The sequence below is a fragment of the Vulpes vulpes genome, chromosome 4 (assembly GCF_048418805.1).
Source record: "Vulpes vulpes isolate BD-2025 chromosome 4, VulVul3, whole genome shotgun sequence".
Taxonomy (NCBI): domain Eukaryota; kingdom Metazoa; phylum Chordata; class Mammalia; order Carnivora; family Canidae; genus Vulpes; species Vulpes vulpes.
The window spans coordinates 63,424,406-63,671,129 of NC_132783.1; the positions used below are offsets into that span (position 1 = coordinate 63,424,406).

The window sequence follows — 246,724 nt, forward strand, 5'->3', positions numbered from 1 at the left end:
AAATGCTAATCTCTTTCAGAAACATCCCAAGAATAATGTTTAACCAGCTGCCTGTTCATCCCTTTGCCCAGGCTGACACATAAAATTAACCATTGCAATACATAAGGAAAAAGACTGGACAAGAAATTGAAAAATAATAGTCATTGATTATATTGAGATCACAGAATTATGGCTAACTTTATTTTTCTGTCCTGACTTTCTAAGTTATTTTTTTGGCTTGTACCAAAATAGGTTTTTTTTCTTTCTTTTAAGTGTGTGAAACGTCTGCTGTTGTGAGCACTGCAATTAGCTCAGACTGGGGATGCCCTCCCTGCACCCCCTAATCTCACTCTTAGAGGAGCAGGGAAGGGAACAGTGTAGGGAAGACCCCTGCAGAGGCAAACCCCGGCCATTCTCAGGGCAGAGTTGGCATCTCTGTGGCAACTGTGCATCTACGCAAAGTGTTTTCTACTCCTTTTGCCTCTGTACCCTGAAAATCTGCTTTCATTTTTTTCTTCCTATCATACTTTTCCACTCATTCATTCATTCATTCATTCAGCAGATCTTTATTAAGCAACACTTATTAGAGCTACACCAGGCTCTGGACATAACAGAATGAGAATCAGGCCCGGGGTGCCCGGCTCTGGCTTATCAAAGAGATCAATATTTAAATATGGAAACAGTAACAACAGTATGATATCAGAGCTCAGGGCCGGGAACCTGAACTGCAAGAAAGGGAGGCTTCTGAAGAAGGTGATGCATTTGAGATGAGTCTCAAAGAAAAATTAGAAGACAAATAGTCCCAAAGACTTTCTGTGAGGAAGGAACTGTGCCAGGAAGGCACGGAGGATTCAGCTCTCACTACCCTCATGAAGGGTAATGCACATTGTTACAGGAAGGGGCTATGAGGATGCGAACCTAGAATCTAAGGACGCAAGAGGGGGAGGGAATACACAGCAGGTGTGGTGGGACTTTGAAGGGCCTGATCTGCCCTGCAAAGGAGAGTGGACTTATCCTATGGGCAACGGGTTGCTAGAGTCTAAAAGGACTTAGTAACTGGCTATTTGGCAAGAGAATTCTGGTGGCTATTAGAAGGGCTAGAAAAGGACAGAGAAGGCTGGTGGGGGAGGCATGATGAAGGTCTGATCTAAGGACCCAGTGATGGGTGTTGGACAAGTTACACATTGTGACTTTCCCGTCAGACAGGTGGTGGAGGGAGGGGGGTAGCCAGTGGGTCCAGGCGATTGTCGTAGCCATCTCTCCTAGTGTGAACATACCTCTGATGCCAGGATACCCTCTCAGGTCCTCAGGGAACCCTCTGTTTCTGCTGCTGACCTTGTTCTCACAAGGTCCCAGGCTACCCTCATGCCTTTGTGTCTGAAATGCATCCTCCAAACTTCGGGGTTGGGCTCCCCTCCTCTTTGAAGCCCACCAGGGAGGTTCCTCAAAGAGCACTCTCCCTCCTCTGACTGCCATGGTATCTATCCCCACACTCTACCATCCTGGTTTTGCATTGATATTTACATGGTTTGAATATGTATCACATCTCAAAGTACAGATCCAGCTCTTTGTGAGAAAGGTGACATAATTTAAACACTTTCTGTGCCTCAAGGGGCTGGCACAATCTGCTGGCCTAGCTGACAGCAGTAGATGACTGAGTGACTGATGGATTGTTAATCAGCCATCAAATGGCTTATTGACAGCATCTGTCACTCTACTGGCCTCAGTGTTATTTGTGGAGGGACTGGGGGCTGGTAGTGAGAACAGGCCCTGGGCAGGAAGCCAGAAGCCTTAGCCACTTACAGTAAACTCACAACCTCGAGCCACTTAAGTTCTTTGGATTTGTTTCCTCACCAGTAAAAAAGCAAAAACAGATCTATGATTGTTAACTCCTTTACCCCCTTTATTGACAACGGAATCTCCTTTCAGATGTGGGCCCGTTATGGACAATAGGTGGAAGTGAATCTGCTTTGCATCAAACCCTCATCTTTCCTTCTCCTTCTTCCCTCCCCCTCTCCTTCTCTTGGATCTGAAGCAGACTTAGAAAAGCAGTTGCAAATCCCCAGCCTGGGTGGTTTCTTCAAAGGCAAACTTGCAAGATTCAAAGGCCTCCGGGCTCCAGGATGGCACAAAAGACTGGTCTGTGCTTGGCTCCTGCCTATAATGCTATGGCTGGTTCTTAGGCTGGGGCCTTGATCAAGCCATGCTAACTAATTATAGAGAAGCAGTTACTGCAAAATTTCCCGAGGAAACCAAAGTTAGGGTTTGGTTTCCACTTAGATTGAGCAACTTCCTTCCAGGGTACTCAGGCTCCTCAGCAAAGTATTCTCTTTCAACATAAGGCAAGTCCAGTAACACACAAGGGTTGTGATTGTACATTTGACATAAAATATATGCATGTACTTTTGGGAGGAAGCTGGGCCCATGGTTACTGTCTGTGGTGGGGATGTTTACCTAAGCATGATTGTCCACCTTAAAAATTTTAAGAACACGGGCTAGGCTGAGGTCATAGTTCATGGACAATGTGGAGGCAAGGGACAGAACAAAGGATATAGTGTCAGATTTAAACTAATAAGTGTGGGGCACCTGGGTGGCTCAGTGTTGAGCATCTGCCTTTGGCTCAGGTCATGATCCTGGGGTCCTGGAGTTGAGTTCTGCATCAGGCTCCCTGCAGGGAGTCTGTTTCTCCCTCTGCCTGTGTCTCTGCCTCTCTCTCTGTGTCTCTCATGAAGAAATTTGAAATGAAATGAAATAATGAAATGAAATGAAACGAAATGAAATGAAAAGAAATTAAGAATGCTATATCAAGTCCCAGAGAACATTTCGGGTCTCACTGATAATCAAATAAAAATAATTTAAAACCACACTAAAGTAGTCCAAGGTTTTCATCATCTGAAGCCTCCCTTTCAATGTTGGGTCTCCTCCATGGGATATCTGAGCCCTTTCTTCCCCCCAGCCCATCTGCTAGGCCCTCACCCTGTCCCCAGCACATGGGGCAGGACACTCAACCAGCCTCACCTGGCCCTGAGAGGAACAGGAAACACTTTGCTAAGTGGGTTGCCTCGAAAAGGCCCAGATTCCTGGGTTCACTTTCTTCTGACTCGTTTCTAGTTAGGTTGGGGCTAGTTTGGGTTGATGCACTACAAGAGCTATTTTCAGGTTTCCTCTTTCTGTGGATACCTTTGTCCAAATTTCCCAACTACCACTACTGCAGGGTATCACTTTTGCCAAACCTTGACATCTGGGTTGCTAATTCATTTCCAGGTTGGTAATTCATCATCTATTCTTCTCTGTCTCCTTGCTTGTCTCTGTATATATAACACTCTCCACAAATAACTTCCAACTCCAGCTTTTTCTACCCCTAAAGGAACAACTGTAGTCATGCATAGTCCACGGAACCTGTCTGCTCTTACACAGTAGAGTTCCTGCTCTCTACTCTGGGGTGGTTGTCACCGGGACTCGTGGGAACTGTATCATCTCCAACAGAAGTGCCCTATAGAGTAGTGGTTGGTGTGGCCAGGCAGAGTGCAGCGCTATTGTGCACATGTTTATGGGAGATTCCAACCAAAAGACCCCTGGGTGGTACGATGATGATGATCGTGATAATGTGTGTATGTGTGTGTTGTTTATAGGAGAGACAAAATATTGTCTCCCTTTGGGATTCCCTGTAGGTGATAGCCATTCTGGCTGTAGATACTTAATGCACAATCCAGGAAGGGCCTTGGAAGTGAAGGTGATCAGAAGGACTCCATCGTGTTCTGCAGTGGTTTCTAGTCATCCTATGGAAGATCCATCCAGCTCTATACAGATGTTGCACAGACCAATTTCCCTGTCTCAAACCTGCTTTCACCTCTCTGGTCACTCATTTATAATTACTCTTAGTCACCCATATAATTTAGGAGCAACCACCTTATAGACCCCAGGTTCTAGAAAGTTCTACATGATAATATGTTTATTATGAACCAAGCACTTTTTTGAGCCCTCACCATGCTTTACCTCATTTAACCCCAGAAAAACCCTATAAGGTAAGTGCTTTTATAACCCTCTTTTTTTTTTTTTTTTTTAAAGTAAACTCTACACCTAACATGGGGCTTGAGTTCTCAAGACTCCAAGATCAAGAGTCACATACTTTATCAATTGATCCAGCCAGGGGCCTTATGTAAACCTCATTTTTAAAAAAACACTTTAGGCAACTGAGGCTAGCAGCTTGCCCATGGCCACCTTGTCAGTAACGTGATGAATGTAGGACTTGAAGCCAGTCTGACAGATTGGGGTCTCAGCTCTAATCCTCACACAGCAGCAGTACAGACTGGCTCTTGGAACCAAAGTTCTGAGGCTTAAATCCCAATTCTTCAACATACTAACTGTGAATCTTGGGTGCATTTCCCCACCTGTAAAATGGGGGGCAAATAATAATATCTACCATAGGTTGGTGGAGACAACCATAGCTGAAAGATATAATGTCCCTGCTCATGATTATGTTTCTTATACTACACCTGCCCCCGTGTTTAAATCCCCAACTGTAACACTAAGCCAGATTCATAAACTTTTTAAAAAAGATTTTATTTACTCATGAAAGACACACAGAGAGGCAGAGACACAGGCAGAGGGAGAAGCAGGCTCCCTGATGGGAGCCCAATGGGGACTCGATCCCAGGACCCCGGGATCACAACCTGAACCAAAGGCAAATGTTCAACCACTGAGCCACCCAGGCACCCCATCAACTTTTTATTTTGAGGAAGTATCATCCTCATAGAAAAGCTGCAAGATGGGATCCCTGGGTGGCTCAGTGGTTTAGCACCTGCCTTTGGCCCAGGGCCCGATCCTGGAGACCTGGGATCGAGTCCCATATCTGGCTCCCGGCATGGAGGCTGCTTCTCCCTCTGCCTGTGTCTCTGCCTCTCTCTCTCTCTCTCTCTCTCTCATGAATAAATAAATTAAATCTAAAAAAAAAAAAAAGAAAGAAAAGCTGCAAGAGAAGTTCAATGAACTCTGTACATCCTTCAGGTCCTCTGATTATTACTATTTCACCACCTTTGTTTTATCTTTCTTTCCTCTGTATACAAGCTGTCATTACTGATGGTTTTATGAACCCATCTGAGAGGTGAACTGCAGTATTTCTCTCCTTGCCTCTAGGAACTAGCCACTATGTATTTGTCATATTCAGGAAATTTAGCATTAATACAACATATGATCTAATATAAGCCCATATTCAAATTTTGCCAATTAGCCCAGAAGCGTCCTTTAGAGAAATTGCTTTTCCCTGTTCCAGGAGCTGACCCAGAATCACACATTGCTTTCAGCTCCCATGTCACATTTGTTGCCTTTAATCTGGGATAGCTCTTCAGCTTTGTTTCTCATGTCAAATCACACAGAGTTTTTAGGCCTTGTTTGGGTCTGTCTGATTTATTCCTTGTGACTAGGTTCAGATGATGCGCTCTGGGCAGAACTGCTACATAAATGTTTTCTTCTCAATGCATCACGTCAAGAGGCACATGATGTTAGTTTTAAATTGTGAGGAGATACTAAGAGACTATAAATATCCTGCTCCTCTCAAATTTGCACCCAGTGGTTTCTAGAACAGACCAGAAGGCCATACATATTCCACGACAGAGGAACCCAGTCTGCACCTAGCTGCCCACGCCTGCTGTGTAGTCCCCCTGTGTTGCATCCCTGCTCCCCCACTTTGGGAACAGAGTCTGCTCCTCATACCCCCTCCTCACCCCTTCCCTGCCTGTCACAGAGGTTTGCAGGGGCTCCATAGATACTTGTCAAACCTAAATAAACGTTAAAAACATGTGACCTGAGGTCCTATGTATTGGCTCAGGAATAGCTCCTCAATTGTGGTGCCTTTTAGAAAGATTTCATTTATAGTGAATTGAAGTGAGGCCTCAAAGGACACAAATATCCTTTGTATCATCTGCCTCTGGGGGACTCAGATAAAGAATTTTTAGTGGTATGCTTGTACAAAAGAAAGGAAGGAATGAGAGACAGAGACAGAGGGAGAGGGAGAGAGGGAGAGGGAGTGAGAGGGGAGGAAGGAAGAAGTGAGAGGGGGGATGGGGAGGGAAAGAGGGGGAGAGAGGGAAGGTAGGACTGGGGTGGGCAGAGGGAGGGTTCAATATGAATATACCTCCTAACCCAGCGACTCTTCTCCATGTTGTGTTCATGGTAGAAGAGACTAAGAGACCACCTAGGTGTTCTTCACCATAGAAAAATTAATTGTGATAGATGTGTCTTCATTCATTTAGTCAACAAATACTTACTAGGAACCGCTTATGGCCTTGGCACTGTTTTATCTGCTGAGGATGTGAAATAAAGTCCCTATTTTCATGGAACACAGATTTTAGGGAATGCTAACAGACGATGAACAACTATTTTCCACGTGCACGCACTCACATGTGAACTAACTTATACACACACATCAGGGATGCAGAGAGAGGCACAGGGGATAGAATACTTGGAGCCATCAGAAGAATAAACTAGATCTACAGTCATGTGATGAAAACTTAAAGACAGAGCCAGTTGAAAGAAGATGGAATCGAATTGATGGCACTGGGCACCTAGATGGCTCAGTGATTGAGCATCTGCCTTTGGCTCAGGTCACGAGCCCAGAGTCCTGGGATCGAGTCCCACATCAGGCTTCCTGCATGGAGCCTTCTTCTCCCTCTGCCTGTATCTCTGCCTCTCTGTGTGTCTCTCATGAATCAATAAATAAAATCTTTAAAAAAATTGATGACACAGTACCATTTGTAGAACGTAAGATTACACGCACAAAGTGATGCTTACATGTGTCTGTGTATGTATGTGTACATGTTTACCTGTGTGCACAGTCACGTATGCACCTCTATCCAAAGACATGTATGGGAATGTGTGCACATTCAGGTATACACACACATCTAGGGACACATACATACACTTGTTAGTGTGTAAACCCAATGGCGGTGAGGATGCAAGTTGGCAAGGGGATAGAGAGGGAACAATGTAGAGTGAAACAGAGAGGCTTCATCAGGATGGAGGCTTAGGAGGCCACGAACCAAAGTGTCTGAATGTACTGAGGAGGTCCAAAAAGCACAGGGAGGGAGACTTTGTTTCCAAGCACAAAAAATGAATCCCTCCTCTGCTCTTCCCTGCATTCTGGGACCGGGTGGGCTGGAGTGTCTGTGCCTCTGCCTCGGTCTATGCAGCACATGCCCTGGGGAGTGGCAGAGGTGATCATGGTGGTAACAGAAGGAGGTGGACAAGCATGAGGTGGGGAGCCCCTTCCCAGCCTGTGACCACCTTCATGTGGTCACTCAGCTCCAGCTCACATTCCAGCTCCATAACCTGCTACATATGTGACCTTTGGGCAAATTGCTTCACTTGGGAAATCTGAGTTTTCCCCTCTGGGAAATAGGAATGATAACAGCAATCATTTCGGGGGATGGTTCTGAGGATTCCAGGAGCCAAAGCATGTAAAGCCCTCATCATCTGACTTGGATCACAATGTGTTCTTGGAAATTATTACCATTCTTATCTTTGCTGCCCTAAGAGGATTGCCAAGCTAGTTGGGCACCAGAACATCTCTCAGAATATTTGGAACATAGCTGATGGCATGGTACTGGTTACTTTTGCCAAATGATGCCTGAGGCTTTCACTCTCTTAAACACAGCAAACTTAACCCTTCTTGGTCAGTTTCCAGGATCAGGGGTTGGAGATCACTCCAGGACAGACTCCACCTGGGTGTGTTCCTGGGAAAGCACTGGAGGAAACCCAACACTGCCCTGTTGATCTCTCTGAGAACCTATTGAACTGCTCATGTTTATCTTCCAATGCACTGTGCTCAAGATAGATTCTTTTTTCTAGAAATTCATGATGGGATCACTTAAGTGATGGGGTCAAAGCACCAGGAAGAAGGTGTGTGTGTTTGTGCGCGCAAATGTGTGTGTGAATAGGAGTGCGTCATCCTGTTCTAGGTGGTTGCTGAACTCCCATCATTTTATTTTATGGGTTCAATTGATATTTTATGGCACCGACACTCAACCCTCAGCCCAGGCCAATGTTTCTGCCTGATGTTGGCAGGATAGCTTTGGCAGAAATTATGACCACTGTTTTGAAATTTGTACTTATCAGAGGCACCAGGTTGCAGCATGGCAATGAGGACTGAAAGTTTCACTGGGACAAAGGGTGGGGCAGCTTTTTGTGGGTGAGATTACAGAACTGCTCTGTGTGGTGGGGAACAGAGAGAAGCAGCCCCTGGGAGGAGTGGGACACTGGCTGTGAACTCCAGGCTGCTGCATTTCTGCCCTCCAAAGCTCAGGTCAACAAGCACAATTATTGGGATCTGCAGAAAGCGCTAGACTGTGAACTCTTTGCGGTCGAGACTGTGCCTAATTGATCTTGTTCTCCCAGGGGCTGGCACAGGGCCTGGCTCAAAGCAGCTGTCCAGTGCTTGCAAAATTGAATCAAGGGTTGAGGGAATTTGATTAAAGCTTAAAACAGAAAGTAGCTGTCACATCTTTTTGCAGTGCAGCCAGTGAAAATGAATACCAGCTCTTGGTACAGAAGGGCACCTAACTACCACCTTATTGGCTTCAAAGAGCTCTTTTCTCTTTAGAAATGCAAACTGCAGGGTCTCCCTGGGTACAATTAGGAGGAACATTCTTGCCAGCTTCACACTGCATTCCTGTTTGCATCGATGTAGTAGCATCATGCACCTGAAAATGTTCTGATCCATCCTTTCCCTCATGCTCCAAAGCAAGGTCACTGGAGCATCTCCAGTCTACACGGCTGCTCCTGCTGGGAGCCCAGCAGAGGAAAGGAAGTGCAGTTGGTGAAGGGGTGAAGAGAGAAAGGGGTCCATTGCTCTCCTGCTACTTAGGGTCCAGCCTTTTCCATAAACCTGCTGAGCCAGACCCCCTGATGCATAAAGAAATAAGAAACAGAGGTTCCTTTTGCCCTCTGGCATATCATATCTGGTCTTCCACATCATTTCAAGGCATCTTGTTCTTCCAAGTAGCTGCTGACAAACCACAATCCATTTTAGGTAGACAGGAGTCGCATGAACCGAGTGCTGAACGTGTGCTCCTAAAGCACTTTCAAAACTGTGTTCCATGCTGACTCCCTTATTAGGCTGTTTACTGCGAGCCCCTCTTTTTTTTTTTTTTTTTTAGAATAAGTGCCTATCATTGCTACCTGAGTCACCGATTACTACAAATAGATTATTACACAGGGAAAATTTTCCTCAGAGATTCTCCAGCCTTCTTGGCCAGTTTAGAGCCAAAGAAACACACACACACACACACACACACACACACACACACTCTCTCTCTCTCTCTCTTTCTCTCTCTCTGGATACACTAAATCTATCAGAGAAAATTCATTGTCTTAGTCATTGTCTTACATAAGGGTAACTGAGTTGATATTCCTCTCAGTTCTGCAAAGAACTAGCAGAAAAGGCAGTATTCCAGCTTGGATCCAGGAGGTCAGCTTCAACACAAAGGACTGCTTTTCACTTTACTGCTAATCAAACCCTTCTTAGATGAGTGGACAAAGACAGCTGTCCTCATTGCCAGGTATCAGAAGAGAAAATTTAGAATTGGCGAATGTAGTAGTTTCTTGATTAATAAATGTTTTCTGGTTGCGCGTGTCTGGAAACCAGAGCCTATGGGCAGGACCAGGTAAGCATCAGGGTGAAGAGTGTGGAGTGTGAACTAGGGTAAGCTTGGTTCTAAATGCCGCTCTGCTGTTGCCATCTGGGTTTCCTTGGGCACTATCCAGAACCTCTAGGTGCTGTCTGTGGTGGGAGATGCTCTAGCTGAGCAGCGAAGGCCCTGCCTCCAGGCCAAGGCAACTGGATTCAAATCCTGACCCTGTGTTATCTTTTTGAGCAACTCACTTCATACATCTTGGCCCCAGTTATCTCAATTCTAAAATGAGAATCATCATTGTACCTACTGATAGAGCTGTCCTGAGGATTAAATGATTTAATTCACATAAAGCTCATAGAAGAGTACCAAGGGCCATGGCAATCACTCAGAAAAAGAATAAAAGGAGCTAACATTATGTACTAGATGGGGTTCATAATGCCTGCATTATTGGAGAGTTTTAGGGACAGTTGGAAGAGCCAACAATTAAATATCAGGCACCCACCACTCCTCAGCAGTGCTTCCATCCCTCCCCTTCTAACACTGGTACACCTAGAATATTTACTTATCATGAGCACACGCAGAAGCTTTGAAAGGAGAAAAATCAGGAAGCAGATACCACTGTGGGTGAAGATGTGTTAGAGCTCATGGGAGGTGGGAGCATTGTTACCCACAGCAGCCAAGGCCCCATGAAGTCTCCTGTCCTTCCTGGCATCGATATGTCTCTGCTCAGCAGAGCAGACCCCTCTGAGGCACTAGACTGGACTCTTTCTCTTTGATGAGTCTCTCTTTGTGTGGGCTGGCCCCCAGCACAGGCCTTGAGGCTCCAGGATGGTCTACCCTCATTGGAAGGACTGTCCATCCTCCAGAGCAAAGGTTGGCAAACTCCTTTTTAAAGAGCCACAGAAGAAAACTTTTCTGCTTTGTGGGCCCTGTGTTCTTTGTTGCCCTTCCTTGATTCTGCCATTATCGTTCTAGCACCAGGGAAAACACCTAAATGAAAGGGTGCTTTCCAGGAAACGTTTACTTAGGGGCACTGAAATCTCAATTTCATTTCATTTCCATGGGTCATGAGATGTTTGTCTTCTCGATTTTTTTTCTCAACCATTTGAAAATATAAAAACCATTCTTAGTTCACAGGCCACATAAAAATAGGCATGGGGCTGGATTTGGCAAGCGGGCCACAGTTTGCCAATCTCTGCAAATCCCTTTTCTGGTTTAGAGCATTTCCTTTGGATGTCTAGTCACTGTTATTTATTATTTTTATTTTTAATTTTTTAAGAGAGAGAGAGCAGGGTGCGGGGCAGAAGGAGACAGAGAGAGAATCTTAAGCTTCATGCCCAGTGTGGCCCAATGTGGGGCATGATCTCAAGATCTTGATCATGACCTGAACCAAAATCTGGTTGGATACCCAACTGACTGAGCCACCCAGGCACCTGTAATCACTGTTATTTATTTTTTTTCTTCTAATGTGATGCCAGACTTAACTCTAGCATTATAGGCTCACTCCAACATACACAGGGTATCTTCTTGAATAGATGTGATTGCACTCATAACATTTGTGTATCTGTGAGCTATGTATGGGATGGGATTTTGTGCAATTTTATTCTCTTCATTTCTATTTCTGAATCAGTGTCTGGTGGGTACCAATTATTAATTCATTTGTTTATTATGATAAAATACACATAGGATAAAAACGATCATTGTAACCATTGTAAGGTGTCCACCTCAGTGGCACAAAGTATGCTCATAATACCATGCAACCACCACCTCTCTCCAGTCCCCAAACTTTTTCTTCATGCCATTAATTTTTCTTCCATCCCTCAGAAGGATATCTGTGTTGAATGCCACCTCATAGAGGACAGGGCTCCATCTTGCAAGCAACAGTCAGAATTTCATCAACATGGAAACAACCCTGCCTTCTCTGAGTTAGAGTCACAGAGGGAAATTAAAACAGCTAGTCTGACTTCCAGGAAATAACAGCAGTTTAATTTATCTTAATATTTTGTCTTGAGTTTTCTCTTATTCTAACATCATTTTAAACATGCAATTATACATATCATGATTTTATAGGTTTGGTTTTCAAGACTTGCCCCGAAAATGAGTTATTCTCTCCTAAAAGAGCTAGAAGTTCTTTCTCCTAAAATAGCAAGAACTAGTCCCTCTTGCTTGGTAGAAAGTAGCATCCTTAGACTATGCAAGGACCAAAGCCAACGATGGCCATTTGGCATGAGGCAAAAGAAATGTGCATACAGTTTCCTCATACTTTTTCAATACACATAGACAGCTTTGACTGTCATTAAAAGAAAATAAGAAATGGCCTGAGATATTACTGGCTCTATATCTGTGTGAGGCCTTGGCACTGCTCTATGTAAGACAATCCTCTGTTTAACACGAGGAAAGACCTAGCAGGTATCTTTCACACTCTTGAGCTGTCTGTCTCAATATCTGATTTCTCTCAACCAGGCACCATCAGCCTCATGCAGCAAATGGACCGTGAAGGCTCCCCAGTCCTTATTTTGGAGTCAAATCCCACTGGAGTCTATGTAAAACTGAGCTATAGCTCTGCCAGCCCTGGGCTTCGAAAATCCTTTTAGGTGTGTTTTCACTCATAGAGGCTGTCAACTGCCAATTTAAATGTGTCAGAGAAAATGTCCTACAGGTCATGCTCCTGGCACGCCCAGTTGATGGCCTTCAAGCTAACCTCCCAGTTCCTGTTTCTTTGCAAGAAAGAGAAGTGTGCTTTAGGAATTTTGTGACTTGGCAAATCTGCAAGGAAGTGGAGGTGAGGAAAGGAGCTTGAGATCTTCACATAGGTGATTGAAGTACTCCATCACAAGCACAGTTTCCCCCATACGAGTAATACGTTTCTCAGAACAGAGTTTACAGCTTCCCTAATATATTGTTTTCCCCAAAAATATTGACTGGAAAGTTCATAGTCATCAGAACCCTTGTCAGTGTTTGACAGATGCAATATACACAGATGTATATACATATATGCATATATTTACATACACACATATGCATACATATGTATACACAGATAGCTAATAGACTGATGTGTGACCTCTGCTCTATATCTGCAGGCTACCTCAACATTTAGATCTTTTCCAGAAGGAAAAGGGATAAAAAAAAAAAAAAAAAAAAGGAGAAGGGATAACAAATTGCTTAGATTTTTGAGTTTAATGGAAGCATGTATTTTCTCCGAGACCTGTGCTTGGGCAGGAGTGTTACAACATCAGAGGAGGAATCCAATTACCGAGTTGCCACTCTTCTCACCTGTCGGTGTTGCTGTACGTGACAGAAAGGAAATAGACCCTTCAGAAGAGATAAGGGGCCTGTGATCTCTGGCGCCAAGACTGTGTGGGAAAGATGAGAAAAGTAATGGGTGCAGGGAGCAGCACCGTGCCTGTGGGGACTGTTTGTATGGTTGCCACTGTACCTGCGCTCCTGTCTAAATTAGGGCAGGATGGTGATAGTCTTTGGCTGAGATAGGCTGCAGAATGTGATATGAGGAAGTCCCTGTAATTGAATTATTGGACATGAGCCTCGAGGGACCTTTGCTTTGTCTTTTAAGCTGACTTGCCTGGACCATGCTATGTCATCTACAAAGTCCCAAAATGTTCTCAGCTGATAAAATCAAAGACTCAGCATTAGAGTGGCTCTAGTGGGCATTCTTGAAGCTGTTTCTCCCAACACAGGCATCGCTTCTGAGGTGCCCAGCAGCTCTGCTCTACTGCATGCAGCAGGGCGCTCCCTTGCTTCCCCACCAGGCCAGCACACATGGTCAGCCTCACAGGCAAGCAACCTGCACTGTCGTGCAGGAACAGTGCTTAGAAGGACTGGTGCTTAGTTGGATACTCCACTGTTTTGCCATCTTGCAATCCTCAATTTTTGAGCAAGGAGGCTCTGCGTTTTCATTTTACCTGACAAATTATATATCTGGTTGCGCCAGCACATGCGAGCTACCTAGTCCACAACACACACAGCCTGCTTGCACAAATATTCAGCAATTCTCCAGAACCTTCTCCCTGGCAGCCCATCAGAATCACTTGGAGAGCATGTTTTCCCACGTACTCTGGGGTAGCACCTCAGACCACCACATCATAGGCTCTGGCAGAGGCACCCTGGAATCTGTATATGTCAACGACACACCAGGCTGCACCAAGATTGGAAACTACTACCCCATAGGCAAACCACCCTTTCCCAGACATAAACCTCAAAAATGGACCATAAGTAGGCCTCTGGTCCATTACCCTGTATTAGTCAATAGTCCCAATTTTATCTTTTTTAATTTTTATTTTTTTAAAGATTTTATTCATTCATTCATGAGAGACACAGAGAGAGATGCAGAGACACAGGCAGAGGGAGAAGCAGGCTCCATATAGGGAGCCTGGTGCAGGACTCAGTCCCTGAACTCCAGGGTCACATCCTGGGCCGAAGGCAGACGCTCAACCACTGAGCCACCCAGACATCCCATTTCCCAATTTTTTTTAATTTTTATTTATTTATGATAGTCACAGAGAGGGGGGGGGGCAGAGACACAGGCAGAGGGAGAAGCAGGCTCCATGCACCGGGAACCTGATGTGGGATTCGATCCAGGGTCTCCAGGATCGCGCCCTGGGCCAAAGGCCGGCGCCAAACCGCTGCGCCACCCAGGGATCCCCCATTTCCCAATTTTATAGGAATAACTAAGGATCTGGAAACTATGTGATTTGTCCAAGAGATGGAATGGGGCCAGGACTCAGTCTGTTTGCCTTCTAGGGGTTTCTTTTTCCACTGTCCATGGTATTGGTCCTCTGGGTGTGTGTGTGTGTGTGTGTGTGTGTGTGTGTGTGAAGCTCTATAAGCCCATAACACATGCTTGCTTGCGGTACCACATTCTAGACCATAACCTCGGAACCACCTAGAGCACATAGGCCACAACCGGGCACAACCTCCTTGAAGCCACCTCTAACCACCCCACTCCGGACACTGCCTACCATGTACTCTCATAATCTTTGCAGAGTTGCACAGAACTATCAGGTGATCATTTGCTGCCCTGTCTTTGCCCCCATTATGCTCTGGGCTCTTTGAGGTGGTTGCAGTGCTGTGACATGTGGGCATTTGAATTAGATGTGGACAGACTTAGGTTTTCCTCTCAAGTTGGCCAGTGTGTTAGTTTGCTAGGGCTGCCATACAAAGTACCACAGACTGCGTGGCTTCAAACCACAGATGTATTATCTCACAGATCTGAAGGTCAGAAGGCTGACATCAATTGTTGGCAGGGTTGGTTCCTTTTGAGGACTGGGAGAGAGAATCTGTTCTATGCTTTTCCCTTAGTGTCTCGTAATTTGCCGGCGATCTTTGGCATTCCTTGACTTATAGAAGCATCATCCCAATTTCTTCCCAGTATCTACCGGGTGTTCTCCCTGTGTGCATATCTGGGTACAAATTTTCCTTTTTTATAAGGACACCGGTCATATCCGATTAAGGTCTACCCTAAAGGTTTCATTTTAACTCCCTTGCTTCTGAAAAGAGCCTATCTCCAAATAAGGTCACACTGTGTGGTACTGGGGGTTAGGACACCAACATAATCTTTTGGGACAGACACAGTTCAATCCATAATAGCCAGTAACTGGGTTCATGACTTTGAGCAAGTAACTGAGACTCACAGAATCTTAGTATCTTTATCCATGAAATCAGGATTTTTAAAAAAAAGATTTTACTTATTCATGAGAGACACAGAGAGAGAGGCAGAGACATAGGCAGAAGGAGAAGCAGGCTCCCTGCAGGAAGCCCAACATGGAACTCGATCCCAGGACCCTTGGGATCACAACCTGAGCCAAAGGCAGATGATCAACCACTGAGTCACCCAGGCATCCCTGAAATCAGGATTTTAAAAATGCCTGCTAGACAGGCTTTTTTTCTTGATTTTTATCAGATAAGATATGGCACTTAGATTTTTTTTTTTCCTTTTTAAAAGCAAGGTATGGAACAATGGGGTTAGCTGCTATAATCTGGGTTAAAAGAGATGAATCACTCACCATCCATTCTGTGCGTGTGTGCAAGTGCATGCATGCGCAGGTGTGTGTCACATAGGCTGGGACTATGTAAATCATCAGACCATCAGAGCCTATGGCAGAATAACAGAAACCACATATCATACAAACATGATGACTTCAAATATTTACTCAAATGAAAGGGAATATCAGCAATGAGATCAAGAAGGAGGCACCTTTGGTGCGACTAAATCAGCTTTCTTCACCATTACTGGCATGTTCCCCAGACTTCCTGACCAGACCCATTTGTTTTTAAAGATTTTATTTATTTATTCATGAGAGAGGCAGAGACACAGGCAGAGGGAGAAGCAGGCTTCCTGCAGGGAGCCCAATGAAGGACTTGATCCTGAGACTCTGGGATCACACCCTGAGCCGAAGGCAGACATTCAACCACTGAGCCACCCAGGTGCCCTCTGATCACACCCATTAAAAGTACAGACCCTCTCCCCAGAGAGTCAGGCCCAGTTGGCTTGGGCAGGGCCAGGGCATCTACATTTTACCAGCTTGTCAGGTGAGCCTTGTAGGACAAGTCTGGGAACTCAGGTGTAGCGGGACCTGATTTTTTGCCTTAGCTTCCCCTGCTGCTGACTAGCCAGGTTTAAGTCACTGAACCTGGGGGACCTTTGTTTCCTCAACTTTGACCTTGTGCCTGACTTTGAGTTGAGATCTCAGTCCTTTCCAGCGTGAAAATGCCATCCCTTTTCATGTTGGTTCAGATTTGGCTACAATACAGCATGCTTCTTGAACTATGTCTGATCTTTCCCCACTTCCACGTGTCTTCCTACCTGCCAGAGAAGTGAGTGTTCTGGGCTCAGTGGGCGTCCAGCCAAGCTGACCTACTGATGGAGCGGTTCAAATGGGGAATAGAGCAGCTGACCAGGGGAGCTAGCACAGGAGCAAAACAACTTCAGTGCAGTCTCTTCCCCCCTGAAGCCAGGGAGAGACCAGCTGGCTCTGCCTTTCAAGGTACTTTGTGGGCCAGTTGGGCATGTTTGTTTTAGGCTCACCTTTTATTGTGGCCACTTTGTAAATTATTGTTAGGAAACAAGCTTGGCTCTTTAAATGCCCTTGGCAGACTTCGTGCTTTAGGATGAGCAGATTGTTTTGTTGATTTTGTTTTGTTTCATTAGATGAGAGGGTGAGAGACCCTCCTTCCATGCTGGGGGCAGTGCAGAGTGATGCACCAGACTGCACTGAAGTTGTTTTGCTCCTGTGCTAGCTCCCCTGGTCAGTTGCTCTATTCCCCATTTGAACCGCTCCATCAGTAGGTCAGCTTGGCTGGATACCCACTGAGCCACAGGGACACCTGCACCCCAATGTTCATAGCAGAAATGTCCTCAATAGCCAGATTGTGGAAGGAGCCACGATGTCTTTTGACAGATGCATGGATAAAGAAGATGTGGTATACAAATACAATGGAATATTACTCAGCCATCAGAAAGGATGAATTTGCTTGGACGTGGATGGTACTGGAGGGTATTATGCTGAGTGAAATAAGTCAATCGGAGAAAGACAATCATCCTATGGTTTCACTCATATGCGGAACATAAGAAATAGTAAAAGGGACTATAAGGGAAAGGAGGGAAACTGAGTGGGGAAAAATTAGGGATGGGCACTAAGGAAGGCACTTGATGGGATGAACACTGGGTGTTATGCTATATGTTGGCAAATTGAATTTAAATAATACATTTTTTAAAAAGGAAAACAGTTCTGCAGTTGATTAAAATGTTAAACGTGGCATTACCCTATGACCCTAGAGCATTGAAAACCAATATCTACACAAAAACAAGTGTGTTGAGTGTTTATAGCAGCATTATTCATAATAGCCACAAGATGGAAACAATCCAAATGCCCATCAATGGTGATGGGATGAGTTGTGGAACATCCACACAGTGGAATACTCTTGAATCATAAAAACGAAAAAAAATGAGGTACTCTGATATGCTACAACTTGAATGAACCTCCAAAACATAACATGTAGGGAAAGATATCAGACACAAGGAGTCTCATATTGCCTTATTTCTTTGATAGGAAATGTCCAGAGGAGACACATCTGTAGAGGCAGAGAACAGATCAGTGGTTGCTGCCCTGGTGTGGTTGGAGAGAGGAAGCTGGAGCAACTGTGTCTCATGCCTTCAGGGATGTTCTAGGTGATGAAAAAGTTTTGAAACTAGACAGAGGTGATGGTTGCACAACATTGTGATGCGTTAAATGCCACTGAGTCATATGCTTTAAAATGGCTCATGGTTTGTTCTATGAATTTCACATCAATAAAAATAGAGCAAAGCATAAGGGAGGGTATGGTGAAAGGCAGGAAGGAAGAATGGGCCAGAGTGCGAGGGAAGCAGGATTATTATGCCCGGAGTGCATTTTCTTCGTTTAAGGATAATGGGACCATTATGTCCCTGAAATAGAACAGAGCACTCCACTGAGCCTCTCTGAGCAGTGGGAGCTCCAGCCCTTCCTTTCACCAGGAGCAGCCTTGCAAACCGGAAGTCACAAGATGTGCTGGCCACCATTATGGCTCCAGCTCCACTGACTGAGGCCCCTCTGGCTTTCTCCTGCTCAAGTGCCTCTAGCTCAGGGTACTCTGCTCAGAGATGGGCACACTGGGCTCTTCTGGCCCTGGTGTCTGGTTGAGTACCTTGGGGACTCAATAGGCATGTGGGGTCCTGGGGGAGAGTGAGCCCTTCTGGGTTGCAGAACCCACCTGTAAGGGACCCCACTTTGTCAACTCTTAACTACATAAATCCTGTTTCTCCCAGTGCCCGGCTGGGTAAGGACTCAAACACCAGCAGCCTGGTAGGGGTTCACATGGGACAGCTTCTGCATGAATTCCTCACCCCTGGCTCTGCCACTCCTCTGTTGAGTCCCTTCCAGAAGAGTCTGGGTGAAGGTCACAGGCAGGCCCGACCAGTTCAGAATGAAGACAGAGTTCTGCAAAATCTGTGACCTCACCAGTCAGGCCCATGCAGCAGTCTGAACAACTGTTGTCAGCTGCTTGCCTGGGCTTGTACCCCCAGGACCACCCTTCTAGGGGTCTGGTGTCTACTGGTAGCTGTACCACCACCACCAGTATCACCCTAAACTGATGGCTGTTCCCCATCGGGTCTCTGACTAAATCTATGTCCTGCTCCCAGGTGCTCAGCCCTGACTCTGAACATTCCTAGATTCACAGTCTAGATTGACAGTGGCTGTAGAATCTTCAGCTGAGGAGCTATTTGAAAAGAGGACAGTGTGACTGCAAAGCACGGGCCTTGCCATAGTTAGTGAGGGTCTTGTGGTGGGCGCCGGGTTGTTTTGTGTGCACAGGTGCCTGCAGAGCTGAGCCACTGGCTGCCCCCAGGAGCCCAGGATCCTGCTACATCCAGGACAGCCATGGCACTTCAATCCATGCTTTGTGGTTTGAGATCAACATTCAGGAGATGACCTCCTTCACTTTACATCCACTTGGTGGGTCATTGCTTGGAGTCCCCTCCTCAAAGGGAGAGAAGGGGGTGGTCCTCCAAGGAAAGAAATCTATCAAGCCCTCCTCAGATGTCCTCGCTGCCCTGAGCCTGTTCTGATGCAAAACTCACAGTTGCCTTAGATTCCATTTATGATTGCTATTTTCTGCTTATTTGAGTACTTTGACACATGGCTTCATGGTTCTCCAGCCTCAGACTTTCAGTAAAGCACATGGGTTTTTTTAATCGACTAATTAAAATTAAACAAAAATTTTAATTTCCATTGAAAGTTTCAAATTTCATTTAAAGTTACATGAAAACTGAACTGTATCTGCCTTTTTAAAAAAATTGCAACCTAGGGGTGCCTGGGTGGCTCAGCAGGGTAAGAGTCTGACTCTTGATTTTGGCTCAGGTCATGATCTTAGCATCGTGAGATCCAGCCCTGCATGGGGCTCCCCACTCGGGGTCGGGGGGAGGGGTGTCTTCTTGAGATTCTCTCTCTCTCTCTCTCTCTCTCTGAAATAAGTAAAAAATCTTTTAAAAATGCAGCACAGCTGTGAGACTGGAGGCCTGACCTGCTCCCACCCCTATCCCCATCCTGCCTGAGCACCATCCTCCCACCCGAAGGCAGAATCTATGCCCAATCTTGTCTCCAGGGCTGGAGCTCACAGCCTCTCGATCACATGGTGCGGCAACTCATGCTTCTTAATCAGAGCATCAGATGATTTAGTTGATGTGGCCCTGCTTTTATTTTTACAAAGCCTCTCCCTGGCAAGGCCTGCTCTGAGCTTGTGGGTCTTTTCTTGGCTCCACTTCAATAGCGCGATTCCTTTGCTGTGCTGAGGGCCCTCGAGCCAAGACTCCTCACGTGAGTCACCACATTAGATCCTGAACCTACTTCAGAGGATTCCTTGATGGGAGGGCCGCTCCACAGGTGGCCCAGTGCTGTGAAGAAAAGAACCTGGAAGGGAGACAAGTCTGGCTTGAATCCTGCCCGTGCCCTCGGTAGCTATGTGACTTTGTACAAATTAGTTAACGTCTCTGGGCTTCCATTTCTGCATCCATCCCAAAAGGCTCACAAACAGGAAGCACAGAAAGAAACGAAGTCAGGCCACAGGATGGAAGACAGGTGCTTACAAACCCAGCTCTGGGCTTGCTCTCTGGCGACCTTGCCAGTCTCCTTCCCTCCCAGAGCCTCAGGTGTCAGCTCTGGTGAACGGGAGAGACTCAGCCTGTCTCTGGGAGCGCTTGCAGAAATCAGAAGAGAAATGTAGGTACCATGCCTGGCATGTGAAGAAATGTTTTGTTGCCTACAAAATAAAGATAAAACATCCCATCTAGATCTACCTGCGTGGACTTCTTAAAAGATCTCATTCACAATATATGTGGAAATACAGTGTTAACTAGGAAGTCATGTAGTGTGTCATTATCATGATTAGAATCTATTTTTTCTCTCAGACCTTTCAAACCTTCAACAAGTTGAAAAAAAGTACAATAAACAACTAAATATCCTTTCCCTGGATTTGCCAATTATTAATGTTTGCTCACTCTCTCTCTCTTTCTCTCTCTCTCTCTCTGTGTATATATATTTACCTTGATCTCTGTCTATTCATGTCTATATATCTGTAATTTGTCGAGCCATTTGAAGGTAAGTTATGGGGGCACTTGGGTAGTTCAGCCAGTTAAGCGTCTGCCTTTGGCTCAGGTCATGATCCTGGGGTCCTGGGATCGAGCCCCACATCGGGCTCCCTGCAGGCAGCCTGCTTCTCCCTCTCGTCCCTGCTCATGCTATCTCTCTCTAAAATAAATAAATCTTTTTCTTTTTTTAAAGAAAGTTACGGACATTAGACTCCACACCCAAGCAATTTAGGATATACCTCCTAAAAATAACATCATTCTCCTACATAACTGAGTACAATTACTACCAAGGACTTCAATGTATATACAATAATATGAAAAATTCATGCAATCTACAAATTTCCCCAGTTATCTCCACAATCTCTCTTGAAGCTATTTTCTTCCTTCCAAAACAGGCACCCACATTTCATTTGGTTCTTATGACTCTTGAATCTTCTGTAATCTAGAACAGTGCCATCCAACACAGAAACCCCTGGCCATGTGGCTACTAAGCGCTTGGAACGTGGCTGGGCCGAACCAATTGTACTAAAGACTCAGCACACACACAAAATAATTCAAGTTATCTCATTAGCCATCCTGTATATTGGTTGCATATTGAAGTGATAATACATTGACTACATTGGAGTAAAAATATAAACTTAGAATTCTTGATTAATTAACTAATAATGATTAATTAAAATGATTCAAATTAATTTTACATGTCTCTTTTTAATGTGGCCATGTAAAATTTTTAAATCATATCTATGGCTCTCATTGTATTTCTATTGGACAGTACTGTTCCAGAATACTTTCTCTTGCCTTTTTTTTCCTTTTACAACATAGACATTTTTTAGGAATCCAAGCTGGGTTGTCTTGTAGAATAGCCTACAATCTGAATTTGTCTGTTTCCCTTGACTAGATTCTGCTTAAATCTTTCTGACAAGAATACAACCTAACTGGGGTTGGTACTTCAGAAGGCATCACATCCATTTGTCTTGTTGGGATTACAAAGTCTGATCACTGGGGTAAGTGGCATATGTCAGGTTGCTTCCATATAAAGATGCCTTTCCTCCCTTGTAATCAATAAAAAACCTCAGGGGAGATCTTTTGAGACCATGTGACATCCTCCTTCTATAATCTTTTACCCTATGGCTTTAGCATCTAGTGATCTTTGCCTCTATCAATTCTAATTAACGGTGACAAAAACATACGCATCTTAACTTTTCATTTTAACTCAATGGCTTGACTAATTTCCAGTTCACATCTTTTATGCTCAGACAGGATATAAACAATTTACTTTCTAAATCTCATCATATTGCGGGTTGCATGGCATTCTGTTGCATAGAATCAGGAAGACAACATAGTTTATATCATCTTTCTTGATGATTATTTGGGTCATTTCTCTTTTTTTGCTGTTAAAAATATTGATTCCATGAATAATTTTACATTGCCCATACAGCCATTTATTTCCTTCTTTAAGATATATTCCTAGAAGTGGTATTGCTGAGTATGTCTAGTTAGATTTTGACACACGTAGTCAGATTGCCCTCCAGAAATATTGCACACTTTTAAAAGTTCACACTTTTAGTGAATCATCCAGGAAGTTTGCAGCTGCAAAGGCACAACAATCCCAATACAAACTGGCTTAAATAATAAAGACATTTATTTTTCTCACACAGACCAGAACTCCAGCTGAAAGGTGTAACATTCTCTATTCGCACTCAATTCATTTGTTTGGAAAGAAAAATGCACATGGGTTGTGACCTGCCAAACAAACTTCGTGTTGCAGTGTGAAGAGCACTGGCTTTACATACTCAGATTCCATTCTGCTGCAGACATGGGGGGGCTGCCTTTTGCTAGGGAGAGGAGGAATGAATGTCCATCACCGGCACACTTTTCCCCAAGCCCTCCACACCTTGGATATCATCTAGCTTCTCAGTCTTTGTCAATCTAATAAGTGAATAAACTTTCTTTTTTCAATTCCATCTGTCTAACAGTGGTATTTCGTGGGCAAACAATATTTGATACTGCAGGCTCTTGTCAGAGATTTGCCTGGGTTTATCTGGCACCATCACTTGCTGTGTGACATCAAGCAAGTTACTTAAACTCTCTGTTAGGGAACTTCTGGCTCCCATATCTAAAGTGTGGATAATAATAGCTATAATATCTCTAAAATCTCACTGTTACACAGATAACAGGTGACACCAGTTACTGTAGGATAATGTTGACGTTGAAATTTCCAGTAACCTTACAAAAAAAAAAAATACTTGGGGTTTGAGGGAGCCACTTCTTCAACCTTCACTGTGGGAAGTAATCAAACCTAAATCATCTTTAGTTGTGACTAATATTTTTTTTCCAGAGCTGTCGCATTATGCTACCATAGCCCCAGTAATGACTAAGCCATCAAGAAGGATTTTTTTTTCCTAATGACACATACTACATAGGACCAAATTAATTTAAGCCAGCCTTTGAGTCTGGACCTGAAAGAGTTATTGTATCTCTGCTTTTCAAAATTGGGCTAAAAGGGGTGGTATTAACAAAATTGGGCTAAAAGGGGTGGTATTAACATGGTGGGACCTGGGTTCCCTTCTCCTGGGATGCCTGACCTCTGCATCTCAATCCCACCTCTTCCCTCGTGAATGTGCTTTGGACCCATTGTGGGGAGCTCACCATGACCTCATCTCCCTGAGCAGCGGGGTATTGGGCTGGGCCAGACCTTAAACAACGCCCCCTCACGGCCCTCCCAGGCATCATGCTTCTATCTCAGGGGGAGCCACAGAAGCCAGACAGCTAAATTAAGACAGCAAACCAGGAAAAAGCAAGAACCTACCATTCAGTGCACCAATGCTTTTATTTTCAAGCCGACTCCATCTGAGGTCCTTTCTGATTCCGGCAACCTATAATTATGACCTTAATAAACATTAATCTAGACAACAGCACATAAATCAGTTGATGATGTCCCTTGTTATTTGTAAACTGCCAAGGGTCAGAGGTAAAGAAGCAAATACAATTAAGTGTCTTGAAATTGAAACAATTTGAGTTGTTCAAACAGAATTACTGAAATTAAATTGTTAGAAATTGCCTGAGAAATTGTTTGAGTTCTAATTATTTATGTACTTATCTTCTTCCCAACTAAAATCCTGGCTTTTTTCTCAGCTTCTGAGAATAAAGAAAATGCAATGAGGCCTTTCTCTTGTTAGTGGTTCCCCCTTATCCCAGGATAAAATCCAACACTTTTACCTTGGTGAAGAGAGTTCTTCATAATCCATCCCCTGATTATACCTTTAGCCTTATCTCTCAATACCCCTCACCTCTTCCCCGAGCTAAGCCTCAGTCCTGTAGCGCCAATGCATCAGGGTGTCTCTGTGTCTTGGTGTGTCAAGGGCATTTCCTCACCCTGAAACACCAACCCCTTGGCCCCTCACCCTTACCTGGCTAAATGAGTCTTCATGCTTCTGTCTCATGACATGTAAGATGTCATTTCCTCTTAGGAGAGGTTCCCTTGCCCCGCCAAACCCCACATGCATGGGTGACATTTTTCCATATTCTCACCAAAGGGTTCAGTGGTTTTCATACTGCATGGTAATGGCTGTAAACTTACCCTTCTGTCTCTCTGACCTTAAATTCTTGAGAGCAAAGACCGTGATACTTACCTTCACAGCTTATTCCCCACACCCAGCCATAGGGTCTGGCACCTTAGAAAATGCTTAATAAATTGTGATTCAATGTTACTTACACCCATATGACTTTTGGTATTTTTTGCTATTTTGCACAGAGTTTTCCATTGTCTTTATATATTTTCTGCTGCCGCTTACTGAGAACAAGCAAGTGACTCATGTTTTCTCCCACCCCGAGCTGACACCTCATTGTGCTATCCAGAAGGCCGCCCTCTCCCCACCCCCTCATACAGTCTGAGCCAAGCCTCAACCCTACCATGTAGGAACCTGAATGTTACTTTGAAGAACTGACTTTTATTCAACAAGAAGTGTGAGTCAGTGGAAGTTTGTTTAGGACCAGTGAAGTGTGTAATTACGGCCATGTGCCAAGATGAACATTTCCACAAGGTATAGGATGGGTTGGCAGTAAGAAAAACAGAGAGTTGGAAAGATTGGTTAGGGAAGCATGACAGGATCAGTATAAATCAGGCTATCAGGAATAGGAACAGAGAGGAAGAGGCAGATTTGAACTGAGAGGTGGGACTTGGCAATTTGTTAGTTACAGAGACAAAAGAGAAAGAGGTTCAAAGTTGATTTCAAACTCTTGAGTCTAGACCATGGGAAGGCAGGTGATAACACTACCAGAAATAGGAATCATGAGAGGGATTGTGTCAAGTGTTGTTTGAGGGAGGAGAGGTGTACTAATAGAGTATGCAAATTAAAAAGCTCAATTATTCAAATAAAAATTACAGATCAAGTGATTACTATGTCCCAATCACTTAACAAAATTAACTTTTTCAACGTGTAGTATGACACCACGAGGTACATTTTATTATTCTCCCCATGTTGTAGATAAGGAGGCTGAGGCTTAAGTCACTTGTCCACATTTGAGCAACTGTTCTGGGAGGCAGGGGTGAGAACCCCCCTGGTGTGAATCCAGTAGGTAGAACCTGAGTTCTCTGCAACCTCAGGGCTGTACACATTAGGATGCTAATCAAACACTGGAACGGGAGGAGGTCATCAGGGGAGAGGATGTGCAGAGGGAAGAGTTGAGAACCAAGAATGGAAATGGAAGACAGAGTGGGCAGGCAGAAGGAAGAAGAGAAGCCAGAGGTGGAGACCAAGTGGGAGGAACTAAGAAGAGGAGTGGATAGAGTGAAGCATCACAGAATAAGGTGGAAACATGTTCTAAAAGAGAACGAGGAATGTGTCAAGTGCTGTAAAGAGAGGTCAAAAAAAGAAAGTATGTTAAGGCCACAAGATTATTTAGTATTTGTTGCTTGGTCAGGTTAGTAATCAGTATGTTTTCCTGGGTGTTCCCAGGTCTCCTCAGTGCAGAGAGCAGAGAAATGTTAAGGAACAGCATGCATAGACTTGTACCTAGGACCAGCTCAGAAAGGTAGAGGGGAATTTGTGCTGTGGTTTCTATGCTTCAAAGATTCAAAGCTGTGACATGGCAAGGATTATCATTAGGTTGCTTGGAACCCATAGGGTATCACTCTGGCCTAGCTAAAGCCTCAGGATCACTATAGGTTAACAAATTGGTGTTTAGTTTGAATGCACAATCTGAGACAGCCTTGATTCCAGTGTCTGGGGCCCCTAAGATCATTTGCCAAAGATCCAGATCTTATTTTGAGCTCTCCTTTCATGCTCCAGCACCAGATAGTATGGAGTATGGCCATTTCCAAAATTAGCTACAGCTATTGTTCATCTAGAACTATTCAAATAACACTTCATTGTGCACATTGACAGAACTTACAAACTAAAATGATCCTCTTCAGCTTTTCTAGCTGCTAAGTAGTGTTTCAACTTGAGCTGCAGAGTTTCTCAAACTCAGGGAATTTAAGATGATTTCTGCTCACACCAGCCCCTTTGGAAGAGGAGAGGTTTCTTTCCTTTTCCTTGGTTAAATAATAAATGGACTGACATCCAAGTTACAACGACTGAACTCCCATCAGGGGCTTAATGGCTTCAGAGTGTGTGTGCTAGAGGAAAGGGAAATGACATACTGGTAGTCTTGAGAAATTGTAGAATGTTAAAATTAAAGGAGCATCAAAAATCATCTTGTGTTGTGTTATCTCATTGTGGTTTTGATTTGCATTTCCCTGATGCTGAGTGATGCTGAATATTTTTTCATGGGTCTGTTGGCCATTTGAATATCTTCTTTGAAGAAAGAGCTGTTCGGGTCTTCTGCTCCAGTCTTGACTGGATTATTTGTTCTTTGGGTGTTGTATTTGAGAAGTTCTTTATAGATTTTGGATACTAGCCCTTTATCTGATGATGCATTTGCAAATATCTTCTCTCATTCTGTAGGTTATCTTTTGGTTTTATGGACTTTTTCCTTTCCCGTGCAAAAGCTCTTTATCTTGATAAAGTCTCAATTGTTCATTAATGCTTTTATTTCCCTTGCCTTCGAAGACTTGTCTAGCAAGAAGTTGCTGCAACTGAGGTCAAAGAGGTTACTCATATATTTTCCAGGATTTTGTGCTCCTCCAGGATTTTGATGAAATATCGCATCACACCAGTCAGAGTGGCTAAGATTAACAACTCAGGAAATAACAGGTGTTGGTGAGGATGTGGAGAAAGGGGAGCCCTCTTACACTGTTTGTGGGAATGCAAACTAGGGCAGCCACTCTGGAAAACAGTATGGAGGTTCCTCAGGAAGTTAAAAATAGAGCTACCATATGACCTAGCAATTACACTATTAGGTATTTACCCAAAGGATACAAACATAGTGATGCAAAGGGGCACCTTCACCCCAGTGATTATAGCAGCAATGTCCATAATAGCCAAAATATACAAAAAGCCCAGATGTCTATTGACTGATGAATGGATAAAGCAGATGTGTGTGTGTATATACATATATATATATATGAATTATATATATATAATGGAATATTACTCAGCCATCAAAAAAAATCTTACCATTTGCAATGATGTGAATGGAACTAGAGGGTATTATGCTAAGCAAAATAAGTCAGTCAGAGGAAGACAATTTCTCTCATATTATACTTATCTGTGGAATTTAAGAAACAAAACAGAGGATCATAGGAGGAGGGAGGGAAAAATAAACTAAGACAAAAATCAGAGAGGGAGACAAACTGAAAGAGACTCTTAACCATAGGAAACAAACTGAGGATTTCTGGAGGAGAGGTTGGGGGGGAGATGGGTTAACTGGGGGATGGGCGTGAAGGAGGGCACTTGATGTAATGAGCACTGGGTGGTTTTTTTTTTTTAATTTTTATTTATTTATTTTTTTTATTGGAGTTCGATTTGCCAACATATAGCACTGGGTGCTATATGCAACTGATGAATCACTAAACTCTACTTCTGAAAATAGTAATACACTATATGTTAATTAATTGGATTTAAATTTTTTTAAAAAAAATCCTATACAAGCCCCTGTTTTGCATATGAGTAAAATGAGGCCCAGAAAGAAATGTCAAAGGTTTGTTCAAGCCTTGGAGCTAAGCCTACCACTACTAGGACTGGAGCTTCCATTAATCCAGTTCTCTTTACATCATACTACCCAAGAAACAATTCATTGGCTCATGGATGATCTAGCATTCTAGCGTGCTAGTATCATCTGATACTCCTGCCATCTCTGTAAGTGGACACTGTGCCTTAGGCAAGAGAGCACAGAAGAGACTGGTAGACTAGCTTTTTAAAACATGTTGAGCAAATACACAAGAAGTCCCAAAAAGTAACATAACCTTTGGGGAAAAACTGTCCAGGCTTTGGAATATTCACTGTTGGATTTGGGGTGGGTTTTCCCCAGTTTTATTGAGATATAATTGATTCCACTCTTGGTCTTAATCCTGGCTTCATCCTGTCTAGTTTGTGACATTGGGTAAGTTTCCTATTTGCTGCTATAATAGATTGACACAAACCCAGTAGTGTAAAATGACACATATTTGTTCTATTACAGCTCTAAAACAAGTCCAAAATGAGTCCTGCAGATTAAAACCAAGTGTTGGCAGAGGGATTCCTTCAGGAGCTCTGAGGAGAATCCATTTTCTTGCATTTTCCAGCTTCTAGAGGTTGCCCACATTCCGTGGCCCCCTCCTGCCACCACTCCAACATCTTGCTTCTATATCTGCCACTAGTGACTCTGACCTTGCTTCGCTCTATAGGGGATTACATTGGGCCCATGCAGATAACTCAAGATAATCTCCCCATCTCAAGATTTTTCGATTAATCACATCAGCAAAAGTTCTTCTGCTGCACAAGGTCACATATTTACAGCTTCTGGGGATTACCATGTAGGCATCTGTGGAGCCCAGTAATCTACCTTCCCCAAACTCTATTAGGCTGAAAGATTATTCTGGAGATAATAATTTCTATCAAATAGTGCTTAGATATCAATTCCTCCAACAACAAGTACATGGCACCCCAACATTGGTTTGGGATCTCTTTCTATGTGTTCCCAAAGCAATCTAGGCTCACCTCTTTGCCTTTATAATACCATATTATTACACAATTGATCTTTTCTCCAACACAATGTCAATGTCACAATGAGTAAGTACATGGGAGTTTTGCTCAATAAATATTTGCTATCATGAGGATTAAATGAGACCACACAAAATACCCAGCGGCATCTGGCTCAAATTGGTGTTCAGTATATGATGGATGTTTTTGCTGATACCCATATTCCTAAGAAAGTGGGAGGATTTCTATGTCTCCATTCCTAACAGGAAAATGCAAGATTGCATATCTCCTAGCTTAGAGAAAAAGACACTTTAGGGCAATTAGAGCCAATGTCATGGTTCACCTTTTCTGTTTTTATTACATTATTTTGCCCAGACCCAGCATACATCTGCTGGCAGACTTCCATATGCCAAGTGGGACATGAGAAGGTAAGAAGGAAGAAAGATACTACCTGTAGTTCCTCACCCCAAATGAGGAGGACAGAAATGTAGCCCGGGTCTGTCTTTACTCTTTCAATTGCTATGAACCCTTGGCTTCTGTCTCTTCCCCTCTTAATGGACCATCATTGCTCTTCTCTGTTGATGTTTACGTCTGGTATGGTGGAGGGACAAGAAGACTGGGAGCAGGCCCAGTAATTCTGGGCAATCTCATGGCACTGGATTCACTGTATTCTTGGAGTTGCCATCCTGCCTTATGCAAGTCATTCCTCTGTCAATTTCTATATTATAAAGTATATGACTCACCTCACAGATGCCAAGAAATTCCAAGACTTTGTGTTCCTGTCATTAGGACGGGGGAAGTTAACATTTAAAAGGGTGCCATAGGGGACGTCTGGGTGGCTCAGACGTTGAGTGTCTGCCTTCGGCCCGGGGTGTGATCCTGGAAACCCTGGATCAAGTCCTGCATCGGGCTCCCTGTGTGGAGCCTGCTTCTCCCTCTGCCTCTGCCTGTGTCTCTGCCTCTCTCTGTGTGTTTTTCATGAATAAATAAGTAAAATCTTTAAAAATAATAATAATAAAGTCCTTAAAAAGAATAAAATAAAAGGGTGCCATAGACATATCCATCAGACTATTATTAGATGAAATCCAAAGTCAAGACCAAAGCAAGCTTTGATTTCGTTTTAAAGCATGAAGCAGAGAACCTAGTGCCAGAACGTTAAAGGTGGATGCTGTTTAAAGTGAGCCTGCCCACCTCTAGGACTTGGATTCAGATTCAAGCATATCCTGCCATAGGGACCCTGAGTCCCTGACAGGTATACACAGTAGGACTTGAACCTAAAACCTTGCTTCTCTAGCCAGGTGGTAGCATACACTGATTGCACTGACAGCCAGAGTGTCATTGGTATGCCAACCATTTTGCTGACAAAATTTGGGTCATGTGGTCTGGAGAAGAAACTTTTTGATGATTTGTGAATGTATTTCTGTGAAAAGTCTGACAAAGAAACAAATACTAAACTGAACTTAGTTTTGCATTCAACAAAACACTCTTTAAGAACAATTAATCAAGCCACCACAAGCTTCCTGAAGACTGCTGTGTTTTATTAATTTTTAAGTCCCCATCTTGAAAGTATCCCTAAAATAGTTTGTGCTTGAATAAATGTTGACTGATTAATTAAGTATTCAATCAAACACTAGTTCTATTGACTGTTGCAGGGATAAAAGGGGGCTAGAAGACATAGTCTTTGCCATCCACAGAGGCAGTAGAGCAAACAAACTAAAAAGGCAGAGGGACATGGTACCAATGACAATTTGCATTCACATGAAACTTCTGCAATTTGGCAACATGAATCATTCATTTACTGTCTCATTTTTACCATCCAGCAAACATTTTGTAAGTATCTTCCTTATATGGGACAAGGGAGCAGGTCATGTTTGCCTGAATTATGCTCAGAGTCCTTGAGTCTTCTCTGGCTTATTAGGTAATAAATGGATAATGACATAGACATTTAGCATGGTAAGTGTTGCTGTAGGGAAGCAAAGGATACCCCAAAGCCCAAGAAGGACACCAACTGAGCCTGGGGGTGAGAGTGGGTAAATCTCAATCACCAAAGAGCCCCTGCCTTTATTTTCAAGTATGAAGAGCAAAGAAGGGAGGTGCAGCATTATATTCTGGAAAAAGAACTTGCCCCAGACCTCAGGGACTTCCAAAATCACTAGGATAAATGGTTCAGATTCAGATATTTAGGATTGTGGTTTAACAAAACTAATAATCATAACAAAGAGAGCTTTTACTCTACATAAAGGCAACCCTGCTGTCTTCAGTAGCACCACTGGCCTCTGCCCAGAGGAATAAAATTCCTTTTCAGTGTCCTCTTCTTTAGATTCCTGAAACCATAGCCAACCAACTCCCAAGCTCTCCTATACTGTCCCCTCTAACCCAGATAGGGTTCCAAAGAAGCAGGAGCTTCTTGAGGAAGTGATTCATTAGGGAAGTATTCTTAGGAGAAGGGCAGTGAGGGAAGCAAGATAGGACAAGGGGAAACCCAATCAGGGATGGATCTCAGCTGAGGCCCAGCCTCAAGCTTACCCCCTCCAGGAGGTTTGGAAGCCTGAACTGCACCATACAATCAATCCCCTGTGATGCAAGGGGGCAGAGCTTTCATATTTCAGGGCTAGACAGCATGATGGGAACCATGACTCCTGTTTGCTAGAGACCATTCCCAGGAGAAGGGAGACTGTGAGTTGTCATCAGCCAATATTCACAGCAGCTGACACACAGCAGGTCAGGCACCTGTGGGAAAAAGGGATCTGGATGGGGCATCACCTGCATCTACCACAGTGGACGCTGCTGAATGCTGAGTGCAGTTCTCCTTGAATATATGATTCTGGAGCTGTGGTTCCAAAAACCAGCCTGCATCAGATTTTCATGGAGGGTCTGTTAAAACAGATTGCTGGATGGGTGCCTGGGTGACTCAGCTGGTTAAGTGTCCACTTAGGTTGTGACCTCAGGGTCATGGAACCGAGCCCCATGATGGGCTCTGGGGTCAGTGTGGAGTCTGCTTAAGATTCTCTTTCTCTCCCTCTCTCTGTGCCTCCTCATCTCCCTTCCCCACTCTAAAATAAATAAATAAATCTTAAAAAACAAAAACAGAAAAAAAACCACACCAGATTGCTGGATCCTGCCCTCAGAATTTCTGATTCAGTAGGTCAGGGGTGAGGCCTGAAAATCTGCATTTTCAACATATTCTTCTGGTTGGGGACCACACTTTGAGAACTGATCTAGAGTCCTAGGAGTAGATTGGGGCGGCCCTAGAACTAGGGACATTGGCATATGGAGATTTTAGCCAAGAGATGATGCAAAATCATCTGAGATGGAAGGAATCCCCAAGACTGGTGTTATGGGTTGAATTGTGTCTCCCCTGAAAAAAAGTTCACCCTTTGAAGTGCTAACCTCTAGTACCCCAGCATGTAACCTTATTTGGAAATAGAGAGAAAACCAGTGGCCTCTCAGAAGGAAGAGGGTCCTTTGTTCAGGGTACCAAGGAAACTGATGGTAAATTTAGCTTGGTTCCTTGTGCTCTTAAGAACTGAACAGAATTTAAGCAATGGAGAGGTTGAAAAAGAAATAAAAATTTATGACTAAGTGGTTAAGTGCCAAGCCCAGATTGGAAAATAATGTGCACGTGTTGATGGGGGAGAGAGGGTAGCAGAAGAGTAACAGGGCAAATGTGTAAACTGTGTAGTCTGTAACTGCGAAGGAGCCATGTAAAGGGAGAGGTGTTAATAACATTGCCAAACTTGGCTGAAAGGCAGAGCTGAAATTTTGACAGCAGGTGGAGAGGCTAGGGCTCCCCAAGGGCTAGACTTCTGGATCACCCAGGCAGTTGGCCTAGCCACCATTTTTCTGGGCAAGCTCAGCCAATGGGAAAGGCCAAGGTCATGACATATTTTGAGAATAGTATCTGTGGTAGTTCAAAATCCATCACAGAGAATGAAATAGATACCCTTTCCCCTTATGCTCCCACCTACCTGGGGTCCAGGTAGGAAGGGTCTGGAGGAAGGAACTCTGAGTTCAGTCTCAACAAGTCATGCCTCCCAGCAGCTGTTGACCTTTGGCCAATCACATCATAAGAAAAACAACAGCAGTCATGATACATTCCTTGAATGCTTGCTATGTGCAAGGCACCAAGGGGAGTGCTTCAGGTATACTATCTTATTTAATACTTAGGGAGACCTAGGAAGAATAGACCATCAGCATTTGAATTTTACTCAAAGGGAGCCTGAGGGTCCAGGAGGTAAAGTCAAATGAAATCTGGCAGAGATATGCTTGAAGCCAGTCTCCAGGGGCTCCACTTCCTTCTTAACTTCTCTGAGCCTCGGGACAGCGGAACCACAAACAGCTCTCCACAGGAGCATCCCAAAGAGGACATGACATAATGCACAAGGTAGGCAGGTATTCCACGAAGTCAACTTTTATTAGCAGATTTTACCTATTTTATTACCAAATTTACCTAGTGGACATGTTTACATTTTAATGAAGGACTATAAAGGGAGAATGTGTGTGTGTGTGTGTGTGTGTGTGTGTGTGTGTTTGTATGCTTGTATGAGTGTTTTATGCGTGTCCTGTGAGAGAGAAAGGACAATAATGACCATAAAGTCATAAATTAGAGTATTGGTAGAAAAAATTTTGTGTTGGTTTTTTTTCTCCATTTGTGTTTCAAATCCCATGGTATACAATAGTTCTTTCAAGATGGTTTTAATTTTCAGGGCTGGTACTGCAGCAGCATAGTAAAGCATTAGCCTCCTGTGTTAACATTTAAAGGAGGCTGAAAAACTCAGTCATCAATAAATGATATATATATCAATCATATATATATATATATCCTTGAATATGCTAGTTCTGTGAAAGCATGCATTTGTCCTACAACATTTTTTTCACATTTATTTTTTTTTTAAGATTTTATTTACTTATTCATGATAGAGAGAAATAGAGGGGCAGAGACACAGGCAGAGGGAGAAGCAGGCTCCATGCCAGGAGCCCGATGCGGGACTCAACCTGGGACTCCAGGATCATGCCCTGGGCCAAAGGCAGGCGTTAAACCACTGAGCCACCCAGAGATCCCCTGTCCTACAACATTTTTAAAGTTTTTATTTAAATTCCAGTTAACACACAGTGTAATATTAGTTTCAGGTGTACAATATAGTGATTCAACACTTCTGTTTAACAACTGGTGCTCACCCTTAATCCTTGATCCCCATCACCTATTTCACTCATCCCCCACTCCCCTCCCCTCTGCTGACCATCAGATTGTTCTCTATACCTAAGACTCTCTCTCATGGTTTATCCCCCCCTTTTTTTCCTTTTGATCATTTGGTTTCTTAAATTCCACACATGAATGAGATCATATAGTATTTGTGTTTGACCAATTCATATCACTTAGTGTTGTAATACTCTCTGGTTCTATGTATGTAGTTGCAAATGGCAAGATTTCATTCTTTGATATGGCTGAGTAATATTCTGTTATATATATATATATATATATATATATATATATATATATATACCACATCTTGTCTATCCAGTCATCATTTGATGGACTCTTGGGCCATTTCCATAACTTGACTATTGTAAATAATGCTGCTGTAAACATCAGGGTGCATGTATCCCTTGAATAACTATTTTTCTATTTTTTCAGTATGTTCTACATTTTTAGATGGATTTTTGGTATTTTAGCTTTCTATTAGTGGGTGAAATGATTTCTCTTTCCTTGCCTCATCGTGAGACCTATTTGAAAATAATATCTGAATTTCTATAGCTTTCCATTTCTGTCGAAAGTTAGAAATTCTGTATTTTTCTTTTCTTTACTTTTCTCTTTAGAGAGAGAGAGAGACAGAGAGAGAGAGAGCAAGCAGGGGAGGGCCAGAAGCAGAGGAAGAGAAAGAATCCCAAGCAGGCTCCCCACTCAATACAGAGTCTGACATGGAGCTTGACCATAACCTGAACCAAAAGGAGTCGGACACTTAATCAACTAAGCCACTCAGGCACCCCTGCATTTATTTTTCTTAATTGAGAATATACATTTGATATGTAATATGATATTAGTTTCAGGTGTATAACATAATGATGCAATATTTGAATATATTGCAAAATGATCACTACAATAACTGTAATTAACATCTATTACCAAACAATTATAAATTATTTTACACCTTGTGGTGAGAACTTCTAAGTTCTACTCTCTTAGCAACTTTTAAATGTAGACTATATTATTAACTATCGTCACTATGTTGTACATTTTATCCCCGTGGCTTATTTATTTCATAAGTGGAAGTTTGTATCTTCAGACCACCTTCACCCATTTCATATGATTCCTACCCCAACCTCCGGGAGTCACCCATCCCCATCTGTTCTCCGTATCTATGAATTGGTTTTTTGTTTTGTTGGTTTTATTTTTTTAGATTGCACATATAAGTATAGTCATATGGTATTTGTCTTTTCCATCTGACTTGTTTCACTTAGCATAATGCCCTCATTTTCTTTATCTATTCATCAATTGATGGACACTTAGGTTGCTTACATGTCTTAGCTATTATAAATAAGGCTGCAATAAACATAAGAGTGCATATATTGTTTTGATTTGGTGGTTTCATTTTATTCAGATAAATATCTAGGAGTGGGATTCCTAGATCACATGGTAAATCTATTTTTAATTTTTTGAGGGGCCTCCATATTGTTTGCCATAGTGGCTACACCAATTTATATTTCCACCAAGAGTGCACAGGGGTTCCCTTTCTCCACATCCTTGCCAACCTTTGTTATTTCTTGTTTTCTAGATAGTAGACGTTTTATCAGGTGTGATATCTCATTGTGATTTTTTAATAATAAATTTATTTTTTATTGATGTTCAATTTGCCAACATACAGAATAACACCCAGTGTTCATCCCGTCAAGTGCCCCCCTCAAGCCTGTCACCCATTCACCCCCACCCCCCGCCCTCCTCCCTCTCATTGTGATTTTGATTTGCATTTTCCTGTTGGGTAGTGATGTCAAGCACCTAAACCTATTGGCCATCTTTATGTCTTCTGTGGAAAAATGTATATTAAGTTTCTCTCCTCTATGCATTTTTAATCAGATTTTTAAATTGAATTGTATGAGTCCTTTATATATATGAGATATTAATCTCTTATAAGATATATTTTGGGGATCCCTGGGTGGCGCAGCGGTTTAGTGCCTGCCTTTGGCCCAGGGCGCGATCCTGGAGACCCGGGATCGAATCCCACGTTGGGCTCCTGGTGCATGGAGCCTGCTTCTCCCTCTGCCTATGTCTCTGCCTCTCTCTCTCTCTCTCTCTCTCTCTGTGTGTGTGTGTGTCGGGCTCCCAGTGCATGGAGCCTGCTTCTCCCTCAGCCTGTGTCTCTGCCTCTCTCTCTCTCTGTGTGACTATCATAAATAAATAAATAAAAAATTTTTTAAAAAAAGATATATTTTGTAAATATTTTCTCCCATTCTATGGCATGCTATGGCTCTATTTTTTTTGTTTTTTTTTTTTTGATAGTTTCCTTTGCCATGCAGAAGTTTGACATGGTCTCATTTATTCACTTTTATTTTCATTGCCTTTGCTTTTGAAGTCATATCCAAAAAAATCATCTCCAAAATTGAAGGCAAGGAATTGACTGCCTATGTTTTTTCTATGAGTTTTATGGTTTCCAGTCTTACATTCAAGTCTCTTTTTTTAAGATTTTATTTATTTATTCATGAGAGACAGAGAGAGAGAGAGAGAGAGAGAGGCAGAGACACAGGAGGAGGGAGAAGCAGGCTCCATGCAGGGAGCCTGATGTGGAACTTGATCCCGGGACTCCAGGATCACGCCCTGGGCCAAAGGCAGGTGCTAAACCATTGAGCCACCCAGGGATCCCCCCTCAACTTCTAATTTAGAACAGAATTCTTGATTACACTCAATATCAGCAAGCATATAAAATAGTTCTAGAATATTTCTATGTCAATAAGATGTTCATGTTCCTAGGACTGTGTTTTTTTTTTCTTTGAATGTCCTACTCAAGTCATCATTATCCAGCTTTGGATGTGTCTTCAGAAAATATAACATTCCACAAAATTTACAGGAGAAAACTTTCTCTAAGATGACTAACTGATAAAGGAAGTCTTGGATGTATTCTCCAAAGTTACATAAGGAAGCTACATAATAAAGCTATATAATATTCTTTTATAGGAAAAGTGTTTTTTGTTGTTTTTTTCCTTTTTTTGAGAGAGAGAGAGAGAGCATGGGAAGAGGAGGAGGGGCAAGGGGCCGAGGGAGAGAGAGAATCTTAGGCAGGTTCCATGCCCAGTGTGGAGCCTGGCATGAGACCAAGAATAGGCTCACTCTGAGCTGAAATCAAGAGTCAACACTTAACTGACTGAGCCACCCAGGCACTCCAGGAGAGGTGTTTTATAATATACTATTCAATCCTCAGAATTGCAAAGGGAGAGTGGTGAAGACCCTCGTAGCTTTCCTTGTCCCACAGGGACCCCGTTCAACCATGAAGTATTTATAACACATGTGAGGGCTCCATTGTTATTCATATAATTTGCACTCCTCTCCCTAATATGCTCATTCTAAAGAAAGAGATATTTATGGGAGTTGTGTACACATCAAAAAGATGGCACCCTGCCATACTCAACAACATTTACTCAGTTTCAAACACTAGTATTTAACAGAAAACCCAAATTTTCTTTATAAAGCAAACTGGAATCTAGACCTCATTAAAATGTTATTTCTTCCTTTAGTGATTCTTTAGGTCTTAGAAATATTAACAAGCAATATTGTGGCAGCCTTTTGTCTCTAAGAGAAAGTCAGGGAAAGGTAGAGAAAGTGCTTTACATATGGTTTGCAAAGGATGAGCAGCTGTTGCAGACTTCCTCAAACAGGAGGATTTGTCTCCACTTAAGGTGGCTCTGCCACGATCAACAGTCTGATCTTGGGCAAGTCACTTATCTGTGCATCAACCTTGCCATCTCAAAAAATGAGAACTACCTCAAGCTCCTTTTGTAAAAAGTGAAGAAATCAATACAAGGAAAGTAGTTAGAGTATACAAAGCACATAGCAGATGCTCAATAAATCATAGCTCTTATTAGCTATTAGAGATTGGCCACCCAAGCCTAGAGGAGGTCTGAAGGCAATGGGTATGAAGTTAATAAGCATGAAAGAATAGATAAGTAGACAAGTAGAGGAGCTACATCTAATTTTCTGTCACTCTAGTTGAGAACAAATGTGGGGTTTCCTCTAGAATCCACTGTGGGTCTGGTGTTCTTCCCTTTTCACATACTCTTAGGGGTGGGGGTGATGACTCCCAAACCTAAGAGTTGCAGCCCTGATCTCTGGGCCCATTTCTCCTGCACTCCTCCAAGCCCCTCAGATTCAGCGTATCCCAAACCTTATGTGTCACCTCACCCCGTCCAGCTCACCAAACCTGCTTCCCAGGTATTCTCTTGGTTGATGAAATTCCACCATAACTGCTTCTGCCAAGCTATGGACTCTCCTCTTTCCTCATCAGCCTTCCAGCCAACCTGCCCTACATTTAATCAGTAACCAAGTCCTACCAGTTCTGCCTCTTAAAGGTTCTCAAAACTGTCCCCAACTCTCTCTCACTGTTAACCCCTGTCCCAGGTCAGATCCTCATATTTTATCTGCTCTCCCCACCTCCATGTGTGTCCTTCTAAATCTACCACCTCCCAACCTCACTGCCCACCCCCATTAAAAGTCCCAGCAATCCCTTAAAAATCCAAGCTTTCAACCATGCTTCTTCCAATGCCCTCCATGATCAGCCCCTGCCCATCTGACTTATTTTTCAGCATTTTCTGACATGTACTTTATTTTCTAAACTGCTGACTGTTTCTCTGCCCACAAAATGTTGCTTTTTTAGTCCCATATCTAGGCTCAGGCAGTTCCTGTGCTTATAATGCTTTCCTCCCCTTTATCTGGCTTAAATCAAATTACATATCCTCCAGGAAGCCCACCTGGCTCTGCCTTTCTCTCAAACTAGGTTAGGCATCCTTTCCCTTTGATACTGTCTTTGTCCTAGAAACAAATCACTGTATTTGCTACATATTCCATTATGCGCTTCCATCCCTAGACTGTGAGCTCCTTGAAGTTAGAAAATGCTGTACCTTATACATCTTTGTGTCCTTAAGTGTGTCATATAGTAGCTGAAACTTAATAAATAAATACTGACTGAATGACTGTTTATTGAACCTCCCTCCAGCCCCACTCATGACGGAGTGCCATTTGGAGAAACTAGATTAGGATACTATGTGATTTCCTAAGGTGGGAGAGGCACTTCAAGCCCTGAAAGAACAATGGGAAATCACAGATACTCATTTCAGAGCAGCAGAAGGTGATTCAGAAAACGAACTCTTGGGTGGAGGATTTTTTTTTCAAATTTAATGGTGACATTTTATTTTATTTATTTTTTAATGGTAACATTTTATTTTATTTTTAAAAAAGATTTTATTTATTTTTTTAAATTTATTTATGATAGTCACAGAGAGAGAGAGAGAGAGGCAGAGACACAGGCGGAGGGAGAAGCAGGCTCCATGAACCGGGAGCCTGATGTGGGATTCGATCCCGGGTCTCCAGGATCGCGCCCTGGGCCAAAGGCAGGCGCCAAACCGCTGCGCCACCCAGGGATCCCCTAAAAAAGATTTTATTTATCTATTCATGAGAGACAGAGAGAGAGAGGCAGAGACACAGGCAGAGGGAGAAGCAGGCCCCATGCAGGGAGCCCGATGTGGGACTCAATCCCGGGTCTCCAGGATCCTGCGCTGGGCCAAAGGCACGGCTAAACCGCTAAGCCACCCGGGCTGCCCTAATGGTAACGTTTTAAAACTGTGTCTCCCCTTTGCTAGAAATGTTTCTTTGAACACAGAGCAGTGACTTCTGTTAGCTCCTGCTCATAAAGGAAAACAGTGGAAGAGAACCATGGCCTGGCAGAGGCTCAGAACAGAAAGCGAGCCCCCAGGTGGACAGGTCACAAAGGTGTGACAGCTATCTCACCATATCACTGTGCTATGGGTCTCTGAGCCGCCAAACCAAAGGAAAGGTAAAAAGGCTATTTACTCATTCAGTTAGTGTTTATTGAGCATCTACTAATGAGGCAAGCACTGAGGATACAGCAATGAAAGAAAAAGGTCTTGTCTCTGTTTGCTTTGAGCTTAGCAGGTGGTGGGGAGACAGAAAAATACCAATGTAAGAAAAGAAATGTATAATTACATATAGTAGTAATAAGAACCGTGGAGGGAAGAAACAGGATGCTATGAGAGAAAATAGCAGGGAGGACAGGGAAGGGCTCTCTAAGGATGTGGTTTTCAAGCTGAAGTCGGCAAAGACAGGAAGGAGCAGGAGCAAACAGACCCTGGGGACTGGCTCCATGCAAGGCACTGAAACAGACTGGCGTGGCCTCACAAATGTGGGTGAGAGAAAGCGAGGCCTGACACCATTTTCTGGGGAGGCAGGCAAATGCAGAATAGGTGGATTCAGGGCAGATGAACTAAAGAGTTTAGATTTGATTCAATGTATGCTGGTAGAGGAAGATGCAGTGATGGGATGTGGTTTATGTTCATAAGAGGACATACAGGCTGCTGGGTCGAGATGGGACCATAATGGACGTTAGGAAGAAGGGAGAACAGTCAGATGTGGTTGGGACTAGTGTCAAACCACTGAATAGTCCTCTTTAGGAAATATTATCATTTACCCCATTTTATAGCTTAGGGAAACTGAGGTTGGAGCTAGAAGATGGACCCAAGTCTATTCTACACCAAAGTCAGAGCTTCAACACCTACTATAAACCCTTGTGCTTGGTTATACCTAGTCCAGATTGGCAAAAATTAAAAATAATGATAGCAGCCAGTTTTAGTGAGGTAATAGGGGAAAGGGGGAGCCTTCACCCACTGCAGATAGGAATATAAACTGGCACAGTCTTTCTAAAAGAAAGCCTGTGTCTTAAAGATATGTGTCCTCCTAGAGTTCCCCAATTCCAGTCTTAGGAATCCTTAAAAACCAAACCAATTACTGAACAAAGATGTCTGAACAAGTATTTGTGACAGCAAAATAGGGCATTAATAAAATAGACTCCAGTACTATGCAGTTAATAACTGGTAATTTATTGACACAGAAAGACTATAACATTGCCCAATGAGAAAATTGGGTCACCAAAGGATGCGATATGATTCTGTTTTCACAATATGTTTGTATATGGAGAAAAAATTCTGGAAGGATCTACCTCCAAATATTAAAAGTGGCCACTGTCAGGGAGGAAAAATTTTTCCTTCTACTCTTTTAGGTTCTGTGGCTGGTCTAACAAAAAAAATTATAGAAGGCAGATAACTGGAGAAAAACAATTTTTTTAAACAAATTTAATTATATGTGTACAAGAGCCCCACAAAGACAATGAAAATCCTGGGCAAGCCAGGCAATTGAGGCTTATATAGCATCAGGAGTTGAGGAATGGGATAGTGGCCTGGGGCCTCAAAAATGGGGCGGGTAGCTCATAGGACAATAAAGACAGATGTTTGGTAATCGGATAGTTACCCTGGCTATGTAGCTAGGTTTCTCAGATATAAAGTTATCTCTGATAATAGCTCTCTTTGTAGACCAGACCATCTTTCTAAATTCTTTTGGGTAGTAAAGGGAGAGGTAAAAGTTTTTCTTTAATCCACTGGGTCTTGATTGCTTTCAGCTCAAAATCATTTACATACCAAAGTGGCACATTTTGAAGCTGTTTTTCTGAACCTCTTCACTAGCTCTGGAAGATGGAAAATTGGACATTTTTCTTGTTGGTTACTGTTGTTTTTTACCCAGGTCTGTAATTTTACTAAATCAAAAATTTTAATTCCTTTTTTTTCTTTCTCTAAATATTTATTTAAATTCTAGGGCAGCCTGGGTGGCTCAGCGGTTTAGCTCCTGCCTTTGGCCCAGGACGCGATCCTGGAGTCCCAGAATCAAGTTCCACGTCGGGCTCCTGGCATGGAGCCTGCTTCTCCCTCTGCCTGTGTCTCTGCCTCTCTCTCTCTTTCTCTCTCTCTCTCTTTCTCTCATAAATAAATAAATAAATAAATAAATAAATAAATAAATAAATCTTTAAAAAAATAAATTCTAGTTAACATACAGTGCAATATTAGTTTTAGGTGGAGAATTTAGTGATTCATCACTTACATACAACACCTGCTGCTCATTACAACAAGCACCCTCCTTTGAATTATCAGGGTATTTAAACCAAAATAAATTCACATAACGTCTATGGCTATTTTGAATAACCATGTGATGAATGAAGCCCTTTCACTTACTAAATTGCCTGCACTTTGCATTTAGTGGCTAGATTTTATTCATTGTCTTAATTTGTAATTCTTTTTTAAAAATATTTATTTATCTGAAAGTGAGAGAGAGAGAGAGAAAGCACAAGTAAGGGGGCTGGGGGGCAGAAGGAGAGAAGCAGGCTCCCCGCTGAGCAGGGAGCCAAATGTGGGGCTCAATTCCAGGACTCTGAGATCATGACCTGAGCTGACTGAGCCACCGAGATGCCCCTAAAAATTTTAATTCTTTGTTTTAAAGATTTTATTTATTTACTTGATAGAGGGTGAGCAAGCACAAGGGCAGAAGGAGAGGGAGAAGCAGCCTCCCCACAGAGCAGGGAGCTTGATGCAGAACTTGATCCCAGGACACTGGGATCAGGACATGAGCCAAAGGCAGACATTTAACCAACCGAGCCACCCAGGTACCCCTAATTCTTTATTAAAGTAGAGCATATGTATGGAAAAAGGCACACATCCTAGACTGGCAATGTGATGAGTGATCACAAACTGAACACACTCATGTAAACAACAGATAAATCAAGAAATAGAATATTCCCAGAGTCCTAGAAGCCCCCTTTGTAAAATCATATTGAACCTATTGCATTGTGTTTGACTTCTTTCACTCAACATGATTTTGTGCAATTCTTCCAAGTGACTGCACTGAATTGTAATAAATTATTAATATTAATCATTTAAAATCTTAGAATGTTAATACCTTGTCTGTTATAAACATGATACCTTAGAAAAATAATCATCACCATATTTGTTACCTTATAAAGCACTTTCCAGGGGATCCTGGGTGGGCAGCGGTTTAGCGCCTGCCTTTGGCCCAGGGCGCAATCCTGGAGACCCGGGATCGAATCCCACGTCGGGCTCCCGGTGCATGGAGCCTGCTTCTCCCTCTGCCTATGTCTCTGCCTCTCTCTCTCTCTCTCTCTCTCTCTCTGTGTGTGACTATCATAAATAAATAAAAATAAAAAAAATAAATAAAGCACTTTCCATGGACACTAGCTGTAAGCATTATCATCCTCACTTAATTGACATAGGACCAGGGGTCGAGAGTAATTCACCCTACTCCAGTTGACCCACAAAGCTCATAGGTAGCTAAACTGGGACAGCTTCAGAGCTAACTCCATCCCCTTTTTGCTCCACCATATGGGACTGAGAGCAAAGGTAGTAGTGGATTAAATGAAAGCAAAAAGTTGCTCACCACTAGGCTCTTCAAATATTGAGACAAATACCAGGGAAAGTTATTTAAACTCCTTTTCTGAAAACCATTTAGACTAGAGTATACAGATAATTCTAATTCAGAAAATGAATGTCCCATAAATATTCGATCAGTTTTACTATTAATAATCTCTGGTGAGAATTTCCTTCACTAAAGATTTCTGATGACAACATTTCTCATTTAACACTATTAACCACGGCACTTTCATTATTACATTGTATACTTGGTATACATAGATACAAACTTGTCAGGTGAACTTCATATTTGCATATGTCCACTTTACACTTTTATGAATGATATTGATTTCAACCTTTTAGTGATCACATATAAGAGTTTTACTTCTCATTCACAAATGAGAAGGATGAGTCCCACTGTCAAGCAGCTAATTTGGCAGGACTGAGGCAGGTCTCAGGTATCTGGCTTGCAGTTCATAGCAATCTCGACCACACATCACTGCATAAGGTAAGAAACATTTTTTTCTACTGGGAAGCAAGCAGTTATAATCATGATTGTGAATAAAACTGTGAGTGTTGTTTTTTTTTTTCCCAAGAGAGTAGAATCGCATGAATTAGCTTTGTGTATCACAAAATCATATTTCACTATAAGATCTAAGATGATCCTTCTTTAAATGGTATTATTTTCTTTTTTTTTTTTTTTAAATGTCTAACATCTGTGGTAATTCTTAGTGGATTTTGATTGGTTTTTCCCTTGAATTTGTATCATATTTATCTGTTTCTTTGCATGCCTAATACTATTTTTTTTAATTTATTTATTTATGATAGTCATAGAGAGAGAAAGAGAGAGAGGCAGAGACACAGGCAGAGGGAGAAGCAGGCTCCATGCACCGGGAGCCCGACGTGGGATTCGATCCCGGGTCTCCAGGATCGCGCCCTGGGCCAAAGGCAGGCGCCAAACCGCTGCGCCACCCAGGGATCCCAAATGGTATTATTTTCAATGTCTGTAGCACATTTCACAATCCAGTACACTTCATAGACATTTCAAAAGAAATTAGGTAAATTAGCAGAGGAAACAAGAACATATCGCTCAAATATTTACTTAAGCACAAACACAGGTGTCCTTGCTTTACAAGTTAGCACTGTCAGCTGCTAAAAGCCGAAGTCCTCTGCTTCCCATCTCTCCTATGGATATTAGGTCTTTTGTGTTAATTTTATTTTTAAAAAGCAAACAAACAATTCACATTTGCAGTCTTTCTACCGCTGAGTCTCATATTGGATACAGAGCCCATGGAAGACTTTAGGATACTCTTTCCCCGGGAAGTGGACTCTGCATTCCCCTGGTTACCTTTCAGGAATTCCCAAACTGGAGGGACTGTTTTTCCCAACAAAAGAACAGCAACTGCAGATCAAAGAACAGTTGATAAGCCAATTTATTTTCCCAGAGACTTTGGCTGGCACTTTCTCTCTTTTAACATTTCCCAAGTCAGGGGCCCCTGGGTGGTTCAGTGGTTGAACATCTACCTTTTGCTCAGGTTGTGATCCTGGGTCCAGGGACTGAGTCCCACACCACTTTAAAAAAAAAAAAAAAAGTCCCAAGTCAGTCTTCTAGAATCTTGACAGGCGTGGGCCCTCCCTCCTATACTTCCTGGTGGGTTTTTCTTTCTTTCTTTCTTTCTTTCTTTCTTTCTTTCTTTCTTTCTTTCTTTCTTTCTTTCTTTTTTTAAGATTTTATTTATTTATTCACGAGAGACACAGAGAAAGAGGCAGATACATAGGCAGAGGGAGAAGCAGCCTCCATGTAGGGAGCCCGATGCAGGACTCTATCCTTAGGTGTGGGAACACAACCTGAGCCTAAGGCAGATGCTCAACCGCTCAGCCACCCAGGCACCCACCCCACCCCCTCCCATCGTGGGTTTTCTCTGTTTCCTCTCTGAGAGCCTCTCTGAATCTCTGAATCTTCACAGTTACCATTTTATAAATAGACATGAAAGAGTGGGGGCATCTCTAAATCAACAGATGAATGAGGTACCAGAGTCATCACCATTCTAATGACCTTTAGACGTAAGGAAAATACCTCAGCATCAGGAGAAAAGACAGGAGCCCTCAGAGATCAGGACCAGCCCCTGTCTCAGTGCAGAGACTGTTGGGGGTTGGGGGCGGTGGTCTAGGTGCATGGCTTGAGTGCTGAACAAATAGAGAGCTTCTTACTATGTGCCATGTGGTATCAGTATTATGTCTCCTACAGAAAAGTGGCAGAGCCTCAAGACTCTTATCTGCTGACCTAGACCATTACAGAAACTGGCAACTCTTCATTTAACCTCAAGCTCAGAGAAATTCAGTGCATAGTTTTTCAGAGAAAAGTTGAGTGAAAGGGGCTACAGGGAGGGAGGGGCAAGGACCTACAGGTGGCCTGCTTGCTGAGGTCAATAGTGGGACCAAGCCTGTGGGCCTGGTGTCTGGTCAGGGTGAAGAAGGGTTGATCAAGGACAGGGATTCATGGCAGTGCTGCTGGGGAGGGGAGAGACAGTGGCAGGGTCTCTGGGAAGAACTTCACCGTCACCTCTCACTGAAGTCCCTAGGACCTTGAGCCTTAAAAAGTCTTTTTTTTTTTTTTTAAGGTGTTTTTTATAGAGACTATGGAAATAAACCTATGCTCTTATGGTCAATTAATCTATGACAAATGAAGTGAGACTATGCAATTGGGAAAAGACAATCTTTTCAACAAATACTATGGGAAAACAAGATAGCTAGCTACATGCAAAAGAATGAAACTGGACCACTTTCCTACACCATACACAGAAATAAACTCAAAATGGGTTAGGGACCTAAATGTGAGACCTGAAACCATAAAAATCCTAGAAGAGATCCCACGTAGCAACCTCTCTTGACATTGGCCATAGAAACATTTTTCTAGCTAGGTCTCCTCTGGCAAGGGAAACAAAAGCAAAAATAAACTATTGGGACTATACCAAAATAAAAAGCTTCTGCATAGTGAAGGAAACCATTAACAAAACAAGAAGGCAGCCTACTGAATGGGAGAAGATACTTGTAAATGATATATCTGTTATACATATCAAAATATATAAAGAACTTATACAACTGGGGCACCTGGGTGGCTCAGTGGTTGAGCTTCTCCCTTGGCTCTGGTTATGATCCCGGAGTCCTGGGATCAAGTCCCGCATTGGGCTCCCTGCAGGGAGCCTGCTTCTCCCTCTGCCTGTGTCTCTGACTCTGCCTTTGTATCTCATGAATAAATAAATAAAATCTTTTTTTAAAAAAGAACTTAAACGGGGATCCCTGGGTGGCTCAGCGGTTTAGTGCCTACCTTTGGCCCAGGGCGTGATCCTGGAGTCCTGGGATCGAGTCCCACATCAGGCTCCCTGCATGGAGCCTGCTTCTCCCTCTGCCTGTGCCTCTGCCTCTCTCTCCCTCTGTGCCTCATGAATAAATAAATAAAATCTTTAAAAAAAAATAAAAAGAACTTATACAGCTTAACACCAAAAGTCCCCAAATAATCCAATTAAAAAATGGACAATCTGAATAGATATTTTTCAGAAGAAGACATACGGATGGCCAACTGACACATGAAAAGATGCTCAGCACTGTTAATCACCAGGGAAATGCAAATTAAAACCACAGAGGGAATACCATTTTACACCTGTCAGACTGACTAAAATCAAAAGGGCGAAAAACAACAGGTGTTTGCAAGGATGTGGAGAAAAAGGAACTCTCGTGCACTGTTGGTGGGAATGCAAACTGGTGCAGCCACTGTGGAAAACATTGTGAAGGTTTCTCAGAAGTTAAAAATAGAGCTACTCTATGATCCAGTTATTCCACTATTGGGAATTTACCCAAAGAAAATGAAAACATTAATTTGGAAAGATATGTGCAGCCTTGTGTTTATCATAGCATCATTTACAATAGCCAAGATACAGAAGCAACCTAAGTGTCCATTGATAGATGAATGGGTAAAGCTGTGAGATCTAATATGTATATGTATATGTATATGTATATGTATATGTATATGTATATGTATATGTATATCTATCTATCTATTCACCTATGACAATGGAATATTACTCAGCCATTAAAAAGAATGAAATCTTGCATTTGCAACAATATGGTTGACCCAGAGGGTATAATGCTAAGTGAGATAAATCAATCAAAAAATACAAATGCCACATGATTTCATTCATTCATATGTGGAATTTAAGAAACAAAAACAAATGTACAAATAAAAAAAAGAGACAAACAAAAAACCAGATCCTTAACTACAGAAAACAAACTGGTGGTTTGTGGGAGGTGGGTGGGGAGATGGGGGAAAAAGGTGAAGGGGATCAAGAGTGCATTTATTGTGATGAGCACTGAGAAATGCATAGAATTGTTGAATCATTGTGTTGTACACCTGAAACTAATATAACACTGTATGTTAATTATACTTGAATAAAATAAAATAAGGTTAAAAAGTTACATTAAAAAATGTGTCTCTTTTGCTGGCACATTAGTTATACTAGTAGTTGTGTTAGGCCTTTAGAATGATAGGCACCACATTCCAGATAATGATTACCTTTGTGGAGGGGCCACAGAAAGAAGAGTATCAACAAGGTTTCATATCCATAATGTTGCTATTATTTTGGTAAACGTTTTACTTTGGAATAATTTTGGATTTACAGAAAAACTACAAAGATAGTCCAGAGAGTTCCCATATATGCTTCACCCAGTTTCTCCTAACATTAGTATTTTACCTAATCATGATACATTTATCAGAGCTAAGACAGAATGTTGGTAGAACCAGACATTACAGTTTACTCAGATTTCATCAGTTTTTCCACTAATGTCTTTTTTGTGTTGTCCCAGAGACCAATCCCAGATACCCCATTGCATTTAGCACAGCCATACTCTTTTATTTTAGAAGTCTGCAAAAACTACGAAGAAATATTAAGGTTTAATTAAACTTTCTGGCAAGAAGAGAAAGTTCATTACCTTATTTTCTGGCTAATATAGGAGAGAAAGTATAATGTAACAATCATGAAGGAGGCTCTGGAAACAGGCTGCCCAGGCTCAAATTCTGTCTCAAGCACCCTCCCTTTATGTTACTAGGTGGCTTCTTAATCTCTCCGAGACTAAATTTCCTCATCTGGAAAAATAGGAGTAATCACAGATCCTACCACTTAGGATTACCCTGCGGCTTAAACTGGGATAGTACTCAATAAATGTTAGCTATTCTTGTTAGCTACATCTATAATATTTCACAATAATTTTTTTAAGCCCCTTTGCAGGGCGCCTGGATGGCTCAGTCAGTTGAGCGTCTGACTCTTGGTTTTGGCTCAGGTCCTGATCTCAGGATCATGAGATCAAGCCCCATGTTGGGCTCTGTGTTGAGAGTGGAGCCTGCCTAAGATTCTCTCTCTCCCTCTCCCTCTGCCCCTTGCTCTCCCACCTTCTCCCACTTTCTCTCTCAAAAAAAAAAAAAGAAAAGAAAAAAATATATAACTAAAATAAAGCTCCTTTGACTTTCTCTGGATCCCATTTTAACAGAAAATCACAATCTCCTTTGTACATTTATCACTCATGTTATAAAACACAACACTGCATTATCAATATTTGTTTCTATTGTGTCTTCAACAATGGACTCCACTTAATTCATCATGGCAAACGCAGGATTCAAGTGTTTCTATTTTGAGGGAAAGAAGAAATAAAGGGAGCAAGAAAGCAAGCTGAGTGGTTAGGTAGCTCCCCCCGGCAGCTTTAATGGAGAATTTGGGGTCAAGGGGGAGCACAGCAAGTGTGGAGATTGAGGAAGCTGCATTTTTCAGTGCAAGCATTTGGTAGGGATGCGACGATACTGAAACAGCAGGACGGGTCCCAGCACAAGACAGAGGAGCATGGATGTGTGGGTCAAGATGCAAAGAAAGAGCTCTCTGTACACTTCTTCCCAAAATCATGTGTATCACAGAAGCCTGGAAAAACTTTTCTTCCCCAGGGCTGAACTGGAAATTCCAGTACACTACTAGCTGGAACACAACTTGGGTCTTGTCAATGGTCACCTTTCATCCTCGGATACTGAGGCTTCCTTTCTTTTCTTTCTTCTTTCTTTCTTTCTTTCTTTCTTTCTTTCTTTCTTTCTTTCTTTCTTTCTTTCTTTCTTTCTTCTTTCTTTTAAGATTTCATTTATTTAATCATAAGAGAGGGAGAGAGAGAGAGAGAGAGAGAGAGAGAGAGAGAGAGGCACAGGCATAGGGAGAAGCAGGCACCATGCAGGGAGCCCGTCGTGGGACTCGATCTTGGGTCTCCAGTATCATGCCCTGGACTGAAGGCGGCACTAAACCGCTGAGCCACTGGGGCTGCCCCTCTCTTTCTTTTTTAGTTTAATCATTTTAAGTGTATATTTTAGTGGCACTAAGTCTGTTCATAATGTACAACCATCACGACCATCCATCTCTAGAACTTGCTCATCTTCCCAAGCAGGAACTCTGTACCCATTAAACAATAACTCCCCCCATTCTCTCCAACCCTACCTCCTAGAAACCCCATTCTGCTTTTTTCTGTAGGAATTTGTCTAGTCTGATACCTCATATAAGTGGAATCATATAGTGTTTGTCCCTTTGAGCCTGGCTTATTTCACTTAGCGTAATGTCTTCAGGATTCATCAGATTTATTTATTTATTTATTTATTTATTTATTTATTTATTTATTTATTTTAAGATATATTTCCTTGATAGAGAGAGAGAACACAAGCAGGGGGAGTAGCAGGCAAAGGGAGGGGGAGAAGCAGGCTCCCCACTGAGCAGGATATGGGGCTCAATCCCAGGACACAAAGATCATGCTCTGAGCTGAAGGCAGATGCTTAACTGACCGAGCCACCCAAGTGCCCCTTTTTTCCTTTTTTTTTTTTTTAAAGATTTTATTTATTTATTCATGAGAGACACATAGAGACAGACAGACAGAGAGACAGAGGCAGAGATACAGGCAGAGGAGCCCAACATGGAGCTCAATCCCGAGTCTCCAGGATCACACCTTGTGCTGAAGGCAGCGCTAATCTGCTGAGCCACCTGGGCTGCCCCCGTTTTTTTCCTTTTTAAAGCTGAATAATATTCCATTGTATAGATACACCACATTTTATTTATCCATGTATCCATCTGTGGACATTTGGGCTATTTCCACCTTTTGACTGTTGTAAATAATGCTACTATGGAAATGAGTGTATAAATACCTTTGGGACCCTTCTTTCAATTCTTTGGGGTATATACTCAGAAATAGAATAGCTGGATCATATGGTTTAGGAAACTGCCAAGTTTGATCCCACCACCCTGAGATCGTGACCTGAGCCAAAACCAAGAGTCGAATGCTCAAACAACTGAGCCACCCAGGTGCCCCTGAGCCTCCTATTTTTATAGCAAGAAAGGATTCTGGCAGATGGGATGGTGGGAATGAGGGATGGTAATTTTGAAAATCAAGTAACAGGATTCCTCAGAAATCCTGAGTCATTCAGTCCTCTCTGTAAAGTAGTGCACTACATGCCACCCCAGGAAGGCAGTAATCCTTATGCTTTTCCATCCAAATGATCTCTCAACCCTTTCAAACAGCATGAACATATATTGAAGGCTTGTGAAGGATAACAATTTGAGGCTTTCTCTACATTCCTCTGGATAACTTGTGACATGGTCTAAATATACCATTCTCTCTCATCTCTAATAATAACAACAGACAACCTATAAATAGGATAGGTATTTAATGAGTTTTATGTTTTACTGCTGGTATTTTTAAAAGAATACATTAACTCGTTAGGGATAAATGGCTTATTCCTCCTTGAATCTAATGCCAGGTAATTTAATGCCAATTTAGTACCATTTATCGTTATCAGATAAAAGATAAAAACATATTTTTTTTTGGGTCTGACCTATTCTATCCAACCTATTTCCCTTTTTGTATTGGTTACCAGGAATCTGGGCCAAATTCTCAGCCCAGTTATAATAATCGGCTTATCTCAGTTAACTGGTTATATTTCCCATTTACAGAGCCTCTGTTATATTTTCAATCTTAAAATATCCTATATTTTATTGTTTTATGTTTCAGGTCTATCCCATGGCAGAATAGGGGCACCTGGGTGGCTCAGTCAGTTAAGCATCGGACTTCGGCTCAAGTCATGATCTTAGAGTCCAGGAATTGAGGCCCACATCAAACCCCTAGTTAAGCTTCGCGATGATGATCATCAATCATCGGGGAGTTTTGAGGATTTTCTCCTTCTCTCTCTCTCTACCCCTCCCCTTGTTTGTTCTCTCTTTCTCTCTCTATGTCTTTCTTAAATAAATACAAATAAGATCTCTCTCAAAAAAAAAAAAAAAAAAACAGGCAAAATAGAAATTTGAAATAAATGAAATTAATACCACATCTTTGGGAAATTAACTCTTTCCTGGTACCCGAGTTCCACTTCATGCAGTATAGTAGTAGAATAATAGAACTGCACAGACTTTTCAAGGTAGAAGCATCTTAGAGTAAATCTAACTTCCTGTTTTTGACTTAACTGTCTCGTTTATCTGGCAAAATCAGAACCTCTAAGAGAAGATCACTGCTCTTGATAATGCAAATCAAGCATTTTGGACTTTGCATCAACTCTTTCAAGCCATTGATGTTACTCTGTGCCTCAGAAGAATGTTTCACTAAATGGTAGCAACCCTAAAGGTACTCTGTCTTCCAAATTAATCATTTGCATTCTATTCATTAACAAGTGTCTCTAAGTTCATAACGGGCCAAGATATATTTTCCATCCAGAAAGCTTTCAGGAGGAAAACATTAATTTAGTTCATCCAGTTGTGATAGGATCAAATGAGACAGGGAGCATCATAATAATTGCAAGTCACAGTTGGAGAGGGATGTCTTTATTTTTTTTTTAAGATTTTATCTATTTATTTGAGAGAGAGAGAGCATGGACGAACACACAAAGGGAAAGAGAGAAGCAGACTTCCCACTGAGCCGGGAGCCTGACACTGGGCTCCATCCCAGGACCCTGAGATGATGACCTGAGCTGAAGGCAGACATTCAACCATCAGAGTCACCCAGGTACCCCAAGGGATGTCTTTAAGGTATTAAAATACTTTGGGGCTTTTTTGTGTGTCTCAATATGAAACAAGCTAACAAACTTTTCACAGTAAAGAATTTCCCTAGAGACTTTCTATAGCATTCAGACAGTTTTCAAGTTGGAAAGGGAACTTTCTTTCAGTCCCTTTGACTCTTACATCTGTGTTGGGTGTGTGTCAGTAAGCTATACTAGACCTGATACAGGAGGGCAAATACAGTCATCTATACTCATTTCACTGAGTGTGGCTAGAGGAGTCACATGGCCCAACAGTAACAGGCATCACTCTCTTAAGTTGTAATCACTATTCATTATCAAGGTCCTAACACATACATGGGACCTCACATACAGTTATTTGTTTAGGAACTAATTATAAAGACTGTGCCAGGTGTTTCAGTGCTCAGCCAGGTGTGGAAATTGAGAATCGTAAATAATGTGGTAATATCTAAGCATCCACTTTAATAGCCATTGTTCTAGACTCCACTATGATGTTATAATAAGAATTTCTTTAGCTACCATCTCTGTGTCCAGAAAATAATATGATTAGCATCAAATTCCAGGTACAGCAATAATCCTAAGAATTTTGAATACATGCTAGTGACTCAACAAATATTTACTGCACATCTACTATGATGTCTATGTATACATATATGTATCACACACACACAGAGCAGTGTAGTCTGTAGTTAAGAGCATGGAATTGGGGACACCTGGTTGGCTCAATAGTTTAGCATCTGCCTTTGGCTCAGGACATGATCCCGTGGTCCTGGGATCAAATCCCACATCCGTTTCCCTTTGAGGACCCTGCTTCTTCTTCTGCCTGTGTCTCTGCCTCTCTCTGTATGTCTCTCATGAATAAATGAATAAAATCTTAAAAAAAAAAAAGGATGGAATTGGAAGTGAAACAGAGCTGGATTCAAGTGCTGGTACCACATTTAAAAGCAGTGTGACAATGGGCAAGTCTCAGGTTCCTTACACATAAAATGGGAACAAAATACCTACGTGGCAAAATTGTTGTAACGATTAAAAATGTTGTAAAGTACTAGCCCAGGCCCTGGCTTAAATGCTCAATAAAAGGGAGCGACTGATCGTTTTTATATATGCATGCCCATGGGTTTGGTAATAAAAGTATTAATTCAGAAATCCATAATTGGCATGGGATTTAAAAGACAACAGCAGTTTTTAATCAGACTGTCATTTCATTTTATGATTTGTTTATTTTTTTTTGATTTGTTTATTTTTAATCAAAACTTTAAACAAGAAATAATAACAGCTTTAAAAAGGAGAGAGATGTCAGCCCAAAGGAAGGGCAAAAATCTGCACTACCCATTGGGTGCAAGTTTGCACCCAGGTGGATTGTGGCAGAGGCTAGGCTTGGGATTCTCATTCTTATGTTTGGCTTCATTCTCTGTCCTCCAAAGACTGCAGAATTCTCAAACCAAGAGTCATGATGATGATCCTCACTGGGACAAGCTTAGGCCCTCCCCCTCTGCAGGAGAATCAGGGCGTTATGACTAATAGGAGCCACCGCGAAATCACTAACTGGAAATCCTTGCTGCAGCTCCACTGCAAAGGAATTGGACTTGATTTGCCAGATTCCCCATGTGATCCAAGTGTGGCCACCTGCCAAAGAGCCAGAGAGAGAGAGAGGACCACTCACCTTCCTGGCAACACAGATATTGCCTAGCTCCATCACCGAACGCAAAAGCAGCATTGGGCATCCAAGAAGCCATTTCCAATGACAATTTGGCTTGGATGAGAGAAGCTGTAGTGCCAGCGTTTGGTGCATTGCCTCTTTCGGCAGCACATCCATTCTTCCATGGGGAGGCTGTGTTCTGAGGTTCTTGTGGTACATAGAGCTACTGCCTTCACCGTCTGCTCCTGTATCTTCCTCTGGTGACATCAGGCAAACTCTGCCATCTCTCTGACTGTTTGATTCAATTGTGCATGTTCTTATAATGCCAAGAGGATGATCCTCCCCTAAGTCAGCTGAAAGGAAGCCAGAAGTTAACTGCAAACAATCAACGAAGCTTGCTTTGCAGCATGGAAGAGGCCGGTTTAACTGTAGGTAACGGAGTAGATGGTCGCTAATTCGCTTGCAGTGAGACTACCAAAAGGGGAAGAGTTCCTTGCTCACCTGAAGAAGGTAATCACTGTGCAGGTAGGTTAACGTGTTTCTGAGACTCCCTGGTGTCAGCTAAGAGTCTGTGCTGCTTTGGCGGGCCAGCTGGGGACAGGCTGAGAACTTTTGAGCCACTGAGGAAGGTGACTAGTAGATGGATTCCTGGCAGTGCTGGTGCTCTTGGGGGCTGGTTCCTATAGGCTGCTTGTTCAGAGTGGCCAGATCCTGTGCAGAAAGAGAAGGAAAATTAAGATACTCCTCTGGAGTGGGCTGAGCCAAAGACTCTCACTAGAGACTGCAGCTCTGATTCTTGGAGGCCAAGAAACTGAGATCATTTGGGGGCACAGCATAGTTACAAGGGCTAGTTTAAGAAATGGGTGCAGATGGACTCTCAGGTGCCTCAAACCCAGCATATCCCAAGTGTACTCATTCTCTCTCTCACCCTTTGCTGCTAGTCCTGCCCAATCTTCAGCCTCTGTTATATTCCTAATCTGTGCTAAGGAGATTTCAAGTCCCTCCCTGCACCCCCACCTGCATCTTGGAGGCCAGAGATTGGTTTGGAATTATGAAGTGATAAGTAAAAATCCCACAGCTGGGGTTGGGGGAAAGGGGAAGACTGGATGGGATTCGAAGGAATGCTAAGAGGAGCCAGAATGCCCACCCAATTGGGAGGGGCCTGAGGATAGTGTGGAAGTCTGGATTTTAGAGTTTGGGAGCTAAGAACAAACTCCAGTTGGGATCAGGGTTGTGTGGGTCTTGAGCAATTGTTCTGAGCCAGGGACCCTGGAGAACCTGTGGGTGGGTCAGTCTGGCAGGCAGCATGGGTGGAGCAGAGCCTGAAGTCTGGGAGCTGTCATCCACTCCATGAGCCTCCCTTCTCCCCACCCCTCGGTGTTTCCCATATCCCCTTGAACCGCTCCTCCCCACACCTTCTCAGCTGGGCCCTTATGATCTCTCCCTTGGGCCATTGCAATAGGCTTACCACCGGAGACCCTGCTTCTAATCTTCACCTCCAATCCATTCCTCGCACAACTGCCAAGCATTCTCTCTCTAAAACACAAGCTTGGTCAGTCTGCAAGTGGAAGGGTTCCAGTGGTGTCCCATTGCCTGTAGAACAAAGCCCAAACATCTTGTGGGGCATGCAGGAGTGTTTGAGATCTGCCCCTGCACCCTGCCATTGTGGCTTCATCTGCTTTAATTTACCTGCAAGGACCCAAGTACCTGGATTACTTGCTGTTCCTTGCATATGACCTCGTAATTGCCTTATTTTTTTTTTCGTAATTGCCTTATTATTTCCTGACATTATTCATTCCCTCAGCCTAGCATACCTTTTTTTTCTGTCCTACCTGCCACAGTTCTCATCTTTCAAGATAAAGCCATGTCCTCTGAGAAGACTTTTCTATCCCTCTCCTTCCAGAACAATGTTAATTGTTCTGTCTCCTGGTGTGTGTGAGGGTGTATGATAAACTATATATAACACAAATTTTTACCATTTTAAGTGTACAGTTCTGTGGCATTAAGTACATTCACATTGTTGTGCAAACATCACCACCATTCGTCTTGGAACTTTCTTGTCACCCCCAACTAAAACTGTCCTCATTAAACATTAACTCTCCCACTAGCTCCTGGCAAGCAGAACTCTGCTTTCTATTTCTACGAATTTGACTAACCTAGGAGCCTCCTATAAGTGGGATCATACAATATAGTTCCCTATATGACTGGCTTGTTTCATTTAGCATGACATCCTCCAGGTTCATCCATGTTGTAGCATTTGTCAGAACTTCCTTTTTAAAACTGAATAATATGCCATTGTATGGACATACTACATTTTGTTTATCCATTCATTCATCTACAGATACTTGGGTTGCCTCCATCTCTTAGTTACTGTGAATACTGCTGCTATTAACATCAGTGTTACAAATATCTACTCAAGTCCCAGCTTTCAGTTCTTGGGGTATATACCTAGAAGTGGAATTGCTGGAACACATGATAATTTTTTTGAAAGATTTTATTTATCTATTCATGAGAGAAAGAGAGGGAGAGAGAGAGAGAGAGAGAGAGAGAGAGAGAGAGGCAGAGACACAGGCAGAGGGAGAAGCATGCAGGGAGGATCCATGCAGGGAGCCCGACATAGGACTTAATCCTGGGTCTCCAGGATCACACCCTGGGCTAAAGGCGGCGCTAAACAGCTGAGCCACCCGGGCTGCCCTCATATGATAATTGTAACTCAGATCTTTTTTCCTCAAAGGTAATTGTGCACAGTAAGTGTTCACCTTCAATATAGAAATGTAACCATATATAAATTCCCATGGAGTAATGTTAGAAAATTAAAGCACAGCAAAGACCCTGCCAAGAATATTTGACTCTGCCCTGCAGTAAAGTATATTCCCACATAGAGAAGTTGTAAACTCCTTGAAACATGAAAGTGCTAACAACACTTGAAATCTAAAATTAGACTCTGGCAAGATGCTTCTAAGAAAATCCTTTCAAGAAATCCAATTAGTAAGTCTTGTAGTTACTACTTGGTTATGACCTGCTTGGGAGTGTAGAGTCAAGAACCCCGACTTCCAGCCCTCCGGTGAGTTACTAGTTCTCTAGGCTCTGATTCTACCATTAGTAAAATAACAAATATTCCTGTACATTTAAAAAAATATTATTTATTTATTTATTTGAAAGAGAGAGCACAAGGGAGGGGAGGGGCAGAGTGAGAAGCTGACTCCAGGTTGAGTAGGAAGCCAGATGTGGGGCTCAATCCCAGGATTCCAGGGTCATGACCTGAGCCAAAGGCAGACACTTAACCAACTCAGCCACCCAGGCACCCCTTTCCTGTACATTCTTAAGAAAAAGAGCAATCCAAATGAAAGCATGCTGGAACCTCAAAACAAAGATCATCCGAATTATCACAGTAACTGGCCCCCATGTAACACTGGGGCATTTTTAGCAGGTCAATAGGATTCGTATTCATCTCTCAAAGGAAGCTAAATGGAATTTTTAAAAAAGATTTTATTTATTTATTCACGAGAGACATATAGGGAGAGGCAGAGACACAGGCAGAGGGAGAAGCAGGCTCCATTCAGGGAGCCCCACAGGCGGCGCTAAATCGCTAAGCCACCAGGGCTGCCCTAAATAGAATTTTTTAAAGGATGGAGTACAGCAATACTTGATCATTCCTATTCAGACTAAAAAAAGAAATCCAGACTAAAAAAAGAAAGTAGAATTACAGGGACATGGATGAGTATCCCTTAGGAAATTGACTGGCAGGATTTTAAAACATGACAGTTGAGGAGAGTGTTTTTTATAAACAAGAAATAGGCACATAGAAAGGAAGCCCTGAGTCAAGATCATAAAAAAATTTTTTTAAATACTCTTGGTAAAAATAGATGGTAAGTTCTATACATTATGTGTGCATTCCATCTGGGCAGTATTGATATGAGTTTCTGTGAAAACCTGTAGGTAGAATATTCTAACCTATTTCACATAGGTATTTCTGGCCTAACCTACTGGTGTGCCAAAGATGTGTTTATAGCCACTGGTAACGGTGTTGGTGCCAAATTACGACACTTTCACTGTGTTCTAAATCCACATAGCTTCCTTGTCTTCAAAGAACTGACCAACAAAGTTACTTTCAGTCACAAACTACATTCTTCTCTTCCATGTGTTCAGAAGGACTTCTCCGGAAAGGCAGGGAGTAGAAGGCAAGATTAGAGGGTTTTTTTCACAGAGACTGATAAATTCCCAATGGGCGGGGTATAGTCTCCCTCCTCCGTTCCTCCCTCTTGACTCCCTGAAATTGAAGAGAAGTGGTCAGTAAAAATAATACTTGTTTGGAACAATTATGGGAATCAGGTGATAGAATCAGTCACTTGTGTATACAAGATAGAAGGCTTGCATACCGACGGAGGTGCTGCACATGTAGTAGCAGTTCCATCAAAGGGGAAAAAATGAGACAACAGTTCTTCTGAAACACCTTTGACAACTAAGATCCATTTTCAGGGCTTTTAGTTTGTGGATCAGTATTTCTCTATTCTAGAGAGTTCAGAAACAGCCTAGAAAATAGAATTTTGTGTGAAAGAAGGGTGGCATTTTTAATTAGACAGGAAAAGATGAGGGCAATGCATGGAGTTAAAACAAAGGGGCTATCTATTTGGAGGCAAATTTCTCTCCCCGTTCTCTTTCCCTTTAAATGGTGTCTTTCACTCTGATTCTCAAGCATCTGGTTGGGAGTCATGTAGGGTGCCATTCAGTGTCACTTGAGGTGAATATTGTTGGCATTCAACTGTTTTCCACCTCCTTGGCTAAAAGTCCCCAGGGGCCACGGTTTCAGCCTATTTTTGAAGACATCTCTTCTGTATCAGACTTTATCGGATTTCAGGAAACCCCCACATACTCACCAGTGCATCCTCTCCAGTGGTGAGTGTTCTAATTCCATTTCTTTTTGTTGAGAATCAGACATGGTGGGTTGGATAGCCACTCACCTGGTAGCTGCTTCAATGGGTGAAGAATGCAGGCCACTAGATTGCTTAGGTTGGGCGTAGTGTATAGCAAGCACAGGGTTTGAAACCAGGTTTCCAACCACAGGCAGAGATACACCTGCCAGCACATATGATGTTGTCTGTCCCTGATCCCATCAGGAAACTCTTGCTCTGCAGTAGACCTAATTATCAATCGGCAGCAGAGTTCCAGAAATGGTACTACAGGCTGGGCAGGAAACAAGTCAGGGGAGGTCATCCTGAGAGTTGAGTGACCCTAAGATGGTGCTTTATGAGACATTTCCTGGTCATCTATCATTCTGATTTGGTGACCTCACATTCTTGGCTGATGCTTTTAATGTCTGGAGAAGAAACTTGTGTGAACAGCAATAGCAAAAGCAGGGCTATAATCATTCTTTTTATTTCCAGTTGCTGATGTCTGATTCTTTGGGAGAGTGTGTCTGATGTTGGGGGAAGGGAGGGAGGGCAAGATGGAAAGAGGAGGATCTTTCAGAAATCACAGAATTCGGGAGAATCTGAGTCAAGTGGCAGCTTGTGCACTGGCCACAAAGTCCACCCATAGGGGCAGAGTTGCTTGCCAGAGTCACTTTCCCCTTGCCCAGGGAGGCAATGCATTTTGATGAAACCATGTCCTGGCCGGGAGTCCCCATGCAACTGAAGGCTGGGCTTACCTACTCCTGGGATGTTGTCTTGGGCTTTTGCTGACTGAACTCTTCTGCCACACTAACACGCAGGAAGTGACAGGATGATATATTTTTTAAATTATGGATAAACATCCAGAAGATTATGTTAGTAAATGGGCCGAGATATTTTATTTTTAAAGATTTTATTTATTTGTTCATGAGAGAGAGAGAGGCAGAGACAAAGGCAGAGAGAGAAGCAGGCTCCATGCAGGGAGCCCGATGTGGGACTCGATTCCAGGACCCTGGGATCACACCCTGAACCAAAGGCAGACACTTAACCACTGAGCTACCCCAGGGGCCCTGGGCCCAGATATTTATAAATACTTTCTTATTTAGGGTCCTTTGCAGTTCACAACGATGCTTTAATATGTTGTGTCTGATAAACTATTTTCTCAGTTAGGTTGCTAGAATCTAGAAACACCCAGTCTTCATTTTCTATTTCAGTGACTGATTTTCCAATATAATGTCTGCATTCTCCCCAATATTATTGTGTGTCTTGGGTTACTCTTCTGTGTCAGATGTTCTACTTCCAAACAGACTGTACATTTTATTTTCAATAAGATGGCACACCTGGGCTGCATCTGTACTGCTAAGTGATACAGCTTTCTCAGAACTTTGCTCATGGAATAGCTGCCTTAAAAACACAAAAGTTGGCCACAAGTCAAGGGTTTCCAAAATGAATTCTATGTCCCTGTGAAGCCCTACATTTCCTGCATGGCTCTGATGTCAGCTCAAGGGGGTCAGGGAGAAGGGTTTTCGCTGCAACCTGAGATTCCAGGCAAACATCTGATGACATGACCTCCCCGTGCTGAGGCTGACATCCTGCAGGCCTCACCACCTGGGGCCATTCTTTGTTTCTCTGATATGACTACTTGGTTGCATGGATACTAATGTAGTGCTGCCTGGGCCCAGGGATTCTATAGAAACAGGCTTTTCCATTTTTAATCTCAGAGGCCTTTAAAATATCTCTGAATCTCAGGACTTGGAACTGTCTGGGATGCTGATGGGGAACAAATTTGGATACCAGACATAATGCTGTCATACAATCATCCCTTCCCTCTGCAACCCAAGTTTTATTACTAGAGGAGCTTTGGTACCAACTTCCCCAGAATACTCTTTCCTCACTCATGCAGATCTACTCCTGGAGGGTCCCACTGGACCCCTTCACCTCCCACTATTTGAAATCCATGGGTAAACATAGCTTAGGCTCAAGGTGAGTCCACACCGCATTAGTATTCAGTTCTGGTTCCAAATATATGACAGTTCTATATCTCTCAGTTTAGTTTACACGGGGAATTGGGGAATTGATTATATAATTTTTATAAGTTTGACTTCTCTTTGCATAAAACAGTGCTTTACTAACAAATAGGATGCCACATTGGAATGCACACAGGCATAAAATATTCCTATATTCCAGGCATGAAAATCAGGACTTAATTAAAATTTCCTGAAGCATAAAAGACACATAACCTCTAATAACTATTGACCATGACTGTTGGTCATAATATATTCTTCCAGCTACTTGTATTCCTCTGTATCATAAGCTTCCTCATTTACTCAAAAAATTTATTTATTTTTTTTATTTATTTTTATTTTTATTTTTATTTTTTTTCAAAAAATTTATTGAGCAGCTTCCATCTGCTCAAAATGAACACAAAAAGGTAAAATAGAGTCCTCACAACATAATAAACTCAAAGTGTGTTTGATAAGATTAACAAATAACAAGAATAAGAGTAGTTACTCAGCAATAGGAAATTAAGATGACTATCTGAGATTGTGTTCTGGCTTGCCTGTCACACTTACTTGGGATATATCTTCTCTTTTGGCAGATAAAAGAGAGAAGATGCATACTTTAATTTATATCTTAACTTACCTTTAACCTTTGGTGTCTGGTCCTCATTAAAACAGACTCTTCACCAGTCACTATGGAGGGTTGGCATGACCAGTTGTTATAGTCATGATGCATCCCACTAACTGCCACAGAATAGGCCCAAGGTATTTTATTTGCCCCACAAGAGTTTAACCCATGTTTTGAGGTTCTGCAACAAATGATGGAGCAATGTAAGCAATATAGAACATGGCTTAGTTTAAAATGACCAGGATGCGAGTGCCTGGGCAGGTCAGTCAGTCAGGCATCTGACTCTTGATTTTGGCTAGGGTCTTGATCTTGGGGTTGTTAAGATCCAGCCCCACTTTGGGCTCTGTGCTGGGCATGGAGCCTGCTTAAGATTCTCTCTCTCCCTCTCTCTTTGTATCCTCTCCTAAAAAATTAAAAATAAAATAACCAGGATGAAATATGGAGCAGTTGGGGTGCCTGGGTGGCTCAGTCGGTGAAGCATCTGTCTTTTATTCAGGTCCTGATCCTGTGGTCCTGGGATCAAGTCCTGTGTCAGTCTCCTTGCTCAGTGGGGAGTCTGCTTCTTCCTCTCCCTCTCCCTCTACACCACCTCCAACTCATGCTCTCTCTCTCTCTCTCTCTCAAATAAATAAATAAAATCTTTTTAAAAATTAAAAAAAATATGGAGCAGTTATCTATCCAGGTACAGTTGGTGCAGAGGGAAAATATCAATCATCACCCACCCTCCCGTCTGCTCTGCCAATATCACCTTCATCCTCCCTGAAATGTGGCCTTTATGCTTTCAACTTTGGAAAGGATCTTCCAGCCATGATGATCTCCCTCATCAGTTTTTACACATGCTATTCCCTCTCCTAGAGTGGTGCTTTTTAAACTTTAATGTGCATATAAATAATCTGAGGAGCTTGTTGAAATGCCTAGTATGACTCAGTAAGTCTACGGTTGTGGACTGAGATTCTGGATTTCTCCCAAGTTCCCCAGATGATGCTGAAGCTGCCAGTCCGAGGAGGAGCAAGGCCCTAGAACACCCCGCCAGGCCTGTACTGGCCTAGCTGCTGATGGCTTCTGGACACATGGATATTATAGACAGCTACAATAACAACAACAACAACAACAACAACAACAAAAAGAACAAAGCAATGAACTCTTTCAGGGGTCAATCTATTTGTCAAGAAAGGTCAGGGAACTTATGCATGGCTATTACTGCCATATCTTAAAGGAAGGTTATTGAAATTCTGAAGACATAAGAAGGTCATAGCTTCAGAAGAGGAGAGTCTTCTGAATTGAATAAACTTAACTTTGTGAAAAACTCACAACACTCATCTCATTTTTAAAATCTGGTCTACCTAGACTGGGAGAACTAAAGGTATATGTAGGAAAAATTGGTTGCCTGAAGCCTGCTGAGTCTTTTATTTTATTTTTTTAAAGATTGTATTTATTTATTCATGAGAGACACAGAGAGAGAGAGAGGCAGAGACACAGGCAGAAGGAGAAGCAGGCTCCATGCAGGGAGCCCGATGTGGGACTTGATCCCAGGTCTCCAGGATCACGTCCTGGGCCAAAGGCAGACACTCAACCACTGAGCCACCCAGGCATCCCTGCTGCTGAGTCTTTTAAGTCTCAAGGCTAGAGTTAGCTTTTCCATGAAGGCTTTTCTGATCCCAGATGTGGGGTTGGATGTTCCTCCACAGTGCCCTAGGAATCCCTATGCATGGTGCTGTCCTAACCCTCATCACCCTTCACTGTCATTGCTTGTCTTCCTGTCTGGGGTTCCCAGTCATCCTTGGTCTTATCTTTACTATTGTATCCCGAAGCATCGAGCATTGCAAGTACATGGAAAATACCCTGTAGTTGAATCAAGGCCTGAAATAATGGATCAACCTAACACTATTACTGGTAGATTCTGTGTCTGGTATTAAGTAGAGTTAGAGTCATTTTTTTTGAAGTGGTCCAAAATCGTGGTGTATATGAAATTATAGAGAAAGACTACATATTAAGAATCTTTTTACATAGCAGGTGTTTTTGAGTAGGGAGGGAAACACACACACACACACACACACACACACACACACATATCTTCACCTGTTCCTTACTTTGAATCTGACCAGCCCTTTCTAACCCTTGCTTTGAACTGGTCAAGTGATATTCTCCTCTGTGAACCTGTGGATAACTTGAACTATCTCTTTGTTTTTCTCACCTTCTAAATGAGATACCACGAATTTTAGAGGGTTCTTGTAAATTTTTAGTCTGCTATGATCCCCTGGCTCTTGGTCTTATAAACAGCCATAGATAGCAAATGTGCATTTCTTATAATGTTTCTTAATTTTTTTCCTCTTGTTAGCCTATCTGTTGCACAGGACAGACTTAGTTTGCTCTTCCAAAATAAACAGCTCATGCAGGTTACAGCTCAAAGTTCATCATAAACTTGTTGAACACAGAAATATGTTGGGAGTTAAGACAGACAAAGATCAACTGTTTAAATAAGAAATGGCAGATAAATCACTTGGGTAAGAAATATGCTCAATAATGGACACAAATTCCTCCTTTTTCAATGATGGTAACAACTTTATAGCTGTGTGTGTGTGTCTGTGGACATGTACATCACTTACTAGTGACTATTTCTGAGATGAGATCACATAAGCCTTTCGTTTTCTAAATTGTTTATTTGCCTTAACGTTTGAATTTATACTACAGCAAATGTTTTCCATCCTAAGTGGAAAGATAATTCAGAATTTAAAAAGAAAAAAGAACTTTTATGAGAATTAATGACACTGCTGCCCACAAGTACAGTGTTTCCTACACATGAAAGTGGGACACTAAAATACACTCAGCATGAAATTTCCACAACAAAGAAGAGAGATTTGGGTTGTCTTAACACTTTTAACTGGCTGTAAAGAGCACTTTTACAAACCTTGTAATTTAAAGACATAAGAGTTTTTAAAGTAAAATATACGTACTTTGGGAAATTTAAAATGTTACCAGTGATTTAGTTAAGAAAGTTACATTTAAAAATCTTTCTAAATTTTGCAAAAAGAAGGAGGAAATTTTGTCAAACAACTTCATGGAGACATTAAGAACTGACTTCTTCAATAGGTTTTAAGGTGCCTAGTAAAAAGCACATTTTAAAAAGATTCATATACATCTTAATAATATAAAGCACTCCAAAACTAAATTTATATATCTACAACTTTTAAAATGATTTTATTAATTTGAGAGAGAGAGAGCGCGCGGGGGGGGGGGGGGGGGGGGTAGAAGCAGACTCTCTCCTGAGCGTGGAGCCCCACATGGGCTCTATCCCTGACTCTGAGATCATGACCTAAGCCAAAACCAAGAGTTCAACACTCAATGACTGAGCCACCCAGGCAGCTCTATAATTTTTTAATGTAGCAATTGCTCCGTCTGTGGTCAAATGTGGAAATCTCTATAATTTTGACTGTGTTACTGTTACAAAAATGAAAGCCCTGCATCCTCTCTACTACTTCTTCAAAAATCCATTTCTGCTCCAGTGCTGTGCAGTGGGTTTTAACGTTTCAAACTTCATCTTAAATTATGATTAACTATTTGGATATTTATTTGAATTTAAACAAACTTGCCTCAATTAAAATGTTCATTCCATAAATATTTGCTGAATGCTTATTCTGTGCCAGATACACTTCTGGCACTTGGGGTACATCATAAACAGAACAAAGGTTGCTGCCTTCATGAAGTCTATATCCAGGAGATAATAAAAATGAACATAATAGATGAGAGAGTTATGTATTATATTCTTGTTAAAAATATTTTGGGTGTTATATTCGTCTTCTAGGATTGTCTTCTTCTTCTTCTTCTTCTTCTTCTTCTTCTTCTTCTTCTTCTTCTTCTTCTTCTTCTTCTTCTTCTTTTTTTTTTTTGGATTGTCTTAACATAATACTACATACTGGGTGACTTAAAACAACAGAAATGTAATTTCTCACAGTCTGGAGGCTGGAAGTCCAGGATCAAAGCACCAGCAGGTTGACGTCTGGTGAGACCTCTCTTCCTGGTTTGCAGATAACTGACTTCTGACTGTGTCCACAGGTGGCCTTTCCTCTGTACATGTGTGGAAAGCTCTGATGTCTCTTCCCCTTCTTATAAGGACACCAGTCCTATTAGATGAGGGTCCCACCCTTTATGACCTTAACTATCTCTTTAAAGGCTCCGTCTCCAAACAGAGTCACATTGTGGCTTTTGAATTTAACATATGCATTTGGGGAGGGGAGGCAGAAGTCATTCCATCCATAATATATGGCATTTGTGATATGAGGGACACTCAAGTGTGGGGCCCAGGGCAGAGTTATCCTCTTGCCAAGGTTTAAGGACAATGTTGAGATAGACTTCATGGAGAAGGGGATATCTGAGCAAAGATATAGGAGGTAAGAGAGTTATACATATAGCCTTTTGGAGAAAAAGGCATTTCTGATTGAGGGGGCAGCCAGCGCAGAGGCCTTAAGGCAGGAATGCATCTGGAATGTTTGGTAAACAGTAGGTCTGAAGGGTTGGGAGAGTAGGAAGAGATGAGGTGTGGGTATCTGGGTGATGTAGAGCTCTGGAGGCCCCTATAAGGAATTGGGTGTTTACCTGGGTGAAATGGGAGAACCATTGCAGGGTTTTGAGCAGAGGTGTGACATGGTCTGATTTATACAGCCACATGGCCACGAAATTATTTTCAGGCATTTTGGTGAATAATTAAAGTGAAGTTATGCACATTTACATTTGGCCCTTGAACAACATGGGTTTGAACTGCATAGGTCCACTTATACATGGATTTTTTTCGACAAGTACAGTATAGTAGTATAAATGTATTTTCCTTATAATTTCCTCACTAACATTTTCTTTTCTCTAGCTTACTTTAAGAATACAGTATGTAACACATATAAGATACAAAATACATGTTGATTATGTCATGGTAAGGCTTTCAGTCAAAAGTAGGCTGTTAATAGTTGAGTCTGGGGGAAGTCAAAAGTTCTTTGCACAGGGGTCAGTATCCCTAACCCCTGTGTTGTTCAAGGGCCAACTGTACATTAACTGCATCTATCAAAACCTTGATTTTAGAATCTAATTTTAGAGTCAAGTTATCTGGAGAGCTTCACACTTAACAAAGTTTTCCAAAGTGTGGTACATATATAAGTAATCCTTTCTTCTATATACCTTTTACCTTTTCTTTTTTCTTTCTTCTATTGAATGTACATAGTTACACATTTCTTGTGCTCTTTTGAAATCTTTTGAACTAAGTTTTATCTAATTATGTATACTTAATATCTATGTTCTAAGATACTTTTGAACAAACACTTTGGTAACGGCTATACAGATATATAGAGAAAAGAATAGTCACAAATGACATTACTTTGTGCCTCCTACAAATAAGTAATACTTTGAGGACTAATTGTGTACTTTTGTAATACAAAGTCTGTTTCATTCTGTTTGGTTTAACAAAATCATGATCATCAATTATCTTGCATTCAAGAGAAAAAAGAAACTGGATTGTTACTTATCATTTCTATGAATTGTCTATTTAAAAAAAAGATTCTTTTTTTTTTTTTTAAGATTAGTGGGTAAAAGTTGATGTGAAAGTAAGAGTAGGTTCACTGTTAGGTAAAACTGTGAAATAGGTCCTCTGGCTTTCTCTTCCTCTTTTTAGTTCAGGGAAATTCACCAAAGTATCTCCAGCACCTAGCTAGCACAAAGGATACCTAGCACATAATAGGTGCTCATTATATTTGTTAAATGAGTAGTGATTTCCCTAAGACATCTCCTCACTAATTTGTTAGTGACTTCAGTTGTTCGTCCATCCTTGGAGTGTTTGCATTCTAAAAGATTGCCAGAGGATGCCGGCAACCTCTGCCCAAAGATATGAACTGCTAAAGGTTGAACGTCAGGCGCCAGTGGGGAGGTATTTTAAAGTGCAGAATTTTCCCCAAGAACTGCTTTAAACCACTTTGCTCGTCATTGGGTCAGATGAGAATTGCATTTGGTATACAGCTTTAAAACATACCATCCTGAATTATTTTTATTTCTTGGTTCCTGTGCAACCCCCCCCCCAAAAAAAACCAAAAAACAAAAAACCAAAAAAACAGGAGTTGTTGATTCTAAAGCAATTCCCGTCAATTTGTAGCCCATCTGCTTATAGCTTGTATCGTTTAGGTAGGACCTGAGCCCCGTTCAAGGTCTTCCCCAGCACCTCTGACATGCCTCGCGAGGACTATCAGAGACTGGGTGGGGAGCAGGGGTGTCCTCTAAAAGGCCAAACTGCAGGCGTCAGCTCTGGATCAGCCACGTGCTGGGCCAGGCGCTCAGCGACGCCGCCAAAACATCTCTGCATTAAAGCTACGGCGCCTGCCTGCTGGCGGCGCAGCTACGTGAAGGTATGGGATGTTGACAGTGCGCACTGTATACAAATGTGTTTGAAGAGAGCTAGGCTGAAACATACGCATTTGCGCTGAATGATTTCTACAGCGGCTTCGTTTCCGAAAGAAGCGTACCAATACCTTTGCAAAACTGCTTCTCCCAGCCCGCCCGCAGAGGAATGCTTCCTCGTGGTAACCGGTCCTCCCTCTCCCAACCCCTTCCCATGGTTCTTGTGCCCCCGTCCTCTGGGCCCACACAAGGAGGGCAGGGCGCCCGCCTGTCTATGTTGGATGCAGGAAGCGGACGCCGCGCAAGCGCTTGATGCTTTCCAAACGCTGGTCGCTCTGCCCTGGGTCTGACATAACCAGCCTCGCAGGGCACAGACCGGGTGAAGACGGGAGGCAGGTCCGCCCCGAGCCTCCCTCGCGCTGGAGAAACGTCAGGGCCCGGGGCTTGAGGCCGGCCCGCCCCCCTCTCTTCCCCATTGGCTCGGCGGCTCCACGCGTCACGCCTGCGACGCCGACGCTGCCCTGCCAGCGAGGGGCGGGGCTCGGGACGCGTGAGGCGGGGCCAGCGCGCACGCGCAGGCGAGCGGGACTGGGTCAGGACCGGGGAAGGGAGGGGGTGGTGTTCCCGGTTTCCTGGGTTACCTGAGGGGGCGGGGGTGGGGAGTTCGCGGCGGCGACGGGGGTGGCAGCTGCAGCGGCGACAACGACTCGGGATTCTCCCGGTGAGTAGAAGCGCGCGGCGGCAGCCACACAGCAGGTAAAAAAGGCGGCCGCCGGGCGCCGAGGACGCCGGCCGAGGGCTTGGGGTCCCGGACACCATCCGTGGCCGAGAGGGGGCGGATTGGGGGTGGCGGCCGCCGGCCCGAGCTGGGTGTCGCGGCCCCGGGCTAAGCGCGCGGGGGCTCGGCCCCGAGCCGGCCCTCGGGCGTCTCGTCCGGCTCCCGGTCTCCGAGAGGTCTCCCCACGGCGCCGGGGCAGCCTTGGACAGCGGCCGCGAGGCAGGCGGGAGCTCCTCCCTGCCGCTCTGGACCCTGGCGGCGGCCACCCGCCACCAACTTTATTTCCTCGCGCGGGGGGCGCGGGGGGCGCGGGGGCCGGAGGCCGACGGGGCCGGCGGCGCGGTGCTGCTAGCGCGGCCGTATTTATTGTCCTGTGCAGTGGCACTCGCTCCACCCCGGCCGGGCCCAGACTGGCGAGCCGACGCCGGGAGCCGGCAGCCCCCGCGCCACCACCCTTGCAGTCGCTCCCGCGCTCCGGTCCCGCGGTGCTCGCCCATCTGTCATCTCCCCCGTGTGCCTTCGTCTGCTGCTCGTCTCATGTCGGTGACACCCTTTGCGGGGCCAGAGGGGCCTCTGAGATACCGGCCGTCGGTCCCGGGGCGTCGTTAGAGCCTTGGCTGTGATGCCCCTTAGCCTCTGGGAGGCCTCCCGACACCGCAGAGTGGAGGTCGGCGGGGAGGAGGCTTTCCGAACTGCTCCCTAGCCTCAGTTCTTATCGGGCTAAACAAAACGTTCCCTACACGCTCAACAGACCGTGCACACCCAGTGACGGCGCTTGGTACTTGAGGTTTGTTTGAAGCAGATAGATAGAAAATTTTAAGGGAGTTGCGTCTTGCCTTGACTACGTTGTTGTTGAGTACGGACCAGTGTTTCCTTGAACACTGAATGCAGCTCGCATTTTTCCTAGGGTTTGTTTAACAGATTGATAGGACGAACTGAACTGGGCTTTTCTTCCTGATGATTCTTGGCCGCTCTGCTGCTACTTTAAACTTCCACACCCAGAAACCTTATGCTAATAAAGATGTTGACTCTGAGCTTTCATTTTATAGATATAGTTATTAATATGGGGTATTTGTTTTTTAAGAGCTTTACGAGTAGTCAGCAACTTTTTTTTCGAGTATCTCTTTGCTGTCCTCCATGTTGTTACTGCTTAAAGGTTGGAGAATTTGGAGAAGAGGAGGGATAGGAGAAAATGAGTTATTATGTAACTTAACTGACATGAAAGCAGTTTGTAAATTATAAAATGATGTATAAATTTAGTAGATATTTATTGAGCATGTACTGTGTGCCAAACAGTTTTCTGAACAGATAAATATCCCCTCCTTCACAGAGCTTGCATTCTTGTGGGGGATCTCAGATAATAAAATATGTGCTATGTCATTTAGTGTCAAGGACTATAGAGGAAAAAGCAGGAAGGAGGGAGGATAGGGGGAGAGGGTTGCAATAACTGGAGCTTAGAATTAACTAGAGGTTAGAGCCAGGAAAGACTTCTCAGAGAACATGGCATTTGAGCCCAAGACTAGGAGGAAGTGAGAAGGTGATCCATATCCCTCTCTAGAGGAAGAGTGTTCAAGCAGAGGGAAAGGCACTTACAAAAGCTTTAAGGCAGGAGTGTACTGGGTGTGTTTGAGGACAGCTCAAAGGCTGATTAGGCTGTGGTGGAGTGAGCAAAGTAAGAGTAGTAGAAATGAAGTGAGGTAAGTGGGAATGGGAAGTCAGCTTGGGTGAGGCCTTGTAAGCCTTTGTACAGACTTGGTTTAATACTCTGAGTGAGAAGGGGAATCATCCCTTTGAATAGAGAAGAAATATAACCAGACTTCTAAAAAGGATCATTCTGGTGGCGAGAGTGGAGAATTGACTGGGGCAGAGGGAGGGATTGGGCAGGAGCAGGGGCAGGGGCAGGGTTATCAACTCAGGGACTCTTGCCATAGCTGGGGCTAGAGACGATTATAATTGAGACCAGAGTAAAACTGGTGGAGTGGTTGATTTCTGGATGAATTGGGGGTATACTCAACAGGAGATTTACACCAGAATTTTTGTCTGAGCAAATATGAAGATGAAGTAGACATATACTGAGATGAGGTTTATGAGATGAGCAATTTGATGGGGAGAGGGTTAGGGGAGTGCTGAGAGGACAGTAAAATGAGACATTCAAGTAGAGATTATTAGTAGTAGATTCCAGTGATTTTGTATTGAAGACATTACATTATTTTGACTTTATCAGGGGCTTAATATTTTCACTCATGAGCTGCCAACTTTTTTTTCATACTCATTTTCTTTTTAGTTCTTTTGGACCAGCTTAGTCATTGATTTCACCAAGTGCAGTTTTGTTTTTATTTGCTTGCACTCAGAGCATCTGTTTTTTAGTTTCAGTTGTAGAGAAAGCCGTATCACCCAGAATTTCGGAGTATCTTTGCAGTTTGTTCCTGTATTGAACACCTCCAATGATTTATCTTTTCCCAAGTTATGTTTGGATGGCTGGCTTAAGTTCAAGAATTTTTTTTAAGCTTCAGAAATCTCGTTATCAAATGTGACTTCACTTGGCATTTGTGAAATTACAATGGAAATGACCTGTATTTTTAATACTTTATTAATGATTCAGTAATATAGAGGGATTATCCTAATTCTTTAGTTTCATTAAAAAATGGCTTGAAATAAATGGGCCATCACATGTTAAATGGAGATCTTTTCATCAAATTATGCAGTATGCGGAACAACAGAATTTGGCCTGTAAAACTTGTATCAAAAATATGTATCAGGCCCCTAGAATATAAGGTCTATCCCTTACATTAAGAACCCAGGTTATAAACTAACATTTTTTTAATGGATTTTCAACCTAAATATATTCTGAAAGTATATCTTAAAACTGTCAGATTAATAACTAGTTTTAAACTGATCTTGGAGTCATTGGGAACTCTGTATTCTCTTAGATCCTACTTTCTTTTGCTATTGCTTCTCACCAGTATTTGTTCTTGTCTCTCTTAATACTCCTGGCCTTGATTTACAGTAATTGAGAGAGACCTGATACATTTGGAAACTCTGAATGCTTCTCAGATCTAATGGTTGGGGGAAAATAAAAATCTTATTTAGTAATATGAAAAAGTAGGGATGCCTGGGTGGCTCAGTGGTTGAGCGTCTGCCTTCAGCTCAGGGTGTGATCCCAGAGTTCCGGGATTGAGTCTCCACATCGGGCTCCCTGCATGGAGCCTGCTTCTCCCTCTGCCTATGTCTCTGCCTCTCTCTCTGTGTGTCTCTCATGAATAAATAAGTAAAATTTTTATTAAAAAAAAAAAGAAAAAGTAATGCTTAAAATGTGACCATCTTAATTAGTGAAGAAAGGAATTAAACAATTTTCCAGAAGGCTAGTCATTGTTCCATTCAAATGTGATTCCTTGAAATTGAAACTCAAAATGCATGAGGAAATAAGAGAACTGCTAGCCACTTTAAATGAGTGGAAGAAATAGATGAATGATAAGAGAGGGTATTGCACATACTTAGAAATGTTTATATAACTAGAGCCACTCATCTTTATAAAGTAAAGAGGATAGAAGATTTTTGCCAGAAACCTGAATCACATATTTTAAATTTAAAAACAGAGTGGGGAGGGGGAAAGCTTAGAAACTATACATTGAATGTCTTGATACTGATTCCTAGAAAAATTATAGGCCAGATTGCCAAGCAGATGCTTTATAATTTGTGATTAGAAAACAAGGCACTGATTATTAAGACCCAGAATTGCTAATTTTTAAGAACACGTCATATTAGCCCCTTGCACACTTTGCCAAAGATATGATAATATTAAATAATCTTTTTAAGCACCTTGCATCTTACAGAGTGCATTCCCATTATTTTATTTAACCCTCAGAACCTGAGGGCTACCCTGTGAAGTAGTGTCAGAGGAAGAGGACTCAACAGTAGGAGGCCTGGGAAGTCATGAAGGGGACAGATGTGGGAGATTTTAGAAAGGATTTACTTAGATACAGAGTTAAAGAAAGGGAAGACTCAAAGTGGGCTTTAAGGATTCTAGATTGTCTGACTGAGTGAATGGTAATGCTGGTAATTGATCATAAATTTGAAAATATAGGTGGAGGAACAGATTTGGAGATGTGAAATTCATCTATTCATATCAGTTTGGTGAAAATAGTTTGTCAGAACTGAGTCACATGTAATTAAACTTTTCAAAATATGTAGGTCAGCCTGGAACTCAGAAGAGAAGTCTAAACCAAATGAAAAGTCTTCATTCATTCAGTAAACATATCCTTTCAAATTCTTTTGGTAAGGAAGAGAGGACAGTGGGTAGAAGCTTGAGCAGGGAAATGTGATTAGGGAAGGTTTGTTTTTCCTTAAGGATGAAAGAGTCAAGGAACTTTAGTGGACTGATGGAAAGGGTCCATTGAAGAAGAAAGAAAATTGAAGTCACAAGAGAAAGATGATCAGACATAACCTCAGAGGAACTGGAAGGGTTGGGAACAAGATCACAGGTGAAAGGGTTATTTTGGAGAAGAGCAGTGATGCACCTTCCTGTTTAAAAAAAGAAAAGGAAATAGACAGTGAATACTGATATAATATAGGTACATGTCCAGGATAACATCTCTTGTCTCCGTGGAGCCAGGTTATCTGCTGAAATTGAGAAGGAAGGGCGTGGGTTGGGGTATGTTTCATGGGAAAAGTTACTGTTGTGATTGGGAAAGGGGCTTGACTAGGGAACACTGACCTAATTGCTGAATAATGATAAACACCCTTGAAATCACAAATGAGGAAAGCAGCCAATCAGAATGGTTAAGCAGTACAGAAAGCATATAATTAGACTGAATCTAGATGGTGATTGGAAGTGAGCATATGATGTATAACTTGTGTTGGGGGATGGTATAAAGTCAAGGAACTGAGGGTGATAATGAGGTTGCTAATTGAAGGGCTGAACCAGAGGTATCCTGCTTGATTAATGAAGACAGCTAAGCCAAGATGGAGCTGATAAAAGTACAGAACAAAGAGGGTGAAGAATCTCAGTGAGTAAGCTGTAGGATTAATAGAAGTAAAGAAGTACTAAAGATGGAAAAATAGGCACAAGATGTGAGGTTCTAACTTTAAGATTCTGGAGTTGAAACAGTCATCGCTGACGATAAGGGCCAAAGTATGACCAATGATGGTTGGTAGCCAAAATTAATAGTGCTAATTACAATTGTAATATTAATAAAAACTACTGTTTATCAAATGCTGTATACTAGTCACTATACTAAATGCTTTTTCCATAGGTTATTATACATATTTTTCACAACCACCTACTAAACTATGCTTACCCTCTACAAAGTAGAGGTCATTGAAGAAAAGGAAATCAAAGAGCTCTGAATCCTAGTATGTTGGGATTATTTGTTCTTATAGATAATGAAGCTCCCAAATAATAGATCTTGTATGGAGTGGAAGATAAGAATTATATGACAAAGTTCTCAGTAAGTGGAGATGAAAGACTCAAAGTCAGTAGTTGACAACTACAAATATAACTATAATATAGCCTTAAAATTGGATAAAAATGGGATAATAATGATGCATAAGCCACCTTAGGAACCAGGTGATAACCAGAATAATGCTGATCTGTCTTCCTGGCCTGGGATCTGGGTGTATATAGTGATTTATTAAGAGGAAGAGATGAAATGAACCTCTTGTGTAAAGGTAGAGGAGATAGGGCTGTTTCTTAGCAATGGGACTAGGTTTCCTAAAGCTAGAGAGTAAAGAATCCAGGGAGGAAGGAAGACTCATCTAGTCGTGTGTGGAAAATCAGAAAGGCAGGTAGGGTGATCATGTAATTTATTGACCAAACAGGTATTATTATGAAAATGGAAAGAATGTCTTTAATAGTTACTCTGGGACAGCAGGCATAAATTAGGACTGTCGTAGGCAAATCAAGATGTTTAGTCATATCAGTGACAGGTAACTAGAGGAGCTGTCACCTTGGAAATGGGCTGTGGATGTTGAAAATGAATGAATTGAGCCCTAAACTAGAGGAATATGAATGGAACTTACCCAGGATTATTCTCTCTAGCCCTATAGCATTGCCCTGAAATGTTCTATGTACATTTTGTTCTGTAAGAGTCTGGAGATTTGAAAGAAGTTTTGGATTCATTTCTATATGAAGATTTGGAATCCATTAACATGTAAGTGATACTAGAAACCTTAAAAGTGGATGAGATCCAAAACACACACACACACACACACACACACACACACACACACACACACAAAGAGAATGAGGAGGAGGAGGACAGAATCCAGAGACTCACCAACATGAAGAAGCTGGCAAAGAAGAATACAACTAGGGAGACTGAGAAGGAATGGTTAGAAGGAAAGCCACAAGAGATTTGGTATTCACAAATCCAGAAAGAAGAGAGAGATTCAAGAAATTAATCTCTCATATGCCTTATGTTCCTCTGAGAGGTCAAATAAGATAAGGACTGGAATGTGTCCATTGGCAATTAGAGGGTTGTTGATCTTGGCCTGACTAGTTTTGGTAGAGAAGTGTGGGCAAAAGTCAGTCTGCAGTACACAGAGAGGTAAGGTGGAGACAGGAAGACTACTTTAAGTGAAGACTACCTTTGAGTAATCTTGAAAGAGGAAGGCATTAACAGGATCTATATATCCTGTGTATAAATATATATATCCTGTATATGTGTGTGTGTTTGTGTGTGTATATGTGTGTATGTGTATATACATACGTATATGTATATATATTTCATTCATTCATTCATTCATTTAAGGAAGGCAGTGAAGAAGCCAATGGAGACAAAGGGTTAAAAACTAGGAGGGAGCTGGATTTCTAACCAATGCCTTCTGGTAATGTCTAGTTAGTAATTTTGTTGTAATGGAAAGAGTGAAAGTAAGAGGAAGATACATTTTAAATTAAGTAAGACAAACTTTGTAATAACTACAACTTATCAGAAGCTGAAATAGGTAGAAAATGTTTATTGAAGAGAGAGAATTCCTAATCTGGTGAAATACTGAAAAGTGACATTTAGGTTATGGAATAACTCTAGGATTCTATTTTTTTCTCTACATTTTTTGAGGGAAGGAGGAATGTGCATATAAGGTTTATTAATTCAGGATTCCTGATCCCATAACATTGATGCTTTTTAAATAACTTGTGTTAGTTTTTATCAAGTAGCTTTGACCAAAGTTTCTTTTTCTATATGCAACATTAACACATCTCAGGAACACTGCCAGCACATTTTAAAGCTTGAAAAGTAACAAGAGATAAATTCCATTTTCTCATTCTTCACATGGGGAATCAAAGATCTAGGGATGCTTAATGTACAGATTGAGGCACAGAGCCTCAGTGAGACTCATTCTAGAATTGTATTTCCTACAACCCGCTAGATTTTTATTCCAGCTACTTTCTTTTTGCTGAGACATCTTCCCTTTTGTTCTTTGACTCAGGTTATAGAAGACAATCTTTTTATTATTTTTTTTAAGAATTTTATTTTATTTTATTTATGATAGTCACAGAGAGAGAGAGAGAGGCAGAGACACAGGCAGAGGGAGGAGAAGCAGGCTCCATGCACTGGGAGCCCGACGTGGGATTTGATCCCGGGTCTCCAGGATCGCGCCCTGGGCCAAAGGAAGGCGCCAAACCGCTGCGCCATCTTCTCTTTTTGTTCTTTGACTCTGACAGGTTGTAGAAGATCTTTTTAAATAAGTAAAATAGAGGTCCTAACGTATGGATTTATTGTGGTAGATGAACAAAACACTCTTTAAGATTTTACTTGAAAATTGTAAAATGTTATAAAATCATTTTTATTATTAGTGTAAATGAAGGGCTTGGAAAAGTTGAACTTTCTTTTAAGGTGTCTCTTTTGCAAAGTCTCTTTTAAGAAATCTCTTCTCCCTGGCACCTGGGCAGCTCAGTCATTTGAGTATCTGACTCTTGGTTTCTACTCAGGTCGTGATCTCAGAGTCCTGGGATTGTCCCTCCCCAGACCCCACCCCCTTTAGGCCCTGAGCTGGCTTGTGTGCTCTCTCTCGCTCCCTCTCCTAAATGGGTAAAATCTTTATTTTTTTATTTTTAAAGATTTCATTTATTTATTCATGAGACACACACACACACACAGAGAGAGAGAGAGAGAGAGAGAGAGAGAGAGAGAGAGGTAGAGACATGGGCAGAGGGAGAAGCAGGCTCCATGCAGGGAGCCCGATGTGGGACTCAGTCCCAGGTCTCCAGGATCACACCCTGGGCTGAAGGCAGCACTAAACTGCTGTGCCCCCCGGGCTGCCCACTAGCAATCATTCTTGACTATCTCTGGATATTTCAACTGTCTAAAATCATAACAGTAATATTTCTCTTATATGGTACTTATAAATATTAAGTTATATGTAATTATATTTGATATATAATTTAAATATATATTGTATGTCATGTTTTTGGACAATGCTTGAAGCCTAGTATACATTTGGTAAATATTGAGAAATATTAATTTTCTTTACTCTTTTGAGGTTTTTGTTTCTTTGACATATTATTTCTTATTTATTTATTTCTGAAACAGAATTAACATAGTGTTATATTAGTTTCAGGTGTATGATGTTATGATTAACAATTGAATATGCTACTCAGTGCTAATCCAGGGTATTTTTAAGCCCCTTTATCTATTTCATCCATTCCTCTACCTACCTCCCCTCTGGCAACCACCAGTTTGTTTTCTGTATTTTAGAGTCTGGGGTTTTTGTTTGTTTCTCTTTCTTTCTTTGTTCATTTATTTTGTTTCTTAAATCCCACATATGAGTGAAATCATAACATATTTCTCTTTCTTTTACTTGACATATTTTACTTAGCATTATACTCTCTAGCTCCATCCTTGTTGTTGCAAGTGACAAGATTTCATTCTTTTTGATGGCTGAGTAATATTCCATTGTATATACACCCCACATCTTCTTTATGCATTCATCCATTGATGGATTCTAGGGTTGTTTCCACATCTTAGCTATTGTACATAATGCTGCAATAACAGAAGTGCTTATATCTTTTTGATTAGTGTTTTTACTTTCTTTGGGTAAAGGGGTCTTATGGTAATTTTATTTTTAAATTTTTATTTTTTATTTTTTATTTTTTTTATTTTTAAATTTTTGAGGAACCTCCATATTGTTTTCCCTAGTTGCTGCACTAATTTGCATTCCCACCAACAATGCACCAGGGTTCCTTTCTTGTTCCTTTCTTTCTACATCCTCACCAACACTTGTCATTTCTTACCTTTTTTATTCTAGCCATTCTACCAGGTATAAGGTGATATCTTATTGTGGTTTTGATTTGCATTTTTCTATGATTAACAATGTTGAGTATCTTTTCATGTGTCTGATGTCTGTTTGTATATCTTCTTTGGAAAAATGTGTATTCAAGTCCTCTGGCCATTTATTAATCATATTTGTTTTTTGGTATTGGCTTATATAAATTCTTTATATATTTTGGATATTAACCTCTTATCAGATATATCATTTGCAAATATCTTCTGCCATTTGGCAGGTTGCCTTTTCATTTTGTTAATGGTTTCCTTTGCTGGGGAGAAGCTTTATATTTTGACATAATCACAATAGTTTAATTTTGCTTTTGCTTTTTCTTGCCTTAAGAGATATAGCTAGGAAAATGTTTCAGTGGCTGTTGTTAGAGACATTACTCTGAGCTCTCTTCTAAGATTTTTATGGTTTCAAGTCTCATGTTTAGGTCTTTAATCCATTTGAGTTTATTTCTGTGTATAGTATAAGAAAGTGGTCCAGTACAGCCTGTTTCCCAGTGTATATTCTTGCCTCTTTTGTCATAGAGTAAATGGTCATATAAGCGTGGGTTTATTTCTGGGCTCTCTCTTCTGTTCTGTTGATATGTTTCTGTTTTTGTGCCAGTACCATATTGTTTTGATTACCTCAGCTTTTTAGTATATATTGAAATCTGAGATTGTGACAGCTCTAGCTTTGTTCTTCTTTTTCAAGATTGCTTTGCCCAACAGTAATTCATGTATCCCTGTGTGTGTGTGTGCGTGTGTGTGTGTAAAATGAAGTATTACTTAATCATAAAAAAAAAGAATGAAATCTTGCTATTTGCAACAACATGGATGGAGCTAGAAAGCACTATGCCAAGTGAATTAAGTCAGTCAGGAAAAGGCAAATACCATATGATTTCACTCATATATAGAATTTAAGAAACAAAACAAATGAGCAGAGGGAAAAAAAGAGAAAAGAGACAAACCAAGAAACAGATTCTTAACTATAGAGAACAAACTGATGGTCACCAGAGGGAAGGTGGGCAGGGGTTGAGTAAAATAGGTGATGGGGATTGAGGAGGGCACTTGTCATAATGAGTACTGGGTGATGTATGAAAGTACTGAATCATTATATTGTACACCTGAAACTAACATAAGACTGTATGTTAACTATAGAATTAAAAAAATTTTTAAATACTAAAAAAAAAATTGCTTTGGCTATTCAGGGTCTTTAATGGTTCCATATAAATTTTAGTATTATTTGTCAATAGTTTTGTGAAAAATGTTATTTTTTCTCTACTTTTAAGCCTGTTTTTTGGCATGTTTAACCATGTCCCACCCCCACGAGTGTTGTTGGGATGGATTTGCTAGTTTTTTTAGGAATTTGTTCTTGTGCTTAACTATTTCAAAGTTAAATGTGTCTTTGCTTATTGGAAATATATTTTCATTATTAAGTATTTAAATTTTTTGTTGTAGCATTTGTTTTTTGGCCAAATATGTTTTTAGCAATTTATTTAGCATAAGTGAAATCAATTCTATATGTTCATTTGAGTATTATGAACGTTAAAAAATTTTTAATTTTTTTTATTGGTTCAGCATCATTTATTATGTCAGCAGAGCTTTGGCATAGGAATGTAGATTGTTGTTTTAAAATCTCGTCCATATTTTATATACACAAATGCACATATGCATACATACAGCTCAAATGTGTCACATATTCACAAAATAATGAGGTTTAAAAATGAATTTTGAAAATGAAATTGTATTTTCTTACATTTGAGTATTATGAACTTTTAAAGAACAATAATAGGATATTAATTTTTTTCCTTTCTCATCAGTCTTTAAGATTGCTCTCATAAAAATGTGATTTGCTACAATAGAATTCTTATTACCTCTGTAGTTCACTTGTCTGAGCTCCTTGGATGGAAGAATAATAATCGTAATTGCATATATATTATTCCAACAGAGTAATTATTATACTGAGTTTGGATGAGTACGAAATTAAAACAATGATAAGAATGATTTCCTCTTTTATTATATTAATATGGCTTATTTGAAAGGGCAACAAAACATTTATCAGTTCATAAAATGCATTCATTGTTACTGCTTCTGGGTATTGATTCATTGAAGTGCATAGTTCAGTGTATCCTGGCCAATGGCAAAAGGAGGTTTTACTGGTGTAACTTGTAGAACAGCTGCTTATACCTATCAACTTGCTCTTATGCTACTTTTTAATATTTGCTTGTCTAGACTTTATTAGATCTTTAATGCATTATAGCTCAGAGTTGATTAAAGATTAAAACCCTTTACTGTTTTCTGGATTTCCTCTTTGGTAATGTTTCCAAAGATGGTAATGCTGGTTACTGTACTTGTGATTTTTTCTGTTAGCCTTATTTCAGTATTTTGGAAAATATTTCTGGAGTCATGTATTCCATACAGCTGAAACATACTTATTTTCTCTACACTTGACTTCTAAAAATACAGAATCCCGGTAAGGTAGTTTTGACAAAACTTGATTATGCATAATTTAAGGAAACATTTAGAATGTATAATTTTTTACAAGGTTTTACTTATTTATTTTAGAGAGAGAGAGTAGAGGAGGGGGCAGAGGGAGAGGGAGAAAATCTCAAGCAGACCCTGCACTGAGTGGAGCCTGGCAGGGCTTGATCTCAATACCCTGATATCATGACTTGAGCCGAAACCAAGAGTTGGGTGCCTAACTGACTGAGCAACCCAGGTGCCCCTAGAATGTGTAATTTTAATCTTAGTTGAACTTTGATGTTTACTGTTACTATATTACTATTTCCTGAATATCATGAAAGTTCACAGCCTAAAAGATATTTAGAGATCTAGTTTTGTTTTTGTTTTAATGTGTTTAAGAAGAATGGGATACAGAAAGGTTAAGCATTTTGCCTGAGATCCTAAGAAGTGTCTGAGGCAAAACAAAAAACCAAAAGTCTCGACTTTTAATGTAGTATTCTTTCTACTATGCCACTAACCTATTGAACATTTTAATACATTTTAAGAAACTAATCTCATAGCCAAAACCTTATACACTATGGAAAGTGATGATAGCTGGTTTCCAGTATGTAATTAATTTATACCTTTAGCCCTTTGTCTTTACATGTGTCTAAGTTTATACCTTGGTGGTAGAAACTAAATTGTGATGATACTCAATGGAGTAGAAAAAAAGAAGTGTAGGTTGAATCTGAAATGCATTTGCTTAATATATTACTTTTCTGTTTTTGTTCTCTATCGCTCTCATTCCCTATGCCCTTGTCTCCTACTATCTATCCATCTTCATGGATGGTTAGAGAGCAGTAGATTAAGCAGCTAGATCTGAATTTGATCTCACTTAATTTTTCTTGATGTAAAATGTTTTATAGCAAAAAAAAATGTTTTATAGCAGTAAACACATTTGTACTTGACTGCCTCAACTAAATGATTTTTAGAAGGGAAGCTAATTTTCACTGTGTCTATAAGAATTATGAAGGAATGAGAGGAAACTCTTGCTATATACACTTATGTGGTGTCTTTAAAACTTGTACATATCTGTTCAGTATTTCTGAAACTTATTTTGTGGAATCTTTTACCTTATACAGAATATTTATTAAAAACTACTGATCATTATGGTGTTGCTATATAAATTATTTTTATTTTTTTCATTTCACATGGAGGATAAGACACCAAGCTGTTTTTAGTGTCTCTTTAGGAGGTATAGAAAACCATTATTTATAGAATTGATTTTAAAGAACTTCTAAACTGTATATTCTGATTATAATCTCTTTTTTAAAAAAAGATTTTATTAAGAGAGAGAGAGACAGAGTGATAGAGAGTAGGGAGGAGAGGAGAAGCCGACTCCCCGCTGAGCAGGGAGCCATCCACAAGTGGGGCTTCTGGGATCATGACCTGAGCCAAAGGCAGATGCTTTTATAGTCTTTATAGGAAGAATAAACATCCAAGATTTTATTGCTTAAGTTTTTTGTTTTTAATCTAAAATTCTTTTGGTGAAGTTTTTATGTATTTCTATAGTGTTTTCCTTAGCACCTTAAATGCTTGCTAAGGAACAGAAAAAGGCTTTTGTAAATGTGGCTATTTATTTCCCAGAGGTTTGGCTGCAGGAAGATTTCCTGAAGGAATTTGAATATTAGAGTGTTTTTCTATCAACGTTAGTATTAAGTGGATTGGTGTTGATTTTTTGAGCTCTTACTTTTGTGGCACTGTGTTAGGCAAAACAGTTTTGTTTTATTTTAATAAAGGAGACCCAATTCTGCCTTGCTACACGTGGCTGGGCCAGCTTTGTCAAATGAGGAGCCATGATGACTTCTCTGTAGGCCAGTCACAGGTGTCCAGGCAGGCAAGATGGAGAGTGGTAACCAAGATGTGAGCTTAGGGAAGGGAAGGGAAGCAGGTGGTATTGTTTGTCAATCCTCGAAATATGAAAAAAACAGTATGTTCACTTTTCTGGGGCCACTGCTTTCTTAGATTTCCACCCTTTGCCCCCAAACCACTGCCCTCTTTATTGTATTATTTTCTTTATAGCCCATACAATTCTACATAAATTGAAAATATTTCATTCAGCACATTTTTGTACTTTAACTTAGCCTAAAGGCATAATACCAAATAAAAGTAAGAACAGTTCAATTGTTCCCCATCCCCCATGTTTACTGGTTAAGGATTATTATAGCCCTACATTTTTAATATGGAACATCTACATCAGAGCCAACTTCTACCCCTCTTTTGTTGTGATTCCAGTTAGAACTGAAGGTTTTACTTGTTAAAATGTAAATACTTCTTTCTAGGAGGAGCAGAGTTTTTTGTTTTCTTTTTTGTCTTTGCTTACTTCTTGATATAAATGAGAAGTGTGGAAACACACAGAGAAAGATAACATGAAGCTATAGAATACCCTGAGAAGTTTGGGGTGGAGGGATATTTGCCTGGAGGAATGAAACAGCATAGGACAGAGAGGCAGGATTACTAAGTTGCACTTAGTGCAACAAGCAAAAGTTTGTAGAGAGGTTTTTTTTTTTCTTTAAATTTTATTTATTTATTCATGAGAGACACAGAGAGAGGCAGAGACATAGGCAGAGGGAGAAGCAGGCTCAATGTGGGACTCAATCCCAGGACCCAAGGATCACACCCTCAGCCAAAGGCAGACTCTTAACTGCTGAGCCACCCAGGCGTCCCTGTAGAGGTTTTTGAAGCTTGTTTCCAGGTGAACACATTGCAATCTGGTAGACTTCAGTAAAGGTTCTGGGTAACATTTAGAGATAGTATTTAGTGTTAAGGAAACTTCTTTGTCCATTGTCTAATTTTTAATTGACCTAACAGAAGAAAGGCTGTGTCTTCTAAACTTGGCTATTTTAGTTCTAGTTAATTAGCTCTAAAAATATCATGTAACTCCTAAGACAGCTGTTTTGGGACCTAACCATGGGACCATGGACCTGTGGGCTTCAGTTTTTGTCACCTGTAGAATGTAGGGTTGGAGAGTATGATGTCTAAAGTTTCTGCCATTGTGAGAATGTATGATTCTAACATATTGATACCTTTATTTATGTTACTCATGAAGTGGCATAGTGTTATCATTGTTTTTCTCTAAGGGTTTTTAATTTTTAGTGATGTGTTGCAAAGAATATATGAGATCTTTGGGAAAGTTCATTAATCAGTCTATATTCCATATATACTGAACTCTGGAGAAGATGGGATTTAGCATAATAAATAGTCCATAATGACCAACCCTTATTTTCAAGAAGGCTGCTTTAAATCACCACAGGTTCTGATTCAAAAGAATTCATTGAATATTTGTTATTCTGTGTAGTATTGTGTTTGATCCTCACAATAATCCTGTAGTTGATAGTGGTCTCCTCCTTTTTGGTACATAATATATTTCTAAAACATATTTTTCCAGTGGTAATTTCTCTAATATTATTTTAATTAAGAAACTTAGATGCAAGTACCTAATATTATTTTTTAAATGAATTTATCAGGATTTTGGGCACTTGGTGAAAGTTAGGAAATGAGCCCTTCAGATAACTATCATTTTATGAAGAAAATGTATGATTTCTAATTAGGCTATAAGAGTAAATAGTTCATTATTATTAACTTTCTCATTGTCTTTCCTCTTCTCCTTTTCTTTAGAAGTCACAAGACAGGGAAAAGACAAAATATACAGGTACTCCCTACTTTTATTTTCAGAGCTTCCTTGGAAACTATGTAGTCATAAAACCAAACATTAACATTTTCATACTGCTCTGGGGAAAGGTTGTAATGATCTCTTTCTTCCTCCAGATGGCACTCTCTGCTGTCACCTAGCGCTGAGCACTTAAAAGGAACTATATTTATTTACCAAGAATGTTTACTAATGTTATATAATCTTTGAATATCCACATAGTAACTCTGTGGGATAGATGTTTCATGGAAAAGGAAGCAGGACATCACATAGGTTTGTGTGGCGGCTAGTAATTGCTACATTCGCACTCTTCTGCCTTTATTTTCACCACTGTCACAATGCTGCCTGTTTGACTATTCACAACAGATTCAGAACTTAGAAAAAGAGAATGAATAAATATATTAGTAAATATTTATTGAAATATTTATTGAATAAGTAATAAATTTTGGTTGAATTTATGAATGAATGAGTGAGTGACTTGATAGTTCTTGGGGAGGAAGCCTGGTGACATAGGGAGTCCCTCCCTTTTTTATTTTAAGATTTTATTTATTTAAGAGAGAGAGTGAGAGAGCATAAGCAGGGGGAGGGGAAGATGGAGAGGGAGAAGCAGGCTTCCTACTGAGCAGGGAGCCTGATGCCTGAAGCTTTATCGTAGGACCCTGGGATCATGACCTGAGCCAAAGGCAGAAGCTTAACCTACTGAGCCACCCAGGCAACCCCGTAGGGAGCCCTCTTTGTTGTGTTGTTGAGCTTGAGATTTTATTTTCAATGATCAATGTAATGTTATTGGTAGCACTGATTAAGACACAGAAATGACAAGGTATTTAAAAATGCCTAAAACTGGAAAATATATGAAGGGGTGACTTGGCATAGGGGGAGAGTGTAGTAGTTTTATACTGTGTGTCAAGGAAATAACTATGTCAAAATCCACAAGACTAAGGGTGATAGCTTAATTGTGTGCTCCTTTGGATAATAGGTTGTGGCAATTAATCACAGAATCAGAATAGAGCTAAGATACATAGTCAACTATCCAAATGTCTGTGCGGAGTCTTACTCAGTAAAAGCAGTGCTGCTATTGACTAATTTTATTGACCATTTCATTTTACAAAGGTTAAGGAAATAAGGAGGGGAGCTGATAACTCTGAGACTAAATTTGACTATGAGGGCTTAATTAGACAAGTGAACATAATGGGAATCCTGAGAGAAAACCATATCATTCATTTAACAAATTCAAAAAATAGTTGTGCCACATCCTCTTCTAGATGCTATAGATTTTGCAGTAAATGCAACAGACAAAATCCCTGTCATCAAGGAGTCTTCATTTTAAGAGCTAACAATAATCTGTTGTCCAAAAAACTAGTCTCGTGGTTACTCAGCTGCAGTGATCTTAACTTGCATTTTAGACACCTGCTTGCAGGGTTACACACTGGGTGCTGTCATCATCTGAAACTGCTTGTTTCAGAAATCTAAAAATTCTAATATCCTTCATTTCCTCATGTTTTTTTCTTTTTAATATTCCCTCATAAAAAAAAATATTCCCTCATTTTTTATTCTTCAGTCTCAGAGAGATTGATTGCCTGCCTGCCTGCATTTCAACTTGTATATCAACATCTGCCTAGCCTATTTCTCTTTCCTAGCCAATTTGTATCCTAGTTTTGACCATATGGATTGTTCTCTCACTTGTACCTTAATTCTCTTTCACTTAAACTTCTTCCTCCCACCAAAACTCCCATTTTTACATCAGTGATACAATCTGCCTTATCTACTAGATCCAAGCAGCTGAGCCCTGCTGGAGAATCTCAAACATCTGAGAAGAGTTATACTATCCGAAATTCATGGCTTTCAACCTCTGCTGAGCTCTCAGGCCACCAGGGGGTCCTTTTATTTATCCTTGGTCACTACTCTCTCCATCATTTTCCTGCTTCTCATTTTGCATTTTGATACCAAATGTATCATAATTCTGTCAGGGGCTTGACTTGAGCTTCTCTTTGTGTCTGTATGCTTTTCTTCTCCCCTTTTCTCTCTTCCTTTATATTTTCAGCTTTTACTGAAATATCACATCCTTCATGAAGCTTCCCTGACCACTCAGATTGGATTCAGTGTCCCTTATCAGTACACAACACCTGTGTATTGGTTTGCTTTTGCCACCATAATGGAACCTTCTTGAGGCAGAGACTAAAATTATTTTCACATTTTGTATTCTTAGTGCCTAAAACAGAGTGAGTGTTTTAGTAAATGGTAGTTAAATGAATAAATAAGAAACAGGAAGGGGAATGTGGAGGAAACCTGGAATATAGAGAATTAGAAAGACAGAGTTCCTAAATCTTAATGTAAGGGTAGATAGGATGCCATGCATATAGTCTCCAGAAGGGAAAGTGCAGATAAGATGGCCATAGGTAGAGTTTTATTGAACAGTTGGAAATAGTATGTGAAGAAAAGAGCGAGGCAATTTGGCCAGTTGAACTCATATTTTAAAATAATATGTGCAGAAGAAGGAAAGAAGGACATGGAACAAAAATATATAGATGTACATACAAATATCTCATAATCTCATATAAAAGAGGAATACAACCCAAAGAGAATAATGAGCCGAGGTTTTGAAAACGGTTAAGGCTGACCATTTACATTTTATATAGAGAGATGAAAACAGCAAGCAAATAATAGATTTTTGTTTTAAACAAACTGGACCCCAGATGGTAGCCACACATGTGGTGAATATGGCTTAGTACAGAGAAGTTGAATCACTATGTTTTACATCTGAAACTAATGTACCATTGTGTGTCAACTATACTCAAATTGAAAAATTAAAAAAAAAAAAAAGCTGACCCTATAATTGGATACAGAGTAAATGAAACTTCCCAGCTTCTGTTTTGTTTCCAACTTCTCTGACGTGAAGAATGATCTCCACACAAATTAATAAAGCTACATGTAAGAATAATAATAGAAAATTTAAGCCCACGCACAATTAGAGAGGAAATTGTACCAGAACCTCTGGCTGCTCTAAATGTGTTCACACCTCAGGTTCAGATTCTGTGAAAATGTGTTAATGTCGTTGATGAGCTGGTAATCTTTGAGCAACTCTGGGGAATTTGAACGCTACCGGAAGACATGAAGAACTAAAGTTCCAAAAAATTATAAAAGAACAACATAGATTCCATAGACTTTAGTGAGCTTGATGTTACTTCCACAAAAGATTCTAGAGATCGATTTAAAAGATTCTCAAATATTTACAGAAGGGAAAGATGAGCAGTAAGAGTTACAAGAGTTTTGTAAAAATAATTCATTCCAGATAACCCAGTTTCCACCTTTGGCAGGGACACTGCATGCACAGATGGGGAGAATGCTGTGTCTCTAATATATCTAGACATCTATTTGACTTCATCCATCCTGTCATTCCATGCTTACGAACGTGTTGGGAATTGGACTGTAGTACAGGTTCAGGGATTGAACAGCTGAAACTCAATCTCAATTACTAATGGCAGCCTCCTGGGAAGTCTCTTCCAGGTAGCTGTTTTTGACCCTGTTCCACTCATCAGTTAACACCGCCTCCTACTCTTTACTCTCCCCCTGGCAACCTTGCAGTTTATTTCACCAAGAAAAGAGATGCACCCAAATCTTGGTCCAAATCTTGGTCCATCCACAGCCAGATATACTGACCTTCCTGTGTGTGTGCTTATGTGTTCTGTCATCCTTTCTGTTCCATTACATGAACTGTGAGTGTTCCTAGTACTCGTGCATTGCATCCTCTTCCTACTGCCTGCTCACTGTTCCTGCAGTTACCTCTCGTTCTAGTTTTTCATCTATTTTCCTTTCTCCATTGGAGAAAGATGTTATATAAACATGCTATAATAGTAGCTTACAAATATGCTATAACATCACTTATAAAAAGAAAAAGAAAAAAAAAAAACACACCACCTCCCCCATCCCACGTTCTCTTCAGCTACCCCCAACTCCTTGCCACCCTTTATGGCAGAACAACTTCTCAAAAGAGTTGTCTTAAGCTCCTTGCCTCCGCTTCCTCATCCCCTTTGCCACTCCACTGAGACCACTCTTTGACAGTGTTGTCAGTAACTTCCCTGTTGCTAAATCCAGTGGTGGGTTCCCAGTCTTTATCTTACTCAACCTTTCTGCCATATTTGATACAGTTGGTCAGTCTTAACTGTTTCAAGATATTTTTTTTTACCAGGCTTTTGGGAGGCACCAATTTTTTGATTTTTCTCCTGCCTACTTGCTGCTCCTTCTCGGTCTCCTGTACTGGATCTTCCCCCTCCCTCTTACTCAGGATGGCTAACCCCAGGGCTCAGTCCTAGAATCTCTTCTCAGCTTCATTTGCATGCATTCTATAGGTCTCCACTGATCAGTACAGTAGCCACTAGCCACAGTCCTGTCATTGTAGAAAGTTCTGTTGGACAGTACTGCTCTGGGTAATTTCATCCACTTAGTCCTGTTAAAATACATCTAGATACTGATAACTCTCAAATTGATTCACCAGTTCCAGCCTCCCCACCTGAACTCCAGTTTGGCACATCCAGGTATCTACTGCATGTCCTTTGCTTGGTTTCCACACTACCTGTCAAAGTTACCATAGCTAACATTGAACTTGATTTCCCTCTCATCCTGCTCCCTCTGTCAGTCTTATCTGTCACTAAACAGCACTGCTCTTCACACAGGCTTAAAAAACCTTATGGATTCTCTGGGGTGGGAGGCCATTCTTAGGGAGAAACAGTTCCGGTGGGGGACACTTCTATTTAATCTTTCCACATCTTACTTCAGTCCCTGGCCAGTGTGAATGAGTGTCTTTTCTCACTCTGTAATACTCTTTAACTTCTTTTGCACTCAATATCCAATGCATCAAATATAAACTAATCTCAAAGCCCTGGAACACTTTTCCCAGATGCTCCTGTGACCCATTTTCATACTTCATTCAGGTTTCTGCTCAGATACCACCTCTTTAGAATCCTTGTCACCCTATCTGAAGTAGCATTCCTGTCACTCTGTATCCTTATTCTGTTTTATTTTTTATAGCATGTAGCACTGCTTGACATTACAATATGTTTGTTTTTCATCTGTCTCTACCTCACTGGAATCCATAAGGGTAGGGATTTTGTTTTTGCTCTATTCCCAGTGCCAATAATAGTAGCCGGTAGCTAGATAATAGATAATAGATAGTAGCTAGATAATAAATATTCAATAAATGTTTGTTGAATTAAATGCCATATTAATGAAATTTCTTTTTTTTTTTGAAATTTCTGATGAAATAAAACTAAGAGGTGTAGCTAACACACTCTCAGCTTTTTGCTTTTTGTTTTGGCCATTCCTATGTTATACTTTACTGGTCACTGTATTAGCAAAACTTATTATTTTCCTGAGATTGCTTATATGATTATTTTATTTGTATGATCATTTATTATTATGCTTTTCATTTATTTTAAGAACACAAAAATTCTTGTAATATTGTTGCGAGTAAGTTTTATTTATTATGACATTATAATAGTTGCACTGGAAGTTGAATATGATAGTAATGATGATTTTTAAATTTAGCATTTTAGCTATAAAATAGAAAAAGTAATAAGACAGGGTCCCTGTCCTTAAGGAATTCATGACATAGGGTTAGAGAAGACAGTCATAAGTAACTATAGGGTGTTTATGTAGTTTAGAAACAGAGACAAATACATATAATGCCCCAAGGACATCTTCAGTCTGTTTTTTTAAACTATAGTTGCAAACTTCATGGATACCCAGCATAATACAGGTTGATAAAAGTTGGAATGCAGCTGTGTTTATCAAGGGTGGTGGCAGTATAAAGGAGGTCAGAACTGACTGTGCTGGCTGATAGAATTACAATCTTGGATAGAGTGAAACTCCATGGACATCCAAGCTGGGCTATGCAAAATATAGATAAAGAAGCCATCCTGGTTTAAGAGCATTAGATAAGTCCCGCTGCATACCCTAGAAATGTCCCCTGATAACAGAGAAAAACAGATGGATCCAGTTGTCTGTCAGCTTCCACTTGTAATGATCATGCTGGAATGAATCACTGTAGCATTTCAAGGTGGACAGCTGTACCTCTGGTAGTCCAAATTAGAGGGTAGTAGGAGTCACAGCAATTAGTCAAATACCATCTTTATGCTCATAATTTGGTTGATAGTTTCCCCTTCTGTCCTTCTAGACTTGAAAATATATGGTTGATTTTTATTAGCTGAGGATGCAGCAGGAGCAGGTGTGGAGAGTATATTGAGACTTCATTCTTTTTTCATTTGGTTGGGCAGTAGAAGCACTGGCTGATGGTGTGCTTGGAGTGGGGTAAGAGGACTGAAATCTAGCCTGGGCTTGGATAGTTGTGTGCCCGATGGAGCTGCTAGTCTGGGGAGAGATGTTTTTCTTGCATCACGAAAAGCCTTGTGTGGTCTTAACAGCAGCTAATCCCATTTCCTGCCTCCTTTATCCTGAAGTGCCCAGAATAATGTGGTACAAGTACTATTTACCAAGCTGAAGGGAATTCAAGAAAGTTCTCTAGACTTGGGCATTTTGAAGGAATCAAAGATAATGCTGATTTAAAAACTTGTTTTGAAATAAACATTCATGGCTGCCTTGTATTTGTAATAAGGAAATATTTTCTATGCCTCTGCTTAGTCACAACTATAGAGAAGGGGAAAACAGGTAACTCAACGGAAGCATTTGTTGCTAGCCCAGAAGTAGGAATTTATCCTTTAGTATTCAGAAATAGCCTTCATTGTATTGTACACAAAAGGTTAATTCATTTTTAAAACTTCAACAAGGATATGAAATTTGGTGGTAGTTTATTCATTGTTTGGTTTTAGTATTTTTCTGAGTTTTCCTATATCCTCAAATACCTTTCACTTTTACAGGAGAGTAATGACTTGGCTACCCAAGTGTGTAGGTGGTATTCCACTGCCTCCAGGATTCAGTGTTAAGGAGACTGTTAACTGGTCTGATTCTCCTTCCTTTATAGTTAACTGGTGATTTACCTGGAGGTTGTAAGGAGTTGGGAGGAGAGGAGGAATAGGGTGCTGTGATCAAGCTGCCTTGTTCAGATCAAGTATGTTCCAACACTTCCTGTCTCAAGATTCCATTCTTGGAGTTCTAGAAATTTCTTAGTGTGTCCTTGAGGTTCAAAAACTTAGTTGGCTTCTCTTATATGAAATATGAAGATTGGCCATAAGTTTTTGTGTCAGAACTTTATTAAAATTATTTGTTTCACTGTCGCCATTAATATATTTTTCTATTTTTAAATAGGTGAAGCTTTATTCTAAGAATATTTATTTCATCTGATTCATGAGCTCAAATTATAAAGACTCAATGTTACAAAAGTGTTGAGAGATTGGTAAGTATTTAATGTAATAGATTTAAGCAGTCAAAATACTTGTTTCAGTCTAATCCTTTGAAACTATATAATTATGTGACATAATTAAACCCCAAAGTACAAACAACTAAACTTTCAATTAGTAGAGATGGATATGTAAATGTGGCACATTTATACAATGGCATATTACATAATGGTTTAAAGAAACAAACATTATGTTGAGAGGAAAAATAAAGTTATAAAAGGATACATATAGCATACTATTTGTATAGCATACTATTTGTATACATTTTTAAAATAGTTAAAACAACACTGAATATTTTTATGACTATAAACAAAAAATTATAAAAACATGTATAGAAATGATAAACACCAACTAAAGAGAAAAAGAAGTGGGGTGGGGTGTGGCTTTCCTGTACTGTAAGGTTTGATTTCTTTGCACACACACATACACACACACACACTCTCTCACTCTCTCTCTCAGATCTGAACACAGCATAATGTTAAGACTTGCTAAATCTGAGTATTGGCTATAACTTCATGTTAAACATTCTTTGTACTTTTCTGAATATTTGAAATATTTTTAAAAATCTTTAAAAAATACTATACAATCATCTTTTCAGTTGACATTCAAAGTAGCTGAAAGGCATTCAGTGAAATTCAACATTACTATTAGATGAGCAGGAAAAAAATGAATATTTTCTTAATGTGCAAGGCAAAAGTATCCCCCCTCACCCCTACCAATGTTGTTCTGTTAGTGCTAATAGTTAGAAGAGTGGAAAGTGTGTGAATATTGGAAGTGTGTGGATAATAAAATTTTCGTTATTTGTAGATGATAGGGTTTTATATCTGGAAATTTCAAAAAGAATGAGATTTCAGTAAGGAGCTTGGATATATGCTTACTATATCAAAATAAATCTACTACTTATTTGCCTCCTACATACCAGCTTTCTATCCTAATTTGATTATATAATGGAAACAAAATCCCATTCAAAATAACAGCAAAAGCTACAAAACACCCTGGGGGAGACCTAACAAGAAATGTGTAAAACTTATTATATGAAGTGACAGCAGTTTCTACCACAAGGACATAGAGGATAAATGTGCAAGTAGTGTAAGGATGTTCTTTGCAGTTCTGTTTATGATAACAAAAACTAGAAATAGCCTAAATATTCAATGAGAGATTGGCTGCATAGTTAATAGTACATCTATATAATGAAAAACATGTTATATATACATGCAGCAGGACACCAGGAAGGTAGCAAAAAGAGTAAGAGAGAGCTCATGTCAAAAGATTTCCAAAATAGCTATATGAATCAAAACAGGTAATAGATCATTTATATATATAATACCCTATTTATTTGTGTAACTGTGTCTGTGTCTTATGTACATTTAAAAATCAGGAATAACATATATTTCTGCATATTTTATAATATTTTATGCCAACCTGGCATCTGGTGCTTTTAGGAAGTGGGATTGAAATGATTTCCTCAGTAATTGTCATGCCTAAATATTCATGTTAATTTTCATTATTTTAATTTCTGGAAAATAGGCACTAATTATAAGCACAATTTTTAAGTTTCTCACGTCTTTAATATTGCTAAAGTTGCAGTGTGCCTTGTAATGAATGTTGTCTAGTTAGCACTGGCAGCAGGCTGCCCTCAGTAAGGGAGTTGTTCCTCATGAGGGGACTTGGTCATGGCTGTTCATATCAGCATTTCAGTTGAGTTATATGCATCGTAGGGACTATACCTGATGAGTTTTAAATGTTTCCAAGTTTAAACTATTTCCAGTTTGGGAAACTGCCTGCTGATCTGTCTGGTAAGATCGGGAAAGTTCCAGCATCGAAACTTAAAGAATGATGGCAGTATCTTTGGAAGAAATCTCAGGAACAGTAGTAGTGTAGCACTCTTAAAAAATGGTGCATGGTAAAAAAAAAAAAAAAAAAAAAATGGTGCATGGTGGGTGGGTCTTAATGGCCTACAAGATGATATTGTATGAAACATTCTAAGTGATAAGAAGGTATTGTGTTATACTTTAACTGGCAGTTATTTGTTTTAATGGTACACTAAATAATTATGTACCTTAAAATCAGTGACAAATTAGGTGAAATAAGTAAATAAAATTGGATAACAATAGCTTGAATATAAATAAGTTTATATATTATGTAAATATGATAATATATACTTAGTTTTATTGTAATTTAAAATTTTTTGATTTATTGAACAATTTTACCTTATGAAAACTTCACAAAGGGCCAATATTTATATAAGAGAGGATATTGCTACATTTTAGGATAATGAGTAATGTAACTTTTATTTTTTATGTTTTTTCCTAGTGATCCAACGGTATTAAAAGTAATGATCTTTGTTATACAGAGGGGATTGTTATAGTAATAATAATACCTAGAATTCTGATGGGAATCCAGGACTAAACCATCAGGTCGAAGAATGAATAGGAACGAAAGTAGTATTAGGAATTTCTTTCGTCTCTCCCTTTCATGTTTATCTGCTTCCCTTTGCATCCTAGTGGTTCATTTTCACCCAGTTGGCTTCTGAGCCTTAACTACCTCATAATGACTACGAAGGCCATCTCTCTAGTTAGTGACTTTTTGGCTCATCAACTATGTCCCTTAATTCAAATTCCCATGAAGCACAAAGAGCCTGATTGGCCAGATGCCTCTTTGCAAGCTGCATCATACAAGTCACATCTGGCAGCCAGATGTTTGTTGGCTGCTCCTAAATCAGGTGTGTTTCAGTTGATTAGGGCTCAGAGGCTGACCTTGCTCCCTGGCAATAGGCACAGTCCTATGGTCCACTGCCTTCTCAGCAGGGGGGAGGAGGTAGCACCCCCCTCGCCAAAGTGGATGAAGAAAGACTGACTCCACAATGTATATCTTAATTTAATCCCTCCAAGTTAAAAATTTTAATGCTGGGTGTTTCGAAATTACTTTTAGCCCTAAGATGAAATTCTTTTTTTTTTTTTAATTTTCATTTATTTATTTATGATAGTCACAGAGAGAGAGAGAGAGAGAAGCAGAGACACAGGCAGAGGGAGAAGCAGGCTCCATGCACCGGGAGCCCGATGTGGGACTCGATCCCGGGTCTCCAGGATCGCGCCCTGGGCCAAAGGCAGGCGCTAAACCGCTGCGCCACCCAGGGATCCCCCTAAGATGAAATTCTTTGGGAATTTTATTGTTCATGATTTTTCCTTTCTAAATAGTTACACTTTTTTCTTTATATTGATGTTTTTCCTCTCTTCTGTCTGCTTTATCTCATTACTTTCCTTGATCCTAAAATGTCACATTGCCCTTTGATTTAAATATACAGTAAGAAATGAAGTGATGTAACTTCAGCTGCTGGAATTCTTCAGTTTTTATTTACTTAACGGTAAATCCCTTTTCTCTCCATTAACTGAACTCTGGTTGTTGTGGGGGAGGGTGTACCACTCACTGATTGTCAGTTCCAGAAAGAGTGTATATTTTTAAAAGATCATTCATATTTATAAATCATGTAGAGCAAGAATATTTTATAAGTAATGGGTTTATTTTTATTCTATGATGAGGCTATTTAAGAAGGTCAAGATCTACCTTAACTGCCACCACTCACTAGTGTATCTTATATCTAGGTACTTTCACTCCCTATTCTTGGTTATGCTCAGGGAGTACCACACTCAGGAGTAATTTCTGCCATGTAAGAATATTTAAGGAGCACCTAACTAGATCAGAACTATGTCTGAAAATATTATAGCGTTAAATACCAGTGATCAATAATTTAAAGTCAGTCTTTGATTAAAAACAAACAGCCTTCAAAACACTTAGTTTTAAACATAAACTTTCATTTCTCTAATCTTTTTTTGCAATATTTATTTTATAGCTCGGTCATGAGCATCGACAGTAACTCATTGGCACGTGAATTTCTGACGGATGTCAACCGGCTTTGCAATGCAGTGGTCCAGAGGGTGGAGGCCAGGGAGGAAGAAGAGGAGGAGACACACATGGCTACCCTTGGACAATACCTTGTCCATGGTCGAGGATTTCTATTACTTACCAAGCTAAATTCTATCATTGATCAGGTAACATTTTCATACCAAATAATTTTTTATCAGTATATTATAGTTGATTACAGATGCATAATTTCTGGGTTGTGTAGTTTCTGAGAGTCTCTTTGAGATAAAGTCCTATCTCTCCTGTCACTCCAATAAGGGAAAGTAACCCCATTTATGAACATTCTGTTTATTTGAATACTTTTCAAAATGTCTGGAATGTCTTAGGATTTTAAATGGCCTTTCTTCTAAAATGATTTCATATATATTATGTTTTTTATCCTAATATCAGTATGAGATAACTATGATTATTAATAGAGACATAAGATTATGATTCAGAAAAACATTTGCACTTTCAAGAAGTGTCGGGTATGCTTTTGAAAGGTTTAGTGTAATTATATTTAGAGAGCTTACTAATTCTGGGGTGAAAGTAGAGAATCCTTAAACCAATAATTATTGGGTCCTTTAGCTTGTATACATCCAGTTTTTTATACCTCATTGTGTGTGCTTAAAATATGGTCTGAACAGAAAGTATTTTGCTGTTTCCTTATTACAGAATTAACAGAATTCTAAAGTTAGTTGGGAAATAGAGATGCCATCCAACCTTCTTTTTTGGATGAAAACTGAGATGCAGGGCAGCCTGGGTGGCTCAGCCCTGGGTGGGCGTGATCCTGGGGGCCCGGGATCCAGTCCCACGTCAAGCTCCCTGCATGGAGCCTGCTTCTCGCTCTGCCTGTGTCTGCCTTCTCTCTCTGTGTCTCTCATGAATAAATAAATAAAATATTAAAAAACAAAAGAATACTGAGAAGCAGAACATTAACTAACTCAGACAGGGTTAACTTGTAGCCCAAACATGATTTATGTCTTTACTTCATTTTAGTAAAAAAACAAATATGTATTTTATGAAAGAAAAATTATATTGTCTGCTTTCAGGGGACTAATTAATGTAGTTAGATAATATTTCAATTAACTTGAAAAGATGATAAGGTCTCTGTAGCACCAATATGACATTTTTCAACACTTAGCAATGTTACTGGCTTTAGATAGAAACTTAACTATGTTGAAATTTCTTTGCTATCAAGGCATTTTGCTAATGAATACATATATTGGATTAAAAACAGAAACTAAAATTAAACAATGTCTCTGTTTTTACTCTACACTGAGGAACCTCACAAATAAATATCAGGGAGTATTTGTTCATCGTGGTGTCCATCTGTCATGAAATTGTCCAGAATATTTTCCAAAATAGTATGTATTGTTACTCCTTTTCATGAATGTTCTTTATTAAATGCGTGACTATATGTAATTTTGTTTTTATGTTTTGTATGACTTTTCCATAAATGAATGTTAAATTTAGAAAAAATGATTTGTTAGATCATGTATAGTGATTTTTATTTCAAAATTTTGATGACTTAGTAAGCATATCATGCTCTGTTCATTTTCTTCACCTATATTAGAACGTTTCAGTGCTTTTTTTTTTTTTTAGGATATCCTATAAGTAGCATCAGAAATATCAAATACTCAGGAATAAATCTAATAAAATATGTACAAATTTCTGTACATAATCCAATAAAACATTGTTGAGAGGAACTAAAGACAATCCAAATAAATACATAGTTTTTTGTGTGTTGGAAAAATCAGTATTGTAAGGATACTTGTTTCCTCCAAATTGATGTATAGATTCCAGTGCAGTCCTAATTAAAATCTCAGTAGGTTTTTTTTAATTAAAGCGGTAGACGTTAAGATATAACCCATATATCATAGAATTTACCTATTTCACATGTACAGCTCAGTGGTTTTAGCACAATTACAGATATGTGCAACTGTCACCATATTCAATTTTAGAACATTTTCATCACCTTAAACAGGGACCTGTAGCTGTCATTCCCCAGCCCTCCTATCCCCCTCAGCCCTAAGCAGACACTAATCTACTTTCTGTTTCTATAGATTATATACTTTCTTGTAAGTCATGAAATACCTTAAATATATTATTAAATGACTAAAATCATTCAAGTCATAATTGCAACAATATTTTTTACTAGGGTAAAATCTTGTAATATCCTGTATTCCCTCTTCCTCAGTCATTCACTTTTGGAATATCTGTAGCAATGATAGTATGAATAGTAGAAGTAGAGAGCAAATAAATAACCATTTAAAAAATAGGGCTTATTGACATTTAATTATCTAAACCAGGAAATGGGGATCCCTGGGTGGCGCAGCGGTTTAGCGCCTGCCTTTCGCCCAGGGCGCGATCCTGGAGACCCGGGATCGAATCCCACGTCGGGCTCCCGGTGCATGGAGCCTGCTTCTCCCTCTGCCTATGTCTCTGCCTCTCTCTCTCTCTCTGTGTGTGACTATCATAGATAAATAAAAATTAAAAAAAAATAAACCAGGAAATGGATGATGATAATTTGGGTCTTTTTTTTTTTTAATTAATTTTTATTGGTGTTCAATTTACCAACATACAGAAAAACACCCAGTGCTCATCCCGTTAAGTGTCCACCTCAGTGCCCGTCACCCATTCCCCTCCAACACCCGCCCTCCTCCCTTTCCACCACCCCTAGTTCGTTTCCCCGAGTTAGGAGTCTTTATGTTCTGTCTCCCTTCCTGATATTTCCCAACATTTCTTTTCCCTTCCTTTATATTCCCTTTCACTATTATTTATATTCCCCAAATGAATGAGAACATACACTGTTTGTCCTTCTCCGATTGACTTATTTCACTCAGCATAATACCCTCCAGTTCCATCCACGTTGAAGCAAATGGTGGGTATTTGTCGTTTCTAATTGCTGAGTAATATTCCATTGTATACATAAACCACATCTTCTTTATCCATTCATCTTTCTTTAAGGGGAATTTAATTGTGTAGGTTCAATCACTTAGGGTGGAATCAAAACGGTAGATTCAAAGTTGTGCATTTCAAGAGGAACTTCAGCTTCTATATCTGTGCTTCTCATGAATAGGAGCACTTCTTGGGTACTCTGAGCAAGAGGGAAATTAAGCCCCTACCCTTCCAATTTTGTGCACGGACTTTATAAATAGATATTTGGTAGAAATAATGAAACAGACTTTTTATTGCTATATATTTACATGTAGTGAATACACAAATGTAAAATGTATGGTTGGATGAGTTTTGACAGTTACAAACACCTGTGTAACCACAGCCTCAATCAAAGTTTAGAACATTTCTACTCTAGAAAAAGGTTTTCACGCCCCTTTTCAGACAGCCTTCCCCTTTCCCGACTGCAACACAACCACAATTCTAATTTCTAACATCTAAGTGTAGTGTTGCTTGTTCTAGGATTTCATATAAATGAAACCATGCGGTATGTACTCTTGTGTCCCAAATCTCTATCCATTATGTGTGAATTATGTGATTCACATTATGTGATTCACCATTATGTGTGAATCAATATGTAGCTCACCATGTTTTGTTTCTGTTCAGTATTTTGTATGGATATATCACAATTTGTTTGACTGTTCACCTGTTGTTAAACCATTTGGCTTTTGTTTCCATTTGGCTATTATGAATAAAGCTGCTGTGAACATTCTTTAAAAAGTCTTTGTGTGAATATATTTTCATTTTTCCTGTTTAAATATCTAGGCATGCAATTGTTGTATCAAAGGATGGGTGTTTATAAGAAAGTACCAAACTGTTTTTTCATGGTGGTTGTGCCATTTTTCATTCTTACCAACAATGTAGGAGAATTCTAGGTGTTCTACATCTTCTCTGATATTTGACATTGTCAATCTTTTTATTATTAGCCATCCTAAGTGAATATGAAGTAGTATCTCACTGATTTTAATTTACATTTCTCTAAAAACTAATGATGCTGAGCACTATTTTATGTGTTCATTGGTCATTTGTACATCTTCCATTGTGAATGTCTATTTAAGTTTTGTGCCCATTTTAAAAGTCAGGTTATTTGCTTAATGTCCAGTTACAGTTTATTTTAAATGTATTCTGGATACAATTCTTTGTTGGATTACAAGTATGTTCTTTGTGGCTTGCCTTTTCAATTCTTAACAATGCCTTTAGAACAGCAGACTTTTTGTGTGAATACTGTGTTTTGTATTCTTTCTAGGAAATCCTTATCTTGCATCCCAATGTGGAAAGATGTCCTGTGTTGAATTTTTCCTAGAAGCTTTTTAATTAGTATTTTTATTTAGGTCTGTGACACACATTGAAATCATGTTTGTGTATGGCATGAGGCAGGAGCTACGGTTCCTTCCTCCTCCTCCTCCCCACACAGTAACCATGTTGTTAATACCTCTGGGTTTTTCCTAGATTTCTTTTATCAGAATGAGGGAGTTTCATCTGTTCCCAACCTGTTAAAATGTTTATCTTGAATACATATTGGATTTTGTAAAATACCTTTGCTGAATCTATTGAGACTATCATATTTTTTTTATTCTATTAATATGGGTGAATTACATGATGGTTTCTAAATGTTGAAACCATCATTTGTACTCCTGGGATAAAACCCATTTGGTCATGATTTATTATATAGACAAATTAATCTGTCTATTCTTTAGAAAAAAATACTCTCCTTGAATAGCAAGTATATGTTCTTTTCAATGGTTAAAGATGTCATGGTTGAAGTTTATATGCAGAACTTTACAGGTTTTTTGAAAGAAAATTTGTCCAGCCCAAAAGTAAGAGTTATCTTAGATTTTAATCTTGGCACCAGTATCAATGAGATAGGTGACTTCAGTTCATGATCTAACTGCTTCATATCTGTGTATCCTCATCAGGAACAATTTAAATACATTAAGTTGGATGACTTAATATATAAAAAGTATTTGTTTTCATGTAACATTTGATAATAATAGTTTCAGATTTTTTCCTATACCCTGGTTATAGATATATATAGCTTAATTCTGATATAATAAATAGAAAATCACAGTAATTTGTTACTAACGTGTGATAAATACTACTGTTTAAACTTCAATATGTAAATTTCCATACCTGTTCACACTTTATGAATGTTCTATAAAGTTGTTACTTATTTTGCTGAGTAAAATATGCAGTTTTATTGGAGGAGGTTATACATTTATGAACAAAACATTATTTAAAAATTATAATACGTTTCTTTTCTGAGCTATTTTCTGTGTAAGAGAGTACTTTTTTCTTCTTTCGTTTTTGTAGTATTATCACTTTAATATATAGTACTACATAAATGGCCTATCATTATAATATATAAAATAAGTATAGTAGAAAAATAGCAGACCTTTAGAAGTGTGCTACAGAGTTCATTCACTGCTTTATTCAGTGGGCCATTAAGTTCCTACTAAATGCCAGCGCTTCTGCTAGATGCAGAGATGAAAGAACAGAGACTGTCCTTACCAGGAGCTCTTAGCTTTTGAAGAGAGAGACAGATTGAAGAAAGGCAATGATGACAAAATGGTGTGAAAGTATTTGGGGGGGAGCACAGAAGAGAGGGCCATAAGGAAATGCTTCTTAGAGAAATTGGCATCTCTAAGTAGGAATTAGCAATGTTAAAAGGGAGGAAGCATTAGTCCAGGGGAACTGCAAAATGCGGACCTTGGAGGCTAGAGAAGAAAGAACTTTCAGTAACCTGAAAGTAATAGTTTAGTGGGGTTGGAGCAAAGGCTGCATGTGTGGTTTTGGCTAGTCAGAGGACTGGAAGGCAGAGGCCGTATGATGGCAAGCCTTGAATACCGTATTAAGTTGAGTAAAGGTATTATAATAAGTGAACTTCAGTTTGCTACTCTAGTTCTACAGATTCTGTTTACGCATGTGGCAAGATCTATTTGTTTGGCAAGATCTGTTGTTTGGCAGGAATGAGGGAGTAGGGAGATGCTGGTTTTCCTACTTCGAGGAGGGACAGTATCATTTTGGCCACTAGACGGTGGAGCTATCCTCAGGGAGTAGGTAATCTGGTGAGTTATCTTTCTTCATACCCAGGTTAATAGGAGCAATGAGTATATCAGTTTATTGCCATATAACAGACCACATTCCAAAAACTTAGTAGCATAAAACGATAACAGTTTCTTTGCTCATGTTTCTCTGAGTTGGCAGCTCAGGTAGGCTTAGCTGGGATCGCCACCTCCGCTTCTTGTGGTGTCAGCTGGGCTTATCTCTGAATGTGGGGTCTGTTGGATGGGGCTGTCAGCCAGGCTGCCTCAGTTCTCATCCACATGGCTTCTCCTATTTTTGTAGATGAGGCTCAGCTTCTTTACATGGTTCTAGAAGCATTCCAAGAGGGGAGCAGAGAGGCTGCAAGGTGTCTGTCACTTAACATCATTTATGCCACATTCTGTTGGTCAAAGCAATTCACAAGACCAGCATAGAATAAAGGGATGGTAACATAGACTCCATCATTTCAGGAGAAGATAATTGGTGGCCATATTTTGTCTACCGTAGTCTCTTCCCTGGCCGCAACCTTTAGCATTCTTCCCACATCCCCTCTCCCACATGACTCTCAGATTATCATTGCATTCTGGCTTCAGGCTTGAACTTCCTGATTTCATGTTATGCAGCAGTTCTGGATGCAGATGAGGTTTCCAGGTGTAGTGCTCTAGTTACAACTCTTCTTGATGGAGAGACTTATGAACATAAAAGCCACACTCACCCTGGGTAGGGACAAGTTAACCACACTAGATGCACATATTCAAAAAGGAGAGTGACTGGAGGCATGTAGCAGTCACTGATCCACTGAACTCCTGGCAGGCACATATTGTTGGTCCTCCTCTATTCTTGGAGCAGGGAATGTTTTTCTTCTGTGGTAGTGCTTCCCTAATCCATGGTTCTCCAGGGCTCTTGGCTCCACCCTCCAACACATCTTCTCTTTTCCTTAAGAGACAGCTTATAATATGCAGCTTTCTCACCCTGCTTCACACCTGTAGAAAAGTGGGGACCCAGTGGTCTCTATTCATTTTGAATTGTCTCTGTTCCTTTTAGTCCAAGCTGTTGGTATTTTTTAATAATACAACTTTCTTTAAAAATGTTATGGGTTTCCTCTGAATTTTAATGGGGTCCCTCACATCCCCCAAAAGCACATCTATAATTGTTTTTGAGACAGACCTCTCTACTTTAGGAATATAAAGCTTGTGTGAAATAATGCCTACAAGATTCTTAATAATACTTTTATCTAGGTTATAGGATTTACTAGATACCACCTAAAGTCTTTCTGGAGTCCTAAGAAAGAGTAATACAGCCATTTTATAACCCTGCTTTGCTGAGAGGGGAGGAGGAAAGGCAACAGGGACTGGTTGGGCAAACTGTGGCCTGCAGACCAAAATTCTGCTGCCAGTAATCTGTTCTTGGACAGCCCACAAGCTGAGAATAGTTTTTGAATTTTTATTTTTTAAAAATATTTTATCTATTTATTTGACAGAGCACAAGCAGGGAGAGAAGCAAGCAGAGAGAGAGAGAGAGAGAGAGAGAGAGAGAGAGAAGCAGGCTCCCCACTGAGCAGGAAGCCTGATATGGGGCTCGATTCTAGGACCCTGAGATTATGACCTAAATGGAAGGCAGGTGCTTAACCAACTGAGCCACCCAGGAGCCTCTAATTTTTGCTTTCTTTTTTTTTTTTTTTTAAGATTTTATTTATTTATTCATGAGAGACAGAGAGAGGCAGAGACACAGGCAGAGGGAGAAGCAGGCTCCATGCAGGGAGCCCGACGTGGGACTCTACCCCCGGTCTCCAGGATCACGCCCTGGGCCAAAGGCTGCTGAGCCATCCAGGCTGCCCTAGTTTTTGCATTTTTGAGGAGTTGTTAAAAGAAGAATATACAGCAGAGACCATGTGTGATTCAAAAAGCCTAACCTGGGGACACCTGGGGGGGCTCAGTTGTTGAGCATCTGCCTTTGGCTCAGAACGTTATCCCAGAGTCCTGGACGTGAGTTCCACATCGAGCTCCTTGCATGGAGCCTGCTTCTCCCTATGCCTATGTCTCTGCCTCTTTCTCTGTGTCTCTCATGAATAAATAAATAAAATCTTAAAAAAAAAAAAAAGCCTAAGATGTTACTCTCTGGCTGTTTGCAAAAAAAGATTGCAATCCCTGTTATCATCTAAGAAAACTATGCGTATAGTGTTTGACATCAGTGGGAAAAGGCAGTACATTTAGCTATACTGAGACATCAAAAATGTTTGACAAAATTAATCCATTCTTAACAAAACTTTGAAGAATAGATTAGGAATAGAGGGTGTTATATACAAAGAATAGAAAAACTAGTAATATTTTTTAGGAAGAAGCTCTACAATAAGAATAGCTCTTTACGACTATTTCTGTGTGATATCATTAGTTTTAAGAACATGCAGTAGTAAAGTGGATCATGAAAGTAATGACAGCTAAAATGTGGGAAGGATGAAGAAATGAAAATACCATTTTTAAAGCAATATAGACAGGAAAACCCAAAAGGTCATTGTTTCATTTAGCCACAGCTATATAGCTAGAAAATACAAGAAAAATTCTGTTTATGGTATTAATGAAGAAATGTTCTTATATATATGTGTATATACACATGTACATTAGAAGTAATTATAAAATTCAGAAATAAAAGACTTAAGAAGTAAAGGACTTGTATTTCTGTTTACATCTGGGACATTAAATTTAATTAGCATGTCAAAATGCTGATTTAAAGTAATAACGTTAATACCAATTAGTTTAACTTCAGTAGTCTTCTATCACATTCTGATGGAAGTGCTAAGCACTAAACTTAGCCTGTCATCCTGAGGTCCTCAAACCCCACTCATCTGGTACCAACCTGCCTTTACAGCCCCCTGGACACTGTCTGCCTTGTGTCTCAGCCTTTTCCACTGATTCATTTGCCCTTTATCTCCCATCCTAACACTATTACTTCTGGATGACTAGGGTAGGCAATGAATATTCCTGTCTAAACTAAACACTTGAATTGTGGAAGAAACAGTGCCTGACACTTGGTAGGTACCTAAAATATGTTTCTTCAATTGAGCTAACAAATTACCACCTGAATGAGTGATTTTGCTGTGTATTATTGCTGTGGGGAATTTAAAAAGTCATGTTGTATGTAGTCCTTTTCCCTGCAGAAGGGGAGACATAAAAATGTAAGTATTAAATGAGGTGTGGTGTGATTTCTATCGATTGGACAGTCTAGGAATAGCCAGGAAATCCATCTGTTTATGGCATATACTGCCAAATATGTCAACAAGGAGACATGAGGTAACATCCCATTCCTCTGGACACAGCAACTGTGTCCAGGAACTTGGGAGAGGAAAACCAGAACTTTGTTTGAAATGGAGGAGTGCAAGCTCTAGTTTGCCAGGATGCCTGCAAATAAGAGAAAAAGATTTTATGACTTGCAAAGGGATAGAATTACATGTGTGATTTCTTTTAAACTTGAAAGAATAATCTGGAAACATGTAGTACCTAAAGAAAGTAATAGATCCAGAGGATTATCAAGGGCTTCCCCAGGGATGAATTGTTTAGAAATCATTGTGATTGAATAAAGTCAAGAGTCATTCACTCACTGTTATATTGGGCCATGGGGCGGCGAGTGATGTTCTCCTTGGGACTGCAATTCCAGCAGAGGTGGCAAAAACCAAAATCCTACACTTCAATCTCATTCTTTTTGAAAGGCCCATGGTTTCCAAAAAATAATCCATTTGGTGAAATGGGGGCAAAGGCATGAAGTCCTGAGTAGGGGTGGGGAAGACAGTCAAGTTGGGTTGATGTGGGAGAAAAAGCTTCACTAAAGAGGTTTTGCTGGGGTGGGCCTCAAAAGGATCCTTTAGCTAAGTGGGAATGAGTGAGAGAAGTTGCAGACCATGCGTCACGCAGAGGCTGGGAGGCAGGAATGCCAATTCGCATAGCAGTGATGATTTGCCAGTGTACTGTTGTGGAGCAAGGGCTGTGGCACTTCACACACTTTTAAGGTTTCTGCAAGCTCTGTTAGAATGTTATTAGTTCATCAACCAAAGGTAAAGACTCAGACCAGGAGGACTCTACAGGAGTAGAGTAAAAAATGTAAAATTGGTTTACATTTTTTAAAAGACCATATACATTTGGCTGGCATCTTTAAAAATGTCAAGGTGCATACTGACTGTGAGCTGTACATGAAAATGTTATCCAGACCTCTTTAGTCTTCCTAATTTTGAAGTAAAGCACATGGAAATAGGCTCCTTGGAAATAATTTTGATTTGCATCCAGAATTTAAAGTCATTCGTGCAGATAACATTTAACATCCAACTCTTTACTGGGTATTGGGTGTCAGGAAAGAGAGGTGACCGCTAAGGACTAGGGCCTGGGCTTGGGAGTCCATTCTCTGAGGACTGGGAAGTGTGTTTGTAAAAGTTTCCCATCATATTTAGAGATAAATCCAAACTCCTTTGCGTGGCCCACAGGCCACACGAGATCTGACACTGTCCACCTTACCACCTATGCCCTCCAGTCTCATCTCCTGGCACTCTCCCCCTTGCTACTCCAGCCACACTGGTCTGCTTGCTGTTCTGTGAAATAACCAAGCCCATTCCTGACCCTCTATATACTTCCCTAGGAGCTTCTTTTCTGCAAATCTTTGCACGGATTCCTTCTTCTCTTTAAGTATCTGCCTAAGTGGCCCATCCTGAACAGCCTATCTAAATGTCAGTTTATAATCCCTGTCCTGTTTAATTTTCTTCATAGCATAGCATTCTGTCTGAAATTTTCTTATTCATACCCATTCTTTTCCAGCTCCCCTGCTAGAGTATCAGCTTTATGAGAAGGTGAATTGTCTTCCTTGTTCACCACTCCATCCAGTGTCTGGCATTCAGACATTAACAATTCAGCAAGTTATTTGCTGTACCAGAAATCAATCAGGAACATGATATCTAACTTGCCCGAGGGGGGATTAGAGAAGTCACTCCACAGAGGAACTTGCCTGAAGAATCAGTAGGCATTGGGGAGATGGGAGGGTGGTGGTAGAGAATTGCAAGAGCAATGCCTGTAAGGAAGATGTATTGGGGGGTACAGGCCTGTGGTTTTGTAGGACATGGGGATGGGTCAGGGTTGGTGGTGGGAGCTGAAACTGGATAAATCAATAGGAATCACATCATGAAGGGTCTTCAAAGCCTGAAAAGAAGTTCAGATTTTTACTTTTGAAGTATTTTCAGCCTTTTCATAACCAGAGCACTAGAAGGAATAGTCTGAATGCCGTATCCCTGCTTTCTCATTCCCTTTCAACTCTGAAGCCCACTGCCCACTTTCAACTCTGTACCCTTATCACTACATTAACACTGTAGCCAGTGGCCCTCTACTTGACGAGTGTTTTTCTGCCATCATCTTACCAGCTAAAGAACAACAGCTCTTGACCTAGTTGACTTTTTTCTTTACTGAACTGCTCTTTTTCCCTTGATTTCTCTGGTTCTTCATCTCTGGGGAAGTACTTCTCGGCTTCCTTGGCAGGCTTCTCTCCAGCACTACCATTCTTCATTCTTGAAGTGTTGCTCTCCAGAGCTCCATTCCTATCCGTCCTCATGTCATTCTGCATTCCATCCTTAGGAAATCTCCTGTGTCCTTGACTTCTGCCCCAGTGACTCCCAAGTCTTTTAATGTACTTCACATCTCTTTCTTAAGGTCCAGATCTATATATCCAACTGTTGACTAAAAAGCTCTCCCCATTTTAATATCCCATAGACAACTCAAACTTAACATGTCCAAACAGTGGATCATCATCTCTGTCCCTACCTAGTATCAGTCTTAAATTTCCTATCTTGTAAAGACATGTATCAGTCACCTTGTTGCCTAAACCAGAATTCTTTAAGTTCTGGATCTTTCTTTTTTCCTCCCCTTCCACTCCATAGATAATCAACTGCAAGGCATTTCAGTTCTTCCTTGCAATTTCTCAAGTATGTCTCCTTTTCAATTTTACTGTAGAGCACTTCCGTTTATCATTATCTCTCATCTGGATTATTGTTTTCCTGCCTCTAACACTGGTCAGTCCTTTTCCCTCCCGACCCAATTCTGTCCTTTATACAATGTGGTCTTTCTAACAAGCAAATTGGATTATATTATTCTGCCTTCCTCCCCACTAACTGAAGTGAGGAACTGGAACTTGATTTGTCATGAATTCCTTGACCACTCATGTCCCCAGTGCCCCAATCTAGCTCTCTAGCTTCAGTCCCACTTCCACACTTCTAACTGGTAATGATCGCTCCTTTTTTTGAATTCCTAAACTGAATATCTGTATCACATCTGAGTACTTACTTATACTACATGCCTTCTATTGTTCTTTAACTGTTTGTGTGTATGTATTTTATGGACCAAATGAGGGGACCTTCTCCAGGACCAGATCCTCCAGAAAGGGTAATACAGTAAGCACTGTGGACATAGCGTGCAGTCAATACATATTTATTAGATTACTTTCTTTTTTTTATTTTTTATTTTTTATTCTATGATAGTCACAGAGAGAGAGAGAGAGGCAGAGACACAGGCAGAGGGAGAAGCAGGCTCCATGCACCGGGAGCCCGACGTGGGAGTCGATCCCGGGTCTCCAGGATCGCGCCCTGGGCCAAAGGCAGGCGCCAAACCGCTGCGCCACCCAGGGATCCCTAGATTACTTTCACTAATAAGTCTTTCTCTCTTTATATATATTATTTATTATAACATCAATTTCTCTTTTTAAAATTGTGTTCTCTGAGTTTTACGTTTAACTGCATGAAGACTTTGGTTTTCTAGTAGTTTCATGTTATCAGTTTGCTAATTAATAGGGCTTAACTTTTCATTTTCACCTAGCGAATTTGTTTTTTTCATAGGTGAGAAATTCTTGCCATGTGTGGTGATAACAGCTGTTTTGGGAAAAAATCTGCGAGACTGTGCTAAATACCATCAAATAGTCTTACATTCTTATGTCATTGGAAAGGTTTATAAATTGAAAAGTACCACAGCTTTAATTGGACTTAAGATAGGTTAATTTGGTTCTTAGTTTCTCAAATGCAACCTTTCAAGAAAAAGGATATTTTTGGTTCAATTTCAGACAAGGTACTAGGAATTATGTGTCTCCGAACCTCAGAACATGAAGGATTGCTTTGTTTCTAATACAGGCATTGACATGTAGAGAAGAACTCCTTACTCTACTTCTGTCACTTCTTCCACTGGTATGGAAGATACCTGTTCAAGAAGAAAAGGCAACAGGTATGTTTCTTTTATCACATTACTTGTGTTATCAAAATTCCACCAGGAAAAGAAGTTCCATGGAAAAGTTCCTTCTGTCTTAATAGTTGATACAGAACTGTGTATATTAGCATGATACTTGACATGAGAAATTGTTTAGGCAAGTGCATTTTTATTTCTGCTAATAATACAAAACCATGGTGCTTCATAGGGGATTACTCAAATGTAATGATTATCAGAAAATATACGAAGAACCAGAACACTTAGTAGAAGGAGTAAATCTAGGTGTGTGACCCCATCAGAGAAATGGATAGTGGAAAGTATGAAGAAAGAAATGAAAGCTCCTTTGCTTATTTTAAAGACTGCTTTCTATTACTAGTACTCTACCAGTGACTTTTGCAATTTGGTTTTTTTAATGTTCTTTGAAGGGATTAATTTGAAGTAATATTTTGTTTCAAGACTGGGTAGAATTATTACACCGAAGGTCAATATATACCTTTAGTTTTTGATTTGAAAACAATTTTTTTAATTACACACACACACACATCATAATAAGTATATGAAACTTAGTTTAACCATTTCAGTGGAAGAATTAACAGTTTAACAATTTTCCCCTTAACCATTTCTGGGATATGTGAATTGTGAGATGTTTAATGATCTCTCAGGTTAAACATAAATCCTCCTATATTGTATTTTAATGCCATATGTGACATTTTAATACATTTCTGATACAAAGCTCTCTTTTTAGGGGATTATCTAAGGCCTTGTAATGTTTAACTCTCTGCTCTCGGTTTCTTCTGAATTTGTAGAATTCACAAATTGTTTATCAGTTAAGATATCTGACTGGTGTTCTTTTGGGAAAGTTATCTTCATTGCCTGATGCTTTTGTATAGGTAGAATTTGTCAGACTCCTTTTAATTTTTCCCCTTCCTCTCTTAATTAAGGCACAGATCTTTTATTTATAGATTGTTATTTATTCATTCTAAATTACAACTATATTTTTCATGTAGATCTTACTATATACTATTGCAAGGGGAAAGACCAATTTTATTAACTTTTGAATTAGTAAGGAGGATTTATTAATTTCCCCAAGAAGTAGATATTGCATGCAGGCCACATGCCAGGCCCTAGGTTGAAATAGAGGATGAAACAGAGATGCCTGCATCTAGTTCAATGTGTGGTACATTCAGTAAATATTTTGAATGAGGAACTGTTTTAACCTTAATCTTAGAGAACAGTTGGTATCTATTATATGATTTTAAAATAATTTTGGAAAATCTTAAAGTTCTTAAGTCATGTCAGGGATATAAACTAAATGCTATTTTTGAGAATATAATACACTCCTGTTTCTTTTTTTTTTTTTTAAGATTTTATTTATTAATTCATGAGAGACACAGAGAGAGAGAGAGAGAGAGAGAGGCAGAGACACAGGCAGAGGGAGAAGCAGGCTCCATGCAGGGAACCCGATGCGGTACTTGAGCCCGGGACTCCAGGATCACGCCCTGGGCCGAAGGCAGGCGCTAAACCGCTGAGCCACCCAGGGATCCCCTACACTCCTATTTCTTAATCAGTGGAAGTATTGGAGGAGATTATTAGTAAAATGGTGCAAATAGTAATACTAAATCCTAGATAATCTATGGTCTCATGTTGGTGTCAGAGTGCAGTGTAATGGTATTAAATCAGATTTACTTCCCTTGTTTTGTTCTCCTTTGTTGTTTTCAAAATCAGTTTGTATCCTTTGAACTAATGCTACCTGGTACTTAGCATGAGAAGAATAAGTGTGTGATAGAGGCATCTGGGTGGCTTAGTCAGTTAAGTGTCTGTCTTCAGCTCAGGTCATGATGTTGGGGTCCTGGGATCGAGCCCTGTGTTGGGCTCCCTCCTCAGCAAGGAGTCTGCTACTCCATCTCCTCTGCTCCTCCTTCCTGCTTGTGTTCTCTCTCTCTCTCTCTCTCTTTCTCAAATAAATAAAATCTTAAAAAAAAAAAAGTGTAGAGGGAAGTGATCCAGAGACATAACAAATAGCTAAAAGAAATCAGCCCCAGTAAAAATAAACTGAGGAGAAGCTCCTAAAGTGGAAGATAAGTAAGAGAGTAATCACCTATACAAATAGATTTTGAAAACATATTAAGGTATTATTCTAAATTTCCTTTCTCTATTTTATTAGATTTTAATCTACCATTCTCAGCTGATATCATCCTGACCAAAGAAAAGAACTCAAGTTCACAAAGATCTACTCAGGAAAAATTATATTTAGAAGGAAGTGCCCCATCTGGTCAGGTTTCCGCAAAAGTAAACATTTTTCAAAAAAGCAGACGACAACGTAAAAGTACCCACCGCTATTCTATAAGAGATGCAAGAAAGACACGGCTCTCCACCTCAGACTCAGAAGCCAATTCAGATGACAAGAGTGTAGCAATGAGTAAGCACAGAAGACCCCGTCTGCTGCAACATTTTGTAACACAATCTCCTAAAGAAGACCACCTTACAGCTAAACTTGACCGCTTACCAACCAAAGAAGAGACTCCTCCTGACACCATGGCTTTGGAAAATCCCAAGGAGGTTATTCCAAGACTGGAATCAAACACTGACATCCTGAGTGAGCCAGCTGCCTTGTCCATTATCAGTCACATGAATAACTCTCCTTTTGACTTATGTCACGTTTTGTTGTCTTTATTAGAGAAAGTTTGTAAATTTGACATTACCCTGAATCATAATTCTGCTCTAGCAGCCACTGTCGTGCCCACACTGACTGAGTTTCTAGCAGGCTTTGGGGACTGCTGTAATCTAAGCGACAATTTGGAAAGTCAGATGGTTTCCACAGGTTGGACTGAAGAACCGGTGGCTTTGATTCAACGGATGCTTTTTCGAACAGTGTTGCATCTGATGTCAGTAGATATCAGTACTGAAGAGATGATGCCAGAAAATCTTAGGAAAAATTTAACAGAATTGCTTAGAGCAGCTTTAAAAATTAGAACTTGCCTAGAAAAGCAGCCTGACCCTTTTGCACCAAGACAAAAGAGAACACTACAGGAGGTTCGAGAAGGTTTTGTGTTTTCAAAGTATCGTCATAGAGCCCTTCTTTTGCCTGAGCTGCTGGAAGGGGTTCTGCAGATCCTGATCTGCTGTCTTCAAAGTGCAGCTTCGAATCCTTTCTCCTTTAGTCAAGCCATGGATCTGGTTCAGGAATTCATTCAGCACCATGGATTCAATTTGTTTGAAACAGCCGTTCTTCAAATGGAATGGCTGGTTGTAAGAGATGGAGTTCCTACTGAGGCCTCAGAACATTTGAAAGCCCTAATAAGTAGTGTGCTGAAAATAATGAGCACTGTCAAAAAAGTGAAATCAGAGCAACTTCATCATTCAATGTGTACAAGAAAAAGGCACAGACGATGTGAATATTCTCACTTTATGCACCACCACAGAGATCTCTCGGGTCTTCTGGTTTCCGCGTTTAAAAATCAGGTTTCCAAAAACCCATTTGAAGAGACTGCAGACGGAGATGTTTATTATCCTGAGCGGTGCTGCTGTATTGCAGTGTGTGCTCACCAGTGCTTACGCTTACTCCGGCAGGCTTCCCTGAGCAGCACCTGCGTCCAGATTCTGTCAGGTGTTCATAATGTCGGAATATGCTGCTGCATGGACCCCAAATCTGTAATCATTCCTTTGCTCCATGCTTTTAAATTGCCAGTACTGAAACATTTCCAGCAGCAGATATTGAGTATCCTTAACAAACTTATTTTGGATCAGTTAGGAGGAGCTGAGAAACCACAAAAGATCAAACAAGCAGCTTGCAATATTTGTACCATTGACCCTGATCAACTAGCCAAATTAGAAGAGACACTGCAGGGAAACTCATGTGCTGCTGAACCATCCCCAAATCTATCCAGCCTTTCTTACAGATTTCACGGGATCCTGCCCAGCAGTGGATCTGAAGACTTGCTGTGGAAGTGGGATGCCTTAGAGGCTTATCAGAATTTTGTTTTTGAAGAAGATAGGTTACATAGTATACAGATTGCAAATCACATCTGCAATTTAATCCAGAAAGGCAATGTAGTTGTTCAGTGGAAACTGTATAATTATGTGTTTAATCCTGTGCTCCAACGAGGAGTTGAATTAGCACATCATTGTCAACACCTTAGCATCACTTCAGCTCAGACTCATGTATGTAGCTATCATAACCAGTGTTTGCCTCAGGAAGTGCTTCAGATTTATTTAAAAACTCTGCCTACACTGCTTAAATCAAGGTTTGTATGTGTGCACGTGTGCAGATACTTTTTCTTATTGTGTGCTTTTGAATGTCTTTACCCATGATTCTGCCCTAAGATTTAATTTTAGTTTAACAACAAAAAAAGTTACTGTCCCATGTCAGAATTTGTTTTACTTTTATTGATTGATTGATCTATTTCTGTATTTATTTATTTCATTTTATTGGAGTGGTTATAGAGGAGAGCATCGAGCCATTGATTTTTAATTTCTCAGTGGAAATAAAGTGAAGTTTTAGATATACTTCTGAGGAAAAAATGGACACAACACAGATATCCAACAGTATAGGCAAGGTTAAACTAAGTAATTTATATTTAGACAGAATATTATTAGCCATTATAAATAATATTTACAAAGAGCATACCATGACATGAAAAACTGCTTATAACATTTTATCAATAAAATATACAAAATTAAAAATATCACTTACTTATTTATAATTTTGTGAAATACACACAGAACCAAAATGATAATTATTTGTGAAGGCAGTAGATTGAAGGGGATCATTATTTCTTAAATACCACATTTACATTTATTATGTACATAATGTATAGTAGAAAAAATAGAAAATACAGATAAGCAAAAAAAAATTAAAATTACTTAGAATTCTACCAATGAGTTTTTCACATTTTGTGATTGTCAAGACTGGTCCTTAAAAAATAATTTTATCAATAAAGCTTGCTTCTGATTGTCTGGCCTTTCAAATTAATGCATATACCATTTTAAAAACATAAAATATAACCTATATATCATCATTATCTTCTTAATTTCTGACATTGTTTAAATAGAACTGACTTGATTTGAAAGTTTTGTAACTCTTTGGTCATATTTGTGAACAACCTGGATCTTTGCTGAGCTGACTTATTACTAGGATTCCAGTGATCCAGATCTGTGATAGAGACAGAGCTGAAAATCTTCAGATCTGTAGTTTGGTTCCTTCTCTCTGTGAGGTGCAGATGTAAAGCAAACAAAAAGTCCTGAGTAAACCACAAGGCAGACAAATGAATGGACACACAGATGTCTGCCTGTTTTCAGAGTTTGTGCATCTCAAGTGTAGAAGTGGTTGTGGCATTTAGGATTTATACAGAATCTCCCCTTTGGGGAAAAGTATTCTTCCCTGAACTGGTTTCATTTAAATTGGGATGCATGTAATCTATTCTTTCTAAATGATGCTAGAGTTATATGTGCAGTATTTGAAGAAGGGCATGAAAGTAATTAGAAAGTAATTTGAGATCCTGATCTAATGAAGAATGCCAGCCAGATAATTGATGAATTAGATTAGTGTTTAGTAAATACCACATGCAGCAATGACATATTTAAATAGTATATGTACCTATTTATAAATGTGTCTGTGTGTAAATCTTGTGTATTTTTTTTTCTTTCACAGGGTAATAAGAGATTTGTTTTTAAGTTGTAATGGAGTAAATCAAATAATTGAATTAAATTACTTAGATGGTATTCGAAGTCATTCCTTAAAAGCATTTGAGACTCTGATAATCAGCCTAGGGGAACAACAAAAAGATTCTTCAGTTCCAGGTATTGATGGGATAGACGTCGAACAGAAGGAATTGTCATCTTTAAATGTAGGTACTTCTTTTCGTAACCAGCAAGCTTACCCAGATTCTCCTCAGAGTCTTAGCAAATTTTATGCCAGCCTCAAAGAAGCCTATCCAAAGAAACGGAAGTCTGTTAACCAGGATGTTCATATCAACATGATAAACCTGTTCCTCTGTGTGGCATTCTTATGTGTAAGTAAAGAAGCAGAATCTGATAGAGAGTCAGCCAATGATTCAGAAGATACTTCTGGCTATGACAGTACAGCGAGTGAACCTTTGCATCATATGCCACCATGTTTATCTCCCGAGAGCCTTGTCTTGCCTTCTCCCAAACATATGCACCACGCAGCAGACATATGGTCCATGTGTCGTTGGATCTACATGTTGAGTCCAGTTTTCCAGAAACAGTTTTATAGGCTTGGTGGTTTCCAAGCATGCCACAAATTAATATTTATGATCATCCAAAAAGTGTTCAGAAGTCATGAAGAAGAGCAAGGAAAAAGGGAAGGAGACCTAAATGTACATGAAAACCAAGATATAAAGAGAACTTCTCAACCTGAGATCACCATGAAGGACGATTTATTATCTTTGACTATAAAGAGAGACCCCACACCATCAGAACTGGGTAGTTTAAACAAGAGTCCTGACAGTTTAGGTAAATTAGAGTCACAGCATATTTCGTCCATAAATGTGAGACATATTTCAGCTACTGAAGCTGCTCCTGAGGAAACAAAGGTATTTACGAGTCGAGAGAATGAGACCTCACTTCAGAGCATACGACTTTTGGAAGCCCTTCTGGCCATTTGTCTTCACAGCACCAGAGCTAGTCAGCAAAAGATGGAATTAGAGTTACCTAATCAGGTAATAACTTGTCCTTTGTTCAGCTGTTGTGCCATATATATTTTTACTTATTTCAAAGTTCTAACATAGTACTATTGTTTTGTTTTTCCAAAGATTCTAAGTTTTGAGAAGCTCCTGTATGCTTAGCACAGTACCAGGTACTGTGAAGGACAGAGGAGTATGTGACCCAGTTCATGCCCTCAAGAAGTGTATAGTTTAGTTTGAAATGCAAAATGCACACATGTCAAGGTTACCAACCCTGAAAGACATTCGATACACATCAAATGTCAGATGAGTAATAATGGACTTTGTGTTTCAAAGTTTATTTTATTTTATTTTATTTTATTTTTTGTTTCAAAGTTTAGACTACAGTCTCAGTGTGATACTGTTTGGTGTCCTGCTCAGGTCCCCTTTACCAAGCTGATGCACCCGTCTGCCACCTGCTACAAGGACTCACATCTACACTCATCTTCTGTAGTTGTGTGGGAAGGATGCTCGTAGCCAGTGATGCATGGAAGTAGCTCTGTGGAGTGGGGACAGTCTTTGTGGTGCCATTCAGGCTCCAGAGCTTCCCATGGAATTAGGCTGGAGCCAAGCATTTATTATATGGATTCTCTCTCCACCCCACCCCCCACCCCCAATATATTCTGCTTTCCTAATTATCTTACAGATTTATCCTGAGGGCATTTCCCAACTGAAAAGGAAATCCTCAGTTTCAGGCCCTGCTTCTAAGGAAACTTCAAATATGGCAGATCCCCTGTTAATACCTCATCCCTAACTGTTCTGTCAGCCAACAGACTCTCCCAACTGCCGTTCCATCTCCCTACTTCCTCCTATCTAAAAAATCTTGATGTTTTCACATGCTCACAGTTAAAAATCCAAACTCTTTTGGACAGCATTCAGAGCCCTTCAGTGTCTTGTTCTCACTTCCTTACCTATCTTCATCCTCCTGCCATCCTTTTACCATGCTGCCATCAACCACTGAGCTGGCTGGCAGCTTCTCAAGATGCCACTCTTTGTTATTACTTCCATATGGTTTTCCACCTCATATACTCTCCCCGTCTGCCCCCATGCCTGCTGTCTACTACTTGTTCTTCATCATTCATCTCATACAAACCCTCCTCTGGGACACGTTTGACAGGTCTCTCAGGCACCTTCTCTCCTTTTGTTTCTTGGAGAACTTTTATAGCTCCACTGAGGTCATCATCATATCTATGTGTATCTGTTTCTTACGCTGGACTGAGGGAATTCCTTAAGGGAGAAGTCAGTTTCATATCCATCTTTATGGCATCATCACCTAATACAGGACATAGGCAAACAGCAAGAGTTTCCTTCAAAGACAGAAGGGAGGGAGTAAAGGGAGAGGGGGAAAGGGATTAGAATGTAAGTACTTCTTAGAGTCTTACAGAAGCTCTAAGAATAAGTCATTTGTAAAATGTAGAGATGGTTAATCAAAACTCTGAAGTTTCAATTAATCTTTTTTGTGTGTGATACAGTTAATTTATGGTACATTAAAATTCAGAATGAAATAAGATTAGTGAAGCATTTGATAAATAAAAATGTTATTATTAATTGTAATGGTAGGTATTTGTATAAGAGCTAGATATTTATAGTCATTTTACTTCCATATCTACTACAAATAAATGGACTAGCTTTCCACTTATTAAGTATTAATTTTGTCACTTTAATTTTTTAAAAGTATGTTATTAATTTTCTTAATATCCTTTATTTCACCTTAGAACTTTACTGTGGAAAATATATTGTTTGAAATGAGGGACCATCTTTCCCAGTCAAAGGTGATTGAAACAGAATTAGCAAAGCCTTTATTTGATGCCCTGCTTCGAGTTGCACTGGGGGATCATTCAGCAGATTTTGAACACCATGATGCTATGACTGAGAAGGTACGGACAAGATCCTGTTATGTTGTTTGGGTCTGACCAGTAGAGGCAGATGTGTGTGGGATGGGACTAGGGCACTAATGAATGTGGTTAGAATGCATGGAACAGGATTTGGTCAGGTGAGTTCTGTAGGTTATATCTCCATCATGTAAGATGGACAGTGTTTACTCAGTGCCCTATTTCATAAAAAACAGGAGAGCAATGAGACATGCTTTTTTTTTTCATCTAAGCTGACAGTTTACTGTGAATTACTTTCAGTGAGATAGAAATGTATTATTTGATTTGATAAGTCCTACATATAACTGATAGTTTATTAAATGATAATTCAGGGATGGTAATGACTCAGCTATCTTTTCTGATCCTATATTGGTACAGTTAGTATTTCTAGAACCTTCTATCCACTTTAATTTTAAATCACTCAACAGAAAAATGACTAGTATTTGCACAGAAATTAGCAATCATAGTTTTTAAATTATTTTTTTCTAAAAGGACTATTTTTTTTCCTGTAACAGTGATGCATATTTAGTTCACTACCCTCTTCTTTCATGTTTCTTTTACCTTTAACTAATTGTCATCTGTCCTTTATGTAACTTCTTTTTTAATTTCCCTGTCTAGCCGTATATATGACATTTTATAATCTCCTGCCACAATATTTATGTTGCTTTTTGTCATAGCTTTAAAAAACTTACTGAAATAGCAGCTGATGCCTTCATATTCCTGAATCCATTGTTTTTCTGGAAAATGTTAAAATACCTACTTTATTCTACTTTTAATTAATGTTGTTGCAGTAATACAGTACTCTGAGATTAAGTGAAAATGTTTTCTAAAATGAAGGTATTGGTAGCATTTTTATAAGAAAAGATTTCATGCTGCAAGATATTGCACCAGAAGTTAATGCTAAAACTCTTGATTTTTGAAATGCTTGTAGACAATATTTTTCTGAAATCTTGAAATTAATCCCCTTGAATAATTTTTATGTCTACTCTGGTTATCTAGCTACTGAAAATTTTTATTTATAAAAATCCTATGGAGAAGTCTTCTTCCATGAACAAATGTGTAAAAACAATATTTATTTCCTAGCATTAAATTATAAGAAGTATAATTCTACCTGATTGTAGTTTCTAGTCATTTCCTATTATATAACTAGACGGAAATTTTATAGACTTCTTTTTCGGTAAAACTGAAATGACCTATAGCTTCATCTGTTAGAGACCCCCGTTTCTGAGATGTTAATAAAGTTGAGAGATTCTGGAAAATTTTGCTGCATGAATTTCATAATTTATAGTGCTTCATGTTGATTCCTGAGATTTGTTTTCTCAAAGAAAACACTGAAGCCTCCCTTAAAATGACTAATAAACACTGAGTAATAAATATTCTAGTACTAAACATGAGCAGATATTAAAGCTTTTGCCTTCTAATTGCACTGATCCTATAGAGTCATCACTCTGAAGAAGAATTGTCACCTCAACCTGGTGATTTTTCAGAAGAAGCTGAGGATTCTCAGTGTTACAGTCTCAAACTTTTGCTAGAAGAAGAAGGTTATGAAGCAGACGGTGAGAGCAATCCTGAGGATAGTGAAACCCGAGATGATGGTAAAAATATCACTGAAGTACTTGTGATTAGATTTGCAAGTCAGATTATTAACTAGCAAAATAGTTACAATAATACCACTTTGGAATTTTGTATTGCCTTGCAATTTAAAAAGTGCATTGCTTCATTTTTATTTGATCTTAAGAATAGATCCTGGCATTTGTATATGCAACTTAAAACAGATATATTTTGTTATTGTCAACATTGACTGAATTCCTGAGAATGCAAGGGAAGAGAGAGTCCCTGCTTTCATCGATATTCTAGTAGAAAAAATAAACAATAGGTGTCAGAAGTGAACAACATAAAGAGAAAAAAAACAAGGTGATGTGATAGTGATTGGTTGGTCAGAGAAAGCCTCACTGAAGATGTTCGGTTTATATTGAGGCCTAAATTTTGAAAATCTATCTTGGCAGAGACTGACAGGAAGAACATTTTAGGCAGTTTGTTATAAAGATTAAATAATATAAGGAATACAGGCATCTTTTTGTGACATTCAAGGATTTGTTACATCCAGGGATGCTGCAGCACAGATTTCTTCATAGCTCACCACAACCTGACTTTTCCCTAGGATGGAACTACATTGCACATGATCCTTTCTCTCTGGCCTTAAAACTTGGGTAGAGCAAGCAGAACAAGTTGATTGAAGCCAAGAGCTCTCTGGGAGGGCTTCATCTTTTTAATGTTGGCTTTATACTGTCCCAGTACTGCTAGTCTTCACTGTTTCCAGGAGCTTGTCTTCCTCAGTCTAGTTTCTCTTGCCCATTGAATGAAGAAATAATCACAGATGTCCTGAAAAGGGCTTAATGGGCCCATAGAAAATATTTGTTGGGCAGCCCCCGTGGCTTAGTGGTTTGGCGCCGCCTTCAGCCCAGGGTGTGATCCTGGAGACCCGGGATTGAGTTCCGTGTTGGGCTCCCTGCATGGAGCTTGCTTCTGCCTCTGCCTGTGTCTCTGCCTCTCTCTCTCTCTCTCTCTCCCCCTCTTTTTCTGTGTCTCTAATAAATAAACAAAATCCTTAAAAAAAAAAAAGTATTCGTTTGTGTATAATAGAGTGAAAAGAACAAAAGCACAGCTACAAATTGAAGAATCTGCATATGCGTATATAGCTTACTTGATTTATTGAACTATTCTTGTTTGTTTCTAGTTTTATTAAAAAATAAGTGACATATATCACTATATAAGGTTAAGTTATACAGCGTGATGATTTGATTTACATATTTTGTGAAGTGATCATCACGATAGTATTAGTTAACATCCATCATCTTATATAGGTAAAGTAAAAAGAAAAGAAGAAAAAAATTTCTCCTTGTGATGAGAACTTTTAGGTTCTATGCTGCTGACAACTTATTTATGCATCACGCAGCAGTATTAACTATGTCTATTACATCCCTGGTGCTTATTTATCTTGTAACTAGAGGTTTGTGCCTTTTGACTACGTTCCTCCATCTCTCCCCACCCCCACCTTCTGAACAAGTGCTTTTGAAAAAATATTAGTTCAATGGTGTTGATTTTATCGGTGTACTGATATTTTATAACGACTTGTTCCTTTTATAGGTTTGCTAACTAGATCTTAATTTAAAGAACTCTGGTCTATGTAGACATTTATAAATTTCTTAACTACGTGAACATTTTTTCAAAGAGCACAGTGGTCACTTTTAAGAGCACATCAGTCAAATTTTCCAAAATGTAATATTCAGCAACTGTTTCTCGCTTATGAAGAAGACAAAAGATAGAGTTCATCCAACCAATAGCCAAACCTATTATTTTAAAAAGAACTCAGCAGGCAAATGAACTACCCTATGATTTAGGTATTTTGTGAGTCAGAAAGTTTGGGATAGTATTTTTTCCCACTTATGTCGGAGGAATGTGTTAAATCTGTATCACATGTCTATAAAAGTTACTATTGATGTTTGTAATTCTATTGAAGTTCAAAATTACTTTTAAGCTACTCATTTATCTTCAAAATATCCACAAGACTTGATATCTAAGACTTGATTACTTACTGTAATCAAAAGTTACCTTGTAGGAAAAGGCTGTGTGAGAATCTTCTTTTTATAAAGAGTGCTTTGCCACAAGATCTCCCTAAATATTAAGTGAGATTTGAAATATTTATTCAGTGGTTAGGGAATAAATATCATCTTTTGTTTTCTTCTTTCAGGTGTAGACATAAAGCCTGAAGCAGAAAGTTTCAGTGCATCAAGCAGTCCAAAGGACTGGCTTGAAAACCTTACTGACGGGGAAATAATATATCCTGAGATTTGTATGCTAGAATTAAGCTTACTTTCTACTGGTAAAGCCAGACTTGATGTGCTTGCCCACGTATTTGAGAGTTTTTTGAAAATCATCAGACAGAAGGAAAAGAATATTTTTCTACTCATGCAACAGGTAAAAGATGCATTTAGTTAAATGTGTTCAATATTTATCACACACATGCCCCAATCACTCATCTCCATATTTAGAACCCAACTTGTCTAAAAATTATTTGAGATGATTGCTTATCTTTTATAAGACCTTAAGTATGCTTTTACCTACAAGTGGATTCTAAAAATTCTGTAGTTCTCTAAAGCTGCATTAAAAAAATGAATGTCATTAACTAATCCTCATTTATTTATGAGAAATTACATTTAATATATAGTTACTGTTATTTAAAAACCAGAAAACAAAAGCAGTATGAAAAAAGTAAATGTATAAGCCACCTAAAATAGAAAGAAAATGAAAAGTGCATAATTGTGTACATAGCATTCTTCCCCATTATTTGAAAAAATTTATATATGTATATATAGAAGAGTATCAAATCAGTTATTATGACAGTACAGTTGCTTCATGCTTTCATGAGGTAAGAAATTTAATTTCTTATGTTTTGTTTTTTAATCTTCAGGGAACTGTGAAAAATCTTTTAGGAGGGTTCTTGAGTATTTTAACACAGGCTGATTCTGATTTTCAAGGTGCGTTGAAACTGTTAGTTTTACACAATAGCTTTGAAATTATTTTGTTGTTATATGAAATGAAGAGTTAATAATAATGACTTCAACTGGCATAGTATCCTGTGGTTTCAAAAGTAGCTTTATATGCATCATCTCTTTTGTTCTTCAGAACCACCCAGATAATAGAGTATCTTGATTTTATAGAGGAGAAAGTCACGATTCCAAGGGATCAAGTGAGTTGTTCAGTGTCATGTACATAGAAGTGGCCTTGCAGGGACTGTTCTCTGGTCCAAACACTGTGTTGCTACTTTATCAGACATTGAGTGCCACTCTCTACTCTGTCCTTTCACAGACATTTGAAGAACTCATCATGAATATGTAATATTCATAATGAATATATAATATGGCTATAGGTAATAGAAATCTACTAGATTTTAGTTGGAGAAGTCTAACATAACATGAAACATTAATTCAGATTTGTCAGATGTTTCCTCATGATTAAATTCAAGTGATTCATTTTTGGAAAGCAGACCTCATAAGTGACGTTCCTTTCATAGTGCATTGTTTTGTGGTTTGTAATGTCTGTATTTTATTACTGTGATGTTGACTTTGATCACTTGGTTAAGGTGGTGTCTTGCTGGGTTTCTGCCTTGTAAAGTTAACTGTGGTTTTAATCATTGAATTTAAGAGGTTCCACATATATTCTAGATAAAAGCCTCTTATCAGATGTGTATGATTTGAAATATTTTCTCCCAATCTTTGGCTTATCTTTTCACTTTCTTGATGATGTATAACTGAAGCACAAATTTTTTATTTTGATGAAGTCCAATGTATCTGTTTTGCTCTTGTCTCAATACTTTTGGTATCTAGGAAGGTCTAACTTCCTGTCACAGATAAAAAGTAAGTTTCTCCTCTCCGCATTTGCTGCTGTCTTCTTTTTTACATCCTAATTGTAATCTTAGGCCTTCTCGGATTGATCTTGCATATGTCTTAGCTTTTCTGTCCCATTACCTACTTCTGTCTTTTTGTGTCATGTTTTGGGAGATTTCTCCCATTCTATTCTAACCTTTTGTTCAATTTTTAATTTTGGCAGTTATCTTTTAATATATAAGAGCTTGTTTTTTTTGGTTATTCTGTATTCATATAAAGATATAATATCTTCTTAAATTTATCTATCTAGTAACTAACGTTATTTAGAAAGATATCTTCCCTACTCTAAGTTATTTATTTTCTCTCTCAGGTCAATTTATCAATTTGCTTGTCTTTTATATCTTGGTTTTTCTTATTTATGTTGCTGATTCTCAAATATTTTGTGAACCTATTTTGCCCATTTCTGTTTAAGAAAGCTGTTGGAGGGACACCTGTGTGGCTTAGTGGTTGAGCATCTGCCTTTGGCTCAGGTCGTGATCCTGGGGTCCTGAGATTGAGTCCTGCATCAGGCTCCCTGTGGAGAGCCTGCTTCTTTCTCTGCCTGTGTCCCTGTCTCTCTCTGTGTATCTCTCATGAATAAATAAATAAAATCTTTAAAAAAATAAAAGAGAGAGAGAGAGAGAGAGAAATCTGTTGGAGCCAATGCTGTAAATTTGCTTTTCTATTTGGCATCTTCCCTGAATGGGCAATCTGTTGAAGAGCTCTGTGTGGATGTACCAGTGGATGATAGAGGCTCCCCAAATACTATAATAAAGAGAGATTTATGTGGGAGGGCCATTAGGGCTACTGTTACCTTATATGGCATCTTGCGTACATTAGAAAAATATATCCTCCACACATAGGGCTTGTCTTAGTGTATAGTGTTTCTGTTCAAGAGAAAGTCATCCCTTCATCTGGGCAACATAGCCCAATGCCAGGATGCATGGTTTGGTCAGTAGAATTCAGATTTTATTTTAGCCCATATTTTTCCCCTTGGTTAAGCAACTTGGCCTGTCTGCAGACTGTACCTGTGTACCTGGTACCCCTGTTCCTGGTGTCTCACTCTCCATCTCAGCTTTTGCCTGGGAATTCAGTGGGTTTCTTTAAAGAGTTATCAGGTTGGGGCATAAAAGTAAAAGCTGAGCTCTCTGTGCTCTTAATTCAGAATCAAGGAGAGATATAGGTGTTTCCAGACAGACCTTGTATTATTAACTCGTGCATCTGTAGCCCCATCCTTACTTCCTCTCCAGAATGTAGACAGACAGATGGGCTCTCTACTTCTCTGAGCCACTTTGTAATTCAAAGAGATTCTAAGCTACAGCTTTCTCTTTAATCTATCTACCCTTCCAGCTACAAGAAATATTTTTAAACCTGATGTGCCCCCAGTGCCCACTGACTCCCCCACTTTTTTTTTTTTTTTACTTTTATGAGTTTCTTTCTTTTTGTAATTCTGTACTTTTAGTTCAGTGGGTTTTCAGTAGTAGACAAAGGCAAATATAGGTAAATATATATATATATATCTTCATTCCCTGATTTTGAACTGGAACCTTCTAGTTTTGAACTGAAAAAAAAAAAATAAGTCTAAGCACATACACACACTTTGATCATATTACTTTCTTCCCCCACCCACCCCCCGTGATTATCTAACACTTTATTTTATAATGTTTTTTTTTTTTTTATCAGAATCCTAGTTCGGTTCATATATTACAGTTAGCAGATATGTCTCAAGTCTTTTAATCTGTAGATGTCTACTCCCCTCCCGCCCCACAACAACACCCTCTTGCAGTTTTTGTTGTTGAAGAAGCCAGGTCATCTCGCATGAGGCATCTCCTGAAATTTTGGTGATTATGTCCCTGGGAGGTTGTTTAACATGATCCTCTCTGTCTTTTATTTCCTTTAATTGGTGGTAAGATCTAGAAACCTAATCAGATTTGAGTTCCATTTTTTGACCAGAATATTTTATGGGCAGGAGTCTGTGCCTCTATCAGAGGCACGTAATGTCTGACTATCTCTTTTTGGGGGACCCTAGGAGCCGTGAATAGTCATAGCCTAGGGACTTAGAAAACAGTAACACACTATCATTTCATCTTCTTGGATAAGCTGGAATACTTAAAGAAAACTGGTTCTCATCAACTCTTTGGTTACTCTAAGATATAATTTGTAAAGGAAAGGCAGGAGAATACTTAATTATTTTCCTTTATTTACTAGTTTTCATAGTTCTTACTCTAAAACCTTTCATGGATTCATGTTACTTACAGGGTAAAGTCAATGCTGTTCTATAGTCTGGTTGCAAGTTTCTTTCCAGATACACCTATTACACTACTGCATCAGCTCGCTGCTTCTAAAAACATGGTGCTGAGACATTGCTTCTCTTCCTAGCTTGCACATCAGGATTATTTCTGTCATGTCTAAAATGGAGATAATATTTCATTTGTAGGACTTTTTTTTGGTGAGGATTAGCTGAGATAATGCATGTAAATATACTTTGAGCACTATAACGTGTGCTACAACTATTAGTTACTTTATTCTAAAAAGTTCTATGAATTTGTGTACTACCCATTATATTTTATTCTAAACTCCATGATGGAATGAGGAAAGTGTTCAAAATAATTGTTCATGATATAGTATTTTCATATCTTTAATATTTACACTTTTATTTATGTCATCTAATTTAGAAATTAAAAGTTATAACTTAAACAATTTCAAGATAAAAAGGTTGTAGAATATTTTATGGTACCTAAATAAGTGTCAACTTATTTAACAAATACTGTATTAATTTATGCTTCTTTAAATAATACCTCTCCTGTGAATTAACTCTTTAAGAAAAGTAGGGTTTTTTTTTTTTGTCAATGGGTTTGTTTGCACTTAATCATATTGCTATTTTTTCAGCACATTTTTGGATTATTAAATTGCTTATAATCCATTGAAGATGTGATAATAGTATTTGATCTCTTTCAGTGAAATTGTGTGTTTGGAACCTTTAATTATGTATTGGCTCTAATTTTTTTCCCCCTATCTTTCTTTAATTTAGCATGCCAGAGGGTATTGGTGGATCTTTTGGTATCTTTGATGAGCTCAAGAACATGTTCAGAAGAGCTAACCCTTCTTTTGAGAATATTTCTGGAGAAATCTCCTTGTACAGTAAATATACTATAATTTAAAATGTTTTCACTGATACCTAATAGAATATTTTAAAAAAATGATTTGGAAGTCACCAAGATCTCTCTTGTAATATGGAAGTTATTATGCAGTCAATTCCATGTTGTTATGTGCAAAGTTCTCAATCATTTTATTATTTGCACGTACTTAACTTTTTCACTTCTGTTTTGGCTAACCAGATATCATTGGGTTTATAGTCCCATTGCCTCATCCCACCCCTAGTTGTTGTGCTTAAGAAATGCTAAACAATTTTAATTTCTAAAGAACTTAATTATGAGTAGTTTACACCATTTGAAGGATTATCCTTTTTTAAGAAAATTACTATCTACCCTTCAAGTATTTTCTATCACTTCTTTCCATTGGTGTAGCTTAGTGACTTTTCGACTCTTTGCTGAGAAACTCATTTTTATAACCAAATCTTGACTAGAAGCATAAGCAAATAAAACAGAAAAGCTTAGAGCTACTTTCTTTGAAGCAAGGCCGAATGTTCCTGAGCCCTGCCCATATCACCACCTTATTCCAGCTCTGTGGAACACGAGGTTAAAAATCACTAAAGTAGACACTTGATAACTGACTATATATATTGAATGTTTCTTTTACTTTTCTTGAGTGCAGTTCTCATTATCATCATCAACATTAGCTGTTATTTTATGCGTAGGGCATACACTGTGTAGGGCATTGGACTAGGTTTCTCTTTTCTACTTGTCTCTTAGGTATTACTTTTCTCTTTAATTAAATGCTCATTTCCTCTCTTATCTTTTCTACAGTTCTGCATTTCAGTTTAACCCCAAATTTTTAATTAATGAATAAAACCTAAAAACTCTTATTTTGGTTTACCAAAAACAGATGAAAGAAAATTTATTTGATTAGGGAAGAGTCATGTAGAATAAGTTGGAAAGTAGTTAAGCCACTCAATGTTATGAAGCCAGTCATGCTATAAATATCATTTGAAATCTGGAGAATTTTTAAGGTCTCTGGTTCTTTTTTTTTTTTTAATTTTTATTTATTTATGTATGATAGTCACAGAGAGAGAGAGAGAGAGAGGCAGAGACACAGGCGAGGGAAAAGCAGGCTTCATGCACCGGGAGCCCGATGTGGGATTCGATCCCGGGTCTCTAGGATCGCGCCCTGGGCCAAAGGCAGGCTCTAAACCGCTGCGCCACCCAGGGATCCCAAGGTCTCTGGTTCTATCCCTCACTTAAAAATAATTGAGAGAAGTAACTATAGCTTACTTGAAAATAAACCTCTTTCTTTAGTAGAAATGATACCAGGTATAATTATTGTATTTAATTTCTAATACTTAAAACCAATTCATAACTTTTAGGCTTGTACCAAAAAAAACCCCACCTAAATCTAAAATTAACCACAAGAGAGTATATATTTTAAGAATAAAATCTCCATATCTTATGAGCATTTTAATGCTATGTTGGATATGAAAGTATATAACTAGGAATGCTGATATGTTTGTGGGTGAGCTTGTACCTTCATTTATAACCTGAATTCCAAAATTATTATGTACTTTGTACATATTACATACATGATCGTCACATTTATTTGTTTTTCGTTTTCTCTAGGAAGTTCTTCTTGTGGGTATTCTGAAAATTATTGAAAGCGACATTATAATGAGCCCTTCACAGTACCTAACCTTTCCCTTACTGCATACTCCAAATTTAAGCAATGGCGTCTCATCACAGAAGTGTCCTGGGATTCTAAACAGTAAGGCCCTGGGATTATTAAGAAGAGCGCGGAGTTCTCGGAGCAGGAAGGAGGCGGACAATGGGAGTCTCCCGCAGCAGCTGCTTTCCTCCTGGCACATTGCTCCAATCCACTTGCCTTTGTTGGGGCAGAACTGCTGGCCTCACCTGTCAGAAGGCTTCAGTGTCTCTCTGTGGTTTAACATGGAGTGCATCCAGGAAGCTGAGAGCATCATGGAGAAAGGAAAGAAGATCAAGAAAAGAAATAAATCCTTAGTTTTACAGGACAGTAGTTTGGACAGAACAGGTATCATGTTCCTATTATCTGTTACCTCTTATGCTTTTTTCAGACAGCATTTTGGGTTGAGCTGTAAGAATACAGTGACATTCTCATGTGCTCTGAGCATGTTCTTCTCCCTAAGTGCCTTAGTGATGGCAGGCCCTGACTTACCAAAGCCTGGGTTGTCAGATAGCTTTGAAAACTTCATTTTCTTCTGTATTTTTTGCTTTGGGGTGAGGGGTGAGGGTTCTATGGTGGCAGGACCACCACATATACAACTTCCTGGGGGTCATCAGCCCCATTTCCTGACTTTTTCCTGTTCCTGTTACTGGATTAGGGTGATTCCTGATGTTAGAGAAGGAGAAGATGCAACCCTAAGGCCACTTTTCCATCTTCCTGTTTGCTACACCCCAGCCCCCGTGAGCCCCACTTCATCTCCTTTCTCTCTTGTAGCTCACCTCTCCTCCTTGTGCCTCATCCTACCTCAGTGCCCCCTCCTGGTTCCTGTCACAGCATGTCTGGATGTGTCAGCCTTTCTTCAGAGTTAGAATCCTTCCCATTCCAGTGCCTTCTATGATCACTTTTATGCTTCCATTAAGCTGTGCCTCATTCCTCATATGATGAGGGCAGGAAGAACCTGTTTGCTAAAAAGCAGGTTATCGTGGTGAGAAGTAATACAGGGCTAATTAATAGAGGCCATGGGGTGAATGAAATGACTAGAGGAGACAGACGGTTAGGGGTTTATGGTTATTGGGAGGTCCCGGCTTCAGGAGCTCTTAATTGCACAGAGCTTACATGCCTCACTGGCACCCTGCTACAGAGCACTATGCCTTCAGGGCAGGTTCTCCACCACTGACTCACACAGATAGAAAGGAAAGACCTTAATGACACTCTCAAGACCAAAGAGTAGGAAATGTCACCTCATATCCACAGGTAGAGCTCTGGATCCACTCCTCCAGACGCATTTCCATGTTCTCAGCATAGCATACTTAGGTACTTTTGTGGGTTAGCCTAGAAAGCCAAACTTTTTTTGAAATGAGGTAGTTATAGCATTTTCTTTTATGAATTGAATTTTGCCATCTAAGAATTGATAGCCCCAAAGCAACACATATGTGATCCTGTTGATGATGCTGTCTCATGTGCATTGAGTGCTCTCTCTATGGGCATCACTTTGCTCTACTATTTCTACATATGTTTTTAACCCTCACAACTACTCAGTAAGGTAAGTGCTCATACTGTCCATATTTGTAGATGAAATTATACAGCATGACCAACTTATATAGCTGGTAAGTGATGGAAAGGGATTTAAATTCACCTATATTTAATTCCAGAGCTCAAATGCCACCACTACACTATAAACAGTACAGACTGCTTTCTTGTATTTAAGTGGGGGTGATCACAATGTAAACAGGCTCTAATAAAATGAAATAAGTATACATAGTGACCTGAGAAAAGTCAGTATTGGGAAGTTTTTAAAATTTTTATTATAAAAATATGTTAGAAAACATGTATTTTAGAAAGAGGACCCTACATAAATATTTAAAAAGAACATTTAAAAAATAGTATATATCCCAAAATTATGAAGGGAACAATGAAGAAAATATTATAGTGATAATGCATCCTTTGCCATTAAACCAACTTTGTGACATTAAGCAAGTTCTTGAACCTCTCAGCACCTCAATTCTATCACCCTCTAAATGGAGACAATAAAATTTACCTCATAAGATTGTTATGCGCATTAAATTAAGAAATATTTGACGTATTCCTACCTAACAGCACCTGCGTACACATGCTTTTTGTTCTAGTCTTTTATTTGTGCAAAGTCAGTTTTGACATAGAAACATTAGTGTCATATCAGCCATGAATTCTCTATACATCTCATTATCTTTTGCAACAGTTCTCCAAATAATGAATTTAACTCTTCCTTTTAAAGACTACAATTGTTTAGGAGGTGTATTCTGAAAAATTGATAGGGTTTATAACTGTTGAAAAATGGCAACAAATAGCATAGGCATATAGCTGCCTAATAACTGATAGTGTTCGTCTTCTCAGAAAGTCTGAGCCCTCAGATGTGCACCTTCATTAACATAGCTTTACGTAAAGTCACGCAGCATAGTAGCAGGAAGTGTGGGTGGCTTGAGGATTCAGCTCACTATACATACTTAGATGGTGCTAGAATTAGCTGGATAAGAAACCAAGTCAGGATGAATAACCAGACAGTCCAAAGCATACAGCATTTCCTTAGCACACCTTAGAGAAACATTTTAGAGTTTTAGACTCACTTAGCAATTATATTCAAAGATGACTCATCAGGGAGCCTACACAGGAATATATTTAAACACCACAATTTTTCTAAAATAAATTTTTAAAAATCATGCTATTGTAATAATTATAGGATGATTGGAGTAGAGTATGTGACAATGTGTGCTCCCTGGGCTGGGGTCCATAATGTCAGAGTGACCCAATCCAATCAATAAAAGAATTGTGGCACAGATTGTAATAGGTCACTGCAGTGACATCACAGCAGTCTGTTCATTCCCCCAATTAGCCCTCAGTTGTCATGTATTTTGAAACTTTAATAAAACTTCTAATGCCTTCAATTACTGTTTTCACTCCTGGAGCTTTTTTGGAGTTAACATCAGAACTTTGGGAATATTGTTTGAAACAGGTCAGGTTCTGACATCCAGGTAAATAATTTACTACAAATGAACAACCACACTTTGTGTTCTTTTAAATTCACTTTTCTACTCGGTTTTTATCAACTGCTTTACTGATTATTCTAACATCTTTTTACCATAGAAAACAACAGACCAGAATGTGCAGAGTACACAAATCCTGGTGAAAGGCTCATAGAAGAAGGATGTATTCACATGATTTCATTGGGATCCAAAGCGCTGATGATCCAAGTGTGGGCTGATCCCCACAATGGCACTTTTATCTTTCGGTATTGATTATCCTCAACTGCCCATGAATAGATCATGTATTTAAATAATCTATGTGAGACATTAATGTGAAATCTGCTAATAAATATCACTACAGCAAATCGTAAAAATAGTATTTAAAAAGAAGATACAGGGGATCCCTGGGTGGCTCATCAGTTCGGCTCCTGACTTTGGCCCAGGGCGCGGTCCTGGAGACCCTGGATCGAGTCCCGCGTCGGGCTCCCAGCATGGAGCCTGCTTGTCCTTCTGCCTGTGTCTCTGCCTCTCTCTCTTTCTCTATGTCTATCATAAATAAATAAATAAATAAATAAATAAATAAATAAATAAATAAATAAATAAAACATTCTAATAGTTATTAATACCACCTTTGTAACAATATATTATTCATTCCAAAAATCTGTAACTGAACTCTAAAGTAGATTATGTTAATTCTCAGATTTTAGACCAAATACTTGCTGAGGTATTATTTATGGAAGTATTCTGTTAGATTGCAATTACCTTAAGATGTTATTATCAGACAGCTGTTTTCCCTGCAGATTATGTATTTAATAGGCATTATCTGATCAACTTCAGTTCTTACAATCTTGTCTTTTTTTTCCTACCTCCTTTGTTAACTAGTGTAGATACAAATCTTTTACTTATATTGAGTATGAATAGTATGATACTATTTTTATAAAACTTTAAACCAAAATATGTTATTTAGGTGATACATGCTTTTTGTTGTAAATGTACTTGGTACTTTATATACATCCTATCTTAATTCTCTCAGTAGTCCTTCCAAGTGGGATAGACCTCTAGTACATCCTGGCATTTAGACATTTATGTACAACATGTATTAATTTTTGTATGAACCAACTATTACATTTTAATGTCTAAAAGAGCAATGACTGTAGAAATAGTAACAATAAAGGGTTTTTTTGCAAATTGAATTTTGAAAATTAATGCCTAAATTATTAGCACCAGCAAATGAGCATCATCTCATGAATTGAGGTAAATACTATAAGAAAATAACTAAGCATATTTTATGGTATAAAACAAAGACCTACTGACTTTTCAGGTTAGTTTAAAAGTAGAACTGCTTTTTAATCTCATTTAAATATCTAGAATTATTGTTGTTATACATTTATTAAATGCTGAGATCAGAAATTTCATGTTTTCAGCCTATACTTTTTCTCTTTTTTTATAGTATGTGCATGGATTCAAATGATGATATGAAAGCTGTTTTACTGGCACAGGTTGAATCGCAGGAGAATATTTTCGTCCCAAGCAAATGGCAGCATTTAGTCCTTACCTACTTACAGCAGTCCCAAGGGAAAAAGAATAACCATGGGAAAATCTCCATATGGATTTCTGGGCAGAGGTTTGAAACATTTTTAGTAAACACTAACTTCAGTTACATTTTTAAGTTTAGTCTGTCATAGCTTCTGAGATATGTTACAGAAAACTATAGATAAAATGTCCTGTATGTTAATGCAAGAATCTGTGTCAGAGTTGGATATTTTTTCCTATTTATCACTTTAACACAAAATTAATTTCCCATACTAGTAACTATTGAAAATTAACATTTGGGTTTGGGGGAACATGCAGAAATCTGGACATTTAGACATTTATGTAGAATATATGTTACATCAAGGAACAGAACCTATAATTTGGTCCTTCATGTCTATACATTTATAAGATGAATCACAAGAAATTATTTCAATTAATTGACTAAACGGGCTAATACCTAATTTTTTTAAGGCTAATACCTAAATTAAGTCAGATTTCAAAAGAAGTTAGAATGACTAGAGAAAAATATAAGCCAGTGTGTCAGGTGATAGTTTGAGATAGGGTCCTAGAAATGTACCAGGTGATAGATTCAGGTATAACACTGTGTGATGTTTACCGACCAGGAGAATTGTGGGTCAAGTTAATAAGAAATATTTTCTGGAATATCTTAATGTAAAATTTAACCCCAAGAGACCTATCTTGGATTTGTAAGAGTTGGGAAGTAATTTATGAATGAAATAACATGAAAGCGGATACAGAATTGGAAACTGGTATAGCATGGAATGGGATCAAGCTGGCTCGAAGAAAGATCCTAAGTTGAATAATGAGAAAGAAAAACGAATGGATATGGTAAAGCTACCTGATAGGCAAGTTTTGAATTTCAAGATGAGGCATCTAGAATGTAAGGAATGGACTATAAAATATTGCATACCTGCTATGTTAAAGATCTTTTGCTAGGTGCATTATAAACATTACCTCCTAATTCTCTCAAATATCCCTTGAAGTAGATTAGACCACAGAAACAATATATGCCTTAGCGTAGATGAACCTATTTTTAGTCATTCATTTGTTCATCCATTAAATCTATATTGAGGAATTACTGTGTACCCACCATGTGCTGTAGTGGGCCTGAGGGAAATGGTAAACAAGACTCAAGACTCAAGTTCCATGCCTTTTTGGAACTCACAGTCTAATGGGGAAGCAGCAACAAGCAAACAGTTAAATGAATATATACAAATTATGACAAATATTGTGGAGATAAAACAGATCCCTAGACAGAAAATAACTGGTTTTCTATTTAAGAGGTGGATCAGGAAAGGCCTCTTTGGACAAGGATTATTTATGAGACCTCAAGGGGAGATGGAGCATGCTCTGAACAGAGGGGAGGAAAGGCTTGTGAAAACGAAGGGAAGGCTGTGTGCTGGGTCATTGCTGAAAGGGAGGCTATCAAGTTAATGGCTTCCAGCTGTCCAGCCTTAATGCTAGAGGAAGGCAGAGGAGATGGGGTCTGTGAATGACCTGGAGTAGTCAGTCCCTAGTATCTGCCACAGGAAAGAACAGGCTTTGGAAAAGAAATCAAGACTTCAGTTTTTGTGTATTCATTTTTAAAATACATGGAAATATGCCATTGAAGCTTCTGTATTCCAAATAAAATATTTTCTGAGACAGCCAATTAGTAAATTTTTTTCAGAACCTTGCGTGAGATCTGTTGGAGTTGGGGATAGGGCTGGAATAGTGAACCTCTTTCTCTTGGACTCTTTTCGCATTTCTTGAGCTCTCAACATGTGCCCGGCACTGTATTCAACACCTTACACAGATTACCTCATTTGGTCCTCCTGATAACACTAGGAAGTAGGCATATTGTTTTCTCTATTTTACATAGGAGAAAGTTGAGACCCAAAGTGGGGTAAAGTCATGTCACAAGAATGGAATACACCGGAAACTTGAACCCAGATACAACCCATGTTTTAGAACCGGAAGATTTATTGCCCCACAGCTTTTTTTTTCTGAATCAGACCACCTGACAGCTATAGGAGTCATAAACTATTAGACTTGTTCAGAGTGAGAGTTTAGATTGTTCATTGTAGACAGTTAGTGAGCATAGCCACTGAATTCACATAATTCTACATTACTTTGAAGGAATTTATTTTTACCATTTGGGACAAAGTAATGATTTAATTTGTTAATAGAACAATGAGCAAGTGACCAAGGACAAATACATTATTCCTTTGATTAAAATTTGGTACTATCTTTATCACTTTCTGAACTAATAGAATAATTTCTATAACACATTTCAAGAGAATGTTTTTAATAATACATAATGACACTTAAAAACAAATTATTAGTAGTTTATGTTGTTATTTAATGATGAGCACACAAATCTGGTAGAAATACATGGCACATAGTAGCTATTTAATATTTATCAAATTCATCTTGTAAAGCATTCTTTACCCTTAAAAACTATATTAAGTCATACTGCCAATAGGTGGCAGTAGTGCTTCAGTCATGGCCATATATTTGGTTCAAGAAAGATGCTGGTAATAGAAATGATCTTACTCTAATGTTGTATATCAGTTATAACTCAATTTTAAAAAGTTGTCTCATATCTTTATCAGAAAATATTTCTTTAAAAGAAATGTATATGTTAAATATGAAACAGAAAGCCTTAGGGAAGAGATTTTAAATAAATAAATATACCAATGTAGAATTTCTCATTAAGGGATCCCTGGGTGGTGCAGCGGTTTGGCGCCTGCCTTTGGCCCAGGGCGCGATCCTGGAGACCCGGGATCAAATCCCACATTGGGCTCCCGGTGCATGGAGCCTGCTTCTCCCTCTGCCTGTGTCTCTGCCTCTCTCTCTCTCTCTTTGACTATCATAAAAAAAAAAAAAATTAGAATTTCTCATTAAGAGCTAACCATGTCAGCATATTCTGTCTATCTTATTTATAAACTTTACAAGTTACCTTAATTATCTTACTTTGTAGCTTAAAATATTCACCAAATAGGGATAGAACTTAGCATACTATACTTCCAACTAGATAATGAAGTCCTCTTGTCATGTGTGTCTCTCTTTGAGAAAACATTTGAAGGATTTTTTTTTTTTTTTTTTTTTTGCCATTTGGTACAAAGTAATGATTTCTTTTGTTAATAGAGCAATGAGCAAGTGACCAAGGACAAATATATTATTCCTTTGATTTAAATTTGATACTATCTTTATCACTTTCTGAACTAATAGAATAATTCCCATCACCAGCTCTGTGATACCAAACCAAGACTGTTCAAGAATTTCCCATTATTAAACATTCATACTTTTGAAATACTCTTAAGTCACTGAAATAATTGATTTAACTTTGTTTTTAATGCAGGAAGCCTGATGTTTCTTTGGATTTTGTGCTTCCAAGAAGAACAAGTCTATCATCTGATAGCAATAAAACATTTTGCATGATTGGCCATTGTTTATCATCCCAAGAAGAGTTTTTACAGTTGGCTGGAAAATGGGACCTGGGAAATTTACTCCTCTTCAATGGTATATTTTTCTCCTTTGAAGAACTTCTAAATTTTTCTTTCAGATAACAAGTTATTAAACTAGTAAATTATCCAGGATAATTTAGATATTAATCCCTCTTCCTTCACTTAAGTAAGTACTATACTACTTAGATGCCAGGATGCACTTTTAAAATATTTTAACATTTTTATATTGGAGATGTTTCTTACAATTGATATATACATTTAATGTAGGGATGTACGTCATACTCCAACCCCTCTCCTCCAAAAAGAAAGCTTATATTAAGTCAATTTTATTTTATAATCCTGGGAAATGCAGTATTATGACAAATAAACTTAGAATGGTTGTCTCTCTTAAAATTTTAGGGTATTCTATAAAAATAATAAATTTTAGAGAAAATATGTTTAAAAATATATATATATATCACTAAACCTGACACATAATAACATCCAGGCAGTGCTTATTGAATATATAAATGGATGGAGGGAATAGAGACATCAATCCACATTTATTTTAAAAAGAAATTTACTGATTATAGTTTCCATTTACTTAAAAAAAAAAAAAGGCAGAACAAAACCAAAATAGCTGTTTTCTATTTAAGGAACAAATAGAAATTTTGATTTTATTTTATCACAAGCTTCATAGTTAACTTTGTATATTCATTTTCCATCCATAGTTGGCATAGGTTATTTGCTAATGAAACCAGATTGGAATTTGAGGCTTTATCAATTTTATTGAGATAAAAGAATCTGGCAAAATAAATTAATTCTTGATTTCTTGCTTTTTATGAAAAATTCTGCTTGGGTGTCTGGATGGCTCAGTTAGTTAAGCATCAGCCTTCAGCTCAGGTTATGATCCTGGGATGGATCAACATCACAGCATCGGGCTTACTGCTTAGCACGGAGTCTGCTTCTCCCCCAGCTGCCTCTTCCCCAGTTCGTACTCTCAAATAAATAAATGTAAAGTCTTAAAACATTCTGACTGGAGTGATCTAAATAAGTAAGCTTATTTTTCTGCTATTCAGGAGCTAAGATTGATTCACAAGAGGCCTTTTATCTATATGCTTGTGGACCCAACCACACATCTATAATGCCATGCAGATATGGCAAGCCTGTGAATGACTACTCCAAATATATTAATAAAGAAATTTTGCAATGTGAACAAATAAGAGAACTTTTTATGACCAAGAAAGAAGTGGACATTGGCCTCTTAATTGTAAGTTTTCATTTTATGGTTTTTAACTTTATAGTAACTGATAATAGATGTTCATTAAATATGTAATTAGCTATCAATTAAATCTCTAAAGTTTCTCTTCTTCTTTCTCAACATCTTTGTTCCTTAAAACTCAGTTTTTTCTTTAAAAAAATTTAAATACTCAAAATTTTTTCAGGTTTCAAATTTTCATCCCCTTTTCCTTAGAACTATATTTCTATACTAAGTATTGGTTTAGTTTACATCTCCTGATCATATAAGAAAAATGTTTATGATATAGTGAAAATATAACATATGTTAGCCTAAACAATATTGCTCATTACATTTCATTTCCATATTTATAAGTTAATACTAACTTTTACTTATAATATTGGTCTTAATTACATATATTCAGATTTTAGAATATTTGTTTAATATCAGTAACAGTCAGGAATTGGCTTTCAAAATATTGCTAACTCTGCTTATATGAGACTCTCAGACTGTTTTTTATACAATATTGTAATATTTTGTTCTAGAATATAATTTAGGAACTTGTGGTGGATATTTTTCATTATAGCAACTAGAAAGCTGAGCCTTCATAATCTTAGAAGATCTACTAAAAACTGGTAGATCTGGCCATGAAACTGTGTTCCTCCTTCTCTTGCTTCTTATAAGAGGTACAGTTATATGTCAGAGATAGTTTTTACTTGAAGGAAACTATTGGTTTGGAATGTATTTTGTTGTTGTTGTTGTTAATGAGATGTGTATTTCATATTTTTAAAATTATACTTTAAAGCTGTAACATTTGATTAAGGGAAAGGAGAAATTCTAGCATAGATATTTTGTAAAACACAATCTTAAATGGTGTTAAATATATATCTATAAAGTGGATAGAGAATAGATACCTATGGAATTTAGCTAATGATCTGACACTTTGCATATATGATCTTTTTCTCCCTAGAAAGTATTTAAAAATGAGGATTGAAGGCATTTGGGCCATCTACTATGATTGAGTGGTGGCCAGAGGTGCTAAGTGTTCCATACTACAAGGGCAGTATTATGCAGCAAAGAATTATCCCACCCTAAATGTCTCACCATTGAGAAAACATGCTTTAGGGAAATGTTTCTCAAACCTGAGCGTGCATCAGAATCACCCAGAGGACTTATTAAAACAAATTGATGGGCCAGTGTTTTGGATTCAGTAGGTTCTGAAGTGTGGCCCTGGAATTTGCATTTTTAACAAATACTAGATGATGTTGATGCTGCTGGTTCAGGACCACACACTGAGAATCCATGCTTTAGGGAGACCAGGGAGTTCACACAACTAGTGTTTGTTCAAATAATAATTTTAACTCTAGGTTTTGGTTAATCATTTGTTTTTACACATACATAAAATTTCCCTAATACTTTTATTTTGCTTGAAAAGAATATAGGTTATATAAGTCGCAAAATTTAACATAAATTATCACAAATGAAAATTCTAAGGGTTTGATGTGAAAACTCTAGAAAGCAAATTTTTAAAGCCTGATTTAGTAACTTGGGGATTATGAGGTCATGAGCTAAAGTCTGGCAAGGCACTGGTGTCAGGTGGGATTGTCTTACATAGATGACCATTTTGTCAGCTTTCTGATGAAAACTATTGCAGGTTTAAGTTTTTGTTTTGCCCAGCATAATCATATACAATAGACTGTGTAGTCATGCTAGTTGGTATGCAAATATACTACATGATGTCTAGGTAAAACTTTTAATATCATCATGGTTGAAAATGATCAGAGCCCCCACAGTTTCTATGAGAAGACACTGACACAGTACATGATTTTCCTAAGCCTGAGCAACTCACCTAAAGTTAGAACCTGATGGAAACTACTCTCTGTGGGGAGAAATATTGAAAATTCCTTTGTTTTAGTTAGGAATGATGATAGCCTGGGATTTTATTCTAGTAGAAAGATCTGGCTCACAGTCACTCTTAAATGAGTAGCCAGCCTGTGAACAAATTTAAAGCAAAAATTTTGAATGCATTGACCCAGAGTTCCTATCTCATAAGGTTGTAATGATTGGTTAATATTTGTAAGTGCAAGCAACAAAGCCTGGTATGTAATGAATGTGGTATGAGACTCAGCTGTTCTTAGCAAAAGTAAGTATAATTTCATGTTTATTCTAAAATGATTAAAGCCGGAATCTTTCTCAGCCTTGACAAAGTTTATACTATTGGTCACTGCTAATTGAAATGGATCTTTGCCACCTTGCCTCTCATGTTCATCTTTGTTTAGTGTAGTGTCTGTCAAAAAAAAATTGTTCGGCACCTTTTCAGTTTGAAATATATATTTGCTGGTTGATAACTTACTTTTTAAATTTTATTTAGTGACTAAAGGAAAATATTTGTGTTTCAGGAAAGTCTTTCAGTTGTATATACAACCAACTGTCCTGCTCAGTATACCATCTATGAGCCAGTTATTAGACTTAAAGGTCAGATGAAAACCCAACTCTCTCAAAGACCCTTCAGCTCCAAAGAAGTTCAGAGCATCTTGTTAGAACCTCATCATCTAAAGAATCTACGGCCTACTGAATGTAAAACTATTCAAGGCATTCTGCACGAGATTGGTGGAACTGGTATATTTGTTTTTCTCTTTGCTAGGGTAAGAATCACTGACTATAGTTTTACCTGAAGAGAAACTACTTCTTTAATACTGATAAATTTCAGTGTTTTTTTTTTAATTACAAAACCATTTATACCTCAATTATCATAAACTTTAAGAAAAAAAAATCACATGTTGTTTAGGTTGTCATTAAGTTCTCTGCCACAAACGGTGAAAATTCTTTTAATTGTGGAGATTTTAGAAGTTTTCTATTATCCAGAAATGTAATTAGAACAATTAAATATTAAATGCACAAGATTTCATGGGGTGCCTGGCTGACTCAGTGAATAGAGTGTGCAACTCTTGATCTTGGGGTTATGAGTTCAAGTGCCACATTGGGTAGGTATTACATTTAAATCAGTCATTCAATGTACAAGATTTAAATTGTCAATAAGAAAAATTACATGTTATAGTAATGAAAAGAAGAAAGGTGTTCTTTGAACAAGATTGAGCATGTTCAAGATGGTATGGCCATAGACAAGGAATATATTCTTCTTTTTTTAAAATATTCATTTGAAAGAGAAAGAGTGGGGGGGAGGAGCAGAGGAAGAAGGAGAGAGAATCTTAGACTCCTTGCTGAGCACAGAGTCTGACACAGGGCTCCATCTCATAACTCTGAGACCATGACCTGAGCCAAAACCAAGAGTTAGACACTTAAACCGACTGCGTCACTCAGGAGCCTTAGTAATGTAGTCTTTAAAATAATGGTTGTGAAACTTGTTTTTCCCAAGCTTACAGATACATGGAAAAAAACAAGAGTCCGCAAATAAGTACAACAAATAATTTGAGTTTGTTTGAAGTCATTTTTAAAATATATTTTCTTTATTTTATTTGAGAGAGAGAGAGAGAATGAGCAGGAGGAGGGCAGAGGGACAAGCTGATTTTCTGCTCAGTGAGGAGCTGCACCTGGGGCCAATCCCAGAACCCTGAGATCATGACCTGAGCTAAAGCCAAATGCTCAACCGACTGAGCCACACAGGCACCCCTGTTTAAAGGATTTTTCCTTAATGTTTATTTTATATTTATTTGAGAGAGGATGAATGGGAGGAAGAGCAGAGGGAGAAGAAGACTCCCCGCTGAGCAGGGAGCAGGACCTGGGGCTCTATCCCAGGACCCTGGGACCATGACCCAAGCCAGAGGCAGACACTTAACTGACTGAGCCACCCAGGCACCCCTATTTGAAGTTTTTCTAAAAGAGAAGGAGAAATATTGTTTGACTGTTATGAGTACTGTATTAGAAATAACTCTTCAATTATCTGTTCTACTTAGTCGTCTTAGAGCAGGGACAATAAATAACTTGCCTGACATAGACAATCAATAAGTATATACTATTTACAGGGATTGCTGAAATCCTAAATAGGGAATACAAATGTACTAATCATCCCTCCTTCCTCAAGGCCCATATCCTTGTTTAATTAAAGCAGCCTTGGTCTTCTTTCATCCTCAGAATTTTATTCCTAAGTGTAATTTCTGCAGCATTCTCAAATTTTCAGTCTTCCTAACTGGCTTGCTTTCTTCAATTGGACGACCACTTTTGATTGATTTTGCAGCAAGGAGTGCATCAGTGTCTGATACTACCATTACTGTTCTTATAAATATTTTGTCAGCATTGATTTGCCATACTCTAAGCTGTTTTTCTCTTTTCTTCTTCCTTTTTCAATTTTTTTTGCATCCAATATCTAGTTAATTTTCCCATAGTATTTTAAAATTAAAAGCTCTTTGTCTAACTCTTTATCAACATTTTGTAATCAACTGTTATAGCTTTGTATAATTTCAAAATATACATTTTGTTACTGAATGTAATTTTGTTATGATTACTATTACCCAGTGACTAGATCCTAGAGACAATGATTAATATTTTGTTTTGCCAACATTTAGGATCTTGCCAATAAGACTTCTAAAGTATGTTGTCATGCTTAAAACTTATAAACTTTCTTCACTATTTTTCCTCCTCCCCTACAAAAATAAAATTTGGTCTCCTTAAAAACCTTGCATACATAGCCTGCATTTTGATCCGAATCTCTACCATACAGTCAAATAGGCAACCTGCAGCCTCCTAGCTGTACCAGGAATTTCTAGCTTTAGACCCTTACCCTATGACACCTGGGTGGCTCAGTGATTGAGTGTTTGCCTTTGGCTCAGGTCGTGACCTTGGGGTCCTGGGATGAGTCCCATTTTGGGCTCCCCATGGGGAGCCTGTTTCTCCCTCTGCCTATGTCTCTGCCTCTCTGTGTGTGTCTCTCATGAATAAATAAATAAAATCTTTAAAAAAAATAAAAATAAAAATAAACCCTTAACCTTCTACAGTCTCTTGCTCCCGGCTACCTGCCATTCCTACTTTCTAGTGTTTTGCTGTCTTTCCAGACCATCTTCTCTCCATTGAGGCTTCCCTAACCTAAGCAAAGTAGAGTCAGAAATAGTTTCTGTGCCCTTATGACACTCATATCTCATTCTTTTTTGTCTGTAATGATAATAAGGTGTATGTTTCTCATACATAGCAGTGGTCAGAAAGCATTGGTTTAATTGAAATACAGGGCAAATCTATGGTTTTCATACATAAAGCTTATCTTTTGACTAGATAGTAGGCCCCATTGGGGGCAAGTATCATGCCTTTTACTTCTTTGCTATCTTCCACAGCATGTAATGTAGAGCTGATTTGTTGATGGACCAGTAAAAAACCTGAGGCATTTTGCTGGCATTTCAGATCACTAATGGAATGCTTCTGACTTAGACAGTTTTAAATGTTATTTCAGCTCATTTATAGTATATTTAAGAGACTAAGGATCATGGGATTTATGTCTTTCATTTTTGTTTATAATGCTTAAATAATGACAAGCAAAGTGTGAGCAAAAAAAATAGTTTGCAAATAAAACTGATAGATTGATGTTATATAATAGTCAATAATCATACATGTTAATTTTTTTAATAAATTAAAAAAAATATTTGTTTAGGTTGTGGAACTCAGTAGCCGTGAAGAAACCCAAGCATTAGCACTGAGAGTTATACTCTCATTAACTAAATACAACCAACAGAGAATACATGAATTAGAAAATTGTAATGGACTTTCTATGATTCATCAGGTGTTGATTAAACAAAAATGCATTGTTGGCTTTCATGTTTTGAAGGTATGTCCTCATAATATTTATTCTTACAGTTTCATATGCAATGATACTTCTTTCTTCATTAGTCTTCCAACAATAAACTTTTATGTTTCAGTTATTCCTGAAGAAAACGAAGGAAACTCAACAGTGTATATTTGATACACTGTTGTGTATTAAACACTTCTGGTTTTCTTCATCATTTACATAATTACATTTTTTCTTGTTTAAAGCATTTTAAAAGAGTAAGAAAAAAAATTTGGATCTGGATAAACTGGAGCTGTGTCTTAGAGCTGGCCCCTCATTCCATAGATTGATGAGATTAAGACCCACAGAGACACTGTTTTTTTGCCTCAGCTCCCCCTTATGGAAGATAACTCAGTTCTCTTGACACCTACTACTATGCCCCTTCCAGTGGGCAATGCTGCAAGAGAGTTAGCTTTCCAAAGCTGTATTAGTTTTTATTTTGATCCAGCTATCATCATATATTTAAAATTTCTAACTAAGAGCATTTGGTAATGTTGTGAAACTATTTGTCTCTGAGGGTACTAGTAGTAAGGCAAAAGACTATGTCTCCACCCGTCCCTTCATTCCCCAACTCCTTAAACTATTAAGATCCATACATTTATGGCATGAATCTTTAGTACTCTTTGGAAAAAGTGTTTAAAGTCTAACATATTCATTGAACTTAAAAAATAAGAATATAAAAATAAATAAAAATAAAAAATAAAATGTTTATTTCACCTATATTACTGAATAGTCATTTACAAATATTTGGAAGTTTGTATTTTTCTAATTTGAATTGTTTTGCAAAACAAATTAAGGATACTTTGTGAAATGTTGAATTATCACTAATTTTCCTTTGAATTTAATGTAATGACTGCTAAGATTGAAAGCTTAATGTTTCTGTTGAATTTTTGGATTAATCAATTATTAACGCATCCTGTATTAATGCTAATTTTCCATAGACACTTCTTGAAGGTTGCTGTGATGAAGATATTATTCATGTCAATGAGAATGGAGAGTTTAAGTTGGATGTAGAGTCTAATGCTATAATCCAAGATGTTAAACTGCTAGAGGAGCTGTTGCTTGACTGGAAGATATGGAATAAAGCCAAGGCATGCATTTTTATTTATTTTTTAAGATTTATTTGTTTATCGGAGAAAGAGAAAGTGTGCATGCATGTGTGAGTGGTAGTAGGGGCAGAGGGAGGGGGGATGGAGAGAATCTAAGCAGACTTCTTGCTGAGTCCAAAGCCAGACATGGGACTTACTCTCATGACCCTGAGATCATGACCTGAGCCAAAATCAAGAGTTGGTTGCTGAACCAACTGAGCCACCTAGATGCCCCCATATGCTTTTTATTTTTAATGGTAAAAAACATATGCCATAAATTACCCTCTTAACAATTTTTAAGTGCACAGTATAGTACTAACTATATACACTCTGTTGTACAGCAGATATCTAGAACATTTTCATCTTGCTTTCCTGAAACTATACCCATTGAACATATTCCCCCTATTTCTCCTGCCCCCTCACTCCGCAGTCCCTGGCCACATACTACTTTCCGTTTCTATGAGTTTGATTACTTTAGATATGTCATAGAAGTGTAATCATTCAGTATTTGTCTTTGTGATTGGCTTATTTCACTTAGTATATGTCCTCAATGTTTATTTGTATTGAAGTAAATGACAAGATTTCTTTCTTTTGTAACAGTAAATAATACCCATTGTGTGTATATACCACATTTCCTTTATCCTTTCTTCTATCAATAGATATTTACGTTGCTTCTAGATATGGATGTTGTGAATAGCACTGTAATGGACATGAGTATGTAAATGCTTCCTTGAGGTCCTATTTTCAATTCTTTTGGATATATACCCAGAAGTGGGATTGTTGAATCATAGTAATTCTATTTTCAATTTTTTAAGGAACCTCTACACTATTTTCCATAAGAACTCCACCATTTTATAATCCCACATTGTATAAGGTATAAGGATTCGAATTTCTCCACATCCTTGCCAACAATTGTTATTTTCTGGTTTTCTGATAGTGGCCATCTATTGGGTATAAAGTGATATTCTATTGTGATTTTGATTTGCATTTCCCCAATATTTTGTGATGATGAGCATCTTTTCACGTACTTGTTGGCCATTTGTATAAGTTCTTTGCCCATTTTTAAAATGGATTGATTTTTTTTTTGTTATTGATTTGTAGAAGTCCTCAATATATTCTAGATATTAATCCCTCATCTGATATGTGTTTGCATATGTTTTCTCCCATTCCATAGGTTCAACCATTCCATAGGTTGGTTGTTTCCTTTGCTGCACAGACAGATATGTGCTTTTAAATATTCATCTCATCATTCTTCTGGAGAAGAGAACAAACTTACTACTTTAGTGTAATGTTAATTATAAATGGCAATGTGGAGATTATTTTCTGTGCAGGTTTTTGAACATCCATGGTAATGCTGAGCTGGAAGATTAGGATCAGAACTTAGGATAACTGGATATAGCTAAAGTAGTACTAGAAATAGCTAGAGCAGGCTAGAGAACATGGGGCTCATTCAAATCAAGTGAGAATTTGCATTTACCATAAACTCTCAAAAAGGATTCTGCTAAGAGTCTAGAGACTCTTAGACTAGAGTCTTAGTCTAGAGACTTACTAGACAGTCAAGTCAAGGAGAGGGAAAAATGTACACACTTCTGAGTAGGGCAGTCAAGTTGCCCAGGAGTCATAGAGCTGAATTAGGACAAGGCTATGAAATCTTGGCTTCATTATAGGCATAAGTTGAGGAACATAGTTGATCTTAGGCACAGCATCTCAACCCAACTGGGTGGACGCACTGGTCTCAGCCAGGGAATGGATACAGGCTATTTCCTTTCTGCCCTAGTTTTTCTGGGGGGCAAGAGGTTGTTTGTTTATTTTTTTTTAAGTGGGCTCCATGCTTAGGATGGAGCACGTCGCATGGCTTGAACTCTGAGATCAAGACCTGAGCCAAGATAAGAGTTGGACACTCAGCTGAGCCACCCAGGCCCCCAGGCCCTAGTTTTAAGCAATCTTCATTGTATGGGCTCATATAAACTTCTTAGTTCTAGATCATCTAGAGTTAGATAGCAGCATTACCATCAAACATAAAGACCAAAGTATATACCTTTCAGATTTTTTAAAAAATCAGTTATTCCTAAATTTGGCAATACTCCCTGAAAATTTACTCATTATTAAAATGAGTTGAGATATGCTGAAAGAAACCTGTGTAATCTATTATTAATAAAGATAAATTTTGATCAAGCATGCTAGAGGAATGACAGAATTATTTTTCTAATCTTCTATTTGTATAAAATGTATTGTTATATGAAAGTATAATCTTGGGGGATCCCTGGGTGGCTCGGCAGTTTAGCGCCTGCCTTTGGCCCAGGGCGTGATCCTGGAGACCTAGGATCGAGTCCTGCATCGGGCTCCAGACATGGAGCCTGCTTCTCCCTCTGCCTGTGTCTCTGCCTCTCTCTCTCTCTCTCACTCTCTCTGTCTATCATGAATAAATAAATAAAATCTTTTTTAAAATTCTAAAAAAAAATTAAAAAGAAAGTTTAATCTTGGGACATGTGGTTGACTAAGCGGTTGAGTGTCTGTCTTCGGCTGAGGGCGTGATCCCGGAGTCCAGGGATCAAGTCCCACATTAGGCTCCCTGCGAGGAGCCTGCTTCTCCCTCTGCCTATGTCTCTGCCTCTCTCTGTCTCTCTCTGTCTCTCATGAATAAATAAATAAAATCTTTTTTTTTTAAAAAAGTATAATCTTCCAGTTGTAAAATAAATAAGCCATAGGGATATAAGATACAACGTAGGGAATATAGTTGATAATATGGTATAAACAACTTTGGTTTTTTTTTTTTTTTGGTATAAACAACTTTGTATAGTGACAGATGATAACTGCATTTCTTGTGATTTCTACACTCCATAATGTGTATAAATATTGAATCTCACTAAGTGTGGTATACCTGAAATAAATATAATATTGTATGTCAATTATGCTTCAAAAGAAAAAAAAGCAATTAAAGAATATGCAGCCACACATGGGGGAAGATATTATAGTATTGTGTTAGGCAGCTAACTGAACTATTGCTTCTGGACTTTATGGTGCTTATCAATTTCTAAAACTTTTTAGTTTGTCGTTATTTCTTTTCTCATTCTGAATAAACTCTCTCTTTTAGAATAAAAAATATGTGTGTGCACAAAAATATGAATAATGTGTGAAGAAAAAGAAAATGTACAGTTATAGCAGATGTAAACAAACAAAGGCAGTATAAATATAAGTGTACAGTAAACAGCTCAGTTGTAGATTGGAAGATTGAACCTAACTGGTCAACAGTCGTTTTAGTATTTCAAAAGAGGATACTACTTTGGGGTTGTTGATTAAAAACAAAACATTTTTTGTTGAATTCAGTAGTGTTACACACAAATACTTCTGTGAGTTCGAAATAAGATTTTCTCTCCTAATAATTTTTAACTGAGTTTGTCTTCTGTTTTCAGTCATTTCCTTACTTTGCCACTATTCTATTTGGTACTCTTTTTCATACCTGAATCAAGTTTTCATACTTGGGCTGCCTTGTGCTCCATTTCTCATATGCCTTTTTCTTCTAGGGCATCTTGACCCCTATCTTATGAAGAGAAAGACCTTGGGTGTAATAGTATGATTAAGTCTGTCAGTTCCCTGGCCTTTTCATTGTTCATTACCTTCCAAGGAGAAATAGGAAGACCTGTAGCCCAAGCCAGTTAATTTTGTCTTTTGTGAATAGCTTTGCTGATAGGTCATTTGGAATAATAAAATGAGGCAAAGATTATTTTTCAGTATTAGTTATCTATAGAAGATTCCCCCTTCTTCATTATTAAGGGTAATTTAAGATTGATTCCACATGGGAAAATCATTTTTAAGACACCTTAAAAGGAAGTCTGAAGATACACAGTAATTATGCACAGAATTCTGTTATTTGGACTTAAAAGTAAATCAATCCCAAAATGCAGAATTTTCTCATTGTCAGTGAGTTTTTTTCAGTTTAGTACAATCTTTTCTAAAATAATTTAATTAAATGCTGTATACATAATTATAGAAGTTTATGCATTTTTAATAGAAGTTTATACATTTTTAATAAGGCTCTGAAAACAATTTGTAAGTTGATAACAGGTGTTTGTATCAAATAAATTCCTCAAGATAATTCATCTATTGAAAATACTATACATTATAAAACATTTGGTACATTAATGTACCAAAGCACCTAATACAATATTGCATTCAACATAAGTATCTAGAAATGAGTTATTGACAAAAAACATTAGTGTGGAGTAAATTTTAAGATTTACTTTTTCAGATGAATTTAATCTTTGGCCATGAATATACCCACAATGTTAGATTGCTTTATGTCTTCTAAAAAGCAGGTAACATGTCTTTTAGGAACCATGTGCTGATTTGCGTGTGTTTTATTTTCTCAGCAAGGAGCTTGGGAAACACTGCTGGCGGCTCTCGAAGTCCTCATCAGAGCAGATCACCACCAGCAGGTCTTTAATATTAAGCAATTACTGAAAGCCCGAGTGGTCCATCACTTTCTACTCACATGTCAGGTTTTGCAGGTACTTTTCATGTAACTTTACTTTGGGAGATATTTTCCACAGTTATTTGTTTAACAACTCAGTGCCGTGAACTCAGATTTTTGTGGGACTTTCAGTGGAGTTTTTGTCTTCTCCATCTTCCCTAATCTCCCAGATTGTTTCTTCTCAACTCCCACCTCCTACAGCTTGACCTTCATACTGTCATTCCTAGCTCAATTACAAAAGAACAACAACTATTGTATACCTACAATGCCTCTTTATGCTGGGTTATAATAATAATTTTGTAATCTCTTAAATATCAACAATAGCAAATTTTAACTTGTTGCAAGCTTTGCTAACTGAAACTCATTCCACATTCCTTAAATAACAAGCAAATATATTTTGTCTTAATAAGCATATATTTGCCAAAGATCTATTATATGCACTAGAATTAGCGTATAGAAAATATATCCAAAATGTTATGTTAAGGGCAGCCCTGGTGGCTCAGCGGTTTAAGGCCACTTTCAGCCCAGGGTGTGGTCCTGGAGACCCGGGATCAAGTCCCACGTCAGGTTCCCTGCATGGAATGGAGCCTGCTTCTCCCTCTGCCTGTGTCTGTGCCCCTCTCTCTCTCTCTCTCTGTGTGTGTGTCTCTCATGAATAAATAAATAAATAAATATTTTTAAAATGTTATATTAAAAAATGACACCTCAACAGTAGTGTCTGTGCTATGGCCTGGCTTCTAGTTAATTTTTTTGCTCTGCCTTCACTGATATTCTTTTACAACCTTGGTTGGCATATGAGAATATTTTTCAAGGTCATTTGTTTTGTCAGTGAGGCATCTAGTAGAACTTTATCAAGTCAGAGAAGTTCAGATGTTCCCTGGGAGCAGTAATATTTGTGTTTTTAATGCCTTTGTTCGGATAACACCAAGGCCTTCCCATTGTACTTGGAATAAAATCCAGAATCTGTGACTATACCTAAAGAAAGCCTATATGCCCTGGGTGACCATGCCAGCCTCATTTCATGCCACTGCGGCCCCCTGGCTTATTTTCTCTTCCAAAACAGTGAGTTCTTTTCACTCCTCAGGACACATAATATTTTTTCTGAGAAGTTATTAATCTTGTTCTTTCCATCTGGCTACCTCCTGCTTATCCTTCATACGTCCACTTTAAATTTACTTTCTGAGAGAAGCCTTCCTATCTCTCTGCATTTTAAAGTAACCCTTCCCCTTCCTCCACTGGCTCCACATATCTCCATTTCCTAGTGTCACATCATTTATAAAATTATGATTTGTTTCCCTCTGTAAATCTGCTGAGGGCAGGGATAATGTTTTTTCTTGATCACACTGGCACATACAGGTATCTAATAAATATTTGTTGGATGAATGAATTCTTTAAAAAAACAAAAAACATTGTATTGCCTTTTTTGGGCCCTATGGTAAATTAAATTAGACTGTTGTCTTCAGGAATACAATACAGTGAGCTCTGAGGCCCTTAGCTTGTGGAATGGTTTATGGAACATTTATATAGCATTTTTTCTCTAAATCAGTTTCTTTGTATATCCATTTTGAAACTTGTTGACCAATTTTCAAAAAGTTCACAAGACAGTGTGAAGTTCTCTTTTAAGTCTTTCCATGTCAGAAAAGTAACACTTGTAAACCTGGAGATTTCTATATATATTCTCATTTTCATTTATTTATAAAAATGCTAGAAAAATCGAGGTACCAGTTCCTTTTCCTAAAAAGTATATCTCTTCACCCTTCTTCATTGAAAGAGCCCATTACCAAATAAACAGTTATTAAGAATAGTTTTATGGTAGATATTGTAGGAATTATATAAAGAAATGAACCTAATTGTTGCTTTTATGGTATCTCAGATTATTTAAGAAAGATTGATAAATTGGTAGTATATTGGACATGGGGCAGTTTCATTAGTTCATGAGTACAGTATAAAGAACCTGAACTCAAGTGATGAAAATAGAGTGTAAAAGAAAGGGAACAAATATAAAGAAGATTATAAGGAGAATTAAAAGGGCTTGATCCTGTCTAAATAGGAGCTGCAGGAGAAATGAAATATATAATAGAGTATTTCCAGCTGGGAGACTAGAAGAATGATAGCATCATCAAAGAAGGAATTGAACATGCAAGTTTTATAGCTTATCCATTGTGCATCTGAGATTACAGTGGGACGTTCAGCAGCTGTGACCACCAGGCACCTAGATATGCAAGATTAGAACTGGGGAGAGGGATGGGAGGGACAGATGGGGAACTGTCTGCATTGATGTCACAGTGAAGCCACGGGGATGGATAAGCACTACAGGATAAACAATGTAGTGGAAGGATCATAGAGGGCTGTGGCTTGTACCTCTGGAAATATCCATTTTCAGGTGTGAAACAGGAAAAAGGAGCCATTGAAAGATGTAGAAAGAGTAGTCAAAGAGCTAAGAGAAGAGCCAGGAAACCAAGGGTGGGCAGAGAGGGAACCAAATAATGTGGAAAGTTCAAAGAAAATGTGGACAGGTAAAGAAAGGGTCGCTGATAGAAATTCTTAATGACTCATAAGATTTCAGTAGAATGAAGGCAAAAACTAGGTTTTAAGGACTTTAGACAGCACGTGTGGTGGACTCATTGGAAGCAGTGAGAATAATGATTAGGAAGTCTAGGAGTGAAGGGTAAAAGAAACAGTTAATAAAAGGTTCCAAAAGTTCAAGTTAAGGGATTTTTTTTTAATAGAGTGGGGGAGGGGTAGAAGGAGAGGGAGAGAGGCTCTTAAGCAGCTTGCATGCCCAGCACAGAGCCCAACTCAGAGCTTGATCTCACAACCGTGAGATCATGACCTGAGCCAAAATCAAGAGTCGGACATTTATTTTTTTTATTTTTTTTAAAGATTTTATTTATTTATTCATGAGAGACACAGAGAGAGAGAGAGAGAGAGAGAGAGAGAGAGAGAGAGAACTGGACACAGGCAGAGGGAGAAGCAGGCTCCATGCAGGGAGCCTGATGTGGGACTTGATCCCAGGTCTCCAGGATCACGCCCTGGGCTGAAGGCTGCACTAAACCTCTGAGCCACCTGGGCTGCCCAAGAGTCGGACATTTAACTGACTGAGCCACCCAGGTGTCCCAAGGGATTTTTTGTTTTTTGTTTTTTTTTTTAATGAAATAGGATACTAGTGACTATTTGTAAGGGGTCAGTGGAAAAGACAAGATTGAGGAAACATGGCCTGGGATGGACATAGGAATGAATGACTGTGGTGGTGACCTGTGGAAGTGGAAGGCACCAGGTGCCCAATTCAGAAAAAGGGCAGATGGCTATGGCAGAAGTAGCACTGACTTGAAAATCAGAAGACCTATGTGCCTGACTTGGCTTGGCTTGACCACTTGGCACTAATGAAAATCTTGGCGGAGGGGTTTTGGTTCTTCTGTAGAGTCAGTGATCTCTTCTTAAATCTGAGGTTTCAGAGTTAACATCTAGATTTTAAGTTTTCTAATTCAGCAATTACAAAAGAGTAAATGAAGAAAAGTGGGTGCAGAGATGTATCATTTTTTGGATGTATCGCATGTACAGGGAGAGGGAAGATGAGGAAGTATACCCCCTTGGTCTTGATCTAGAGGCTGACTGCTACCTACTAGGGGGGATGGAGTTGGAGAATATAAATTATTTATTTATACCTGTCTTTATTTTTAGTAGTTGCTTGGCACTCTACCAGGTCTTCTTATACCAGGTAATCTATGACACAGTAGAGAAGAATCAGAGGTCTGAACTATTTACATATCTTTTGTGTGGTTTAAGTTAGTCATATAATCACTTTGAGCTTCACATTCTAGAAATGAAGGATAAAACCTCTCAGAGCGGTTATGAGAAAGAGGTTTGTAAACTGGCACACATTGTAGTAATGTAATCAGTTTGGTCTATCAGGAATTTCTCCTTGTGATCCCATCATAGTAGGACAGAAGTAGGGATAGTCATCATGGTAGTACAACTATTAGCTAACATTTATATGGGACTTACTATATGTGAGGTGCTCTTCCAAGAGTTTCTGTCATTTAATTTTTATGACGGCCATAGGAAGTAACATGACCATTCCAATATTACTGAACTGAGGCATTGAGGTATTAAATATGCCCCAAATCACACAGATAATGAGTGGAGAGGCCAGAATGCAAAGCCAGGTGGTTTGGCTTCAGAGCCATGCTCATGAGTGCCATAATATAACTTTGCCCTGTTAATTAAGATAAATGGACTGAGAGTAAGTTGCTGTTGGTTTTAATGAATTTTTTAATGGCAGGATATATTGAATGGGGAAGTTGCAACTCAGTTTAGTGGTAAATATGGTCAGACTAGAGTAGTAAACCAACATAATTCTGTCTTAAAAGGAATCTGTTGCTTAAATGGAAAATGTTAGTTGACAGTTCTCTTTAAATCTAAAGAGTTTTTTTTTTTTTTTTTCAGGAACACAAAGAGGGGCAGCTTACATCCATGCCCCGAGAGGTTTGTAACTCATTTGTGAAAATTATAGCAGAAGTCCTTGGATCTCCTCCAGATTTGGAATTATTGACAATTATCTTCAATTTCCTTTTAGCAGTTCACCCTCCTACTAATACTTACGTTTGTCACAACCCCACAAATTTCTACTTTTCTTTGCACATAGGTAGGTATAATCATATTTTGTTAGATTTTGGCTATCTCAGTTTTAATTATTTTTCTTCCCACCCGATCCATATTTGTCTGATATTCATTGGCTTCTGTATGCTAAGAACTATCCTAATGACACAGTGGGGTTGGAACAGGGCAAAGGAATATAGAATGAACCAGACACAGTCTCTGCCTTCAGAGAGCTTTATTGCTGACAGGAGAGAGGAGTCAAATACCCAAATATCTATAGTAAAAAGCAATATCTGGCAAGTACCTAATAGTAGATACAAAAGAAGGACTACTTGATTTTAGAAGAGTGAGGGTTTCATCAGGCCACTATGGAGAGAGAAGATTTAATAGATCCTATATATGACATGGGCATTGAATAATTTAGGTAAATTTGAGATGTATATTGGAAAATTAGCACTCCAGGTAAAGAGAATGACTTAAAGAGAGAAAAAAATAGAGAAAATAAAGAATAATGAATTTTACTCAAGTATGTGGGATCTTTAAAGGATCAGTGATACCATAAACAAAACCATAAACATAGTTTGGGACCACCACTTATTTATTTTTTCCCCTGATGTCATATTAAATGGATCCTTGAAGGTGAGGCCAGAGAATTTGAACTTACATTCTATTTAGAGATCACTAAAGGATTTAGTTTTGTTGTGTTTGTTTTGAGCAAAGAAATATGTAAGTAAATTACTGCAATAAAATTCAAGAAGGAGAATCTCCCATGTAGAAGTGAGTTGAAGCTCTGAGACTAGATGAGACCACTGAAGAAAAGTATAGAGAGAGAGTAAAGAAAAAAGGAAGCTAAGGATAGAACTATAAGAAAGAGTAATTAGTATAAGAGAAAGATGGAAAAATCAGAATTCAAAAAGAACCAGGAAAATGTAATGTGGCAAGAAAGCAAGCATGAATATACTTCTGAGAAAACTAGATAGTAAGTTTGGAGAGGAAAACTTGTTGTAAAACATCCATTTAGGAATGTAATAAATGAATAAAATGATTCAACAGCAGTAAAAATCCAAATGCAAACAGACAACATGACTTTGCGTTAGATTCAGCACATTTAGTAAATAAAGTTCTGTCAGGACTCTGGAAATAGGGTAGTTGCAAAGATGAATAAAATGTGGTCCATTCCCATACTAAGCTTACAACCTATTTGAGGGGAAAGAGACATAAACAGGTAATGACATGGTGTGGAAAGGACAGTGATGGTATTTTTTTTTTCTGGTAGCATAGAGCACAGAGAAGAGGTGTTTCCTGGAGGAGGTGATGCCTGCCTGTTCTGAGGCTTAAACGTTGAGTAGGAGTTGAAGGGAAGGGGCTTCCAAACAAAGCAAACAGCTTGCTTGGGAGCTGTGAGAAATAGGTGCTACAGAAGTGTCATGAGGAAAGGCTGGAAGGAATCTGAAAGAAGGAGATTCTTACAAAGGGGAAGTTAGACTTTATCCAGAGTGGGAAGGAGGCAGCAGAGAGCCACTAGAAGGTTCTTAGCAGGGGTTGACATTTGATAGAATTCTGAAAGCTTGGATTTGAGGGTGACCGATGCCCATTGTAGATACCGTTTACAAGTCTGTGACACACGTCCAAGTGAGCCATGATAAGCGCCCCCATTATGGCACTGTGCTAGGGATAAGAGGAGCTCAAGATGCAGAATCAAGTCAGCAGAACCTGGAGACTGACTTCACATGGATGATGGAAAGGTAGTGGCCAAGGGTGGCTCCTGGCTTCTACTTGGGAAATAGGTGCTTCTGCCAAATGAACCAGAAAACAAAACAGGACTGAATTTAGGGCTGAAAGAGGATTCAGATTTAGATTTGTAGCATTTGTTATGCACTTAAGAAATCAAGCCATTGAGAAAATAAATAAATAAATAAATAAATAAATAAAATAAAATAAAATAAAATAAATCAAGCCATTGAATTTACAAGTATGAAGCTCAGAAAGGAAGATTAAGCTGTAGGTATCCATTTTAGAGTCATATTGGACATTTAAGGGGATATATAAAAATATATAGGACATAGTCCTTTCCTCAAGGAGTGAACAGTTAGCTGTTAAAATGTAGAAATAACTGTAAATATGGTTATAATTCAAAGAAAATAAAAGTTAACTTGGCAAGTAACAGCATAAAAAATTTATATGTAAGAAATAATAGCATGTACTCACATAGCAAATGTGCATTAGTATAAAACATGCTATATTTTTTCACTTTGAACATCTTTTTGTAAAAATTTATATTTAATTATTTGCTTTTAAAATTACATTTTCATTTTATCCTTTTAAAAATTTTACTATCCCAATTTTTAAAAAATTTTAGATGGCAAGATCTTTCAGGAGAAAGTACAGTCAATCATGTACCTGAGACATTCCAGCAGTGGAGGAAAGTCTGTTCCTAGCCCTGGATTTATGGTAATAAGCCCATCTGGTTTTACTGCTTCACCACCTGAAGGTAAACATAATGATGACAGTGTAACCCTTCCTCATATAGTTCTGAATATTAGCAGATAAATAAATTGTACATGTTTTAGCAGTATGATATATGTGATCGATCAAGTAAGTGGATGGTTAAACAAAAATTATAGACTATATTTAAGGATTCCACTTTATTACTTTCTGGATCAGTAGCTCACACTAACAAGAGATACTCCAGGGAGTTAGGAAACAGAAGAGGCCTGTGCTATATCGCTCTGGAACTGTCTCCTTTTATCATAGTCATTTGTCTTTCATGAAGTTTCTGATTTATTTTACCATTTTCTTCAAAAGCTTTGTCTGGCTTACTCTCTCCTTTCTCTCTAAACATTGTTCTAGACAATGTTCATCCAGTACTCCAGCTCGAATTCCTAAACTCTGGGGACCTTTCCTTCTATTTTATCTATTACTACTATGCATGGACTCCATCATCATCATCAAGAATACTTCCCAGCTGTGAAACTTCAGTATCTCACTCTCTGATAACAACCTCTTGTCTTCTGGTTTCTTTATCACCATCCTACATTCCCTTCTGCCTGTTTTCCCTATCTCACCTAGATCCCATTAACCAGTCATTTTCCTGACACTGCCTGCAGCTTCCTTGTCCCCCCCTGGCCTTTGGGCATTCCTGACCTAAAAAAACCCAGCCCTGTCTCAATTTAACCATCCTCAGACCACTGAAAGCTGCCAGAGAGAATTTCTGACTTTACAGGAGTCTCCAACTGTAGCTGGTCTTTTAATGCTGCCCTGTCATTCTTTAGTGTGTTCAAAATAAATTCCCTCTTCTGTTTCCATAGCAAGTGTATCAAGTCTTTAAGCTTATAGTACTTTTGTATCTTCCTAACATACTTAACAGACTACCTCATCTCTACTTTTATAGAGAAAAAATAGGTACACATCTCCTAGTTGCTAACTGGCTGCGCATCTTTTCCATTCCCGACGGCTGTTCTCTTCTAGAGAAGAGGGATGTGTTTTAACTAATTTTATTTAGAATTTTATAGGAATTATCTATTCTTAAAATCATTGTACATTACTCTAAATCATTTTCAAATACAGTCATTCCCCCCTTTTTTCCAGGTCTTTTGAACAGAATCTTTTGGCGACCTTGCCCAGCCAAAATGCAGAAATAACTAGGGAAGACTTCTGAGCTACAGAGCTACTACTACCAAAAAGCCTATGTTCTGAAACAGTTCATCCAGTTTCTATTTATATTTTTACGCAAGTTCTAGCACACAAAAGAAATCGCCTGGAGAGCTTGTAAAACAGAACTTTGGGCCCCTCCCTCATATATTCTGATTCAGTAGATCCGGGGGAGCCTGAGAATGTGCATTTCTAACAATCACACAGGTTGTGCTTGTGGATCTCCATGCTACTGGCTCACAAGCCACACCTTGAGCAGCATTCACTTTATCCTGCAACTAGAATGACAGTGATTTTTTGGTCTTGCCTTACATAGAGTATTAAAAGTAGCAAACTGGGCAGCTAGAAGTCAAAAAACCATTGCTTCTCACTGACAACATCAAGAAGTGACTACAAAAAAGAATGAGAGACAGAATAGTCCAGGGGCATTTAGTCTAGGCATCATAACAAGTATGAGTATTACTACCATTTACTGAGTACCTCTTATATGCCAGACACTATACTGGGAGCATCACAAATAGAGCATCTCACTTAATCCTTAAAGCAGCCTTGCAAACTTGATATTTGAACCTTCCTTTTACATTTATAGAAACTAACACTCAAATAATTAAATGATTTACCTAAGACCACCTAACTAACAGAACTTGAATCTAGTTATATCTCACTGTAAAGCCCACACTTTTCTACTACATCAAATTGTATCCTAATGACTGTTAGCCTAAAGTAAATTTTCACTTAATTTCGATACAATGGAGCCATTAATCCTATGACTTTGAATCATTCAATCAACACTATTTTGTTAAGGAGACAGGAAAAGACATACATTTTTGGAAGATTTTAATAAAAAGTTAAAAGAAAAAATCTTTTGAGCACTGAAGAATTTTAAGCACAAGTTACTAGGAACATTAACCAATGTGGATTTTTTTTTTTTTAATGTGGATTCTTTTTTTTTTTTTTTTTTTTTTTTGGATTCTTTTAACACTGCTGGATAAGTGGGTTATTGCTGTGGTTGTGACTGATAGTGCAGAAAACAAGTGTTCCCACTTCATAGATTTAAAGAGTATTTTTCTGTCTACCCTTACCAGGAAACAACTCCTCCAATATTATCCCACAACGGATGACCATCAACATGCTGCGTTCTAGAAGCCTACCAGCATTTCCTACTGCTTCACCTCGAGTGCAACCACAAAAACTGACTGGAAGTTTGGGTTGTAGTATTGACAAGTTACAAAATATCGCAGATAATTACGCTGCTTCCCAAGCAGAGAAACTGAATTCTCTGGCGAGTTCCGAGACCCTGAAAAAAGGCAAAGAAGATGCACTTGTCAGTAGCTTTGATTCTGCAAAAGCTGTATGTGAAATGGAAGCTGCCCTTTCAGCCCGCACCTCTATCAATGGTGTCCCAAAAGGAACATTGGGATTTCTGGGGGTCAAAGGCTATCATAAAGAATTGGCAGCAGAACTCAGATCAGATGATGACAGTCCTGGGGACGAGTCCTGCCCACGCCGACCTGATTACCTGAAGGGACTGGCCTCATTCCAGCGAAGTCACAGCACTATTGCAAGCCTAGGGCTAGCTTTTCCTTCCCAGAATGGATCTGCAGCAGTTGGACGTTGGCCAAGTCTCGTTGATAGGAACACCGATGACTGGGAAAACTTTGCCTTTTCTCTTGGTTATGAGCCATACTCCAGCCGAACTGCAAGTACTCACAGGTACTCAGGTGTTTTGCAGCCCCTACCCTTTTTCTGACTGTTCTTAGAAGAATATCTACCTTCTAGAAATGTCTTCATTATGTCACTTCACATATACAACATGTATAACAAACAGAAAGTTACCTTTCTTTTTATTTGAATGCTATATAATATTGAATTCCATATTTTACCAAAGGCTAAACCATAAGTAGCTCCTAAAGAAAAAAAATGCCTTGTGGTTTATTTAATTCTTACAGTTTTTAGGGAAAAACTTATCAGGGAAACTATAATATTTATAAGTAACAAGCAATATCCAGTGAGAGTTTCTGTGGTGATGGGAAAGTTTTACCTGTGCCCTGAAGTACAGTAGACACTGGCTATGTATACCTGCTAACCACTTGAAAGTGGCTAGTGACCACCACCCTCTTGCACATCATAGCTGTGGAATAGAATGGTGTTTAATAGACTATGTACCTAAACTATATTGGTGATAAATAAAGTGAAAAAAGTGATGGCAAATCTCTTAGTCACAGTTAAACATTTTATAATTTTATGAGCTTTTTTAAAAGATTTTATTTATTTATTAGAGACAGAGAGAGAGAGAGACCATGAGCAGAGGAGAAGGGCAGATGGTAGAAGCAGACACCCCGCTGAGTAGGGAACCTGATGTGGGGCTTGATCCCAGGACCATGGGACCACAACCCAAGCAGAAGGCAGATGCCTAACCCACTGTGCCACCCCGGTGCCCCATAATTTTATGAACTTTTGTTTCACATGTTAAAATTATTACTACTCCTCACAGTTCTTAAGGTAATCATGTACTTGTCTTCCTGATATTGTGTTAGTAAGACTTTTGGGGTCTCTGTTTCAGTGTAACAGAAGACTGTTTGGTTCCTATATGCTGTGGATTATATGAGCTCTTAAGCGGAATTCTTCTCATCTTGCCTGATGTTATGCTTCAAGATGTGATGGACAAGCTCATTCAGGCAGACACACTGCTAGTCCTTGTTAATCACCCATCACCTGCTATACAACAAGGAGTTATTAAAGTAAGGACAGACTGTAGATGTGTTGTTTTAATTCAGAAAAGTAAACATGTGCATAGTTTAAAATTTGAATATGTATGTTAAAGTAGACCTAAAGCTTTATTTTATTCTAAGGAACAATGAACTGATACATACAGTGGGCCCTTGAATAACACAGGTTTGAACTGCATGGGTTCACTTATACACTTTTTTTTTTAAATACACTAGAGTACTATAAATATATTTTCTCCTCATGATTGTCTTAACGCTTTCTTTTCTCAAGCTTACTTTATTGTAAGAATACAACACGGAATACATAGAACATACAGAATTTGTGTTAATCGATTGTTTTTACGTGATTAGTAAGACTTCCCATCAACAGTAGATTGTTAGGAGTTAAGTCCTAGGGGAGTCAGAAGTTATATGCAGATTTTCAACTGTGGGAGGGGATTGGCACCTCTAACACTCATATTGGTCAAGGGCCAACTGTATTTTATTGCTTCTTAGTCATACTTTTATATATGTTATACAATTTTAAGCTCTCCTCCATATATCGATTCATACCAAGGAACACAGAGTTCATTGGAAATCTTTCCTGCAGTGTAGTATCAAATCTTAAGCATTTAACTTCAGGGTTTTGCTCAGATGTCACCTTTTCAGGGACCTGATCACCTTTCAGAATAGCTTCCCTCTAGTGTCCGACTCCTCTTTGATTCTAGCATCCCAGTTATGTCTTGTAATTATCTTTTTATTCTATCTGTGAGCTTTTCTTTTGGTCTCCCATGCTGACATATCAGCTCCATGAGGGTGGGCATCTCGTGTCTAGTGTACACTAGGTACTAAGCATAGTGTTGAATGAATAAATGTTTAATATGAATGGTTTCCATTAGAAAAAAACCAATATTGAAATGGTCTTTTAAAGATTCTCATTTTCTTTAGAATAATTTCTACATTCCAGGCGGTTATCTAGTGAGAGAGAAAGGCATATACCCAACTAAGTAAAATATAAAGACTTCTTATGGTAGGTGCTTCAGTGACAATATTAATTAAGAAGAATGGTAGTATAGGAAAAACAATTAATTCTGATGGGGGAACCAGGGAAGGCTTCGTGCAAAAGGTATATTTGGTATTAAGCTATAAACTTAGAAAGCTTTTTAAGTAGGGCAGTAAATAGATGTGTGTTTGGGGAAGAATCGTCTATCAGCACTGTGAGGAAGTGATTGCAGGGGAGAGAGAGGTGGAAGTATTCTGCTTAGCAGGATAGCACAGTAGTCCGTGGGAGAAATGATGAGTTCTGATCCGGGGAAGTAGGTGGGAAGTCAAAGGATGCACAAATTTGAGAGACATTCACTGGAATGAAGGGGAGAGACCTTCATAATTACACATGGGCAATCAGGGCTGGAAAAGCCAAAAGTAAGATTAGCTGTGAAATCTAGGAAGATGGTACTACTGTGGCTGTAAGATTGGAACCATGACCACTCTGGAAAACTGTGTGGAGGTTCCTCAAAGAGTTAAAAATAGACCTGCCCCACGACCCAGCAATTGCACTGTTGGGGATTTACCCCAAAGATTCAGATGCAATGAAACGTCGGGACACCTGCACCCCGATGTTTCTATCAGCAATGGCCACAATAGCCAAACTGTGGAAGGAGCCTCGGTGTCCATCGAAAGATGAATGGATAAAGAAGATGTGGTTTATGTATACAATGGAATATTACTCAGCAATTAGAAACGACAAATACCCACCATTTGCTTCAACGTGGATGGAACTGGAGGGTATTATGCTGAGTGAAATAAGTCAATTGGAGAAGGACAAACAGTGTATGTTCTCATTCATTTGGGGAATATGAATAATAGTGAAAGGGAATATAAAGGAAGGGAAAAGAAATGTTGGGAAATATCAGGAAGGGAGACAGAACATAAAGACTGCTAACTCGGGGAAATGAACTAGGGGTGGTAGAAGGGGAGGAGGGCGGGTGTTGGAGGGGAATGGGTGACGGGCACTGAGGTGGACACTTGACGGGATGAGCACTGGGTGTTTTTCTGTATGTTGGTAAATTGAACACCAATAAAAGTTAATTAAAAAAAAAAAAAGATTGGAACCATGAAAGATGTACGTTTGGAAGGAAAATAATTAATTGGATTTTACACGTGTTGCACTTAAGATGCCAGAGAAGGGTAGAAATTTAGGCCTGTGCTCAGGATAAATAATTTGTCAAGAGGTCTAGAAATTGAGGTAGACTTCTCCTAGAGGAGATACACACACACACATACATATTTACAGAGAGGATAGTACAATGTTGACTAATTTTTTTTCACTTCAGAATAAACCACAAATATTGTACTTCTACTCAACTAAGGCTACCAATATACTAGGTGTCCATGCTCAGCTAAAAAGCTAGTCTCCCCATAACAAAAGTATTCAGATCTCCAAGATAAAGTCATCTTTAGCATTCTAAAGTAGTCAGAAACAAAGATTATTTTTGTTTTGCCGTGGAGATCGCATAATTTTGAGCTTTCTATGTTCTAAAGATATGAAATTAAATGGTAAGTTAACAAGTATTTGTCTGATTTGTGTACATCATATAAAATGTTAATGCATTATGTAAATTGTCTTAATTTCTTTTCTTAGCTGTTAGATGCATATTTTAATAGAGCATCTAAGGAACAAAAAGATAAATTCCTAAAGAACCGTGGCTTTTCCTTGCTAGCCAACCAGTTGTATCTTCACCGGGGAACACAGGAATTGTTAGAATGCTTCATTGAAATGTTCTTTGGTCGTCGTATTGGCCTTGATGAAGAGTAAGTGGGTTCTTTCCTCTACCATAATTGGGATCTTTTGTCTTAAAAATAAAATTTATTAAGCTGACTCTTAATAAAATTATTTGGTCATTAAAAAAAAAAACCTTCTAAATGTCATTTTCCATAAATCAGTTTCATCCTGTGTATTTCAACATTAGTAAGAAACTAGAAACAAATGCTTCATCAAAAGAAAGAAGGTGATCAGTTAGATTTGGCATATGGTGTTAACATGAGAAGCGTAACTGGAAAGAAGGCTCTTATTTGCGCAGCAGCAGATCATGTGAGTGGTCCGTAGAGAAGCTTCCTAGTCCCCTTAGCCTCCACGTTTTCTGAGAGGAAAGTACATCCCTCAAAAAAAACAAAAAACAAAAAACACTACATCCCTCACCTGGAATTCCTGGTTTGCCTGAAAAGTGAAACTGATACCACTGTCTGTGTTAGAGTAGTGAGAAATGTGTGTCTTATCATTGTCATCATTAAGTGTCTTCTACTTATTGAGTAGACCGATTCAGACCTTGAGGAATTTACTTTTTTTTCATTTGTTTTTATTGAAGTTTGATTTGCCAACATATAGTATAATATCCAGTGCTCATCCTGTCAAGTGCCCTCCTCAGTGCGCATCACCCAGTTACCCCAATCCCCGGCCCACCTCCCTTTCCGCAACTCTTTGTTCATTTCCCAGAGTTAGGAGTCTCTCATGGTTTGTCTCCCTCTAATTTTTCCCACTCAGTTCTCCTCCTTTCCCTTATAATCCCTTTCACTATTTCTTATATTCCCCGTATGAGTGAAACCATATGATGATTGTCTTTCTCCAATTGACCTACTTCATCAGCATAATACCCTCCAGTTCTATCCACATCGAAGCAAATGGTGGGTATTTGTCCTTTCTGATGGCTGGGTAATATTCCTTGTATATATACCATATCTTTTTAATCCATTCATCTGTCGAAGGACATCGAGGCTCCTTCCACAGTTTGGCTATTGTCAACATTGCTGCTATGAACACTGGGGTGCAGGTGTCCTAGCATTTCACTACATCTGTATCTTTGGAGTAAATACCCAGTAGTGCAATTGCTAGGTTTTAGGGTAGCTCTATTTTTAACTTTTTTGAGGAACCTCCACACTGTTTTCCAGAGTGGCTGCACCAGTTCTCATTCCCACCAGCCATACAAGAGTGTTCCCTCTTCTCCACATCTTCTCCAACATTTGTTGTTTCCTGTCTTGTTGATTTTCTTTTCTTTTCTTTTTTTTAAAGATTTTATTTATTTTTTATGAGATAGGGAGAGAGAGGCAGAGACACAGGCAGAGGGAGAAGCAGAGGGAGAAGCAGGCTCCATGCAGGGAGCCCAAATGGGACTCGATCCCAGATCTCCAGGATTGCGCCCTGGGCCGAAGGCAGGCACTAAACCACTGAGCCACCCAGGGATCCCCTTATTTTTTTTTTAAGATTTTATTTTTTTATTCATGAAAGACACAGAGAGAAGGCAGAGACACAGGCAGAGGGAGAAGCAGGCTCCCTGCAGGGAGCCTGACGTGGGACTTGATCCCAGGATTCTGGGGCACACCCTGGGCCCAAGGCCGACTCAACCACTGAGCCATCCAGGTGTCCCTGTTTTGTTAATTTTCGCTATTCTCACTGGTATGAGGTGGTAACTCTTTGCGGTTTTGGGTTTTTTTTGTTGTTTTTTTGTTTTGTTTTGTTTTTACAAGTCAACTTTTATTGGATATTAATTGTGAATTAGGCAATGGAAGGATTCAAGGGTGCCAGGCAAAAGTCATGGTCAGGAATGCCAAACATGCTTCCACACTGGGCCCTCTTCAGTGGTACTTGCGTAGCCGTTCATGTTTGAGTTCCTTGTAAGAACGACAGTAGTTGAAAAGCACATAAGCAACCAGTACCATAGAAATCCCAGCGACACCCCCTTTCTTCACATTGATATACTTGTTGTAATACCAGTAGTAGCCTCTTTGAAATGCTCCAGCAATGCGCTTAGGGGTGAAATCCTGCATCAGTACCAGCCTGGCAGCTCTCCTAGTTTCACCTCCATGAGCTTCTTCTCCTTCACTGGTACAGATGATGCCATCTTGGAATCCCAGGTGTCTACTCTCTTATTGTGGTTTTGATTTGTATAGCCTGATGGCAAGTGATGCGAAGCATTTTCTCATATACTTATTGGCCATGTGTATGTCTTCTTTGGTGAAATTTCTGTTCATGTCTTCTGCCCATGTCATGATTGAATTTTTTGTTTCTTGGGTGTTGAATTTAATTAGTTCCTTATAGATCTTGGATACTAGCCCTTTATCTGATATGTCATTTGCAAATATCTTCTCCCATTCTGTAGGTTGTCTTTTAGTCTTGTTGACTGTTACTGTTGCTGTGCAGAAGCTTTTTATTCTGATTAAGTCCCAGTAGTTCATTTTTGCTTTTGTTTCCCTTGCCTTCATAGATGTATCCTGCAGGAAGTTACTGTAGCCAAATTCAAAAAAGTGATTGCCGTTGTTCTCCTCTAGCATTTTGATGAATTCCTGTCTCACATTTAGATTTTTCATCGATTTTGAGTTTATCTTTGTGTCTGGTGTAAGAGAATGGTCCAGTTTCATTCTTCTGCACATGGCTGTCCAGTTTTCCCAACACCATTTATTGAAGAGACTTTTCTTTTTCCAATGGGTTCTCTATTCTGTTCCATTGATCTATGTCAATACCCTACTGTTAGTAGGTACCCTACTGTCTTGATAATCACAGCTTTGTAATATAGCTTGAAATCCGGCATGGTGATGCCTCCAGCATTTGTTTTCTTTTTCAATATTTCTCTGGCTATTCGGGGTCTTTTCTGATTCCATACAAATCTTAAGATTATTTGTTCCAACTCTGTGAAGCAAGTCCATAGTATTTTGATAGGGATTGCGTTTAACGTGTACATTGCCCTGGGTAGCATAGACATTTTCACCATATTTATTCTTCCAATCCATGAGCATGGAGTGTTTTTCCATCTCTTTGTGTCTTCCTTAATTTCTTTCAGAAGTGTTCTGTAGTTTTTAGGGTATAGATCCTTTACCTCTTGGTTAGGTTTATTCCTATGTATCTTATGGTTTTGGGTGCAGTTGTAAATGGGATTCATTCCTTAATTTCTCTTTCTTCAGTCTCATTGTTAGTATATAGAAATGTCACTGATTTCTGTGCATTGATTTGTATCCTGCCACGTTGCTGAATTGCTGTATGAATGAGTTCTAACAATTTTGGGATGGAGTCTTTTGGGTTTTCTATGTACAGTATCATGTCATCTGCAAAGAGGGAGAGTTTGACTTCTTTGCCAATTTGAATGCCTTTTATTTCTTTTTGTCTGATTGCTGAGGCTAGGACTTCTAGTACTATGTTGGATAACAATGATGAGAGTGGATGTCCCTGTCGTGTTCCTGATCTTAGGGGAAAGGCTCTCAGGGGTTAATAAGATAGATAGACCCATAGCCAGCCTTATTTAAAAGAAAAAAGACTCAAATTAATAAAATCACAGATGAAAGAGGAGAGATCACAACAAATACTAAGGAAATACAAACGATTTTAAAAACATATTATGAGCAGCTATATGCCAACAAATTAGGCAATCTAGAAGAAATGGATGCATTTCTGGAAAATCACAAATTACCACAACTGGTACAGGAAGCAATAGAAAACCTGAACAGGCCAATAACCAGCGAGGGAATTGAAACAGTCATGAAAAACCTCCCAAGACACAAAAGCCCAGAGCCAGATGGCTTCCCAGGAGAATTCTATCAAACGTTTAAAGAAGAAATAATACCTAGTCTACTAAAGCTGTTTCAAAGGATAGAAAGGGACAGATGCATCCTCAGACTCATTTATGAGGCCAGCATTACCTTGATTCCAAAACCAGACAAAGACCCCACCAAAAAGGAGAATTATAGACCAATATCCCTGATGAACTCGGATGCAAAAATTCTCAACAAGATACTAGCTAATAGGATCCAACAGTACATTAAGAGGATTATTCACCATGACCAAGTGGGTTTTATCCCCGGGATCCAAGGGTGGTTCAACACTCGTAAAACAATCAACGTGATAGATCACATCAATAAGAGAAAACACAAGAACCATATGATCCTCTCAATAGATGCAGAGATAGCATTTCACAAAATACAGCATCCATTCCTGATTAAAACTCTTCGAAATGTAGGAATAGAGGGAACATTCCTCAATATCTTAAAAGTCATATGAAAAGCCCACAGTGAATATCATTCTCAATGGGGAAAAACTGAGGAATTTACTTACTAATCATAGTAGTGACAATAGCATTTTCATTTGCATTCAGCTTTTAGTTCTCTCGAAGCAATTCTGCAGTATCTCCTTGCTCACAACAGCCTTGAGAAGAAAGTAGGGCAGGTGTCTCCACATGTTTGACACATAAGAAAATAAGGTACAAAACACTTAAATAATTTATTTCCATCGCAGAGGCAAATAGTATTGGAACAAGAACTCAAGATTCATTCCTTTCATTAGGACCTCTTTTTACTAGTTCCCTGTCAAATATTATTATTATTATATGTTAATATAATAGTAATGCATATAATTATACAAATTATGTACATTGTTTTATGTTAATGATCATACTATAATTATAATTAACTTATTGTTAATAATTTTATTTTATTAATAATCAGTTCATAATATCTTCCTGTGCATTGGTTATATAAACCTCTGAAGCAGGAGTCCTTTGGACACCTTAAAGGGCCTGTGGACAAATTAAAGCGAATCAATTAAGAACATGAAATTGTATACATGTTTCATTTGAATGTGTGTATATTTACCTTGGGACAGACTTCTAACAATACGTTTATTTTGTTGGGGGTGGGGCCTATGATCTTAAAGGTTGAGATTCCTTGCTCCCCAAATTCATTTTTTATAGCTTCAAAATCAAGTTATTAAAACAACTCATGTTGCAATCATTTTTGATTATTTGGTGGTTAATTGCTTCTAACATGCTCTTAACTGTTTATTATTTATTATAGATTTGATCTGGAAGATGTGAAAAACATGGGACTTTTTCAGAAGTGGTCTGTCATTCCTCTTCTGGGACTCATAGAGACCTCTCTATATGACAATATGCTCTTGCATAGTTCTCTATTACTTCTTCTCCAAATATTAAATTCTTGTTCTAAGGTAGCAGATATGTTGTTGGATAATGGTCTCCTCTATGTGTTGTGTAATACAGTAGCCGCTCTGAATGGATTAGAAAAAAAGTAAGTTTTAAAGCATTATTTAAAACCACATCATCTGATAAATACTTTAGAAAGGGAAAACTTTAATAATAGGTTACATTAGAGCATCCTATTTTTCAAAACACTTTCAAAGGATATTCTTCCTACTAAACTGATTAGAGTAATTAAATTAAATTGAATTTGGAGGAGGAATATTTTCCATCATTTTCAACCAGCTTACTTTAAAAAAAAGATATTTATATGACCTACTCTAAAGTATTTAGAACCCAAGACAAGTTGAATAAATTCAGCTGTCCTCAAATAAACATTTACCAAGCTTCCACTGTGGTCTTATAAAAATTATTATCCCCATGAGGAATAGGAAATTGAGGATTGGAAAGAGACAGTGACTTGTTGAAGATCACCCAACTAGTAAATAGCACAGGGCTTGAAACTGGAACCTGTCTCACTTCAGACAGCTGTGTTTTGAACTTAAGATGCTCTCCTGCTCTCTACTACCGTAAATGAATTTCCTGTTTCTAGAAGTATATCAGCAAATAAATGGCTGCATACCAAATTGATTAACAGCTTTAAAAAATGTGTGAGATTATATTTTTACTTGGATTTTGTGCCTTTTATGCCTGCATTTATGATGTATAGCACAACATTTTTATTAGCATAGTGTTAAAATATAAATCTTCAGAAGTACCATCTTACTGCACATTAAAACATTAAACATTATCTGTATTTTCAAGAGAAGGCAAGTGTATGATTAGTAATTCTCCTAGGCCAGGGTGGTTCTCTGAGCAAGAGAGACTCCTTGTGCTGAGTTCAGTTCAATTGTTACTGGGTATCTATTAAATTGGGCATATGAGAAATACAAAGAAAGACAAAGAAAATATTTTATTTCCTCAAAACATTTAGTCTTGATTATAATACAATATATCACACTGGGAAGAGTTGCCTGCAGGCTTCTTCTAAAAGTAGTTTGTTGCCTTTTTTTTTTTTTTTTTTAATAAATTGGACCTACTGAATGTCCTTACATGCTACTCTATTAATTGGCCCAATTGAGGGATAGAAGTAACTAACTCATATTTAATAGATATTTATAAGTGATTAATATGTGTTCAAATCTATTATCTCTTTTAATCCTTAAAGTAACTATAAATTGCTGTGAAATTCAAAGAGGTTAAGTAATAAATATATTCAAATTCACCTTCTCTGAGGGTCCTTCTAGAACATTTATGTTCATATCCCCTAAATCTTCACCTTCAGTGTGGTCTAGAGACCTATGTGTTCTCATGGGATCTTGTGTTAATCTCTGTTGTTACCCTTACCACCACTCACTGTTTATAGTTATCTCTTTGGTCCTCTGCAGAACAGTTAACTTTTTGAAGGAGTTGAAACATGTTTTCTTATTTCTGTTTCTAGCATGCAGTTCAAATAACCTGCCATAGAGTAAACATGAGTAAATACTGAATGAATGAGTGAATGCTGTAAGAATGGGAATTTAAACTAATTTTCTTTGCCTTAAATTGTTTGTTCCTTTTCTTTAGTGTTCCTTTGAATGAATACAAATTGCTTGCTTGTGATATACAGCAAATTTTTGTAGCAGTTACAATTCATGCTTGCAGTTCTTCAGGCTCTCAATATTTTAGAGTTATCGAAGACCTCATTGTACTGCTTGGATATCTTCAAAATAGCAAAAACAAGAGGACACAAAGTAAGATTTAGTTTTTATGGATTTGGGAGGAAATTATATAGTAGCCAAAATTTTTATTTGAACCTAATCTTTCTTGTGGAAACTGTTTTACTGAAGATTCATCCTTAATTTTGCAATAAAAACTATCAGCTTTAAAAAGAAGTCTTTTTAAATGGCAAAATTTAAACAAGTGATGCCTCAATATAATTGGTAGCTGGCAACACATCATTAAAAGAAGCCTGTGATTTTTCTTACCAAGTTGAATTAAAAGGCTTCTTTTGAATAAAAATACCCTTTAGTTTTCTTTAATGGCAAATATTAAATAAGTATGAAGCAGAAAAATAGGACAATTTCTGGTTAAATTTTGCCCTATATATTAAAAAGCCTGTTCTTTAAAACAGTGACATAAAATGGAATAAATTTGTGAGCTAGTATTTTTCCATTGAATTTTTTATAATGACCATTTAGAAATTTGCTTTAAAATTTCTTTTAAAGGCAGTTTAAAAAAACTGTTTAGTGTTTAGTGTTTAGTACTATCAAGAACCCACATTGATCAAAATTTTTAAATTTATATCTAATAAAACATTATTGATAGTTCATGTCACAAGAAAATAAAAAACTCAATTTAAAAAATTAACATCCACATGGCTTGAAAACATTCTAGTGTCTTCTGTCTTTAGATATGGCTGTTGCACTACAGTTTAGAGTTCTCCAAGCTGCTATGGAATTTATAAGGACCACTGCAAATCATGACTCTGAAAACCTTGCAGATACATTCCAGTTACCTTCTGCTCCCCATCATGCAGTATTTCAAAAGCGGAAGAGCGTTGCTGGTGAGTATTGAAATAATATTTTAATAATTATAAATTGAAGGTGGCTTGACTTTCCTATATTCTGATGCCATTTACACTTTTAAAATATTTTTTAGTTTCAAAGTTAAACTGGAGGGGCACCTGAGTGACTCAGCCAGATAAGTGGTAGACTCTTGATTTTGACTCAGGTCATGATCTCAAGGTGGTGAGATCAACCCCTTGTTGGGTTCTATGTTCAGTGGGTAATCTGTTTGAGATTCTCTCCTCTCCTCTGCCCTCCCCTTCCCCTGCTCTCATTCTTTCTCTCTAAAATAAATAAATGAATATTTGGGAAAAAAATAGGTAAACTATAAAATTTGAGGTTTCCTCCCAGTGAAAACCATTCTACTAATGTCTTTCAGTGCTCTTCTCATTCAGTTATCTCTTGAGCAACTACCATGTGCCAAGCACAGTGTAGATATTAAAGATACAGTGATGAAAAAACAGATACAGATTCTGCCCTCACAGAGATTACAAATTAGTAGACAAATGTAAAGGATCAAAGTAGAGATATACAGGGCAACCTGGTTTACATCAGGAGCTAGAGACATCTCTGAGGAAGTGAGATTTCAGTGTAGATGTAAAGAGTAAGAAAGGAGCCAGCAAGGTAGAGTCAGGAGAGAGTACTACAGGCAGAATGAATGGCTTATGTGAAGGTTTCACAGCAGGAAAAAGTGAAGCTTCCGAGAACTGAAAGAAAATCATTTAGCTAGAGTGGAATACTCTGGAGAGAATGAGGAGCGTGATGCCAGATGAGGCTGTCCAGGACGGTGTGGGCCAGTGCATAGATAATGACAATAGGCCATGTGAGGAAGTCGAGATTTTATCCTAGAGGGAAGTCATGACATAAGCAGATTTTCATTTTGTAAAGACCACTTCTGGCTTGTGTGTAGAGTGGATTAGAGGAGAGAAAGAAAGGAAGTGGGGGTTCAGAAAGGAAGCTATCAGCAGTCAAAGCAGAAGATATGGCTCTCATGTGTTTAGAATGCATGCCACCTCAGGGCTTGCTGTGAATTTAGCTTATACTAAATATAAGCTATGTAAATAAAATTTCTGAGACATCCACATAACTTTATTGCCCTTGCGTATCCTCCCTTAATATAATATCTGAATGAAGCCTCTCCTCTTGAATGGACCTCCCAGTGGTAACTCTGGTCTTGGGTAGAATTCTGCCTTTTACCGAATCTGGCAATAATGCTCAGCTAACTGCATGCCAAGAGACGACTTTCAAACCACTTTTCCATTGCAGGATTCCTTGTATAATCAGTGACTGCTTAGGTGGAATTCACCCTCTTTTGATATAGGAAAATATGCCTTTACCAGTGTCACAGATCACAGGAGCTATTTCTTTCTTGCTAACATCTCTCATTCTCATGTCCATTTCTCCTGTGCTTTTATACCTAGATCCCTGGTTTCTTTTTTGATCAATTCATGCCTCGGCTGACACAGTAGAGCCCTTGCTGTCTTCTGTTTGGTCTGTGATTTCCCTCACCGTCAGTCATTTCTCTCTTTAGATACTGGCATTTTTTATTACCTTGAGCCTCAGAGCCCTGCATAGCTCCAAGCTTGCTAATTGTTTATTTGTTTGAGGCCTTTTAAAGTGGATGACAGACTTTTAGTCCTTTCTTTAAACCATTCTCCTTTTTTTTCCTGACTGCTCTAGCCTCTCACCCTTGGCTTCCATTTTTCACTATATCCAAGTAAATGCAATTACTGTAAGCCACATGAGGCTTATAGAGTCCTACAAAGTTTGAGCTTGAGAAAAGACGTTAAAAGTCTGCTGGACCAGCTCCCACATTTTACAGAAGCACAGAGGCCTGGCATTAGAGACTGTTGGAAGAAGAGGACCGATGCTCCTCCCTCTGTGTCCAGCACCACATCTGCTCATTCCAACTCTGCCACGTCTTTAGGACCCATCTCTTAGAGGTCTCTCCCACCAGTTCTTCCTGTTTTCCATACAACCGTTACTTAAATGCTGTCTCTTTGAATCCATTTACAAAATACCCCCTTCTATGTTGCTTTGTAATCCCTTCTGCGTGTTTTTACACATGTATTTGGGAAAGAGTGTGTTTCATTTCCTCATTCTCAAAGTGTATTGGCTGTGTATATCCAAGTACAAAAGATACAAGTCCCTGGAGCTCCTCTACTTCTGAGCAGTATGGGTTATAAAAGCCCATTTAAGTCTCTTTGCTCATGATGCTAAAGTTACTAAGAAGAATTTATATTTCCATCATTTCCATCATTTAGATATAATGAGCCGTTACTTCCAAAATTTAAAGCAAGCTGTTCCCATTAGTGATAAATATTTTGGGGAAATGTTTTCTTCCTAATTTAGCATTTATTGAAAACTGTTGACAAGGGACACATCCAACCCCACTGCCACCTCCTACACCCCCAGCAGGGCTTGTGGGTCACCTGGCAGCTGCAGCTTCTGTTCCAACCATGCACCACATGCTTTGGTCATTAACAGATCTGCTCAGACTGTTGATGCCAGGACACCCATGGCTTAGGCCCAGAGTTACTTCAGCAGCATTGTTGTCATATCTAGATTTTAAGTTCTCACACTCTTGGAGGAGTTAGATACTATTTTATTGCCAGACTGATCTGACAGCCTGACTCATGTATGCCATTATCCTGCTCAATATCCTCAATGGTTCCAGCTACCCAGTTAACAAGACTTGGATTCCTCAGCCTCTGTATATTTTTTGGTTTAGACAAGAGAGAGAGATGTCACTCTACCTAAATGATATCATGCTCTACCTTCTGTTTGTAAACTGATTTCTATTTCTAATCAATATATTTATAGATACCTTTCCATATAATAAAAGTATTCTTTATGTTTAGTGAACACATGATAATCTATTATATTGATTTGCCATGATCTTGTTTCCTAATCTTTGTCAATAAACAAAGGCTTTTTTAAACTTGTTTTTGCTGTTATAAATAGGATAGCAATGTACATTCTCTTATGTTTTTTTCACTTGTTCACTTATCACTATGAAAAACTTTAAACATCACCTTAGTGATGAAGATAGAAGTAAGCATTAAGTGCTACATATACATACAAACTAACATAAACATAAATATATATGTTGTATTACTAATGATTCATATACAAATAAATTTCCTTTATACTTCAACCATCAATAACAATACCAGTTATTAACAACTTTTGATGCTTTGTATGAAATAAGCATTGTGTTTTATGTCCATTATTTAATTAATTTTTTAAAATATTTGTTTGTTTGTTTAGAGTGCAAGCAGGTGTGGGGCAAAGGGATATTGAATCTCAAGCAGACTCCCCACTATGCGTGGAGCCTGATGAGCCAAAACCAAGAGTCAGACACTCAACCAGCTGAGCCACCATAGGCACCCCATCCATTATTTTATTTATTAATCAACCGAACAACCCTCTTTATCCATTCATTCAAATATCAAATATCTATTGGGCATCAGTCACATACCAGGTACTGTTTTATCTGCTTTCATGGAGCTTATCTCTTACTGGAGAAAATGGTCAATAAACCTGTAAACAAGTACATTTAATATCATGTCAGACAGTGATAAATATCTACCTGTGAGGTGAGCTCTATTTTCCTTTCTAATCTACACTTAACATAGGGAGGGAACAGAGGCTTAGAAAGAAGTATACTTGAGGCCACCCCAGCTGGTATAGCTTCACAGCACGAGTGCTGAAATACCACCTCTTCATTTTTTCAAGTAGATAATAGTGAAGAAGACTAAACATTTCCTTGTTCAGTATATTGCTCTGCCTCTGAATTAGGATTATCTGCTGCTTATAGAGAATGAAAGCTGCCAGAAATGTAGACATTAGGAAGAATCTGCTTAAATTAAACAAGAACATAATCTGACAATATTATTCTTGAATATACCCTATCCAAAATGAGTATTTCTTATTTGCTTTGTTTTGGTCTCAAAGGCAACTCCACCTACCAAAATGTATTAACAGCTAAGAAATACTGATTACCTAAAATACTGCATAAATTAAAATGCTATTAAAATATTTAAATATCTTACAGGATGAGTCATTAAAACCTATCATAATTTAGTCATGTAAGTAATATGTATAGAGACTATATTTGGAAATTGATGTTTGGTATGTTTTCATAATTTAAAACAAAGGTTCAATTCCAGTGAAGGGTTCCATTATTCCTCACTTACCAAAACGTCATTTTGGTTCCTATGGTCAACTTCCGATGCCCTGCTCCTTCAGCCAGTTAAATCAAGACTCATTCTCCCTGTATCCTCCTGGATGCACTACTTGTGTGGTACCTTTCAAAGCAGGTGCAGTTATGGTGCAGGAATGCTACTCCTAACTGTTCAATCTGAGGAAACATTTCTCAGGAAATGCTTCTGTAGGAAATGCACCGAATCATTTCAATAGCAAATCACTGGAATTATATTCACTTTTCCAGTCTCCTTACTTTCATTGGACTGATTTCCACTATCTCACTTATATGTACTTTTCAAAACTACTTTATAAAATTTAACAATGGTAATTATCCAGAAATAGTAACGTTCTTACTGAAACATGATGTGCTTTAAAAACCTGTTGATTATTTTGGAATACAAGGAAGTGAAACAGTATTTGAACATATTTTGTCAGAACATTTTGAACTACTTACATATACCCTTCTAATTATTCTGAGCTTTTCAGAAGACTCAAATTTTGCCAAATGATGGTCATCTCACTAAGCTATGTCACTAGTTTCAACATTCTTATTTGGACTTTGATTTTATACTTCATCAAAGAAGGAGAAACATCACTTTCTCTGAATCATGCATTTTCCTTTGTGTAAATTACCTTAGTATAAATTAAGATTCGCTTCATGGTCTAATACTCAAAAAGTTTCAAGAAAAATAATTTCCTTGATCTGTTAACCACAGCATTTGATGTTTTTAATTTATATACTTGAAGGTCCTCGAAAATTTCCTCTTGCTCAAACTGACTCTCTTTTGATGAAAATGCGCTCAGTGGCAAGTGATGAGCTGCATGTGATGATGCAACGGAGAATGAGCCAGGAGAACCCCGTCCAGGCAACAGAAACAGAGCTTGCGCAGAGGCTGCAGAGGCTCACCATTTTAGCAGTTAACAGGATTATTTATCAAGGTAGGACTAGAGGATAAATATGGGCTTGCTCAGATATGAGATTAAAAGGAAAATGATTTAAGAGGAAACTGATTAGGTTTCAAAATTTTATACAGCATTAATTTTTCATTCTCAACATCACAGTATTTAAAGAATTTCTTATTTGGAACTTGAATAAAAATTCACTTCTTAAGTTATATGCTGGCCTGGAGTGACCATTGAGTTTAAAACAGTACAGCACCCCCTATATATTATTTTAATGTTTCTTTGAGATAATCGTAGATCCACATGCAGTTTTTTTTTTTTTAGTATATGTGCTGCCTGAATAATCACTTATATGGAGCTCACATCCTTAATCACTATTTGGCATTGTCACTATTTCTAATTTTAGCTATTCTGATAGATGTGATATCACATTGCATTTGCATTTTTATGGGGGCTACCAATTTATATATTAATATATAAAACTTAGTACCTAGAGCAACCACTAAAAAGCTATGCAAAGAAATACACTTAAAAGCACTATAGATGAGTCAAAATGGAGTTCCAAAATAATGTCCAGTAACCTCAAGAAAATAGGCAAAAGAAAACAATAATTGTTAATCACTAGAAATACACAATACAACCAAGGCTCTTATCTTTAACTTTTCTCATTTGTATTTGGGGCAACCAGATCCCAGACTAAACTGAAATTGAACCATTTATCACATGTAGATTTAATGGGATAGCTCATGCACTAAAACAGCTCTGCATATCCACCTAATGTAAATACCGTGTGGTCTTTATGTTTGATTTGTACAAGAACCTCATGGCTTTAATAATTTTATAGCTTAACGCATCTTCATTAATAAAATAAATATTTAGTTTACAATTACATGGCATATATGTTTAAATTTCTACATTGTTTTAGGTGAATTCACTTTCTCCAGTATATTGTTATCTTCTACATCTAATACACTTGCTACACATTTATATTGTGACAACTGAGTTAGTAATTATATAGAATATTTTTACCAACTTCATTACCATTTGTAATGGCTAGGCATCAGTGTTCTGACTACGTATTTATTCTTCTTTTAATTCAGAATTTAATCCAGATATTATTGACATCTTGAGTACTCCAGAAAATGCAACTCAGAGCAAGATCTCAGTTTCCCAAACTGAAATTTCTGAAGAAAATGTTCATCATGAACAGCCTTCCATTTTCCATCCATTTCAGAAGGAGATACTCACATATCTGATAGAAGGATTCAAAGCATCTATTGTAAGTAAATTAATTTCATGGGATATGTTCATTCACACAAAAGGATGAGGTTTTATGTGTCTACTTATTCTTGAGTTATTATGAGTTATTATGAAGGTTAGATTTTAGCTTTAACATATCTAACACCTTCACAATTATATAGAGAATACTAACAGATATCAGGCTCCATTAATCACTGATATGCTTGGGTTTCTATGGGTCACATACAGTTGACCGTAGGGAACAAATCAAATCAGCCAGTACATTTCATAGATGCCAAAAGTCAGTCTAATTCTAGTAGAACTCATGAGTCATGATTCTGCAATCTCTAAATGTAAACTAGATTTTGGTGTCTGCAGGTTTTACTTTAGAGCTGAACGATTTACACAGGGCCCTTAGGACTGGCAGTAATTTGGAGAGCCATTCCCAAAACTCAGAATAAATTCTAAAATGTACTGATTCCAGTTTTAAACCAGATACAGGAGATTTCATCAAGATTGAGTTAGCTTTGGTTGGACTACAGCTGAAGCAGCTTATTTGGTTACTTATTAAGGAATATGAATGGTCAGTTCTTATTTCATGACTATTATATTCAATATTTTAATATTACTTCTTTATTATGATTCCTTTTCTTATAAATTATAAAATCAATCTACTATTGTTTTTTGATGGTCTTTTTTTTTTAGTTTAAAATTTCTAAGCCCTAATTTAAGTGACCTTAGCTTCTTGACCCATCGCTCTCATTTTTGTGTGTGGTAAAATACACATAATATAAAATTTCGTATTTTAACCATCTTAAAGGTATAATTCATTGTTGTTAAGTAGATTCACATTGGGTTTTTTTTAAGTTTTTATTTATTTATCCGTGAGAGACACACACACACACAGAGAGAAAGAGAGAGAGAGAGGCAGAGGGAGAAGCAGGCTCCATGCAGGGAGCCTGACGTGGGACTCCATCCCAGGTCTCCAAGATCAGGCCCTGGGCTGAAGGTGGCGCTAAACCACTGAGCCACCTGGGCTGCCTCGTGTATTCATGTTGTTATGCAACCATTACCACTGTCCATCTCCTGAACTTTTTTATTATCCCAAACTGCTCTCTACCCATTAAATAATAAGTCCTCATCTCCCTGGCCCCCAGCCTCTGATAACCATTATTCTACTTTATGTCTCTATAAATTTAACTTTCCAGATACCTCATATAAGTTATACAATATAATATTTCATACAATATTTGTCCTTTTTTATGTGGCTTTTTTCATTTAGCATGATATTTTCAAGTTCATCCATGTTAAAGCATGCATCAGAACTTCATTCCTTTTAAAGGCTGAATAATGTTCCATTCTGTGTATATACATTTTGTTTATCCATTCAACCATCAGTGGACATTTGGATTGTTTCCATCTCTTGGCTCTTTGAACAATGCTGCTGTAAACGTTGGTGTATGTCTATCTTTTTTAACCACCTGTTCATAGGGATGCATATGTCATTCTAATTTCTACTACTAAAAAAACAATCTGTAATAAAACATGCTCCATGATCTTCTCTAAAGAAGAGAGCTGTGTAGAGTGGTTAGTGTATTATTGCTTGGAAAGTCTAATCTTAATTCATCCCTGTTCTGATTGAAGGGTTCAAGTAAAACCAGTGGCTCCAAACAGCAGTGGACTAAAATCGTATGGTCTTGTAAGGAAACCTTCCGAATGCAGCTTGGCAGACTCCTAGTGCACATTTTGTCACCAGCACACTCTTCTCAAGAGAGAAAGCAAATTTTTGAAATAGTTCATGAACCAAATCATCAGGAGATACTACGAGACTGCCTTAGCCCATCCCTGCAAGTAAGTATCTTAGCACTTCATAAGTAAAAAGTAGTGGTGAAGTATAAAATTTAACATGACAAAAACTAAAGTTATAAAACTGTATTTTCATGCCAAACATCCTAAACATAGTTTTCTTATCAAGAATATATCTCCTGAGGTCTTTCTTCAAATGCTCCATACCAGACTCAAATTGACCTCTTTATTTCCCATTTCTTCTTCCAGCTAAAATTAATAATTCTGTATCTAAGCTCCTACAAGATCCTTTGTAGTTTTTTACTAAATCTTCAAGTGTTTTCTTTTTTAAAAGCATTATATTATCCATAAAACATCTAAATTGAGTAGCTCAAATAACATATTTTGAAATATGATATATATTTTTTTAAAAACTTATGGGAAGTTGGGGATCTGTGGGGGTGGCTCATGGTTTTGCACCTGCCTTCAGCCCAGGGCGTGATCCTGGAGTCCCAGGATCGAGTCCCACGTCAGGCTGTCTGCATGGAGCCCGCTTCTCCCTCTGCCTGTGTCTCTGCCTCTCTCTCTCTGTCTCTTATGAATAAATAAATAAAATCTTAAAAAAAAACTTACAGGAAGTTAAAATTTTTAAAAATGGAATGATCAAAATCTGAATACTTGAAAGAATTTCAGAGTCTATAAATTCTATTAAAGAGTGATAGGTGGAGAGTTTAAATGGTACAACCAGTTTAAATAGTCGTTTAGCATTTTCTTATAAAATTAAACATACATTTAACCTGTGACCCTAAAATTCCATTTTTAGGTATTAACCTAAAAGAAATTAAAACATATATCCATAAAAAGGCTTATACAAGAATATCCATGTCAGCCTTTTTGTTAATAGCCAAAAAGTGGAAATAACCCAAATGTCAATCAACAAGAGAGTATATAACCAAATTGTGATATATTTATATAATAGACTATTATATAGCAGTAAAAGGAAACAGACTACTGATACTCCTACCATAATGGATGAAACTCTCAAAAACATTATGTTAGCAAAAAGAACAACCAAACACAAAAGAGCAACATTTTGTGATTTTATTCATTTGAAGTCTAAGAACCGGCAAAATTAAGATACGGTGATAGAATTCAGGACGGTAGTTGTGTCCGTGAGGAAGGAGGAAGCAAGAAGGTGAATTGATTAGAAAGAAGCATTAGGAAACTTCCTGAAGTGATAAAAATATACTATGTCTTGGGATGCCTGGGTGGTTCACTTGGTTGAGTGTCTCCTTCCACTCAGGTCATGATCTCAGGGCCCTGGATAAGCCCCACATTGGGCTCTCTGTTCAGCAGGGAGTCTGCTTTTCCCTCTCCTGCTGCCCCTCCCCCTGCTCATTCTCTCTCTCTCATAAACAAATGAAATATTTTTAAAAATATACTATATCTTATTTTGGATAATGGCTAAATGGATGTATGCAATTGTCAAAACTCAAAAACACTTAATATCTGTAAGCTTTACTGTATGTAAATTATAGCCCTATAAATACAGTAACAGGTGATATATACAGACAGGTATCCCTTTTAATACCTGAGAAACTCAGATATATCATATTAAGAACTAAAATATTATAGTTTTGAAATGATGCTCTACTATTAAGATTCTCTCAGATGCCCTCAGGGCATTGTCTTCCCTCTTCAAGGCAGAAGCACAGTCGAGCCTACAGTCTCCTCCTGTGAAGTATTTGAAGGGATGTTCTTTCATTCCTTTATATTCAGCAGAGTTGCCATCCACCAAAGACCAACCCTGGTGTTGACAGTCCTCTCTTTCCCACACCAACTTCCCTTCTCCATCATTCCATTTCCACTGACAGAAATGTGTTTGTATGGAGTCCAGCTTGAAACATGGGATCCATGGTTGACATTTTCCTCTCCCTTGGATCTGTGTCATCACCAAGGCCAGTCATTTATTTTGTCTTTAACTGTTTTCTACATGCCCTACCCTAGTCCAGACTTTCACCCCTCTGCTCAGATGACTACAAAAACCTCCTCTCTACCTTAAAACCACATTATTGTGCACCTGTTTTTTAAGTTGATTATGGAGACTTTCAAAAATACCTAAAATATCAAACAAGGACCCATGTGACCATTACCCAGCATTAATTTTTCTTTGTAGTATTTTGAAATAAATGTCAGGTATCAGTTCATTTTATCTTTAGATCCTTTACCTGTCTACATCTCTGAATAAGGACTCCTACAAAATTTGTCATGCTCAGTAATGAGTGTGCTCCTTATTGTCATCTAATAGTGTATAAACTTTCCCAATTGTTCTATAATTTTTATAACTGCTTGATTCTGGATCCAAACAAGGCCCACACATTGCATTTGTTTGATGTATGCTTAGTCTTTTTAATCCCTGACAGGTACCCTCCCCAGCCATGTTTAAAATATCATCTATTTATTGATGAAACTGGGTTATTTGTTCTGCAGGATTTCCCACATTCTGGGTTTAGCTGATCAAATGCTTGTGGCTCAAGTTTTCAAGACTTGACTAGATTTTAGTTCCTAGTTTCATATTTGGTTTTGTGTTTGTTTTTTTAAAGACTTCTTTATTAAAAGTGCTTTGCGTTTTCCATTACAGCATAGCAGGAGACAGAGAATGTCTAGTTGTCCTGCTTTTTTTTTTAAGATTTTTTTTTATTTATTTGTGAGAGACAGAGAGAGAGAGAGAGGCAGAGACAGAGGCAGAGGGAGACTCAGGCTCCATTCAGGGAGCCTGACGTGGGACTTGATCCTGGGACTCTAGGATCACGCCCTGAGCCCAAGGCGGCGCTAAACGGCTGGGCCACCTGGGCTGCCCATTGTCCGGCGTTTTGAGACTATATCATCCTGATCCATGCATTATAAAGTTCACCCTCAATCTTTAACCTAACAGTTTTAGCAGCTGCTGATGATAGTTGCCAGGATGCACTTTTTTCAATAGGAATTGCAAAATAGTTATTTCTCAAAGCTTCTCATTCCACCAGCATCTTTTAGCTCTGATTCTTGTGTAAGGAAGAATATTCCCTTATTAACTATTTGAGTATCCTAAAATATAGTCTGTATAGGAAAGGCAAGATAAATGCTTGCTTCTTTTCCCTGTTTATTACTTTTTAGGATAATGAGTTGGTGCCCTAGCAACCTCCAATTCTTGCATTTGTTTTTATTTTTGAGGTGTCATTATGAATTCAGGTATTTTTTACAAAAGTAGTTTCAAACCTTTGCAGTTATTATTCCATGTGATATTCAAATTAACACCTCTGTAGATTCAAATTGTTGCATTCTTTTAATATAGCTTTTCAATTTTTAGCAAGTTAATATAACTAACTTCTTTGCTTTCTGGAATAGAAGAATGTCCCTGGCTTATCTTGCACCTTCCTCCCTGGATCTAGAACCAGACTCCCCCCGATCCCTAAGAAGCCCGTTTCTTTTTCATGAGATAATGGTATTTAGAAATTATAAATCTAGGGACTAGGTGTACTCATTTCTATTCAGTTGTCATTTCTTCTCAGCATTTCTAGTGGACAAAGCTAGGAAAATATGAATCTTTTTAGAAAGAAAAATGAATCATGAGTTCCTACTTATATTTTCACATTTTCTTGGATTTTATACCTGTATTTCCTTTTATTAATATTGATAATCTTGGTTCCTGATACCATAGTATACTCACTTATTTGTTCCCCCCGCCCTATCTATAGATAGATATCTATATCTTTTCAAAATAAGATGACCAACATTTTCACATAACAAGCTCAGTGAATGAGAATTAAGACTTTTTCGTGGCTCTTTGTTCTTAGGATATCACAATGAGTGTGGCATGAAAATAAACTATTGTAAAAAAAGCTATTGTAAAGGCTATTCAAATAAGTTTCTGTATTTAGTCATGCCACCAATGTCAACTAACTAGTCATGTTCTTTTTTTTTTTTTTGCCATTCATTTTCTATTTTTAGGGATTCCACTGGGTTATTTGTTTTACTTTGTTTTTAATTATATAAAATGTCTACGTGGTTCCAAAATCAAAATTGTGAAACATGGCACAGAGAGGTTCTAGCTTTTAACTCTTTCCCTCCCTTCATTCCATCTCTTTCTCTATAGGTCACCATCTTTTTTATTATTGCTATTTCTTTTGGAGATAGAAGCAAATCTGTGCATGTGCATGCACACACCACACAGAGTATATGTATTATCCCCACCCTCTCCTCAACACAAAGAGAACTGTACTCTTCACTTTATTCTGCACTTCACTTTCTTCAACTAACAGTACATTCTAGAGGTCATTCCATAACAGTACATAGAGACCTTTTTGTGCATTTTTGTAACTGGCAACAAGCTACATTCTGTTTGTAATCTGCTTGATTTTTAAAACCCAGTGCCTCTCTCCTATTGTTATAACTTGATTCTGATTAATCCCTCGGTCTGTAGCTCTTCTTTACAAGGTCAGCTCATCTTTGTCTCTTGCAACCTCTTTACATCCTGTGTATTCTAATGACCTGCTGCTCCATTTGTGCTGTCCACTCTGCACGAAGTGCCTCCTTCCTTTTTGTGTCCATCTATATACCTGTTCGGTCAATGTACCCATACATCCAGCTCCCTTTCCCCACCTTCAAAACCTTCCTCACCTTCAGAGTCCATTCAGAGCTCTTCCTTCTTAGACAAATACCTGAAAATGTTATTTTTACACACATTAGCATTTTATTATCTTCTAAGAATTTGTGTTTAATAAATTCAGTTCCTTAAATCAATTTTTTGAGGGCTAAAAACAAGACTTTTCCCTTTTTTGTGTTCATCCCTTATAACACCTTTTCAGGTCCCAGGAACTATGATCAATAAATTATTGGTCAGATGTTGAGATGAGATTCTAAAAACAACTTCAGGCACTAAGAAAACCACGTGTGTTTTAGATATTCAGGATAAATGAAAACATTTTTGATAGCTCTTCAAGGTGATTTTAGAAGGTCACTGAATACTAAACTGAACTATTTTTAGATTATATCAAAAGCATTACCTTTAAAACACACATGAAAATAGTCTAGACATTTACTATTTTTCTTTATTTGCCAACTTTTTAGGCCTTTTACTCGCAGAGTATTTGTGCACTTTTCTCTTTTGGTCAGGTAGCAGCTGTCTCCTGAGTAATTTAAAATGTTGCATTAAAATGAGCTTTGCTATTTTCATCATTGCATATGTTCATCTTATGCTTTTGGGAAATGATATGATGTGATTCACTGTGTTAATTTAAATATCACCCAAAATGTAAGAGTTTCCAAATTCATTTGTTGACATTTAATACTGTTCACAGTTTAAAATGTCATAAAGCCAAATGCAGTGGTATTTTTTAAAAAGATTTTATTTATTCATGAGAGACACTGAGAGAGGCAGAGAGGCACAGGGAGGAGAAGCAAGCTCCATGCCCAATGTGAAATTCAATCCTGGGACTCTGGGATCATGCTCTGAGCCAAAGGCAGATGCTCAACCACTGAGTCATCCAGGCATCCAGGCACCATGCAGTGGTATTTGTATCAATGCAAGTTTTTAAAAAGTAAAACTCCACATCTTTCATTTTTTGGCATAATTAATGTTTCAATAATACATAGTATATATATAACAATTAGGCATAAGATCTATAGCATGGAAAGGCCACTTAAAAAAATCATGAATCAAAGTTTGGTTTAGGTCTATTCTATGAAAGACAGTTGACATCGCCTTAAATAACATTCTGGTTTTGGTTACAGGGCAGTTCATAAAAGACTGGCCTGGGGGAACCTGGGTGGCTCAGTTGGTTAAGCCTCTGCCTTCAGCTCAGGTCATGATCCCAGGGGTCCTGGGATAGAGCATTGGGCTCTGTGTTCATTGGGGAGTCTGCTTCTCCTCACTTGTGTATGTTCTCTCTCTCACACACTCTTGCTCAAATAAATAGTAAAATCTTAAAAAAAAAAAAAGAAAAGACTGACCCAAACCAGCCCTTCTCTGGGCATGTGCACAGAACTGGTGCTGAAGTCTTGCTGGTTTTAGACTTTATCACCTTTAGTTGTCCATGGGGAGTAATGACTGCTTACAAGCTGATCCAAAGAAAGGGTTGTATTGTGGAAGTTTCACCAACTTCTATTCTACCAAGCAAAAATCAAAGGAAAAAAAAAATAAATCAGCATAATTCTCTTACCTGAAGGTTTAAAGGAAAGTTTACCTTCCAGTTCATTTTTCCTAGGAGAAGAACTAAGAATTATTTTCCTTTATCCCAAGTTTATTTCCTCAGTTGCTACAGCAAATCCTCTCCAAAAATTTTTCCCCAAAAGCTTACTTGCTTGCTTTCCTTTTCCTCCTTTTCTTACTTTCCTTTTCTTTTTTTACTTTTATAATGAAAATTCTCAAATATAGTAAGAAAAATAGAAAATTATATAATGAGTACCATATAAAAACCATCACCTAAATTTAACAGTTGTTAATATTTTAACCATATTGACATCATTTCTTTTTTTATTAAAGTAAATTACAAAAAACTAAAAAATAAAAAATAAATTACAGAAATCTTTTTCAAAAGACATTATCTTACGTAACCATAACAACATCATTATACCTAACATAATTAGCTTATATCCTAATGTCACCATATTTCCAATTTTTTTCAATCATCCCCAAGATGTCTTTTAGCTGCTTTATTCCAACCAGATCCCAACAAATAAACCTAACAATATAATTTAACTTAATTACTATTAAATAATTTAAACATAAGAAATAACAATTCTTTATAACTTAAAAAATTGTTTCTTTTTCTTAAAGCATGGAGCCAAGTTGGTTTTATATTTGTCAGAGTTGATACATAATCACCAAGATGAATTGACTGAAGAAGAACTAGACACAGCAGAACTGCTTATGAATGCTTTAAAACTGTGCGGGCAGAAGTGCATCCCACCCACTGCAACAACAAAAGCAGACCTTATTAAAATGATCAAAGAGGTGAGTCAGTGAAATCATAAGACACAATTTTCTTAGGAGATCCCATTGAATGTAATTAAAGAATGATCGAAGGATTCTCTTTATTATAGAATATCACTGATGATAAATTTGATATGATGATTTTTTATACCACTTTTTTTTACTATGAGAGAATAAATAGGCTTATTATAAGGAGCACTTTATCCTTTGTTGTCATCCTTATCGTAAATCAGTAACTTTCAGTGAAGGAAAGATTGTTATAATGAATAAGCACGTTTAAGAATCAGCCTTGAAGCAAATTAAGGAAGCAAGCAACTGTGTAAACCCCTTAGGTTTGGCAACCCTGTTAACTATTCTACCCTAATTTCTGTTCCCCAAACTGTGTAGAAACAAAGGAGAATTATAACATTATTTAAGTGGTTAATGTGTTTTAATGTTCTAGTCTCTTGGGAACAGTATTTTTTTTTTTTATTAACTTGGTTTTAAAATGAGTTTGTTGGCTTCTGTGGCAATGTCAAATGATAAATAATATGTTTTATACTGCATATTATTATCCCAATCTTTTAGGAACAAAAGAAATATGAAACTGAAGAAGGTACAAATAAAGCCACCTGGCAGAGAACGGTTAATAATAATCAACAAAGGTAGGATTTGCTATGTTCTAAAAGTCATGCCTTTTCAATCCATTGGACTTCACACATACCTTTAGTGTTAAAGTATCATGCTTTTCTGTCTAACTAACAGATAGGCTTAACTTACGGGCAGTCTCGTTTGTTTATTTAGTCTCTTTCAGCGTCTGGATTCAAAATCAAAGGACATATCTAAAATCGCTGCAGACATCACCCAGGCCGTGTCTCTCTCCCAAGGAATTGAGAGAAAAAAGGTGATTCAATATATCAGAGGAATGTACAAAGTAGATCTGAGTGCCAGCAGACACTGGCAGGAACTTATTCAACAGCTGACACATGATAGGTAAGCAAAGTGGGAGGACATTTCAAGTTGTCCAGCATATTTTATTAATGTGAAACACTTTTTTCATTTCAGAATAAAGATTCATAACACTGTTTCATTAGTTTAAATATTTTTTGTTTAATCACTTGTGATATATTTCATCTTGAATAATCCTACAAGAATCTTTTTTTTAAATTTTTGAGGGCAAGGTCAGGGGGAAGGAGGAATGAGAAAGAGAGGCATTAGCTCTTCTAGATAATAAAATCTATACATTCCTTTAATTTTAAAATAGAATCTTTGTAGAAGAATAGAGAAATCACTGAAACAGTATAGTTGGGAAACAGATATTTTTCTAGATAAGATTTTAGTAATAATATCTAAAAGATATATCACAGATAATGAAAAGAGGAAAATTAAGGTGTTATTCTTTAAATTTGGTTAAGGTAACATATAAGCATGACTTAAGGTGCTAAAATGCACTAAACATACACTAAAGGAGATTCCAGATGAACAAAAGAATTAAACTCAAAGTTTATACAGTGGAAGAAAATAGTGTTTATCAACTCTGTGATAGATGGTTAACTTTCTAAGCTCAAACACCATAAAAGAAACCACCAAGAACAAATAAATGGATTTGAGCTTTAATTTTTTTTCCAGTGGATTTAACAACTCTAACAAAAGCAACAAAACGCGAAAGTTTATTTTCAGCAAACGCATCAAAGTTAACATTTTTATGTTTTTAAAAACTAATGCCAATTTAAAAGTAAAATGTTAAGATCTCAAAAAGTTTGAGCAAGAGATGTGAATACACTCTTCCACATAAGACAAATAGAATTAATAAACAGGAAAATATCCAGTGTGACTAGAAGCTAATTTGATTTTTTTTAAACCTTTAAATACCATGTTTTACCTTTTATGTTATAAATTTTTTTTAGGTACTAATACCCACAGCAGAAAGAAATGTAATCTACAGCAGCCTGGTGGCTCAGTGGTTTAGCACTGCCTTTGGCCCAGGTTATGATCCTGGAGACCTGGGATCGAGTCCCAGGTTGGGCTCCCTGCATGGAGCCTGCTTCTCCCTCTGCCTATGTCTCTGCCTCTCTCTTTCTCTGTGTCTCTCATGAATAAATAAATAAAATCTTTTTTTAAAAAAAAGAAAGAAATGTAATCTAGTCCATGGTAGAGACTCAATGGCTTTATACACTTGACAGCATATGTCAGGAATCCTTTAAATATTTTATTTCTACCCCCGGTTATCCTATTTCAGCAATTCTCTTCTAAGGAAAATATTAAAAATATAGAAAGGCAATAACTGTAAAAGTTATCATCTCTGCATTATTTATTGCTAGTGAATGAACTGGAAGAAAATATATAATAATGGTAATAGAATTAAATACATGATAATGCACTCAGTGCATTAGTTAGCTATTTTCAATGATGACAATAAAGATTAAAATATGTCTAGTAAAAGAAGAAGGGATTTAGAAATGTATATACATAATAATTATAACTACAGTTTTAAAAAATGAAAGAAAATAATCTCTACCAGTGATTAGATGTTTTTTGTTTGTTTTTTAAAGATCTTATTTATTTATTCATGAGAGACAGAGAGAGAGAGAGAGAGAGAGAGAGGCAGAGTCACAGGCAGAGGGAGAAGCAGGCTCCATGCAGGGAGCCTGACGTGGGACTCGATCCTGGGTCTCCAGGATCAGGCTCTGGGCTGAAGGCGGCACTAAACCACTAAGCCCCCCCCCCCCCGGGGTGCCCTGATTAGGTATGTTTAGGGGAGTAGGATTGAGGGTGATTTTTTTTCTCTTACCTATTTCTAAAAATATATTCAAAGTAGTTCTACTGTGCTTTCATTTAAAATATGAGCTTATTTTTTTAAGAAGTGTAACTTGTGCTACAAAAATGAACTAAGTTTATTCATTACGTTAGTAGGCAAGATGAGAAATATAGAAACTTACTTTGGAAAATGTATTTTATCAGGCCATATTAAGTCCAATCAATGTATTGCTAAAGCATACATGTTGCTAAAGCATTCAGAGTAGTCATGATATATCCTTTTAAAAATTTAATAGGTACAAGAAAGTGGTAGCAAAGCATGCCTCCAGGCAGGGAACCAGAAGACTGGGGTTTTAGGGGTAGAATACTTATTTTTTTTATCTTATTCTGTTGTACTCTATGTATGTATTCCCTAGTCTAATTAGATAAGCAGTTGGGGTTTTTTAATTTAATAGATCAATTTTGATTTCTTTATTCAAGTTCTATAATGATTTTATTTAAAGCTATAAGTACTGTAGATTGCCACTTAGAACATTCTTTTATTGTCACTTGCAGAGCAGCCTGGTATGACCCTCTCTACTATCCGACTTCATGGCAACTGGATCCCACAGAAGGGCCAAATCGAGAGAGGAGACGTCTACAGAGATGCTACTTAACTATTCCAAATAAATATCTCCTTCGGGATAGACAAAAATCAGAAGGTAATAATGGCTTCTTAATGCAATATACAAATGTGGTATGTAACTGTGGTCATTACGTAAAGACAATATATATTTTTTTCTTCAACAGATGTGGTCAAACCACCACTCTCTTTCCTATTTGAAGATAAAACTCATTCTTCTTTCTCTTCAACTGTAAAAGACAAAGCTGCAAGTGAGTCTATAAGGTAAGTGTGAATCTTTAAAATGTCCTCACTTTTGTTGAAGTAGTTAAAGAGTTTTGTAATTTATTGTAGTGTTTATATTCATTCCAGATAATGCTGTGGTTTAGGAAAGGTCCTACACGTGGCTCAAGAGAGGACAGGTTGAATGGCCAAAACCCAAAAGGAAAAGACATTTTTGATAGGATTCAGTGGACTTCAGTCATCGTATTCTGGCCCTTATCTGCATACATAAATCTTTGTGGTTGACCTGTCCTAATGTGTCTGTGATACAGACAGCACTGCTAGTGGCGTCCGAGACAAGCAATCTAGTGCAGTGATTAAAGGTTCAAATTTTAGCTCCTCATCTTACCAGCTATCTGATCTTGGGCAAGTTACTTAGCCTCTCCGTGTCAGTGAGGAAGATAACAGTACCCAAAGTATCAGCGTATTGTTGAGTATCAAATGAGTCAGTACATGTTAGCTATTGATAGTATTATCATTATTGCAGCAGTTATTATCATGCCCATTTAACAGATGAAAAACTGAGACTCAAAGAAGGTGAGTGACTTGATGAAAGAGTAGAAGATCTTTTCTCAAAAGATCTTTTCTGAGTCTAAATTCTGTTTTTCCTAGAATACAAGGATTCTTTTATGTGTTTGAAAATACCAGAGGTATGACCCAGCGTTTGCTTGATTACTAGAAAATATAAAATACTGAAATTTCTTTTAAAAACAATGAATCTCTATATTCTCTAGACATGACATAGGAATTATGAGCCTTCTCTAAAAATTTCATTTTCTCCTCTACTAGAACATTAAAAAATGAGATAATATTATCATGTGGGTTTAGACAAGACATGTTTTTTTAAGACATGTTTTTGAAACTACTCTGCTGTGCTAAACTCTTTTACTAGATAAATAATGTCTTATACCATACTCTCTAAAATTGGTGAAAACATTTAATCATAGTGATTTTCAATGTTTTGACAGAGTGAATCGAAGATGTATCAGTGTTGCACCATCTCGAGAGACAGCTGGTGAATTGTTATTAGGTAAGTCACATTTTGAAGAGTTTTACACATAGCCTGCCTTATTGTATTCTTAGATAATTTAAGGCAGTATTTGACATAATACCATTAAATCAGATCAACTTTCCTTAACATCACATAGGTGATTTGCCTTAACATTGTATATAGTGCTTATGACTCACAAATGTGAAGAAATGACAATCTTATTTTCTAAAAAGCACATGAATAGCATCTTAATTTTTATAAAGTTCACTTTCCTCATAAGTAAATATTTTTATATTTAATCATTCTTTTTACTGTACAGCAATTTTTGTTTTTAAAGAGAAGAACTATTAGAATATTAAGAAATATGTCCACCTTGAGATAGTTCATAATTTATATTCTCTATTGTGCTTCTGAGAGAAAGGCCAAGGTTGTCCATCCATGGATAACATATGTAATTACGTTTAGTGAGAAATTTTGTCCTCAAGGTATAAAGCAGTTGGTTGCACCCCTTGGTCTCTGTTTCCTTAAAGAATCAGCTTATATGCTATTAGGCCAGTAATTCTTAAAGCATGGTCCCCAAATCAGGAGCATCAGCATCACATGGGAGCTTCTTAGAAATGCACATTCTCGGGCCCCAGCCCAGACTTCTTGAGTCTGAAACTCTGTGGGTGGGGCCCAGCAATCTGCATTCTTTAGCCCTCCAGGATTTCTGATGTACCTTCAAACTTGAAAGTCCCTGCTGTAAGCAAGGACTACAGCCTCCAAGACTCAAGATGCAGAGCTTCAAGCTGCCAGGACTGTGCCCCATGGTCAGGAGGATGGAGATGATGCCCTTCTCTAAGCCATCAGTGCTCAGTGCTCCAGGGTGACCAGGATACAATGCAGAGCCCCAGAGAAATTCCTACCATTTGGTTACCATGGCGCAGGGACATGTGTTAACACAGTCAACATATAAAGCAGGAAAAATTGGGGGCTATCTTTTAAGGTCTATTCTGCCCTATTGAGTGTTTAAATACATATAATTAAGGATTCCTCTTTTGCTAGAAAATTTGTTTACAAGTTAACTTCAATGAACATGTTAGAAAATAAAACAAATTAATATGCTAGTAATATAAGAAGAGTACTGGAAGTAATAATAGCCAAGTTTTTTTTTTTTAGCACTGAATGCCAGGCACTAGTAATAAGCATTTTACATATATTCTAACTTAATTCCCACAGTAACTCTGTGAAATTAAGTCCTGTCTTCCACCCTTTTTTTTAATAAGGAAATTAAGACACAAAGAAGCAACTTTCCCAAGATCCCATGGATATTGTTAAAAAATATATATTGAGTGACAGGGACTGTTGCTGGGTGCTGGGATTTAAATTTAGGCCAACCGACTCCAGAGGTCAAATCTGTAATCACGTATGGTAATATGCAGATTTATTTTTAAACTCCCAACTAATTACTTTCTATAGGTAAATGTGGAATGTATTTTGTGGAAGATAATGCTTCTGATACAGTCGAAAGCTCGGTGAGTAGAGGCTTAAGTTTGCATTTACATAAATCTAGACAGATTCCCAAAATGTCTAACTCTAGTATAACCAGAGAGCAGGTAGCAATATGAGAGTTTATATATTGTCACTCTACACAAGGATTGGTCTTAATTCCAAGCTTTTTCTTTTAAAGATACTTTTTAAAAAGAAGCCATACCATCTCCTCTGGCTTATAGTCTGATCTCATGGCAATTAGTATTATGAGTCAAATTCCAAAGTGCTCTTGTTAAAGTGAACAAGCAAAGGGGAAAAAAGTAAGAGAGACAGAGAGAGAGAGACAAAGCAAGAAACAGACTCTTAGCTACAGAGAACAAACTGATGATCACCAGAGGGGAAGTGGGTGGGACGGTAGGGGAAACAGGTAATGGGGATTAAAGAGGGCACTTGTCTTGTGATAAGCACAGGGGGAAGTGTTGAATCACTATATTGTACACCTGAAACTATATAACACTGTGTGCTAACTGGAATTAAAATTAAAACTTTAAAAATATAAAAATAATAAAAATGAAAAAAGTGCTCCCGTTATTTTATTTAATTTATTCTTTTTATCACTATTCTTGTAGCAACAAATGAATACTCCTTACCACTCCCAGTTCACTATCAAGTACGCTTACTTTCACAAAGAAAGGAAGATGTTGTATAATTGAATAACTTAAGTAATCATGATATTCACATACCTTAGTACCATGATTTTTATTCTATTGGAAGTACTAATATTAATCAGAAAATAACAAAAATTACTCTTTGTATAATAAGACTTTTTGCATATCAGAATTAGCTTGTATGCCATTAAAATATTGTTTTGAGATCCCTGTAATAAAAATAAGGCCTTTGTTTCAGAAAAGTTCTAAAACCAGGAATTGCTAAGGATATAATAAATAAATTTATATGTGCTTTAATAGTGAATACATAGAGTTCAAAATATTAATGAGCTAAAACATAAAATTTTGTTGTAATATGAAAAAAGTCATGAAAATATTTAATATAGCCCCAAAATTTGAGTAGGCATTCTTTCGTGTGATTTACCTAGCAACTGCCACAGCATTGATCCCAGCTAGTAAAAGTATGGCTACATTATTTTTCAAGATGTCACTTTTTAGCAACCAAGGAATTATTTAATCATTGGTATAGGAGCCAACGTTTTTCTGAATCCAAAAGGATGCCATTTCCTCCCTTTAAAACTCTCCTTAAAATACTGTCTTTAAAAATTTTTTTTATTTTAAAGATTTTATTTATTTATTCATGAGGGACATGGGGGCGGGGAAGGGAGGCAGAGGGAGAAGCAGACCCCATGCAGAGGGAGAAGCAGACCCCATGCAGGGAACCCCATGCAGGGAACCCCACGTAGGACTCAATCCCGGGTCCCCAGGATCACGCCCTGGGCTGAAGGCGGTGCTAAACCGCTGGGCCACCCAGGCTGTCCCTCTTTTTTTTTTTTTTTTTTTAATAATAAATTTATTTTTTATTGGTGTTCAATTTGCCAACATACAGAATAACACCCAGTGCTCATCACGTCAAGTGCCCCTCTCAGTGCCCATCACCCATTCACCCCCACCCCCCGCCCTCTTCCCCTTCCACCACCCCTAGTTCGTTTCCCAGAGTTAGGAGTCTTTTTGTTCTGTCTCCCTTTCTGATATTTCCTACCCATTTCTTCTCCCTTCCCTTCTATTCCCTTTCACTATTATTTATATTCCCTATATGAATGAGATCATATAATGTTTGTCCTTCTCTGATTGACTTATTTCACTCAGCATAATACCCTCCAGTTCCATCCACATTGAAGCAAATGGTGGGTATTTCTCATTTCTAATGGCTGAGCAATATTCCACTATATACATAAACCACATCTTCTTTATCCATTCATCTTTCGATGGACACCGAGGCTTCTTCCACAGTTAGGCTATTGTGGACATTGCTGCTATAAACATCGGGGTGCAGGTGTCCTGGCGTTTCATTACATCTGTATCTTTGGGGTAAATCCCCAACAGTGCAATGGCTGGGTCGTGGGGCAGGTCTATTTTTAACTCTTTGAGGAACCTCCACACAGTTTTCCAGAGTGGCTGCCCCAGTTCACATTCCCACCAACAGTGTAAGACGGTTCCCTTTTCTCCGCATCCTCTCCAACATTTGTGGTTTCCTGCCTTGTTAATTTTCCCCATTCTCACTGGTGTGAGGTGGTATCTCATTGTGGTTTTGATTTGTATTTCCCTGATGGCAAGTGATGCAGAGCATTTTCTCATGTGCATGTTGGCCATGTCTATGTCTTCCTCTATGAGATTTCTGTTCATGTCTTTTGCCCATTTCATGATGGGATTGTTTGTTTCTTTGGTGTTGAGTTTAATAAGTTCTTTATAGATCTTGGAAACTAGCCCTTTATCTGATACGTCATTTGCAAATATCTTCTCCCATTCTGTAGGTTGTCTTTTAGTTTTGTTGACTGTATCCTTTGCTGTGCAAAAGCTTCTTATCTTGATGAAGTCCCAATAGTTCATTTTCATTTTTGCCTTTGTGGATGTATCTTGCAAGAAGTTACTGTGGCCGAGTTCAAAAAGGGTATTGCCTCTGTTCTCCTCTAGGATTTTGATGGAATCTTGTCTCACATTTAGATTTTTCATCCATTTTGAGTTTATTTTTGTGTATGGTGAAAGAGAGTGGTCTAGTTTCATTCTTCTGCACGTGGATGTCCAATTTTCCCAGCACCATTTATTGTCCCTCTTCTTTTAATAGAGTGAAGACTCCTTTCCTCTGCTCTTTAGCATTTGTCCCTACTTTTTATGTGCCATTTGCTGTCTTGCATTTTAAGTGTGTATACACTTTCCTTCTTATACAGATGTATTTCGTGCAGAGCACTTAGCAGAGCACCTTGCTCATAGATGCTCCATTAACATCTGCTGAGCTGAATGAATGAATGAAAGTTGAAGTTCAGTAAGAAGGAATTCGGTTTTATGTATGAGACTACTACATTTTCATTAAAATGTTTAATTTTATTTGTAATGTATTTCCTACTCCTACTTCTAAAAGTCATTTGGAGCCTAGTACAATACTATAACACACATAGAATGGGGCAAGTCAAAGTTTAAAAATTTCAAAAAAGATTTTAGAAGAATGAAGAGCCTGGGATGAGATAGTCATTGCAATTGAGTTCTAAATTTTGCTCTGAGCTCCTGTCCCAACACAAAAGGGTAAATAAATGCTGTTTCCAAAAGGGAAAACTGACAACAAACCAAAGTAGGATGCAGGTTAATTTGATAAGATCTAATTTTAAACCTAGGTAGAAGCTTTTATCATGGTTTTTCTATTAAAAGCATTGAGTAATGTAATTGATGTATTCAATTGCAGCTTACAAAAGAGTTAGATATGTTTTTAAAAGTTTTCTTGACTTTGTACCTTGGCAAGCGCCCAGTGATGGTAAGAAGTAAAGGACCTTGGTCCCTAACCCTTCATTCTAGAATATGTGGATTTGCTGAAGGAGGCCAGGATTAATGTTATGCTCTCAGGGAGATCCAGCCTTCTGGTGGTCACTTTATCTCTTCCTTCCTTTTGCTGACCACACAGGAGAGGAACATAGCCATCTGGGGCATGATGATCTGTAAGCTTACAATCTGTGGGACTGAATTTGTAGGAGGCTATTTTGCCTTTCCTAGAAGATTCAGAGGCATGGGCAGTATGTGTCAATGCTGGGGTTCTCCCAGGCCATGCAGATAGGTTAATTTTAAACAAAATCCATGTTCTCAGGGAGAGGCTTGTTTTTTATTCTTCAATCAGACCCCAGGCCAAAAAAGACAAGCTCCTGCTCATTCCTCTGTTGATGGGCATGTGTGTTTGTCTGTGATTGGGAAAATGTCCCTTAATGGGTTTTAGATTTCTGAAGTAATTTCACTTCCATACTCTGATCCAGAAAACCCATGCCTCATCTTCATTCTTCAAGTGATTGTTAACCTAAATCACAGTTTCTGAAACCAGGTGTGCACCTGCAAGCATATGGACAGACACACGACCAGGCTGCCAAAGTGTCACCTCCACCTCACTGCTGCTTTTCACATTTCTTGTTATTCTTGGCTCCTGGGGATTTCATTTTCCCTTAATTTCTTGCAAGCTCAGCTTTAAAATATGTCTAGAAAGGCTACGTATTGTATGGTTCTAACCATATGCTATTCTTGGAAGAAGAAACTATGGAGACAGTAAAAAGATCGGTGGTTGGAGAGAGGATGAGGAGATGGCTTTAATGGTGGACACATTTCAAGAAACCTTAGTCAAAACCCACAGAACTGCATAACACGAAGAGTGAACCCTAATGTAAACTATGGCCTTTGGTTAAGAATAATATATTCAGTATTGGCTCAACAATTCTTATAAAGGCACCACACCTATCACACAATTGGGAGATGTTAAACATAGGGAAATTGTGAGTGCACACAGGGAATACATGGAAACTCTCTACACTATCTGCTCAGTTATCTGCAAACCTAAAACTCTCAAAAATAAAGTCTACTAAAAAATAAAAATAAAGTCTATATTTTTTTTAATTCCTTAAATTTTATCCAGCATTTTGAAGTGTTTTGTAGTGGAGGGTGGGACAGGTCAGGGACTCTTATCTGTCAGATTGTCACAAAAGGAAGACCTTTTATTTCATTTTGATATCTTAAAAATCTAAAATTAAAATGATTATTTTTATTTCCTATAAAGCAAACACTTCATTTATTTCTTTTGTCTTAGAGCCTTCAGGGAGAATTGGAACCAGCATCTTTCTCCTGGACATATGAAGAAATTAAAGAAGTTCACAAACGTTGGTGGCAATTGAGAGACAATGCTGTAGAAATCTTTCTAACAAATGGCAGAACACTTCTGTTAGCATTTGATAACACCAAGGTAAGCTTGGCCTTATTAATAGATACATATTTTTGAAATTATCATGGGACCAGTGTAACTATACTCATACTGATTTTATGAAAGTTTAACTTATTTAAACTTTGGTTCACTGTTTCTGACATCAAATAAAAACTGCCTTATTTCTTAGTCCTAAAGCAAACCCTTGGCTGAGAATGGTTTTTGTCCTTCAAAACTGTATTAATTCAGATTCTTCAAAGTGACCATATCTATAAAAAGCAAGTGAATGCATAACCAGCTATAGTTTGTCTGCTGTCCTTTATAGAAAACCTTTTGGAAAAAGTTATCTGTGCTCGCTATCTCCAGTTCTCTTTTGAAATGGTCTAGTCAGGTTTTCTTCTCAATTCTTCACCTATAGCTCCTCTGGCCAGGGTTATTGGGACCTCCATGTCTAAACCCTATGGTCACATTTCTTGGTCCTCATTTTACTTGACCTATCAGCAACATCTGACACCAGTGATTGTTTTCTCTTTTTTTAAAAAAAAAAATAACCTTCCCAGGACACCTGGGTGGTGCAGTTGGTTGAATAGTTGAGCGTCCAGCTCTTGGTTTTGGCTCAGTTCATGATCTCAGGGTCATGAGATAGAGCCCCATGTCAGGTTCCACACTCAGTGGGGAGTCTGCTTGTGCCTTTCCCTCCTCCTCTCCCTCCTCTTCTCTCTTTCCCTCCTTCTCCCCCATTCTCTCCCCCCTCTCCCTCAGCCACACTCTATCAAATAAATAAATAAATAAATAAATAAATAAATAAATAAATATCTTTTAGGAAAAAAAATAACCCTCTCCATTAGATTTCTGGGCCATCGCTTTTTGTTAGCTCTCCTCCTGCCTTAAGGGAGTTCCTTCTCAGTTTTACTTGCAGATGCTTCTTGGAGTTCCTCTGGGCTCATTCCACAGACCTCTTGTCTTCTCATCCACTCTTGTAAATTTAAATACTACCTGTATTGTAACAACTTGCAAGTTTATATCACTACTCAAACCTCTCCCAGGAAGGGAGAGGTTCAAATACTCAAATACTTAACTCCCTGCTTGGCATCTCCACTTGGAAGTTGAATTGGCATCTCATATTTAAGTATGCACAAAACCAAACTTCTAATCTTCTCCCTCAGAATCTGTTTGCCACTTTCCCCCATTTCAAAACTTGGCAACTCTGATCTTTCTGATTGCCCAAGCTAAAAATTTGGGGATTATCCTACACTCCTTTTATTCTTTCATGCCCCACACCTATTCTCTCAGGCCTGCTGACTCTTCCCTCAAAATACATCCACAATCTGACTGCTTACATTAACTTCTACCATCCTGGTCTAAGCCAGTATCATCTCTTGGCCTAAATCATTACAAAAGCCTCCTAACTGCCCCCCCCGCCCCCCATACTCTCCCTTCTTTCAAGACTGTTCTCAACACAATAGCTAAGGTATGTTGGATCATGCCATTCCTCTGCTCAAAGCTGTCCGATCACTTCCTGTGTCACTTGTCCTCATAATAGCTGAATGAAGCACTGAGTGATCTGGTATCTTGTTATCTCACTCGCCTTCTTTTCTGTCATTCTATCCCCTGCTCTCTTCACTCCATCCATGGTGATTTTCTTTTCCTTGATTAGGTACACTGATGCCTCAGGACCTTTGCATTTACTGCTCCTTGGAATGCTGCCTGGAGTGTTTTTCCTTTTTGAAATTCACATGACTCACTCACCACCTTTTCAAATTCCTTGATCAAATGTCTCCTTTTCAGAGAGACCTTCCTGACTACTTCTAATAAAATAGCAACACCTCTGTCACCCCTATCCCCAAGTCTCCTTTCCTTTGCTCTGTTTTTCTATATAGGACTTAATAACATCCAATATTGTCTCTGCAATACAATGTAGACATTTTGTTTTACTAGGTACTATAGCTTCAACAGCTTGAATATAGGTGCTTGATCAATATTTGTCAAATGAATGAATGCTTCCTTTTTCTTGCAGAGTTTGGTATGCAGTCTATCATAAACTCCCTTCTATCTATCATCCTTAGCTTTAGAAGGTGGCAGCCTTCAGATTTAAGCTACAGGTTTAGGGCTTTTTGTTTGTTTTTCCTTGAACCTATTCTTTTTTAATTGTGATAAGAAAATATGTAAAATAAAATGACCATTTTTTAAAAGATTTTGTTTACTTAGTTGAGAAAGAGAGTGAGCATGAAGGTAGGCGGGAGAGAAGGAGACTTCCCTCTGAGCAGGGAGCCCCATGCAGGGCTCCATCCCAGGACCCAGAATCATGACTGGAGGGAGCCAAAGGCAGATGTTTAAACAACTGAGCCACCAAGGTGCCCTCATTTTAGCCATTTTAATGTGTTTAGTATATTTACATTGTTGTGAAACATGTTCTAGGTAGAGGTCCTTAAACTGACTGTGACCTTGCCTGTTTCATAGCCATAACTCCCTTTCCCCATTCTTCTCATTTACTTTTAGTCCTATCTCTGGTTATCCACATATGTGACTCTCATTCCTAAGCCTGAAGTACATACACATGTAAGGTAGATATTCCAAATTTATTTTTTAGTAAAGGCCTGGCTTGACTGTTTTTTTCCAATTTATTACCAATCAACATTGAATGGCTTTAGAAAAAATCAGATTACCTTTTTTTGTGACAAGTTCTGTGAATCTCAAAGAAAAGAAATAAAGGAAAAGCAAAACACCAAAGTTTATTGGTTTTCAATCAGTAGTGAAAATCAAATATCATATTTTACATAGGATATTTTATTTAACTCTCATTAAATAAATATTATTATCCCCATATTACAAATGTAACTAGCACAATCAGGCCATGTCTGTCTAATTAAGAAAACTATGCTCTTTCTACAATATCTATGTAGATAAAATCTACCATTTTTTTTTCAGGATCTATATATAAGTGACTTTTATATACAGACTTTTTCTCATGTTCTTATTAACTGATTTCTCCAACAGCAAAACATAATGGTTAAAAGCCCAGGCTTTGGAGGAAGACCCAGAGTTGAATCTCAATTCTCCATCAGTTGATGTTAATTGGGCAACAAGTATTTTCTTAGTGGCCTTGAGATTAGTAACATGCCTAAAATATGGATACTTTGGAGAAAAATGTCAGTAGCCTGGTAGTTTTTTTATCCTTCCTTTGCAGGTTCGTGATGACGTGTACCATAGTATACTAACAAATAACCTCCCCAATCTCCTGGAATATGGCAACATCAATGCTTTGACAAATTTATGGTATACTGGACAAATTACTAACTTTGAATATTTGACTCACTTAAACAAACATGCCGGCCGATCCTTCAATGATCTCATGCAGTATCCAGTGTTCCCGTTCATACTTGCTGACTACGTTAGTGAGACCCTTGACCTCAGTGATCCATCAGTCTACAGGTAACCAAAATATTATCACCTTTTAGCTTTGTCCATATGCTGTCTTTGTTTTATTAGAGACCTATCATGAGAATTTTCAACCGTGCACCAGTACAGAAGGAATATACAATGAACCTCATCTGTCCATCATCTGAATTTGACAAATATGGTTTTTGCCAAACTTGCATCATCTTTTTTTTTATTTTTAAGACAAATCACAAATATTTTGTTACATTATTCCTGTGTACACATCTCCTGAGAAAGTATAGAACATTGTTTTACTTGTCATATTACAGTGCCATTATCATATCTAAGAAAATTAACAATAAATTCATGATGTCATCTAACACTGTTCCCCAATTATATGAAAGATGTCTTTTTATGGTTCATTGGCTTGTATCAGGCCCACTATCACCTTTGGTTGCTATGTCTCTACAGTCATACTTCTAGAATAAGCATTTGTTTTTTGGTATGCATTTTCCTCTTTCTTTTTTCCTAACATTGACTTGTTAAAAAAAAGTCATTTATTTTGTAGGATATCCCCCATTCCCATGTTAGTATTTAGCTTCTTCCTTTAGCTTCTTTATTTCCTAGAGACTGGAAACTAGTTATAAAGGCTTGCTTAGATTGAGGTTCAACTTTTTGGGGGAAGAACGCTTTGTAGATGGTATTGTGAACTTCATATTGTCCATATCAGGAGACATATGCTATTCCATGCTAATGATGCTCAGATTGATCCATGGTATCGGGTTTCCACAAAACTTGTTTCTGTCACTGATGATTATCTCTTAAGTCAGTTATTTATTTCACTAGGGGTCACAAAATGGTGATTTCCTATTCTCTCATTCTAAATTTTTCAGAAGAAAACATATAAGATGAACCTGGGATATTTGTTGTGTCAGAAAGCAAGGAAATTAATAGTCTTGTCAGAAGGATTTAAGGACCATATTTACATACTTATGTTCATTGCAACATGATTCACAACAACTGAGTTGGGGAGGCAGCCCAAGTATTTGTCTGTGGATGGATGGATGGATGGATGGGGAAAATGTAGTACATACATACAATAAAATGTTATTCAGCCTTAAAAAGGAGGGAAGTCCTGTGTTATGCTATTACATGGATGAAACTTGGGGATATTGTGCTAAGTGAAATAAGCCAGCCACAAAAAAAGACAAATATAATGACATTCATGAGTTATCTAGGATCGTCAGACTCAGGCAGAGCATGGAATGGTGATTGCTGGGGGACAGGGGAGGGAGAGATGGGGAGTTGTGCAGTGGGGGGTTTGCCAGTTGAAAACGTTCTAGACATCTGTTAGACAAGAATGTAAATATGGTAAAGACTATTGAACTGTATGTATATTTTAGGACTGTTAGGATTGTAAATTTTGTATCGTGTGTTTTTTACCATAATTAAAATAAATAAATAAAGGACTCAGGAGCCAACTTGAAGTGGCTCTCACTGTCAAAGACAGGACAATCTGAGCATCAGGAAGAATAATGACTACAATTGATTAAAACACATTTAAATTAAAAAAAAAAATAATGATGATACTTTAAAGGCCTTCCCCCAAAAATTTACTGGTTGCCATTGAATATAACTAGGACACCATTCCTTACTTTTGAAATTTGGCAATTAAAGCAAAAGAATTGTGCACTTATCCTGCCTTTCTTGAATGAGTTGCATTTTAGAGTAACCAAATTGAGGAAATATTCTGGTTATTTAGTTTTGTTTGTTTTGTTTTGTTTTGTTTTGCTTTTGGTTATTTAGTTTTTTAATTTTCCTTATGTAATTTAAAGAAAAATTGACTGCAAATATTCTACTTGGTATATTAGAATGTGTATTTTTTAGAATGTGTTAACCTCAGAACAGTAGGCCTAGTTTAAGATGATTTTTGAGAAATCAGATACAGTTTAATGTATTTGTCAATTTAAAAAAACAGCAAGTGGCATGTTATTTATCTTCCAGACATTTTTATACACTGCTGATAGACATTTAGACATTTTTACACTACTGGTATAAATAGATCCAATCTTTCTGGAAGGTAGTTTGACAATATATAGCAAAAGAACTCTCCAAATGTGCATACTCTGCTTTAGCAAATTAACTTCTGGGACTCTATTTTAGTAATATTTAAGAATATGTACTTTACCAGAAAGGTTCCCACTAAAGTTTCATGAGGGCAAGAACTCTGGCATTGCATGCAAAGATCTGGCCATACAGATAGTCCTTAAACTGCTATCATTTTCTTTAAGTAGCTAAAATTTAGAAATAACCTCAATGCCCAACATGATGAGGTTTGAGTGAACTTTTACATTGCAGCCATTAAAAATGGTATTTTAGAAATATATAGTCTAAGTGGGGAAGATGTTTTTATTTTAAACATGAGTATACATATACAGATAACCAGGAAAACCTCTGGAAAGGTATATACCAAAATATTTTACCTACGAATAGTAGTAGGTATTAGTAGTAGGAATAGCTGATTTGGGAGTTACTCGGTCTGCTCATCAGTAGTTTCTGATTTTTCAGCCACAACAATAAGTATTACTTGTGTTCAAAAAAAACCTACTTAACACTGTTTAGGAAAAACTGCATGCCCATCTTAAACATGATTTTGAGGGGTGAATTTGTATCTATTCTATAAAACGTTATACTTTTTGACAATTTTTTCAGGATTAGAAAGCTCTCAAAAACAAAATTAGTGTTTTCTATCACTAATTTTAATATCCCTAGGAGATAAGTATTTTTTTTTAAGATTTTATTTATTTATTCATGAGAGACACAGAGAGAGAGGCAGAGACACAGGCAGAGGGAGAAGCAGACTCCCTGCGGGGAGCCCCATGCAGAACTCAATCCTAGGACCCTGGGATCACGACCTGAGCCTAATAAGGCAGATGCTCAACTGCTGAGCCACTCAGGTGCTCCAAAATTGGTATATTAATATCTGGTTCAGCAGATCTGGTTTGACCTACTGAAATATGTGCAAATCTTAGATGTTGATCTAGTTACTGTTGAAACTCCAGATAGCCACACCCTGATGACAGATCAGGTGGTTCCTCAGCCAGGCAGGCTGCTCTGCCTTGTTTGATCTTTTCCTCTTGCTCTTTCAAGTGTCACACGGGGACACTACTTGATTCTTAGCTTGTAAAAGTGAGGATTCATTCTAGAGTTCTCTAGCCTCCCTGGTACAGCGTGAACACCAGCACAGACACATCCACATGTGTGCAAACATTCTCTACTTTATGAACAATGATGTCACTCCTGATCTATGAATTAGACAACAAAACATTTATTTCATTACTCTCACTCCAAATCTCCACTTGGTCATTTTAAACATGCCATTCCTGACTGGCTCAGTCAATAGAGCATGTGACTCTTACTCTCATAGGCATGAGTTCAAGCTCCACACTGGGTGTGGAGCCTACTTAAATTAAAAAAAAATTTTTTTTAAGTGTTATTTCTTTAATTTTCAGTAACTAGTCTAATAATTATATAACATCCCCTCATGAGCATATTTCCCATCCAAACTGCCCTTCAGTTTTCACTGCCTAGCCAGTGTAGGTCTGGAAGATGGGGCAGGAACTTCAGGGCTTGGCCGGAATCTGCCTGGGGTGATTCCGGATCCGTGGTGATTCTGGAGGAAGTAGAGGAAGCTGGGAGAGGAGAGGCGGTGACAGCCCTTCTTATCTGTTACTCATAAGTCAGGAATTCCTAAGATTGGTTTGGATCTGTTTATGAAAACTCTACCTTAGGTCAATTGATTAAATCATAATACTGAATGATGGCTGTTAGTTCCAAAGCAGGATGTGTAAGCACTAAACTAAGGGCTGAGTGCTTGCTGATCACCAATTTACTTACACGATGCAGGTGGTGTATAGGCAGCTTAGTCTTGACAGTATCAAAATACTTCATATTTTTCCATCCTCTCTTTGTCTGTAGAAATCTCTCTAAGCCTATAGCTGTGCAGTATAAAGAAAAGGAAGATCGTTATGTGGACACATACAAGGTAGGTTTGGTTTTTCCTCATATTTTGATCAATGAAAACTCAAGTTATATTCTATAGACTTGTGTTTTGCCTAATTTTATAATATTGATTTTTCTGTTTTTTACTTTCTTGTGCTTTGAGTGACAGACAACTGGAAATCATTATATGATTTTAAATATTATTGTCTGTCTCAATTCTCTGAAAACACTTTGCCCAAAGAAATACACTTATTGTAGCATAAATTGGAAGCTAATAATCCACTGTAATCCACATGTAAATAACTATATTCCTTTAAAAAAAACTCACTGAGATTTTCAGAGACCTGCTATTTGTATCCCCTGGTGTTATTTATATAACAATATCAGTCTATTTATAATGCACCATAAATTCCTTTTATTCATATTCAGCAAATTATGCATTAGTTTATTAGCAGAAATATATCAGATAAAAGTATAAATTACCTATTTCTGTGAAATTAACATTAATGGAATTGTGTTGGAAATTAAAAAAAAAAAAAACTCATTAGCCACATGCTGCATTCTTCACAGCAGTATGAAGGTAAGAGAAGCAGTTTTCTCGCATTCACATTGTTTTGTGTCATAGTTCCAGAAAGATCTCTCCAGCCATCTTATAACTGTCACTCCTTGATTCTTCTGCAGTTGAAAATGGGGTAGTGCTATGGAATCAAGAAGTGATTCTAGAAATTCACTATCACCCGACTTTGTTATCAGAGCCAGACAGAAGCTATGGGAGATGAGTGACAGATGTTAAATATTCAGTTGAGCTTCCTACTTCATGATAGGAAGATAGGAGTCATGAAAAAAATCACTGTATTCATTTTTATCTCAGTATAACTACATTGCAAAACAGCCATAATGTGTAATGTTAATACCTAAGAATTTCAGTAATATGGTACAGTTTTTCCATTGCTGTTGCTTTTCCACTGCTAGAGAGTTTCTCTAAAGAACATAGCATTGTATCTTGAGACTCATTTTTAAAATGCAGACGCCTCTAGTGACAGTAGTAGCTCTCATTTATTGAGCGATTGATTAACTTAAACATTATAAGTCATGTTGGGAGCCAGACTGCTAAAGGTGCAGACTGTGCCATGCTTCTCAGGTGGCCAAACCTCAGCAGGACCCCAAGGAGGAGACGCTCGAGGTGGCTGAGGTCCAAACACAAGTGGGAGGGCAAGCCATGGAGAATGGTGTCAAAGGGGCAGTAGAGGAACGCCTGGGTGGTTCAGTTGGTTGAGTGTCTGACTCTTCATTTCAGCTCGGGTCATGATCTCAGGGTTATGAAATAGAGCCCTGTGTCAGACTCTATGCTGAGTGTGGAGCCTGCTTGGGATTCTCTCCTTCTCTCTGCCCCTACCCCACCCAGTCTCCCGCTCCTACTCTCTCTCTCAAAATAAAAAGTAAAATAAAATAAAAATTTTGAAAAGGGGTAGACAGTAGAGAAAATGGAAAGAAAACTAGTGAGGCTTTTCCACCTTTGTCTGGAGCACTCTCTCATGAATACTGTCTGATTCCTTGTTTCCTTCAGTACTTGGAGGAAGAGTACCGCAAAGGAGCTAGGGAAGATGACCCCATGCCTCCCGTGCAGCCCTACCACTACGGCTCCCACTATTCTAACAGTGGCACTGTGCTTCACTTCCTGGTCAGAATGCCTCCTTTCACAAAAATGTTTTTAGCCTATCAAGGTAAGAATTATTTTGTAACTACCTAAAATATCCTATTGGGTCATTAGGAAAAAAAATTTTTTTTGACATTCTTTCTGAGGACATATTGAGACTAATCAAACCACCGGAAAAAGAATTCTATTTATTTTTCAAAAAAAAAATTCTCTTCAAAAAAGCATCTCTCTCTCTCCCTCTTTCTCTCTCTCAAAAAAAGAATCATCATCATCATCATCATCATCATCATCATCTTCTATCTCAGTGTTTAAGTACCTACTGCAGGCGGGAAGATTACTTAGAGGTGAATTTACTGACTTGTGTGCAAATAGGGACATAATGTCCTAACAGTTTCTAATGAGGACTGTGGTATGAGCTCTGTAGTTGTTCCTCATGGCACCCAGAATCCTTCGTGGGATCATTATCCATTCATTTACTCAACCCTTCTTGAACTTCTTTATATATTTTTACTCACATGCCACCTCTTGCCAGAATGAATTTTGTATTGTCTCTATGTGGTCTATGTGGTCTATATAGAAGGGGCTTTCTTATATTTGTATATATTTTATATATATATATATATATATATATATATATATATATATATTTGTATATATTTCTTATATTCTTCTTATATTCTATATATTTCTTATATTTGTCCCTGTGTAAGTACACAGAACAAATGTTCCACATGACAGCTGTTCAAATATTTGAAAATTATTGCCCTGTCTCCTTTTTCCCTTTCAGTCTTCTTTATCCCCAGGCTAATTATCCTTAGTTAATTGGACATCAGGTTGAGAGCCTCCTCTATTCAGCTTCTGCAAGGAATACAAAAGATAAATAAGACTGTTCCATACTTACTAAAGAGTTTTAAAAACTAATGTGTAAGCTATCCTTGTTTGTTCTAATTTCCAAACCTGTCACAATTTTGATCATCCTTCTGGACATGTTATGGTTTGCCAATGCCCTTATTTAAAAAGTGGCACTCAGAATAAAAAGGAATGTTTCAGATATGGTTTGGGACCACTGCAATGTGTAACAGAATTCTTACTACCTTCTGCTTTTTCTCATGTAGCCCAAGAATCTATTAATATAAAACTCCCAATCAACTAAAACTTCTTAATTTTTAATATATATTGCTATTCTAAGTTTTCTTCATTGTGTATTTAAGAATGATTTTAAAAAACAGAGGCTGCTGCAATCTCCATCAATTTCATCTGATTAGCTGGAAATGACTTATGGATTTATTTATAAATTATTTATTATAATATAATATATATAAATATATATATATAAATTATTTATTTATAAATGACTTTTGGATTTATTTCTAGACTTCTGGCTTAGTCCAAGGCTTCTCACCTTGGCCCGGCAGTCATTTTGAGGTGCATAATTCTGTGTTGTGAGGACTGTCCTGTGTTGTATAGGCTATTTTACAACATCCCTGGCCTCTGCCCACTTCACGCCAGTGGCATTCACCAGTTCAGTTGTGAGAACCTAAGAATACCTCTGGACATAGCTAAATGTTACCTTAGGGGCAGAAATGCTAGCTTAAGAATCACTCATTTAGTATATGCACATTCTAGATCATAGGAATCATAGTAATCATAGTATTACTTTTTTTAAGCTAAGAAATAATGAAGAATTTGAAAATCTGAATAGAATCCTTACTGTGCTGCTTTTATGCCACAGCTTCATAGTCTCTATTCTAGAGACTATAACTCCTCCATAGCCTTATCTATAATTGCCTTTAGTTTTTCTGGGTTCCATTTAGATTGGTTACTTTTTCTCCTGAGCTAACTGACTCAACAAAATAGAAGAGAAAGTAATGAAAGTAATAGAAAATGTTACTGGGCGGGGAAGCCCAGACCTGAGGAAGAAATTTAGCACACCTTTTCAAAACTATGCCTTGCTTGATGCTGAGATCAGTCTGTGACAGTCTCTAAATGAAAAGATAAGTTTGAAACTTCAGCAACTTCAAAGGAGTTTTAGATCATACAGCATGGTTCCTAAGAAGCGTCTACATAGCTGATGTTCTCAGGGGCTGGCCTTTGGATGACATTTAATGTTCTTGGCTTACCCTATGGCTAGCGGCTGGTAACTGTTGACAGGAAAGAGACAGGTCAAAACTCAGTTCTTAATTACTCATCTACAGCAGAAGAACTTAGCAGAGGAGTGACTGTGTTTAGTTTTATTTTCACTTATAGGAAATTGTACTTCATTCTTTAGCTCAATTACAACATCTAAAAAGCAATACTCCCCTCCCCCCAAAAAAGAAAAAAGTTATCTTAATGATTAAAGGTGAAGTAATAGTAATTTTGCTTTATGATGGGGAAAAACCTGTTTTACGTATTTGAACTTTAATTTTCCTTCTTTATTATTCACTCATTCAATAAATAAGTCATCATGGGATCCCTGGGTGGCACAGCGGTTTGGCGCCTGCCTTTGGCCCAGGCGCGATCCTGGAGACCGGGGATCGAATCCCATGTCGGGCTCCTGGTGCATGGAGCCTGCTTCTCCCTCTGCCTGTGTCTCTGCCTCTCTCTCTCTCTCTCTGTGACTATCATAAATAAAAATTAAAAAAAAAAATTAAATAAGTCATCATCAAGTCCCTCATATGTGCTTGTTGTGGGTGATACACCAGCTCCCTGCTGTTATGGGGCTTTAATTCTGCTTGGGGAGACAGATAGTAATCAATTAAATAAATGATATAAATTCATCCAGTTATATGTACTAGGAAAACATAATACAGATTAAAAATACTATAATATGGTCTCAAATTGTGTGTAGAAATATTTATTTTCAAGAACATGAATAAGGTCTTTTAAATTGAAAAACTAAATGAACATCATTTTAATCTTTTCAAAGTAGCAGAAGTAAATTAATTATAATAAGCTTCAAATTGAATAAGGTCTTTATGTCTTAATTGCATTGTTTGTATTTCCTTGTAGATCAAAGTTTTGACATTCCAGACAGAACTTTTCATTCCACAAATACAACTTGGCGCCTCTCATCTTTTGAATCTATGACTGATGTCAAAGAACTTATCCCAGAGTTTTTTTATCTTCCAGAGTTCTTAGTCAACCGTGAAGGTATAGCAGTAAATCATTTCTAATTTATATTTCTCTACTTATTTTTATAATTTTCTAAAAATAAGAGCTTTCCTAAGTCCTATAATTTGAGTTCCCCAATAAGAGAAATACCTTTTATTTATCAAGTATATCATTTTATTTCCAAGTGAGTATGAAGATTTTAACTATTTCATAGGACTAAATATGTGTGGACAATTGGTAACTTTTAACTGTTAAAGGTATTTGTAAACATGTATTTTAGTTTTGTTACAGAAATTGCTTATTTTTTCTAATTGCAAAGGTTATCATATGTTCATTATTTTAAAAGTTACGAATTTACTGAAAGTGCAACATAACTTAACCAAAATCTTAATGATTTTTATGAGTGACCAACATAGAAATAACATACCCTAGCCAGAATCTTCTAATACCAAAAAGAGATGGTAGAGGATAAAAATCGAGTTTTCTGTGATGCCAAACACCAACAATCTTGACCAACCTTACCTACTTTTAAATAGACCAGATAATCCTTTAAGAGGTGTTTGTTCTACATAATTTCATTGTTCTACATAATTTCATATTTTTATGTGACCTTTAGGAATATATGAAATTGATAACTGTATCTTTAAAGAAGTTAGTGTTGAGAAAATTACTTTAGAATTTTATTCTATACTAACTGGCCTCTCTGGAGCTGTTTAGAAAATCATTAATAAATCCATACTCCTAAGAACCTGGAACACATTTCATATTGTTGCCCAAATGAGAAATGCCTCAGTGAATTGTCAGCATCCACAATTTGGTACCTGCCTTGTAGCTTTCGGGCTTGGGCTCATTTAAATCTATGCTTGTTTTCTGTGTCTGTGGTTCCTTATATGTATGTTTCCATTATCTCATGGTACATAACAAATACCTCCAACACTTAGTGCCTCAAAACAACAATAAAGTTATCATTACAGGTTTTGCAGGTCAGAAATTCAGGGGCAGCTCAGCCTGGTGCTTTTAGTGGTTTTGGCTTAGGGTCTGCATTCAGATTAGCTGGAGCTAGACCAGCCAGGGGATCAGAGCAGCTGGGTGCTGGCAGGCATCTCTCTTTTTGTATATATGGTGTCTGTGATTTTCCATGTGGTCTTTCCACCTGGACTAGTTTGGGCTTCCTCACAGCATGGTGGCCTTGGACATTCTCCTTGGCAACTCAGGATTCCAAAGGCGAGTGTCCCAAGAGAGGAGGAGAAGCTGCACAGCCTCTTCTAACCAAGCCCTGGAGGTCCAGAGGGAGACTCCTACTGCATTCTGTTTGTGAGGCAGTCACAAGTGCATGCCCACATTCAAAAGGAAAGAATATAGATTTTACCACTTGATGGGGGAGCAGCAAGATTATGGAAAAGCATGCAATAAAGCAAGTGTTGTTATATTTTTGGAAAATATGGTTTGCTATCATGTACATCATGTCATTTCCTATCAGCATTCCCGTAAGCCTTTCGTTGTACCTCCAGTCATCTGCTTTGTGTGTGCCAACCTGTGATGTGTCCCTAGAGCACATAACAGTTGAGAATGATGTGAGTTTATACAGACTCCCTGCTGCTCAGCCCCTCCCTAGCTCAGTCCTTAGATGTCTCATTCACTATTGTTAAATCAGTAAATCCCTGCCACTTCTCCCAAAGCTGCTCACATAGAGTTCTGTAGATTCTTGGCCAGTCTGTCCTAAATCCCTCTGCAGCTGTCTGTGGGAGGAGCTGAGCTTTTTGAGATGACCCCCACCCTCACTCCATGTTAATTTATATAAGCCCTTGTTTTATATTTCACATCATATCATTTCAAAATACTTCCAAAATTAATGAATATCCTTCTGTTTTCACAAGATCTAGAAGGAAGTAGACAGTGACTCAATTTTATGTAGAGTGTAATCAGCTTTTAAGAGATCCTTTTTAGTTTCTATTCTATTATGGTGTCTGTAAAAAGTAGCACAAAAACATCTCTGTAACATTTCTTTTAGGACGGTTTTTTTTTTTTTTTAAACAAACACTTCTGAGATTTTTGTTTACACTAGCAGACTAATGAAACAATTAGAGAACAGCTCATTTAGATCACAGAAGAACTCTCTAATTCAATGTGGTGCGATAATTTTGTTGTCCATAGGAATGCTTAGTGGAAATGGTGTCAGGACAGATCTCTATACTTACCATAAAGTTAACAGTTCATTTAGGAATGTGTATATTTTGTATTATTTGGATTTTTTTAAACTACAGAATGCTAATATTTACTAAATATAGTCTTAATTTGATTATGATTTTAACACCAATAATTCAGAAATGCTTATACAAAGCCTTAGTTTTATTTTAATCAAGTTTATAATTGAATAGAATAGATATGTAAGCACTTACATTTGAAATTTTGATAAGTGGAATATTGAAATTAGCAGACTGATTTTCTGCTGTTTTTTTTTTTCAATATGGTATGACACTTTATAGAAGGATAAAGTTGAAAAATGTCAAATTTAATTAGGATAGCATTAACCCATGTAGTTCTATCATTCGGTAAGTAAGTAGATGAACAATTATATCACTGTTCTCTTTGCCTCTGCTTTTCCTGCTTTTAATAGCTGTTTAGCTGTTTCTGGGAACTCTTAACACCTGCTCAGGGGGCCAAATGAGGCATGCTTTGGGGAGGTAAGCATTAATATTAATCTTCTCTTTTAGGTTTTGATTTTGGTGTGCGTCAGAATGGTGAACGGGTTAATCACGTCAACCTCCCTCCTTGGGCACGTAACGATCCTCGTCTTTTTATCCTCATTCATCGACAGGCTCTAGAGTCTGACTACGTATCCCAGAACATCTGTCAGTGGATTGACTTGGTATTCGGGTATAAGCAAAAAGGGAAAGCTTCTGTTCAAGCCATCAACGTTTTTCATCCTGCTGTAAGTTACTCTTTTAAAAATATGCATTTATATAAGGCAAAACCTGAATAAAAGGTCAGCTGTTGGGCTGTTTCTTTAAAATACCCATTATCAGAGAGAATTGGCAACAGCCTAAACTGTTACCCAAGACTTTTCAGGTTTTGTATTTCACCTCTTGAAAAATGACTGAGATGCTATCCATCAGGGGTTCCTCAGGACCATCCCCAGGCTGGATGAGGACTTAAAGACTCAGCAAATAGTTGTACTTACAGACGGTTTATTACAGTGATGGATACAATTCAAAATCAGCAAAAGGAAAATGTATAAGGCAAAGCTGGAGGATACCGGGCTCAAGTTTCCAAGAATCTTCTCCCAATAAATAACAAAGAACATGCTTATTTCCATCAGCAACATGCATAATGTTGTTTAGCAGGGCAGCCCATTAGAGAGTAGGAGCCCAGGATTTTTATTAAGGGCTGGTCACAAAAACTCTCTCTCACATGTACTGAAATCCCAGGCTCCCAGAAGGAGATCAGGTGTTCAGTATAAGCCACATTGTTTGTGCAAACAGTTTCGGCATGGTAAGCCACTCTTATCCCATTAGGAACTCTCCTGAAATCCGTGTTTCCATGTACCAGCCAAGGGCCAACCTTGTAAGCAGACCTGTCCAGGGAGGGCAGTTAGGGCCTGCCATGGTAACTTCAGCACAATATCAATTCCTAGAAGTAGAATTGTTACACTTTCACATATACTTTTTGATGATGTTAGATAGGCTGCATTCTATTTTAAAAAATCTTATCCATTAAGGAAACATTTAATTTGCTAAACTCTGGGTATATGAAGGTGAGTAAGATTTAAGTGGGGACAGAAGGGTGAGAAGGAATGTTTGGGTGGTGGTGCCTGGATGGATTTGGTAGTGGGGGTCCAGATTAGGCCTCTAGAACGAAATTCCTCAAGGAATGGGGCAAAAAGGCAAATAATATGGACAAAGCTATTGCCTGGTGTTGCCTAGTGGCCACTCAGAGACAGTGAGTATAGCAGAGTAGCCATTAATCCACTGTGTAAGGCATTTAGCCTCTCTGCTTTCCTAATGTTATAATCAGGAAGTAGGGTGAGACTGACTCGGACTTCTCCTCCAGCTATACCTCTCTGCGTAGGTTTAAGGAGTGTTTGTAACAAATGCAGGGAAAATGCACACCTGAACCTATGGTTATGTGCTCTGTACCTGGGCTGATTTATGCCAGAGACCCATTCCTAACTAGCAATTTCAAAATAAAGTTCTCTTTAGAGAACTTTTTGCTCACTAATTTTGCTCACTAATTATTTTAAGTATCTTTACAATAACAGAAAATTTAATTCCTTCAGAGACTTAAAGGTCTAGAAGAGAGTAAGTTTTACTGATGACTCTGATAAGAGAAATGCTGTGGCACAGTGTTTTGGAAAAGGGGATAATACAGCTTAGTGGGTGAATAATTTTCTACATAAGAGTAGTATAAAGTAAAGGCAAAGCTTCAGGTGTAATTTTTTACCTTCATTTATATTTGATCTAAAATATAACTTTAAAAGCAATTAGGAATTTTGACATTAACCTCATTATAGGGCAGCCCGGGTAGCTCAGCAGTTTAGCGCTGCCTTCAGCCTAGGGTCATGCCTGGAGACCTGGGATGGAGTCCCACATCAGGATCCCTGCGTGAAGCCTGCTTCTCCCTCTGCCTGTGTCTCTGTCTCTATCACTGTCTCTCATGAATAAATAAATAAAATCTTTAAAAAAAATTAATAAAAATAATCTCATTATACTCTGTGCCTATAATCCTAACATATCTTTTCAATTATTCTTATGTAAAATTCACATTAACAGTATCTGCATGCTGAAATATCCCACATAATTGTCATTTTACTGGAATTTTTGTCACTATTTCTTTGGGACTTTGAGGTTTAAAAAGAGTAGAGTTTATGCCATTGTTCTAGGAATATGATAACATTCAATTCACAGAGCCAGAGAAAGTAGAGTGATTAAGTGTACAGTCTCTGAATTCAGAATTGAGTTCAAACCCTCATCCTGTAATGCTGCCACTTGCCTTGTGACCTTGAGCAAATAGCTTAACCTCCCTGTACCTAAATATACAAATTTGTAAAATGTGAACAATAATACCAACCTCATAAATAAGGAAGGCAATTCATACAGGATAATGTCTGCCGAGGAACTAAGTATAAATAAATGTTAATCTTGTTAAAGAATGTAGAAATGCCTTTTGATATTAATTCATTGTTCACTAATATATAAGATTCACTTAGAAATTGATACCATAGAATATAGAAACACTATTTTCTTTTTTTTTAACATTTTATTTATTTATTCATGAGAGACAGAGAGTGCTCACGAGAGAGGCAGAGACACAGGCAGAGGGAGAAGCAGGCTCCATGCAGGGAGCCCGACGTGGGACTCGATCCTGGGTCTCCAGGGTCATGCCCTGGACTGAAGGTGGCGCTAAACCGCTGAGCCACCCGGACTGCCCGAGAAACACTACTTTCAAATAAATTTTTTAAAGCCCTAGCTAGAGGATTTTTCCAGTCTTCATTTGAATTTTTGAGTATACCATATCAAGCAGCCTTTAAGAATGACCATGCTTAGGGCAGCCCTGGTGGCTCAGTGGTTTAGCACTGTCTTCAGCCCAGGACATGATCCTGGACACCCGGGATCAAGTCCCACGTCAGGCTCCCTGTATGGAGCCTGCTTCTTCCTCTCTGTGTCTCTCATGAATAAATAAATAAAATCTTTAAAAAAAAAAAAAGACCATGCTTAGATAAGCATTTATAATAAGTATTTGATCTCTTGTGGTGGCAGCGGGGGTGGTGGACACAAGAAGAGTAGTGCTGATTATTTAACTTCCAAAGAATCTTTGAAATTTTATTTTGGCATTTATAGAAAGATTATGTCTAGACATGTAATAAAATTGGCTACGCCTGATGAAATGCTAAAAGGCTCATTGTACAAATGTGTATACACAGAACATGACAAATCTGTATCCAGCTCCTGACTGTTAGTTGTAGAAGTAAAGAAGGAAATGCGCATCACTCTCCATCTGACTGCAGAGGATGACAACAGGGGGAAGAAAAGTGTAATAATGCTCTTTACATTACAGAGCTTACAATTTTCACCACACTTTTTCAGTCACCCACAGTTTTTGTTAGAACCTAAATGATACTCTCTTGAACTACCTACCAACATCATATCTTAACTTCATTTTTGCCTTTTCTATATATCACTTTAAACAAATGACTTTTTTCATCATTTAGTATTATACATGAAGTCTTTTTTTTTTTATTCCAAACCTGAAGGAGAAAGAAAAGGACCATGGCAAGTCCTGAGTCTTTACTCCTCTTCCAGGCTGATTATTGCCCTGCCCCCCAGCCACTCCCCCCCCCCCCCACCTGCTCTCTCTTCAGCTTCGTGTCATAAGAAGGATGCTAGCATGAAGGACTTTGCTTGGGTTTCAATGATACTACTGTTCAAATTCCTGACTCCTTTGCCCAGGAAAAAGGGATAGATAGAGACCTCAAAAATCTAGGCTCCTTACTAATTTCTATATATTGGTGAGAAAACATGCCTCAGTAGTTGATATTCATAGACCTCTCCAAGATGATGTATGTGAGTGAAGGGAACGAAAAATTCTTTCTCTGCCCTTCAAGATCTTCTAGCTAGACTAAGAGTTAGGTTTACATAAGGCAGATTATTTTTTTTTAATTTTTTTTAATTTTTTTTTTCATAAGGCAAATTAATAGGAAAAAAACACCAAAGTTTAATTATGTTCACACAGAGGCTCAATAATGAAATTAAGACCTAATGAAATGACCAAGGCAGGCAGTTTCTATACTTTTTAGACAAAAAGACAATAAATCTGTGAAGAATTGATGGGACAAAGAAAACTTAACTTTGAGAGCTTTAATTTGTAAGGATTTCTAAACAGAATTTGGGCTGGGGTATTAAATTAGTAAAAAGTAACAAGCATTGTTTATACAGCCTTTTCCACTCTAAATTTCCCATCTCCGGTGATAAAGATGTCTCTTTAGTTCCTGCTATGGGGAGGGTACCTTTCACATGGGAAATTTATTTCTTGCTTGCAGGGGGACAGGGGAGGGTCTGGGTCTCCTTACACAGGCTATCTCCTAAGTAACTTTTATTTAAAATGAAATTGATATGCTTGGGGTGCCTGGGTGGCTCAGTTGGTTAAGCATCTGAGTCTTGAATTTGGCTCACGTCATGATCTCAGGGTTGTGAGATTGAGCCCCATGCTTAGGATTCTCCTTTTCCCTCTCTCTGCCCCTCCCCCACTTCCTCTGCATGCACTTGCATCCTCTTGCACTCTCTCTCTCTCTCTCTCAAATAAGTGGTAAATCTTTAAAATAAACTAACCAGTATGCCAAAGTGCCCCATCTTTGGGCAGGCTGCCCTTGGCCCCTACATGAGTTAGCAACAGAAAATCATCCTGTGAAACCAGCCATTGTGTCTTGAAAGAAGAGGAATCAGAATCTTTCTTTAAGCATATTAATGTCAAAGAACAAAAAAGTATTTGGATAGCACATAATTTCAGGCAGATACAAATGGCTTTGAACTTCTAGTCCTCATTTCTACAAACTGAGAAAATCAGGGTGGGGCAGGATCCTCTACTTTTCTTCTGCCTCTCTGTTGCCGTAACCTGAAAATTACATTGTCTTGTTCAGTTTTGTTGACCACCTGAAATCGTTTTGACTAACCCCTTCATTTTAGTTTTCTGACCATTATTTGACAGGCAGCTACAGAAAAAATATATACACTTGCTAATCTGCTTGTTATTTTGGATCAACTTAAGTGAAAATCTTGCTTATTTTTTCATCAGTCTTCGTTGAAAGACAAGACCAAAGAAAAGCCTCATTTGTTTTTTTAAATTGAGGTATAATTGACATAAAAAATTATATTAGTCTCTGATATACAACATAATGATTTGATATTTGTAGATGTTCTGGGATGACCACTACAATACATCCAGTTAATATCCATCACCATATATAGTTACAGAATTATTTTTCTTTTGAGGAGAACTTTTAAGATTTATTCTTATAGCAGCTTTCAAATATGCAATGTGGTCTTATTAGCTATAGTCACCATGCTATACAGTACATCCCAGGATGTATTTCATAACTGAAAGTTTGTACCTTCTGACACTCTCAACCCACTCCACCCACCTCCTACCCTTCACTTCTGACAACCACCAATCTGTTCTCTGTATCCTTGAGCTTGGTTTATTGTTTTTTGTTTGTTCATTTGTTTGTTTAGATTCCAGTATAATTGAAATCATATGGTATTTGTCTTTCTCTGACTTATTGCATATAGCATAATGCCCTCAAAGTCTATCCATGTTATCACAAGATTTCATTCTCTTTTATGGCTGAATAATATTCCTCTGTGTGTGTGTGTGTGTGTGTGTGTGTGTGTGTGTGTGTGTGTCACATTTTCTTTATCCATTTTCCACAAGTGGACACTTAAGTAGTTTCCAAATCTTGACTATTGTAATATATATAATAATGTTGCAGTACACATCAGGAGTACCTTTTCCAACTAGTGTTTTTGTTTTCTTCAGATAAATACCCAGAAGTGGAATTTCTAGATCATAGAAATTTTAACTTAACATTTTAACTTTTGAGGAATCTCCATACTATTTTCCACAGTGGGTGCACCATTTTACATTCCCACCAACTGAGCAAACATTCCTCTCTCTCCACATCCTCACCAACACTTGTTTTTTTTTTTTTAAGATTTTATTTATTTATTCATGAGAGACCCACAGAGAGAGAGAGAGAGAGAGAGGCAGAGACACAGGCAGAGGTAGAAGCAGGCTCCCTGCAGGGAACTTTAATAACTCCTGGAACTCGATCCCAGGCCTCCAGGATCAGGCCCTGGGCTGAAGGCGGCACTAAACCATTGAGCCAGCGGGGCTGCCCCCAACACTTGTTATTTCCTGTCTTTTTTTGGTAGTCATTCTGACAGGTTATCAGGTGATATCCCATTGTGGTTTTGATTTGCATTTCCCTGATGATGAGTGATACTGAGCATCTTTTCATGTGTCTCTTGGCCATCTGTGTGTCTTCTTTGAAAAATATCTATTCAGATTTTCAGCCCATCTTTTAATCAGGTTTTTGTTTTGTTTTTTTGCTGTTGAGTTGTAGGAGTTCTTTGTATTTTTTGGCTATAAATCTTTTATTAGAAGTATGATTTGGAAATATTTTCTCCTATTCAGTAGGTTGACTTTTCATTTTACTGATGATTTCCTTTACTGTGCATATAAATGAAGTCTTCTATGATATCTTTTGGTCTTAAATTAAAAGTCGGTTTTATAGGGCATCCCTGGGTGGCTCAGTGGTTGAGCATCTGCCTTCGGCCCTGGAGGCAGAGTGTGATCCTGGAGTCCAGGGATCAAGTCCCACATCAGGCTCCCTGCGTGGAGCCTGCTTCTCTCTCTGCCTGTGTTTCTGCCTCTCTCTCTCTCTCTCTCTCTCTTTCTCTCTTTGTGTGTCTCTCATGAATAAATGAATAAAATCTTTTAAAAAGTTTTATAAACATACATAATTAGCACCAATCAACCAAGACACATTATTTTCATTTCCCCTTTCAGAAACTTCGATTACTTTACTTATATTCTTCTCTCAGTGAGACCAAGAATACTTCTATTCTTCCCTCAGTGAACCAGGAACTAATCAAAAACATTTTAAAATCATTTCCATTTGAAAAAGAGGATAGTAAACTACCACCTAGAGAATAAAACAAGTTGTTGTTTCCCCTTTGGTGGTCTTGTATTTTACATACCTCTTGTTCTCTTGTACTCTTTCACTCTTCAGACATATTTTGGAATGGATGTCTCTGCAGTTGAAGATCCAGTTCAGCGGCGCGCACTAGAAACCATGATAAAAACCTACGGCCAGACCCCTCGTCAGTTGTTCCAGTCAGCCCATGCCAGCAGACCTGGGTCCAAGCTCAACCTTGAAGGAGAGCTTCCTGCTGCTGTGGGCTTGTTGGTGCAGTTTGCTTTCAGGGAAACCCGAGAACAGGTCAAAGAAATTACCTATCCGGTATGGCATTTGAATTTCTTTTTTCTTTTAATTTAAATTAATTTGCCAACATATACCACCCAGTGCTCATCCCATCACGTGCCCCCCAATGCCTGTCACTCACTAACCCTATCCCTTGGCCTTCCTTCCCTCCAGTGATCCTCAGCTTGTTTCCCAGAGTCAGGAGTCTCTCATGGTTTGTCTTCCTCACTCATTTTTCACAGTTTCCCCTTCTTCCCTTATGGCCCCTTTTACTATTTCTTATATTCCACCTATGAGTGAAACCAAATGATAAACTGTGGAAGGAGCCAAGATATCCTTCGACAGATGAATGGATAAAGAAGATATGGTATATATACAATGGAATATTACTCAGCCATCAGAAAGGATGAATACCTACCATTTACATCAATGTGTTGGAAGTAGAGGGTATTATGCTGCGTAAAATAAGTCAATCAGGGATCCCTGGGTGGCGCAGCAGTTTGGCACCTGCCTTTGGCCCAGGGCGCGATCCTGGAGACCCGGGATCGAATCCCACGTCAGGCTCCCGGTGCATGGAGCCTGCTTCTCCCTCTGCCTGTGTCTCTGCCTCTCTCTCTCTCTCTGTGTGACTATCATAAATAAATAAAAATTAAAAAATATAAGTCAATCAGAGAAAGACAATTATCATTTGGCATTTGAATTTCAATAGAATTCAACAAAAAGTTGATTCAATTCCACAGGCCCCTTCTAAGGCCCTAGGGACACCACAACTAATAGAATAGTTATAGCCAGAAGGTGTGCTGCAGCCAGTGAACACAGATGCACATCATTCACAGCAATATTCTGTGTGTAGTAAATGCTGTGTTAGTGATACAAGGGAGTGCTTTGGGGAACTCAGGTCTGATGGCCAACTCCCAGAGGACTCCTACCAGGGAAAGCCCCCCTGGGCATTGACCTAAGAAGAACCTGCCAGCCAGAGGAGAGGAACTGTCCAGGACTGGAGAATAGTTTGTATGTGTATGGCTGTACACACATGCACAGCAGGGCCATGGCTATCTTCCACCAAAAGTACTAACTGTGGATATTTTGGCTTACAATTAAGAGAGGACCTTACTTATGTCTTTGGCCTCCCTAGATTGTAATGGTAAAAAGTATTGCCATAATTTTTACTTTGAAATACAAAACTAAAGCAGGCAAACCTTAAGAGTAAAATGGATTCTAACCCTCAACTGAATTCTTCATCATTAAAGCAGCATGCGATGGGAGACTGTGAATTACTATAAAATGTAAGGGTTGCAGAGGGGAATGGCAGAAAACGAAAAGGTGCTAGAGGGTTGGGAAGAATCTTAGTGGAGAGAGAAGCAACACATCCCCAACTGCAGGAAACCATGACCCATTTTAAGAGAAAATGGTTTTCACAGACCTTGTTTTGACAATCATTTCTTAAAATAATGTTACTTAAATATACTAAATATAGAACACAGAACATATGTAAATTTTTATGCTCATAGCTCACATGTCAAATTTGCCTGTCAAATCAAAGTGATACAACCAATAAAATTCAAATTTAAATCATCAGTATGGTAGTATTTGCCAAAACCAGATCACCAATGTTGTGTTTCAGAGTTGAGGGTTATTCTATTCTTTTATCATGTCAAAATAATTTAATAGCACATCCCTGAAAAGTAATAGATGCCATTTAATTTACACTATACTTAGTGCTAGCTAACTTTGCAGCTGGTACATGTAAAGATCTGTGTGTCCTCTCAGAGTAGGAGCCTGGTGCTGACCTGCCTCATTCCACTCACAATCTTTGTGTTGACTGTTCCCTCCACCTAGGATGGCCTGTCCCCAAACAAGCCCCACTTTGCTCTCTCATTTCTTTCAGTTCTCTGCTCAGATGTCCCTTCCTCAGTTCCCTGATCACAAATCACAAATCTAAGTTAGCAGCTCCAACACTCTCCCTTCCCTCTTCAAAGAGCTTTCAGCACCTGATGTGAATGCCTCTATTTCTTGTCTGCCCCTCATCCCAGCTAGAACACAACTCCATGAGGACTAGGCTTTGTCTGTATTCTCATCACTGTGTCTAGCAAGAAGGAGAATATATTTCTATATGCTAAGTATGGGGGAAGTAAAAAAATATAATCCTTGCCTACAAAGAGTTTATAATCAGGTTGCTTACTCTTTGTTTAGAATTTAAATTAGTTATTCTGTATTTAATACTTTTATTTTTTTTTAATCATACTTTTTACTTTCCTTTTAGAGTCCTTTGTCATGGATAAAAGGCTTAAAGTGGGGGGAGTATGTGGGTTCTCCAAGTGCTCCAGTACCTGTGGTCTGCTTCAGCCAGCCCCATGGAGAAAGATTTGGTTCTCTCCAGGCTCTACCCACCAGGGCCATCTGTGGTTTGTCCCAAAATTTCTGTCTTCTGATGACATACAGCAAAGAACAAGGTAAAAGAAAACATAATGAGAATCTCTCTAGGTGTATTTTTCATGAGATTTGATGTTTCCAGCTTCTCTGTGCTGCTGTTTTGTTTTATTTGTAAGTTTTGAGTCCATGGTGAAAAATCGTTCAAATTTGTGGCTATTTAGTGCAAAGTAAGAATTAATCATACTGTATGAAGAAGAAAAAAAAAAAGGATTAAATGCATTGCCATTTGAAATGAGAGGAGTCAAAGGCCAGAATAAATGGTTATGCTCACAAGAGGAAAACAATATCAGTCTTACAGCGATGTACCTTTTGAGGCTCTTGAATCCCAGAATAGGCAGTTTAATTTGACCAGCAAAACTAGTACTTCAGAAGGTATAGTCATGAGATTAAAACAAACAAGACAAGGAAGTCCTGATAGCCTTGAAGATAGGTTTTAAAAACAGGTGTGCCTGGAAAGCGATGCTTTTCTCACCCTTTGTGCACTAACTCACTAACAGCAACACATGGAAAAGTGCTGTAATTACTTTATGGTTAATGTAATTAACTATTTCGCTCAACATAAAAAAAACTCTCCCTACTTCCTAGGCGTGGGCTTTGGGCACTAAAATCTGTGAGAGGATGCTCAACTGTTCTATCAAGTGTGTGCAATTTACCTAAAAGCCAGCATGTGGTGGCTAGATGCCTCCTGACAGTCACACTGTGTTTAACATTATTTTTGATGCCCTGTCCTCCTTGGGGCCCGTGTAGCCTTCCACCGTGGATATCCCTGCACTATAAGGATGCATGTTACCCATGCTAAACAAGGACACTCAAAGAAATGAAGTGTGCTGGCTGGACCACAGTTCTTTTTAGACTTACTCTTGTTTATATCATAGAATCAATGATTGCCTTTATACTTCTCAGTAGTAAAAGAGGCTGCTTACCATTTTATCTAAGTTTAGTGAATTAGTAGGATAAGATAAATCTGTTTAATTGTAACGATTGTGATATCAGTGATTTTCACCAATATGTTGCAATTAGCTGTGAGGTGTGTTACAAATAATTTACTACTAATACTTAAAGTACCAAATCTGTGAGTAATTAACCTTTAAAAAATTAGAGTGGATTGAAGTTTGTCTCTGTTGAGAAGAGAAAGGGCAGTGTTCCCAGTTAGCATGATGAGACCTAAATATGTCAAATGTAATTGTCAACCTATCTTATTTGTGCCACTATATTCAGAGCCCTTAATAACTGTGTTCATTCAAATTATACTTTATTCCCTTGTAGAATGTATTCGGGGTTTGCCAGCATCTAGGTTGTGTGGGGAAGTGGTATAATACAACCCATTATAATATACAACAGTATAATACAACAGATGCAAGACACTGGCCTCAGAAGGGGCAGTGCCTTGAGTTTGCATCCCACCCACCTCTGCAATTTAGTAGCTGTTTGACCTTGAGAAAATACTTAAACCTTCTAAATCCTGGCTTTTGATGTATACATTGGGAATAACAAAAGGATTTATTTCATAGGGTAATTTAGTGTAAAGATTAAATTAAATAGGGAATGATTAGCACAATTCCTGACTCGTTCTGAGTGCTCAGTAAAGTTCCATGAGGCGACACAGCACCCTGTGCCCAGGGACTGTGCGAGCTCTCATTGCTGCACCCAGCACACAAGAATGCACTGTATTGGCTTTGGGAGTGATAGCTCAGCTAGCAATTGGGAGTTTAGTCACATGCTACAGCTGCAAGGTGTTGAGCGCTATTTTATTGAGTAACTGGTTTTGCTGTGCTATACATGCATAAAACAATGTAACTGATAAGGTTTTGATGATCTTAAACCCAGTGTAGGCCAATTACTTGAAAATTGTGCCTCCAAATTGCCTACAATGCTTTCAGAATTTCAAAATATTCTTGCCTGGATCTCATTTGAGCCACAATGTCAGAATCTCTGATGCTCAAGTCCAAGCCTATGCATGCTGGATACGCCACTTTCTTGAGAACTCCTGTTTAAGATTCACTGCCCTAATACGTAAAGGAGGGACGCCTGGGTGGCTCAGCAGTTGAGCACCTGCCTTTGGCCCAGGGCATGATCCTGGAGTCCTGGGATCGAGTTCCATGTTGGGCTCCCTGCATGGAGCCTGCTTCTCTCTCTGCCTATGTCTCTGCCTCTCTCTGTGTCTGTCATGAATAAATAAATAAAATCCTTAAAAAAAATAATAAAGGAGTTTATTTTTCTTAAAAAAAGAGGGGGGGAGATGGTGCATCTTATAAGTGCTAGAACAAGAAACTGGGGACAGTTACTAGATGTACTTCATTCATTGAGTGCCCACTACATGCCAAGCATTATGGTAGAATTTGATCAGCCCTGAGATTCATGAAATGTGATTGCTTTCCCTAGCAGCTTATATTTAGAGGAGCTTTTATTAAATGAGTATATTCCAACTCCTTTGTTGCAAAACTGATGTCAACATTTGGTATTGTACTCAACAAAAGAAAACGAAAATCTGTGAATTACATCTTCACTGTGCTATTGATTCTTTCAACGAATATATATATGTTTTAGCCCTCTATATGTGGGCTTATTTTTCTAGGTGCTGGAATAAATAGAGCACATTCTCTCTCCTTAAGGGACTTAGGCAATGCAGATTTCAAGAGTGGTACCAATTATAGCAATTTATGCTACATTAGCTATATTAAGCATACCAACAAGGCATAGATTATGAACAGTACTGAAAAAGGATGACAAAATGACCAAATCTGGGCAAACCCAGTGGCTCAGTGGTTTAGCGCCACCTTCAGCCCAGGGTGTGATCCTGGAGACCTAAGATCAAATCCCATGTTGGGCTCCCTGCATGGAGCCTGCTTCTCCCTCTCCCTATGCCTGTGTCTCTGCCTCTCTCTATGTCTCTCATGCAAAAATAAAATCTTTAAAAAAAAAAGAAGACCAAATCTTTATCCCTAAAGGACATAAAACTATGTTGTAAAAAAGAGAAAAAGAGCAGAACCTCATTAAATCAAAGTCTACTATGCGAAGCCCTTGCAGTTGACAGGATTAAAAGATCTCTTTGCAGGATAGGTATTGCTTCTAGGGTAGCAATGTTCTTTCTAGTATTGATGGTTGTCCAGGCAGTAGCTACAAAGTTATTTTTTTTAAGATTTTATTTATTTATTTATTTATTTATTTATTTATTTATTTATGCATGAGAGACATAGAGAGAGAGAAAGGTTCAGAGACACAGGCAGAGGGAGAAGCAGGCTCCATGCAGGGAGCCCGATGTGGGACTTGATCCCGGGTCTCCAGGATCACACCCTGTGCTGAAGGCAACGCTAAACCGCTGAGCCACTGGGGCTGCCCTACAAAGTTATTTAAACAGTGTCTAGTTTATATTTATTTTTAAAGGCAAAAGGGTCACAGAACATGAATGGAGTAAGCTTGACTATAGTCTTCTATAAATTTTAACAGACATTTTAGTACTAACTCAAATAAATCCTAACCAAAACACCATGAGTGAAAAAGAATTAGTTCCACTCTTAGAATTTCATTAGTATTAAAGGAATAAAACTACCTTAAATTGGTCCAGCTAATGAATACAAAGGCGATTTGCACTGAAAAGATACTGTGTTCTGCTATGTAAACTTCAGCTTTTAACCCGCCATTTTAGGGGGCTGCCAAATAACAGTGGAGCTATGGCAATCTGATACTTTTCTTTCTCCTTCTTGAGGTGTGAGAAGCATGAACAGTACTGACATTCAGTGGTCAGCCATCCTGAGCTGGGGATACGCTGACAATATTTTAAGGCTGAAGAGTAAACAGAGTGAGCCTCCAATAAACTTTATACAAAGTTCACAACAGTATCAGGTAACATTTTTTACGAAGTACTTTATCATAATAATTACGTGTAATGCTTTAGAAAGGAGCCAGACTGGTAGCGTTGGTCTTTAATACTCTGCACTTAATCTTCCCAGGAAGCTGATGACACTGGATTTAGGCAGTGTTTACAGTGCTTAGATTCCCTGACCATTGCTATCCTGTGTTCCCAAAATTTGTCTTCCCCCCCAGTATCTTATTGAGACCTAGTCAGCATCAGCAATGGGCACAGTGTTGGAACAAAATCAACACTGCTTTCTTCTCAGTGTTTACTTGCCTTTTGTCACTCTGTCATTTTCTGTAACCAGAGTGCTATCTTCTGTACTTGGTTTTGCTAAATGGACTGGGTATTCAGGCATCACGTGATGATGTGTAGAAAGAGCATCCGGCCCAACTAAAGCCCTCTGATCTGTGTTAGTGTCCTGGCTTTGTTATTTACTCTCTAGCCTTTGGCATGCACCTTAACCCTTCCAAACTTGAGGTTCTTTCCACTTCTTTGAAACTGGTGTAATAGTACTCCCCACTATTCTCTCCTAAAGCTGTTGTAAAAATGTTTCTAGTTGTGTATAAACTGTATCTGGACTGTGTGTGTGTGTGTGTGTGTGTGTATATATATATATATAATACTGCCACAACTTTTTCCCATACTAAACTGTATGTTAAACCCTTTTTCTGTGTCTTTCTTTCGGTGGGAAATTCTTTTGCCATGACTCCCATTACCTACATAACATCTCCTGCCTATTCATGTGTCCTAACATCTCCCCATTCCCTGAGCACCTTAGAAATGGAATAAGCTGATACTTGTGGGGATTTCTGGCAATGAAAGGAGAACAGTTTGCTTAAACTTCAATATACCTGAAAAAAAGGTCATTAACTTTTGTTATCTGGTTACCAGTAAACTAACAAAAGTAAGCATAAGACAGTGGAAAATAACCTTATTAGAAATATTAATGAGAATTTAAGCATGGCAAAATTACTTCCATCGTGTAAAGTTTGGTACACAAGCATCTTTAAAGACAAAAGAACACTGTCTTAAGTCCTTTTAGCAAAACAGGATTGTCCAGATTCTTTAAGCAGAATACCCTGTAATAAAGAATTCCAGTCAAATGACTGCCTTTCATTTTCATCCTTAGAAATATATTATCCACTCAGTAGTTCTTTAGTTTGAGAAAATTCATCCAAGATGTTATCATATGAGGACCCACACTCAGATTTCACTTCCACAATCATTGTCTCATCATTAAGGTCCTACCATTTCTTTGCCTTCACCTTCTGACTGATCTCATAATCGTGAAACCTAGTTTATTTCTCAGTTTTCTTCTTTTTTCTATTATCAGTAGAATATGAAAAATTTTGAATTGCCAACTGTGTTCAATGAAAGCTAAAAGCAGAGTACAGAAACAGTGTCTCCAGTCTTCCTTTATACTTTCTTGAAAGATGACACCATTTTTTAGACAGTACAATAAGAAAACCAAAAGATGACAGTTTACTTCACAGATTATGTTCTCCTTCCCAGAGATCCATTATTCTTCCTTTCCTTGTTTTTTTTTTTTTTTAAGAAGAGTTGGGAATAATTGTTGAGTAGTAATGAAATAATTCCTACATTAATGAAACAGCAAAATGTTTCAAGACAGAGGGAAGATGAAATTATTAAAATGCTGTAATAGAACTTAGGTTTAAGAAAGGGTTTGGTAGACCCACATGGTGACACTAAGTTTTATTTTGTACATAAAAAAGTACATTTTTCTCTTCATTCTCTGGAAAAACTCTAAGAAAGAATAAAATAAAAAATAAATAAAATGAAATATTAGACCCTACAAATAGACCCCCTGCCCCCTGCCTCTCTGACTTCAGAGAGTCATTCTGAAGGTAGCAGACACCTGAGCACATTTGCAGGTCTGGGGGAAGAAGCCAGCAAAAGACAGCTTGACATTCTGAGAGCAAGGACCAGGGCTCCTCAGAACCCTGGGTGTGGTATAGAGCTAGTCTTAAAAGTAGAGGGGCTTCCTCCTTTTTTTTTTCTTTTAAGATTTTATTTATTTATTTATTCATGAGAGACACAGAGAGAAAGAGAGGCAGAGACACAAGCAGAGGGAGAAGCAGGCAGAGGGAGAAGCAGGCTCCATGCAGGGAGCCTGAGGTGGGACTCTATCCCCAGTTTCCAGGATCAGGCCCTGGGCTGAAGGCGGCGCTAAACTGCTGAGCCACCTGGGCTGCCCCAGCTTCCTCCTTTAAATCAGAAGGACCATGACATGTGACACACAAGGGAAGAGGATGAGGTCAGTGGCTGATGACCTCTGTCTTAGTGCAGCATGAGAGGACTGTGGGCCATGGGACAGGACTGGAGAAGGGACACATGGGAGCAGAGACGCTAGGGAGCAGTGCTAGTGGTCAGCTGGTACCCAGAGCCAGAGAGTTGAGTGGCCTTGAATAGTACCTTCACAGTACACCTTCAGGACTGAAGGGTTTACAGTCTCCAAGGAATAATGTGAGATCTTTTTCTCCACATATCTTTCCTTCTCCAACTATTTAACAGTCTAGAACTGTGAGAAGCAGTACCTTTCTGTGTATGTTCCCCAATTCCCACCAAAAGCAGAAAAAAGTAAAAATCAGGTAAATACATGAAACCACACACACACACACAACCTTGGATCTACTCAATCCTGGATCATTTTTTTTAAATTTCAGAGGAACAAATGGCCGTGTGTGTGTGTGTGTGTGTGTACAGAAAAATGTAAAAATCATAGTGGGGTATTATAATACATTTTAACTTGGAAACCACCAAGACACTTGGCTTAAAGTTACAGGATATTATTATCTCTTGCACCTTTTTAATCAGTTCAAGTAAAATGTTTATGAAATTTTGTGGTTATGTATTATTTAAGTAATTGTCAGAGAAGTTGAAGCATTTCTCATGCTTTTTCGTATGATCATTTTGAAGGTAACTAGCTGTGCCTGGGTACCTGACAGTTGCCAGCTGTTCACTGGGAGCAAGTGTGGGGTCATCACAGCTTACACAAACAGGTTTACGAGCAGCACGGTAAGTCCTGCACTCATTTTATGGGTAGTTTGGGATTTTCATGTTTGTGAGAAGAATAAATTACTTATGAAATATAATTCATTGGTATAAGATTAACTGAAAGTGTTTGTGCTTCAGTCTTTTGTTCTTTAATCCTTTCTTCACATGAGCTCTTAAAATGTAAAAGGTTACATACCTGACTCTTTAGTTTTAGGTTTATTAGGATCATGAAAACTTTTGAAAATAATTATTACGATCTTATTTTTTGGTATCAAACACAGATGGTATTTTGAGTCATGATCTGTTTGGTATTTAGAATTTTTCATGACATCATGATGTCTGTTTGCCTGTATTCTTCATGTCGGCCAGAGTGCTTCTGTAAAACTTGGAAGCTTAGAACACCTCATATTTAACCTTCCTGCAGTCTCTGGACTGTAGCAAAATCCAAGTGGCCCACTCAATTTATTTTAGCCATTTGCTGAATTTCCAATTTAAAAATTAAATCAAACAGTCTAGTGAAGAAAAGACATATTATACAATACTTGTTTTAATTTACTGTTGTTCCTTTCTTTAATTAACTCTCTGTGGTGTTGTTGACGACAAATGGCAAATTTGGGGTGATAATTATCCTTTTATTCTAGAACCAAGATAATTATCATTTTATTTTAGAACTTTCTTTTGCTTCTACCCCCCATTATAGCTTTCTCCATTATAATATTTTTTATTTAATTTTATTTACTTTATTTAAATTCAATTAGCCAACATATTAGTTTCAGATGCAGTGTTCAATAATTCAGCAGTTGTGTATAACACCCAGTGCCCATCACATTCCATTATATTATTAAATATCTTCTACTGGGTGAAACCAGTCTTCCTAGCAAGGGGTGATGCTAGGTTCCTTTTACTTTTCTGTCCAAGTTTATTCCCTTTTAAGCTCTTATTAAGGTTCTTTCCCATGATCACTGGGGCATAAGGATCCATTAGCCTAAGGAGCCATTAAAATGCTTTCAGCAGTTGTAATACCATCCCATCAGCATTTTAGGCAGCCCACTGTAGCACCTGGCAGGACCAACACCTGGAGGTAGGAGACTGGAGGCAAGGGTGCCAGCTAGGAGTCCTCTGCAGTGGCCCAGGTGGGCTCTGGTGCAGGGCCCTTCTCAGGAGACAGGCAAGTCCAGGTTATTGGAGGACAAGGAAGCATGTGCTCGTGTGCTCTGAGATCGGTTCGCACACAGGCTGGAAGAGCACAGAGGAGCGGCCAGGCATCAGAAAGCCTGAAAAGTTCCACTTGAGCTGGATCTTAAAGGATCATTTTACTAACTGGAGAAAAGAACAGAGTATTTCAGGGACATGAAACTAACCCCACGGAAACAAAGGCATGGTAACTTGGGGACTGGTGAATACTTTTATGTGTAGTTTAGATATGAGATGCTGGGGCGTGTGGTCAAAGCAGGGCAAGAGAGATAGACAAGGTAAGTTCTTATATACCCGCACAAAAAGAATGCCAAGGTATCAGCAGAGAAGTGTCTTCTTTTTACTCCTAAAGACCTAAAGCTGATGTTAATTTTATAACACCTCTAATATTACTGCTGACATCACATTTGTCTTCTAAGCTCACCCTTCTGTTTCTTTTTTCTCCAAATATATTCTAATCCCTGCTGCTAGAGCAGTTGTCTGCTTGTGTACTCAGATCATTTTCCACCATACCATAGACTCCTACTTAAAAACTGGCTGCTGCTTTTTTTTTTTTTTTAAGATTTTATTTGTTCATGATAGACATAGAGAGAGAGAGAGAGAGGTAGAGACACAGGTAGAGGGAGAAGCAGGCCATGCCAGGAGCCCGACATGGGACTCGATCCCAAGACTCCAGGATCGGGCCCTGGGCCAAAGGCAGGCGCTAAACCACTGAGCCACCCTGGGATCCCCTGCTGCTTTTGTTTTTTATTTTCTTTTGCTTTCTGCAGCACTTTGAATAGCCTTGTCCTTAGTTTTCCTTACTTCAGTTTTTCATTTTAATTTAACATTTTAATTGTACACTAACACAGTATGTAGTATGGGCTAAAGAAAAAAAGACGAAGTTGTCAGTATAGGAGTAATTGTGCACAGCATAGCTTCAAACGTAGCAGATCAGAGGTATAGCTCTTACAGTGTGAGTATGGCAAGACATATGCTCCTTTTGCTTTGGAAGTCACTGTAAGCTTGTGAAGCCTTCCATTGCTTACCTTCCCACAGTTATATATTTGCCTGAAAGTAAGTTTTTCAGTTTTATTTATAAGGGTTTTCTTTTTTCTCCTAAGTATAATAGTATTAGGTAATCAAGTCATGAGATTAACCGTTACTATTTAAATCATGTTGAAAAACTCATCTTAGCTCTATGGTTTTATCATTGTTTGCTCTGAGCAAAGGTGATGTGGGTTTTTGTGGATGCTGTTGTGGTTTTTGCTCAGGGACCACGTTGCCATTTTGGCATCCCAAAAGCTGCACCATGACCCTGCCTATAGGGCTAGCAGAAGGCACCTCATGTTCTAGTTTCTGTTCTCCCAACCCACTGAACGCCAGGGTTCTAAAAGTATTTATGTTCTCATTTGCCTCATAGCTTTAACAGAGACAAAAGACAGGCTCCCCAAGTGCCATATAGGTTATGACCAAAATAATTGTTGTTAGAAAATACTTCCAAGAGGATCTTATGAAATATGTTCCTTAGCTAGTGAAGCATATCTAATTCTGAATATTGTTAAGTTTCTGTTGAATTTCCCAAGATCATCTTCTACAATGTATGTTAGGTAAAGATGAATAAGTTGATTTGTTATAAGGAATTATTATAAGCCATTTATATATTAGAGAAGAATGTCTTCTAAAAGTGATAACTGGGGGCACCTGGGTAGCTCAGTGGCTGAGCATCTACCTTTGGCTCAGGTCGTAACCCAGGGTCCTAGGATCGAGTCCCGCTTCTCCCTTGTCTATGTCTCTGTCTCTCTGTCTCTCTCATGAATAAATAAATAAAATATTTTAAAAAATAAAAAATAAAAATGATAGCTGATTTTAAAATATTTACTTTTGAGTCATTTTTTTCACTGAACAAATAGTATGGCCACCTCATCTTCATATAAGTAAACAGCTACATTTCTGTTCTGAATCAGTGGTGGCAGGAGGATATATATGAGGTTTATCTGAGGTAGTATTATGTCACTCAAGAGCAATTTTTTTTAAAGATTTATTTATTTATTTTAGAGGAGGGGGAGGGGCATAGGGAATCTTCAAGCAGACTCCCTGCTGAGTTTGGAGCTGGACACAGTGCTCAGTCTCATGGCCCATGAAATCATGACCTAAGCTGAAACCAGGAGTCAGATGCTTAACCAACTGAGCCACCTAGGGTGCCCCTCAAGAGCATTTTTAAACAAAGTATGCCATGGTTCCTATTCTGCCCATGGAAATTGTTTTCTGATCTGTCAGGGAATCATGTAGTAACACCAACTCTTGCAATAATTTTAAAGTGTAAAATCTAGGGGAGCCTGGGTGGCTCAGCTGGTCAAACATCTGCTGTTGGCTCAGGTCATGATCCCAGAGTCCTGGGATCCAGCCCCATGTCAGGCTCCCTGTTAGTGGGGACTCTGCTTTTCCCTCTGCCTGCTGCTCCCTCCCCCTGCTCCTCTCGCTCGCTGTCTCTCGCTCGCTCTCTCTCAATTAGATAAAATCTTTAAAAAATAAAAAAATTAAGTGTAAAATCTAAAAAAAATATTAAGAATCACTATAGGATAGGAGTCCTGTATTTACCTTATAAATATTATTCATGATCATGCAGTTAAAAAAAACCATACACATACGTGTGTGTGTGTGTGTGTGTGTGTGTGTGTGTAATTAAAGCATCAAATTGTTGACAAACTCATATGAAATTCCCAAGCCAGAGACATAAGTAGTCAGGGAGGAGCTCTTGCTTGAGGGCGTTTGTCAGTTCTGGAGACAGCTCTTGTGAAAGGAATAGATAACAATACCCAAGGACTGAGCAAGCTGGGGAGTCCCAAGGACACCCTCCTCCAAAGGCTGGTCACTGAAGAACTATACCCTAAGGGTAAGGATGAGCCAAGTGGGGCCACCTCTTGCATGGAATTACAGCCTGGGTTGGAATTCTCTAAGTTGTCCAGATCTCAAGACTTGACTTAGGTAAGGTGTCTGTAGACTGATATGGTGGTCCAGGTCATCCAGCAGAAATAAGGAAGATATTTGCATTCTATTCCACAAGTAGAGGAATTCCTCCAAATAAGTTTTTATTTTCTTTTTAATTAATTAATTAACAATTAATTAATTTTAACAGAGAGCACATGAGCAGGAGGAAGGGCAGAGAGAGAGGCAGAGAAGCGGACTCCCCACTGAGCAGGTAGTCAGAGGCTTAACCATCTGAGCCACCTAGGCACCACCAAATAATTTGTTTTTAAATATTTTATTTATTCATGAGAGACACACAGAGAGAGGCAGAGATACAGGCAGAGGGAGGAGCAGGCTCCCTGCAGGGAGCCCAATTTGGGACTCATCCCTGGACCCCAGGATCATGCCCTGAGCCAAAGGCAGATGCTCAACCACTGAGCCACCCAGCCGTCCCAATTTTTTTAATATAATAACAAATACAGAAAACACACAAATTTACACACAAATTTACATGTAAGAAAATGAATATTGTGAAAAAGTTAAAGTTGGTTGTAATACAAACGCGATTTAAAGCAACCTTCATTGACATTTAAAAGCTGGGAAATTTTCAGAAACTTAGAAAGAAGGAGTTCAGGCCTTTTCCGTCAGAGAATTCCTTGGTTTCAGGTACCCTAAAGCAAGGTCTGAAAGGGTTTGGGGCACAACCCTTGGGCCCTGCAGATTCCTGGCCCTGTGGGGAGGGTCACAGTCAGAGGAGAGACAGCAGGGACTCAGGCCTGGGACTCTGGCCCTTGTGAAAGCACATCTCTCTGTGATTGTATTTGGTTGAGGGTCTCATGTCCGAGACTGCTATAGAGCTGAGAAGCCAGTTGTTCTAAGAATGTGAGCCTGGTATTTTGCCTGGTCATTTGATACTTTTAGCATAAAGTATGTCTTTTTATGTGAATAAAACCCTGGACTATATAGCACTTAAAATAGATGAGTGGCAGCTACTATATCAACACAGATATGTTTCCAAAACAGTGGTAAACAAAAAAGCAAGATACAAAAGATACGTAAAGAATAATAGCACACATATAAAGTGATTTGTCAACATGAAAAACCATATAATATGTTGTTTTGGGTTATGGCAACATATAGTAAAACATATGTTCTACATACAAGGGAAACAAATAATTCAGGAGGTAGTAACTTCGGACAAAAGAAATAGGACAATACACAAACTGTGTAATGTTTAATTTTTTCTTTGGTTAAAGAACTGATTATATAAAATATTAGGATTAGTTTAACTGAGTGGCCAGCATACAGCTTTTTATTATACTTATTCTTTCTACTTTCCTATATCCTTTGAAGTGGCAATATTGAAATACTTTAAGACAATAAACAGCTTAGTCTAATGAAAACAAGAGTCAAACCTAGTATAGACAGACACCTGGCATCTGTGAGCCAACATGGACCTTGGAACATCAGTTTGCAATCTTTCATTTAGAAAACCAATCTGTAACTATGGACAAGTAATGGTGGTGTTCGAGTGTTACTGTTGGTGGCATCATGAATTGGTATAATACCTTTGGAGAGTACACTAAGTATAGTGTACATTAACTATAAAATTATTAGTATTCGCTAACTCACTAATAGGATTTTGGAAATTTATTGTAAAGAAATAATTCAGAAGAACTATAAAAGTTTAGTCTATCAATAAAATGCTAAATGTCTATCAATAAAAATGCTCAAGTAAATTATGGCATGCCAACTGTATAGAATATCATAACACCATTAAAATCATTTTGAAGACAATGTCAAAAATAGAAAATGCTTATGAGAGAATTTTTTGGGGGGAGAATATTTAAATACAAACTATAAGTTATTTGGGTGGCAGTAATCATAACTATAAAAATATATGTGTGACTGGATAAGAAGACAAAAAAATGAAAAACATTTTAATTCTTGAAATTGTGGAGAATTAAAAAATTTTAATGGTTAATTAGTTTTACTCTTCAGGGAAGAGTTGAACTACAGTGGATTGAAACATATTATGCTTGAGAAGAATGTTTGAGTCACTTGAGTTGTTTTTATTTTTGAGACATAGTACTAGGAAAACTTCTGTCATACTTTTTTATCTTATACTTCACTGACTTTTTAAAATTTCAGCCCTCAGAGATAGAAATGGAGTCTCAGATACATCTGTATGGGCACACAGAAGAGATAACCAGCTTATTTGTTTGCAAACCCTACAGCATAATGATAAGTGTGAGCAGAGATGGAACCTGCATCATATGGGACTTAAACAGGTACAGAAGAAGGTCTCCAACTCAAACATAGATGTCTCTATGTTTCAGTTCTTCCTGTGTGAAACAGATGCACTAAAATAATGTCTTTGCATTATGATTATTTTAAGCATGAAATATAAACTTTACTTTGTAATTGAATTGAAATCAAAAGACCAAATAGGAATATAGTGGGGAATGCCTTATGGATAATTGGATAATTGATCCATACCCTAAGGAAAGGAATTATATAAGATAATATAATTACATTTAATGATTTGTCTTTGGTCTTTCAGGCTATGCTATGTACAAAGCCTGGCGGGACACAAAAGCCCTGTCACAGCAGTGTCTGCCAGTGAAACTACAGGTGACATTGCCACTGTGTGTGATTCAGGTGAGCAAGCCCCAAAACCAAAGCACAGAGCCATTATAAGCTGGTTCCATCATAAGTTAAACTGTTGGGTTATATCTCTCAGGTCCCTAACAACATCTTAATATCTTGGTAGCAGTGTATTTGTGTATTAAAATACAAAAAGGTCCAAGAGTAAGTTCATCAATTGAGGGACCAACTTATGCAAAAATTAATATTGTCATCATTTAACTCTTTTTCTGATATATGTAAGATTGCATTTGAGCACATGTAAGTTAATTGTTACATAATTATCTGAATTTTCCTGGCTTTTGTTTGTCTGTCTTTTTTTTTGGCTTCTGCTTTTTAACTATTAACTTTCTGCCTTCCTCCTGACTAAGTGCAAAGCATCAGCCAATGATCCACTTTGAATATATATATCTTCCAGTTCCTGAGAGAGAACAATAATACTATGGAATCCTAAATGGAGATATAATTTGCCTTAAAATTTACATGACAGAGTTCTATCTCCTCATCAGAGGTTTTGTTTTTAGTTTTTGTTTTTTCAAGTAGTATTGAAAAACTTGACGCATACAGCAGGAAAGAACAGTTGGAAAATTCATAAATTTTCTGTTTGCATTTCCATTTTTAAGGATCTTAATATCAAAAGAATCCTTTAAAAAATTCTCTTTCTGCCCACTCAGTATAGAGTATCTTCAACGTATCTATATTGGGTGGTCATCTATCCTTTGCTTGCATGTTTTATATTAGTTTTTTTTTCTGATATCCAACAATTTTCCAATCACTGTAACACCACCTAGGTCAAGAATGTGATGTGGTTGACACTACTTGAAGTTAGCAAATTTGAAGTCTGACTCTTGATTTGGGGTGATGATCTCAGGGTTGTTGAGATCAAGCCTCACCTGGGGCTCATGCTGGGGGAGCCTGCTTAAGATTCCTTCTCTCCTCACCTCACTCCTGCTCTCTCCCTAAAAGAAAGGAATGGGCTGGCAGCTGAAGAAGTATATAGGGGGAGATCCAGAGGGCCTGTCTGGGTGGAGTCAAAGTGCACTGCCTTTCTGGCACAGGAATGTGCCCAACCAACTTAGGAACCCTCCTAACCCTGTTGCTTAGGGATTTTTCTGAGGTTTTCTTATGTAGGTTGACTAAATCATTGGCCATTGAGCTCAATCTTCAGCCTCCCTCACCTCCCCAGAGGTGGGGAGGTACTGTAAATTCTAACCTCCTAACCACTGGGCTGATTTTTCTGGTGACAGGCCCCCATCCTGAAGCTATCTAGGACCTAACCACTCAAGGAGTCAGTTCATTAGCATACAAAAGATGGTAAATTACAAGGGTTTAGGAGCTCTCTGCCAGGAACCTGGGACAAAGACCAAATAACTATTTTTTTATTATACTACAGCCATCTCTTGGAGTTTAATGTTGATTTTACTAAATATTCATTAATTCTTGTATTCCAGAAAAGTAATGTCTTCAGTCATGCTTTAAAGGTATCAGATGTGAAGCATTTGCCAATCTTAGCATCCAGTTATAAAATAATGCCATTGGAAACATTTCTATTTCTTAATCATCTAACTAAGGGGAAAGATTTTAAACAGTTGACTTTGATAATGCAAGTGTGGGCCAATGATTGATGACTTTGCTAATTGTTCTCCCTTGGTTTATACATTAGCAGCTTTTAGTATGTCATATCAAGAGGGAATCTGGGGGAATAATATAATGATTATTTATATAGAGTTCTCTAACTTTCTTGTTTTAGCAACATTTGGAAGTTAGGACTAATCCTTAGGGAGCTGAATTTTGTAAAGTTAATTACTTTCCTGCTGCCAGTAGTGATTTATATCTGTGATATTATATCAGCTAGTCATATGGGAATAAAAAACAAAATTACTTTTGCTGCAATTACTAACTTGCAAGTAGGGTATTCAGGTGTCCCTAGGTAGTGCATAGTTTAATAGAGTAATGGCTAGAACTTCTTTTTTCCAATCTGAACAAAAAGGCCTTCTCCAATTTTTTAAGCCCTCTTAGTACACATATAAGAGAAGTCAGAAAAAGAATTTGGTGTATGGAGAATATGATAAAAATAATGATTTTTTTTTTTAAAGAGAGGCCAAAGTTATGTTTAGTGACCTAAACAAGAGTTCATCCTCCTAGTCTTATGGTCCAAGAAGGAAAGAAAGTTATCAGATTTAGCCTACCAAACATCTTGACCCATTAGTGAGTACAAACTTTAAAATAAAAATTTAGGAGCCCCTGGGTGGGTCAGTCAGTTAAGCATCTGTCTTCAGCTCAGGTCGTGATCCCAGAGTCCTCAGAGCCCCATGTCTGGCTTCCTGCTCAACAGGGAGCCTGCTTCTCCCTTTCCCTCTACCTGCCACCCCCCCTGCTAGTGCTCACTCATGCTTTCTCTCTCTGTCATATGAATAAATAAAATATTTAAAGATAAATAAATCAAAATTTAAATACATATATATGTATGTATGTTATATATGTGTGTGTGCACGTATATACACATTACATATGTGTATATAAAATTTCTGTGTCAGGGCTGAAATTACACTAGCAAGCTCTTTCCTCTTGATCATTCTCCAGTCTTTGTAGGATGTGGTTTTTATAATGATAAGATGTGAAATTTATTAAACTATGTAAGTATTTTAATATTTTCTATTTTTAAATTTAAATTCAATTAATTAACATATAGCATAGTATTAGTTTCAGAGGTAGAAGTCCCTGATTCATCAGTCTTATATAATTCCCAGTGCTCATCACATCATGCGCCCTCCTTAATGCCTATCACCCAGTCACCCCCTCCCTGCACCCCCTCCCTCCAACGATCCTCACTTTGTTTCCTATGATTAAGAGTCTCTTATGGTTTGTCTCCCTCTCTGACTTCATCTTATTTTATTTTTGTCTCTCTTCCCCTATGATCCTCTGTTTTGTTTCTTAAATTCCACGTATGAGTGAGATCATATAATTGTCTTTTTCGGATTGACTTAATTCACTTAGCAGTTCTATCCACATCATTGCAAATGGCAAGATTTTTTTGATGGCTGAGTAGTATTCCATTGTGTATGTGTATATATAATACCACATCTTCTTTATCCATGCATCTGTCAATGGACATCTAGGCTCTTTCCATAGTTTGGCTATTGTGCACATTGCTGCTATGAACATTGAGGTGCAGGTGCCCCTTCTGGTCACTACATCTGTATATTTGGGGTAAATACCTAGTAGTGCAATTGCTGGGATGTAGGGTAGCTCTATTTTCAACTTTTTGAGGAACTTCCATACTGTTTTCCAGAGTGGCTGCACCAGTTTGCATTCCCACCAGCAGTGTAAGAGGGTTCCCCTTTCTCCACATCCTTGCCAACATTTGTTGTTTCCTGACTTGTTAATTTTAGCCATTCTTACTGGTGTGAGGTGGTATCTCATTGTGGTTTTGATTTGTGTTTCCCTGATCCCAAGTGATTTGAGCAATTTTTCATGTGTCTGTTGGCCATCTGTATGTCTTATTTGGAGAAATATTTATGTCTTCTGCCCATTTCCTGACTGGATTATTTGTTCTTTGGGTGTTGAGTTTGGTTTCTGTATTTTTTAAAATCATTCTGCCACTAGATCAAAATATATGCCTTTAAACTAGGTTTATAGCCTGGTCATGTGTTGCCAATGGCATTATAAAGTAAATATAATATGAAATTTGGGGTGGGCAGTGACTCCCCAATTTATTTTAATTTCAGTGAAGATGTATAGGGAAGAATAAAGATTTTTTTTTTCGGGAATTCCCAACTTCCTTTTAGTTGATGTGCTAAATTATACATGAAAGCAATCTGGTCTTGAGTGAAGGCCTCAGTTTTGATATTTATAATCTTAGGCAGATGAGTAGTTACTTTATTTTGTGGTAGCCCAAGATGCTGCTGTAATCTGGTTGGATGATTCTTTGCCTATTTAGTTCTATACCATATTTCTGAGAGTCCAGGCCCACATTTAGATTTTTGGTTTTGAAAGACTAAGCCTGCAGTAGCTATTGATTATAGGTAATGATCAATCCCTACATCAGTATCTTTGATAGGCCTTCTGACTTTACTAGTACACATGTGGTTGCTTTATATATTTTTAAGTCTTTTATCAAATATTAAATTCAAAAGAGTAAAATATCTACTCATGGAAAAGATGAGTTTATTATCTACGATTGTAATTCTGTAGTTTATTGAACTTCTACATCTTGATGTTTTCTTTAGGTAATCTCCCCTAATCAGTAAGAAGTCTTAAGTAAAACACTGGGCATTGGTTAACCTTCTTTTCTCTACATATGTGATAAATATGTTCAAAGTGATAGTTGTTATTTAAACCGTTTTAAAGTATATGATTCAGTGGCATCACCACACCTACAATGTGGTATAACCATCACCACTATTTCAAAAACTTTCTCATCACCCCAAACAGAAATATTCCTCCTTGCCTCACAGCTTCTGGTAGCCACTATTCTACTTTCAATCTCTGTGAATTTGCCTATTCTAGATATTTTATCTAAGTGGAAGCATACACTATGTATCCTTTTATGTCTTTTTTATGTCTATTTATTTCACTTAGCATCATGTTAAGGCTACCATGTTGTAGCATGTAGCAGAACTTCATCACTTTCCATGGCTGAGTAGTATCCCATTGTATACATCTACCTTTTGTCTGTTGACGGACATTTGGTTGTTTGCACTTCTAGGCTATTGTGGATAATGCTGCAACACAGAAGGCATTTGGGTTTGTGATATTTGAAGGTCTTCAGCATATCTTGACATAAGTATTTGCACAATTTGTTTCTTTGCTATAAAATATGAAATCTGTACAGTCTTTTCATTGCCTTAATAAAGGAGAGAGTTAAATTCTGCATTTTTTGTTAGTTCTAATGGAGAGATAAAATTAGGTGGAGTAACATGATGGCACCTAACCTTTACCATGCCTCTTAACTGGTCTTTATCAGCTTGAGAATATTTCTTCAAAGAAGGCTAGACACATCATCATGAGGCCCCAACTATAGAAGATGGCAAGCTCCACTCCCTCCTGGAAAACTCCAGAAAGTTTAGTTATCCAAGGTCTTTGAAAAGAAAAAGTTAGTCTAATAAGTCGCTGACTTACAAGATTCAATCTTAGACATTCTGAGGAATTCGATTTCTTTTTTTTTTTTTTTTCTTTAAGAAGTTGCTTTTAACTCAGCTAAGTTTTATTGTAACTTTTTTTTCTTCAAAAGTCATGGAAGTCACTTCTTACAGATGGTTTCACAGAATATTTTCTTCTGTTTTTGGAGATTGTTTAACTTTCTAGATACTTTCAACTCAATCTTGATAGTCCCATTTGCTAAAATATGATTACACAAAGATACATAATTAATTTACCTAGTTGCTTTTTATTTCTAAATTAATCTTTTTATTTTTCTATTGTGGTCATTGTCTCTAGATAAATATGCAGAGCTCTTTGTGACTTATAATGTAATAATTTTACTTATACAGCTTCAGTCATGAGCTGCCTATAAATTTTACCACTAAAACAAATGAGTTTGGTGCACAGGGATGCCCCTCTGGGATCCAGGGTGGTGAGCTCTGATATACCCACACTCTGCTGACCTAGGGGGTGATTTTGGTGCTTTAGCTGGTGGAGGCAGCGACCTCAGACTCTGGACAGTGAACGGGGACCTCGTTGGACATGTCCACTGCAGGGAGATCATTTGTTCCGTTGCCTTCTCTAACCAGCCTGAGGGAGTATCTATCAATGTGATTGCTGGGGGATTAGAGAATGGAATTGTCAGGTAAGAGGAGTTTTGATTCTTTTTGTTTGCTCTGTTCATAAGGACACAGCAGTTGCACAAATTAGCTTTTAAAATATAGGCATGTTAATATTTAATATTTAGAGATTTAAAATTACCTGCAGATATAGGTTCTTCACTGATTCCTGTTTTATTTTTAAATAATAAACTTGGCTTTAATGTAGTTTTGAAATTGTGTATTGTCGGGATGCCTGGGTGGCTCAGTGGTTGGGCGTCTGTCTGCCTTTGGCTGAGGGCATGATCCTGGAGTCCTGGGATCGAGTCCCACATCAGGCTCCCTGCATGGAGCCTGCTTCTCACTCTGCCTGTGTCTCTGCCTCTCTCTCTCTCTGTCTCTCTGTCTCTCATGAATAAATAAATAAAATCTTTTAAAAAAAAGAAATTATATATTGTCTATTAATTTTATAAAAGATGAACAATATGAAAATTTACCAAGTTTTCTTACTCCCAAATCTACCCACTGCAAACTTCCCAGAAGTAACACTGTTAAGTGTTTATTATGTTTCCTTCCAGATGATTTTTAACGAATAACCATATATAGCGGTTTTTTTAGTGAAGGAAATTTCAGTTTGTGTAATTAGATGATGACTTTTTCCCTCTCTAGGTTATGGAGTACATGGGACCTAAAGCCTGTGCGGGAAATCACATTTCCTAAATCAAATAAGCCAATTGTAAGGTAAATACCCCTGGATTCTTTATAATATACTCTGTGACTCTATTTTTGTTAGAGAGATATTAAAGTACACAGACTGTGAACAATGTGATGAGAGTCCTAAACAGCTGACCATTTATCAAATACCATGTTGACCAGGACCTTTTGCAAGAGGAAACACAGTCCATGTCTTTGTAGAGCTTAATATCAGAGTCAGAAGCTCCAAGTCTAATAGAAAGGCATCCTGAGAAAGGGCCCAAAGAAGCTTTTAAATTGTAGAAACTATATTTTCTTTTCTTCCTTTTTAAAAATACAATAATGGTGATTGATAGCTACAGGAGGGTGCTTTAAACAAACAAATTTGACTTTAAAAATCAATTGGAAGTAAGTGATTCAAATTATATTTTATTAAATTGTTTTCAATGCACTGAAATAAATTTTAATGAACTTAATTATTGTTACATTTTTACCTTCTCCTATTTCAGGGAAATAAAATATCTCCCTCTAATCATCATTTATTTCTATATAGAGAAAATGTAGCACTGTTATATTATCTAACTTTCCTATACCCAAGTATTTGTTAAGTAATAGAGTATACACAAGGCAGTAAGAGAAAATATGCAAAGAAGGAACAGAATATGCGGATCTCTTTGATCTTGATTTTATTCTGCATTACCCAGTTAGAATGAGCTTCACAAAGTTGCCAGCAGAGCAACTAAACTATATTAGAATTAATACTGGAGGGATGCCTGGGTGGCTCAGTGGTTGAGTGTCTGCCTTTGGCTCAGAGCGTGATCCTTCCATCCTGGGATCAAGTCCCACACTGAGCCTGTTTCTCCCTCTGCCTATGTCTCTGCCTCTCTCTCTGTGTCTCTCATGAATAAATAAATAAAATCTAAAAAAAAAAAAAAAGAATTACATTGGAAACCAGTGGGTTGTAAGCAGTCATTTCGTTGGTCTCTCTACTCCGATAAAGAGATCTTAGCTTCCTTAATATTAATTTCTGTATGATCACCAATATGCTAATGCAATTTTAAGAGATAATGTACGCATGGAATTTCTTTTGACAGCCTTACATTTTCCTGTGATGGCCACCATCTGTACACAGCAAATAGTGATGGGACCGTGATTGCCTGGTGCCGGAAGGATCAGCAGCGCTTGAAACAGCCAATGTTCTATTCCTTCCTTAGCAGCTATGCAGCTGGATGAATGAGAGAGAACATCACTTCTCCAAAGCACTTTAGCTCCAAACTAGATTTGTTGACCTCACCCAGTTTTAGAAGGTTGAACTTGAAGAAATGGATGACCAAAATATCATCCAAATAACGATCAACTCTCTTCATCTGCACAACATTCTGTAGCCTCACAAGGTCCTGAGAGAACAATTTTGTTCTAATTTAGTGATAATCTAGAGGGTTGTGTGAGTATGTTCTAACCAACAAGGTATAAGTTTTACATGATAAATTAAAATCGTATTCTCAAAGTTTTTACCCACAAGGGTATTCTAAAGAAAGGATTAAGGTGTCTCCTTTTTCTCTTATTCCAAAAAGACCCAGTAGAATTTAAATTGGGTAGCTAATTGTTTATATAAAATACTCTAAAAATTATATTTAAAAAGTTTTATGCCAAGATAATCTACCCTCCCCACACACACAAAAAAGAAAAAGTAAAGAATAAAAAGTTAGAACTTGCAAAGTGCTTTCTTTGAGAAGTAGGTTATTCAGTAGATGCCTCTGCACCAAACATTTTATGGAATATGTGAATACTAAATTACTAATGAATCTCAACATTAGGCATTTTTTTCCAGTTGCCTTCTTAGCTCAAAGAGGAACCAGAATTTTTTGATAGCCACAAACACACATTTGATTTCAGACACATTCTGTTTCTTCATAAAAATCCTGCTTAAAATCTATAACACTAGATACTGAATATCCTTACTTAGTTGAATCACTAAGATTTAAACACAATGACAATTATTTTACTATCTGCCATTTACAGGGCACTGAATAATTCACTTAGCAGTTTGCAATAGAAAGCCTCCACTATGCAGAAAGATGGTGCAGATATTAAGAATACATTCTAGATAAGGCATTTAATCTAATGTGCAGAGAGAGTTTTCTCCCACAAGAGAATTACATCTTACTTTGTTTCCAACAGGATGCAGAATAATTCTTATAGGAAACAGTGTCTGCTGTGTTTCTACTAATCTATGCTGCCTGAGAATTCTAGGAACAACAGAAAATCTAAGTATATGCCACAGAAAACTTGCACACCAAAAAGACAAAATTCCTAAAAATCTCGGCATAGTCTATCTCTACCATGATATTACAGCTCTATTTTTACTTGGGGTGCTGCTTCATTGGCTTTGAAAACACTGTAAAATAAGCTCAGTAATGTGTTACCATGGGATAAAAATATGTATTCCTGCCTAAGAATAACTTGCGTGTTTGTTATGAAAATTCAATTCATATGGTGTTTACAGAACTCCTTTTGTAACTTCCAGACTTTCTAAAACATTCTGCTTAAAAACTGTATAAAATTCAATTCCGATGTCTCTGCTGTCGAGATATGTACAAGAGAAGAGTGGCCACATGTGCTTGTAGCCTGCAGGGGCATGCATCCATAAGAACACCTCACAGGCTGCCTTTTAGATCATGGTCTGCACAGACCAGGTCCAAACTCTGAGGTCCAGATAGGTGCAGAGATGAGATTATTCCTATTCACGTTGAAGTGATTTGCTTTGTTTTAAAAAAAAAAAAAAATTGCAGCTACTGTCTGGCTTTTTTTTCTACTAAGAACTTTGAATTAGTCCCCTGTTAGAATAGGGTTGCCACTCAGTCCTCTTTGTTTTTTTAAGGCTGAATTCCATCACTTATTTAAAGAAAAAAATATGCAAAATAACTGGTCTTGTTAAGAGTGCAATATTATATTTTTATGTAAAAATAAAAATTAATTTGGGATTATTTATTCAGCATGAAACTTAATATGTATATGTTTGAAACACTTCATAATGTGCATGTCGTAGTAAACATTTCTGTAAAATATCACAAGCTCTGTTATCTTTGTATACACTGCCACTTCATATTGGGAATAAATTTCATAAAAATAGATTTAAAGACCTATTCTTTATACAATTTAAATATTATGACCAGAGCTCAGATTGGTGGCTTTTTTGCTTTGTAACCTATACAGGTTCTCTCTTTAGCTCCCCTATACATTGATGTCACTAAGAAAAGATAACTTTCATTTTTTAATTATATATTTTTTAAAGATTTTATGTATTTATTTAAAAGAGAGAGAGAGCACAAGTCGGGGAGGGGCAGAGGGATAAACAGTCTCCTCGCTGAGCAGGGAGCCCAATGCAGGGCTTGATCCCAGGACCCCAGGATCATGACCTGATCTGAAGGCAGACAATTAACTGACTGAACCACCCAGGTGCCCTTTTATGAGGTGTAATTTTTTATGAAAAATTTTACTTCAATCCTTTATTTTAATACCCTTTATTTCAATCTGTTATTTAATACCTTAGAGTTTAGACAGAAGTGCCAAAGTCAAACCACACTTTTTTTTTTGTCTTTTGAACAAAATATGTTATTTGATTTTTTTCAACATACTCCCAAAAACCAAAATGGTGAAATTACTATTATTTTTTTAATAATAAATTTTTTTTTATTGGTGTTCAATTTACCAACATACAGAATAACACCCAGTGCTCATCCCGTCAAGTGATAAACCACACTTTTTTTTTTCCAAAATTTTTATTTACTTATGATAGTCACACAGAGAGAGAGAGAGAGAGAGAGAGAGGCAGAGACATAGGCAGAGGGAGAAGCAGGCTCCATGCACCAGGAGCCCGACGTGGGATTCGATCCCGGGTCTACAGGATCGTGCCCTGGGCCAAAGGCAGGTGCTAAACCGCTGCGCCACCCAGGGATCCCCTAAACCACACTTCTTAAAGAAAAAACATCTGCCCTTCCCACCCCCAACAGCAGATCCATAATAAACCCCCACTGTGTACTGACACTGTACTAGGTGCTGAGGGTACAAGTTGTTTCCTGCACTCCTGGAGGTTACAGACTGGAAAGAGGAACATGCTATCAGTAGCATACAATGTGTACAGTTATAAAATATAGTTAAGTGCTGTTAAGGTAGAGGGTCCTCTGAGAGAATATAACAGGAAGAATTCAATTCAGATCAAGAAGATCTGGGAAAACCTCTTGAGAAAGTGAAATTTTTGTTCAAACCAAATGGATGAATAGAAATTTGACAGCTAAAGATGGGAGCAGACATGTTCCAGACAATACATTTACAAGTGCCCAAGGCAGGAATATCAATGAACAAAGGCCCAAAGAAGAAACGAGCATCCTCTACACTCCTCAGCTTCTCTGGCAGGGATTGCAAAATGGTTGTGAACCTCAACAAATAGCAGCTCAAGAACCCAGAATTATTCCTTTATTCTGTCTTGCATCTGAGGTATTTTAAGGGTTCTTGAGAGTAGAGCACAGTGTTTCTAGGTGTCTGCTCCCAAAAAAACTCAAGAGTAGCATCCAGCAGTGGAACCCTGCCAACCTAAATGTCCCCTCTTACCCGAAAATCTCAAATCACCTTTTTCAACTACACTCATTGAATGCCAGTTATACACAAGCCCAAGGCTAGGTGATGGGGTAGGGTAAGAGAAGAGTAGGGAAATTCTAGCCTTTCAGAGCTCATACTGATGATCTGCTTCTCAGGGTTTTGGATGACTTAATGTTTCGGATCAAAGAAAGGACTACAGGGCATTCCTGTTCAGGGTGGTGAGGTAGGAGGATCCTGAACTCCCCTCCTCCCACAGTTACACTGAAGGAAAATGCCCTGTGGAAGAAATCCAAAAACTAGCTGAGCAACTCGTACATCTTGGTGGGGGGGAAATAACATGTCAAAAAGGGTAGGAGAGGCTGAGACACAACGTCACCGTAAACCACACTCTTAATGTGACAACCCACAAATAGAGAATTCACAACCTTGAGCTTCTCCTTGAGAAGCAAAGGATTTGAATGCCACACCTGGTGCCTAACTTTTAAGATGTGCATCTGAGAGAAGAGACCCCAAAATACCTAGCTTTGAACGACAATGGGGCTTATATCCACAAGAACACAAGGTTACAGCAAACTGAGAAACAGATCTTGTGGACTCATCATGGCTAAACTGCTGGGGCATGGTATAGAGGCAACTGACTGAAATCCAACCAGTCTTTCTGTGAAAGAGGCCTGTTGTTTATCTTAAACAATTTCAGCCTGAAGGGCAGGTGTTTAATACAACACACATCTAGAGGCCACTGAAATACTTCTCAAAGACTGTGGAGGCTGGTAAGTACCATCTTGGTACTCTCCCTCTGCCTCGCTCCAAGTATGTCTCAGAAAGGAGGTTGTGCACATGTCTGGGGCCCCAGTTTTTACAGTGCCACCAAGGGGACACCCCCTGATCACCAGGCTCTGGGGGCTTCTGTTCATGGATCTCACAGGACTGTAACAAATAGAGAACTAGTTCTTAACCAGCTACCCACTCAGGGTATAGCACAGAGGCAGCAGGTATAAACTCCAGTCTCTCCCTGAGAAGGGTCTATTAGCTTATCTTCATAGCTGTTGGAGGGAGGTAGTTGGGGAGGCATGGGGGGTTTCTAATTAAACACATCTAGGGGTCAGCTGCAATCCTCTCTAGAGACCAGGGAGAGCAGCAGGCACCATCTTCATGCTGTCCCTCTGCCCTTCCCCAGGGTGCCATTTCCAAGAAAGGAGCTTAGGTACATATCTGGCATCCTGGTTTTTGTGGCTGCTTCCCAAAGGACATATTCTTTAACAGGCTGGCCCTGGGTGCCAATGGGTGTTCATGGGTTGAATGAGACATTAAAAAACACACACTTCTTAACTCACTAACACATCAGAGCTCAGTGCAGAAGGAGCAAACAGAAATCTTCCAGATCATCTTCCGGTATCCCCATTAAAGGAGTATATTTGTGTAGGTTAAAGTTACTGCCCAAGGTATAACTTCCAATGAGCTTGAATCTAGGTGCTGACTGAGATAGTCTCTTAGGTACACTGACTGGTCTTGGCACACCCTAAACTATTGGAGGCCACTAAGAACCAGTAAGTCACTTGGATAATCACAAAGGTTCAAGAGACAACTAAGAGCTAAGGCAGGGTTGAATAATAAGGTTCATCTACAGGAAGCCATTCCTTCAAGACAGAGTGGTGGCTGTTTTATTTAATGCATAGAAACCAACATAGAAAGTCAAGAAAAATGAAGAGGCAGAGGAATATGTTCCAAATGAAAGAATAAGATAAAATCTCAGAAAAATACCTTAAGGAAATGAGTGGTTTACCTGACAAAGAGTATAAAATCATGGTCATAAAGCTGCTCACCAAGGTTGGGGGAACAAGGCATGAATAAAGTGAGAATTTTAACAAAGAGAAGGAAAATATAAGGAAGTACCAAATAGAAATCACAGTGCTGAAGAATGCAATAACTAAACTGAAAAATACAATAAAGGGGTTCAACAGCAGATACTAGATGAAGAACAAGAAAGGATCAGTGAATTCGAAGATAGGACAGTGGAACTCACACAATGAGAGCAGGAAAAAAAAAAGATAA

The 246,724-nt window shown here is 38.4% G+C and overlaps 1 protein-coding gene and 1 pseudogene across 4 annotated transcripts; one reads left to right on the forward strand and one right to left on the reverse strand.

Annotated features, from left to right (window-relative positions):
* The first annotated feature begins 68,396 nt into the window (after positions 1 to 68,396).
* Positions 68,397 to 243,207, forward strand: LYST (lysosomal trafficking regulator). 4 transcript variants are annotated; one of them, XM_026008722.2, is made up of 53 exons: positions 68,397 to 68,581; positions 91,295 to 91,382; positions 95,237 to 95,435; positions 108,431 to 108,521; positions 110,668 to 112,747; positions 114,154 to 115,183; positions 116,902 to 117,063; positions 118,496 to 118,652; positions 120,809 to 121,035; positions 121,529 to 121,595; positions 125,515 to 125,624; positions 127,217 to 127,643; positions 130,416 to 130,560; positions 131,745 to 131,918; positions 135,192 to 135,352; positions 136,356 to 136,546; positions 138,913 to 139,158; positions 142,110 to 142,283; positions 143,225 to 143,374; positions 147,742 to 147,879; positions 152,289 to 152,487; positions 154,801 to 154,932; positions 157,178 to 157,805; positions 158,656 to 158,833; positions 161,442 to 161,611; positions 166,634 to 166,864; positions 168,379 to 168,545; positions 169,205 to 169,357; positions 174,315 to 174,506; positions 175,571 to 175,749; positions 177,354 to 177,560; positions 184,312 to 184,488; positions 185,035 to 185,111; positions 185,251 to 185,439; positions 187,759 to 187,904; positions 187,993 to 188,089; positions 189,055 to 189,116; positions 190,536 to 190,591; positions 195,330 to 195,482; positions 198,628 to 198,872; positions 202,797 to 202,863; positions 204,388 to 204,544; positions 207,469 to 207,609; positions 210,285 to 210,502; positions 217,355 to 217,585; positions 219,810 to 219,999; positions 223,686 to 223,822; positions 226,773 to 226,871; positions 233,145 to 233,284; positions 233,557 to 233,654; positions 239,250 to 239,427; positions 240,050 to 240,121; positions 241,168 to 243,207. In XM_026008722.2, the coding sequence occupies exons 3-53, from the start codon at positions 95,244 to 95,246 to the stop codon at positions 241,304 to 241,306; spliced, it is 11,427 nt and encodes a 3,808-aa protein (XP_025864507.2). In that variant the 5' UTR covers positions 68,397 to 68,581; positions 91,295 to 91,382; positions 95,237 to 95,243; the 3' UTR covers positions 241,307 to 243,207. The 4 variants fall into 4 exon arrangements, 3 of the variants coding, with proteins under 3 accessions (XP_025864507.2, XP_025864508.2, XP_072612023.1); XM_026008723.2 differs by having other exon boundaries at positions 239,271 to 239,427; XM_072755922.1 differs by lacking the exon at positions 68,397 to 68,581 and adding an exon at positions 84,012 to 84,040.
* LOC112927370 (ATP synthase subunit f, mitochondrial pseudogene) lies at positions 163,319 to 163,800 on the reverse strand (annotated as a pseudogene).
* Positions 243,208 to 246,724: the final 3,517 nt, after the last annotated feature.

What these genes read in the sequence shown, in the direction of transcription:
- LYST (XM_026008722.2), top strand. Translation starts at nt 95,244, where the DNA reads ATGAGCATCGACAGTAACTCATTGGCACGTGAATTTCTGACGGATGTC. An exon ending in GACATACAGCAAAGAACAAG is followed by an intron (nt 220,000 to 223,685) that starts GTAAAAGAAAAC and finishes CTCCTTCTTGAG; the next exon opens with GTGTGAGAAGCATGAACAGT. An exon ending in ACAGGTTTACGAGCAGCACG is followed by an intron (nt 226,872 to 233,144) that starts GTAAGTCCTGCA and finishes TTAAAATTTCAG; the next exon opens with CCCTCAGAGATAGAAATGGA.